Source organism: Rhopilema esculentum, chromosome 21 (genome assembly GCF_057945365.1).
Source record: "Rhopilema esculentum isolate cy_ngs chromosome 21, ASM5794536v1, whole genome shotgun sequence".
Taxonomy (NCBI): domain Eukaryota; kingdom Metazoa; phylum Cnidaria; class Scyphozoa; order Rhizostomeae; family Rhizostomatidae; genus Rhopilema; species Rhopilema esculentum.
This window is the reverse complement of record NC_142835.1, coordinates 1448909-1687389: the sequence shown is the minus strand read 5'-3', so window position 1 is coordinate 1687389 and position 238481 is coordinate 1448909. Positions and strand designations below refer to the sequence as shown.

At 36.9% G+C, this 238481-nt stretch overlaps 17 protein-coding genes, 1 long non-coding RNA gene and 1 other non-coding gene across 25 annotated transcripts; 8 read left to right on the top strand and 11 right to left on the bottom strand.

Moving 5' to 3' along the window:
* Nucleotides 1-11117: 11117 nt before the first annotated feature.
* Nucleotides 11118-26677, top strand: LOC135684507 (uncharacterized). Of its 2 annotated transcripts, XM_065200089.2 has the most exons (19): nt 11118-11275; nt 15982-16059; nt 16506-16613; nt 17234-17392; nt 17892-18015; nt 18368-18546; nt 18840-19058; nt 19751-19921; nt 20241-20297; nt 20414-20518; nt 20883-20972; nt 22604-22711; nt 23333-23491; nt 23969-24092; nt 24444-24622; nt 24916-25134; nt 25415-25585; nt 25905-25961; nt 26078-26677. In XM_065200089.2, the coding sequence occupies exons 1-19, from the start codon at nt 11176-11178 to the stop codon at nt 26158-26160; spliced, it is 2490 nt and encodes an 829-aa protein (XP_065056161.2). In that variant the 5' UTR covers nt 11118-11175; the 3' UTR covers nt 26161-26677. The 2 variants fall into 2 exon arrangements, with proteins under 2 accessions (XP_065056161.2, XP_088971076.1); XM_089114950.1 differs by lacking the exon at nt 20414-20518.
* Nucleotides 12385-16511, bottom strand: LOC148957556 (uncharacterized). Its single transcript, XR_016145180.1, has 2 exons — nt 14067-16511; nt 12385-13641 (listed from the first exon to the last, which is right to left on the bottom strand). It is a non-coding gene; the product is annotated as an uncharacterized LOC148957556 (long non-coding RNA).
* A 9505-nt stretch (nt 26678-36182) lies between the features above and the next one.
* On the top strand, nt 36183-38502 carry LOC135684557 (cytosolic purine 5'-nucleotidase). Its single transcript, XM_065200168.2, has one exon. It carries the CDS (start codon nt 36457-36459, stop codon nt 38170-38172), a length of 1716 nt encoding a protein of 571 aa, XP_065056240.2. The 5' UTR covers nt 36183-36456; the 3' UTR covers nt 38173-38502.
* Nucleotides 38503-57078: 18576 nt separating this feature from the next.
* LOC135684195 (tetraspanin-7) lies at nt 57079-66020 on the bottom strand. The gene is made up of 6 exons (XM_065199641.2): nt 65879-66020; nt 61079-61270; nt 59748-59822; nt 58797-59021; nt 58200-58283; nt 57079-57492 (listed from the first exon to the last, which is right to left on the bottom strand). The coding sequence occupies exons 1-6, from the start codon at nt 65942-65944 to the stop codon at nt 57421-57423; spliced, it is 714 nt and encodes a 237-aa protein (XP_065055713.2). The 5' UTR covers nt 65945-66020; the 3' UTR covers nt 57079-57420.
* Nucleotides 66021-66440: 420 nt separating this feature from the next.
* LOC135686908 (uncharacterized) lies at nt 66441-68091 on the top strand. Its single transcript, XM_065203295.2, has 2 exons — nt 66441-66903; nt 67346-68091. Exons 1-2 carry the CDS (start codon nt 66441-66443, stop codon nt 68089-68091), a joined length of 1209 nt encoding a protein of 402 aa, XP_065059367.1.
* Nucleotides 68092-68710: 619 nt separating this feature from the next.
* LOC135686907 (uncharacterized) lies at nt 68711-71796 on the bottom strand. Of its 2 annotated transcripts, XM_065203294.1 has the most exons (3): nt 71176-71796; nt 70449-70623; nt 68711-69789 (listed from the first exon to the last, which is right to left on the bottom strand). In XM_065203294.1, the coding sequence occupies exons 1-3, from the start codon at nt 71794-71796 to the stop codon at nt 68711-68713; spliced, it is 1875 nt and encodes a 624-aa protein (XP_065059366.1). The 2 variants fall into 2 exon arrangements, with proteins under 2 accessions (XP_065059366.1, XP_088971300.1); XM_089115174.1 differs by lacking the exon at nt 71176-71796 and having other exon boundaries at nt 70449-70587.
* A 257-nt stretch (nt 71797-72053) lies between these two features.
* LOC135684192 (WD repeat-containing protein 44) lies at nt 72054-113050 on the bottom strand. The gene is made up of 23 exons (XM_065199634.2): nt 112859-113050; nt 109068-109104; nt 106571-106828; nt 105809-106073; nt 105411-105526; nt 104474-104610; nt 102930-103013; nt 102019-102086; nt 100600-100661; nt 99955-100035; nt 97476-97520; nt 97066-97092; nt 95975-96041; nt 95439-95524; nt 94524-94625; nt 84321-84361; nt 82919-83000; nt 81229-81328; nt 80744-80838; nt 79672-79773; nt 79171-79286; nt 76378-76496; nt 72054-75637 (listed from the first exon to the last, which is right to left on the bottom strand). Exons 1-23 carry the CDS (start codon nt 112918-112920, stop codon nt 75438-75440), a joined length of 2352 nt encoding a protein of 783 aa, XP_065055706.2. The 5' UTR covers nt 112921-113050; the 3' UTR covers nt 72054-75437.
* Trnaq-uug (transfer RNA glutamine (anticodon UUG)) lies at nt 77727-77798 on the top strand. The gene has a single exon. It is a non-coding gene; the product is annotated as a tRNA-Gln (tRNA).
* Nucleotides 85103-91537, top strand: LOC135684194 (dopamine receptor D5). 4 transcript variants are annotated; one of them, XM_065199638.2, is made up of 3 exons: nt 85103-86422; nt 87345-87419; nt 89512-91537. In XM_065199638.2, exon 3 carries the CDS (start codon nt 89697-89699, stop codon nt 90672-90674), a length of 978 nt encoding a protein of 325 aa, XP_065055710.2. In that variant the 5' UTR covers nt 85103-86422; nt 87345-87419; nt 89512-89696; the 3' UTR covers nt 90675-91537. The 4 variants fall into 4 exon arrangements, with proteins under 4 accessions (XP_065055710.2, XP_088971301.1, XP_065055709.2 ...); XM_089115175.1 differs by having other exon boundaries at nt 87345-87913; XM_065199637.2 differs by lacking the exon at nt 87345-87419.
* Nucleotides 113051-114766: 1716 nt separating the features above from the next.
* On the bottom strand, nt 114767-124777 carry LOC135684193 (growth hormone-regulated TBC protein 1-A). The gene is made up of 12 exons (XM_065199636.2): nt 124687-124777; nt 124321-124392; nt 122652-122809; nt 122131-122177; nt 121450-121561; nt 120422-120543; nt 119598-119694; nt 119219-119282; nt 118452-118560; nt 117315-117452; nt 116806-116853; nt 114767-116172 (listed from the first exon to the last, which is right to left on the bottom strand). The coding sequence occupies exons 2-12, from the start codon at nt 124335-124337 to the stop codon at nt 116062-116064; spliced, it is 1023 nt and encodes a 340-aa protein (XP_065055708.2). The 5' UTR covers nt 124338-124392; nt 124687-124777; the 3' UTR covers nt 114767-116061.
* A 6197-nt stretch (nt 124778-130974) lies between these two features.
* LOC135684598 (uncharacterized) lies at nt 130975-133464 on the top strand. The gene has a single exon (XM_065200231.2). The coding sequence runs from the start codon at nt 131229-131231 to the stop codon at nt 132720-132722; it is 1494 nt and encodes a 497-aa protein (XP_065056303.2). The 5' UTR covers nt 130975-131228; the 3' UTR covers nt 132723-133464.
* Nucleotides 133465-134362: 898 nt separating this feature from the next.
* On the bottom strand, nt 134363-210477 carry LOC135684592 (uncharacterized). Its single transcript, XM_089115072.1, has 31 exons — nt 210177-210477; nt 208520-208617; nt 207720-207964; nt 206999-207097; nt 206601-206748; nt 202830-202957; nt 202061-202219; nt 201080-201115; nt 200075-200155; nt 199033-199149; nt 198384-198482; nt 197696-197851; nt 197172-197264; nt 195489-195521; nt 194687-194767; nt 150132-150227; nt 148136-148213; nt 147588-147650; nt 146293-146348; nt 145518-145583; nt 144669-144774; nt 143814-144365; nt 142999-143066; nt 141435-141525; nt 140822-140912; nt 140063-140193; nt 139324-139428; nt 138667-138696; nt 138482-138624; nt 137685-137916; nt 134363-135138 (listed from the first exon to the last, which is right to left on the bottom strand). Exons 2-31 carry the CDS (start codon nt 208584-208586, stop codon nt 135019-135021), a joined length of 3570 nt encoding a protein of 1189 aa, XP_088971198.1. The 5' UTR covers nt 208587-208617; nt 210177-210477; the 3' UTR covers nt 134363-135018.
* On the top strand, nt 152139-153059 carry LOC135684600 (uncharacterized). Its single transcript, XM_065200234.1, has one exon. It carries the CDS (start codon nt 152139-152141, stop codon nt 153057-153059), a length of 921 nt encoding a protein of 306 aa, XP_065056306.1.
* LOC135684601 (cannabinoid receptor type 1B-like) lies at nt 154395-156549 on the bottom strand. Its single transcript, XM_065200235.2, has one exon. It carries the CDS (start codon nt 155301-155303, stop codon nt 154395-154397), a length of 909 nt encoding a protein of 302 aa, XP_065056307.1. The 5' UTR covers nt 155304-156549.
* On the bottom strand, nt 156682-159587 carry LOC135684599 (melanopsin-like). The gene has a single exon (XM_089115074.1). The coding sequence runs from the start codon at nt 159114-159116 to the stop codon at nt 158148-158150; it is 969 nt and encodes a 322-aa protein (XP_088971200.1). The 5' UTR covers nt 159117-159587; the 3' UTR covers nt 156682-158147.
* On the bottom strand, nt 162801-167426 carry LOC148957555 (melanocortin receptor 5-like). The gene has a single exon (XM_089115076.1). The coding sequence runs from the start codon at nt 167416-167418 to the stop codon at nt 166522-166524; it is 897 nt and encodes a 298-aa protein (XP_088971202.1). The 5' UTR covers nt 167419-167426; the 3' UTR covers nt 162801-166521.
* Nucleotides 169805-175438, bottom strand: LOC148957554 (uncharacterized). The gene has a single exon (XM_089115077.1). It carries the CDS (start codon nt 170706-170708, stop codon nt 169818-169820), a length of 891 nt encoding a protein of 296 aa, XP_088971203.1. The 5' UTR covers nt 170709-175438; the 3' UTR covers nt 169805-169817.
* On the bottom strand, nt 179464-194663 carry LOC135684602 (cannabinoid receptor 1-like). The gene has a single exon (XM_065200236.2). It carries the CDS (start codon nt 192343-192345, stop codon nt 191446-191448), a length of 900 nt encoding a protein of 299 aa, XP_065056308.2. The 5' UTR covers nt 192346-194663; the 3' UTR covers nt 179464-191445.
* Nucleotides 210478-211009: 532 nt separating the features above from the next.
* On the top strand, nt 211010-237700 carry LOC135684593 (elongation factor G, mitochondrial). 2 transcript variants are annotated; one of them, XM_065200224.2, is made up of 28 exons: nt 211011-211205; nt 212113-212148; nt 213894-214007; nt 215361-215435; nt 215924-215981; nt 216521-216609; nt 217455-217531; nt 218066-218104; nt 218553-218669; nt 219138-219211; nt 220324-220400; nt 221211-221291; nt 222283-222356; nt 222719-222794; nt 223376-223513; nt 223755-223856; nt 225888-225944; nt 226283-226372; nt 226873-226920; nt 227071-227153; nt 227661-227730; nt 230961-231053; nt 231886-231961; nt 232473-232541; nt 233351-233424; nt 235073-235159; nt 236235-236288; nt 237224-237700. In XM_065200224.2, exons 1-28 carry the CDS (start codon nt 211119-211121, stop codon nt 237341-237343), a joined length of 2235 nt encoding a protein of 744 aa, XP_065056296.2. In that variant the 5' UTR covers nt 211011-211118; the 3' UTR covers nt 237344-237700. The 2 variants fall into 2 exon arrangements, with proteins under 2 accessions (XP_065056298.2, XP_065056296.2); XM_065200226.2 differs by lacking the exon at nt 235073-235159 and having other exon boundaries at nt 211010-211205.
* Nucleotides 237701-238481: the final 781 nt, after the last annotated feature.

Sequence of the window (238481 nt, the reverse complement as noted above, 5' to 3'; positions counted from 1 at the left end):
GTGGTTACCTTGCTGAATACGCCACAAAAACGGCCACACAAGAACTAATGCTAGATTAACTGTTTAGCCTTTGCTTATGGCATACTGCAAAAACCAGACCCTAGGACCCTAGGACCCCTATGACCCCTAGGATCATTAAATACGAAGAACAAAAAAGGACCCTTAACTACTACATGATTTGCGGCTTTCTTTTCATGTAATCTGGTAATTTAAACATGACCAAGGTTGATTTTTTATGGATCATTGGTTGAGCACTAGTTAAATTGACAGTTGAGTGGCAGCTGAGATCAAAACCTTCGTTCCATCGGAAGGGCGAGGGGAAAGTTCATTGAAAGTGAGGGGGCAAAATGCTTATAATTCTAAGAGATTTATTCATTGCCGCCACCATGGAAAAATGTTGAGATGTGTTTTGTGTCCATTGTCAATCGTTATCATGTCCTCCATTGTTTCACTGTTTTAAACACCTTTCATTGTCTCTGTACCCACAGTAACCTAATCAACAATACTTTTATAGCATCCCCTCGTTTTGTGTGTATACGCCAAGTTTTGTATTCATCTAATTAGTCAGTAAATTCATCAAGACACAACGGTCTAAAACGACAGCATGTCTCTAAAGAATTTGCAAAAGAGTTAATATAGGAACCAATCAACACCAACAACCAGCATTCCTATACATCTAGAATATTTACAATATCTTTATAGAAGATTCTAGGCAATAATCGTAAGCTTTCTTCAATGATTATGACCCATGGACACATTTTCTCTCGTGTTAACAAAACAGAGCAGATTTTTTAACCTCCAATGAACCGTGCTGCTAAAAATTGGAACCATGCTGCTAAAAGAACAACATTAAGAACATCCGAGCATTGGCGGCGCCAGCCACTAAGCTCTGGGGGGAAAACCAAAAAAATTTAAGCCACGCCCTTTAACCCACCAGAAAACGCCCTTTTAGCAACAGGGAACGCCAAAGGGAACGCCTATGACTAACGTTTGTTTGAAAATTGGCAGTTTGAAAATCATAGGATTACATTACAAAAAGTACGATGGCAAAATATTACCCCTCCCCCAACATTTTCTCATCGAATTTAGACAAAATACAAAATCGATTCTGCTGACAACTAGGGGGGGGCCGCTACTCGGGTGCACCCACCCTCCCCCCCCCCCCCCCGTGGCGCTGCTACTGCACCTGAGTCTGAAGTTATCCAAATTATAAGGACATCGAGCGTCGGCAAAAATTATCTTGATCTTTTTAAAAAAGAGTTTACTGCATCATATATTAAATGTGGGCAAAGCAGAGTCAAATTGTTGATTCAGGCAATTAACCCCCGTGCTTAATGCAACTATAAATACCAACTGTTGGTACACAACTGCAAATAAACGTACCAAGTTAGAAATCTTTCAATAATTCTCTATCAATGTATGTCAAACTTTGTAAACATTCTAATGCACTTAAAGCTTGAAATGTGTTTAAATCTGTCAGTTGTACTTCTTTTCCTCTTCTGGCTAGTCGTCATTGGCTGACCTATGGTGAAGCAACAATTCTTCGCAATTTCTTTGCGTTGCATGATTATTGGGTGTATCCAAGCACAGGTAATGAATGGAGGCAAGGTAATTTAAAAAAAAATAAATTATCAAATTATTAAAATTATTAAATTATCAAATTATCAAATTATTCAAAAAAATGAAGTTTAAAAGTTATCTGAAGTGAAAAAAATAAAGAGTCTCGTTTAAAAGTATCGGGTGAAAAGTCCTTTATTTTGCTATGTTTCCGTTAATTCGTGCAATCTTCAAGTTTTGCGGTACCAAAAACTCAATTTTCTAAATTCAAACAAGTCAGGTCAACTGTACCCTGGGTACCAGACTCACTTATTGATGTGGCCCGGTTCGAGTGCAAATCAATTAGCTTCAAGTAATAAACACACAAAACACGACATAGTTTTCCAACGCAAACCTTTTTAAAAACCAAATACTCTTTACAACTCCTCAACGTGATTCGAACAGTCTCTCTCTCTCTAACTAACTGAAAAGTCTTCTTCCCGGGGGTAAGTCAGTCTTTGTAATAATGGTTAAGGGGGGTCTTCGGAGAAGTCCTCACACTGAGTCTGGTACCCAAGGTAGGTCAACTGTTGCAAAGAAATGTGCGTGCCACTGTTTTATTATTATTTGACGTCACCTTCTATTCCTAAAAGCAATAATTTGAGTGCAAAAAGCTATATATCTCCAAAAAGCCAAATACTTACAGTTTTGATTTTGATTATAAAGACTTAAATTTTTAAGAAAGTTGATATTAGAATAAAAGTATTGCAGTTAAGAAAAACAACAATCAATGCTGAGTAGCAAAATTTTGAGAACCTCTCGGATGAAATACAACTGTTGAGATGCGATTCGATCTTGGTGGAAGAAGCTTCTCATGTAGCTGAGGAGCAAAATGCCCAAGAAATATCGAAGGCAAAAAAATTATCAAAATTTATCTCGATCTGACAGTGAAATCCAAAAGCTGGCACTTAATGATTTCCAGTTTTGTTAAAAAGTTTTGTTAATTTCTTAGAAAATTGCCGAATGCTACTAGCTCTGTTTCAGTGAAATAACACAAAAGGATTATTACTGTGTTGCTTTATTTTATTCATTCATAGATTTTATTGTTGCAACTATTATTGACAGGTTGTGATAATGGACAGGCTGTTATTATTTATGGGCCCCTATTGCCACGGGCCCCCGGGTCACTGACCCCTTTGACCCCCTCTTCTCAGCACGTGGTGCCAGGGGGATGTGTGGAGCAGAGAGGGGATCAGGGTTTCGACATCTAGCTATTTTTTACTTTTGGACTTAGATGCTATACTGTCAAGCTCTGTTATGTCCACCAATTCAGGTTCAATACTGAATTTCTAATCTTTAATCAGAAGGTTATAATTGATTATCAAGGATGAAATAAAATTACACAACTTCCCCCACCATTTTTGCATCAATTTGAGAAGAATTTGAATGAAATGCAATGTTTGAAAAAGTGGGTTGGACCAGTAACGCTGCCCCTTCTTACGCGAATATTGACTAGCGCTTAATTATATCTCTTCTCTTTAAACTAAAACTTAGCTTTATAGCTTTTAATACACTTGTTTTTAAAGGAAGCTTTTCATAAGAAACACACTCGTGGGTGAAAGGACTGCTACAGAACTTTCAGTACTGCTTCAAAATACAACGAACCTTTCTTTTCATGTGTTAGTGCACTAGGATAACACTTTAGCAATAACAACTCAGTATTGATAAGGTCACCATCACTTCCTCCGCCCCTTCCCAAAGAACAATTTCCCTTTGCATCTGGCTTGTTAGGTTTCTTTTCGGGCTTGTCTTATTCCGGTTTCTGGTTTATGCAGTGGTGACATAAATTTTCAAAAATTGAATTAGTGAACATTTCTAAAAATAATGTTTTGTTTCTCATGTTGGAAGGAACATGTTGTTTTATCCTATCCTCAAATCTTTGGGTTGTGCGTTCTACGTCACACATAGCCAACATTTACGCGCCTACCTTGCGTACCTACAGAACCCATCGAGAATGCCCCTAAATGCTATTTTTAGGCTTGGGTGAAAGGTACCAATTCTCTATAATGGCCATTAGAGCAACGGTGCTGTAAAATGTGTCTCATTCCATACGCTAACAACAATCACATTTTATAAAAAAAATAAGGCATCAGTCTAATTCCACTGGGCGTTTTCACACAATTTCATGCCGTAGAGGATCTTTGATGTGCATATATATATATCATAGATTGAAGAAAGTAAAACTACATGGTTTATCTCTACAAGCCTGTTTCGTGAGTAACTCACTCTTCAGGAGAACCTATGCAGAAGCATAAGTCAGATTTTTATATACATATATATATATATATATATATATATCTGTGGAGTCCAGTATGTAGGTAGTCCAGATATGTCTGTGAAGTCCAGTATGTAGGTAGCACATGCACGCCTTTTAGGCTTAGGTTTAATAATTATAAGGCGTGTAGTCGTAAGTTTAATTTAGGTTCTTCAGTGCCCCAGATGGAATTTTTCAGACATTTTTCTGAGGAAAGACATCGGGGGTTCCTAAATGACATAAGTGTTAAGGTCATAGATAGGTTAACAGGTAATGATAGGAGGAGAGAAAGTTTTTGGCAATATCGCTTGAATACTTTCTCTCCGATGGGTCTCAATACTAGGCAGGTAGATACATAGGACATTTATATATTCTTCTACAGTTTTAAATTTTTAAAAGTTTTTTTATATTTTTAATTTTTAATGTCGGCTCTTTTGTTTATAGCTTATCTTCTCGTTAATTTGTTTTTTGCTTTTATGGCTTTTATTTATCACTTGTGAGACAGCCAACACCATCTCCATCTCCATCACATTCTTTCTTCTACCTTTCTTTTCACTTCTCTCCCAGTTCCCCATAACAGTTTACGTTCTAACACATTTGACAATATGTATTGTATTAGGCAGGTGCTCCTTAGTTTTCTATTGTATTGTAGTGTTCTATTGTAATTTAGGTTGATAAGTAGGCTCCTCTGATTTTGTAAAGTTATTACTGATGAAGCGAAAGCGAAACGTCTTACGAAAGTGTTTTCTTTGATTCTATATACTATCGTTTAAACATTCTACATTATGAGCTTTTGAATACATATATATACACATGTCTGATGTTGTGTTTTAAAATTTAATAATCCTTTTTATGAAAATAACATAATTTGTGTAAAATCAGCAAGAGTATCAATAGGGATCACAAGGCGTGGTCACATCGAGGGAAAGGACCAGGATTCAGCTCAATAAGCATAGCTACTTAGTGCCCTAAAAGCCAGCTTCAGATGCTTAGTAGTAACAAATGCAAAAATATAGCTAAAAACAGGTGTCTTCTGATTTCCTAGTAGAAAAAGGTTGTTCACCCCCCGTTTTCTGTAAATTTTTTATTTAGGAAGTTTTTATTTGTTTTAGACTATCTTGCTTCAAATTTGATTGAATGTTTTTTATGTATTGTATACATTCCAGTAGGTTATCAAGTAGATGTGGCCAAATGCAAATATTGTCATCGATAACTATGTTCACAAGTATTGGAACACCCCCAATTGGGTCACTACCCCAGTCTAAAAGTAGCAAGGGTCTGCAACCTATCTTTGAGCCTATCAAACTGTATAACTCTACCGTTTTTCACGCTTCTATTACAATTTGCACAATTTTTTCACTAACAGCCTTGACTATTTCTTGCGAATCGACCTTTGCAGTGGCGGATCTAGACTACAGTAACCTATGCAGAAGCATAAGTCAGATTTTTATAGCAAGAAAATAAAATCGAAACTAGCAAACAATTTCAATTCATAGTTTCTTTGGCAAGTTCTTTAGCGATGTCCGTCGTAGATCTGCCCCCGTTGATACCAACAACCTGCAGACGACAGGGCATATATTTTACTGACTATCTTTCGGTCTCTGCACAGAATAGTCGAGTGGCGATTCTAAGCATTTATCTGGTCCGTATTTTCTGAATCCAGAAACTTGTTTGTCCCTCAAGAGCCAATCACCATTTGTTTGACCTATGCAAACGTCTTGTAAGCCAATCAGAGTGTACTTCACCTTTGCAATCTTTGGCGCGAGCATAGGTGAGATTTGTTTTATCAAATCAGAAGTTGAGCTTGCCTCTGCAGCGGTACAACCAACCAATAGGAATTAGAGTTGACCTATGCAATTGTTCACAGTGGACCTATGCAATTGCTTGTTGGAACCAATTAAATGAGAATTCCTTTTCGGAGCCCCCTATTAGGTATCACTGACATAGAGATCTAAAGTGTGACGTCACCATAAACATATTTTTAGCATATCTATTTTTAGCCTATTTTTAGCTTATTTTAGAATTTTAACCACATAACAGAAAAGATCACCATGAAATACTTTCAAATATGCAAAATTAGTCAAATATGTCCAAAATCAGTTGAGATATTGCCAATTAAAGATTTGAAGTTTGCTAACGAATCACTGTTATTTTGGCTCTGTTCATAAAGTTATGAACAGAAACCGAAATGCAGAGGTTTGATGGGGAAAGAGCTAATACACACGTGGTTAAACTTCAGCCAATTCATTACACATTTGACTGATTGTGCATACTTAGAGGTATTTCATGATGCTCTTTCAGGCTATGGGAGCAAAATTCAAAAATTCTAAAAGTAGATTTTTGTGACGTCATCACTTTAGAACTCTATTGATTTCATTCAGAAAAGTTAGGGCGTTTCCAACAAAAAAGGGCGTAGCTTCTCTTTCTGACAACCTTTGCTAAGTCAGAATTCAGGCTGGATCCGTGCCTGCTTTGAGTTTTTATTAAGATGCGTGATCACTCTTGGTAGCCTAAAAGATTTCTTGTCCTTTCCAAATCTGTTGGCACATTTAGTTATTGCACAGAACTCAACTCTTGTGATTTAAAACTTTTTTTAAGTTAAGTCTTCTAACAGCCTTTAAGCTACTCCTCCTAGGCATTGAAGCGCCTGATCTGAAAGGCTGTTGGAGGACCTTACTTACTTGAATAAAGTTTTTAAAATCTGTTTCCGATATAAGAAGGCACCGCAAACCAGTTGGCTAGGTACATATGCAAACTATCCTAGATAAATAACGTTTTGAAATCGGCGAAGACAACTGTTTCAAAATCCGTATGGTATAAATAACCCATTGCTATGTGTATCCAAGACTAGGTTGTGATCCATCATGGAGGCAATACGTTAGTGTCATTCTATTCATTGGCCAATTTGTAATATTCAACTGCCAGTTCTATTGGAGTTGTTGTATAATTATGATGGCGTCAATAAATTTTTAATAAGACAATTCATGAAAATTATGACCAAAAAGCTTTCATTCAGTTTCATACGATTTATTGTTTGGTAACTTGATAAACATACAGTTGCATTTTTTACTACCAAGTTGTTTTGGAAGAGACAAAGAGTCATTCAAGTAAAAGTACAAACAGTTTTTGTAACTTCTTAATTCAATGAAGCGTGAGTTTCGAGACTTCCCCAGGAAATAAGGATCTTTTTATATCAGAACCCACGCTAGAAAAATTGCGGTCCAAACGACAGAAAAAAAATATTCAAAAAAACTCAGAAAGATATTCAATTTCACTAGTGACATGGTGCTGCTCCAGGTTACTTTCTTTCGACCAATTTAGGGATCTGCATTCAACCAACCATTTTCTTTATCCCACCTCCCCATTTCCCTCTTGCAAAGATGTAACCCATCAACCATTACAGAAGAAACAAAAACTACTTAGGCTCTGTTTATATGGAGAAAGTAGCCTCGGCTACCTGAGGCTATTTTCCAAGCTGAGATATCGGCATCCTATACAAAAGAATATAATTCTCATTTCTCAGTTTACGTTTATATGAGTATCGCAAATAGTATCACCCAGGTGAGGTTATTATTGACTGCTGATATCTCACCTGAGCGAGTCGATATATCGGTTTCATTTACAAATTTGAGCTTACCTCTAAACTTTTTCAAATGAAATTAAGCCTCAAAATTGAAGGAAGTTAGGAAAACAACACAATATTTGATCTAAACCAATTTTATCTATTATACTGATTACAGAGGTAATTTTTTTAAAGTTTTTCATACAATTCTGTTTGGTAATTGTCAGAAATTTGTTAATAAAAATTAACAACAAACCAAAACAGTCCCAAAGTTCATATCATGGCGTAACAAGATAGTTGATTAATGATAAGATAAAGCTCATTCCAAAGGTTCATCAGAATTTTTCCATTTTTGTTCAAAAGAAACTGATCAACTAAAAAATTAAGCGTGGCAGAATTTGGCCACTCTTTTCAAAATTGTAGGGGACGCAGTATATATTCTTAAAACAAATTATAAAAGCTCTATGTACTAATGTTTTTATCAGGCTTATTATCCTTTCTTTTGGACTTTTCATTTGGAATATTCATTAATTTTGGACAAAATCCAATGTTTGTTCTCTGACGAATGTCGGACGAATAATACCTAACTACTCCTCCATGCTATTTTCGAAATTTGCGGTATCAAAAAGTCATTTCGATACCCAAAGCCTAAAGGCATTGAGTCATGGTAAATATGCCTTCTTTTTAGGGGGTCATTTGGTTTCGGCGTGATCACTGCTGTTTCATATGGTATTTGCATTCGTTGTTGATAATTTGCTATTGATGAAAGTTGTTTTGTCAATCAGTACGAGGTGAGTTCATGTGACCAGTTAAAGGTCAACCAATAGCATCGCAGTCATGAAAATCATGACTCAGCGGATTTTGGCACTTAAGGTATACCCGATCCATTTTATCATGACTCAATGCCTTTAAAGGTCATGTGTTCAGCTAAAGCAAGCAACTCTGCGGGGGTTTTCAGAAACATGTGATTTTTCATGTCATCGCCCCAGCCATTTCAGTCGTTCTGTTTATCTATCCTGCAGCGAGGTTAGCTTTTCATGTGAGCAGTTTTGCATCGCAAGAATACTGACCAATCGCAAACCGTTATTTTGATGTTACTTGACATGTTGGGTATACGCAGTCCTTTTATATGGACACATTACCTTTAATTAGACTGTTGTCGGTAACTTGATAAATATACTGTTGCATTTTCTACTTCCAAGCTGTTTTGGAAGAGACAAAGAGTCATTCAAGTAAAAGTACAAACAGTTTTTGTAATTTCTTAATTCAATGAAGCGTGAGTTTCGAGACTTCCCCAGGAAATAAGGATCTTTTTATATCAGAACCCACGCTAGAAAAATTGCGGTCCAAACGACAGAAAAAAGATATTGAAAAAAACTCAGAAAGAGATTCAATTTCACTAGTGACATGGTGCTGCTCCAGGTTACTTTCTTTCGACCAATTTGGGGATCTGCATTCAACCAACCATGCAGAAACACGCCAGTCATTTTCAAAAGCTGTTATCAGTCGTCAAATTTGGCGCCAAATTGAGATAGCCCCGAGGCAAGCCGAGGCTATTTTTCTCTCATTTAATAGCCTTACCAAAAATAGCATCGGGTAGCCGAGGCTATTTTCACATATAAACAGGGCTTTTTAGAACTTCTTTAGCTATAAAAAAGCCTGATAATCACCAAACTTTTGTAGCAGTTTATTTCTTTAAATCGGTATTGTTATGCTTCTATTTCTTCTTTTCTACATATATATATTTTATAAAGACACATTATACTTGCAACCTGTAAATCATTATTATCTGGAATAAGGAGCTCTTTTCTTTAGGACTGATTTGAATAAGGCTTGCATAACTGGACTTGATTTGGATACCCTGGTAGACCAGGCGGAGTAGGGGGTATCGTAGTTAATCCCCCGAAGGCGAAATTTATGACAAAGAGTGGATTTGGTCAATCTTGGGGCACTTATTCCGAAAATCGATGTTTTACGGGCAAAATTCGGGGGCTTTCAGCCTAGTTTCGATGCTGAAAGTCCCGTTTTCGACTAAGACGATACTTCTGCAATAAGATAGTGTTAAAACATAATAATTGCTATTTAAATAAAACAAACGTGTCTAGGGATATTGAAAAGTCGTGTCTAGGGATGCAAAAACATATCTTTATAGCTTTTTCAACAGTAATCCTCTTTTCCTAACATCGATCTCATTCCATAAAGAGACTTCTAACCCTTTCAACATGTTGCAATGTAAACACCCTAAAAGATACTTGCAACGGATAGTGTTATTTTAACCGTATTTCAATCGGTTTTTGTGGAGTGCAGTACCTTGGCTACATTTTTTGTGAATTACCTGTTTTATTCAAAAACTTACTAATTTAAGAATCATTAAATAACTTGGGTTCTACTCCACTTGATTGAAAAAGTGGGGGCATACCATACAGCAAATGTGTCTAAAAGTTGTTAATAGAGTTTTCATCCAGATTTGGTGGCAGAGTCTTCGTTGCTTAGTTTTAGAAATATTGTTTAAAACTAATCACAAACATGCTCATTTGAGCGAGGAACTCATTATTTGCCACCGCAAACGTCTTCAATACTTTATCCCAACAGTATGACACTATATGATATATATTCCAGAAATATGTAGGCTTGCGTGCTGTAAAATATAATAGAAAATGTCTAAGAATTTAAGTAAAATTGTGCTAGAAAAAAATAAAAGTATTAATCAATGACGTTTCAAGAATATTATCTTACTAGCCAGTGGCGGAAATTCAGGCTTTCATTTTGGGGGGGGGGGGGCAGGCCTACGATTTTCCGACAAGATAACATCACGGACCATGTATAATTTCACAGAAACTGCACATTTTGATAAAAATAGTTGACTTTTTGACGGGACTCTTTAGAAATCTTTGCTGACCACGCCATACTTAAGTAGCAAGAAGAACAATTCATTTATGATTTTTGATATCAAGATCGATATCTCATCTAAGACAATTGATTATACAAGAGGTAGACCGATAACACTTTTGACAAGTCGTACGTTCTTTTTATGCATTTTATCTTGTTTTCGTCAGTGAGGAATACGTTTGAAAATAACTTTTGTTCAGAAGAATCCGATAGAAATTTTGGCTGACCTTTACGGAATTGAAATTAAATACACAATTCACAAGCAGTTTTGATTTTGGTCATGTATTATTTGATTGATTATTTGGTAATGGCTAATATTTTATCAGCTGTGCTATGTTCAAATTTTGCAAAAAGGGAACAGAGAGGTTATAAAGGCCCCTGGGGTGAAAAAGGAAACGTGGATCACCTGCGAGCGAAGCGAGCAGAAAATTTCGCAATTACGCCCCTTGTATTAGTTTAAAATTCCTTTTCAGAACGGTTTCTTGGAGTAATTTTGACACGTTAAACGGTTGTCAATTATCCGACGAAAGCCCGAATTTTCCGACGTCGTCGCTGATTGGGGGGGGGGGGGGGGCCCGGCCCCAAACCCCCATAATTTCCGCCACTGTTACTTGCCATTCATATGGAATGTATCTACTTTCCCTTGCCATTGATAACACCCTTAAACTTCAATCAACAACTTAACTGCATAAACAATATATATCAAAATCATGCTGATGATAGAGCTTTAGTTTCATCATCTTGAACCAATACATGAAACTATATGCACTGTCGGCAACGGTTCAACGGAAACCTCAATGGTCCTCCGCACAACACCCTAAAGCATTATAAATTCTGTTGTTCCTCTGATAATTTCACACTTTTCAACTCCAAGATGTTCGGTTCCATTAAAGTCTCGAGGCACAGTTTGGTGTTGCTAATGTTCTTGGTGCTTCTGCGGAACCACTGCTTTGAATGCAAGCATTTGCACGAAGGTACGTTTAGATTGTGAAGTATACATACATTATGATCATCATCCCAAAGCTTTTGCACAATAGCTTGCATCGTAACATTAACTCTTCATTGTTGAGAAAAGGATTCTAGAATTACTTATGTTAACAATCGAATTGAAAGTACTTTTTGCATCAGTTGTTGTTAAAGGATTTAGCAAAATTTATTGGTTTTCAATAAAGCTAATTTGTACATGTCAACAAATGTTGCAAGGAGCAGTCATTTTGTGTTTTCTGATCTAATTAGCTTTTAGCTTTTATTGGCCTTCTTAAAAGCAGCTGAGGAAGCTGGGATTCAGAAAACTTTTGCATTGTATAATGGATGTCTTTTATATCGGAATTTATATTTTTTTATTTGGTTCATTACGGCTTAGCCAAAAATATGTCTAAGGCGTGTAGTTTTACATTACACATGCATTTGTATAAGAATCCCCGCAGTTCTGAAGAGAATATTGTGCAGTATTAAATTTACAGCTCAACCATGAAAAGAATTTAAGGAATATTGAAGTACAAAAGCAAATTCATTAAGTATAAATTAATGTTTTCTGGGACATAGCTCAAAAGCTCTTCTTTTTAGCATTCTGCTTTTTCTTCAGAATCGGGACATTTCTTTATTATCTTTTTTCAAAAGTCATTTATAATCTCAGCAGACATTTTTTTGAGAAATTTTACCAGGAAAAACATTTTTAAATAAGTAACGACGTTTCGAGCAAAGCCCGTTATCAATTTCACCGTTATCAATTTACCTACATTGATCGTTATCATAGCATTATTGTACCGCATGGGATCTAGTATTTTTTGAGAACTTCTTTAAAATCGTTCTGTTGCTTCCATTTGAGATGCTCTCTGGCTTCGACTCGAAGCTTCGTCTCGAAAGAGTTCAGTATCAATTCTTCAATGTATAAGGAACATAAGCGTACGGCGGAATTTTTACAGGGGGGGGGGGGGGGGCGGTAGGACTTTTGCCCGGGTGCAGAGGCATGCATATATTTATAAGGAACTTGACATAGGAATATTCACATTACGAATTCTTTTTCACCAAAATATCTCAAGTAAAAATAGTCAGTTGAGAGTTGAGCAAACCAATCAGAGACATGTTTGGGGTGACATGCTATCCTTACCGATTCTTCTATAATGTCTACTGTCCAGATCTAAAAGTTTGATCTAAGTTTCTCATAGATAAGGGCAGCAATGTATAATATTTTCCAATATTTTACTTAAAATTACTGAAAAAATACTATTACTAACTCTTGAATTCGACTACAGTCAAAAGAAATGTGAGTCCCGACCTTTTCTATGTCCAAACGTATCAATCATCGCATTCATGTCTCTTTTCAAAACTTCGTTTGAAAATTTCCTCTCGATGCTAAGTAGTGCCAGATTGCTCAGCCGTTCTTCTGATCTGAGATATGTTTTCAGCCGTCCGAAGGCCACTGAATGATCTTTCAGCTGTGCAAGATGTTGCTGGAATCGTTGCTAGCAATGATGTTGTTTCATACAGGAATGGCAGTACTTGATGCAAACCTTCTTGAAACATCTTCTGGACAAGCATTGCTGCATTATTACCATAAGATTCAGAAGCACTTTGCTTCTTGTAATTTTCAAAAACCATCTTATCATTTTTAAGGCACTCTTGGGCAATTTGATAATGCAACGATATTGACTCGTAACTTTCAGTCTTTCGTTTATTTGAAGATACCACGAATGTTCAACCAAATTACCTAAAGTAAGTCTCATCACTTTTCAGTGCCATTTTTGGCCGACTATTTGCGGAGAATTTTTGAAAATTTGCCCGACTGACATGGTTTTTCGAAAACTGGGGGGGCTACGGCCCCCCAGCACCCCTGGCCCGCACGCTTATGATAAGGAACAACATGGATGAAAATTGCATGCATAAAACTATCAGAAGGCTTCACCAGTACAACATATTTTGGTTTTAATGTTTCAAGCACTTACTTTAAACATTTATGCAAAGCTAAATAAAAAGAAAGCCTGTCAGCTGTTATTTAAAATTGAAAGTTTATTCATAACAAAGCGAGATTTGTTCTTCTCTTTTTGCTTTTTTCGCACAAATATCAGGTTTTCCATACAGAGAGCTAAAGATACTCAAGTTTCCTCGAAAGGAAACATTTTCCTTTGGAACTATGTTGCGTTCGAATGCATTGGCATTCTCTACCACAACAAAAATAGTGCGACAAAATAACTGTCAATACAACCGAGATGGATGTGAGATTGCTTCTGTTTTTGCTGTAAAGTTTGGACACTGTCTAGTTTGTTTGAAGACATCTCTGTACTAAATATTCAGTTTGATGGTGCCATATATAACCTGATTCTTTGAAGCCAAGGCCATCCTAGGTAAAGGGATATATTAAATTAAAAGATACGCCAAGCATCGGTAACAAGCATTAAATATCGAAAGCTTAGGTACCATTAATTCTTTAAAAATCATTTTGCAGAACCAAAATACTTAATTCCTCCAAACTTCCAATTAAGATAAAGGCTTGCAAATGTTGGATGTAGTGACCACAATAGTGACAGAAGTAGGTCGGCATAAAAACATAGCTTTGGAAGACAGGATTTGCACAGAATGTAACGCTAAATGCATTGAGAATTTGCTAAACAAGTGTAATGTATACCAAAATTTATGGCGACAATCTTGGGTCGAATGTTGATAATGTTCTAATTAGAACGGTAAGAAGAATGCATAACATAACATACAAAACAAAACCAAGATTTTGAATATAATGTTTGCCCAATCTGCAGTTGCATGACTTACCGTTCGAGGGTGGTATAATCATTTTTTAATTCATCTATCCTTCGACATTCTTTCAGCTAGTTTGGTAGCGAGGACCGTAAACTGGAAAGATGTCTTTAAGAAGGATAGATAGCTCTAAAGGTTGATTTTCGTTATCGTAAATTCTCTTTTTAGCCCCCAGGGGCTTATTGTTTTTCAGCACTTTACAGGGGGCTTATAAAAGAGGGGGGCTAAATTGAGAGAGGGGGTTTAATGAATATTTTATAATAAAAGACCATCTATAGTAGTAAACTAATTTTTTGTTATTTGCGAAATAATAAAAATCAAATCAGCCTTCTTTATCAATAATATTGTCATCGTCATCATCATCAATTATTAATTCTAAAATATCTTCTTGGGCCATGTCGCCTTCTGAAATCGAGCATTCGAAAAGGTTGACTTCATCCTTCGGAGTACCAGCGGCCTGTTAATTTGGTAAAAAGCTCTCACACGGCCTTGCACACTAAATCTTTGTCTTCGTATTTTGATTTAATTCGAAGTATCAAACAACCAATGAATTAAATGAAAAACTCTGTTTTTTGTCAAGTTTACTTATTCCAGCATCAGTGAAAATATTTTTTGGAGGGGGGGGGGGGGGCTAAATTGAGAGGGGGGCTTAAAAAAGAATTTACGGTAAGTCGATTCCCAGTTGCAAGGAACAATGTGCTTTGACAATGTGCAATGACTTTGGAGTAGAAAATGTGCGATGCCATTGTTAAATGTATCGTCTTTTTTCTTCAGAAAAACTCAGCTGGGCTATAACTTTAAAAGAGGAATCCAACCTAGTGGGTAGAAAGCCTTAAATTTGTTTTATTTTCTTGTAAATCAAATATAGTAACACTTTCAAGATTGGGGTCTGGAGCACAGGCTACCTGCGAAGGTGCTCTGATTTGTAAAATCTAACTACTTCAGAAATTTAATGAGCATATTTTAATATGTAGAGATTACATAAAATTGTTTTATAAGCTAAAAGAACAGTAAAAAGCGAGAACTGTACTGCTCTACGATTCGGAAGACTTTTTAAGCCCAAATCAAACTCCAGAATTCAGATGACTACAAACTGAAAAAGGATTTAGTAAATGCATGGGATCGAGACTACTCGTAAATAAAATGTGTATTGCGGGTAAATTAGAAATTTGCAACTTGCCAAAAACAGCTTACTGCCGATGCAAAGAAGGTTCTGAAATCATTTGTAAATAGAATTTCCTTGTGAATAGAAAATTCTTCGAATTATCGGACATATAACCAACAGTTCCCCCACCCCTCATTCCAAAACCTATAGGCAACGCTAATTTAGCTTAAAAACTCCTGATGAGAATTGTTGGTAAGAAATGAAAGCAAATTGAAAAATTAAGACGCAATTCTAAATCTAATCTATGCCAGGGACTGCGGAAACAGGGGCTAGGCTAAGCCTAAATTGAGCCTCCTGATGACTTAAAATCCTGAACACAAAACAATACAAAAATGATCTTGGTTTTTGGGTTTTTGCAGTTTAGCAACACCAAAACTTTTTTGGTGGCCGCTTCTAATTCTGCAATGCTACCCGCAGTTGGCCTGATCTTATTATTGTTACCTGAAAGACCTCTGCGGCCCAGGCTGACAGACACACATCCTTACTTTGTAAACACACTTTACAAGACTGCAGGCAAAAGTAAGGTACGAGCACTTAAATATGGGGTGCCGTTACCGTCAAAATTGTGCAAATGCTTTTTTGTAAAATTGTGCCTTGCATTTATAAAATGGTGCAAAAACTATTGGTTACTCTGTACGGTTGACTGACGGGGCATTGTGCCTTTAAATGCGTATGTTCATATGATGCCAAAGTTTGAAAAGCTGATGATCCTTCAGACAAATGCTGGTTAATCTCGTTTTTTCCAATGCATAATTATTCTTTTAGATGATACCAACGACGAAAATAAAGATGTTGAAAGTACTCTTGATGAAATCGATGCTACCGAGAAAGTAGGCTATGATGGTATGACATCTTATACCCTCTTTATGAGCTTGTTGATTCATTGAAAAAATTGTCAATGAGCATGCTGGCAATAACAAAGACTGATATACAGCTTACAAATTCTATGTTGCTAATCATTATCAATCTACGGTTTTTCAATTTAGTATAAACAACATGGACGTCAATTTTGCTTGGAAATCTAACTGTAAGCCAACCTCATCAAGCTGGTTAGGTACAACATTTTTGGGTCGAACTCAGAGAGAATTCTTTTAGTTGTCTCAATGTATAAAAGAATACGAGTGGTCCTAGATATGGCTGTGGAAAAAAAATTTTTAAGATGGTACTTGACATTCTAAAGAGAGCTCTTTACAAAACAAATCATTTTATTTCTTATCTGGGAGTTGCAGTTTCTTTGGTAAAAAGAACATAGAATCGGTTGAAATTGCGAATTGTATATTTAATTTTAGTGGTTGAAGAGGAAGATGGATCAAAAAGCAAAGACCCAGAGGAAAACCCAGATTCATGGCTGCCTCCAAAGACAGCGATAGCAGAAGAGATCGACGAGATCAATAAAAGTAAGTTTCTGTAAAATAATGAAACATTGATGGCCTATCTGCTGCATGGGGAATATTGTACAGATGTGGGTCTTTAGCCTGCTTCCAAGGCTGACTGGCCCCCTCCGAGGCTACAAAAGCGCTTGCCCCACCATTGTTTGCCAAAAAATTGGCTAGTTAGATTACCGTTGGTGTTTTGAACTTGCATTTCAACTCTGATTTAAATGTGACCTTTAAGCTCAATGACATACATGCCCTCTTTTAAAGTTATTTCAAAGGATGCCATTCTTACATGATAAGTGGTTTCTGACCAATTGTGTCTAAAATTTTTACATGCCTCCTACCTATCTCCTTGGAAGATCTTCCTGTTTGTCTGCTAAAAAGTGTGCCAGATTTTTGGCAGCTCAACTCTCTCTTTAATCTGATCAGTATCATTATTAGAGATATAAGTAACTACAAGAGGTACAAGAGTCGTGACAGTTTGTTGTAGACTGATATTAGAAGCCGGTACACTTGTTTTGTTATTTTCTTCGTTTTGGACGACACGACACCAATTTCCTTTCAATTCACTGCATATGCAAATCATACTACTATGTCTCCAGTTTTCATCGAAACATGACATGTATCGGGTTTTCTTACAGTTGAAGGGGCCAAAGGCCTAACTGATGGTGATATTCTGCCACCAACGACTGTGAATGCGGCTGCAGATAGAAACGAAAACGAGAAACGAAATGCAGTGCGCAACAGAGGCCAAATATGGAGGACGCGTGTCATTCCATACCACATTGATCGCTCGATAAGTAAGTATAACAGACGTTACTTTCACCAAAGATGAGACAAAAGTTAGTTCATATATCAAACCTCATAAAAGAGACTCTATAGGAAGAGAGGCTGTCCTAAATATCAGAGTGAGGCTCCTCAGAGGGCCAACCCCTTACTCCACTCTCTTCTAAAGTTTCTTTTGCAAAACTTTCTTTTAAAGACACTTGAATTAAATCATCAACAGAAAGTACACAATTGCAACCATTGCAACCATGAAACGGGCACTGACCCAAATCTTTTCTTCTCTCTACTCGAATAGTATAATTTAATTCAATTTTGTTCCCAGCAAAATATTCAGCAAATCTCGCTAATTCTCTACTGGATGAGTCTAATATATTGGACTCAGTAAAACAGATTGTCTACAAAAGAACTGAGTCGTACGAAAGAAATCATAGTTAAGTTAGCTAACTTAGCAGTATTTTCTCTACACCGTATAGCCGTTTGTCTATAAGCTTCTTATTGTCAATTTTATCGTAGCATCATATGTTCGAAGGAAAATTACGCAGGCTATAAAGGAATTTGAGAAAAAGACTTGCCTCCGTTTCAAGAGAGTCTCAACGTCCACTCGTGAACATTATATTAAATTCTTCCGAGGAAGAGGGTGAGTTGTATCAGTAGCATTAGAATAAAAAGTCTTGCAAGACTAAAAAAACATTATCAATTTATAGCTAAATGAATATCCTGGAAGGAAAGTCAATGCAAAACAATTTCCATTAGTTCTGTACAGTCAAACTTCCTCAACACGAATTCTAAATCTTTTGACCTGGAATTTCCTGGAAAATACATTATTGAATGCATTTCCAATGCTTGTTCTAATCTCCTTTTATTGTTTGGTATAACTCTATTGCTGTCTTTTTGCTCTATATTGAACTACAATTAGCTGCTTAAACGTTATGGACATTGCATTTTTCTTTGTGAAAGCCAATGATAACAAATTGCGAATCTCCTTAAAGGTGCTATTCATCGGTGGGTAAGACGAGAAGACGATTTCAACTTGTATCAATTGGGTATAGATGTGGAAGATACGGCACCATTATTCACGAGATTATGCATGCTCTTGGGTTTTACCATGAGCACAGTCGTTATGATAGGGACAAGTATATCAAAATTCAGTTCTCCAACATTTTGCCGGGTATGTTTTCAAAATCGCTTCATATTGCTTTTTTATACTTGCTTTTTGACCAACAGTAGTTCAACTTTGTTTTCATTGAAAAACTCTAGATTATACAGTTCTTTTCAAGAGGATGCTTTTCTTGACTCACCTTTGATGGCTATTAGAGATTCTAGGAATTTTGGTAACAAATATTTTCCAGATTGTTTAAGTACATTTAAATCTTGAAAAAAGATCTTAAATGCATTGAAAGCTATAGAACCTTTAGGTAAAACTGGACATAAAGGTGACATCTAGTTTACATGACGTTGCAGGTACAGATCTCAACTTCAAGAAAAACCGAATTCAAGACATGACTACTCTTGGTCTGCCGTATGACTACGATGGAGTGATGCATTATGGAGCCTTTGCATTCACAAAGAATTTCAGGAGTCCCACGATCATTAAGCTAGGAAAGGGTGGGCATATAGGACAAAGAAGAGGCTTCAGCAAAACTCATATACTACAGATCAATGCACTGTATGATTGCAAAAGTGAGTCCAGTTCGTTGAAGATTACAGATTTATCTTGTGTTTATATTAGCTGTAGCCTGATTGCAAAATGCAAAAGAATAAGTTAGTGGCAAAAGCTACTTTGATGCCTGTGGTATGAGTTTCTCAAATACCTATATCTATCAATCTCAATTTGTTTACAAAAGTGAGGCATATACTGTAAATGCCCGGCTAAATCTATAGATACAAAGCCTAATAGAATTTGTACGATGGATTTTCTATACATTACGAAGGCATAATCAGGAAACTAAATAACGTAAATGTGGAGGGAAAATTGAACAAAAGGGAAACCGCTCCTCTACCTGGTTTTAGTTCGTATGCACTCGATCACAAAAATAGTAGAGACAGTTTTTTAGAAGGTTTTTTGTCAACAATGATTTCAGACTGTTTCTTTGTTCAAAGTGAACTTGAGAAAGCTTTAAAAGGGAGCAATTTCCATTCTTGTATAAGTTGAGAGATGATTATCGAATATTTTGATTTGGAAATTTTGTGGAAATTGGAAGCATTTAGATAGGTTTGCTAATAAATAGGTTGGTTAATCGATCACAATGAAAGTGCCAGGTCTGTGGAAGTTGGTGCTAGGGGAGAGGGGTGTAAAAAACTCGAGAGTCTCCTCACTGAAATCTTCCGCGTGAAGTAATTCTGCAATAATTTTTGTACTTTCCTTACATCAGCAAGCAGCGCATATAATGACTGGAGCAGCTGGTCGAACTGGAGTCCTTGCATTGATTATGGCTTAGGAAGAAGGGAGTATAGCCAACGATTCTGTTTCAGAGAGAATCGCAGACGTTGTCCAGGTGCAGGTAGATACGGGACGCAAAGAAGATCTAGGTCTTGCACCTCTGGTAAGCTCAATGCTATATAAATGTTTCTGTGACATCATTACTACCCAATCTCCTGCGTAGTGGTGTCTAAACCTACATGTGCTCTTGCAAAATAGACATTCATCTCTTACAATATACGCTGGCTAAAGACTTTTTAAAAGTCTAGCGAATGAATTGCTTTAAAAGTGCTGAGAAAGCATGTAACAATTACTTTGCTGTGAAACTAGTAAGCAATTTACTCGATTCTCACAATAGAAAAATTGTGAAAAAATCATTTAAGCGTACAAACAACTGCATTATCTAGAGAAGATTGTTCTAAAGGTCCATGTTGTGTTTGCAGATGACGTCATTACACTGTCTAGGGAAGAGGCCGAGGAGGCAGAGGAAGCTTCAGCAGGTTTTTATTCTACCTTTATTTAAGATGATTTTTACTTGTAGACGAGCGAATAGCAATGTGATTGTTTTGATAGAACAACATAAAATAATAGATACGTAATCCTTTATTTCGTCCAGATGATAATGTCTCTGCATTAACTGACGGGTCAGCAACCAAGGAGGTCGAGAAGTATCAAGTAGAAGATGAGAAGAATCCAGAAGAAGTAAAAAAAGAATCAACGGGTTATTTGAAATAAAGATTAGCCTCTCATCGTTCTTTGCATTGATTATTTTAACGTTCTTATATTCTGATTGGATGGATGATATCAAAGAATGATGAACCTAAGAATTTGTTGGCGGTTCAAATTTAACTTGTAGCCTGTTGTAACCTGACCAATCATAGTCTTTTATTTCCAAAAAGCATTGTCCTGAGAACCACCAATTTCCCTGTTGCTAGGCATTAGGCATCACTGACCAAGGTCATCATCCAATTTCAATTTTTGTAAAGAAGCTTGGAGAAAAATATCTGACTCTTTGTAAATCTTTTACTAAAGTTCTCAAGTACAAAGCATGTCAGCTTCTGACACTAAAAATCTTTGTGTTTCAGTTGATGATCCTTCAAAATCTGACCCAAAGGAAGTTAGTGACGACATCTCAAAATCTGACCCAAAGAAAGTTAGCAAAGATACCGCTCCTGGTAAAATGTTATTTCTTCGATAATCTGTTTATAAACTCTCGCCAACATGCGCTGTTCAACTTAATTTAAAAAGGGGCATTTGCATATTTAGATAGAGAACGATGATAGTAAACTTTTGAATACGTTTGAATGTGGGTACTGAATGTGATCTTTGAAGAGATAGAAGGAGAAATGAAGAAGAAGAAAAATGAAGCAAAGACTGATGGCTGAAAATCTATTTTGCTATTAAATGGCAATAAGGGGAATGATGGGTTATCAAAGAAAAGTAAAGTAAAGTATCAGTTTTTCCATTAACCGTACCTAAATTCTAACAACATGTGAAAATATCATGGTGTTGGAATTTCATGTAAAGCCTTTGTGAACATATCTGCTCTTCAATGGAGAATCTTTCAATAAAAGAAAGTGCCAAATACATTTTCTTCAAAACGGCCAATCAAACGCGTTTTTCTTGCCCTCGCGTTTTTTTCGATACAAACCGGAACTTAACTGCTTACCTTTGGTAATATTCTGATGTTTATACCCTGACACTGAAGATCTTTGACTCAAACACACACCGAGCTTAAAGATGCTGCCTTTTGCGTCAAAATCTAGGCTCGTGTTGAAATTTCAGCCCGGGATCAGATACCGTGTTGAGTTCAGCGAGTGTTGAGATTTAATTATGCAAACACTAATAGAGTTTACACCTTCAACTGATTTGAAAACAGCTCGTGCATGGCTCATCATGAGCTGAACTTTCTCATGAAAGTGAGCTTTTAATTGTTCTTGCATCATCTTGCAAAATTTCGTTATTTTACACTGGTTGTGCTTAGCAAGTGAAGATTTTCACGTTTAATACAGTGAATGACAGTAGGGAAGCAATTGTATGACATTTCTAAATCTTACACCCTCTTTTTGGGCTTGTTGATTCACTGAAAATTTACCAGGAGCGTGCAAGCAACCAAAAAATTTTGGCATAAAGCTTACAAATTTTATGTTGCTGATTATTATCAGTTAAGGGTTTTTCAGTGTAGTAAAAAGCTTGGACGTCAATCTTGATTATGAAATCAAACTGTATCTCAAAAAGCTGGACAGGTCTAATAGCCCAGGCGGAGAACAAGGGAATGATAACGCAAAAGCGACGAAGTGGTTTTGGTCAATTTGTGGGTGCTAATTTCGAAAATTGATATTATACAGTAACTTTCAGGGGGCCATCAGCCTCCTTGTCGTATTTGAAGTCTCGTTTTTTGCGTATATGAACCCCATGAGGCAACAAATGAAAAATAGATGAAACCAGATACGTAAAATCTTAAAGTTGATGAAACCAGATACGTTCTGCATCTTTGTTGCACATAAGTGCTTAGAATTGAATCTTGGACTGATACGGTTACGCACTTAATTAGGAGAAAACATAGGAAAATTCAATACGGATACGGTCGCAATTGGCTTTTTCTACGTTTTCTCCTAATTAAGACACTTGGTCTATTCGGCTTTCTCTCGCTTCTGATTCAAGAATCGGCATTTTCCGAAATCCATTCAGAAAAGGTATATTCTTGAACAGGCATAGAATGGGGCCAACCTAGCAATGTGAACAGGTGTTTGTTATTCCAGGTATTGAAATCTACCGATAGACAGTATTGTATATTCCATTTTAGTGGCTGAAGAGGAAGATGGATCCAAAAGCAAAGACCCAGAGGAAAACCCAGATTCATGGCTGCCTCCAAAGACAGCGATAGCAGAAGAGATCGACGAGATCAATAAAAGTAAATTTCTGTAAAACAATGAAACTTTTATGGCCTATCTGCTGCAGGGGGAATATTGTACAGCTGTGGGTCTCTAACCTCCTTTCAAGGCTGACTGGCCCCCTCCGAGGCTACAAAAGCGCTTGCCCCACCATTGTTTTGGCAAAAATATGGCTAGTTAGATTACCGTTGGTGTTTTGAACTTGCATTTCAACTCTGATTTAAATGTGACCTTTAAGCTCAATGACATACATGCCCTCTTTTAAAGTTATTTCAAAGGATGCCATTCTTACATGATAAGTGGTTTCTGACCAATTGTGTCTAACATTTTTACAAGCCTCCTACCTAGCTCCTTGGAAGATCTTCCTGTTTGTCTGCTAAAAAGTGTGCCAGATTTTTGGCAGCTCAACTCTCTCTTTAATCTGATCAGTATCATTATTAGAGATATAAGTAACTACAAGAGGTACAAGAGTCGTGACAGTTTGTTGTAGACTGATATTAGAAGCCGGTACACTTGTTTTGTTATTTTCTCCGTTTTGGACGACACGACACCAATTTCCTTTCAATTCACTGCATATGCAAATCATACTACCATGTCTCCAGTTTTCATCGAAACATGACATGTACCGGGTTTTCTTACAGTTGATGGGGCCAAAGGCCTAACTGATGGTGATATTCTGCCACCAACGACTGTGAATGCGGCTGCAGATAGAAACGAAAACGAGAAACGAAATGCAGTGCGCAACAGAGGCCAAATATGGAGGACGCGTGTCATTCCATACCACATTGATCGCTCGATACGTAAGTACAACAGACGTCACTTGCACCAAAGTTGAGACAAAACCCCATAAAAGAGACTCTATAGGAAGAGATGCTGTCCTTAATATCAGAGTGAGGCTCCTCAGAGGGTCAACCCCTTACCCCACTCTCTTCTAAAGTTTCTTTTGCATAACTTTCTTTTAAAGAAACTTGAATTAAATCATCTACAGAAAGTACACAATCGCAACCATTGCAACCATGAAACGAGCTCTGACCCAAATCTTTTCTTCTCTCTACTCGAATAGTATAATTTAATTCAATTTTGTTGCCAGCAAAATATTCAGCAAATCTCGCTAATTCTCTACTGGATGAGTCTAATATATTGGACTCAGTAAAAAAAATTGTCTACAAAAGAACTGAGTCGTACGAAAGACATCAAAGTTAAGTTAGCTAACTTAGCAGTCTTTTTTCTACACCGTTTAGCTGTTTATAAGCTTCTTATTGTCAATTTTATCGTAGCATCATATGTTCGAAGGAAAATTACGCAGGCTATAAAGGAATTTGAGAAAAAGACTTGCCTCCGTTTCAAGGGAGTCTCAACGTACACTCGTGAACATTATATTAAATTCTTCCGAGGAAGAGGGTGAGTTGTATCAGTAGCATTAAAATAAAAAGTCTTGCAAGACTAAAAAAACATTATCAATTTATAGCTAAATGAATATCCTGGAAGGAAAGTCAATGCAAAACAATTTCCATTAGTTCTGTACAGTCAAACTTCCTCAACACGAATTCTAAATCTTTTGACCTGGAATTTCCTGTAAAAGACATTATTGAATGCATTTTCAATCATGTTCTAATCTCCTTTTATTGTTTGGTATAACTCTATTGCTGTCTTTTTGCTCTATATCGAACTACAATTAGCTGCTTAAACGTTATGGACATTGCATTTTTCTTTGTGAAAGCCAATGATAACAAATTACGAATCTCCTTAAAGGTGCTATTCATCGGTGGGTAAGACGAGAGGACGATATCAACCTGTATCAATTGGGTATAGATGTGGAAGATACGGCACCATTATTCACGAGATTATGCATGCTCTTGGGTTTTACCATGAGCACAGTCGTTATGATAGGGACAAGTATATCAAAATTCAGTTCTCCAACATTTTGCCGGGTATGTTTTCCACATTGCTTCATATTGCTTTTTTATACTTGCTTTTTGACCAACAGTAGTTCAACTTTGTTTTCATTGAAAAACTCTAGATTATACAGTTCTTTTCAAGAGGATGCTTTGCTTGACTCACCTTTGATAGCTATTAGAGATTATAGGAATTTTGGTAACAAATATTTTCCAGATTGTTTAAGTACCTTTAAATCTTGAAAAAAGATCTTAAATGCATTGAAAGCTATAGAACCTTTAGGTAAAACTGGACATAAAGGTGACATCTAGTTCGCATGACGTTGCAGGTACAGATCTCAACTTCAAGAAAAACCGAATTCAAGACATGACTACTCTTGGTCTGCCGTATGACTACGATGGAGTGATGCATTATGGAGCCTACGCATTCACAAAGAATTTCAGGAGTCCCACGATCATTAAGCTAGGAAAGGGTGGGCATATAGGACAAAGAAGAGGCTTCAGCAAAACTGATCTGCTACAGATCAATGCACTGTATGATTGCAAAAGTGAGTCCAGTTCGTTGAAGATTACAGATTTATCTTGTGTTTATATCTATCAATACCTATATCTATCAATCTGAAATTGTTTACATAAGTGAGGCATATACCGTAAAAGCGTTTAGATAGGTTTGCTAATAAATAGGCTGGTTAATCGATCACAATGAAAGTGCCAGGTCTGTGGAAGTTGGTGCTAGGGAAGAGGGGTGTAAAAAACTCGAGAGTCTCCTCACTGAAATCTTCCGCGTGAAGTAATTCTGCAATAATTTTTGTACTTTCCTTACATTAGCAAGCAGCGCTTATAATGACTGGAGCAGCTGGTCGAACTGGAGTCCTTGCATTGATTATGGCTTAGGAAGAAAGGAGTATAGCCAACGATTCTGTTTCAGAGAGAATCGCAAACTTTGTCCAGGTGCAGGTAGATACGGGACGCAAAGAAGATCTAGGTCTTGCACCTCTGGTAAGCTCAATGCTATATAAATGTTTCTGTGACATCATTACTACCCAATCTCCTGCGTAGTGGTATCTAAACCTACATGTACTCTTGCAAAATAGACATTCATCTCTTACAATATACGCTGGCTAAAGACTTTTTAAAAGTCTAGCGAATAAATTGCTTTAAAAGTGCTGAGAAAGCATGTAACAATTACTTTGCTGTGAAACTAGTAAGCAATTTACTCGATTCTCACAATAGAAAAATTGTGAAAAAATCATTTAAGCGTACAAACAACTGCATTATCTAGAGAAGATTGTTCTAAAGGTCCATGTTGTGTTTGCAGATGACGTCATTACATTGTCTAGGGAAGAGGCCGAGGAGGCAGAGGAAGCTTCAGCAGGTTTTTATTCTACCTTTATTTAAGATGATTTTTACTTGTAGACGAGCGAATAGCAATGTGATTGTTTTGATAGAACAATATAAAATAATATATACATAATTCTATATTTCGTCCAGACGATGATGTCCCTGCATCAACTGACGGGTCAGCAACCAAGGAGGTCGAGGAATATCAAATAGAAGTTGAGAAGGATTCATAAGAAGTCGAAAAAGAATCAACTGGTCGTTTGAAATAAAGATTAGCCTTTCATCGTTCTTTGCATTGATTATTTTAACGTTCTTGTATTCTGATTGGATGGATGATATCAAAGAATGATGAACCTAAGAATTTGTTGGCGGTCCAAATTTAACTTGTAGCCTGTTGTAACCTGACCAATCATAGTCTTTTATTTCCAATCGGGTGAACGAAAATAACAATGATTCGTTAGCAAATTTGAAATCTTTCATTGACCATATCTCATCCGAGTACAGACATATTTGACTGAACTTGCATCAATGGAAGTATTACATGATGTTCTTTTATGCTATGTATGTGGTTAAGATTCTAAAAATAGCTTTTTGTGACGTCACACTTACGAACTCTATCTCTCTTTGTTAACCCTAATGTGTATTAACCCAAGCGTATAGTAATTGCTTATTGTTTTGCGTTATTAGCTTATGTTTATAACCACATGCTAGAGGTCTCTAATAGCTTTTGATTAACAGAGTTCGCTGAAACACGTTGTCTCTCTTTTGCTTCAAACCTTCCCTCTGTTGAACCCAAATTCGCAACACATCTGTGAAGATATTGGTAAATGTTACAAACTGACAGAGTTCAACAATAGATGGGTCTGGATATGACCTGAAGAGTTGTTCAGCTGCGGCTTGCACCTCGTTTGAAAACAGTTCGTTCAGATGGCTCAAAAAGATCTAATTGGCTTTATGTCTCTTTATATGCTTGCAGACGTTGGTTGAGAGAAGAGATAAACTTAATAGCTTCTTACATATTCAATGTATACAATGTATACAATATATTCAATGTATATGTACATATATATATACATATATATATATAAATATATACATATATATATATATATATAGAAATATATATATATATATGTCAGGAAGAAATAGAAAATTTCAATGTTTTAGTTTCAATGCCGAAAACACAAAAGCGACCAAAAAGAGAACGAGAAGCAGTAGAATATTTGCGTCTAAGTCAATTGTTTGTTGAAACTACCAGAAAGTTTGGTTGCAGCAAGTTGCATCATGGTTTTTCAATAACCCCGTCAAAGTCAAAGCCTTGATGCATTTGAAAAACAACTAGTTTTTGTAAAAAAATCCAAGCAATGAAATCTTCTAAGACAAAAAATAAACTCTTTTAGAATTTTCTTGAGATTCCCTACTGTATCCGAAGATATTTCGTTGCAAAATTAATTCAGCGAGTTCCAGTGCAAATGGCGGCTGCCAGATTCCTAGAGGTCATCCGGCAAAATATAAAATAAATCAAATTGTACCTATCTAAAAATTCTATTTCTTACAATTACAATTAAATTTATCTTTTTTTCACAATCGGGTAAAATTGCAAGTGAAAATCTCAACCAGCAATCTCGACATGTTCCACCGATTTTCTATGTTGTTCTTTGGGCAAATGGTTAACCACATGTGCGTTGAGGATCGTCCTAATACTTTTGTCACGTAAGTGTATATATATCATATAAACATGTTTTAGTGATTTGTGTCTAATAATGGTCAGTCTTCTACAAATTGTATTAAAATTATAATGGCTGTATTAAAAGTTATTGGCTATATTGATGGGAGGGCCCCTCTTGGTGGTTGGCCCAGGGCCAGGGCCCTTTGGGTACCTTCTGCCCTACCCTGGGTACCAGACACACTATATAAAATTATTTTATATATAGTGAGTCTGGTACCCAGGGTACTTCTGGCCGTGTTATGACTATAAAAGTCTTATTCTTTATGTTTCACTCTGGGCATGAAATTAATAACAACACCTAAAAGGATGTGAAGGCAATTGACAATAAAACCCAGATAATCTATGACCTGTTTAATTTAGTTACTTTGAACACGATTTTGTAAAAACGTTGACTGACTTCCCTTTTAGTTGATGGAGCAAAAGGCATAATTGATATAATGCCCCCTGCAACAGTCGAATCAGTCGAAAATGGAAACAAAAAGAGAAACACAGCTCGAAATAGAGCAAAGATCACGCATTATTCCTCACAGCTTCCATCATAATAATAATGATAATAATAATGATAATTTTTTTAAACATCTCATTTTCATTGAATACATTTTAAATTCACAATTATACGACTCGCTTTTACAGGCATCATATAATTGGCTTATCTGCATTACAATATTTAAAAGTCAATTAGTTCGGGGCTTAGCCATGGTTTGTTTCGACGACAGAAGATATAGTAGGTGCAGCGGATAGAAATGTTCATGAGTTTCATCAAGATGGATTTAGTTTGATTTGAGTCAAAATTAATTTGGTGTAGCATGTCAGAGAGAGAGGTAGATGAGGTTCCCCGAATGCCAAGGGCACTCATAGAAAGGTTAACAAAGGTAACACGTTTATAGGCAGGGCTCAGTTCCTTGATAAGATCGCTATATTTCCTAGCTTTTCGAGTACTGTTTTCGTCGATGTTGCTTTCGAACCCAACAGTAAGCTCTAGCATGTAAAGGATTCGATCTTCAGTTACGAAGACAAGATCTGGTCGATAGGAGTCGCCTGTGATTAAAGAAGGTGATAGAAATGAAGGCAGGTCGGCGTAAAGTGAGCTGTTTCTAGGTGTTGAAAGGGTTTTAGCCAAATATAGAAGTACAGAATCATGTCTCCAGGTATACCTACCATGTTCAAGATAATTCTTGCAGCTAGAGACTATGTGCTGTAATGATTCTAATTGGAGACAGAAAGAGCAGGCAGATGACTGAGTAATTGACCATTTGCAGGATTTTTCCTAGTGGCAAGAGTGTTGTTTAGGTATTTGATGGTAAAGTTGTAAATGTTTTTTGGCAACTTTTGCTGGACACTAGACCAAAGTTGATTAGTTCCCTTAGAAGCAAATTTTAAGATGCACGAGATAATAAATCCTAATAATGGAAACTTTTCATTTTCAATTCAATTAAAACTACAATTACAAATTTCACTATTACAAAGGTAATTTGCAATTGGCTAGCCTGGGTTTACAAAGAAAAAGACTATTACAAGTACAAACAAAAGAAATTAACAAAAAAAAAAGGAAAAAGTATGTTCGTCATTGTTTGTTTTAGAAGTCGTCAGTAGCAGAGATCGTTAGAACTGAAGAAGTTCAGGATTATTCCAAGATTTATTTCTGCGGCAGAAAATGTAATAGGTAGTACGGATAGTTAAGTTGGATAGTTTGGAGATCATGAAGCGGAGATGATTCTCGCTGATATCTAGAGCGTTGCACATGTCGATGAAAGAGGAGCAAGAGAGACCAAAGATACCTAGGGAACTGATAGAAAGATTAACAAACATGATAGAGGAATAGGCTGAGCTTAGGCTGTGAATGAGATTCGAGTATTTCTCTCTTTTGCGGTTAGCATTAACATCCAAGTTAGTTTCGTATCCTACTGTAAGCTCGAGTATGAATAGTCGATGGTCAGAAGTGACTAGAAGTAGATCAGGACGGAAAGAGTCTCCTGTTATGATAGAGGGTGAGAGATAACCTGAAAGATCTGCGTAAAGAGAGCAATTAGGTATAGCTTTTAAAGATTGTGCTAGGAAGTTCAATGCAGAGTTATGGCGCCATGTGTAACGGCCTTCTTCGAGGTATGTTTTGCAGCCTGCAACAATGTGAAGTAACGTTTCTGGCATATGGCAAAAAGAGCAATCGGACGACTGAGTAATGTTCCATTTAGATAGGTTTTTTCGCGTGGCAAGGGAGTTGCTAAGATAACAATAATAATAATAATAATAATAATAGTACTTTTAGGAACTGCAAGAGTGTTGAGAAAAGTTCTCGAGATCTAAGATCATGGGTATTGATCCGATTTCAAGAAACATCAAGAACAAGCCAGTTATAACATCAGAACTGTGTACATCAGCATAATAATAATAATAATAATAATAATAATAATAATTATAATAATAATGATAATGATAATGGTACAATCGAGCATATCCACTACAAGTGTGGCTCTTCAACTCTAAAATTGAAAGCAATATTAATATTCGATATGTAAGATTGCAAGTTGATGCTCTCAGATTCCTTTTAGCCCACTGATATTAAAAAATGATTTCATAATGCCTCGCAAAAGTCACAGCAAATAATATACAGTGTACTCTGCAGGTTATTTGAGGCCGCACCCCCCCCCCCCCCTCAGCCCCATAAACGCCACGACCCTGAAATTTGTAGGGAAGCACTAATTTCAGCATCGTAAGAACCATGTGTCAAAACAGCTGTTAATTAATTAACCTGTGTTCCAGTGCCCTAACCAGCACAGGCTACTGCTAGTTGGAAAAGGAAACTGCTACTTCAGAAAAGTGACTCTAGCGATAAATAGGTCTCTTAACAGAAAATGTTGAAGAATACACCGATTGTGCAATCTTCTAATCAAAAACCGATAAAATATCATTCAAACAATGTTTGAAATCAATTCTTAGGGAAAAGAAAAGTCCCTGATTTCCATAAAGAGGTTTTGCTGTATCATGCTATCAAGATCCGTCGTTGTGGTTCGAAACGAGGGACACAGAGCCGTCCTTCTCTAGCTTAACCCCTGTTTCGCTCTACCAAGATGCTCCTACTAGGCCTGTCCAGAGAAGGTCGAATAATCGGTATTCGGTTACCTGTTTCACTATTCGGTTAGCTGAAGCCTAAAGCGAATATTCGGTTACAAGCGAATAGTTCGAATAGTACGATTATTCGGTTACAAGCGAATAGTTCGAATAGTACGATTATTCGTTGGAGACGAATAGTGCGAATAACCTCACTGTTGGAGGTCCATAATGGTTGTTTGAATAAAAGATATACAAGAACAAAGCAATACGACGACGAGAATCCAATGTCACGAAATAAAATTTTCAAAATAGATTAAATTTAAAGAATATACTGATATTTCGCCCCGGCATACAGGGCTTCATCAGAGTAAATGAAACGAACGAGTGAATGGATTTGAAATGTGAGATGGTGGTGCCGGATTGGTGGATGTTGAATGATGTGAATGCACCGCAGTGGAAAAAGAATGGGATGATGGAAGTGGGAGCGGGAAGGGTGGTGGGTGATGTAAGGGGATGTGGGTGGTGCTATGGAGATTGATGCAATGAAATGATAATGATGACTGTGAATATGAGGAAAAAAAAGAAAAAATTTTTTGTGATGGAACTGAGAATAATGGAATGTTGATGATAGTTATAGTGGTGATGATGATTATAATGGGCAGGGAAAATATGGTGTGGGTTGTGAGGGCGGCGTGATAAGTTGAGGGTGATGAGTTGTTTTGTAAAGTTAACGGTCGGTAGTTCTGTTCATGCCGTTGGGGGTGAGGGTGTTCGCCAGGCCAATGAGATATTGCTCCTTAGCTTGACGAACACTCTCTCGTTTGTCATTAAGTCAAAGGCCCTATTCGCACTGCAAATATGATAATGTTTGTCAAATCCGATATTCGCACGCAAATTAAAAAAACTTTTTCATGATTAACAAAGTTTGTCAGAATTCTGTTCGCATTAGGCAGTTTTCTGAGATGTTGTATTGTTATCTAACACGTTATCAGGTTGCCATTAAGAAATTGTACCTTTTTAAATCGTGATATGATTTCAAATAGCACCTTGGACTTTTTTATTGGTGTTAACATAATTCTGGCATGTCCGTCGAGTCACCCGCTGGTTATCATAGATTTTCACAAGATTGTGATGCTCCAGAGCCCTACGACGGAACCTTTGACCAATTAGTCGAAACGTTACAATTTGTCAGATTTCAGATTTTGCTGCTCGCACTCTACCAATTAAGCTACTTCCTGACAAACCCTTGCCGCCTTTGAAGATAGAACAATAAGGGATTAGCATTATCAGGTTTCTAGATGCAGTGCGAATAGGGCCAAAGTAGTGGTGTGATGGCAAGGTCGTTGATGGTGTGGTTTGTGCTGGGCTGCAGAAATGTTCTGCAACTCCAGACTTGTCTTCTTTTTTGTTGATAATGTCTCGTCGGTGTTCGTTAAATCTGTCTTTAAGTCGTCTGCTAGTTTGTCCGATGTATTGGCAGTTTTTGTTTCCGTTATGTAGACGTTTATTGTAATGCGTATATGACGTTGGTGGAGTTGCAGTCCAGTCGTTGTTTTATGTCGTAGTTTTTGTCAGTGTTAGAAAAATTAAATGTTGTAGTCCCGTCTGTGATATGTTGGCATGTTAAACAGTTACGTCGCAAGTGGCATTTGTAAGAACCTATGGGATCACTGGGTGTGGCATTTTTCATTTTGGCACGAACCAGTAAATCCCGGAGGTTTTTCTGTCTGCGGTAACTAAGTATGGGTGCGTCGGGGAAGGCTTCTTTACATGTGTTAGAGTTTTGTAGTTTGTCAAGGTTTTGTCTGAGTATGGTGGATACCTGGTAGGTGGTGTCAAAGTTGTGGCAAAGCTGGGTGGTAGGTGACAACAAAAGGCGTGCGATGATTAGTGCGTGGTTTGGTGGTCCTGAGGCAGTCTTGTCTGGTTTTTTTAGCAGCCTTCTGTATTTGTTTGTTTGTCTGTTTGGGTTTGTAACCCCGTTTTGTCAAGTATTCCAGGAGCGTTGATTATTCGAATAGCTGTGACTATTCGAATAAACGTGACTGATCGAAAAGCGTTGACTATTCGAATAACCGTGTCTGATCGAATAGCGTTGACTATTCGAATAACCGTGACTGATCGAATAGCTGTGACTATTCGAATAACCGTGACTGATCGAATAGCTGTGACTATTCGAATAACCGTGACTGATCGAATAGCTGTGACTATTCGAATAACCGTGACTGATCGAATAGCGTTGACTATTCGAATAACCGTGACTGATCGAATAGCTGTGACTATTCGAATAACCGTGACTGATCGAATAGCGTTGACTATTCGAATAACCGTGACTGATCGAATAGCTGTGACTATTCGAATAACCGTGACTGATCGAATAGCTGTGACTATTCGAATAACCGTGACTGATCGAATAGCTGTGACTATTCGAATAACCGTGACTGATCGAATAGCGTTGACTATTCGAATAACCGTGACTGATCGAATAGCGTTGACTATTCGAATAACCGTGACTGATCGAATAGCGTTGACTATTCGAATAACCGTGACGGATCGAATAGGCGTGACTGATCGAATAGCATTGACTGGTCGAATGGCAAGGATTGTTCTAAAAGAGAAAGGCAACTTCCTATCTTCAATCTTCGAGAGAGTTTCATGGTTCCATTGACTCTCTGAGGCTCTGGCACCCAGGGTAGGACAGCCCTAGCTCCTACTATTTTGATATACGCATGGTAAGAAAATAAGTGAAACATTTGAAAATTGTTTTAATCATTTCATTTGCCAATCTGACAACATTTGCCATGTTTGTGCAGTTAATCAAATATTCATGGACTTTGTGGGGTGTTCGTACACTCCTATTTTTTATTAAAACAACTTTATAAGAACACGAGCCTCAAAATTGGTCACAAGTTAAAAACAAATTAAAGTCAAAAGCTGAGGCTGAGCTACTGTAAAATGAAATTTTAAGCAATGTTTCATCTCAACAAAAGGATTTTTGCCATGTGTGGGTGCTATTTCGGTGAATATTCATTATTCAAACATTGAGACAAATGAAGGTTGTCTCAGTCAAATTGGCAAATGAGGCCCGAACACAACCTTAGAGCGAAAAAGCTAGCAATTGCATTGCTTGCACTCTATCAATTAAAGAACAAGTTAAGAACAATCCAGCCTAAGATTTCAAATTAAGAAAAAATTAAGAACAGTAAGCCTCAAGGGGCAATTCACTCTTGCAAATAGCGTACGAGATTTTCCCTAAAACAAAAGGATTTCCAGGGATCTTCAGATACAACAAAAGGATTTTCACAAAAGGTGTACAAGGATTTCTTGGAGTGATTTTTCCCTCGGTCGGTCTGAACATAAATTTACTGGTTCTAAGAACTGGTGGTGAACCTGATTACGTCGTGGATAATGAGGTGGATTGCTTCTTGCCTCTCAGTTTAGACTACTGCCCCGTTACTGCTTGTGCTCAAAGGTGTTCACTAGACAATGCTGTGAATGTAACTGGTCGCAATCTTTTAAATTTATGCAAAACCTCCGGCTTTCGGATTCTTAATGGTAGATCTGCTGATTCTTTCTCGCTCTCCAATAACTTCACCTGCTTTAACAGAAATGGGAATAGTGTTGTGGATCATGACTTGCTTAAGGAGGAACTTTTTGTTAATATTCAATCATTTACGATTTGTAATTTGAATAATCTTTCGGATCACGTCCCTCTACAGTTGGTTGTAAAAGTCTCTAACCCTCTGGAAGTTTTCCCACACCTAACTCAATTGAAGAATGACTATGAAGCAAAGTTCTTAAGTGATCATTTCTTTTGTGAAGATATAGCCAACATTTTGCAAAGCGATCACATGCATGAATTCATACGTTTGGTTGAAAGGGATTTGGATCATGTCATGACGCTATCGCAATCGAAAATACTGTTGAATTATTAAGGAATAAACCTGTTAAAATTTCGAAAGGGACTTTTACCGTAATGCCTCAAACAAGCACCTCTCTCAAATATAAGTCCCCCTCGAATAAGTGCCCACCCTAGAGGAATTATGGTAGGTCATCAAAAATGTTTAATCAAAAAAATAAGGCTATTAAACGTAAGAAAATAAGGCTATTGAACCATAAGGTTCGACTATGATTGTAAATCCGTAAAACCACTCTAAATAAATCAAGGAAACTTAATTTTGACTCTATCACAATTTCTGAATTAGGAAATGAATACTTTAAGATAAAAAATACTACAAAAAAGGACTAGGTCTAAACATAGAGCCTATATGACTCTGGAAAAGGCTAATTGTGGTCACTCGATGAAAAAAGGGGAGCGTGTAATAATATTCGCGGCTCCATTAAGCATCAACCTTTCACTTTGTCAGTAGCGGTCAAGCATGGGGAAAGTTTCTTAGCAGTAACCACTAATAGAGCTGGTACCACAAAACACTAGATTCGCCTGCGGATCAGAGTTGGGATATACATGGCCAATACGAACCTACCCCTTTTAACCAATTTCTTACCCTGGGTACCAGAGCCTCAAGAAACCGGGGATAAGGTATTGTAGACCAATGCAGTGGCAAAGAATGACTCAAATAGGTATTTTTTGACTAGCTTCGAGCATCATTCCTGAGACTAAATTATGAAGGCTCTGTTACCCAGGGTATGTATTAGAAAAATGCCTCATATTACTGTAGCGAGGAAGACAAATACAAGTTCATATGTTCATATGTTCATATTCAATCCAACAACTGAACTTTACAATTTAGATCTAATCATTCTATACAACATCACAGTTTGTTAATCAACACATCAAGACAGAACAACAGACATACTGTACAAACAACAGAGTACAAAGATTCATATAGAGATGATGACATTATTAAATTACATACAATAACAATCAGTTCCGGGAAGCACTTGCTACATTACGATATCAATAACAATATTGTAAACAATGTAATGTGTTTTCCTTACAAGCGACTAAAGGAAAAGTATAATGGAAGAGAAGGGTATTTACACTGAGTGAAGGCGATCACTCCAGATTTACCACCATGGAAAGAGTATGAATATTCATTGTATAAAAGTATGGGGTCGTATTACAGACAAAAGTAACTGATCCCTTTTTGAAGCCAAAATTTGATACTCTGGTGAGCCCCCTGACCCTAAGACTCTAGGGAAGTTATTCCTATGATAACAATTTTATCAACGATAATGATGGCCGAATAGAACGGAGTAATTGCCCTTAATGGTTCCCTCGTCCACTTTGAAATACACAAATATAAAGAAATCTCCTTCATATGTTAGGGTGTGAAATTTGAAGCCTCTTGGTGAATTTTTCTGTAGTAAAGATTTCTTTCATATACAAAAACAGAATTGAAGAGCCTCGCTTTTGACGTGTCAGACAATTGTATCACCCGCAAAAGCCTGCAATCTCTCATCCGTGTAATTTCTTCCTTTCTCAGCTGTTAGCTCTCAAAGATATTTGATAAGTAGATGTAATTTTGATCACGGGATCGAACGATTGTTAATACCCTGCCTGTACGTAGCAATAACTTTGGGATCAGGTGACTTTAATTGTTAATTGTATTTAAAACCGATATTGCTTTAAGGCACCTTGAGGAAAGAAACTAGAATCCAGTTTACAGTTTGAAAAACCTGACGATCAGGATTACCAGTCAACAAAAGCACTTTCGTGACCACGGTAGCCATATTGAAACGACACCATCTTTAACAGGACACCATCTTCAGAAAGGACAATTTTGAGATGTTAAACAATGGAAAAGAGAGGCCTCGGGACTCCGATAACGACGAAACAACCGTGTTCAAAAAACCTAAGCTAAGCAAAGTTCACATGTATACTTACAATAGACAAGACTCCAACTCAGTATTTGACGGGATGTATAAACGCGACCCAGCAACGAGGATCTTCGTTAACCGAAGTTTGAGCCTAAATAACATCAAGTTTATAGGATTCGATATGGACTACACTCTTGCTGTTTACAAATCCCCTGCCTACGAGATCCTTTCATTTGAACACGTCAAAAGAAGGTTAATGAATGTTGGGTATCCTAAAGAGTTGGAAAATGTTCAATATGATCCTAGTTTTCCTGTTCGTGGAATGATGTTTGATACCGAGCTTGGAAATTTGCTGAAAGTAGACACGTACGGGAACATACTACTGTGCGTCCATGGATATCAATTTTACAACAGTAGAGAAATCCGCAAATCTTATCCTAATAAATTCATCCAAGTTGGAGGATCTGCAAGTGCCCTTGGCAGATTTCCAATCCTAAATACCTTGTTCAACCTTCCGGAAATTTATTTACTCGCTTGTCTAGTTGATATTTTTGACAACGACCCGGCCTATTCAAAGACCCTGACAGGGGTGGAAAGTGGATCGATTTTCATCTCGTACAAGAGTATTCATCAGGATCTGAGAGCTGCTGTTGACTGGGTGCATCAGTGTGGCATTTTGAAAGAGGAAACACTCCAAGACCCAAAGAAATACATTGCCAAAGATGAGCGACTGCCAGTACTTCTGCATCGAATAAGAGAGCACAACCGAAAAGTGTTCATTATCACGAACAGTGACTATGAGTACACCAACCGTGTGATGACATACCTGTTTGACTTCCCTTATGGCCCTGGAAAAGACACACCCCATAGGCCATGGATTGACTACTTTGATGTGGTGGTGACTGATGCCATGAAGCCTTTGTTTTTTGGAGAGGGAACTGCCCTGAGACAAGTGGACACTACAACTGGCCAGCTTCACATCGGAAAATTCACTGGTAGCCATCAGAAAGGAGGGGTGTATGCAGGAGGGAACTCTGAAGTATTTTCAGAACTCATTGGTGCAGAAGGAAAGGATATTATATATGTTGGGGATCACATATTTGGTGACATATTGAAATCCAAAAAGAAGCAAGGCTGGAGAACATACCTGGTTGTTCCAGAGCTGATTACTGAATTGGATGTCTGGACAAAGAAGCAAGATAAGTTTGACAAATTGAGGCAGTTAGAAATTACACTGGCAGATGTATACAAAAACCTTGATTCAAAGACAATGCTACAACCTGATATAAGTGGAGTGACCAAGTCCATTCGAGAGATAACACACAGCATGGAACAGTGCTATGGCCAACTTGGTAGTCTTTTCCGCAGTGGCAGCAGACAGACGTTCTTTGCAAGCCAAGCAATGAGATACGCAGACTTATACTCTGCATCCTGTGTCAATTTGCTTTATTATCCCTTTAGCTATTTGTTTAGAGCACCTCCACAGTTAATGCCACACGAGTCAACTGTCGAACATGAAGAGAAGAAAATGGAATCTGCTAGAACCAAGTTTGGTCCAATCGAAAAAGCACGGAGAAACATGTCATTTGCTGAAGGTGATATTAAGACACCAATTTTTTCTACTCATGATGAAGATGATGAGGATTTTGTTGATGGAGAAGATGGAGTTGCTGATTTCCCATGAATTGAAAGGAAACTTAACTATTGAAATGTTCAAATAATTTGAATTTAGTTTATAAACCATATTTTATGCTTTAAATGAAATTTTTTGGTTAAGGCCTATTCAGATACCATTAAATAATGATTTATATCCGAAATTCAAGTAACTTTTTTAAATATTGTTTTCAGATATTGGATATACTTATTGTTTTATGAAATACTGTCAGTGAAAATTATAGTTAACAGCTAACTATTTAGAAGCTTGAAGGTGTGATTTGTTTTTAGCTAGTTGTATATATACTTGGTTTATACAAGTGTATTAGAATATGTAGCAAAGATTTATGTGAGAAGAAAATGCCTTTTGTTTTTCTTGTTTGTATCTAGGATATTTTTTATGAATCTATTACACAAAACTGGACATGATTTTTCTAGCAGTAATATTGCTCTGTTCTGTTTACCCTATCAGGTTGTTCAACTTGCCAGATGCAACTGTTGACTGAAACATTGCTGCCAGATTTTTGCATATTTCATAAGCCTACTTCTTTAATATTGTAATGATTTATAGCAAGAACCCACATTTATAAGTATGGTTTCCTGCATGAATTGTTTTTGCTGCACCTCCAGCATTCCCTAGCTACACATTCTTTTAAGAACCAGTAAAGTAAAATTCAGGCTGGCTGCTCTTTATTGTTCTTAAAAACTAAAGACTGGATTGTTCTTAATTTGCTATTAAGTTATTTGGTTGTAAGCAGTGCATTTGCTACAATCTTGTCAAAAGTCCTTGGAACACCCTGCAACCAATGAAATATTTTGAAGAAATAAGGTTTCTGGCTGTAAGATACAGAAATATCCCCACTCCCCCCCAAAACATAGTTGGTTGAAAAGCCTATTACTTACCCTAGCTGATAAAGTGACATTGGACGAATTTCAAGCCTTGAAACTGTTGTTATTCAACATTTTTTCAAGGGGGAGAGGGGGAAGCTACTGAAGTTATGCGAAATTTTAGCTTGGTGTACCAATACTTTTTGGCAAGGATTGTAGCCTGTGTGGAGGAGAATATGTGACTTTGTTCAAAAATTACATTTTACGGTTGCTCTACCTTAGCTTGTTCTCAATTTGTTCTCAACTTTTGACCAGTTTTAAGGCTTGGCTCAAGACATCCCATACATCTAAACAGAATCATTCAAGATATCACAATTGGCTAAACTTTTGATGCATTTTGTGGTCTGGCTCAAAGTTCAGAATGGTCATTTAATGAGAAACAGATTTGCCCATTAGAAATCAAAATACCACATAACAACAATACTCCGGCAATTTTCAAACACAAGCCTCAGAAGAATAGTTCTGTTTTGTTACATTTTGATTACAGTGCATCTTGTCGGGATTTTTTAACTGCTAGGGTAAAAACTCCAATACCCCTGAATCTGCTCTCTTCCAAATGAAATAAAATCATCCAAAAATGCAAGTCAATTCAAAGTTCTTATAAAAGATTGGTATTTCGAAAATCAATGCGCCTGTAATGCTAATCAATAATGATTTTCAAACACAAGCCTCAGAAGAATAATTCTGTTTTGTTACATTTTGATTACCGTGCATCTTTTCGGGATTTTTTAACTGCTAGGGTAAAAACTCCAATACCCCTGAATTTGCTCTCTTCCAAATGAAATAAAATCATCCAAAAATGCAAGTCAATTCAAAGTTCTTATAAAAGATTGGTATTTCGAAAATCAATGCGCCTGTAACGCTTGCAGTCAATGACTTCCATAGTGCAATCTCTTAAATTGCTTCATGTTAGTGTTTATTAGTGTTCACACTATTGTCAAACTAACAGTAAAAAAGGTATTACTATCTTCATTATTATTATTATTTTTACTTTTTTTGCGGTACAGAATTTGAAAATGGCTTTGAAAAAAGCAAACATTTTACAACATACTAAAAGCTTTTTCGTCTGACACTCCTCAGAGCATAAAACGTCAGAATAAGGTTCCGAAAGAACACGATGGAAAATATATACCCAGTTGTGGATCGAAATAGGCCAATCAGAAAAACCGGTATAGTTGACCAATCAGTGCCGCGAGCCTAAAGAAAAATTACCAATGGGGTCCAAGAGAGAAAACGAGCTCCTTCTGTCTACACAATGGCGGCTTTTTCGTTTTTATGTAGATCAACTCCAAAACTGCTAGATGGAAGGACGATCGGGCTCTGCCAATTATCCGAAACATGTCGTCATTATAAAGTTTTGCACAATCTGGGTTGTCTAAAAGATGTTGACTCATGGCAGAATCACTTGTCTTAACAGTGTTTCTAGACCTACAAGATCGAGGAGGCTGTTCTCTTTGAGGGGCAGTTTTGCTTCTCATGTTGTAAGGAACATGCTGTTTTATCCTATCCCTCAATCTTTGGGTTGTGCGCCCTATGTAGCCAGAATCACACTGGCACGTGAATTCATAAATGACGGAACTTTTTTGGTTGGTAGGAACGCAATCCTTTTGAATGGATAGAAGGGCTCTCCTAGTGCTGTAAACAATCCGAGGATTGACAGCAAAGAAACATTTGGTTATGGCTTGCCTAATCTGACTCTCGAATCGCAAGGAAGTGTTACCAATCCATGGTAGTTTCTAATAAACTGGGCACTTTTGCGGACCAAACTTTGCTCGCGGCACTGATTGGTCACCTATACCGGTCTTGTGCTTGCGTTTTTCTGATTGGCCTATTTCGATCCACAACTGGGTATATGTTTTCCATCGTGTTCTTTCTCTGAGAAGTGTCAGACGAAAAAGCTTTTAGTATGTCGTAAAATGTTTGCTTTTTTCAAAGCCATTATTGTTATTATTATTATTATTATTATTATTATTATTATTATTATTATCAGGGTTGGCTTCATTGTCAGGGTTGACAAATGTGTTACCTTTGGTGTCAAGAAACACTCTACGCGATCCCTCCAATTTTAACCGAAACTTTTCATCTGTAACCAAAAAGTGCCTGCTGTCAAAAATGGCGATTCCTTTAAGTATCTTGGTCGTTTCTTTGATTTTGAAATGAGTAACCAAGATCATAAATCTAAACTCGTTTCTCTTTTCTCTACTCTTATGAAGGATATTGACGACTTACCTCTCCATCCTAAAAACAAACTGCTATTATACCATCGTTATATTCTGTCAAAAGTTTCATGGCATTTTACTGTTGCAGATCTACCAAAGACCTGGGTTGTCCAAAACCTAGACAATCTTGTTTCCAATTACATTCGCCAGTGGCTTGATCTTCCTGTTTCTGCAACATTGAGTGGAATAATCCTCTCAAAAAATCAGTTTGGCCTAAATCTACAACTGCCTTCTATCAAATTTACGCAATGCCAAACTGTCTGTCGCAATGCCCTAAAATCTTCTCCTAATATTGACATTCAAACCCTATGGAAAAACACCAGTCATGGCACGAACCTACAATACGACATCTATCGTAATACTAAAGAGGTATTAAAGGCTGTCAAATCAGACAACAAAGAACGTCTCTCCCAAAACTTAACATCTCAGGGAGCCACAATTACCTTCCTACTGAAACATTCACTGGAAAAGCTGAACGGTATTTGGTCAAGTACACAGAGCAATTTGCCTAGTAACATCTTTAACTTTACCATCAAGTATCTTAACAACACTCTTCCAACTCGTAAAAATCTGCTGAAATGGAACCTTAGTCAAACATCTGACTGTGAATATGTCTTCTTCCAGAAACACTTATACACGTTGTTGCTGGATGCAAAGTGTACCTTGACCAAAGACGCTATACTTGGCGTCATAATTCTGCATTGAACTTTCTAGCCACTTCCTTCCAAGCAATAAATGAGTCTTCTCTCTACGCAGATTTACCAGGCTTTCTTTCCCCTTCTATCATAACTGGAGATCAACTACGCCCTGACTTACTTCTCAAAACTAAGGAAAACTGTCTGTACGTTTTAGAGCTAACCATAGGCTTTGAAACAAATCTCAACTGCAATGCTGTCAGAAAGTCAGGGAAATATGCCACCCTCGTATCTGACTTAAAACGTCAGTTTAAGTCAGTCTCGTTTGTCAATCTTTCCATCAGTTCACTTGGTATTTTTGGCGACTCCTGCAGCTCATTCATCGACATGTGTGACTCTTTGTCCATTGATCATCAACAGAAACGCTACCTCATCTCCAAACTTACAAGCATCTCCATTCGCACCACATACTATATATTCTGCTGTAGAAACAAAACTTGGACTAATCCAGAGCTACACCCCTTTTAACAATTTTTTTTTTCTCATTACTACGATGTAATAGTTTTTATTTTGTAAACACAGGCTAGCCAGTTACAAATTACCTTTGTTTTAACAGGAATTCAAAATGAAAAGTTTCCATTATTATTATGTTGTTGTTGTTGCTGGATGCAAAGTGTACCTTGACAAGGCGATGGCTCTCATTAAAGGAACATGGTGTGACAATCAGTGTGAGCTCCAAAAGAAGCTATATCAGCTCTGTGTTGAAAGAGATATCGAGGCTTCAAAGGAATTAACTGTGCAAGGATGCTATCTCAATCTTGAAAATATTCATATAAAATCGTCACACTCGATCTATTATAATTGGAAAGTTGATGATACTCTTGTGATTTTTGCAATCAAAGCGAGGCTTAGTATTCTTCCCACCAACTTTACCCTTCACCTGTGGAATAGAGATCACAGTCCAGAATGCCCGTTCTGTCACACATGGGCTCCGACGCAGGTTGGAAAGTAGAGGGGCCAAGAGAAAATATAACGATCATAACAAAAGATTTTGAAAAAAGCTCTATTGTTTTGCAAAAAAAGTGAGGGGGTCATGGCCCCCTGGCCCCCCCTTCGTCGGAGGCCCTGTCACAGACATACAGAATCCGTAGCTCACATATTAAACGGTTGCAACGACTTTAAGAATTTCTATTAACGTAGCTATGATCGAATTGTGAACAAGATTGCAGAATTCATAAAAGAAAATAAACCACGGGCAAGAATTTCATCCAATATGTTAGCAGAAACCACATTTCCAGAATTTAAAGAAAGGATTAAGCAGATTGTTCATCGTAAACCAGACATAGTCATTCTCAATCGTATACAGAGGCAGTGCACAATAGTGGAAATAACTGTTTGCTATGATTTATATTTGGATAATACTTATCAGGAGAAAGTTAGAAGATATAAGGAGCTATCTGATTATCTGAGAGAAATGGATTCTCAGTGCAGCTGGTTGTTCTTTGTTTTGGTTCGCTTGGGTGTGTAAAAAGTGACGTATGGAAAGGATTGAGAAACTTCTCCCAAAGTAAAGAAAATATAAAGAATGTGATGAAATGGTTATCAAAATCGTGTATAATTGGAGGAAACTATATCTGGAGGAGCAGAGTTAAAAAGTTATTAGGACAATAGTTATTAGTAGTAAACGGACTTTAGCTGAAACATTCCTGGAAATACGGCAACACACCAGTTTTTAAGCAGTTTTTTTGCTTAGCATCTTGTTTAGGTAGTCATTATTATTATTATTATGTTGTTGCTGGATGCAAAGTGAACCTTGACCAAGGCCGCTATACTTGGTGTCATAATTCTGCATTAAACTTTCTAGCCACTTCCTTGCAAGCAATAAACAGTTCTTCTCTCTTTCTTTCTTTCACCTTCTATCATAACTGGAGATCAACTACGCCCTGACTTACTTCTCAAAACCAAGGAAAACTGTCTGTACGTTTTAGAGCTAAGCATAGGTTTTGAAACAAATCTCAACTGCAATGCTGTCAGAAAGTCAGATATGCCGACCTCATATCTGACTTAAGGCATCGGTTTAAGTCTGTTTCATTCCTCAATCTTTCCATCAGATCACTTGGTATTTTTGGCAACTCCTGCAGCTCATTTATCGATATGTGTGACTCTTTGTTCATTGATCATGCATCTCCATTCGCACCACATACTATTTATTCTGCTGTAGAAACAAAACGTGGACTAATCCAGAGCTACTCCCTTTTTAACGTTTTTTTTTCCTTTTCTCATTACTACGATTGTAGTAGTTTTTATTTTTTAAACACAGGCTAGCCAGTTACAAATTACCTTGTAATAGTGAGATTTGTAATTGTAGTTTTAACTGGAATTCAAAATGAAAAGTTTCCATTATATACAAATGCTTTTATCGAAAGAACTAAGATTAACACAAAGCTGACGCGCTTTTATAACATCCTACTTCAACTCAGGGCCGTCACTATAATGGTGAGGGGGGACGGGGGGTCTGAACCCCCTCAAAAATCTGGAGCAAAATCATTATGTTTGAGAAATTATCGTTATTTTTTTAAAGAAGTCGAATCTCTAATAGCTGGGTCAAAACTGAACAGATTTTCCAGAAAACTTTAGCCACTATTCATGTTGTCAAGCTCAAGTTAGCTATTGTTGATGGTTTTGAAGTATTTATTATGAAAGCAGAGTTTTCTCGAGTCGATGACGTTGTCCAAGAGGCGAATCTTCCCATAAACACCTTTTTCACTCACCCCCCTCCCCCCTTGAATAAATTTCTGAAAATATGTAAGAAAAAATCGTATAAGTCGTCATAAATCTCGACAAATGCATAGTACAAGAATATTGATTAAACGTTTTTTTAAACAGAAACTAGCTCGAGACCTAGTTCCTAAAGTTCCTAAAATCTTGATCTCTATTGTGACCTGGGCGGGGCATCAGACCTGTCAACCCTCCAGGTTCAGCCGGGAGACTCGATTTGCCCAAAAAATAAGAACAAGGTTAGAACATGTTCTGCTTCAGATGAGAAATTTAAAAAAACAATTTGAATTTTGAAATTTTTGTCATGTCAACAGAACAAAACTATGCAAGTTTGTCCATAAACGCTAGCAGTCATTGCTTTATTTTTAAACTTTAGCCAGTAAAACGTCTTGGAAACTATGTATATACAGTATCTAACTTCTCAAATATTTGCGAAAAAATCACTCTTGAAATAAAAACAATTTTAAGAACATTTGAGCCTAAAATTGACAAAAAGTTGAGAACATCGAGGCTCGGCAAAAATTATCTGATTCTTATAATAAAAGAGTGTATGGTGAGACCTTCTCGTCATATGTCGCGGAGCCAAATGTGGGCTTTTCCTGTTTTCTTCACAAAAACCTCTACTCATCGAACTGTTGTACCAAAACCTTTATAATAGCTCCTTAATTTCAACAGCACATTATCATATCATAGACACTAGAAAAACATTAATACTTTCAGTTTTGCTTTTAAATGAAGCTAGAAAACAAGGGCAAATAACAAAGAGTAAAGGAAAGAAAATTAATTTACGTAAAGTAAAATGCCAATAAAAAGTACTTTTGCATTTAAAAGAGAGATGGGCAATTACTATAATATTTTTATAAGAAGACTACCAATTCTATCTAGCCTTGATATTCGTTTTAAGCCTGAATACATTCTTAGATCGTTCTTATTTTTCCAATCCGATATGGTATCAGAGAACATTGCCAAGCCGCAAACAGAAACCCGCTTTTTGAAGAGCCGCTAAATGTCAGCATTGTGATATGTGTTATTAACATTGCAAAGCAGGCAACTGCTGAAAAAATGCATAAACATGCAAATTGAGGCTGAGCAATAACATTATGATACTGCTAAAAACTGGACGATGATGAGCCTGAATGTTCTCATCAGGGGCGTCGCGACCGGGGGGTGTGGAGAGAGGGGGGGGGGGGTGATCTCAATAGGAAATTTCAGGTAAAATCCGCTCGGTGGAAGAAACGCTTTAGACATTTCAGAGACCTTCATGTCATAAAATCAATAAAGGATCAAGCAAATGCAGTTTCTCCGTTGGTTAAATATGATTTTCCTTGATATAAATGAAGGTAAACAAACTAATGATTTGAAGATTTGAAGATTGCTTGTGAGCAATAAATCTAAAAATCCAGAACCTTTTTAGGTAAAATTGTGCCTTGTGTCCATTTCTCCTAAAGTTTCTCAGTTCAAAAGGCATGCTTAGATGGAGAGAGGGGTCTAAATTTAGAAGTAACTGACAACCTGGTATTTTTCATGACCACGGCGAATTTGTTTTTTTTATCTGCTGCATAAAAGTTTTCCAAAAAATCAATAATTTTCAATAGGATTAGAAGGATTGCTTTAGTGAAATTCGCTTAAAAGAGTGCATTTTCCAGGGAACTAGAAGCATCAAAATTCAAAAGTTTCCTGCTCCATTAGGAAAGTCCGTTATTATCATACAGAGTTAGATTGACAAAATGTATTGCAGAGGTATGTGACAGCAGCTAATAAATTTCAGGCAATATTTTTTTAATCAGGTAAATTTGTAGTCCACACCCCCCCCCCCAACGAGGCTTGCCTCGTGACAGCCCTGGTTCTCATAAACAATATTTTATATAAAATGAATTATAAAAAGAGAAATCAAAGCCGAAAACTACTCAATGAAATACGTAAAGGAAGGGACAGGTCCCTCCAAGTTTTCGGCAGGATCGATTTTGTAGTTCGAGAAAAGGTTGGAAGAAGGTTAATACTTTGGCAATGTAATTTTTGTGATATAATCTATGACTTTGAAACTGCTTTTTCATAATAAAAAGTTGGTCATGGGCTTTCCTTATAGGCAAAACTGGTCTTCCTGTTGATAAACGGGCCATTTCTGAGAGTAGAAAAGGGTGGTCTAAAATTCTTGTTTTGTCCATTCCAGAGCCTAGTGGCCGGCGCCGCCCCTGTCCATAGCGCCCTCCATGACCCACACCCTATATTTATTCGTACTGCTCACCCCCCACCCCCCAATTGACATGTCAGATATACGGCCCTGCTAAGCACTGCTTTTATGCTAATACATAGTCATTGAAATCTTCTCTTTACCGCTCTTTCATTATTTTAAGGGTTTCAAGAGTATTCAAAGTATAGCCGCCATAAAAATACACCAATATTTAAGAAAAATTGTAATTATGAAAACATCTAAAAAAATGGCCTATCATTGGTGGGGCAAAACAGAGATTTCAGCGGTTTCATAAGTGTGCAAAACTAGCTAGGGACATTTGAACTTGCATGTGCTCCTATGCTTTGCAAATATATGAAGAAAGTTGTAAAGTAAAAAGAAAATATTGCTTTCACCACCATGCCACAATCATTTGTAAAGCCTAATGATAAATGAACCTTGGATTTAGATTACTGCCACAAAGACTTTAGTTCAGCAAAAAGTCAACTTTATGGTAATGTTAGTTAGCTTTAAGGTTTTATTTGTTTGACATATAGCAAAACCAGACTACTATATTTGTCGAATTAAATTATCTGCCAATAGACAAGCGGATGGGAAGCCTAAAATATTGTCGGAGAGGGTGCAGATCCTAAGATTTGTTGACAAAAAATGTGTTCCCAAAATGTGACTGTTGCAAAGAGTAGAAGACACCTTTTGGCCAAATTGATGTTGGTGTATTGGCACAATAGATGACAAACTTCGAATCTAAAATTTTTACATCATTTGCTGACAAACCCAAAAATTTGCAGCGCCCCACCCCTTTGGCTACGCCCTTGGGGCAAGTCACTTGGATGGTTACGGACCTTGAGATAAATTGGAAAATGATTGTATCTCTGATTCTAGGAGGACTTAGGCTAGCACAGTTTCATTTGCCCCTACTTTTGCCAATGCTTAAAAAATGTCATAGATGGTTCCATCCAGGGGTGGCGCCAGAAATCTTCCGACAGAGGGGCTGGAGCTTCCGACAGGGGGGGCTAAAATGACTAAAATAAGCAGTTTCCGTACGTTATTTTGTCAAATTTGCTCCGACAAAAACCTAAAAATTTCCTCCGAATTTCCTAGATGCTTCCGACGGAGGGGCTATAGCCCCCCCTAGCCCTCCCCTGGCGCCACCACTGGTTCCATCTGCTCATAAAATAGGATCTTTGCTTTTTTTTACGTTCTCCAAAAACCCTGCCTAACTGAGTCAGCTGTGGAATCTTCTGACAGGATTGGTAAAATGTGGTGAAATTTTCTTTTCCGTAGTTTTCACCACCTACACAGAAAACAAACTGCTTTGCCGCTATTTCCACCACAGCTGCCGCCGAGACGAAAAGGATAACCACATTTTCCAGAGATCGCCAGCGGGCGAAAGTTCGTTGGAGAAAATATTTTTCAACTGATCAAAACCAAGTCTCAATCAGGGGCGGTGCCAGCTCGAAAAATGTAGGGTGGAAAGAGGATTAGGAAACTTGTCCTGAAATGTTTTAGGTATCACGGCCTCTTGACGGCTTGAAGCGCTCGTTCTTCAACCAGCACGACCAACGATGTTGTCAAGCTCTGTTCACCATATCGTGTTCCAACCAAATTTGATAGAGATTTTCTAACCACAATTCTGACATTGAAGCTCGAAGGTTATTATTGTTTATAAGGAGAAAAGTCATAACTACACGGTTTACCCCCATCCCCCTATTTTCTTTTCGATTTTAGTGAAAAAAAGATGAGTCATTGAAAAAGACATGTCCATTGTCCACCTCAGCTAGTTCAACCCAGTCCACCTCGTGGCGACGCCCTCGGTTGTGCCTTCATCTTTTTGCCTAGTTGTTGATTTGTTTCCACTATTTAGAGAGCAAAGCAACACAAATTAATGTCAACTATTGCTACTCGTGGCCAGTTTATCAACAACCTATTACGTTGCAGAACATTGAGGTTATCCATACAAATGTTCCTTGGCAGTTTAGAACAGCTGAAACCAAACCGCAAAGCAGATATTCTGTGCTTAAACAGTTTTAAATGCAGTATAACTTGAAAAGCAATATCTAACCCTCATCATTGATTATCATTAGAGAGTTTAACCTCTCTTGGCTGGCACATTGTTGGTCGCAGCCTGTTTTTTTTACGTACTTGTGCTTTTAAGGTTGCAATTATCTTGTACAATGTGTAGAGATTCGGCAGACTATAAAAAAAGAGTTTGACAGTCATTAGAAAACTTCTCCTGTGTACATCTTTCTTGGCAATTCTCTTCTCATACTAATCAGTTCCTTTGAACCACCAACATTCTTCCGCAAGGCAGATACGAATTTTCCGAAAAATATCCGATGCTAAGACCCTGTTTACACGAGACCGGTTCCAAAAAGATCCGCATCCATTTGAGTTCACTTATACTAGGCGCACACGAGAGTTTTTAGCTGAGCTCAGGGGCGGATACAGAATAAAAGTTGACGGTATTTCATTAAAATACTATGAGTGTATTTTATTAAACTGCATTTATTTTTCTGTAATGTGCTGCTCTTCGATTTACTCCAAATCATTATTCATATTCGTTTTCTCCTGATAATTATGTTTCTGATCACAATTTACGTCTTTTGCTTATTTTCTCGAAACTCTAGGCCGTTCCCTTCTCATCAAAATATCATGTGACGTAAGAATTTGTCGGCGCCTTTGAAAAAAAGTGATGAACTCGATTTTACTCTGCTTTCGTTCAGAGTAAAATTTCCAATGATAGAGGATTAACAGCAGATAAGCGCATTAAGACCCCGTTTACACTATCCCGTGCAAGTTTGGAACCGTGACAAAACTGTCGCGGTTCGCCCTTGCGTTTACACTAGCACTGTGGAACCGTGACGATTTTGCTCTGCTATCCGGAACAGTTTTGACCCTGCTTTGAAAGCGAACGAATTTTGTACCGTCACGGTTCCGTTTTTGAACGGGACAGTGTAAACACCTATCCGATACGATTGTGTCACGGATTCACAAAGAGGTCTTTTGTATGGCTGTTTCAGGTAATCGAGGCTTTGATTGTGGCGTAACTACGTTCTCAAATTCTGAAGAAAAGGAAATTCTGAAGAAAAGACAACCACAGAAAAGGCTTGTAGTGTTTCCCAGTCCAAACCTTGATTGGACTTTGCAGTTTTGTAGTCTAAAATAACACTGAAAATTAAAGCCACCTTGTCTTTCGTCCAAGTAAAGTTTTAATCGGCCTTCCGCTCCATTTTAACTCACAATAAAAATTCGATTGTTGATTTCAGCGGCAAAAAAAGGCCGTGGTTGACTAAATACAGCTTCTTCTAAACAATGTTCTACCATTAAATTAAGGTCGTACCGGTACAGTGTAAACGGAACGGCTAAACGGAATAATTTGGAACCGCGACAGTGTAAACACTTGCGAACCGTAACGGTACAAAGTTGTCCCGGGACAGTGTAAACGGGGTCTAAATTCTGCAGCGAAAATGGACAATTTCAGTATGTTACACGATCACTTTTCAGCATTTTGGTCCAATATCGAAAAAAGTGATAGTAAAAAGTGATCGTGTAACCCAGGCCTTAAGATCGACCAAGGTTCGGTCCTGTGTTTATTGTGTAAAGAGAGGTAAATGTATTATCTGTAAGGAGGGAAATAAAAGATTGTGGTAAACATGATTGCCTTATTTTAATGACTGAAGACTTAAAATAAATTCTGAAAATCTGACGGTCTTCCGTGCGACCTGTGCGACACCCTGAATCCGCCCCTGGCTGAGCTAAATGGCACGAGCTTGGTTTCCACTATGAGTTAACGTGAGTTAATTTGAGATAATTTTGTGATCTGACATGGTTTAAAAATTATCTCATAGTGGAAACGGTCATTAAAAATTATCTCATGAAAATTAACTCGTGTTAACTCACGTTATCTCATGAGCTTGGAAACAAAAATTTTTGATTTCAAGCTCATGAGTTAACTTGAGATAACATCTTATCAAAAGAAGCCGATGCGTGGGAGGGGAATGTGCTATAATTTGCACTGAGGTTCTTACGCAACGCACTTGCACTGAGTATTACTTTAGATGTTGAAAACAGTTTTCTTTACTAAAAAAAAATAATTATGAAATAAGAGAAACATTTTCTCATTTCTAAGATCCTGTTCCAAGTGGTCGTATTCACCAAACGCATATCTTTTTTGGTGGACTTCCCGTACCGAAAACCTTGGCGCAGATCGCAAACGGCACTTCTAGCAAAATAATATTTTCCTTCTAAGTCTTCTCAAAAGCAGAAGTAAAATAAGTTGTTCTTGTAAGACGCCCGCCATAGCTGCAAGACTCAAATAAAATGTGATTTCTGAAATTTCCATACTTAATTCTATTTCAAAATTAACCCATGTACCGATTCGGTTTCCACTTGAGATAGAATTTCTATCTCAAGTGGAAACCGAATCGGTACATGGGTTAATTTTGAGACAGCTCGCGTTATCTCACGCTATTTCACACTATCTCAAGTTAACTTGACTTTAGACCATGAGTTAATTTTCAATTTAACTCAGAATTATCTCACGTTAACTCATAGTGGAAACCAAGCTTTAGCTCAGCCATTTGCCTCACGTGTGCGGCGGTATTTTTGTGTGAATTTTGTCTCACGTGCCGAATTTTTAGAAATCAAACCAGTTTGATATTTTTTGTCACTCGTGGCAGTTTGCTCACCGTGTGCGGCGGTCTGAGCATTTTGCTCATCAATTGTTTCTTACAATCCCGTTCACTCCTACCCTGTTTTTTCTGCCTTGGATAAAATGTTTGAGGCTGCGCACAGGCTATTGTTATATGGCTATATACTCCGAATGGTGTTTCATTTTGTATGGTGTTTCAAATTTCATATGATATCGTGTCATATGAAATGTAAGACGCCATACAGAATGAAACGCCATACAGAGTATCAAGCCATATAACAAGTAATGCCACGTAGAATGTGTAAGCAGTTGAAATATGATATGTTATGGAGAATTTGAGAAGCCACACGAAATGTTAGACTGATGATTTAAATGCCATAGAATTACATAATTTCATTAGAAGCTAGTTAAAGACCATGTAGAATGGGGGTAAATTGCATGTGAAATCATTAAACACTCTACAAAGAATACAGTTGTAATATAGACACAAACGACGCTCCATACATGTGAACACGGAGACATTTGATTACGTGCTTTCTAGCTCGCCAAATCTAAAAAAATTGAATGTGAGAAATTCTTGTGAGGAATCGCGAAAGCCTCTGTTCAAAAGTGAGGCCACGCCACTTGTTGCGTTTTGTTGGAGCAGTGCGAACACTTCCAGTATTCAAAGCGTATTCTTTTATAAACGGATCCGTGCGAACGGACAGCGTTTTTATCAACGAAAACGAAGGGCAACGGTACATTTGTTCTTGTGTATATTGCGTAAACAACCTATCTGTTTATTGGCCTTGATCAAGCCTCAAGCACCTCGAGGGTTTTTCTGGTTTGGCGTGCATGTAATGCACGTCTATTAGGCAAGAATTGTGGCATGCATGTGAGAGTATTATCTCAGTGGTTAAGTTAATAACACAGAAACAAACGAATCCTTCAACAGCATCGAGGACACTGCTCACAAATATATTTCTGCGGTAAAGAGAGTGGCAGTGATGACGCCATTAAACATTTTTTTGGAATGCTTGACTTTTGACCAAATATCCTGGAAAAACACCATTAAATATCGCTAAATGTGCAAAGTCATTTAGATTTACTACAGAACGCTTGGAAAATGGCCACATGAACCAACCGGAGCAACAGAAACCATTTTCAAATTTAGGCCTTCACTGATCATATCTCGGCAAAACTATTTAAAAGATATTTAAAAGATGTTTTCTTGGAGAAATGTCAGTTTATCTTTTCATGTGGACAAAATATATTGAAATAAGCCAGCTACCTATCTACTTATATCGACGTTATCATCACAGCATTTTCTCGAATTTGGACATAAATACAAACCAGTGTAGTTAAAGGAGAACTGACACGCAAAAATAACTTTGGCTTATTCGATGCAAAATTTGTCGCTGACTTCAAATCTGGAAAAAGTTTTCTTCTTAGATTCGCCGTTTTTCTGATATTTGCACTTTTATCCGTCAAATACGTCACAGCCAGGACTCGGGAATTTCCCGAAGCGGAAACAAGTTTATCGCCAGGAGTTGTTGAAATTCTCGGTTGACGTCACAAGTGACATGTTAACAATGCCGTTGTAAAGGCTTTCACCGCAACGGTGAAAGTACAAGTGAAGTTTCGTGTTTTATTGAAAATAGTCCGCGGTGAAAAGACAAAAAATTGTCAGGCATTTCATTTATAAGTATATAGAAGCTAGAAAATCCTAGCTACATGTCTGCTAAGATGCTTATATCCACATAAAATTTATTTTTATGCCATGATATCTTCGAACCAGCATGCTTTGAAACATTGAAAGAACCTCTAAGCTTGTGAAAAAAGGAGTCGACTTTGTTTGAAAACTGATACCGTTTCTTCAAAGTTTTTATTTTTACAATTACAAAAAAATCGCAACATGGGGGGTGGGGGACGGGGTCGAAGCAGTAGCCAAAAGACAAACGAAATCTAGTGGAGACAGCGGTAAAAGCGATCCTGCAACCTGCTTTGGGTGCAGAAATATGAATTCAAGAAAAAACCTTGGTTGATGGGAGCTGCGAGTGTGACTAAATAATAATTTCGCTGAACTTGATTATTGTATTTTAACAGAGGTTGAGATACTAGGGAATAACCTAGTCTTGCAAAAAGACCATCCCCCACCCAAGTCAAAATTGCTTGCAAAAGAATATAATGTGCCAGTTGATATTCCTATGACAGCTTAACAGCATTTTCTTCGACTAAGAAATCAAGTTCTTTGACTAAGAGCTAAGAGCCTATTTCGTAAATCCAGATCTTTCGACTGCCAGGTAACTTATCAGTTCCCGAAACCCTTCACGCCCGGTGAAAATGGCATAAAATCCGCACAAGTCGACTTTTAACCCGCCTTTACTATTCAATATCACTATACAGTTAACGCGTTTGAAACATTGAAAAACAATCATAGAATGTTATATTAACAATAAATAACTTGCAGTTCCGTTTAGGTCATCATAGGCATTTCAGCGAATTAGGCCATACAGACAAAGCAGTCTGGACAAAGACGCCTCAATCTGAAATGAAATTCTAGTTTTACGATACCTGATCTCATTTAGATTGTAGCAATAGCATTGTTTTTAATAGAAATTCCATATCAGTTTGTACTTCCAGTTTGCTCTTTGTTTATAATATCGTCACTGTTGAGCCATGGGACGACTGTCTGCCCAAGCGGCAGCGCTGGTTGGTAGCAAAAACTCAGACGGCTGAAATTTTCCATTTGTTTCGAAATCAGTGTAATAAAACTCCGATTCAGAGTCCCAAACCATTGAAAAAGACAATTATGTGTCAAAAATGCAAAATTGGCTCCTTTCACATGCACAAAATAAACATTTGTCCGCAGCATTTTGTTAAAGGTTTCTATAGGGAAACACAATACGTGCTGAGAACATGTCACTTGTGACGTCAAAGATGATCGTCCACTCGTGACGATTTTCGCCTCGAGTCTCAAGTTGTCGGAACAATTGTCGTTTCTCAACTTAAAACGCCTGTATTTCAAAAACGGTAACTGTGATTTGAAAAATTTTTTCGATCCTGGAATTTGCTTGTCACAAACTACCGTTTTAGCCAAACTTATTTTTGCGTGTCAGTTCTCCTTTAAGCTGTTTCTTACACGAGCAATCATTTGTTCTTCATCTTGTCGTTCTATATACGCATTCGATAAAATGATATTGAACAACAGGATTTGCCATCTTTATTGGGTTTAATTCATTTCCATGTTGTTTCTAGCTGCAAACAGGGAGATCGGAAAATAGGATTGACTTTAAATGTTGTCTTTTAGTGACAATTTTTCAGACTGAGCCTCTATCCTTGCCTTCTATCTAATTTTCAGACTGACTTGAGAGCCATGATTTGGGGTTCTTTTTTAAAGTTGGGTCTTCATCCTAGAAGTGTAGCTACGCCTACACATAGGTTCTTGAAAGCTTGAATTGGATCTCTCCTACTTTCTGATAAGGCCTTCTATCAAGCCAGTTTTCATTTTCCCACAAAACAGTTTGTGTTGTGTGCAGCGGATAAAGCATTGCAAAGCGGCTGCTCTTCAAGGCCAAGGACTCTCTATATAATGTATGTTATAAGTTCTAGCTTGGAGTGCTTTTTTTCATATCAAGGCAATTCGAAGTCTATCGCTAAAAACATGCTACAGAGATTTTTCCAAGTGTAGCAAATTTCGCTATTAAATTGGGTCCATAGACTCTCAATTTGTTGTAGCGTCCTTAAAGTGAGGCAGTAACAATAGGGTTAACGCGCTATAACGATCGACTAACGACCAAATTGACATTGCTGGCATTTCAAATTCTTGTTCTCCTTGCCTGCCATCTTGAGGGCCATCATTGTATGGTCCAGCCCCTAATGGCTTTTTCAATTTTCCACAACGGCATCATTGACACTCAGTGTTGCCACGCTCGACTTAGCGTTTCTCCCTACTGCGCAGGCGATTTCTACCTACTTCCACCTACGCATGTCAGCATGGATTCTCCCCACAAATCCCTACATTTTTCAAAATATCCCTACGTTTTTACCCACGTCTACCCATACTTCTAAGGACAACTTTCAGCGAAAGTCTATTTTTAAAAGCCATAAAGATCGAGGATCATAACAATTATTCAACTATAAAAAGTAATGCTTTTGTAAGATGTTAATCTGACGTAAAATATGGTTTTGCGTTTTTTGCGGAGTATATTTTCATAGCTACTTCTTGCATTTGCATGAAAATTCAGCGAAAATTGATGTACAAAGCTATGAAAAACAAGCAATTGTTTGGCCGCAAACAAATATAAATCCCTACAATTTCCAGAAAACTACCTACTTTTCTTGATTTATCCCGTAGATTTTCCTTACAACCTATAAACTTCTGAAAATCCCCAAAGTAGGTAGCAATCCCTACGTGTGGCAACACTGTTGACGCTTGTTAAAGCTTGTTAATCATATGCGTTTTCCCGCCCTTTACATTCCCTGCATTGATACGTATCTGTACGTGCTGAAAGCTTTTTGGGTCATAGTACCCCTGTATTTTGAAATGTGTAGATCTAGGGCAGCAAAGTCTGTATACAAAAGCTAACGAGAAATCACTTTAAACTGATATGGAGTTATTGACCATTAATATTCCCACAAGAGTAAAAATATGTATGCATTTAAATTGGAGTTAATGGTTTTCACTTGTATATTTGATTAGTCTGGTCTGGGTACGACTTTCATTCAATGCTCAAGGCGTGCCTACGACCTGTCTGGAAACGTGCGTCTGTCCATACATTTAAGTTCTAAATTTATATCAAAGAGACTAACAAAGTTGTTAGTCTCTTTCGAGTAGTTTTGTCTGAGAAAAAACCAGGAAACTTTGTAGGTGAGTCAAAAGCAAAGGTCGTGAAAAAGTGGTTTGTCTTTCGACGAGACTTTAACTGTAAAGAATATCATTATCCCGCTCACGGCCACTCCGTGGAAGAAAATATTACTTATAAGTGACTACTTGCACTTGTAAAGCTTAGGAACAACGACTTCGTTTTCTTCCTTTGAGTTTCAGTTGGAAAAATACAGGAAAACTTGATCTCAACTTTAAACCTTGTGACAAATACGTATACCACTCTTTGGAAGAAAATATTACTTATAAGTGACTACTTGCACTTGTAAAGCTTAGGAACAACGACTTCGTTTTCTTCCTTTGAGTTTCAGTTGGAAAAATACAGGAAAACTTGATCTCAACTTTAAACCTTGTGACAAATACGTATACCACTCTTTGGAAGAAAATATTACTTATAAGTGACTACTTGCACTTGTAAAGCTTAGGAACAACGACTTCGTTTTCTTCCTTTGAGTTTCAGTTGGAAAAATACAGGAAAACTTGATCTCAACTTTAAACCTTGTGACAAATACGTATACCACTCTTTGGAAGAAAATATTGCTTACAAGTGACTACTTGCACTTGTAAAGCTTAGAAACAACTTCATTCTCTTCCTTTGAGTTCCAGTTGGAATAATACATGTAAACTTGAGCTTAACTTCTCAAGCTTGAGACAAACGTGGGAAATTACCCCGCTTTTGAAAAGTACGAAGTACAATAATGTGACACAGAATCGGCATGCAAAATAGAGATATCATATGAATCAATGAAAAAATCTATATATCCAACGGCAAGGTTGTGTTTGGTCATAAGACTAACCAACTACGTAATGATACAGTATTAACCGCTTTGGTATAGTACAGTTGCACAAATTTAAGACTTGCTTTACAATTTAATCTTACTTAGGCACACAAATCAAATAATTTAAACTCGCTGATGCAGAACAAACGACGACTACATTTTCAGGCTTTCATAATGGCTATTAAATTACGAGAATTATATCAAATATGATGTTCTTTAGCAAATAAGGAATATGAATTGAAAGTAGAGTTGTGTTCAAACAAGTCTGTTTGTATTAGAATTTTTCATACGATCGTACTTCACGAATGAACCGGGCAAGGCAGTATGCACAAATAACTCCAAGAATCTGAAATTGAGAAAAAGAGGAACTTAATCTGTTATTCATAAAGCAAGGATTCACTCTTTTAAAGATAAGATGCATTACGGCCAGCCTGTTCAAAACAACTACTCGAAATTGGGGCTGAGTCAATATGGTTCCTGTCAGGTCCAGAAAATTTGTTACATCTTGAATATATATACTCTTATATTTCAATGTTGCTCTGAAGTAACAAAGAAAAGGCTTTCGCCAAAAAGCATTAACGTTTTAGTCAACAGTAGAAATCTGACAATTTACATAGTCCAAAGTCCTTTCGCAAAGGTGCGAGGAAGGCTCGGTCACTGATTACAAACCTAAATTTCTGTGGTTCGAGTCCCTGACAAGACAAAACTTTCCCTCAGAGTAAGGAGAGTTCCAGCTCTCTGTAATTCTAGGCGTAGGAATCACGAGGTGTTGTCACATCGAGAGGAAGGACCAGGACACTGTTCGATAATCATAGACAGCAAACAATAAAATAAAGACCTTTCCAACTGTAAGAGAAAAAAACTGTTCAACCCAACTGCTTTTTTCCTATTATTATGTAATTCTATCCTTTTTTCAACAAAAGCTGGTAAGTATTAAGCTATTCATGGAAACTGGACCATCTTGCTACTACAATTTCTAATAAAACTCTCTTATGTTTTGAGAAAATCAGAATTTAATGCCTGTAAAAAGGAGCAAAAGTGCTATTACAATACCTGGAAAAATGCTATCCCAAGAGCAGTTCCACCAATAATAGCAAACTTGTTTTTGAAGAACTTTTGCATTGAACTTACACAGCCCTACAAAATAAAGTAAATATACAATTATCATGAACATAATTGTATGTAGTTAGTGTCAAGAAAGAGGGGGCATCAAAGGGAAAACATTGAAAAACCAGTAAATGTTTTTCTCTAGAAACAGCCCAGATGTGAATCTCTGAAAACCGTCCCCTGGAAGTTATCAGCGTAGTAAATAGGGAAAGTCTTTCAAACTAGAAAAAATTTTTCGAGGTGTTTTAAAACTAAGAAACTTAGCATTCAGTTGGAACTGGCTTAAGAGCATTATGTCCATTTGAGCAACATGAGCGTGCTTCGAAATGAGAAGCCGGTTAGTAGAAATAAGAGTTGCTTTATCATCAGTTCATTTTTTAATGCCAACAATGATTCCATAAATGCGCTGGCAGGCAACTCTCCTGTTTTTTTACTCTTGGCAATTGTTCTTTGCTTCTTGCTCTTTGTCAGACTTTGACAGTCCCTTCCTATGACAGATACCAGTTTAAAGAACATAAGGTAGATAAATATCTGCTATATTACCTCTGAATACAGTTCACTTGCTGCCTTTGTCTTGCAGTTCTTTGTATCTTTGCAACATGAATCTGGCACAACTCCATATTTTAGCCAATCCTTGTAACTGTCTGCACCACAGCAATGGAATGCTTTGCTTTGAACATCATCCACTGCCTTTTTTATGTCACCTTTAGTGTCATTTCCATATTTCTCAATGGCATCTCTGATTCCATTCTCCAAGCCAGTTTTTAACTAAAAACAGTAAATATGCATTTAATTGTGCTTTAATAATATGAATGAAACTTTTGTCATTTGAATGAACAAAATTTGCTACTGTGCATTGTGGTGAGTGAACACATCAAATGTAAAAAAAAGTACAGGTGAATATTTGGAAATTCAAAGGAAGTCTTCCAAGGCTTGAGGAGGGGGGGGGGGTGATAGAGTATTATCTGTTCATGACTGCCTAGCTTTTAGTTGTCTTGAAGCAAGACTACCAGCCAGCAATTTGTAAACAAACTGTTTAATGTAATGACATATAATGTGTGAAGCAATAATGCTTTGTTTTCATGAGCAACTTGGCCTTTCATTTAGGAATATTAGGAATATGCTCTTCCTGTTCCCTGTGAACAAGACATGATTTTGCGAGGGCATTTATTAGTCTGCATTATCATATGACCAGGGCTGATGTAAACAATACACTATAACCTCTAAAAATAATCTGACATTTCCCCTTACTGATGCTTTTCAGATAAAACATATTTGGACAAAACTTAAAGGTATGTAAAAATATTACAGGATAAAATATTAAGTGCTGTTATAACAGGTCTGTCTGCTTTCATTTACAAAAAAGCTATCAAAAAAGCCATTTATACCCACATAATATAAATGAAAATTTCCCCCTGATATTTGGGCATTTTGGTTGAAAGAGGACAAGAAGTGTACAGCAAACTCATTAAAAAAGAATGACATTCAACTGACCTTATTGCGAAGCACATATCCAGCAATGCCGGCAGAAAGCTCGGCAATAAACAACAATACCAGAATGATCATGTACTGTAAGAAACAAAACAATTACTGAAACTGATGCCTTAGTAGAGAAGCTTTTAAAAAACTTTATGCAAGCAAGGCATTTGTCTGAAGTTGTACAGATGCATAATCAGAGTTTTGTTGCATCTTGAAAGATCAGATGTTGCAAATGCACAAAAAACTCTGGCTAAACTTGTATTCTCTGTTAATGAAAATCAGCAGCAGGCTTGAAAACTGTTGAGCGCTTAGGGAAAAAGTTGTTGTTACCATGATTGACAGGTGCAAAATCGGCGGAATGGGAAAAGAGAACAAAATACAAAGGAAGATAAACATTGAAAATGCCTTCATTATCATTAATTTATTTATTCTTTAATTCAATTTATTATTATAATAAATTATTATTCGTTACTTTATTATTCATTATTTTTAAATTTATTATCATTTATTTCAAAGAAAAGCTGGCCAGACCTTATGCTCTCTGGCAGACAGAGAAAAAAGATTGTTCTATTTTGTTTTGTTTATTTAAATGCAACAAATGTAAGAAATATCTTGGAAAGTTCTATGCTTAACCACTGTTGTTGTAATCTTTATGAGATGCATTCCATAAGCAAAACTTCTTTTTGCAGAGCATCTTGGTAAGTGATGAAATATCTTACTTAATAAGTCTAAGTTTAGTTTTACAGAAATTTCTCCTTGTGCCTCTTATTGGCTTGCAAACTAAATTTCTTATTTTCTTGCTTGAGCGAAGTTACATGCAAACCATAAAAATACCAGAACTGCCTACTGAAAAGCAGGCCAAACTACAACACAGACTGTAAGTCCAGAAAAAGCCCCCAGGTATCTATTTTTCTTTGAAGGGAGGGCTGATTCAAAGGCAGGGGCTAATTCAAGGACTCACAGGATCAAAAATGCTTGAAAATGTTGAAACAAAGGTAGGAAAAAATTGCAGCAACATTTGAAACATGGTAGCTGACATTGTTGCAATGCAATTCATTTTTAAATGTTGCATGACAACGATGTTTAGTTCAGTTGGGCCATTATACAGGGAATCTTTACTGTAACACTGTAACAGCTCTTACCTATCAACGCAACATTTCCCAAAAATCTATAATCCAAAAGTTCTAATTTTTTTATGAGCCAAACAAAATTAAAAAAAGATTAACTCACAACTGAAATTAAAAATGATAATAACTAGAAACCTGATATTCATTTTAATTTCTGATGGTATGAAAGGTTCAAAAATCTAATAAAGATTGAAAATGGCCATTTATCATTAAATTTACCAGAACCAGTGCCCAGGGATGCTCTTTAAGGCTTGCCCAGCAACCCAAGAATCCAACAAGAATGATGAAACTGCCACAACCAATCATGATATAAGGTGCCATGTTATAATCTATACTGGTTGACAGCTTCATGTACTTGATAAGAGAGATCCGGCTCCATATTCCAATGACTAGTAGTGCCAGGCCAGTGAGCTAGAAAATGAAACAAACAAGCGTTAATTCTGTTCATTCGTATGGGCATACTGGTTACTGTATTTTTTCAAGTAAACTTGATAACTAAAGGTTAAGAATCTGTTAGGATACATGGAAGCATATCACACTGAACAAGATGCTTCTTTTGAGGCAGTGCTCTGTAAAATCACAACAAAATTCCTAAAGAAACTTACACAACGAAAAATAATTTCTGTAAAAAGCTGATTTGACAGTAGGGCAAGTTTTATTTCAAGAGACCTTATTTTGTTTTAAAAATTTGTGCTGAGCTCTGCTACAAATAATCAACTTATCGACTTGCTTTGTGTAAATGATGATACAAAGAACCTAGAGTCTGTTTGAACTTTAAAAAGGAAATTAAGACTTGGGATGGAGCCAGCTGCCTCTGTACAAATTTTTAATCAACATTTGTATTCCTTCGGTTGGTAATTATTATATATTTATTTATGACCTTAACACTTATGTCATTCAGGAACCCCCGATGTTCTTTGCTCAGAAAAATGTCTGAAAAATTCCATCTGGGGCACTGAAGACCCTAAATTAAACTTATGACTACATGCCTTGTAATTATTAAACCTAAGCCTAAAAGGCGTACATGTGCTACCTACATTCTGGACATTACAGACATTGCACTTGATCAAGTACACAACATTGGATGAGTCACAGTTAAATGAACAGTTAATCTTATATTCTTTACCTGTAGTGCTAGACTTAAAATTATCGCTGTTAGACATGACTTCACACACTTGACATCTGGACTTCTTACAACAAGAACTTCCCCTGTTATTGTGTCCCTTCTCCCTTCCACCAGTAAGTCTAGCCCTAACCAAGATATCCTTAAGATTCTTAAGCAACTACTGGTGGCACAGGAAACACCTCCTTGTGCTCTTCTGAACCAGCAAGCAAGGCATGGTGTTTCCTGGCAATGTTCCCCAATCCATTAAGTGCCGGATGGTATGCAATAATGAATGGAACCCTCTCAGCCCTCCTTTCGTTGGTTTTCCTATTTCCTGCATTTTCCAGAAGAGTCTCCCTGTCTAGCCTACATAACCTCTCTATTTGTTTATTAACCAAGGACTCTTCATACCCCCTATCCTTAAGCCATCCAGCGAGGTTACCTACATGTTCCTTAAACTGGTGATCATCTGAGCAAATCCCACAATACCTAAGAGCCTGACTATAGGGGAATGCCTTCTTTGTATGCCAAGGGTGACAAGACTTCTTATGTAAGAACTGATGGGTATCAGCTGGCTTACAAAATAAGTGTGCCATAAGGACTCCCTCCTCTCCTACTTTAACCATGACATCTAAGAAACTAATAGATTCTGTAGAATGTTCACTGGTAAACTTAATTGTGTCATGGCTACTGTTGAGATGGTCAATGAATAACTTCAACCTATCCTCCCCTTATGTCAAGATAAAGAAAATATCATCGATAAACCTCATCCAGACAAGGGGCTTGTCAGCAAAGGTATCCATCAACCTCTCCCCTAACCTAGTCATGAAAAGACTGGCATAGGCCGGAAAAAACTTCGTGCCTATAGCCGTACCTAACTTCTGCCTATAAAACCTATCATTAAATTCAAAATAGTTATTTTCTAATACTAAGGAAGCAAGCCCAGGTAATGTGTCAGTAGCCATGCTTCGATTTTCCCGTCTATCCAGGGCCTCCCTTAAGGCATCTAAACCTTCCCTGTGTGTAAAGTTGTGTCTAACAGCGATAATTTCAAGTCTAGCACAACAGGTAAAGAATATAAGATTAACTATTTGTTTAACTGTGACTTGTCCAATGTTGTGTACTTCATTAAGTTCAATGTCTGTAATGTCCAGTATGTAGGTAGCACATGCACACCTTTTAGGCTTGGTTTTAATAATTACAAGGCGTGTAGTCGTAAGTTGAAGTTATTCAATGAAGGAATTTTTCAGACATTTTTCTGAGGAAGGACATCAGGGTTCCTGAATGACATAAGTATTAAGGTCATAGATAGGTTAACAGGTAATGATAGGAAGAGGGAAAGTTTTTGGCAATATCGCTTAAATACTTTCTCTCCAACGGGTCTTAATACTAGGCAGGTAGATACATAGGACATTTATATATTCTTATACAGTTTTTAATTTTTTTGTATTTTGTTATTTTTTAATGTCGGCTCTTTTATTTTAATCATATCTTCTCATTCTTGTGTTTATAATTTTATGGCTTTCATCTGTTGTGAGACAGTCCAGGCGCGGATCTAGCCAAGATTTTGACAGGTTTTGGTGCACTTTACCCCATTACAGCCCTGTGTGTTTTTGCCCACACTTTCATCTAATATGTCGGAATTTTACTCCATTCAGCATGGCTGGCCTTTGATCCTCTTCTTGCAACTTTCATTCTTATTTTCACGAAATCTTCCGAGAAAAAACATCTAGTCCTCTTGATATAAAACCTCAGATTCTTATTTGCATCTGTATTCCATTTTGTATCATTTTGTTTTAAAGCGTCCATTCTTTCGAGCTATGGATATCGATACTGAGTATGCTTTTTGGTCACCGGTTTTTCTGGCATGAGGGAAACATATGGGCACCGGTTTTCACAGGTTTTCAGAAAACAAAAGCCACCGATTTCAGTATTGGCGCATAGATAGCATACTCCAAGCTGTCACATCGAATGGCTGCTGATTTCCTCAATTTTGAATTCCTTGGATACTTTGAGATAAAAGATGAAGAAGCTGGGAACTCTGTCAAACTCTTGTGAAGGCTTAATTCAGTATATAAACAGAATAACTGTAGTCAGTCAAGGAGAAATTCAAGATTTACAGAGAAACATAGCTCTTAGAATTTGACCGGTTTTTTTAAACCTGTGCAACCGGCCTAGATCCGTGCCTGCAGTCAACACCAGCATCTCCATCACATTCTTTTTTCTACCTTTCTATTCACTTCTCTCCCAGTTCTCCATGACAATCTGCATTCTTACACATTAAACAATAGGTATTGTATTAGGCAAGTGTTCCCTAGGTTTGCTTGAAGATCTATAATAAATAGACAATAAAAGACAATAACATCAACCACTCCATTTCCTGGCGCATCCTCTCAAAAAAGCCATCCTACAGCAGCTCAAACGAAAGATGCAACCTTTGCATTAAAGAAAAGACCCTCATCATCTGCCACCCCGAATTATCAACACTCAACAAACGAAACAAACTTGCATCCTCTTGCCGCCATAGAAACAAAACACTATTATGTAACACCTAAATTCTTTTATGTACCACCTCTAATTCACCTTTTGTATAACCTCACACATTATGCAACACCTTCTGTATTGTATTATCTATTTATTTGAGGAATATTCCAGTATATCAACATCTCCTGAAGAGTGAGTTACTCATGAAAAAGGCTTGTAGAGATAAACCATGTAGTCTCATTTTCTTCAACTCTATGATATATCACGCTCTACGTGCTAACGTATTGAAATGAGACTGATGAAATGAGACAGAACTGTCAACCCTCCTGGTTTAGCCAGGAGACTCCCAGTTTTGAATGCTTTCTCCCAGTCTCCGGGTTTTTAAAATATTTCTCCCGGTTTCAAAGATGTTTATCAGAATGTTTAGGAAGATTCTTCACTGAATGTTGGATTGAACTGCGCATCTGTTGCTTCAAAGACAGGTCCATTCATTGTGTATGTTTTCTTTTTACAGAGGTATAATTAAGATATTACGGTCACATTGACTTTCATGTGACAACAATTTTTTGTCAGTGCTTACTGATTAACAAAAAAGCACTAAAAGTTATTATGAAGATACTCCTCATGATCACTTTTGTCATAAACTGTTTGCTGAGCACAACATCTTATCAGGTATATTTATTCCCTTAATGAATTACTGTGATCTCCCTGATTTTGACCAAATCTCCCTGATTTTCTTTAGGAAAAATCTAAAGTCTCCAGGTTTTGACAATTTAAGGTTGACAGGTCTGAATGAGACCAAACTGAAAATAAATTTGCGGCTTCATTCAATGGAAAAAATAATAATTGACAGAAAGTTTTCACGCAATTGTTTCGCTTTGTTTCAATTGTTGCAACAGACAATTGCCTTTGAATGAAGTATGCGGGAAATCAACCATGTCTAAAGCCTTTCGCTTTCAGAAGTGTGACTTTCCTTCAAATATCTTTTTCAAACGACAATCCCAAAAAAGATCTACCCTAAGTCATCCACCAATCTTACCCTGTGAAAAAAGCTTCATTTGCAGCATCCTTTTTTGTTTGCTTACAGCATCGGCAATAAACTGCCTTATCTTGTTCATTTACTTTACGCGTAGACAATGCCATGTTTGAAAACAAGTATTATCGACACTGAATCGCCAAAAAAGCCCATTAAAAATTCTAAAAGGTCTTAGTATGTGATCGTTAATTTATTCAAAATTCCGCAAGATAAAAACATACCAATACAACATCAACTCACAAAATCTCTGCATAGGCAGCAGGATATATAACTTTTCAAGAACTAGCCCACATTTTGTTCGAGACCTTGCCAACTCGAACTTAGGCCGAAGGCAGATTCGAACAATTCCAAATAAATATATGTGACACAGACATTTACATTCAGTAATACTCACCCAGAACACAAAGTTGAAAAGAATGAAGAAAAATTTAGTGCATCGAATTTTCGAGCTGCTGGTCATCTTGGATTTGTCGAATTCCACTGGCAATGCTCACAACCTTCTTACTAACTTGACGTAACTTTACTTCACTGTCATTTTGGTGGTAATCACGTGATTATGCAAATAAGAGGTGACGTAATTATCATTCTGTCATTTGACCACTGCCCAGCACAATGTTTTTTTCAGAAAATTACGATGGCCCACAAGGGACATGCAGCATGTACTAAGTTTTGCACGTACACAAAAGCAAAAGCGGTTGCAAAATAAATTTCACATGCACAAATTCATTTACATGATCACAAAATATAACTGCAGCACACTAAGTAAATGTTGCAGCATACACTAAGTTTGACCTGCAGCATACACTAAAAGTCTGACCTGCAGCATACACTAAAAGTTTGACCTGCAGCATACAAAGTGTTGTTGATGCTGTTGCAAACCGTGTTGGTGTTGGTGTTTGCTGATGTTGCTATTCTTGACAAATTTTTCTAATCGCCGTTAGCAAAGGTCAAACATAATGTTCTGTATTACATGTGGAGAAGTATCAGAAGATGACAGATGTGACAAGTGCGAGAAGGAGTCTGAAACCAACCAGTTGATTACCGAGTACTTCCATCGTGGCTATCAATACAAATTCATTGTTAGGTTCTTGGAAAGAGATGGCATCAAAATGTCTGTCAGGACACTGAAACGGAAACTTAATTTGATGAACTTGCGACGGAAACAGAACATAGATTTCGAAGATGAGAACCATATAAGACATATTATAAGGACTGAAATGAGTGGACCAGGAAGTCTAGCAGGATATAGAAGCATTTGGCATGCCCTTCGTTTGAAACATCACTTACATGTTCCAAGATCTTTTGTTGCAAATGTGATGAAAGAGATGGACCCAGATGGAGTTGAAGCACGGAAGAAAAGAAAGCTACGTCGTCGCACTTTCTTCTCAGAAGGCCCAAATTACTCATGGCATGTAGACGGTACGTATTAGCTCAGGGACCATGGGAAATATGTTAGACTGGGGGATATAGGGTTCCAGGTACTGTCCCCAAATATTTATCACCACATGCATGACTGTATTTTTTCAAAAAATAACCATTAAACAAATAATTTCAGCTTCAATAGGACTGATTTGTATGTAGATTTTTTTTGAAAATTCCTTTGTAGGGGTAGAAGAATTCAAATTTATCTCCAAACAGAGATATCTAAATACAATAATTTTGGAAATTGCTGATAGTCATAGAAAGCTACTTCGTGGAAATTATTGGATAGCATCTTTGATTGCTAACTGTTTGTTCACACAAGCAAAAAGTTTAAAATAAATTTTTATGCTGGTGCTAAGTTCAGAGATTATTGCAACACTGAGGCTTTGAAAAATGCACTAGAAAAACTTTGTGTTATTTTTACTCTTTTCAAATCCAGGATATGACAAGCTGAAGCCTTATGGATTTCCAGTTCATGGTGCCATAGATGGCTTTAGCCGTCGGATTCTCTGGCTGGAGGTTGTTAGGTCAAACAACAACCCAAATGTCACTGCAAGTCTATTCCTAGATTCAATAAGAGAGACAGGTGGTTGCCCGAGAGTACTTGTCTCAGACAGGGGTACAGAAAATGGTACTGCTGCTGCAATCCAGAGCACCTTACGATCTGGCTCTAATGATGCCTTAGCAGGAATGAAGGCTCACAGGTTTTGCTCATCCCCAGCCAATCAGAGAATAGAGGGTTGGTGGTCATATTTACGAAAAAACCGTAGTAGCTGGTGGATGGATTTCTTCAAAGGTCTTGTAGATGAAGGCACTTTACTGCTTGGTGATCATATCCATATGGAATGCCTATGGTTCTGCTTTGCAAGAATACTTCAAAATGACCTCAACAGTGTTAAAGACCATTGGAACTCTCATCGCATCTCAAAAAATGGCTACAGCAAAGTACATGGAGTACCAGATATAATGTTCTATTTGCCTGAATATTATAATGCTTATGATTGTAAAACAGAAGTTGAAGAAGATGAATTACACCAGTTTGAAGAGTATATCAGAGAGGAAAACCCAGACAATGTATATACAGAATATTTTGAGTATATAATTGATCAGCAACAGCTAGGTGTTCCAAGCGATGAACAAAGTGCATTACAACTTTTCCAATATATAGTAAGCTTGCAATTATAATAAACTGAACAATTCCTGTAGAGCTCTGTAGTGTTTTGTTTATAATATAATTAAAAACACAATTGAAAATCATCTTATTGAACAAGGTTAACTTATGAACCCTGATCTAATTGTTTTCTTTAATAATTTCACAACTTTTGTTTGAATATTTTATAGGGCCCATGTGCTGGAATTGTTTTGATGCATAGCATGATAAAATTAAATTTCATCTCTTTCTTGGGTTTATTCAAATTCATCTAAGGTCAATATTATTTTAGGGGAGGGGGCTCCCTCCTCATTTAATCTACTTATCGAGAGCACTTCTCCTTTAAATAATTTTCTCTATGCAGTAAATTTAATTTCTTTGTCTTTTATTTGCCAATTGTATTAATTATATGTAGTAATGTATGATTTTTGTGTTGATGCCTTATATTATTGAACGCTAGTTTTATCTTTGTATATATGGAACAAATTTAAAATAATAAAAAAAACTGAAAAACAACTGAAACTATCAGAAAAATGTTACAATAAACATGCTGGAATATACCTAAATAATAACAAAACATTGAGTAAATACTGAAGAACAGAAATTCAGCTTGTACAATTAATAAGATTTAATGTGAGATAAGGTTTCAATCCCTCAAACAATATTGTATTCCCATGAATCCTTGTTGTTCAAGAGTTCTGTAAATTCCTCACTTAGTTCATTGTACGACTGATATGTAGATGGCAGCTCCAAAACTGGTCCACATGTGTGAGCTATTGGTCTTCTACCTTTGCCAGACTGAACTGGATCACTTAATAAATCACTGAATGATATTGCTATGCTGTCACACAAGAGGATATCACTTCCTGTGATGAATTGAAGGAATGTTTCTAGCAAGGTACATTGCAAGGACTTGATGTAGCGCTTGAGATGATCTAAACAGCTCCTCTCTGCATCATTTGATGGATTTGCATCTATAAGTTTGATCAACTTTTTTGGTGTTGGCTTTTTTTGATTGTAAAAATTTTCAAGAGCTTCCACTGATTTAAAATCATCAAACTGCAGCAATATCTTCAAATAGGGGGACCAGCAATGCATTATATATTTGGGTCGTTGAATTAATTCTTGATGGGCAAGTTGATGAATTATCTCATTTATGTTTTCTTTGGTAACATGTTTATAGCATTTGTAACTAGATAGAAAATCTAACACATCCTCATCTGTAGAATCAAAGTCATCACTCATGCATTTCTTCAATGCTTCTCTTTCTTCTTCACCTATATACTTATAAAACGATTTCAGCAGATAGTCATCACTGACACCATCTTCCCCAAACAAACATGCTGCTATGAATGCTGGGGACAAAACCAGTGGAAAGTAACGCTCCTTCATAAATCCAAACAGCAAGATCCTGGCTACAGCTGCCCACTCTTTCTTTTGATAGTCATGGCGAATTGCAGGTACTTTACTCTGAGCACCAACACTTAAGGCATTACAAAAGCCTTTCCAGAATGATGTTAATGCATCACGAAGAACCCCTGCTCCACGTCCAATTTCTTCTTGCCCATTATAGCCAATGTAAGTTACATCAACATTGCATTGTAAAATATCATCATGGTTAAAAACCTCCAGCATATCTTGCCTTAGTTTCGATCTATGTATCTTAACAAGTCTTATGTTGTTCTCTGATGCTGCATTATTTGAAATTTCAACAACATCCAGTATTGCAGGACCTGTTGATGAAATAAAACCATTCACTGACAAGGATTAGAAATTGAGTAAAATTCCATTTGTGAAGTATATAAAATGCATTGAGATGCATTATTTGCACATAAGATTGGTATAGCAAAGACATAAATGAAACTTCATATTGTTGATTTGATCTTCAAATACACTCTTTTTTATAAGAACAATTTGATAAGAACAGGAGCCTTAAAATTGGTCAAAAGTCAAGAACAAATTAAGAACAAGCTGAGGCTGAGCTACTTGAACATAAATCTACTGGCTTTAAAAAAAGAGTATATATACAAATTGTGACTGTTTATAATTATAACATGAATGTTACTTGTAAGCCCATTGAAAAACTTATATAGTTGTGTCTTTGTCATAACATCTCAAAATCACTAAAGGAACCATACAATATGGGGCTTGAATATAGCACATAAGACAACTGGGAGGTACATATATATGAAGACAACATAATCTCCCAACAGTACCAAAGGAATCTCCCAAAATTGGCATGGGCTGCAAGATGTTCTGACCTCACAATATGCACAAAATGCCTCCTGCCCTTGAAATAATGCCTCCACTTTTCTCTTAGGAAACCAATAGGAAGTCTGTGAATTGCTTCAAGACATTTACTAATTAATAAGATGAACTTATCTGTAGTTACCTTCAACAATATTTTCAATTATTATTGTCTCAGGATTATTCTCAATTTGAGCGGCTTGTAACAAAGCAGTTTCAAGGGCTTCAGATTCATGCTCAAATTTCTTAGATGTTGATGCTTCTGGGTCTCTTGTTGATGGCATTGCACAGTCAGTTGCCGCAAACGGTGAAACAAGGAGCTGTTGAAAAGTCAAAATTTATATATTACATATAATATATATTACAAACATTTATTGAGTTTTCAGGTATAAAAAAATACAGTATGTGAAGATATTTGAGGCTCTTGAAATCTGAGGCTCGATATTGGGGTTCCTTGAAATTAGAACTTTATATATTGGTGAGGGTCAGAAAATGGAACCATACACTCTTTTCTTATAAGAACAATTTTATAAAAGAAACAGCCTCAAACTGGTCAAAAGTCAAGAACAAATTAAGAACAAGCTTAGGCTGAGCCACTGTAAAATGCAATAGCCATGTGTTGGTTTTTTTTCATTGAACATTCAAACTTGTCTGCAAATGCAGGTTGTCTCTCCCCCTTTTTGGAAAATTAGGCCTGGACACGGCCTAATTTATCAATTTAACAACAAATCAAGAGCAATTCAGCCTCTGATTTTGGAAAATTCAAGAACAAAAAGCCTGAATCTAGATTTACTGGTTCTTATACAAAAAGAGTGTATATGGATAATGTATACAAGTACCCTTTGGGAAAGAATTTTTTTTAAAAATCCTACCTCTTGAATGTCATCGTCTTCCTCGTCTTCGATGGGGCTGTATGCTTCATTTAGCATGAACTTCAAAAAGTCTGACGTTTTAGTCAAATAAAAATAAATTCTGGAATATGGTTTTCCGAGCTCTTCTTTGTACTTTTTTAAAATGAACGATTCTGTGCTACCAGGTAAATTTTTTACCTCCGTTCTATCTGGATAAACAAGGGTTACCATATCATGGGTCGCGAATACATTTTGGTTGAACCTGACAATTTTCTCGCGTGCTTTTGCCAGCAGCTCTTCAGCACCCACGCTTGGGCTAATCTTGAGGGGTAAGCAAGAGCCCCTGGCAATGCGCAAAAGTCCATCTTTTTTTTGCATAATACCGATCTGAACATTGACTTCAAATGGTTGCTGTGACTTGCTTTTTTGTGTTTTCTTGGCTTTGAAACCAGCAGCCCTTTCTTTCCCCTTCGCCTCCATAAACGCCTCAAATGATACTTCGCAACCGGCAGTTTGTCGAGATCTTTTTGCCTCGATTACTTTTTGATCACTTGAATCCAGTGATCGTTTCTTCGTCGAACCACATTGATGGCAATAATTAGCATCTGCTGGGAGATGCGCCCCACAATTTTGGCAGAACATCTTGCCCGATCGTAGCAGCGATGCAAAGGCGGGAACAAGGTGGCAACATCAACAACACTTTGCATGCTGCAGGTCAAACTTTTAGTGTATGCTGCAGGTCAGACTTAGTGTATGCTGCAACATTTACTTAGTGTGCTGCAGTTATATTTTGTGATCATGTAAATGAATTTGTGCATGTGAAATTCATTTTGCAACCGCTTTTGCTTTTGTGTACGTGCAAAACTTAGTACATGCTGCATGTCCCTTGTGGGCCATCGTAGAAAATGGAGTCCAAAACGAGTCTGCTGGTTGCTTTGCAATACAATCTTTTATAGCAAAAAAGATAGAGTGCCCATTTATCAATGCAACCACGAACATTTAAAATAGCAGAGCATGAAAACAAACTGTCATAAAATTTTGTTCATTTTTCCTAAATCTTGCTGCTTTTTGTTTGACGAAGATCACAAAGCTACGTCCAATTATGGGAAAAGCAATGAAAAATATAAGAAAATTAATATACAACGCAACTACAAGAAAATGCAGCTCGTAACATGTCTCCTATGAAACGGGTCCTAATTCAGCAAAACCTTCATCGCAGGGGCGTAGCCTGGGGGGGGGGTAGGTCCTGCGCACCCCAAACTTTTCATTTTTCGGCAAATGGAACAAAAATTTATTTTCTTTTGCTCAAATGTTGAACGCTTCGAAGATAGGTTAGTCGAAATAAGCAAATTCATCAATATTATATACTCCATTCCCAGCCAAAAGAATTTTGGTTCATTCTCAAATTGCCAAGTATATTTCACTGGAGGCAGTTGGGCAGGCATTGTATCATTGTAAACAGGCATCTTTGGCAGCAAATCTGACGAGTAGGATGCAATATAATCAGTAAGATGCATTACAGATTAAGCACAAGAGTTCTAACAAGTCTGATTTGTTACCAATATGTGTCTTTATGTTACCCAATTCTCGCAGTAATAGCAAACTTACATGAAATATAATTTGAAAATGACAATAAAGATGATTTGGTTTGTGGAACATTGAGGTTTTATGTTGAACAAACCATCGCTATCTTGTCGATAAAAAGATAAGTTTATTACTCTTATTGTTTCAACATTTCTCTAAATTTAAAATTACTGCGGAAAATGACTCACATTATTTTCTTTTCTACTTTGAAGACCGTCCTATTTCGATGTCCATCATTTCTTAAGCCCGTAATTGTGAGGATTATGCATGTCTCGACAGAGAACTGAGAAACCTGCCAAGGGTCCGAATGGAGCCTACAGGAATGCCTGCTAAAATGAGATCCAATATTACAGATTCCGGATCTGATTCATAACAGAACTGCTGACATTCGGTATGGTAAATTGTCCCACTAAGGCCCCTTTACACAAGTCCGGCTAGATTCCACTCCGGGTCAGGTCAACAAGCTGCAGTAAAACAAATTTACGCTTACACGAGCCCCGGTCAGCTGGTTCCTTTAACGGGTTGAGCTCACCCGGGTTAGCTTAACTTGTTAGCTCAAATGTAAAAACGAAGTGTTTACACGAACCCGGGTTTAGTAGCCCCGATTTCACGCGAGAAAACTTCAGAAGAAGGCAACCTGTCAAACCTACCGCCAAGAAGGGTTACATGGAAAGGCGGGTTGACCCGGGTTGGCTGCTATTATCATGTAAACTTGAAGAGATTTGACTGTAGACGGGTTGACTCTTTAGGGCGGGCAGCAGCAAATCTGAGCTCGCGTAAATGGGACCTAAACCAGTTTTAGATACTACGTCATTTTGTTATTGATAAGAAATAAGAAGCTACAATTTGCTAATGAAAAAAGAATTAGTAACCTAGTTAAAATAACAGTTAGCTATGCAAATGATCATTTGGTAAAGCTATTCAAATTGTACTTGTTGGAAAGCTTCTCGAATTGTGTATGTTGGTTTCTATGGAAACCTACCGTTGGCTCAACACGCTCCACAGATAACTTGCCAATTTTACCCAGCCCAGTCCCAACAGTATTTGTAAAGAAGACATCTAGTAAGAAATCTTTACTGACCAGAGTTTATAATTAGGATGACCTTGCTATACCCTTTAAAATAACAATATCGACACCACACAATCATCAAGTACAATATTACATCGACACTCACATATATTAACTTCGAGCGCTTAAGGTACTACAAAATAAAAAGCCACCTGATTAAACCTGCAGTAGGACAGGACATAACACTAATATGCAAGTTCTTTATTAATTTATTGGTATCGATTGGGTATTATGTAGATGCTCACTTTTAGCAAGCCAGAGTTTTATGTCAATCTAATTGCCAATAAACAAAGGCTATTTCATATTTCATATAAAGGTTATTCATTTCTTGAAAAAAGAACTACAAGAAAAGGCACTTCCATCCTGCATGTAGTCAACAATTTTATTAAGCAGCATAATCGCCTGCGATTGCTAGCTGTGCTCACCTAGCAGTAACACGATTGCAAATTAGTGTCTTGTCCCAATGAAGCCTAGTATTACTTGCCAGATTTGATAACTAAAACAAATTATTTGATTCTGAGAAAAGCATTCTAAGAAAGGGTGTAGCTGGTAATGAGAAACAACACCACGTGATTAAATATAAAAAAGTAAGAAAATGACAAAAATACAAAAGCCAAACCTTAGGATCTTTCTAATTAAGTGGCGAAAGTGTGACACACAAGAGAAACATATTGTTTAGTTAACATCTTGCGGGAGTTATGCTTTTGGTTGTCTTACCTTGTTTAATTTTCTCAAAAATTTGCTCACAGAATAGGAGACCAGCTATTACTTGTTTTGCAAAAATGTTGTCATTTTGCGCATTATTACATTTTATGCGATCAAACTAACAATTTTATTCATAAAGCAAAACTAAACATCATTGAAAAAAGAGAACCGAGGAACTTAGTAAAGTTAGGCAATCTACAGAAAGGGAAAAGAATACCAATAAGGAAGGAGAATCGCTGCCAAAATTTGTTGATAGAAAATCTGAGAAAATCCTAAATCGCCACTACCAATATCCTATTTCTTGATTTCAAAATACTTTTATAACTGAGAAACTGAATAGATAATAGTTCGACATGTTTCTAGTTCTTCTTACTTTAGACTTTTAGCCTACTGCTTTGATAGGACTCTCCAACACCCAAAAAATGAAATAATGGCTTGCCCATAACGACATAATGCCTAACACTTTAAAATCAACAGAAAAGGTCGTTATGTCTTACAAAACTAAGACTTTGAAGAAATATCATTTACAAAAAGGCATTTCTATTACAACTTAGTTCGAGCTGACGTAAGGTGTAATTTTCAAGAGTAAACTTCTGATGTGAGATCTATAATCCATTTCTTAATTGCAGTTTTGTTATCCGAGTAGGTAATTCAAAAATGCTGCTTCTTGAAATTTAGATCTCGTCACTTCATCTGTTGAAGTCAAAACCCAGTCAGATTTTTACTATCATAGAGGCAATTTCATTGCAATTAATTGCACAGCGACCTAAAGAAAATCGTTATACCCCTTTGTACTTCTCGAGTTCTGTTGGAACTATTGTCTAGTTACACCAAATCTTCTATATAAAATTCTATCATTATAGCTAGCTAAATATTTTTCTGCTCTACCAGTAACGAAATTCATTTCGTAAATCTTACAAGCATGCTATCTGTTTACAAATAATTTAATACAACCTGACCAGTCTGCAGATGCAATTACATGAAAGTTCTCTTGGAAAGCCTCCGCACTTGCTGCGTCAGTTAAGTCTTTTTCACATTCTTCATCCCTCGTCTCGGTATCCGAAATAGAGGCTATCAATGAAGGTATCGGCGCGAAAACTGCAGCAGTGACGACAGCATCGTGTGCTAGAGGAGAAACACAAAACAAATTTAGTAGGTAGAATATTGCAAACCGTTACAACTCTTAATGGGTACTCGACACTTTTAAAGGCAAAGTGGCTTAAGCCATTTGTCAATCAATATTAGCCAATCAAGGAGATTGTGAGTGGAATCACATTCACTGATTGGTCATTTTTTGATTGAAGGATGGCTCAAGTCTCTTCAGTATCGGCCGATGACGTTTAACTAGGGAGGACGTTCCTCAGATCTCAGGTAGATAAAATCAAGAATTTACGAACAAGATGACCTGATTAAAGGGCGTTTCCAAATCCATACGGGAGGGTTCGAAAACGTACGAAAGGCGTATTTGTGCAGCCTCATAACAAGAAAATACTCTACTATGAGGTCTAAAATGCTGGATAATTATTTCATGATCGGTCATTCCTGTTATCATATTTTGAAGGTTTGGATATCTTGGATCTAAAAGAAGATAAACCATGATTATGGCAGGTATGGTATGAAAAATCTATTTAACTTCAACAAACCAGTTATCTTGAGGTTCTTACTAAGATTCTTGAACGGTAGAAACACCGGTCAATTCTTGTCGAAGATTGGACATTCTTGAGGCCCCATCCCCTAAAATGTCTTGTTTCCGCCCGTGAGCTTGAGGACTTTTTCAGTTACCGACTTGTCTTACCCTGGAGTTCTTATCATAGGATTCTAAGTCTCCGCTACGACCCTGAATCAAAAAGGAAGAAAATTCTTACCTGAAAAACTTTCATAATATTCATTCCTATCCTTGCGGACATTTTGGACATCGTGGTAAGTCCTCCAGATATAAACGAATTGATCTTCTGATCCACATATAACATATCGGCCATCAGGGCTAAGGATCAGAGGGCAATTTCAGAAGAAGTGAAGACATGTTAAAATTGTTGGATTTCGAGTTTGACATTCTAACAAGAAGGGCATCGTATTCGAACTATTCCCCCTTCTAATCTTTAGACTAAAGGGCAAAAGCAAAATGAACAGGGAAGGGTAACAATAAAGGAAATGGGTAAAAATACACAAGTAAGGGTAAAACGGCAAGGAAATACTAAATGTACGGGCCTGTACGGGGATAGGTAAAATACAAGGGAAGGGTAGAAATGCACGAGAAAGGGTAAAACACAAGGGGGTGATACAAATAAAAGGTCAAGCGTAAAAATACAAGAATACCTCATATGAATGTTATTCATAAAGGAATAAAGAAAGTTTAGTTATAAATTTTCTTGCAAGAAAAATGCTTCGAGGGTATGAATACTCAAACATCAGATCCAAAGTGACAAACCACCCTTTGGTATACTCCCCCTGAGCACCCAACAAAAGCTTACTTTAAGGTAGGTCGGAGGCTTCTTATCCCTGGTCTATTACAAAACTCTTTGTGTATAACCGAAGCCTAATACACTCTTTTTTTATAAGAACCAGTAAATTTGAGTTCAGGCTGACTGTTCTTAATTTTTTCGAAAATCTGAGGCTGGATTGTTCTTAATTTGTTCTTAAATTAAGAGGGTGTAAGCAGTGCTATTGCTAGCTTTTGCGCTCTAAGGAGGTGTTCAGGCCTCATTTGCCAACAAAGTGAGTGAGACAGCCTTCATTTGCTGACAAATTTGAATATTCACCGAAAAGCACCCACACCTCGCTAAAAATCCTCGATTTTGAGAAAAAACGTAGTTCAAAATAGCAATTTGCAGAAGCTCAGCCTCAGCTTGTTCTTAATTTGTTCTAAACTTTTGACCAGTTTTGAAGCTCGTGTTCTTTAAATTGTTCTTATAAAAAAATAAAATTTTTTTAGTTAAATTATTTAGGAAACTTTAAATAAAATTGTTCTTATAAAAAAGAGCGTAATTCGACTAACGGCTGATGTTTCAAATATTTCTTATTTCGAGCAACATACTCCCTACAAAAATAGTCGTGTAAATAAATAAACTTTTGATGATTAGAGTTTTCGGCAATTCCAACAAATTTCTTCTTTTTTCAAGATTGGTCATACGGAGTCAAAATTATGGCAATGGATGCCCCGCAGTGGCTTTGTTGATTACTGTAATGTATTGACTTTCAACACCAAGCCTACGCAGGTCCCATGGTGTAATGGTTAGCACTCTGGACTTTGAATCCAGCGATCCGAGTTCAAATCTCGGTGGGACCTTTTTCATTACCCTTTTTTCTTTTTCATGTACATGTAAACATTTGAAGCTCATTTTAAATTTTACACACATCTGAGGATTCAAAAATCTGAAAAATCCAGTGTCGGATTTTCTAAAAATCGGATCAACAACAAAAACCAGACGTCAGTCGACTTGCCTCGTTGAAATATAATAACGATCAATGTAAGTAAATTGCACCAGGGAAAATTTTTTTAAAATAAATAACGACATCGTACAATTTACTTACAATGATCGTTATTATAGCTTTATATTGTACCGCACGCAATATAGTATATTTATTGACTCGTTGAAATCTGCAGAGGGGGGAGGGGAGGGGGGTGTGCAACTTATCATTATCAAGCTGTGGTAGTTTTATTCCATGTTTAGATCCCCGAATAAGAACTTATTCTGCTATCAAGGGAAAGCCACAGTGGCTACTGAAGGTGTATTTCTCTTAAAAACCTTTGAAAATTTGTTTGTATTAACAAGAAAACACCCACTGCAAAATATTCTGAATTCAAAAAGCAATTTTTGAATTCATTCATTTTTTATTTTTTGAGTGGAAAATTAGAAAAAATGCGGTTAGAATCAAGGATACGAGTTAAACTTACTGTATTAAAAAACTGTTTCCGTTGTGGAACTTTTAATCTAATTTTAGGTGTAGTCATTGGAACCAATAATCCTGAAAAGTTCTACACTGAAATGTGAATGCCTGGAGCTGCAAATATTATGCTAGCGTAAACATTGTACTTGGTCTGAGAATTGAGATCTGGGTAACAGGGACATGGAAAACAAACCTGGGACTTTGCTTATCATTGCATTAAGCGAGGAAGGCTCAAACGACCGGGGACTGGACTTTGTTCCAATAAAATCCCCAAGGCAAATATTTATACATTTCTATAAATATAATTTCTGAAGCTGAGATCAACAGCCCCACGTCTCTCTCTCTCTCTCTCTCTCTCTCTCTCTCTCTCTCTCTCTCTCTCTCTCTCTCTCTCTCTCTCTCTCTCTCTCTCTCTCTCTCTCTTTTCAGCTCTCTTCAGTAGCCTTTATAGACCAATATCAGCGGATTGAAGAACTCTACTACACCGGAGAATATTTATTGCAAAAAAGCAACAATGTAGATCAAAAGAGAACTGTTGGAGTCATAACGATGATCCAAAACAAAATAAGTTAAGAATTAGAAAACAAAATTTAAAAAGTACGTAAACAAAATGAAAACTGGAAACAGAAAATAAAAAATGCTCCCAACAGTGAGAAAATTTGAGTAAATTTTCTCCTTTTTTATCACCCTTTTTTGTCACCCTTTTTGTCACCCCTTTTTGATCATCCTTTTTTGTCACCGTGCATACGAGAAAATTAACAGATTCTTACCTAAAACTTGCTTTAATCTGGCTACTCATATTGCTTGCCCCTCTGTATTTACAAAAGAGTGAATGATCCTTCAGGTCGTAGATTCTGACGCGAGAATCGTTTGAAGTTACCAAAACCTGATGAAAAATTGATAATAACTCTTTGGAAGGTTGGAGAGATGATTAGGGTGTCAAAAACCTTTTAATCACGGGCAACATAAGGCAAAAATTTGATGTAGGGTCTGGAAATAATTGCATAATACCCTATGAAAAAATAGCTTTATGTTTTCTTCTTTGCTTAGATGCAAAAAAGCAGAAATAAAAAAGAAAAACCTTATATTAACTGAACACTCCATTAAAACATTATATCATGTGGAACATAGTTTTTCGTGCATTTTGAAACTAAATTTGACGTCTTCATAAGCTCATCGGTCTCGATGTCTCATTTATTGTGGTCGTAAAGCAAATGATTTCACCATTGCCTGGATCTAAGAAATCGATGTCAGTCAAAAACGAGACTTACCTTGTCCTCGCCCGGCATCGGCTCAATTCCGCTTATTTTTCTTCCCCTGGCGTTTTTGCCACGAGTTGATCTAACTGTTACCTGGGTGTGGTATTTCAGCCTCTGCAAGATTGAGAAGAAAAATACATGAAATATCAAAATAAAATGAATAATGCACCAAGAAAAGCGAATGCAATTGCTGTGAATTAATAAACCTCGGCCATATTGCTGATGATTTAGATTTTTTTTTCAATTTGTGATGGTATTTTAGTTCCAAGCAGCATTACAATGCATTTTTCTAAAAAACTTCAAGTGATACTCAATATGCCTTCTTTCAAACCAAGCTTAATACGATTTTCATCATGTTTCAAATTAAATTTCAAATTACGATCAATTAATGCGAAGTATGTTTGAATAAACGTAGTACATTTGACATAATAACTGAGATTTTGTAGTTGCTTTATTCCATTCACAAAAGATGAATGAAGTAAACAAGACTGAAAATGGAAATTTAGGTTTAGCAACCAAATCATAAAAAGAGAATTTACATATTGCATGGGAAGTCTGAGCAACAGCAAGCAAGAACAACAATATACTTGGGCCACTACAAACTTGAGTCATGACAATCTGAAGTTAAAACAATCTGGCTGGAGCCACATAGATACAATAGTCGGAAGCTACAATAGCTGGAGATACAACAAGCTTGAACTGCAACAAGTTAGAGCAGCAACAACCTTAAGCTAGAACAAACTTGAGCCACATTCAGTTAAGCTGGAGATGAAATTGTCTGAAGTTAAAGCAATCTAACAAATTTCAGCCACAATGGGATGGAATCACTATAAGCTTGAGCCATGATAAACTATAGCTAAAACTTTCTGGAGCCATAACAAACATTGAGCACAACAAGCTAGAATAACAGCAAGATTGAGCTACAACAAGCTTGAGCCACAACGAAACAAAGCTACTAAAAGCTTCAGCCAAGAAAAGCTGAAGCTAAAAAAATCTGGAGCCACACAAAGCTTGAGCCGCTCCAAGATGGAACCCCAACGAGATGGAGCCACAAAAGCTAAAGCCATAACAAATTGTCCCTTACCTCAGTGTCATAAAATATACAACGACCATCGTAAGTTCCAACTACTGCTAATTTCCCGTTCTGACAAAAATTTGCAGCGGTTATCAAACTTGTACCTGCAATGAGCATAATATAAATGAATCGAACTATGGAGACTGACACTTTTGAAAACAGTATTTCTAGTCACTGTGGCTATGGGGCAGACAGTACACAGTACAGGTAGTAAATGTTATTAGGTAGCAGATTTTAAGCGCTACTCAACAAAATAAGCCTCTAAATTTACACGTGATTATTTACGATTCTGACCAATCAAGACCTGTTTATAGGCCACGAATCTAGAAGCAATTATAAACATGTTAAATGAAGGAATAGACAATGAAAAGACATGGCAGTATTTCTTGAAAAGAAGCCGTAGGTCACTCGTCCTTAATGCATGCAGCTTCCCAAGTCAACCAATATTACAGGGATACTGTTCTTATTGATACTAGGATATAAAGACTTCATACCTGAACCATCGATTTCATTCCATAATGCAACTCTCTTTTCTGGTATGTTCCAGAGTCGGATTTTCCCGTCTAAGGAACCGGATAGAAAATACCGGTCATCCTAAGAAAAAAGTAACAGAACAGTTAGATTGGAAGTCCAGAGCATTCAAGTACGGTTGGGTAGACAGATTGGAATAAATTTAGTATCACTCATGGGCATTTTATGCAATCTGTAGCGGATCTAACTGATCTTGTCGATTCAGATGCATTTTACAGTGCTGTTTCGGTTATGTAAGCAATTTAAAAATTCTGAAGATAGGTTTTTATGACGTCATCACTTTGACACTTTATACTCTTGCTTCTTAGAAATATTTGATGAACTTTCGTTCAACAACAAATTTAAAAATGGTTCTGTGTTATAATAAGACTTTATATAAAAAGAAAAAGCGGAACATTTTTCAGGGCAAAGTAATCTGTTAACCTACGCAGATGAATCACAGGAAAGAATTTGTGAAAAAGACGTGAAAAATGGAGCTTAGAAGATCAACAAACGATCATTTCAGTAGCATAGGACATGAAAATGCCAGACATATATCATGGCTGCGAAAAAACCTTTTTCTTTTAGGGAGCCGATTGAAGAAGAGAAAAATTTCCGCCAGATGAAAGGATTGCAGTGAATTGTTTTGATAAACTGGGACAAATACTTAACAGAAATTTAAAATTCAGTTGAGATTCGTAGCTTTTGAGTATTTCATGGGCGTTACAGCTAGAGGCATAGTTAATTTTTATCTAATATTTTGGCGTTTAACTTGTGTTTGTATCAAGGCACTTAGCAAAGAGATTACATTCTAATTTCTTCTTTGGATTAAACTTTTAACATTAGTATTTTCCCTTATTTGTAATTCTGATATAATACAATAAAGTTTCTTATTTGAGCTGAGTGTTCTACTTTTCACTGGCATTTTGGTGCTATATATCTGTCAACTTAATAAATTTTGACGATACTTTTTGCAGCCCTGGGATATAAGAGAAGCCGTTAAAGATGGCATTATGATCAATCTTAATGTCCCATAAGTGGGTTTCAGGCAGGCAAATCGTGCGAAACAAACTACATGCGAAACAACGAAACTGATTTTTCACACAAAGGTCAAGTCTGTGAAGTCGGTGCAAAATTCCTGTTGTCATCTAGCCTCGTTGCCCCTTACCCACGAAGCAAGATCTATCAATTAAACGAGGTTGCTTGCATGGATGCCCAGTAACAGATCATATGTAGCTAGGCAGGTTTAGGGTAACTAAAATAGCGAATCGCTAAATATGGAAAAGTTAGTGTCGATTGTTCTTTGGTTACCTCTTTATCAATGTTATCAAAAATAATTCTGACAAACATCATTGAAATATTAAATTTCAAATGAATGAAAAGCAAAGAAAGACATTTGTCGTACAGGTTAAGACTTGCTAGAAAATAACGTATAGGATGATCTTAAAAGCTCTTGCACAACCGGCATGCTTTGCGAATATATCGTACCGCATAAAAACAAGCCTAATATCGTACAAGCCTAATTTTTAAAAACATAAAATACGGCCCATTTCTCCTCGTGTAAAAAAACAACTACCGCAAAGCATACTGGTTGCCTAAGAGTTTTGAAGACTTATAAATAAGGGTCTCTATGAAACACATTGTGTAAAAAAATATGCAAGGATAGGCACTCACTCTTGGATGAAAGCAAATAGCAGTTACAAAATCTACGTGTTGAAAGCAGCAGAGACACTCATGCCGAGAAATGTGCCAAAGCCTAAAACAAATATGTAACGGACGTCAAATATAAGAAATTAGAAAAGCAGAATAGCTTGTTTTTGGATATGGTAAATAGTGGTTGTTTTAAAATACAGGGGTTTCAAAATGAAATAAGATGAATAGGGACGTAAAAAGGTGGGAAAGGCGAAGCTTTCAAATACTGAAATTATCTTGCATATGATACTTTACAACAGTAACAGAAATAATAAGCTGAAAATGTCTCCAAATATGTATTATCAAGTTCCCTTGTTTGAATTCCATTCCATCCAAATTTGGAGGAAATTCTGCCAATAATTTTAACAAACATATTTCAAAGCTTCTGCTTACTTGGTGGCCAAGAGTAATGACATAATTGCATGACTTGCTTAGCAAATATATACAACATACAGGTTGTGAAATACAGGGAAACGGTACTGGAGAGATTTTGCAACTCAAAAGTATGGTTGCTACCATGAGAATGAAGAGTAGTAGGTCAGGAATGAGTTAGGGGATTTGAAACGATATGAATACGATATGCTTCAGCTAGCCAGAATGCAGTATATGCACTTCATAAAATAAACATAAATTTTCACATTTCAACTGATAATCAACTGCGAAATAAACAATTCAGATAAGAAATTCCGATGCTATTTGATACGCTAGGAGAGCAGTGAAAAAGTTTCAAAATCCAATGAGCGGAGGTTGATATAAGCAGAGGTGCTGGATATGTGGGTAGGCCAATAGATTCTGAAAACATTCTTTACACTGAAAAAATGCTTCCAGATGTTCAAAATATTGTCTATTTTCGTCCAAAATATCGTCCAAAACATATACAGACGAGCTTGAAAAGGGATGTGCAACTTCAAATGACAACCTTTTCTATTTCCACAACTCGGTCGTAATATCAAAGACAAGAGATATTGACCATAAACAAATTGAATCAGACGACGGCATGAAGAACTGTTGCAGGTCAAATGTTGAACACGTGCCACATTTTTAGAAGAACATCAAACGTTGTCTATATCAATGTGTACCAGTCTTTTTGGTGCGTGAATGCCTGACCTGTCTCTTGCTATTCATGCCAAATTTAGAGTCACAAACATCAATTTCCAATATCCTTTTTAACTTTTCTCTTCTTTCCTTTTACAAATCCTAAGAAACATTCTTTCAATTTTGTGACTTATGAGGCATTATCTATCAACATTGCTCTTTGTTAGTCGAAGTTGAAGTTATTTGGAAAAGAGATGAAAGTCAAAGAAACCAAAAACAGTTTATGGGTGTCGCGACAAAGAAAATTTTTGGGGAGCACCAAAATAGAAAAAGGTCAAATTTAACTTACCGTACAGTTTTGTCCATTGATGACGAGAGAATGAAATAGTTCTACAAAAAAGGTTTTTTAATGTCAAATGGTTGTTACTTTATTTTTATAAAAAAATATATCAAATGATGCAAATTAGAAGGTGAAACAAGTTTCAAAATATTATGTTAAGTACACGAACGCTAGAACAAGGGTTACCAGAGGTTTACTTCGGAAATGGGGCAGGGGAAGGCAGAGGTTCCCGGGGGCACATAGGGACCATTTGAAAGCCACATGATTGAAGTAGTCACACGAATCGCTGCTAGTGCTAGGTCTTGGGCCGCCAATGCTGGCCGAATACACTCTTTATACAAGAATATATATTTTATAATAATTTTGCTCAGGCCAGCTCGCGCATCTATTTCAAATTTTCAGCAGTTTTGCAATTTTCATAAAAGGGAATCGCAGAACTGACATATTTCGCCTTTCAAAAAGCTTGATTTCTATTCAAGGGCGGGCACAGTTCCTTTGCAACCATATCAGATTTAAGAAAAATAAGAATACCCAAAGAATATATTCGGGCTCAAAATGAATATATCCTAAAAAATATCGAAGCTGGAAACATTTTAAAGCTTTCTTAGAAAAAGAGAAGTGTAGACAAGTCTAAGCGTACCCAATATTATTGGAATGCGGGGTTATGTCTCAGCTTACCCTGGGTTCCAGAGCGTCAAGTGTAAGAGCATAAAGCGTAGCAAGTGGGGCGCAACGCCCTCTTTTCTCGACGCCCCACTTGCTACACTTGACGCTCTGGAACCCAGGGTAGTCTCAGCTGAGAAAGCAAAGGTCAGATGTCTATTTCTTACGTTGCATAAAATACCAAACGAACATGTTTAGAAGGCGTTCTAGAAGAGCGTATATAGCTCTGCCAAATGAGCCTTTTAGAATGTAGAAGTGCAACGGTTGAAGTTTTTAAAAGAGCCGGTCAATATAAAAGTAGCCCTTTATTGGTTTATACTGTCTCCAAATAGGTCACTAGGAATTTATAATGCTTTTCTCAGACAGACTTTAATTCATTTATTGGTTTATAAAAAGAATTGAGCTTCAAGTCATGTGGAAGAAGATGACCTTGTTGTTTAACTACAATTTATTTGATTGTAGAAAAAATGCGGAAAAATTCAGCCCTGAATATTGTTTAGGCGGTATAATGTCAACAGAATTTTTGGTAAAGAGAAGAGGGACTTTTAGATATACCCAATGGAGTGGCAAAGGGGCTGGATGGGGCAATCCCCATTTTTGTTCAACTACAAAACACATTCTTCTCCGGAAGTGGTTTTAAGAATATCTCTTACAAAGTTTTTAAGTGAATCATTTTAATGCCAAGATTGCATTATGGAGATACCCTCAGAAATGGTCCTTGGAGCCCAACCCAAGCCGCCATCAACTATGAACTTACTCGACAGGCAAATCACTCCATGAAAATCCCGTACCCCATTGATGGAAATCCTATCCTTTTTCTGAAATTCCCTGAAAATTTTTTTGTTTTGTTTGAAATCTCGTATGCAATTTATAAGAGTAAGGCGCCCTCGAATTTACTCTTTTGAAGTCGCTGGTAATGAGGGGGGTAAACATTAGGCGGTTAATTTAGTTTAATTGCGTCTAAAAAGTAATTCATTATCATAGTTAAGCTAAGTGTTTGCATTTTCCAGAAGCTTTGGTACACAACTTTTTGTTTTAATTGTCAGAAAGATGATTTGAGATGTCAGTGGAAATGGTCTAAAATAAGAAGTGTAAACAAAGAAGTGCAAATCGCCAGCGGTTTTAATTCGAATTTGCTTTTCAATCAAATTAGTCCATCCTTTGTTAAAGGCTTTTAAAAACTTCACAAGCAAACGAATCATGCGGAAAAACTGTCGAAGATTAAAAAACTTTCAAATATTTGCTTTAAATAAAACTAGTGTTAACAAGTAAAGAGCACATAAAAATCTCGTTTTATAGAAAAGGATGATACACAAATAGGTAATGTGAGAAATCAGTTGCTCAAGCATCAACAGCTGTTTTAGGCCACTGGCGGACATCAAAACTGTACCACTGCTTTACTGATCAGTGCATTACTTTCAAAAATCGAACAACTTCTGGCGCTTAAGGTACGTAAAAACCTCCGTAAAGCATGGTGTGCAAATAATTATAAGCGGGTCGGCAATTCAAGTTACTAGCGAGAAGTCCTTGTGGCAAAATGCTTCGCGTTTGCAGTTAACTGAACAGCCAGGCTGCATTTGAAAGTACTGCCCCGTTTATTTGGTTTATAACATTTAACGTTGACATTGTAATAACTAAGATTTTTCATATTTGACTTAAATTTGATAAAGACATCGAGGGATCGGCGGAGACAGTCGCTCTAACCAGCCCTTACCAACCAACAGCTATTATCAATCTCCTTCACCTTTGGCAAAAATCTTGTTTTCTATGAGCAAGATCTTTAGAGCTCTTTTGTTTTACACAACCGCTGAATTGCTTCCTGGTCATCAAAGATTTAAGGGAGATGTACCAAGAGAGTATCTAGGCGTGCAAATGCCCCATGATAAAGGTTGTTAGACGTGAGGAGAAACGGAGTAGAGATGCTAAAAATCAGCAGGTGCCTGGGAAAAGTGTTTATAATTCTACTTTGACCGAGATTAAAAGAAAAACTGGTTTTTTTATAGCACTTAAATACACTGTCTAACTTGTGTCGAATCTCATAAAGTTCAAAATTTGATAAACTATAAAGTGTTCTGGGATAATCCAAGCCAGGGCTGGTTTGGGATAATCTGCGAGGCAAATGAGCTGCACGGTATAGCGAAGACTTTTAATGAAAATTAATCCTTAATGCATGTGCCTATGTGCCAAAAAAACTTTTGAAAGCTGAAAGTGTCCGTGATTCTTCACTGCTCGATTTGTCATTAGTGGTTTCTCCTGACTTGAAAATGTTTCTGTGGCGCTGCCCTCTTGTTTCGAAACCGTACAATTTTCGTATCATTATAATTATCTGATCATTTAGGGTTAAAGAGTAAATAAACTTTTTGGACACAGGCAGGAAATCAAAACGCAGGTACAGCTGATGCAAAGCAAGCACTGACAGAAGACAGCATCAAAACTATTGAAAGCGTGGGTTTGCAAAAAGTTTTTCGCTCTAAAATACGTGCTTCAGCATCTACTTAAATCCATATTTTGCTTAAAAAGTATAATTGCAAAAATGGTTCTTTTTTAGACATCAGGCTTTTAAAACTGTTGTAAGTCTAGTTCGAAAACCAGGCTTTGTGGTTACTCCTACTCTACTACTCGGTAAGTGAGAGTCAGAGACGAAAGTAAAATGTGCTCAAAACCGCGCTTGCTTTTTCGCACGACAAGAAGAAATTAGGTAGAAGCCTCCTTAATCTTGAAAGAATACAATAGTCATGGGAAAATCAGTCAAACAGATTTGAAACTGGTAAAAACAATGTCATCACCTGCAACATTTATTACCAAACATTGACTGTGGAAATTATCTTCCAATTCTTCCACCTGTTAAGTCTAGTCCTAGGATTGCAATGCTTCCGAGACGAAACTTTTTCCACGGAAGAGAAGGGAATTTTGAAAACATGGGGTAATGTTTACTTAAGGTAGTATATACATTCATTCATTCATTCATTCATTCATTTCAAGTAGCATCTAAATGCTTCGTCGGCCGCTAGACATCAAACCCTGTCAATGTCATTAGGCCTCCCTTTTAGGATAACATAGTTCCTGATGTTTGCCCACTTTTAAACATCATTTGTCAATGTTTTCCTATAGATAGTGTAAAGAACAGTATTGTATGGCATAGTATTGTAACAAGGTCGATTAAGATATAGTTTATTCAGGGCAGCCGATGGGGGAGGGGGGAGGGCAAGTGGGGCAAATTGCCCCAGGGCCCCGAGGTTTAGGCGGCTTCATAAAGTAATGAATTCCTTCATAAAATTGTGATTAAGGAAACATAACAAACCTACGCCTAAAATTAGTAAAACGATTCGAATGATTGCAAGAAAATGCAGATCCTCCGACACCTCTTGGCGGCTTCTTTATTATGGTATGGTATGGTATGTTATGGTATGGTATGGTATGGTATGGTATGGTATGGTATGGTATGGTATGGTATGGTATGGTATGATATGATATGGTATGGTATGGTATGGTATGGTATGGTATGGTATGGTATGGTATGGTATGGTATGGTATGGTATGGTATGGTATGTTATGGTAAGATATGGTATGGTATAATATGTTATGATATGGTATGGTATGGTATGGTATGGTATGGTATGGTATGGTATGGTATGGTAGGGTAGGGTAGGGTATGGTATGGTATGGTATGGTATGGTAGGATATAGTATGGTATAATATGTTATGATATGGTATGATATGTTATGATATGATATGGTATATGATTCCGTATGATACCGTATGATACCGTTTGGTATCGTATGGTATCGTATATGATATCATATGGTATCGTATGGTATCGTATGGTATCGTATGGTATCGTATGGTATCGTATGGTATCGTATGATGCGTTGCGTCATGGTATGGAAAGAATATTTCCTGAGAAAACAGAGGGCATCAATTTCAACTAGTTTGCCTATACAATTGTATCTTTACAGTAGACTAAAAACTTAGAACAATCCATGTGAGGAAAATGATTACGAGGATGAGATTAGGCATATTTTTAAACGCCTACGACCATGATTCACCACTTCAATATTTGAACTTAACAAATAGTTACGAAAGAATTCACGTGAAAATGATTTTTCCACATCTATTTACGTTTTGTGAAATGAGAAAGCCCTGCCCATCCAATCACCATCATTTTTCGATGTGATTTTCGATAACATAACGTTTGCCACCTTATGAGAGAAGGTAATATCATTTTTATTATTCGGAAAACTTACAAATATAAAATCAAAAGGACTAAACTATGACCAACATTTCCTCTTGCGACGACAAAATGCAGAGCTATTTTTTATACTGCATAATGATTCCGTTTTGCTGCTTCATGCCGATGATTAGGAATTTTCTTATTTGTATTTACTTTCGATAACTGTAGGCTCTTTTCATCTTCTTATCCGCCCATTTGGAGTTGATGACAACCACGCAGTTTTCTACAATTAAAAACACATAACGGCCACAAAGGCTTTTGTTCACCGTACGATAATAATAGCTTTGTTTCTCTACCTTTCGTCAGTTCGACTCAGCAAAACAGAGGAAGCGATGGAAAGACTGACAGCGATGGTTTGAGTAATCTTTGTGCATTGTATTTGAAGACATCCCTTATCGCGAAACCACCAGCTGCAGCAATAGTTCGGTGTAGCAAAAGCGTTATTTCTCGAGAGTGAAGCTGATAACAAGCCTTGAAAGGCGTTTCCTGATATGGCAAAAATTGTGGTGTTTACAGTGGAGTCATCAGTAGCAATTGCTATTAACGCGTTTATTCTCGTTCTTATCCTGAGAAGCTCAAAACTCAGAAAAGCAACATCAAACATATTTCTTATCAACTTGATCGTTGCAGACCTTGTCGCTGCATCAATGGCATTAGTGGTATGCCTAGGACATTACGCACAAAAAGCGAAAAGGAAGGAGTGGAAAGAGGAAAATGCAATAGAATTGTTTATGTTTGTATTTACGTCGACATTGATAACTCTTCTGGTTGCAGTGATACTGGTAACAATAGACCGATTCGTCGCTGTCGTAACGCCATTTCGCTACCAAGAGCTGTTTACGCGGCGCAAAATTACAATATTATTGGCAACCATCTGGGCTATTGGGGGTGTGATTCTCCTTGCCGGACTTGTATGTGCGGTACTTGATGATTCTAAGACATTACATGTAGCAAAAAGTGTTTTGGATATTGTCCTCATTACGATATCCAGTGCAGGTGTTATATTTCTGGTCATCGCCAATACTGTTATTTTACGCGCTATTCGGAAGCAATTAAAGCTTGAGTCGACCGTTTCCGTGTTCGGCAACGACACCGCAGCGGCGAAAAAGTCCGAAACTAACTTGCGAAAGAAAGAAATCCGGGCAGTGTACCTTTGCTTTTCGATTGTCGTTCTTTTTGCGATTTGCTGGCTGCCAATCACGGTAGCCCTTGTCCTTGACAGATCGGTAAACAATAGTAATTCAGGACGCACTTTCATAGAAGTAGGAAAAACATTGGTTTTTATTGGAATAGCCTTAAATCCTTGCCTTTATGTTCCATTTAAGGCGGAATTGCGGCATTTCTTTTGCAAATGTTTTAGAGGCGGGCGGACGGCGAACGAAGAAATGTCTCTTTCGAACAAAAAGATCATAGATCAAAGTACCGGAAATGTGCCGGAGCACTTCCTTGCATCCGAACAGGCAATATGATACCTGGGGTGTATCGCAAGCCACATGCATTATAAGAACACCATTTTATGTGCTAGCAGACTTATCATTTTAAAAGGCTGATTAAGTAACGTCATATAATATATTTTTGGAATTGTTTAATTTTGACCAAAGTTTAGAGGAAACAAATTTTACTAAATATTGCACATTTGTTTTATTTTATGTCGTCTCTCAGACAATACAGACCAAATACAGCAATGCTAAAATTATGTATTCTTATGACGTCATCACATGGCCATTCAATTTCTAAAACATAATCATCAGATATTGAAAGTTAGTATTTCTCCAGCCTTGTTTGCTGATGCTCTGCCTAAATTCAAGATGTGAGAGATGTTTGTCTAAATCATTTGGCAAAGGTAGGTTTTCATTTACCCCACCCTTTTACATTTCTTTTTCTAGCAATCAATATTTTCCAAAACACATAAAACGAAGTTACTCACAAAACCTTCAGTGCACAGTTCCCCCTCCCCTATCTCCCCCAGTTAAATATTTTTCAGCAGTGAACCTTAACCACAAATGCTTGCAAAATTGGCTACAATGTAATTTGTGCATTAGCCGTATTATCTAGGGCCTTTGGGAATGGTTCCACTTAATAAGTGAAAATGCAGGGGTTCTAAGAGCCAAAGGCAAATGCTATCATCTCTCGGAAGAACAGAATATGTCTATTGTAAAAATATTCTCAAACGCATCGTGAACAAAATTTTATTGTATCTTAAGTGCTCTAAGATATTTTCTTGTATCTTATAGAAGTAATATATTGTGAATCACTAGAAAGAAAAGAAAGAAAAATAAATGCCTTTTAGAAGTTAGTATATGGAACAAGAATGATATAATATTTTGAATAATTTTTTTTCTTTTAAGCCCTTGGAGACGAGTCGTTGATTTTCTGCGCAAGTAGAATTGCCATTAAACAGTTTTTTGGCTGCACATCTTTGAAGAAAATGAATAGTTTTCAAAATGCCCCCATGTTTTAGCACGCCAATGGGCTACCATTACTAAACAACGCGTCAATGGAATAACACACAGTCATTGGTTTGGGTTAGACAGACTTAGATTAAGACCTAGTATGCAAACTTTAACCAAATTATTCATTTTATTATCATTATAAGTATACTGGCAAACAATGGTGTGCCACGATGATAGGGGCCTGTGCTTTTCGGTGCCTTTTCGAGAACCCCTACGTATGTATTTATGAGAAAATTTCCAACCCCCTGATTTTATTAAGGACCCTCGCCAATCAATTTTTACACATTCTATTCATCATAACATTGTCTAGTGAATATATGCCATGATGAGGGGTGTATCATTCTTTCCAGATAGCGTACCATATTTTTCAGAACAATGGAATTATTAGGATATTTTTGGAGATTTTTCTCGAATACAAAAGGGTTTTTGCCAAAAGACGCACGACATTTTCGTGAAGTGCTATGTCCCAGGTGCCATGGAAATTGCGAAATAGCACAGCATATTGTTGAAACCAAATTTCTATGTATTTTTCTGCCGGTGTAATATGCGTTTTGGTACCCTATGCAAAAGTGTAACATTGTGAGACGCAATGTGTGTGATTTCATCGTAGTGTGACATTATGACACGTTATAATCAACAAATTGAACGCAATGCTTTTTGAGTTCAAAATTTCACACTTTTCAATAAAGAAAACTTTGGAGTCGCCATTTATGTTGTACTTTTTTGCATAAACTTTACAAGGGAAATCACATCACAGTACCGCTTCTTGTTAGTACCCCCCCCCCCCTGTTATAAATAGTTCGATTGTTCTTTACATTCTGAACAACATGAACCAGAACATTTGTGTACCCGGACCTTTTTGCATGCTAAATTCCACCATTCGTTTTGGTACCTTCTTGTTAAGTGCTTGGGTACGTTTTTGCATAACCAAATTGTCATGCGTTTGAGTACCCGGACCGAAATGCATAAGGTTACCGAAACGCATATGACACCGGCTTTAGTAAACAAACAAGCTCAAGCCATTCTTTGACTTTCGTATCTTGAGTTAATGAACACGACCCCAAAATCAACCTTTCCAGAAAATTCCTGATTCGCTTATTTCACCCTCCCCTTCCGAATAATTAGGCACCAAAAAATAATTGACAGTTACTTTTAGCTTCTATCGCACTTCTAGTCGATTGGGATATCATGAATTGGGTTGCTTCTTTCTCGTGATACAAAAAAGCTCTGTGCTTCTTGTGACTGCAAATTTTTCTAATTTCCAAAGCAGTTTATTGTTTCCGGAAACAGAAATCTGTTTCAATACAAACGGAATCAAGGATTGTTGCATCATGCGAAATGAAGACTTGCATATAAGAATGCCATCCTAACGAGTTGATGAATACAATAATGATTTCTGTTAATAATTTACAGTCTATGTCAAAACCCTTTCTAACACCATTATCGAATTCTTGTTTACTTTCCTATTGATAAATTATTAAAACGATAAGATGCAGTAAAGCGTAGTCTTGTTTGCATTAAGCACGCGGCGTTTGCAAAATACACACAGTTGCTAAGGAGCTTAAACACTTTAGAATCTACGCAGAGGTACAAGAAAAGCATTTATTTACTTGACTCTGCAAATGACATTACTGTTTAAGCAAAGAAGAAAAATCAATCATTTTTAGTTTGTTATTACAGAAAAACACTAACTTTTGAAGAACGCGCGAAACGTTATATAGGCATTATATAGGCGAGTAACTTTTCTTACGTGAAAAAATGAGTATGTGTGATCTAAGGTTTCTTCAGGATCTCTTGAGAGTGTAAAATCACACGCAGCTTATATCTTCTCAGTTTCACATACTACACCACAAAGAGACATAATCTCACTTTCTAAATTCAAATCCCTTCTTTATCGCCGTATTACTTTTTATACATGCGATTATTAACTATCCTTATAACAGTAACTATTTTTATAACTTTGTGCACTGTTTTCGCCACACAGAGAGATACCAATCTTCCTTCAACCCTGGGCTGTCAACCACAGCACAGTGCTGACATAGCTATATCTAGTTTCAAAGCCATACCGACCCATCTTATCTTCTAGTTCGGTCTGTATAAGACGATGATTGGCTAAACCCTTTCTGCCAAAACTCTAATCTCGGTTTTGGAACCTAACCCAGCCGGATACAAGAAATATATTTTTATCTATATCTATATGCTACTCATAAATGTTTTTTTCCATTATTGAGTGACACAGAAGTTAAATGTGATATGAGAGCAAATACCTTGGTTTTATCATTATTGTTAATGTATTGATAGTTCTAGAACTAAATCTGCCATCGATCTCTTCAATTCTATACCGACACCATTTTAAATTTTTAAAGCATTGTTAACAAATAGGCCATGAAAAGGCTTTGCGCATAAAGTGCTTACCATATAAACCGCAGTTAAAGTTTAAACAGGTTTTTACTGTGGAAAATAAAAATCAAATTCACTCGTATTGCGATAACGTTTTTGTAAAAATATTGTGTGAAATGTGCTAGTGATAACAAATCGCGCAATTTATGAAATACATACAAAAATGCCCAATATTGCTAATGATGCTTTCATGGGAGGCATCTCTTGAGATGAATGTGACGCACAGGGCTCTCTAGATACGTTGTTAAGTGTCTTTTATACTATCTAAAGGGGAACCTTCATTTCATGTACTGGACAATCATTTATATGTAAGGTAATACAGATTTTTTGGTAACAGTAAAACAGAGTCCCCCCCATGTACAAGAGCAATAGCATTGGTTTCATTCGATATATGGGTTTTGTCTCCAAAAGGATGCCCATTATGAACTTTTGAGTTTCTAAAACTAAAAATAGCAAATTCCTCACCTTTGACCAAGATAAATCGAGAACGTCCGATGTATGTCCGTGGTATGTGCAAAATGGAGCTTTTCTAAAAGGCCCAGTGTCATCAAAATCCTCATCTTTACTCTACGATCAAAGAAGACAGGCATAAAGATCTTTACAAATGACATGGCGCATTAAGAATATTTTCAGAGAAAACTGTAAAAATATTAGTAGAAAGGACGCACTTAAAAATAATTCATTTAGAATTATCAGGAAAAATCAAAATCAATCGAAAAGGCTGCAAAATTTTTAACCCAATTCTAAATCTATTACATTCTTTGGCAAAAAAGAATAAACGATTTGCGGCTTAATCGATACTTTTTTCTTCTACTTAGAAATTGTATTGAAACAATGTTATTTTGACACAAAACTTCGTCTTGCAACAGGTTCTCTTCTGTTTCGCACTGTAAACTTAGTCGTGTCTTCTAATTTCTCTTTTCTACTTCAAAGTTTAGTTTCTTGTACGAATCGTCGTGCAGAGCTGACGGGATGAGAATTATAGCGATGTTTTTATCATTATTGCAGTGCCTTAAAACTATTTTAATATCTTCCTAAAATAGTTTTGTTTACTTTCAGTTGGAATCTGGACACTAGTATTACAACCTCTTTTGACTGACCCTTGTGCTGCCCAGGGTGACCCAGCGTTTTATTTGTTGGCTACAAGACGTTTTCTAGGTATTGTCGAAATTCACGGAAATAACATTGATTTGACCTAGGTGACATCGAATCTTCTTATCTTCGACCAGCCAATTTCGGTAGACGGTTCCTCAATGGCGATTAAGTCATACCAATCATGATTAACTGACTAAACAATTTTAACCATCCTATCTTATCTTTATCAATTTATCTTTATTAATTTATCAATTTATTATATCTTAAAGATAACAGCTTCCTCACCAGTGCATCTTCCTCTAACGTGTTATCATCTTCAAATGACGTAATTGAATTAATAGAGGCGATTGAACTTGTTGGTGATCCTCGCTCTAGACATTTGCAAAATACATTTAAACATTACTTTAAGAAAGAACAATATGTTTGATAACAAAAGCAGATAAAAAAATAAGCAATTATTATATTATCTAGCAAGCCAATACTTAATGTCTGATTGCTAGCAGCTGCTACATGCAAAGAAAAAAAATCTATATACGATCTGAGAAATAAGTCGGGGAACTTCTTGGTTAAGGAAAAGAGTTTAGGCTCATTGCCAAAAATTGCGAAGGAAAAGGTGAAACGGGAAATGAAAGAGGATTTTTGCACAAATCGATAAAAAAGGTGAAACAAAAAGGGAAAGAAAAGCACCCTTCTATGTAAAGTTTATAGAATAAATGATGTTGAAATTGAATCTAGCAAGTACTCAAAAACAAATGTTTGACAACAAAGGACATCTCTTTGAGCAATCTTGAAAAGAAAACTGTCAAGGACCAAAAACAAACCTGTTTTAGCATATTTTGCCCGCATCTCGTCGAAGAACGATTGTGCTTCTTTCAAAACCCAAACTCTCTAAAAAATTGAACGCTCATGCTTTAGCTGAAAAGGCTACTTATTTGGAGTTAGCGTCGGAAATAAAAACGGGTATGTTGTATAAAAAGGCAGTAAAACATTGAAGAAAGTTGTCCAACTCAGATAATGAGTTTGAGATCCCACGTGAAACCTTTGGAGACCATGCCCGAACCAAGAAAGAATCCTAAAGTCTTTCAGAATCAGGCAACTCTAAGATTAACATTTTTTGGCGAAATAAAATGCCCTTTAAAGAAGTAACGAAAAACTTCAAGGAATAATCTTCGTGTGTTGAAAGTTACCAAATAACAGTTCGTGTCAAAACATGATTAGGATTTTAAGCGAGAACAAGTCATGTAAGAGGAAAAAATATTTCAAAACGTAAATAATGTGTTGTCACAAGACAAAACTGACATAGTCAATTGCCAATTTCAAGTGGTTGTGAAGAAATAGGCCAATTACGAGGGAAAATAGAGACGTTTGAGGAATATCAAGTCAGACTTCTAAGATCTTTCTTGGATCTATCTATGTTTTTGTCTGTTAATTTTGGGTGTTAGAACCTTGAAAGGCTCCATCTTACATCCTACTTTTCAAGACTGGTCCAATAAAAACCAAGACCAAAAAAGACACATTTTCCTTAAGTGAGCGTGCTAGCCTAGAGTCTCCTTTAGGTTATCAAAGGTTGAAGCAAAACATCCAGAATACAATAGCGTTGTTGTTTCTTTTGCTGGTACCATGAATACGTTAGCAAATGGCTTGATCAAATATGTTTTGAGAGAAACCAGCTTTAAATCAAATTTACTATAATACAATCTCTGAAAAATATTTTTTCCTAGAACCTAATTAGACAGCCGACGGATATTCGTTTACCGACATTGAAAGCGTTATTTCTCACTGATTAAAAAAATTATGAAAATTTAAGTGGAGCAAGCAAAACTTGCGCAAGCTAGCACGAAATGAAAGGATTAAATATAATGCCGAGGAAAGGCAGAATCCGTTGTTAGCAGAAAAAATGCTTCAAACCTACCACTATATTGTCTTGGCCAGCAGCTGCCTAAGGTCGAAGAAAATATCAAATAAGGCTGTTATCCTTTTTCACGTATATCGGCAAATTATTACAAAGGATATGGAACAAGTAAAGCTTAACATGAAATTATACAGATATGTACGGATTACAAAATATAACATATTCTGAATATATGAAAAATTGTCTCAGCAAATATATGATCATTTTTCTCATTATGATTTCTGGCTCGTGGTTTCTTGTGTTATTTACAATGTAATTACTTTCATTTCGTCATTTCACGATATACTTTGCAAAATTATTAGCAGCACAAAGTTTTATCACAAGAAACCATATATTATACATCAATTTTTACATCATTTTTTACACCATCATTTTTTACATCAACTCAAAAATAGAGAATTTTGTCTTACCAAAAGTCTACCACATAATGAAAATTTCAGAACCCATATTGGCCCCTGAAAGTTCAAAATAAATCAATATTGATACTGTCAAAATAAGCAAATTGAAATTTTGCAAAATGATTTTTTACAAAAAAATGTTTGGTTAGACAATACGTAAAACAAAATCAGTTTAGTTGCAAAAAATATTAGCAAGTTAAGAGCTAACTTCTATTCCTGGACCGAGAATTCTGAGATTCGCCCTAAAGATTAGTTTATCAAGCAATTATGGCACTTTTCTTGCTATGGCTGCAAGGCTTTATGAACTTAAGGTAGAGAACACTGTACTGTAGCACTGGATGTGGCAGCAAATAGGGATAAGATAAAATGTATGGTGTGTATAGCCAGCTTAATATCAGCAGTTTGATGTCCAAAAGCAGCTATAAATTCAGTCGAGGTCTCATAACTGTTCATATAGTTGTTTCGATAATTTTTTGGCTAATTGTTGGCAAGTTTGATCATTGTTCGCCTTTTTCTCCTGTGGCTACTAAGAACATTTAATTACAAATTTTGAAATGTTTCTCATTAGAGATATTTCCCAAAATTGCAACTTAAAACTTTTATGCAAAAAATGGCAGTAGTTTCATCTATTTTGCAAAAGAAAAGAAATACAAAGGTTTTTATAGAAAGGATGAATAAAACGTCTTTGAACGTCTAGTCTACTTAAGTCTTCGAAATAGAATGGCCAGAAATGATAGGAGCATTAGTAGTGTTACGTCTTCTGCTTGAGGGGTTCAACCCCCCCCCCCTCTCCTTGCTGACAATATTTGAGAGTCAAAAGTTTGCTCAAACCCGTGTCCAACATGTCAAATCACAATGGACAATTGATAAAAGGAAAAACGCGCTTAAAATAGTCTCATCGATGTACTGTTCTTCTGTTTTCGTATTCATTCATTTTTCATTCATTCATTTAATCATATTTATCCACAATATCTATTCAGTTCTTTAAAAGTAAATTACAATAAAAAGTTGCAATTTCTATTAAATTAAATAAAAAATAAATGCCCTAAAAATATCAATAGAATGGCCCTAAAAACTGATCTTCCATGGATTCGTGCATCTAATGTTTGTTAGTTCAAAAAGTGATGTTTAAGCCTTTGTTTGAATCGTACAATGGATTCGGTATATCTAATAGGTTTTGGGATACTATTCCAAGCTTTTGGACCTGTGTACAAGAAACTTTTATTGGTATGTTCTAATTTTAGTCTATGTACATGGAGACCTTTGCTGTTTCTCGTGTTGTATTTTGATATGACAGACCTTTTTATGTACTTATTTTGTAGGCCTTCAAGAAAAAGCTGATTGACAATTCTGTAGGCCATTACCGCTCGGTCAAAGGTCATCAGTTGATTTACTTCTGGGAGTTCTTCTTCCAAGCATCCATTCCCCTCGCAGACTCTTTCAGATCGAATGCTCTGTTCTAATATTTTTGCAGATTGCTTAGCTTACTATCAGAGAGGGCTTCCCATACCACCTTGGCATATCTTGGCTTTCGGTAGGTGCTTGATACACATTGATGATGTTTTTTATTGTAAGATGTTTTTTAGTTTCCTGGGCGATGAAAGGCCGCTAGCTAGTTTACATTTGACAGGTTTGTAGTGTTCATTCCCGCTTAGCTTGTCATCTACAGCAATTCCTATCATAGATACTTCGTTTTATGGACCTGTTTTATTATAGTATCATCCAAATAAAATGTTGGTAACTCTGGCAGTTTGCTTTGTCTTCGGGGATGGTCAACCACCATGAATTCAGTTCTCTCGGGGTGTATACTTAACTAATTTATTCTAACCCACACTGAGATATTTTCTAATTCCGCCTGAAAGTTCTGTATGAGATCTCCAAGCTCATTCGATGAGAATGAGACTTCAGTGCCATCAGCATATAGGTTAATATTTGAGAACTTTAGGCATTCTCCAAAGACATTCAGATACACGATGAACAGCAATGGGCCTAGACAGGATCACTAGGGTATTCCACATGCAACTGTCCGGGAATTTGATTTGTGACCGTTTAACATACGAAACTGCTGTCGATACTAAGTTTACATAAAACTTAACTCATTTCTTAATTTCGCCAGATAATGGAAGGGATTTGTAAAGCAAAAATATGTTTGGCGTCAGTGGAATAACTCTTTGCACTCTCTGTTGAGCTGCTTCAGCGGGGGTCAAATGCGCTGCTTCAGCGGGTGTTTGAGATTTTTTAGAACGAGGAAGAAGGTGGGCGTAGCCGAGAGTAGGCACGAGATTAAATACAGAAATAAGAAACAAGCGCAAATGGGCATGAAATATTGTTATGTTTCAGTTTAAGTATAATAATCTGAAGTCATAAAATATTTTCTCTTACACTCTACAAAGGAAATTGCCCCAGAGAAAAGAGAAAGAAAGGAAACTACACATCTGCCAGTAAACAATTGTTATGATGGATAGAAGAAAATTCATCAAAGGCAACTTACCACTTGCTCGCCACTTAGATCTTGCAGTAGGTGGATCTTTTCAAATGCCCGTTTATCTCGTATAGCTTTATGCGTTTTTCTCTATGATAAATTGCAAGTAGTTGTTACATAGGGTTAAGAAAATGTCTACGTGGGGACGAATATACACCTTATTTTCAATTGCAAGGGTGAATGTTAGAGTATATGAAAAGTTACAGATTTTGAAGTTCTGGGGAACCTAACGGTAAGAATTGTTTCTAGGTTTGTTTTAGATACTTCCAGTGCTCGAATATTTCGCTTTATAGATACAAAACATCTGTCAGATGTGGACAATTCTTTGATGGTTTAATGGTGCCTTATCTGACTAAACCTAGTTTTTCCCCTAACAGTTTCAAAGAAAAAAATCCTTTTTACCGATAACATATCATTTCCGACTAAAAAATAATTTCTATCCTTTGAATTATTAAACTTTCCAGCCTTTAATGAAAAATATAAAAGGATCGAAAAAGATTTTTCAGATGTGAGTAACTATAATAAAAGGTCCTTTAAAATTTTGTGTAGATGTTAAACACTTCATCATAACGCCCTGAAGTTTCCACGGGCTGCAGCGCCCTTTTAATGATTTAAAATTTTTTTTAAACAACAACCACATCAGAATGAACTTACTTTTATGTAATGACTATCCTGGTTTTCATCTTCGTCGCTTGACGAGCTTTCGTCTCTCAAGGCTATGGAAAGTACGAAGAATCCTTGAAACTTTACAAAAATCATCAAAAATTACAAAAACTCTCTAAACTTTACAAAAATCATTAAAATATGAAGAAAATAGCTATGAAATTTGACAAAAACTCTCCAAAATTTACAAAAATACTAAAACTTTGCGAATATCACCAAAGCATTGGCAAAAATCACTCGAACGTAAAAAGAAATTACTAAAACTCAGCAAAAACATAGATGACTATGAAACTATGAAATAATTTGAATATGATAAAATTAATCTCTAATGCAAAGTGAAATCATACATTAAAATATATATATAATTGTTCAAAATAAAATAAAAACAATAAGTATATGGTGAATTCGAGAGAACAAGCAGCAGACTCAAAATTTAAGCAAAATTTATACTCAGTAGCCTTCTGAAGTAACAAACAAAACTACACAAAATCTTGACACGATTAACACATTGTACTCAAATCCTTCTTCCTACTCCTAAACTATCTTCCTATTGCCGACCCCCCCCCCAACCCCTATTCCCCCTTCGGATTGCCGACGACCATCTCTCGGTTGTAAAACAATATTTGTGTCTTCTAAAGAAACGTACGAGTAAGTTTACACAAAGCTATTAAAATTCCAAACTTCGGAAAAACTAATGAAGAATGTTTTACTCTTCTTAAGCCCCGGTCAAACGAACTGTACATCGCACTGAGCAACACTAAACATTTGCAAAGCTACTCGGCTCTGCTCAGCATGCTGCTCAGTACAGTTGCATGCTGCTTCACCGCGCAAGTTAGGCAAGCACGAATTGAGCAAAGTTCAGGGTGGTCAAATGAACTGAGCATCGCTCAACAACACCCCGAACAAAAGAAATGTTTGATAACTCTCTCAACATTCTTGATCGCCGTCAAACATCTCCGAGCAGGACTGAGCAAGACTGAGCAGGGCTGAGCAAGTGTTCAAACGAACTGAACTTTTTACTGAGCAGGCATGTTGAGCGTTGCTCAGTGAAATGTTCGGTTCGTTTGACCGGGGTTTTGCGGTATTTTACACAACTTCCTTCTTGCACACCTTCAGAAAAATTATTTAAAATTGAAAAATTATCATCCCCGCAAATACAGCAAATTCCAGACAAACTGAATTCAACCACTTTTTAGAGTATTTCTAAAGTTCTCTTTGTTGCACAATTAACTTCAAAAAAGAAATTCAAAACCAACGCCACGTTACAAAAAACGTGACCCGTTTTTAGTGAATATTGCATTATCGAGCAGTTTTTTAATCACCTTATAGAATCTGAATCACTGTGCTTTAAATAATTAAATAAATAATTAAAAAAAACAAATCAGTATTATTCAGATCGTAATTACATACCTTTGACTTCATCTGCTACAGATTTTATTTTTTCCACAGTTTTACCCCAAAGTTGTTTTAACTTTTTCCTTCAAAGAGAAGAAAACATTCGATCATAAAGGCCTTATAAGCTGCAATTTTACAGTGTTTGAAGCCGATAAAGACTTTATGGTAATGTGAATCAACTACTTATTACTCTGGAAACCAGGCATTGCCATTATTTGCAATGATTTTAGAATGACATTATTCCTGACAATAATATTGAAAGGTTTTTTCAAACTTAAGTCAAACAAACATAAATAACTGCAAAGTTCAGCGACGTATTAGAATTTAATATGTTTCTTCATTAAATTTTGAAACCTTGCGCCTTTTAGAACCATCTCAAAAAAGGTCCACTCTGGTCAACGATTTCCCTGTTGAATGAGCATGGTCAAGAGCTACAATGCCTGCCAAAATACTTGGAATACCCAGAAATTTGTGTTGCATTTTACACCTTTCATCTCTTTGCCGAAAAAAAATTACCATTTCCGCCCTTTTCCCCATAGAGCAATGTTGATAGTATCGAAAAATATCATAAAACAATCGAAAAAGAAGGTACTTCCTAATTCCCTTACCTCTTTTATAGTAAACCAACATTGCTCCGTGGGGGAGAGGGGGCGGCTTAATTTGACCTTGCAAACTGACGTCAGTGTTTCAAAACTTTTGGCAGGCATTGTATCATAAGTTGTGTATCATATTTTGTGCAATTTTTCGTTACTTTTTTACTTTTTTGTGTCATCTAGCCTTCTCATAAACTGGTTTTGCATTAAGGGGGAAAACAAAACCCTCCTCAACAAAGCTTCTACCTTCCCCTTACCTGAATGACTTTATGAAAACAGTTAAGCAGTGAACTTGCAAAGATATAAAATATTAAGAGAATAATAAAACCTTACCCTTTGCGCTCTGTTTTAACACTCGGTGCAATAGATGTGTCTGAAAGATTTCCATCTTCGGATGCAGCAATTGAGGCCGTATCGCTAGAGAAATTATATGCATGATAAAAAGTCATCTACCGTAAAGACGTTAATATAACACATTATGAAATAGACAATGTTGCCTGATTAGGGCATCAAGCGTGAAAATGTGAGTTAAAACTCACAATCCTCTTGTTTTACGCAGAAAAGTGTGTGCAGATCTGCTTACAAAGGCTATCGGTATTAGGTGATGGCTCATACAACTACTGATGCAAAATATGATTCTATCAAGTCATTATTCGATAGTTCAGTTTCGATCTGCAAAGAGGGGTTTCCTTGTATCAGCGTTTAGTTTGAAATATTTGCTCTTTAGAAGTTCTAACATAAAATGAGCAATAATGACTTGAGGTTCTGATTTAAGATCTAAGTTCTGAGTCAATATTTGCGTCGGGAGATTCCAGTTCATTATTCTTAAATCGAACAAAAACATTGCAAAGCCTCGGGCTTTTTACAATTGCAGCAGTTCTGGATGCCATTTGAGAGATATATTTAGAAGACTTCATAGTTATTATATCATAAACATACCCATTATTGAGGTATTGAAGTAAAAGCAATGCTTCTTAAAATTGCAGGTGGTAACAAAAAAATATTCTTATATTTACAAAAACTTTTATTACTTTCTGAAGGAAACAGCTATTTGATGGTAAAAAAACCCTATTTTGATAGGAAAACTAGGAAATATTTAGTCACTTTTCAATAAATGAGGAAAAAGACTTTCGGAAAACAATAGGTATTTCACACAAGATTCCCACGGGCAAAAGGTATTCACATCTCAAATCATCCTTTTTAAGTACGCGAAGGAATATGTGAATGATGCGTTGAAACAGAATACAGAAGACTGTTATTGCAAGAAAAAGATTAGAATATAGGAATGAAGTACTGAAATTCTAAACAGGAATCAGCAAGAATTTTGCGGCCAAGATGGTCAAGAGCAACATTATAGTATAATTTTTACTTCACTAGAGAAAGTAAAGCTGCCAGATGTGGATGCTTTAAATCTTCAATAAATCATAAAAAATATTTGGCATGGCGCCTGTGACTCTAAAAATACTAATTAAAGTTTCCGATTTAGATTGTGTAATGAGCACCTTGTAAGGCGAGAAAACAAATCAACCCTCTTTAAATTATATTCTTCGTATCTGTTTTAAACGATTAAGAACACGCTTTCTCTACTAACTGGTTTAGCGACTCAGCCTTTTTCTGATTTTTAGGAAAATATTACAGGCTCATACAATCCTGTCAAAATGAAGCTTAAATTTTGTACCAAAGAAATCTTTATTTTTTTGTCACTGGAATCTATAAACTCCATATGCAAAGGATTCTATTATGTTTGGGTAAAGGAAAAGTGTTGTACTAGACATTCTTACAAATCAGAATGTGCTGAAAAATTGCCTCAATATTCACTGCAGTTTCCATATTTCTACAAAACCGACTATATTTCATTTATAAAAAAATTTTCATACCCTTCATATTCTGAGGTGAGTCTCATGATCTGCAATGACATCGGGTTGACACATTTTGGGAGCTTGTCTTCCGCAAGACTCAGCGGGACAGTTTCTCCCGTATCCAGATTTTTCACAATGACTTGTTCTAAAATTTCCTAAATTGAAAAAAACATTTTTTTGAGTAAATCGCAGAAAAGCGATACTTTTATAGATGCAAATTTACCAGTAAAATTTCCCAAGCTGAGCGGTTACGTACAAGAATGAACAAAACTCAAGACAGAACTTAAGACAGAACTTAAGATAGAACTTAAGACAGAACTTAAGACAGAACTCAAGACAGAACTTAAGACAGAACTTAAGACAGAACTTAAGACAGAACTCAAGACAGAACTCAAGACAGAACTTAAGACAGAACTTAAGACAGAACTTAAGACAGAACTTAAGACAGAACTCAAGACAGAACTTAAGACAGAATGAATCGAATCCTAAATCGAAAGCAGAAAGATAGAGCATACGAACTTTTACCGTTCAAACCCTAGACATTTATTACTCGTCTTCCAAACGTAACAACAGTATGCAATAAAGAGACAGTCAATTAGGAACTAAAAAAGTCAAACACACAAATGAGAAAATCGTTCTTTCCTTTAACGGGAAAGGAAAAAGGGAGAATGGGATAAAACTAACTTACTTTCTTATAATAGAAAGCAGTACACAAGGACTAAAAAGGTGCTAAAAATATCAATTTGCTCAGCAAAACTTGAAATGCCTTAAAGTAAAAGTAAAACACTGCAAACAACGTTTTGTTATTGTCAAGTGTTGGTTCGTCATGTTTGGCTTTTATCAAACGCAATAAGCTTATAACGAATCGTTTTAAAGCTACTTTCAACAAAATCAAACAATAAGAAACTGTGTTTGGTTTTCGATGAATTTATATACAAAAGAGTTAAAAACTTACAATATCTGACAATGGTCGTCCTGATGATGACGTACTTCTAACTATTTCTTCCTGCAGCTTCGCAGCTCCTGGTATTTTTAGATTTCCCAAAGAAGCTCGCAGGGGTGTAGTTGAGCCTGAAATACACGAGGAGATACGTCACTATCAAGAAAATTTTGATCGCAGGCTATTTGCTTAGAGACTAGGGTAGAGCGAAAAAGTTCACATTGAAATTGAGGTATAGCTAAAACAGGGATGTAAGTTATTTCATGATTTCCTCCTTCTTATCTTCAAATTCCCATTACAGGGTTTTTTCAGATTTGTTGTCATATCACAATAGCATCATTGTCATTCCTCGAGTTCAATTAACTTGGAGATCATTCTTTGATGCAAGTCTAGGCCATATAACTTTATCTTACCGTCATTACTCTTTTCCAGACTCGTTTTGCTTCCCGCTGGACTCTTAAATTCATCCAGGTCCTGGTTTTTCACTATGTCAGAAGCACTGCCCTTAATCAACACCTCATTCATGTCTTTTGCATCTGAATTCACTGTAATGCACGGATGATTGGCGGTCGTTGGGCTCTGCGATTCGGTTGGCTCGGGCTTTGAAGCCGGTTCTTTTATCAGTTTCGGTTGGCTTTTAGGACGTGGTGGTGGGGGCTTCGGGGGCGCTATTTGTTCCTGAAGGAAAAATACACCACACTTGTTTATTAAAGGCACTACGCATACAAATTAGAATGAGAAACCTTTATAATATTGTTCAAATCAAAAAATTAAATGCAGCCGTACAGCATAGCATACAATGGAAAATTATCATTCAATCTAATAAAGTCTCTCCATCAATGGATAATAACTGGTAAATACAGCTCATCAACATAGAATCAATAATCTTAACATTAATGATATCAAGTAATTGATATCGCAAGCATTTTAGCAGGCCCTTATCATAAGCTACTATCTATTAAGGATCTGTACCATTAAGAAAGTTGCGAAAACGCTAAAAACATTCTTTAAAAGTTTTCTTTAAAAAATATTATCGAAGCCATTGCACATTTCTTAAGCCTCGCAATCTGCCATCAGTCCGCACTCTTTGAGAAGTATATGCTCCTCACATGTCTTTAGAAATCGGACATCCAGCCAGATATGTTACAAGGTTTCAACATAACACATGAGATTACCTGTGATTTGGCAAGAGCTTCTTTCTTCTGCTGTCGTTTCTTTCTTGGTGGTGCCACGGGTACGGGGCTTCCTTTGGCAGCTTCTCCATTCTCAGTTTTCAATGGCTCTGCTTTTGGCGGGGATGCATCAGATGGATCTTTTACAGGATCCTGTGCAGGGGCTGACACTAAAGAGAGGTTCGTATCCTTAGCCACCATGTCTCCGCTTCCTTTAGAAGATGGAGGCTGTTTGGGAACATCGATAGTCTCTTTCTGAACCTGATATATTAAAGATAAATTCAATAATGAGCAAGAAAATAAATATCAAACAACGGCGTTGCAGTGAGTAGGAGCGGCGTTGCTAATCCTTCTCGATAAAAGCAACTTTTAATAATTTGTTGAGAATAATTTTGTAAGGATTCAAGTTTCAAATTGGCTTTCTAGACACCTTCCTCGAGTACAGTCTAGATACGCAAAAACAAATGTTGATGATGGATTCAACGAATAAGCTAGAAGAGGAGAGTGCACGAAGCTGATTCAAGAAGAAAAAAGAAAAAGGAACAGGAAAAAGGAAAAAGATAAAAGAGGGGAGAGAGGGGGGACGATAAAGAAGGAATAAAAAGACGATTAAGTTGGAGGTGAGAAGAAGAAAGGGAAAGAATGAAGAACGATTATTAGAGGACAAAGAAAAAACACAGAAAGTAAAATTTCAGGTAAGAAAAACATGATAGCAGAAAACCTAAAATTTGAAAGAGGAAAAACCCAATTGAAATAAAAACACAAGAAAGTTGAGTTAGGGGAATGTGGAAGTAAAGAAGGAAAAGAAATGGAAATTAGATTCTCTTCTTCTTAAGTTTTAAATAACACCAGGGTATGAGCAGAGCGGCAAAAATATACTGCGATGCAAAAAGATAAATGGAAAGGTCAACTTAAGGCAATTTGTAGTTTAGACCTTGTCATTAGAATTCATGCAGACTTGTCCCTCTCAGTCCCTCGATGCAATTTCTGACAATCATGGCACAAAAACTTTCTGAAGCGATTAGATGTCATTACCAAATACATCATCCATAAAAAACTTATTCAACATCCTTAAAAGACACATTTATCCAAAGGGTTTCTCGGAAAATTTTTTTGACACTAAAAGTAATGAAAGGTTGTACCTAGGGTATAGATTAGGTCTTGATTAGAACAATTTACATTAGTTTGTGAAAGCCATTGTATTTGAAAGAAGTGTCTAGTACTAAAGAACACGATATCGCTTCAAAGGGCCAAATGAATCATTATTGACATGCTATCAAAAACAGTAGAAGGAAGAACTTGAATTTTAAGGCTACGCTCACACTACTCCGTATTCGTTTCGCTCCGTTTTCGTTAATGAAAACGCTGTCTGTTCACACTTATCCGTTTTCAAATAAATACAATTTGAATACGGTATGTGTTCACACTAATCCAACGAAAACGCTGTTGGTGGCCTCATTTTTGAAAAGAGGCGTTCACGAATCCTCAACAAATTGGCGTCAATAAGTGAAATTAAATAAAAGCAAATCGTGAAAAACTTTGTTGTAACAGGTCAATAGTGATCTCTCAATTTCAAACTTTTAGAGATTTGGTGTGCTACAAAGCACGTAATTTGTTGCCGTTGTTAGCGTATTCGAATGTCTCCGTTTTTGGTGTTCACACTGAAAACAGTGCGTATTCGATACACACCGTATTCAAAAGTGTCCGTTTTCATTTGTGCATTCATATGACTCCGTTTTCGTAGCAGAGTAGTGTGAACGCAAGACAAGAACGGATAAGTCGTATCACAGAAAGGTAAGCTTTAAACCCGCTGGTTTAGGCCCAGCAGAAACTGGACTGTCACCGGATCTATATTTCTCGGTTGCACTGCAAAGCTTTTCAAACCTGTCTTCCTATAAGACACCCTTGCCGCACTTGATATGATATAGACTAGACACCTTCAGACGGGAGAAGATATAAATATCTGGTGAACAATTGATGTTTCTACATCTCTTGTATCTTATCGAAACTATTTTGTGCACCATGAGGCCTCCACCACATTTTAGAAAACTGCTTACAAAAAGGCAATTTGAGATTAGAATGATCGCAGGGTGGCGCCAAATTGTAGAGAACAGACAATTGAAGTGGATTCTTCTGATAAGATATTTATAAACATTGGCCTAAGTTGTCTCAAAACTTTTTTAAAAAGAAAAACTATAAGAACGAAACACATTTGAAAAATTGCAGTAGAAAGACAGTCAGAGAGCACTGGCTTTTATAAAATTCTTCAACCACGGCAATCAAATGCAAAGCAAACGGCTACATCTCTTAAAAATGAAAAGTTAAATGCTACGTCCAAGAACCGCAGCTCTTAGTCTGTGATGACGTCATAGCAAACATTTATATAACAACTCTCTCTGGGACCTATTCTATCTCTTCTACATGGAAATGAACAAAATACCTTTCCAATAAAACCATTCCATAGATTGGGAGAAATGATTCAGAAAAGATATTGACATACCTCTGAAGAGACATTTTTTTCTTTCTTATGGGCTTCCCTGAAAAGAAAAAACATTTCGATTTTATTGTACCATGGATGCAAAATACAAAGCAAACCTGATCCGGAAAAGGAGATAATAAAATAAAAATCTAGGTCACGCCCTTTTTACTGTCAGAAAACCCTCTTTTATCGTTAGAGAACGCTGATTTTACCAATTGCCAACACCCATGCCTAATCCTTCTTTATGTGAAGACAGTTTCAAAACCAAGAAGCAGGTCACAATAAAGTACTTGGCCAAAATACCTTCCTTTCTCATACACTTTCTTGACGAATTTTGATAAAAACAAAATTGTTCTTACCAAGAAGTTCTGTAGCACCGCCATTGAGCATTCCCAAAATATTCGAAATTGGAATCAAAATGAATTTCAGACCAAATTTGCAATATTTATCTTTGACAACCACTAATCTGGGAAAAAATATTATCACACACTCCGGTCCTTGCAAACTCAGAACCAGAATCCGAAGAGTCAATTAAGCAGAGAAAAACAGACAGAAGGTAACAGGATTTATACTACTGTGGCTTTTCTCTGGCCAGCAAAAGCTATCAGATTCAGACCCTAATACCTTGCCAATTTGCTTGATCTATTATTCTAAGAAACCATTTTCTCGATAGTTAAAAAAATACATTTATATGAAAGTGATTCCCAAGAATAGATAAGAAAAAGTTAAACAAGGTTTATTAGATTGCAGAAACATACAGTGAAATATAAAGAGAAACTGTCAACCTTACAAATATCACAATGAATGACCTAGTTTATGCACAGTCAAAATATCCAAGAAATACAAAGGATTCTTGCTAAAGACAAATGTGACATTACTTATAACTGTTTTGAGAAATCTCAACTATAAAAGTGTAGCTTTTGATGTTAAAAAAATTCATGATATAAGGAAAAAGCTTTGAAAATACATGCCCAAAAGTTCAAGAAGAATGTGCACCATTGTGGTTAAAATGAGCTTAAAATACTTTACCAAGGGAAAGAGATATGGAATCCAGTAATGAACAAAGAGCATGTACTCTTTTAAAGTAGTCACATCAAGGGCTGACATGGTTTATTGGGGGAGCCTCATTACATTTATGAATGTGGTAGGCCCAATTAAATTTTTGAAAATTAGTGTATCTTTAAAAATATGCAAGGGGGGCCTCAAGCCTCTTGGCCCTCCTCCCAGCTATCTCAGCCCTTGAGCCACATACTACTGAATCAACAGACAAAAACCAACTAGGCAAACAATGATACAAATCTTGAAATTATCAAAAATATATAAACAAGCAAATTGTTAGCCAAATGCAAAATAGCATTTACTAACTAAAAGGATAATTTGAAAAGTAACAACCAGAGAAATGTGCAAAGAATAAATGTTTTCTGGAAGACATGACCTCTTGTGGGACCAGCTCTCAATTTTAATAAGTCAACTTTAAATATCAATGTATGCAAAGAGAGAAAAGCCTATTTCTAGAGACTGTTTATTGATGACATCATACAAAAAGTATCCCTCTCTATTTTCAGGTATCATCTAAAATCTGGAACCCCCCATCTCAGTCAAAGTTGTCAGTCAAGCCTAGTCCCCTCCCCCTTTATCACTGGGGCTAGGCTGGACTGACCCCTCAGCAAGAATAGGGCAAACTCTATATATTCAGAATAATTTGTTTGGTTCAGTTGTCTTAAATGGTTCAGGGTATGGCATCTTTTTGAGCCCATTCAATTTGTACCCTGGCACCTACAGCACAAAAATAACAACCAAATTTCGAAAGGGACAGTAATGATAAGGTTTCCTATTATCTTACAGCTATTGTCTTTCAGCCTATGAATCACTAGCAAGCAGGATGTGGAACTTGAGTTCCAATATCAAAGTATCAAAGGGGGTGGGGTTAAGAATAGAGGCAAGATTGATCATCCTGTCTGAAACTTATATTTGCCCCCATGCTACTCATGAGACTTGTGCGGATGGACCTATTGATGCCGACCTTGCAGGTTACACTCCACATCCTTTATTCATGCCAATCAAAAAGCCAGATAAAAAGGTATGGTTTGTATCAGCAGTAATGGTGTTAACAAATGACACTACAAAGCAAGAAAATGTCTATTGAATATGAAACTTGTGCATTTGTGACTCTTGCTCAATTGTGATTCCAGATATTCAGATATGCACATTTTTATCTCTGGGATAGATTCGGTGTATGCATCTGTTAGAAAATATGCAAGCAAGGAAACTTGATGTTAAATAGCTACAGCAGAGATCAGGTTTAGCATGTAGAAAGAGCATAAGGCTATTACTGCTTACTTATTCATCTAGTACCTTTATTAGAATAAACCTGTCTTTTATATCTTTATTATCACAACATTATGCTGACTCAAATTGGAAATAATACCAACAGCAAACTAAAGGAAATTCAGAATAATGAAAAATGACTCAGAAGTGGAGTTTGGTGTAAGTAAAGTGTGGTAGGGTCACAAACATCTGTGAGTCAGGATTATCACTCATAAGCTTTGAAATGTCATCAAGCAAGACTCCATCTATCATTAATTTATTTCATTCAAACTTTAATGGTTATTGTCAGTCAGGCGGTTAATGTATTTGCACTTGGTATTTTATTAATCAAAGTTTGTAAGGTACAAATTCATCAAAGGTACACAAAATTAAAAAACCCTTCAGTTTGTACTTAAAGTCGCAGGCCTTTTTGCATTCAAGTGGAAGTCCACAAATTGAAATTTGATTTGTTATCAAGATCAGCAACTACCACAGAACAATGATAATTTTGCATAATGTCTATTAAAACATTTTTCACTGTTGTTTATCAAGAATGGTAAAAATGATGTTGCTATATCAACATGGTCTATTAGGGTCCAGTGTGGAATCCATGTAGCTTATGCCGGAGATATCCGGCGTAGACTAACGATTTCCCATTGTCTTTCTATTGTTTATTGGCGTATGTCCAGCGTGAGTTTCACATGGATTTCACCCTGGATTAGGGTATTTAGGATCTTGCAAATAAACATTGAAAAAATTGGAACGTTTATTGTTCAAAAGACATTGAATTTGTTATTATTTCAATTATTTTAGGAAATATCATCTCATTCACTCCTATAAAAATAGCTTTTTCATTTTTAAAGTTGCAATTCATGTTATTAATGGTTTTAATGATTCTTTGAAAAAAAACAAACAAATATTGATATCATAGGTAAAAACATTTTCTCCTATACCTATAAAAATGATATTTTCTGTAATATTTTACTGCTGGCATACAGTAGTGAGTTTAAGGCCCTAAATATGCCGATAAATACAATTCACTTTCTTCGATGGTCTTGCTATTGTCCTTCGATCTCTCATGTCCCTATTATTCAATTGATACATTGTCGAAAAATGGACCATTGAAAAATGGTATAGAGCCAATATTACCTTTCATGAAACCCTGAAGCGACTTTTGCGGGCTGATTTAAGCCCAGAACTGAATCAAAGGCCTTAAACATGTAAGAAACCTAAATCAAACACTAGATGACGAATTACTGGGAACAAAAAAAGACCCAGGAGGATTTGTCCACACAGGTAGTGACCTGCATGTGGTCTGGGCGTCATGAGAAACGGCGACAAGTCGGATTCAGCATATAGGGAGTGTTAAAAACAAAGTGATCCGGTTATATCAAAGTACAAGAAGTAATTTATCAAGTTCGTTATGTTGCCGTGCAGGTGTTGAAATAGAAAACATTTCCTTGTTGTTTTACTGGTGATTTTAATATTGAAATCAAAACACTTACTTTAACGGGGAGAGTTCTTCAGATGCATCATAAAACTCGTCAGTCTCACTGTCACTTGCCATGTCAGCTTTTGTTTGTGCTTCAAACTATTAATGCAAGTTCAAGTTGTTTTCCTAGGCACACAAACTCCGTTATCTCTTTCGGCGTTTGCAACCATCTTGATTTGATACTCCTTAATCTGATTTTTTACAGGGATACAAACCACTTTAAAACTTGATGACAAGACCGTTAAACGCCCGCGGTGGTGCCATAGAAAAACTCAGAATGGGGGGGGGGGGCAGCTCCTACCATGGGTTTGCGATTTACCTACAGATTTTTTGAAAAATCAAATTACATCAACTTTGTTCTCACTTCCAAACACTCCCAATACCAAATCACTTGTTATCATTATCATATCTTCATATGCACCACTAGACATAAAGTATCATTCTTCAAAAAACTCTCTTCAGAAGAATGTGTGGTCCAGAAATATCTCGAAAATAATTTCTTGTGAAAGACACTTGCAAAATAAGATTTCTATATGCTACCTTGGGTACCAGAGTTTCTGCGAATTAGTTACAGAAATATATTTTAAAGCTAATCTCATAATTTAACATTAAGTGTTTTCCCCTTCCAAGGGGTCAATAAACGCATCACCAGGTTTTCGAGGCTCTGGTACGGGTATATATTTGTTTTGCATGCAAATAATCGATTGAAAAATAATTACATGATTTCAAAACAGCAATTCGTGATGGTTTGGGTGTGTTTTACTGGGTGGTGAAAGGGTAAGCGCCAATTCGAGAAAGCAATAATTTGTTAGCCTGTGCTCCAGACCCCAAGCTAGGTTTTGTTAAAGCATAGTTTTTGCAAAGAATCGATATTTTAGATACTCCTTCACATCGGTTCAAATTGACTCAACATAAATGTCTAGGTGTATGATTCGCATCAGGCTTCATAAATATATCCTTTAATTGCTAGTTTCCAACTTCGTGTAATTTTATGGACAATTGCATTGATGCCCAAACTGGATTTTTGATGGTTCTAAAAGGTGCAACTGCTGGTCGGTTTGCTAATCCGCCACTTTTGGTTCAAAATACCGATATGGTTGTTTTGTCTTTAAAATGTTTTCGGCCACAATAGATTCACTATTTCTTGTTCTTTTTATGCTGAAATACAATTTATCCTTTCGCATTAAACAAATGTATTCGCTCTCCGAAGAAGGGACATAATTTTCAGCAGATTTTTGGCATTTTTCTTAAGCCACATCGGCCACACTGGGAATCATTTTGATTATTTTCTTGCAGTAAGCCAATCACGCAGAATTTGACATTATAACAATTTCTAATAGTGTTTCATAGCAAGGATGGTTTAGATGTTTTCTTTTAGCTTGTTATCATTCTTGCTTGCATTATTTCGTGATGCTCCCTTTTGCAACACCCTACTGTTATCGTATGCAAGATTGTGGAAAGAACTCAAGCTAAATAAAAAATTTCCCGATTACAGCCTTTTTATCAATGTGCGTTTATCTATTTCATTAAAGCCCAGAGTCGTGGGTGTGGATAACGTGAAGGAGGCCGCTAAAAGATACTTTCAGTACCTTTGTGTACATTTCCAGTTTCTTGGTCGTCAGGTAAACAGCATCATCTAAAGCAGGGACATATGTGTACTGTTGGGCTGAATCCGAATCTTCCCCCCAGTCTAGGGATGTCGGAACCATTTCAAGTTGAAGGGGTAGAGATAGATTGGTGCACAAAACGGGCCTTGTTTTTAAGAGGTTAATTTTTAGAGAAAGAAATGTTTCCAAAACTTGGAGGGCAAGTGCTCCTGGCGCATTATCCGGTTCACACATCCTTGATACATGTACGATGACACTACGATGATACATATTTAGAAAGTTGAAGACGAGAAGGAAAGAGAAAAATGTGGCTAAAAAGATTTGCGAATATATCACTAATATCCGAAAAATTTGCAAACTAAATAGCAAATCTAGAAAAATCACAACTTATACCTCTTTGATACATTTTTACAAATAAAATCTAACTGAAAAATAACCTATCTAAATAAGACTTTACAATAATACACATCAATTACGAATACCATCAAATCATTTTAACCGATCAATCTCAATATCTCCTGCTTCTTTTTTTCAGCGCCTCTCCAAGAAACACAAAACCCTCGGATATGAATCCTGCAGTCGGTTTCTCGAAGACCTCTTGATTTGCCTCAAGCCTTCGTTTCTCCATAGGACTATCGAAGTTCTGTATCGCAGTAGAAGAGCGGAGCCTTTACCGCGGTATTGCCTATTGACAGCGGTCATGAACATTCATAAATAAGACTTTTCGCAAGTTCAGAAGATAATTTGGAAGCAGAAATTGGCGCTAAGTTCAGTTGTCATGAACTAGCCATGTGCTTGCATCAATTGCCTCGTGTAATGTAATGTGATCGTGCTAGAATAACGTGATGCAATTGCATTTTGTTGTTAAGGTTAAAAGTTAAAAATATAGTTACTGTTGGTACTGTCATTTTGCAATATGAATGAAAAAATAATTGTTTGCATATTAAGCTGGTGTGGTAAATTCACCTGTTAGAGATCAAGTAGTATCATTTTAAGTTATGTCACAAGAAGGGGCATATTAAACATTTTGGACACGGGCGAGGGTCATATCTGAGCTTCATTGCAAACGCTGGGGCTAGCATATTCATTGCGAGTAAGAGGCCAAGAAAGTTACATTAAACGGTATGTGTACGCAGGTAAACAAAAAAATATTTTAAATAAAAATGGGGAGGTTTGAAATTTGAACGCTTTAGGAAAATGGCTGGAAATTTTAATATTTCAAATAAGGACAAGAACCATCATACATACACTCCATCCGACCATATTAAAAGGGCGTTGTAAAAATATCAAAAAAATTTTTGCATGGAAATATTGTTTGAGCATGGAAAATAAACAATTCTTTGCGAATGAGAAAGTCTTAATATTTATGTCAAAATTCCAGAAACAATAACTGGAATTACTGGATCATATACAGGGCGCTCTTAATGTCCAAACCCCCTTTTTTCCACTGCGCTACCTTTAAAATCTTCAAATAAAAAGCTAGCCTTCAACCTATTGCTCTAGGAAAAAATTTGCAAACCACAAAAAATCTTAAAAGAACCGGACCATTCTAGTCAAATCTATGGATGTCAAACTATCGGTTATTTAGACGTTGAACTTACAAATAAAACTATTTATTGCTTCTAAGTTTCTGCTCCTCAATAGCAAGTTCTTCTTGATGCCGTATTCTCAATTCCTGAATTTTAGCCATTGGGAGTGAACCAGGCACTTTGAAGCAGTTCTAAAAAAAGGGACAGTTAGTTACTTAGATAGATAGTATTCATTGATGGAAATTGGGCTTTTTGACAAAGGGTAAGAGTGTAACTTGTTTCCAGTTTTGTTTTCCTAGGTCCAAATATGAAGATGTAAATTTCTGAGTCACGGCGAGTCGAAGGGCAACGGCTCAAGCCCAGGGGTGTCGTCCTAAAAAGCAAGGAGGGGGTTTGCTGTAGGCAACCTCTAGAAGCCACACCCATGACACCTATGGCCACACCCAATACCCTTGCATTTGTGTTAAAATCTCAAAATCAGAGAATCTGTAGCATTATAAAGGGTCAAAGATACGAAATACTTTTAACCAAAAATTAATTCATTGTTAAGGGGGGGGGGCTGGGCTCTAAATTTTAACAAAGGGGTGAGCCCTCTTAAGTCCTCCCTTCACGGTACTCTTGCCAAAGCCCCATATAATGTCCTGGCTGAAGTACTGGTGACATGGCCAAGTACGGTTCTCTTTATGCTCGCCCAGCAATTCTTTGAGTAAGCATACCCTATATTCCCTTAGCTCTATTGTCACAATCCGTCACAATGCCTTCCTGCCACCAAGAAAGAGAAATAGTATTGGGTGCAAAGGTTTAAAAATTTTGTATGGATTTACCTGCAAAAATGAATGACAATCGAGAGTAAGGCTGTTGTTCGTGATTTTCTGTGAAAAGAAAACACCAGTGAACAAGATACAATTTACTTTGATCCGATGATTATCAATTATGTCTCTCATGTTGATATTGCAACTAAAAATAAAATATAAAAACAAAGAAAAGGTAAGGAAAATTTTCCATAAACATCATTTTGAAATATTTACCAAAATTGGAACATCGTAATATGCAAAGAACAGTGTCGAGAAAAGATACTTTGGTTCAGAGCTAACATTATATAGAGGTTGTTCCTAATGATATATAAATAATAACGATGTGTCAGGTAACGGTGTGGAGTTCAAGCAAACGTCGTTAAATACACAGCTCGCCAATATAATCAAAACATAGCGGAATCGTTAAATAATTATTGAAGTAAGAACTGAAAACAAGACTCGTTATCAAATGCTCGGGCATTCTGTCCGCAATTGGGGATCAAATTGAGTTGTAATACAGGTAAAACGTTGAACCTCACCTTAAAAGTTTGGCAAATTTCTGTGAAATCCTTGCTTGCCAGGAATTTTTCTTTATTTGATATAATCAACGTGAGAGCTACTCGCAGCAGAATTTTCGAACCCTCGTAGAAAAGACAGTCCCAAATTCGGAGGGTGGTCTGAAAAATATATACAGGAATATGCAGGAGCTATCTGAATATTCAAATAGAGGATTGTGAATACAGATATGGAGCTCATCCTAATTAAATTGTTGTTTAAATTTGAGCAAAGCTGATAATGTGTTATGTTGGTTATGTATCTGCATCATTCAGTTCGCATTCTGTATTTTGACCATGGGAAAGGCTCGTAAAAGTACAAAAAGAATTGACATTTCTAATTGAACGCAAAGATGAAAGAATCGACAAATCAAACGAGCCGTGTTGGTTATCAAGGAATAAATCATTTTATCTTACTCTATTTAAAAAGAACTTGTATTTCTTCGTAGATTTACTGGAACAAAGTGACAGACAAAATTTCCTTGAAAACTCATTTTACCTCATAAATGTTAAGTTAGCTAACGGATTACTGTTATTTTTGCTTGCTTAATTAGTTTTCCAAGGGTCAAATTGCCATATCTCAGGCAATCTGTAACGGATTTAGCTTATTTTGCAAAGGAATTCATGTTCAAAATCCAAAAATTTTAAAAGTACAATTTATAACGCCATCACTTTGCCAGTCTATTCACCACCTGAGCGAATCGACATGTCTCTAAGATATTTCTCAGTAGCAAGAAATCACTTCTCCTAAAAACGTGGAAGATAAAAATCAATTCAAATTCTATTCAATTTAATTTTGCATTAAGCTAAACCCAGGGACGTTATTGTTTGGAATATTGATTCTCTTTAAAGACTAATTGCTAACAGTGGGCCTTTGCGAGCGTGTCGACGATCCAAACAATGGCAGTAAACTTGTACGGATTAACCAAAATTGATTTCAGACTGTCTAAAAATGCATTATGGGATGCTTGCGTAGCGCAATGACTCATTGTTAGCAATAAGTCTTTAAGAGTCATGCACTCATCCGCCCCTTTAGAGGCTGTTGGAATCTTGAGCTATCACCAGCAAGACTTTCTGCCCTGCTAGTTGTCATTCATTGCAATGGGGTTTAAAGAATATTACCTCGACTGGCAGTACATCCATAAAGAGGCAAATAAACCATTTCGAGGTGGTGAGGTTAAGATCGATGCCATTCGACTTGAAGTGCAAATAAAGATCTGGGTGTCTTTGGCTAAAAGAGGAGAGGAAATGTAGTTAAACTAGAAACGACAAACAAGAACTGCAATTTGAAAAAATACACTAACAACAAAAAACTATTTATGTAGTTTGAATTGCAAAAGTAATTTCTTAAAATCATCTGTCTCGAAGAATACAGTCTTCAGTATTATTAGCTACATATTTCTATTTAATGCAGGAAGTATCTACGATTTAATCTTTATTCTCCTCACGAAATCTCTCAAGATCTCAACAATCCTAAGATTTTAGCCCCTCCTCTTTAATGCTAGCTTAGCCAAGCACGTGGAGATCTCTTAGCAAATGGCACCTTACTTTCTCCAACAATAACTTAATTTAGTAATCCAAAAATTTCTTCGAAAGAAACCACTTGATCGCTGTCTCTTTAGAAAAGAACATCTGAGATATTTAAGAAAATTTAGGCATTGCAATGCAATCTGCAGAGCGAGCTTACAAAATGGCGAAAACGTACTTAAAATCTGTTGAGTAAATAAATGTACAGTAAAGGTTAATTTAAATGGCAATTGGACATCCATTATTTCATTCCAACAGAAAAGTTTTTCAGTTGGTAACACTTCATCAGAACTATTTAGTACTGAATGTTGAACTGCATCATGCCAAAAGCCGACAAATTGAAAATATAACAACAACCTCACCTTATCAATTCCATTAAAACCAGAGTTTCAACACGAACACCAACAAGATTCTTTGAATAAAAATCTGAAACAGAAAAAGTGAATTGCATGGTTAAAAACGAAAACAGCTTGTCATTAAAAAAGTTACAGAATGGACACCTATTTTCATAGGCACATATTTTTTGACGACTTTCAATTTATTAGAAGAGAGTATCTTTCTAAAACATTCTATTATAGCTTGCTCAGTAGGAATAAAAATTTGATGAAGATTGTGCAGTATTTAGAAAATCGACAAATTAACTATACAACGATATAATTTCAGCCCCTGGCAACATCAAAAATAGCATGTTTCAGATTGAGGATGGAATCAAAAAGCCAACAAAACCTAAAGACAACAAACCTGGAACAAGTCTTTCAAGAATTTCCACAATTAACCAGAAGGACATTTTCTCATCTTTTGTTATTAAAAGCAACATACCAACGATGTAATTCAAGCCCTAGGTAAAAACAGCCTCTTGTTATGCTATTTGAGCAGCTGAAAATCTTTTAGAACCTATACAATAGTTGCTCAGTGATTGCTTAACAAAAACTTTAACAATGTCAGTGAATACCATAACCTAAAATGGTTTGCCCATAGTTTTTTGATATGATGTCAATTGTAGTACACATAACATTGGGAAGACACAAAGAAATCTAGGGGATTGAACAGAGTTAGAACATTTAGGCCAGGTTTAAAAATAATTTCATTTAAATTCAGCTCAGAGAAAAATCGCTTGAATCAAATTTCATATATACTAAAGATGCTTTGTAACCCTGCAAATTTTTGTATAGTTGCCTATAAACCAGTTGCTTATAAAATTGAGAGTAATATGGAAAAAACTCTTTTCATCGGATATGGAATATCTTTTTCATCCACAAATTTGAGAACATAGAACCTACAAAACGTGTTAGGATTTGAAGAAAAATCTGCCAAATTTTTTCATCTCTTGCAAGATATTGATTTCATTTTACAAATATATGTTTTCTGTACTAACATGTTTTTTGCTTTCTGTATAGAATTTAAGGTGGGCTTACTTGAGTCAGTTATTCGTCAACATAGGGCCTATTCTAGAATGGGACATGGATAAGCAACGATGGCTCATTTTAACTCGTTTCTTGAAGAAAGGATTGGTTGCTTTAATTCAGCAGTTTAAGAAGTGTTATTCTGCAAAAGAGGTTGAGTACCTGGCAATATCCTATTGACTCTTTGTAGTGTGCTACTGCTACTAAAACATTTTTCAAGGATGTCAACTGGCTGTCCTTAACATCTCTGAAATAAACATTCTCTGGGTATGTTCTTCTAATATCTGCAACCACAAAAAGCTAATTTGAATTATCATTATCCAGCATAGTGGAAAAGTTTATTAGCAAAATACCTAAACTAGGTTAAACCTGTTCAGTATAAAGAAACTCTATAGGATTTTACCTCAAGCAAGGCTCAAAACGTTTTTAGGGAAGGTACCACCATGTATGAGAGCAAAAAACTGATTATGCGCCATCAAATATCTTGTACAAAAACTTTGAGTTTCAAAATCAATACCTTGTGCTTTGGAGTCATAAAATAACTTTTAAAAAGGCAATGTGATTGCTTTTGTCATCAAAAATTTTGTCCTTTAAAATAATTCCCCTGCAGAAAATCTTCTCCTTAAAAAATATTATGTGGGCATTGTTTTGGCAAACACATTATCTTCATTCAGTACAGAAATTTCTGAAACATTTGAAAAATTAATATGCAAGATTGCAACAAGATTTAGCGCTTGACTGAATTTTTTCTCCTGAAGGAGTGAGATGGAGTCTCTCTGCCATTGTTTCAGGTGATATGTTTATGACAGTTTGCAAGTTCTCGCGAGCTGATGAAAAGTATGCGGGGCGAAAAAATGTATCAAGCTAGGTTTTTTCCTTTGTTTCTTTCCTTAGATTGTATAATATTGTTTTCTTTTCTTTAAGGTTTTACTATACGAAGGCGTACTTTCCCTAGTATACTGTATTTTCACATACAATAGGTTTTGTATGACCCTATTGGCTGTATCCCTACTTTTGAGCCCTGTTTAAGTGAGGCAAATGATTTGAAATATTTCACAGCTGCCTGTTGATATCACTGAGTGTGAAATTCAGAACTGCTCTATTCTGTATACAATAACTCATCAAGAGCTATAAGACAGACTGGTATAAACCCACTATTATATCCTATATGGAGAAAAAGGAAGCAATACCTCTTTCAATAATATCAACAATCTTTTCATCCATGTTACCCTGAACCAGTTCTTCATATTTCAATGGGGCTGCATCAAGCTTTGCTTTTGCCCTACTGACAATCAACCATACCTTGGAAAGAAGCAATCAAGTTATGAGTAATCATTGCCAAACCCTGCAGCAATTATTTTACAAGCACATTCTCATCAAGAAATTTACAGCATGGAGAGTTTAAAAGGACAATCATGCATTGGGCTAGATACTAGGCAATTGAATGCAGTGATGTTTTTATTGTTTTTTATATATTATTTATGATATCACAACTTATTATTCAAATTTTTTAATATCTAAATCACCATATGATTTTCTAGGGTATCTTAGATGGAAATACTTTAAAACAATTTACAAGAAACCCTAAAACAAACTTTTGCAAAGTTAATTAAAGAACATATATAAAAGGCATATAAAGAATAATTATCATTACATAGGAGCTTCTATCTTGCACATAAATTATCATATTTCATTCAAGTAAAGTAACACACCAACTTTCTTCAAAGCAGCAACCCATCAAACTATAAATGTTAGAGCCAAACAACCCTATGAAATACTGATGCAAGAAAATCCTATTTCAAAGCCAAAATGTCAGAAAAAATATTTTACGATATCCAAGCAATGGGCTTAAAAATTATGTTGAGCAATACCTCCCCTCTGCTTTCTGATGGCACTCCTTTACGAACATACCTCTTTACTGAAATAGAAACAGCAGCATATATGTAGGCTATGAAATGAAGAGAAGCTACAGGAATGTGCAATTTCTAAATTGGAATTTCTAAATTCAAGAAAAAACATAAAAGAATTGTTATTTGAAAGTCATTGAGTCAGATGAAAATATCAGGCATCATTTTCAAGAATATCCTTTCACTTTTTACTAAAAACAGGATGAACTTGAAGCTGCAACAAAATGTGTACAGCTTTGGAAGCTTTCAAACTACTTTTCTGCATTACCTTGGAAAATGGGAGTTGCACAGGGAATGGCCACAAGGAATGTAGTTGAAAAAAGAATTTTACCTTTACGCAGACCATGCCTCATTTCTCTTTTTTCTATTTTCAACGGTTTTACTCATCGACCAAGGAAGAATGAACATTTTACTGGGCTTTGGACACTTGCCTGTGTCATCAAGTTTTTTAACATAACTTTCATTGAGTAAAACCAAAAACGTACCTTTTCTGGAATGAGTAAGATTGGATAACTTGGTCCCTAACAGCTTCTCCCATTTGGCAGCTCTTCTTGCCAGAACTCGTAGATAAGCAGACATAAATGCCTCATAGCTGTCATAGTCAAAATCATCTGGCCTTTCAAATCCATACTGGTCAATTTCCCTACAAATGATACAATATTTGTCAACAAAAATGACCTTTCCACTAGAAATGGCCTTTCCACTAGAGGGCAATATCAGCTTGCATAGCTGCCAGTATTTTAACCTCCTCATGAAATAAATTTGTATGTAAATTTGCATTTGTATGTAAAATATCTATTCAAATTTTCTTATCAATATTTGCAAACCTTTTATCAGGTGTAGAGCTAATTTTGTCACTGTTGACATCAAATCATCTAAACAAACATTGTTTCTAAAAGACTGAACACCCAAAGAACAGGCTGAACACCCCAAGAACACCCTAAGAACAAGATTAAACACCTCATCCAAAATTTGGATTTTGAAATAAATGCTGCGGGGCGCTTCAAAACCAGATTGAATACCTGTCACAAATGTCTGTAGTAAAGTTCTTATTGCATTGATGCCATTCATAGCATTAGATAAATAGCAGATATGGAGAAAGTTCATAGATTGTTATGCCTATATGTGGATCTCAGTTTGTGGTCATTAGAATTTGGAATCTCATTGGTTTTCCTAGCAGTAAAAAATCAAATACACTGTTCAGACTGCTACGGATCACTTTCGATTCAGATAAGAGTAATACATATAGGTTGCACTTATGCTGCTATGAATCACTTACTGATTGGTATCAAAAGCGATACAGATTGGCCTTTTGTTTCTATCACTGTTAACATACTGTGGCTTTACTGATCAGTTACCCATAAAACTTCTGATTGAAATATGATAGACGTATTACTTTAGCACTAAGTCATAAGGATTGCCCAGTTTTACACTGGGCTCTTATGAGTCTTTGCTAAAAGAATCAAGGGAGGAAGACTGGAAACTTTGTCACTCGCCCGTGATATATTGCACGCACACTCAAATTTTCCATCATCATTTTGGCCGTGCAAAGTCCCTATTTAAATACATTCCACATTGATAACAATACAAATTTCTTAAAAGTGGGTGATTTCAGGCGTGCAGTCGTGCAGTCAGGTGCGTGAACTTGCCTGCGCAAGAAACAAAGTTTCCAGTCTGGCAAGGGAGCAAACAATGCAGAAAAGGATTAAGATTAAAGGACAAAAAGGATTCTAACAAAACACCATTTAAAACATATAGATTCTGCGGTTCATTTTATCTTTAACAAAAACTGGCCTTAGCTATGTTATCATTCAATTATGTTGCTATATTTTTCTATTTTTTCAAGAAAGGGGAAAGAATTGAAAAAATTTGCATTATTTTTTATTCAAAACGGCACAATTTTAATTTACAACTACCGATTTTGGCAAATGGAAGACCTTAGGATGATCCCTGTTACAAGAAGCAGTTTACAAAAAAGCTTTGATGGATTAACCTGGAAAATTATTCAGGTGTGGATAAGTAACTGTTTCATTTGGTTACTAAAGGAGTATCAAAATCAAGTTTTTAGGGAGATTTTTGCAGGTCTAGATCAAAATCTTCAGCTATCGTTAAAAATAATTAAATCATTAGATCAATGAACAAAGCTTTCCCTACCCTGTGATCCCGGCCATAATCTGAATGTGACTGTTAATCCATTACTTTTATCAGTGTGCCCAGAATATGTATCTATAAGGCAAGGTAAAAAAACTCAAACACAGTCGAAAATTAAGAATATTAATACTTGCATATTCTTCAAATAAGGGGCAATCAAAACATTCAGGTTTGAAACTCAGAGAGCTGATGAATTTGGCAACAATCTATGTAGTGGCCTAAATAATCAAAAAGCTTAGTGAAATGTCTGAAACATGAAACTAGTCCCAAAAATACAAAATTAGGGTACAAGGGCAAGAAAACAAAGTATCCTAAAGTAATCAAAGTGTCCAAGAATCTTCCATAAAATTGAACAAGGAAGGCACGTACCAGCCGGTAAAATTGAACTTCAATTCATCCCGAATGTGATTTCATGTGACAACAACAGCAACTTTCATGGGCAGGGTCATGGAAATCAAACCCCCTCTCGAATTAGCCCCTGGAGGCTTATATATTTTTGATATTTTCGGATGGGGGCTTATTCGAGGGGGGCTTTTACGAGGGGGCTTATGCGAGGGGGGGCTTATAGAATTATTTCAGATATTAAGAAGACATAATTAAAAGACCTTGTTTATTTTAGTAGTAATTTCTCTATGAGCATTTAATTAATTACTACCAAAAGTACGAATTTGTTGGGGGTAATTCATAAAATTTGGTCGGTTTTCATATAACGGAAAACATCATATAGCGATAAAATACGTCGAAATACGTTATATGAAAACCAGCCTTAAAGTGCACTGGGCTGGGAGCCAAGCCCCCCATCCCACCCCTTTATGGAAACAGCGATTGAAAAATTGAATCGAAGGGGCGATGAAAAACTCCAAGGTCAAAGTTAATTTAGATATTTTCATAAAAAAGGAGACGGTGCATTTTTTAACAGCATGTTAAAAGGGAGGACATAAATGACTACCTTTTTTAAATGTTTATAATGCGCTAAAAAGCTTTAATTATGACTGGAGCAGGTCCATCCCTCTAGCTTCTAGATATTCCATCATATAAGAGAGAGTCAGCTGACGAGAATGAAATAAGCTTGGCGTTTCCTTTTTTCGTGAAATTCCAGTCTCACGTGTTTCTTCTTTTGCATCTTTTTTGCTTTGGAATTTCCTATGCATAGTAGTGACATAACCTGTGCATGATAAAGTAATTCATGCTATTTTGCTTGTTGCTTTCTGTTTTCTGTTGCTATTTTTTGATTTTCCAATTTCTGCTGATACTTTTTTCTTGAGCTTTGTTGTATTTCAGCCTGCCTTTTTTCTATTGTTGTTTCTATTTTTGGGGAAATCTCAGCCTAATTTTTCTTATTGAGGCTGTTCCTATAAAAACGTGTTGTTGATTCTCGGGGGGGGGGGTTACCTTAACATGTTTGAAGGTACGGGGGACGTGCCATTGTTTAGGAGTACCTTTTTTCTGAATTGCGGAATTATCAGTATCAGTTTTTGAAATATGTACGGAACTATAGGTACCATTTGAAGAGACTTACAGAACTATGGGTCACATTTTTCAGACATGAGGGGAATTATGGGTGCAGATTTTTTAACAAAATGACACGTCCCCGTCTAAAATTAGGCCTACCCCCCCCCTTACCCACCCCCAAAGGTGATTATGGCTTAATGAATAGCTGGAAATTACATCTCTTATTGCTGGTCTTTGCACCTCGCTCAAAGTGCCGGTTTATATGAGCAAATTTATCCCACCTCTCATCATCTGACAGGTGGGATGAAATCGTCGAATGTTTACATGCAGATTTTATTCCAACTTTGAAAAGTTTATGCTGACAAGTGGAGCGAAATTTGATGGCATTTAAATAAACATTTCATCCCACCTCCCAGCTTCATTCCTTCTCCCAGCGTTTATTTGGAAAAAAATTCCACCCCGCCCAAGTGAGATCCCACCTATTACACACTGGAATCTTACCAAACCGGACTGGTTCGTTTGCCATGTAAATAAGATGAAAGAAGTAAATAGGTAAGAACCTATTCTGATCTAGGAATCCGATTTGGAATACAGCAGCTGATGATATGAAGATAATATCATGAACAATGCACCAGTGGCGTAGTTTGATCCTCCAGCCTAGGGGGGTTGGCTACAGGGGGTGCAGCATCATCATAAGTAAAATTTACCGTCGAAGACAAAGCTGAAGAAAACCTTTAGGTGCTTTTACACCTACTGACGGACGATTCTACCGACATACGAAGGACTCGTGGACCAATTGAAGATTTTCCGACCAACTCATGAAGAACAGGTGTGTATGTGTAACACTCCCCTAAACCACCTGCTAGCTACGCCCCTAAATTGCACTTTTAAGAAAAAGTAAAAAACAATAAAAATACACCATTTATTATGAGGATGAGTTTCTAGCCGTAAACAACTTTCAAAAGCAATGAAAACATCAGTTATCTTTTTTTAGAATACTTTTTTTTACACATTGTATGATATTTTCATTACAACATATTTTTTAGGAATAAGCTCTTTATGGACGTTGGTTAGAAAATCTACACCTACAAAAATGTAGCTGTTTTCTATCCGTTTTGTCAAATAAGAATTAAATGAAATGGAATATTCTCTCGCTTAATATGTTTATCGCTTAATGTGTTTATCGGATGTCTTGGTAATTGTGCCAAATATGAGCTATAAAATGATGGCAATATTTAAGCTAATTCACTCATCATCATCATCAGCTCCGTAGCCGAGGCGGCCGTGGGTGCACCCAGTTCGTGATAGCCTTTCTCCAGCCTTCCCGATCAACCGTCATACTTCTCAAGGTGTTGCCTCTTTCTCCCGTCCACTCAGTAATATTCCCCATCCAGTTTCTCCGTGGTCTCCCTCTGCCCCTGCTTCCCTCCATTCCGCCTTCCATCACAGCTCTACCAGTTCCTCCTCCACGAACCAGATGTCCGAAGTACTGGAGCTTCCTCCTCTTCACCACATCCATCACATCTTCCGGTTCATATCCACAGATCTCTTTGATCTTATCTTAATTCACTAGACGAAGCTAAATCATGTGATGTCTGTTTCTAACTTCATCTAATTATTATTGCTTTTTTATATAAATTCTTATAATATTGATTTTTAGATCAGAAATTGGTATTTATTCTAGGAGCAAATGATCATTTAACAATATTCCGTAAGAGGTAAAGGTAAATTGACAAACTTCAGGTTGAATAATTCAGGAGCCAAATAATCTGTTGTATATCAATTTTGTTTATGGCTTGAAAGTGGCACAATTTCAAATGATCTTGAACAGGACGGCCTAAGTTCTTTACACCAAATGGCGTGTACAGCTCTGCCTATACGGCATCGAGCACTTTATGACGGACAGGTCAATAGTAATTTTTATAGACTGACATTTAAGTTAAAAAAATGCAGCCAAAGAATATACCGATGCTCAACATCAGAAATAAAAGTAGATGGCACAAAGATTAAGTATTCAGGCTGCTGGGGACTGGTCAAGCCCTTATTCAATCACTGTTAACTGAGCGTGAATTAAAAGCACAGGCAGAGAAGATAAGAAGCTCAAAGGTCTCGGAATTTATCCATTATTCTTCATTATTCTAGTGTTATGTGGATTTATCGAGATTAATGCCGACTAATACGGTTCTTTTCTTTGCTGCATTTCCTTTAACGAACGCAGCGGCTTTTATTACAAAATCCAAACTTTGGATGCGGTGTTCAATAGAGGGCGGCGTTTATCAGAGGATGGGGTTTAATACAAAATAAAAAGCTTGTCAAGTAGAAAATTACAAGAAAATGTGACAAAAAAAATAAAAACAGACTTTAAACAATGTTTTCTTGTGTGAAATGTTTTTAAAAGTTCCGTTATGGAAATGTCAAGGAATGCCAATATCCCTGTCTTTGTCAGAGCCGTCATATCTTTGACATGATAACTTTAATAGCTTTCGTATAAACGTATAAACGTAATAATAAGCGTATAAACTATTCGTTACTTCTTGTTTGGTATGTTTTCTAATAAACGCCGCTTTTCAAGATGTGGCGTTCAATAGAGGGCGGCGTTAATCAGAGGGCAGCGTTTTCTCCAAATGGTTGGCTGAAGGTGCAGTGTTCAATAGAGGGCGACGTTTACCAGAGGGCAGCGTTCATTAGAAAAAATACAGTATATTCAAAGGGTGGATAAGATGCTTGAGACGATTTGCCTCTTGGAAACAGTGACCGACGCGACACAACTCTACTTGTATAAATAACGACCAACAACAATCGTCAACATGCGTTTGATACCATGACATAGTAGCTGAAGCTTGTTGCTATAACACAAAAAATTAGTTTAGTTCAGACAAAGCTTCCAGGGGCTCCATCGTGTTACTTCAGAATTGGGGGGGGGGCGTTCCCGTCCCCCTTCCCCCGGGCTTTATGGCCCTGTAAAACACTATAGCCATCTCCGGTTGTTTTTAATCAAACAGTGCACCTGCTTCTTTATACTGGCTAGATACCAAAGGTGGCTTTAAGGGGACAATGGCATGCAGGCACGTAAATAATAGGGGGGCGTGGGGGGCGTAACGCCCCCCCAAAGTTTGGAAAATCCAGTTACAGTTGGAAAACGTAACGGTTGACTTGGAATTTTTTTCTTAAGACCAAACTTGTGAATTTTATATTTTAAGAAGTTTTTTATTTTAAATATAAAGATTCTAAACATTAAAATTCACCCGCATAATACCCGCATTGATCAGAAAATATTAGAGTGGGAATTTTTTTAGAAACTACGAGTTGTTAATTCAATAAAAGATTAAGAATCTTTCAGTACTAAAAATTCTCAATGCTTCTTATAAAAAACGAGTTTATGCTAAACTCCCCCTGTTATTTGTTAATGTCCTTGAGTCCTTATCATAAATTCCTATGACAAAACTTCTGTGGAGCAAGAACACATTGCAAAAACTGCAGTAGAAGTATTTGATCAAAGAAGAGTATTTCATCTTTCGAATCAGGCATATGCACAAGTTTGTTCTCAAATCATCATTTCAATTGTAAAGAATGAAAAGGCATTTGGCCCTCTGAAAAGTTTAAAGGTAGTTTTCTTCGATCAAGAACGAAAATAAAAGGCCCAAATTCTTGGTGCTTCTATATCGTGAAAAAATGTATTTTAGATAAAATTGATCAATTGATCTGAAAGAATACTACTAATCATTAAGTATATCTAATACTGGTTTTGCTTAAATGTTGCTTTACTTCTTACAGTATGTTTAATGTTTGTTTCATGTTAATCAAAATTTAGAGATTTAGGCTTTTATGCTTTAGGCTAATTATTGAGTAAAGATTTGGTAATTATAAAGAAAATATAACTATGGTGTTCGGGCTATTTACAAATATCAATTTGGTAGGTACAACAGATCTACTGGTCGAATGAAAAATTTATCACTTAAAGTTGGAATTTTCATACTTCCACGCCCCCCCAAAATTAGCAACTTGTTTTCGTCCCTGATGGCATGGGGCAAGAGGTCATAGCTCAGGACCCCCGCGTTTTGATAGCAAGAAGGACCCCTGCACCTAAGAAAAATGTTGAAAATTTAAAAGAACAAGGTGCCCACAGATGCAATATATTAGTAAGCAACACGGACAAATTCAAAAGATTGGAATAACAATTTCTTGGGCATTTTTTTCAATATCGTACTGTTCAGAAGTGAAAACTTTTCATCTTAACAAGCTGCGACAGCATCGTGACTCAACACCCCCGGCCCACATGCGTACGAAGTGTCATATTTGGTCCAAAGTAAAAAGGTTACCAGTCTTTGCGTTCTACTTCTTTCTTATCATTAAATGAAAAATGTTCCTTGACCTCTTAAGCTCCCCCCCTTCGAACGAAAAAGGTATGTTTTTTGTCCATTTAGGTACGTAAATGAGAAATAGTACGTAATAGTACATGAGAATATCACACTCCTTTAAAGCCTGATTTACACGAGACGAATTTTTTCGTGTGAAGCGAATTTTTCGCCGCGAATGCGCGAAAAATATGCGTAGAAGTAAACATTAGAAAATTCGCAGCGAAAAAGTAGAAACCATTCCTACTTTTTCGCCTTATTCGAAATTTCGAAATTTTTCGCCTTAAACCAATCAGAACAGCATTTGAAGACATCTGACTTCTGTTTCGCTTTCAGATGGCCTACGTCTTTCCGCATTATTTTTCTCAAACTCTCTCGCCTTTAAAACGTCAATAAAATAGATTGGCGAAAACTGGCTTGAAAGTTTCATCGTTCTACCAATATTTCAGAAATAAAAAATAATAGGCAAGAATTTCTTCAAAATTGCTGAATTGTTGGCTGCTGATTGGCCTGCTCAACAGCAACAGTTTTAAGCAGATGCACTAACAGGATCTCGCATGCTCTTGCAAGCTTCAATAGCGATCTTTGAAAGTATTTGAAGAAGTTATTCTGGCCTTATAAATGTAAACGTAAACCTCTCTTACCGAAAGATGGAATTCCCCCTTCTGAAGACGCCCTAAATAGACCTTTCTAATCCAGTATCACTTTTTGCTGTTTTGCTCGCTTTTTTGATAAATTTAAAATTTTAAACTTGCTGATAAGAGCACTCTTCGGACAGTCGCTATATTCTTTTGTAAATTGAACTTCGAATTCGAGAGAAAAATTCGCAGCGCGCGAAAAATTCGTCTCGTGTAAATCAGGCTTAATGACTTTGCCTTCGTAAAACAAAAGTTTTCAATCCCGATGGAAATCGCAAATGAAAGTTGGTTTTAAAAGAGAAACAAAAGCTCACTCTGCTTCTGCAGCTCCATGTAGCGGAAGCCAGAACAAAATCTGTTGTTGGTTTTCGACATCTTCAGGTTATATTTTTAAATATTGGTGCTGGCTTCAAACTTGCTTAGCAGTGTTCTCAAGTTACGTGTAACGTTAAACCTGTAATGTGGAATGGACGAGATGCAAACTAACAACAGGGATGAGTTCTGTTATGAAGAATACGAAAGCGAAGAATTATCCACACCTTTTATCACAACAGAACCTAACCAAGTATGCTGGCGAGCAACAAGACCGAATATTGCAAAGTCGCTGAGAAAGTGTGCTATTTTGAGTCTGCAAATAAGTACTTGTGGTTTTGTATTTGGGCTGATGGCTATAGGAATTTGGTGGATAGACCTTCACATAAACACGTGTTGTTATAGCAAAAGTACAGATAGTTGGAATCTTTTGCAATTGAAATTTAAACGATTGTGTGTTATGAGCATGTCGTTCAAAGAAGTTGTAGTTCAGTTGTGGCCTCTTGCGTGTATTATACCAGTTCTTGGATGGAGAATTTCAAATCGTCAAAACATTTTTGTTTGGAATCTGCTGAGGGCATTCTTTATGGTCTCCGTCTTACAGTCGTCTTACATATACGACGTTTTCCAGTACAGATTGAGATCGTACTTAGGAAACGTATTTTTCGTAGTGGGCATTGGATTCTGTCATTGGAAACTGGCAACGTACTACCTCGGAAATCATCAGTCATTCTGGAAGAAAGCTAAGTTAGCAGCGAAGGCCAGTATGCAGCTTTCAGTGGGCATAGCTTGGTGGATATTTGTGGCCTATTTTATTCTCCCCTCATTTGAAAGAAGCTCGTCCTTGATAAAAGCAGTTCTTTCAACTACAATACCGATAGCCTCTGCGCTCCCAAAGCTGCTGACAGGCTTTGTAATCGGCCGCTTGGAAGGCGCATACAGTCCAGGTGAAGCAGTAAACTTTATAATGGCTTTGCAAGTTTGCACAACATTAGCTGCTAGGCTTTTTCAAGCGGACAGCTCGTCGTTTGTTGTGTTCCTTGCAATAAGCTCCGCTCACGCGTTTTTGGGCATAACTGATAAACTTTTGCTGCCAGTGCGAGACAAGATCTCGCGAATGATAGCCAAGCAAAAATCGATGCAGGTTGTAGATAGCTCAACAACAATGCAACACTGTGGAAGTGTTACCAGCCAACCCTATGAGTTGAGACTCTATGAAGAGACAGTAACAGAAGGCCAAAAACTGGATCGCCCTCCCCGTGTCACTCGCCTCATAGCAGACCAATCTTTAGTCAGTATGATGACTGAAACCTCGGCAATTATAGTAAGCTGTGCAGTTGTACCAGTCATCAAAGACCTTTATTCAAATAAGGATAGAAATCATGACGGCGTGCTTTTCTTGGAGTTGTTCAAACGTGTTGGAGCTGCTATCATGATAGAGTATATAGCGAATATTTTTGCAATACATATACAAACATACATGCATAACATTCCTGTGATAAAAGTATGGAGGTTTCGATGGAGGTGGATCCTTCTGTTGCATTTAATTCAGGTCATTTACTCTATGGTGTACTTTCCAGTCCACATCAATGCAATTTTGCTGGAAGCGAATGCGGCATACAAGAACAATTCATGCCGGCAGTTATAGTTTTAACGTGATGACGTCACAAAAAGCGACTTTAAGAATTCTTTAACTTCGATCGCATAACCTTCGATCACATAACCAAAATTACGATGTGTATGCATATTATTCAAAATCAGCTAAATGCGTTCAAAACTGTCAGGCTCTTTCCACATCAAACTTTTGTAATTTGGTCTCTGTGCATAACATTATGAACAAAGTCAAAATCCGTTATCTGTTATCCGTTAACAAAATCCAAATCTTCGATTATCCACATCGCATCCAATTATTAACGTAGTTAACTGGCCTTCCAAATTCACACGCCTTTCGTGGTGTTCTTTTAGGTTCGAAAAATCGAAAAATTCAAAAATTGATTTCTCATGACGTCACACTTCGATTCAAATTCCTAAACGATCTACTCCAATGAGAGGACTAACCACAACGATGAACAAATATGTTGTCATTTAAAGCGCTGTATTCTTTAACGGAAATTTATTTGTTCATTTTCGCTTTTTCACAGGATAGATAAATCAATGTTACAAATACTGCATTACAGCTTGCTCTAATAACAAATTAAAAATAATAGAAGACCTTTTTTGCAAAGTAATTCCTTATAATAAGTAAAATTAGTAAAGAAAACTAAAAAGGTATCTGGCGTATTTGTCAGAGACGACTGTAACCAGACCTTGGGGACAATGTTGATTTTTAATGATGATTTTGCAATTACAAAGTGTGCAATTATATGTGTAGTATATTTTTCATTGTTTCAAAGTCTTTTATTTGTTAAATATCAAACGAATGAAGTTTTATAAGAAGAATCAATTGCTTTTTGTAATTTTGGAAGAGCCGATAAAGCAGCATCCCGAATAAGGGCCCAGGTATGAAGCAAACATAGTTAAAAATGTCATCATGAATACAAACATGGATATCGTAGAAAAAGGTAGTAAAAAAACGAAAAGTCAAAAGACAGGGTCCAAATCTAAAAAACTATGCTTTTTAAATTGAAAATAATCCAAATGGGTAATAGAGAATTCTTTCAATTTGACTTGGTCATTTTTAAGGGCATCTGCGACCAGTTGAGCTGTACTTAACTTTGGCCTAGGCCTTCCGGCTTTTTCTGAGGTAGGTAGCTTTTTTCGCTGTCTGGTATTGAATAGCAATTGAGAGCCTCAGATTTGCATACCATGAAGGTTAAACACACTCAATTCTTAGAAAACCATAGCTGGTATCACTTGATGCTTCTGTAAAGCAAGTCACTGACGTAAGAATTTATGGCATCATGAGCAAAGGCGAAGTCTGGCGAAAAACATTGTAACATCAAGTATACATCACAGTGCCATTAAAATTCCTGGTAAACAACTGTCGAAGTGCAAGCGGATATGAAGAAAATACTTTAAAAATACAAAAAGAAAGGGGTTTTAAAATCAGTAAACTGTATTTAGCCAATAAACGGCGGTTGAAAGTTTTGGATGGAGACGCTCTTTACTCAAGAAACTGATTTCACTGTTATTATAGTTAAAATGGTGTTACGAACAGGATAGGTGACCAGATTAAAAGTAGCGATGAACTGATATGGCTGCATAAGTAATTAAGAAATGTGCAGATTATCAAGACAAAGAAAATCTCATCAAGGATCTGTCTTAAAATCCTTTTGAGATAATATCGATAATGGTAGCAAACTTCTTTATTCTGCAACAGGCAGCCAAAATTCCAAAATCCGCGAATCAAGAGAATTATTAGATACAGTAAGAGTTAGTAGATACAGTAAAATACAAAACCACAGAAAAATACAGTGTTAATATAGGACATTATTTACAAATGCTTTACAATGTAGCCATGCCAAACAGGCATACGATTTTCGAGTAAAATATCTTGTGTTGTAGTTATAATAATAGAAAGATAGAAAAAGTATTTACTTACAACTTTGTACAGTCTTGCACTCCACAGAAAGTAATTAATGTATTGATACAATTATTTCAACTCGTTGTCTTTCAGAAATAGAATATTTATAGGACACTTAAATAGGGTAAATATTCCTATTAAATCGTCTAAGCGAAACTAGAAGGAGGCAATAATTGTTACATTGCATGGTTACGGTTTAGGAATGCTACTGATAATGAGGCGAAATAGTTTCGAAGCACCTTTAAATCGTTTTATAAATTAAGGTTCATTGCTGTAAACAAAATTTCTATTCTTTAGCAGATAGGAAGGAAGGTCAAAATTGGAGCAGCTGGCCTTTAGTTCCTGCATCTTTCCAATCTGATTACCATTGACACAAGGACTAAATTGAAGAGGTTTTTACATAGCACTGGCAACGAGCAAGCTACTTCCAGGCACTCACAGTCTGCCTCGCAGCGGCTATTGTTTTTCTTTGCTGTTTGAGTTTTCCTGGTTTTGTGGCTGGATGGCTTTGACGCTTCGTAGGAGCGGCAGGTCTCGAACTCTGAAACAGTAAAAATATTGTTAACAATCTTTTCGTGGTACAAAACTTGAAATGGCATTTTAAAAAAGCAAACATTTGAGTAAACTAAAGCTTTTGTGTAGACCAAAGGAGTTCGTTTCCACCTTAGGACTCCATTGGTAACATTCTCTGTAGGCAAGTGGCACTGATTGGTCAACCTCAACAGTCATGTGTATGCGTTTCTGATTGGCCTATTTCGATCAACAACTGGGTATATATATTTCCTAGCGTAAAGTTTTCGAACATGTTCTGACGTTTTAAACTCTGAAGAGTGTCAGACGAAAAGCTTTAGTTTACTCAAATGTTTGCTTTTTCAAAGCCACTTTTAAAAATATTGTTATTTTTCACAATAGTATGACAAGTGAATATTTGTTTGGCTTGAACACTAGACATGTCTCTTTTCTGTCGCATTTTTCTACAATGTAACCATAGTAATATTAGTCGGTCTGTTGTAGATTTTTTTTAAGTCCTAAAGGCTGGTCTGAGCACACTTTTGAGTGTATGACAGGGCGGCTACTTCGAGCTCCACGCTTCCTGCAGTTACCTACACATAAGAACATATATAATTAAATTCAAATACGTTGGATATAGGGCAGGGTTCAGCTTTCATGGCGTAGCGAGATGGACTTAGCACCAATACTATGTTTAGGCTTTGTGCTCATCGTAGGAATGCATTAGACTTTATCACAAAACAAAGCACAAGTCCAGTCATTTTTCACAAGTGCAGTTGAAATTACTGTTTATCGGTCTGTCGTAATGTGCTCAATGCCGTATAAGCAGAGCTGTATATCTTTGTATATACAGTGGAATCCCGACATACGAACTCTGAAGGGAACCAGAAAATAGTCCGTTATATCGGAAGCTCGCTAAACCGGGAGAAATCTCCAACTTCTGTGCATATTTTACTCCGAAAAAATAAGCTGAATTCAAATATTACTGATTATTAGTCATAAAAAATGAAGATCTTTATGCTCCTCTTACAACTTGGTACCCAGACATTGGCAAAGCTACAATCGTTTCAATTCTAGTTGGCGGCTGAATGACATCTTCGATTATTTCACATTTTCATTTGTTTATCCCGTGCTCTGAGCCTAATCGATAAAAATAATGATTTCCCCCAAGAGAAATTGATAAATGAAAACCAAAAATAAATAAACAAAAACAGCAGACGAAAAAATTATGAAAAGTTCATTATATCTAGGGTAATTATGATAAAGGGATCTAAAATTCGGTTCGTAATATCGAGAGTTCGTTGTATCCGGGGTTCATTATACCGAGAGAATTTGTAAGGGACTAGACATTTAGTTCGTTATACCGGGAAGTTCGTTGTATCCGGGGTTCGCTATATCAGGATTCCACTGTATGTGTACTTTTTATGAATAACCACACATAAGAGGCGAAAACACTTCCGAATGACATGCTGTAGCATGTAGCTTTTTCTACACATTCGATTAAAATGTTTGAAAAAGTTCTAAAACAATTTCTTAATAGTTTTTGTGGATACCATAGTTATATGTCCGTCAGTTAACTTGGTCTAAGCCTTATGGCTTCTTTCTTAAGCATTTTGCATTGACTTGAAAGGAACTTTTTCGCCATTTCTGGCATTGCCAAAAACTTGAGATTTTCATATGTCCCTTCTGCAAAGCTTAAACATATATTTGAATGCAACATAACTGCAACGCGAATTCCTAAGGCCAGAATGAATGGCTACACACATGAAGGCGAGTTTATGCAAAATACACTGTGACGTTAATTTGCATTTTCTCTCCTCATTGTTCAATTCAACGGTCAAAACTCAAGCGATTTCAACAGATATTCTAAACAAATGACGAATTCATGATTAGCAGGTCCAGACCCTTTTTCACGAGAGAAACAAGCATCATTTGGTAACAGTTCCGGGTTTCCCCAATACAGATTGCGTCTGCTTTTCCAAAACATTACCATCCACAGCAGTCAAGAAAAACTTATTTGAAATATCTATACTACTTCTAGATAGGTAACCCAGCAACCACAATTAAATCAGATTCGAATCAAAGCAAACGTAAAATTTGGCACTAAAGATTTGCGCACTGACAAAGTTTTCATCCTCGTTTCAACTCTTGCTTTGTTTGGTACTGAAAAATGTCTACACAAGATAAAACTAGTCTCAAACAGAACCAGAGCTACACTGCCTTTTGTTCTAGCCGGGGATGGTACCGGCTTCTTTCGGGACAAGAACCATAGATGATTATGCCAGAACTGGTGGTCTCTCGTATAAACAGAATCTCAGTTCAATTACACAAACTAGTAAAGCTAATTAATAGTAATAGATGGAGACTGTTTTTAAATCTAGAGTTTTTTCGAATAATAGTAAAATTTGTTGTTACCAAAAACAAAATAATCAAGTTTCAAGTAGCAATCAAGTTCCGACTGGACGAAATCTCAACATAAAATTCATCAAAATTCTGCAAGCTACGCATTTGCATCGTAATTTGACAAGAAATTGAAATGATTGAGAAATGATTGCAATTTTGAAAGTCGAAACTCACAATCTTCGTTTCTGCGTCTGCAGATGAATGTTTCTCGCCATGTGATCCTTCTGTGTGGCCATAGATTTTTTGCAGTCGAGAGAAAATTTCGACAACTTGCGATCTCTCGTGGTGTTTTTGATGCCATTGCGAGTTAGATTTAGGTCGTTGAGTCGCTGATGAGCTTCTTGAAGACCGTACAGCATCTGGATGTTCTGTTGAATGCTTGACAACTTGCCTCTTCTGGGATTGGCTGAGAGGAACAATAGATGATAAGAGTGTTTGTGTGTTAATCGTCATACTTTTTGACACTGCCTGATTTCATATCAGATCAACAATCCTGGCCAAAAGGTTAGTGGACTTGAGAAAAAACCCAATAAAAAGGCAACTTTACCCCAATAATGTTATCAAAACCCCCCACCCCTGCAGCAATGTTGGTTTTTTGGAAAATACCCAAATAACGGCAATCGAAATGAGTAGAAACAAGCATATCAACATTGACTGTGGGGGTGGGGAGCGTATATGTTCAAAAAGACTACAATTTGCCAGCCAGTCCAAAAAATTTTGGCCAGGATTGAAGAAAAATAACGGTTCGCAAAAACTAACAGACAAGGCAAGTATTAGCAAAATGCGAAACATATCAGAGTTAAACGAGCAGCATCTGTTATGCCATAAGTCCCACTGCTCTGATATGCATATTTGAAAATAGCAAATTTCAAACGTGGTCGAAAGTCATCAAAATTTATCTAATTAAGGTTGAGAGCAAATTAATAGCAATTATAAACCAAAAACTATAAATTTAAAGTATTGCCACGCACCTTGCTTGGAATGCTGTTAACATCTTGATAACTTCTTCTAAATTTTCCCCCGATGTTCCTTTTTCGACTCCAAGGGCTTTCAAAAAGCTCTGCAAGTTCTGTGGCTCAGAGTCGTTACCATACTGGGAGGCCACTCCAACAACCTGGGAGGCCACTCCAACAACCTGGGAGGCCACTCCAACAACCTTTTGTGGACTCCTACGAGCTGAATAGTCCTAGCACAAACAAATATGAACGTAAAAGTCCTTACAGCTCATAAGAATTACCCAGCTTTCATGACTTTCTTGATAATGAGAGAGTACATATTGCAAGGGGCCCAAAAGCCGCAAAACGCGCCAAAATCAGCCACAATCAGAAATGAAATAAGCGCAACGATGCAGTCACAAAATAGAGAATAGACAAGTCTCTGTTTCATAGAAAAGTTTTGAGTCTAAAGTAAATAAATAAAGTCTAAACCTTACTCAACATCTATTGATTGCATATGTTCGTGGAAGCTATCCTAATCCTAAAAGCCCTAAACCCTTGCCAATTTGCACAAAAAGATACATCGTATGCTGAAGCCGCAATCCGCAAAAAACCCACTACCAGAGCCATAGGCCACATGTAGAAAAAGAATCGAAGGCAACTAATAGGCAACTCTTGCATAATCACCTTGACTAACATTTTGTAAGACAAAATAATCAACATAAAAAGGAATAGTTTCACAGCTCTAAAATTTTGGTCTTCGCTTAACCTAATAAAACATCAAGTTGATTGCCCTAACAAATGAGGGTTTGTCATAAAAAGCCCGGACTAGCAATTATCGGTTTATATATTTCAGTAAACAGTCGCTTGATACTTACAGGATCTGCGCTTGAAAAATATCCTGGCTTGACTGGCCTTTCCTTAAGAACAGACTTTTTGAAAGCATGGGCTGCATGGCTTGTTGGCGGAGCCCGAGGCGGAGTCTGCAGACGAACGAAAAATCAGTTAAAGTTGGGTTGTAAACATACATCTATTATTGAAATATCCAATATGAGGAAAGGCAATCCAAAAGAAAGAAAAATCTACAATATATACATAGTCTTGCACGCTGAAGAAGAATTAAGAGCACATAAATCCCTCCTTATTTGCTGCACTGGGTCTGGGTATTTGTCAATAAAAACCACATCATCGACAGGAGAGTTTCAGGAAAAGCCGAAGAGATGCAAAAGATTTAATTTTGAATTATGCCTTAGACTGCTAAATCTCTTGAATGGAAGAACGTAATGAAGCTCTTATTAACGTGTTTGGCTATGGTGGTTGAAGATTCCCAAATGGTAAAAAGCTTTAATTAATACATTTACGACGATGTTATTCATGTCAAAATACAATGGCTATACAACATATCAGCATCTTTTTTAAAAATGTCACAGGAATGCAAAGAAGTAATTTATTTCAGCGTCGATGAAACATCAGAGCTGTCAATAAATCTACTGCCTCCAGTAGTATCTACTGAATTGATAACAGCCATAAACATAAGCTGTAAATTAGAATACTTTATGATAATAATTTAAAGAAAGGTTGGTCTTACAAGTTATTGAGACTTTTAAAATGACCTACCTTTAGAACAACCTTCATCAGATCTTGTGATACCGAGTCGGAGCCAATAGGAAAGGATTCAAACTGTTTCGCTTGTTCTTGATTGGTTAAATCGGATAACGTGACTGGCAGGTCTCTATCCCCTCGTCGGGCTGGAGAAGCAAAATTTGAGTAAAGCAAGTATCACTTTTACTGACAGACAACCCTAGCTGAATATTGGGCCATAAAAGATGATGGTCCAGTTTAGTGAAGGCCCATATAAATATCTTCTCAGTTTTAACAACACAATGAATACTTCTGAATAGCGAAACAATGCTTTAAAATGAGCTCTGATCGTGGTTTGAAATTTCCTGTTTCTTTCTTTTTTAACTTTTCGTTTCCCTTTTTGAATTTGGTTCAGTCAGAGTCACGCCTTGGCTTGTAAAAACAAGGCCAAATGGCTACAAAAACAGTAGAAAGACCTCACTTCTCAATGATAAGTGCTTACAGGTGCTTATACATTGTATTGCTGCGAAGAAAGTGTGCTTTCGAAATGTAGAGAGCCTTTACGCAAAGTTTGTATTCATCAATCGTGAAAGTTTATCTACTCCAATCTTAGACTCCAAGGCTGGTATCGCTTAATGCACAAAATCTGTATGAATAGCAATCCGGATGCAAAATGCAAATCTGTAAATTTTCAAGGTACGATTTTTCATCCGAGCATAGACTTGAGCATTTTTGGCTCATCCGCTCATTGTAAATGACTCAATTTTCAACAAGTTTATACGGGTAAATACGTACTGTTTCTTAAGTCACCAACTTGTTTCGATACCGCAGAGTTTTCCCCCTCATCTTCATCTTCGGTTGGGTTACCCGGCGATCTATTGAGCAACTGTCAGAAGAAACATTATCTTTTATAAAACCTGTGTATGTTTAGAGTAAGATCATGAGCAAGGGGGTGTTTAAGGGGGTTTTAGGGTGTGAGGAGATCACTGTTTGTGTTGAAGAACACAGCTGGCTCTCGGCGGGCGGCTCTTTACTTTGACCCCGTTTACACGAGAGTGGATCCGAACCGGATCGTATCCAAAAGAGTACGGATAGGCCTTGCGTTTACACGGGAACTGGTGGATCCGCAAACTTTTGGATCCGCTATCCGAACACTTTTAGGATTGCTTTCTTAGATTCATATCGGATTAACCCTTTCTCAGGGCATCAAGTACAACAAATAGCAACCCAAGAACAGGGAGTTTTTCGCCATTGTATATTCATAAATAGTACATGCCTACCTCCAGGTAAGCGGCCATAGAGTCAGTTTTTAGGGCATAAAATTTCAGCTAAGCATATGAAGGTACACTTATACTAGAAAACAGACATTATGGTTCATCTCCTTTGCTGTATTTGAGATTCAGCTTACCTTTTTAATCAAAGACGTTAGTTTGGTTTGGCGGGGTTCTTGAGCTTCTGGCTTTTCCTTGGTTGATGTATCAAATAGGCCACTTCTGGTGCTATGATGAAATTAAAGTTGATTCAGATGAACATTGAAACGTCAAAATGCTTGTCAAATGAAGGACTTGCATACAATTTCAAACAGAGCTAAAAGCATTGCTACAGCATTGAATAGGACAGTGTATTGTGTTTCTGAGCACCGAAAAGTCAGCAAGCATACGATTGCAAAGTCTATGAATCAAATGATTATAGATATTAAAACAAGTCTCAAAAGTTTATTCGACATCAATTAAGCAAACACAATTTTCTCAAAAGTATGTTTTATATTATTTCAAACAATATATATGATTAGACTAACGACCAAGAATAATTGAAAATGCTGTAAATCAATGCTGCCTTACAAGTTTGGCAGCTTTGTTGGATAAGAGGAATAACTGATTTCATAATAGACATTACGAAAAACCGGGATTCCCCCCCCCCCCGGGCCCATCAAATATATGACTGCATTGCTTTCCAGATCGAGATCGTTTATTAAAGGTAGCAGCAAACCACGGGGCCTGGAAAGGTCGGTTTGTTTTCCGTTGGCTGTTTGAAAGATTTAAATTCTGTCTCTAGCCCTATTAACACTGCACAAAGTAAATGTGTTCGACTCGGATTATTTTTTCGTGGTGTAAATGCAGCTAACCCAGGTTGAAACTAACCTGGCTAGCTTAATCCCAGCCCGGGTTAGTTTATATAGTATGAATAGGGCTTGAGACCTGGTTCTAGAGTTTCTGGGCGTGATAGAATCAGATTTAAGCTAACTTTTACCAGTCACCAATTTTGTAGACTCGATAAGTCTTAATTTAATGACTTTGGAGATCCTTGATAAATTTCGGATAATAAGAAATAGTAGTATGGTCAGCGTAGAGGTTCACATTACCACTTTCTAACAAGGGACCAAGGGAGGAGCCCTGAGGAACACTACATGTCTTACGACACACCGTTTTCAAACAAGAGGTAAACCAGTCAAGTTTAAGCCCAGTATTTAAACATTTCTAAAGATTTATTTTCAATAGGATTCTTGTATGAAACGTTTTACAGGTGGATAAAAATAAAACCCATTTACTTTCAGACACCAATCATTCGTGTTTGCCAAAAGACAAGAAATTCGCAAGGTCGTCCACTCATCGAAAAGATTATGACAGCAAATGATTGGATTTATGTGGAACTTCAATGCTAAGACTTTCCCAGATAATGCAGATATAATTCATTATCTTCAATTTTCTCACGATTAAATTTCTAGCGCGACACAAATTTTGTGTTGCATCTCTTATCTACGACTTGGTTTATTAATTTTCATGTTCATCTTAGGTGATCTTGAAAATTAAGGATACTTCCCAAAACGATTGCATATTCACACACGCATGCGCAATTTGAAAAACTGGTGCACAACGGACCCGTTCTGGACCAAAGCAAACCACAAACACGGGATCCTTGGAGCCTCTGTTGATTCCGCTCACGTGTAAACCGGGTCTTAGAGCCGCACTTACTTATAGTCACCAGGTTCTCCTTGTGATCCGGGGTCTGATTGAATCCGCCGCTCATCTCCTTGTGTTACCTGAAAAGAAATCGAAAGTACTCAGCAAGAACACTCTAAGTAATAAAAGTCAGGAAAGTGAAACACAAGTATTTTGCGGACATTTCTGTGAAGAAAGTTGCTACCGCACAGGTGATTTGGTTATTGAAAAGCAAAGAGAGAAAAATTTCAAAGGTGGACTCTCAGTGGGCTATAAATTATATCCCGGTGGAAAAAAACATATTCATGATGCAGCATTTCACCGATAATGAATATGTGATTATGCTTAATGGAAAGGGCTGCGGTACGGTGCTCTTAATATCGTTTGGATAGCTTTATAGACCCACCGACTGATTGCTAAGTATGGTCCTTCGGGATTGAAACACGACTAGAATGACAGAGCAAAAGGGTGCATGATGTAGACAAGACTGTTACCTGGTAGAAGATTCTCATACTTATTAGAGTTAATTAATAGCGGGACTTTGGATAGCAACAAAACAAGAAGCTACTTAAACCAATTAGATAACATAATAAGCCTAGTGATGCTCGAGCCTAAGGTCGTTTGACTCAACATGTATAGCGCTAAGCATAACTGCATATAAAGCAAATATCAGCGGTGTTGTTATGAAAGACCGCTTAGTAAAGTCTCACATGACAAAAGTAACTTTAATATTCCTAGAATAAATTTTAGGGTTAAAAATAGCAATTGTGATAATCCTGCCTGGAACCATAACGTAGGGAGAGCATAAGTTCTACGCATTGAACAAAAAAATTGAACGAGGAGCTTACTTCGTCCAATCTGTGCTTTAAGAGTTGTTGAATTTGATGCCAGTTGTCAGCTGGCTCGGTCACATCCTCTTCAATCCAGTGACGACGATTCCCGTCATGCAATGCGGGCTTCTGTTCAAGAGTTTCCTGACCCCTGTCAAATTCGTTTCGCGTCAATCGCAACTTGTCGCTGAGACTCTGTAGACCGGACTGGAACTGTTGCTCACGTAAATAGAGGCTATCGACCAAATCCCTTTGCTCCGCAGTGATTCCAGATGTTCGGTTCCATTGCTCTGATTTGTTGTTAGTTTTAGGCTCGAAAAGACTGGTCAAACTTGCCGAATCAGGCATATTTTGAGACAACTTTGAGCTGTCGCCGTAAAACCTACCCATACCCGAAGAAGGGAGGTAATCTTTTGAATGTATGCTGCTAACACTGTCTCGAAGTTTGGCTACTTCTTTTGGTTCAGTCACAGTGGAAGACAGTGGACTATAGTCCATAGGTTTCTCATTATGGAGTGAATGCATCACGAGGTTGTCTTTAAAGCCATACTGGTCTACAGCCTCTGTAATCTGAAACACAAATGTTTTCTCTTAAAGTCACTGAATTGAAAATATGGTAATGACAACCGACTGCATGATTAGAAATTATCATAATAGCGCTACGATCACCGGGCTCGTAGCAAAACAAACAACTTTCAAGTTCCTAAAGATGAGTATTCTCGACTTACCTGCACTGTTTGCAAAGCATATTACAAAAGCAAAGATTGCACCGTATGCTGAATACACATCTAGAATATCTTGCTTTGAATCAAGCCTTGTTATATCTTGTAAAGCATGCCTACATTAACGATACTGTCGTAATTAGTTACATACATGGTGGGCTGAAGGCGTCTGCAAGCCACCGGTGACGCTCACCAATGAGACTGCTTCTTGGATATGCTGCTGCATAAGTGAATGTAAACGTCGAGTTAATTCTTTTCTGGAAACAGAATAAGAAAAAGATAGCATAAGCTAAGCTCAAACAGAGTGCGATTCCAATTTTAGCTCTAAGTAGGTAAACTGTGGCATTTCTTTGCCCTCTACGGCAGGGGTATACGAAATGGGTATGAGCCTTTTGTTTGAATTAAACAAGACTCTATCCTGGGGGCTAAAACACTGGGAGCCAATCAATGAATTTTTAATTCAACTCAAAAGAAAGGTAGGTAAAAGGAAACAGAGGAGCCGAGTCTGCACGCAGGGTGTCATAAAGCTGTTATTAATTTAAGGATATCTTCATGTCAAAGAGCTTATTGTAAATCCTCTCCAGGCACACCATTATCGCCGAATTTGATACTCACAGTGGTTGTTCAACCATCTACAAATGACTAATAATTTTCATTACGCGGCTTAAGCTCGCTAAAGAAAGGGCGATGGTTACATGATCCCATCCCTGTCACCAAATCACAGTTAGACAGTTTGAAATTAACAAGAGTTTTTGCTTTGCTTGCTAGTTACTATCAAAACCACGCGACTTCGATGGGCTTTGCGAAGTGACGTATGCAAAAGCCAAATCAAATTTAGATAATTGAATGAATATATTAAATGTAATATTGCGATATGTGATCTCAGTATCAAATCTGTGAGAACAATGTGAAGCAAGAATAATTATTTTACTTTTAATTTTTAATACATTTTACTATACGTCATAAGTAATCCTCCAATTAAGTAAGGAGAAAAACCAACCTTTGGGCTTCTAGTTTTGCTTTTGAGTCTCGGAGCTCGTGGATTTCGTCTTCTGCTTCAGAAAGCCTGGTCACAAAAAAGGGATTATGACTCGTTAAATCGATAAATTTAGTAACTAGTGAATCATTTTAAATTTCAAAACATCTTTTAACAAATTTAATTTTTTTTATCTTCAATTTCATTTCTGCATTAATTAATTAATTGTTTTGTATATGTAATTATTAATTATTCATTCTTAATTGCTTTTTATTCTAAATTTTTGTAAAGTTGGCCTAAATTAGCTTGTACACAAACTGTACATAAACAGCTAAACTATACCCGCCTACTGTAAATAAATTGATTATTATTATTATTATTATTATTATGTTATTATAAACGTCTGTAGAAGGGTCTTAGTCACAAAGCTGAAAGCATCTAGCTATTCAAATAAGGAGGAATTCTGAAACGTCATTCAGCAGTGGTAATGACTGCAAGTGAAATGATAGAAGGAAGGGCCTTATTATAGTTTGATTTCGCTAAAATTGTTGAAATTCATACTTTTTTATACAGGTTTCACTAGGCTGAGACTTCTTGAGAATTCCAGTATCCGTGGACTAGTGACACAAATGATTATGTAATAGCAGATGGCACGATTTAAGTTACAACCGTCTTGTTCTTTACTCAAAAGAGTTGAACCCCCATTGTTGTTCATAGTATGGCTTTAGCAGTGATAACGTAAATTGATTTAGGACTTTTGTCATCAATGAAGATGGTGGATAAACTCAGAAATTCTTACCTCGTCTCGAAATCTCTCTTAAGCATCTCTGTTTGATTTTCTCGTTTATTGATTTCCTGCAAAAATAAACGAACAGGCTCAGTGCAATTAGAATTATATGCAACTAAGGAATATTAATGTGACCCTTGCTGTAGGAATATCAATAACCATAAGTTACCATGATACAATTAAGGCTTAGATACACTTGATGCTGCAAAACGTGGGCATTGACTGTGAAAGCATGTTTCAAGAGCATTGGGTGAAGGGATGTTTCAAGAGCAGTGGGCGAAAGCATGTTTAAAGAGCAGTGGAAGTATTGACAAAGAACAATGTTGTATATCAGTGGAGATATAAAATGCAATGATGAAATGACAGTGAAGCAGAACCGTGTGAACTACACAACTTGCATGAGATCCAAAACTAGATATGTTAGCCACCCGCAAAGAACCAACATGTGAGAGGATTGCTCAGTGGTTTGGGTTGCTGACTGCAGATGTAAAGGATTGTGGTTGGAGCCCATGACAAGACCGAGCTTTCACTTCGAGGGAGTGGCAAGCTCTCTGTATTCCAAGGCATAGGAATCCCGAGAGATGGTACCAGGTACTACATCGAGAGGAAGTACCAGGGCACTGCTCGATAAGCATAGTTTCTCTGTGTCCAAAAAACTACTTTCGGGTGCTAGGTAGCAAATACACAAAGAAGAACCAAAGGGTTCTTAGGTACGCTTAAACAACATGATACTTTCAAGTAATACCCAGGGTAAAAATCAGCAGTCGTGTTAAGTTCAGCTGTGTTAGTAAAAACAGTTCATGGTAAGTTTAAAGTTATATATTAGTGTCCAATTTAGTTTTGCTTCTTGGATTCTTCATTTTTGATTCCTTTAAGGAGGATTGCCCTACAGCTGGTTTTCATAGGGCCCTTTGATAAAAAGTAAATAAAATTTTCAAAAAGTATTTTAAGAAGATATCGATTCAACCACATCACAAATTCTTGTTTACAATATTTCAAAGTACTATATCCCGTCAGTCAATCGTTCAGAGTTAACAATAGGCTTTGCAGAGAGTTTATGATCGAGAAACATTGATAATTAGCCGGTTGGAGACGAACAATGAGTCAATCGTGTAGTCCAACCAATGGGAAATTTAAATGGCCAGAGAAATGCGTCGGGACATAGTACCTTGAAGATTTGCATAGAAAGAAATCATATTAGCGTTGATGATAACAGCCTTTTCTGTTGGAATGATTGATCGTGCATTTGTATAAACTGCGGACAAGCCATAAACGCTAAAATATCCATTATCAATGGCACCACTTACCTCATGGAATCTTTTCAGCTGCAATTCAAGATCCTCTTTGTGGCGTTGATTCAATTCAAAAATCTTCAAGTAAGACAAACAGCAATGATAAGCTTCAAGTTTTTATTAATACAATGACGGACTCATTCTTCACACAAGAGCAACTAGCAGGGTGCAAGTACTAGCAGGACTAGAAGTAACAGTATTGAAAATTGTAACAAAATATTGCTGAAATATCTTGACACCTGCGTGGCTCATAAAGTGTCTCTAACATTGATGCATATAAGCCCATAGTTTTGTATTCCCTATTTCGTTTGTGCTTAGAAGGGCCACTAACAAAATAGGCTTAAATGCCTTAAATAATCCACTCCTCAATAAAAAAGTTTCTATTTCTTTATTTTCTAATAACTCCCCTCCATAACTGTACACTACAGGGAATGTTTTTCGTTTTTGCTTCTACTGTTTGATTTACAAGATCAGTCATAGGAACAATCTTTATGAAACAGAATTCAAACCAAACTATTTGCTACTAAAGTATATTTGGAAAAGCAAACAGTACAAATTGATACCTGATCTTTGTGTGCGTTTTTTAATTGAGTTTCTGTTCTCATGATTTCATCTTGAATAATATTGATCTTCTTGTTGAACTAAAGAAAGATTAAGAAATAAATAAATTTTGTAACCGAACGAGGTGAAAAAGCTTTGATATTTATAAATTGTTTTGAAGCTGCGTTTCCATTCGATTTCATAAAACTGTAACGGTATCGAAGGGTCAATTCAAACGACTTTAAATTAAATGATTGTACATTATTTTTGTGAGCAATCGTTTAAAACTATGCTAGGCCCTCAAGCCACATCTTTTCCTAAATAGCAAGCATTGAAGGTGCCGAAAGTTCAAGAAGCAGAGATGTCAATACAAACTCCTTAGCTTAGTGGCCTAGAAATGGACGCAGATAGCCTAAAAGATAGAAGAGTAAAAACTGACTGACGGAAAAATTAATTCTTGGTTCGAATGAAACGGTACCACCACAGTTCAAGAGCCAATACAACGACCAATGAATTCACTGGATTATAGTTCGGCTTTATGGAAGCTTTTTTAATAAGCTGTGTTTTCAACCGTGTTGCGTTTTACTCAACACAACAGCTGGGCCAGAAGCAATCAGTGATGAAGTTCAGCGGAGTTCCCAACAACGCTTCTGCTTGATATTGGCCTTATCGAAACTACGCCAGATGTTCTGCAAGGCCAGAGATGAAAACTTCCAGATCGAAATATTGCTGGACAATGTTCTTGTTAAACGATTGATTCCATCTAAGCATGCAGCAACTTTTTCAGAAAAAAACGTGTGTTTCGGCAAAACATCAAGCTTTTTCCTATCCCCTTGCTATGAATCATTAATGGATCAAAGTTGAGGATGGTTGTTTTTAACTAAACTGCTTTTACGCTAGCTGGAAAAATATCAAACGAAATCTTCTGCCTTTTTTAAGCTAAAGAGCTGTCTTGTGGTTTTTACATAGTAAGTAATTGACGCCATACACTATCATATCTCAAGACCTTGCTAGGCCTCTATCAAAACATTCCCCTAAAAAAGCAATGTTTGAAAATGAGAGAAACAGGCCTGATGTCTTACGATCAATGAAAATGGGGCTTTTTTGAGTCTAAATGCATTTTTTGAAGTGATCTGGTTTTACCTTGGCAATTACTGCAGTCCTTGAATAAATTCAGGTAATCTCAAATCCTGGCATTTTCGATTAGATTCGGAAAAAAGGATTTTAGCAGCTTGAATCTCATTAAAAATTTACGTTGAAAGCAAATATCCCATTATCTGACTTTCTTCAAATTAATTACCAAAAATATTGAAACAGCGGTTGTTTTTCAACAATGTGGCATGCAGACGATTCTTCGGCGGATAAAGCCAAGGAGGTTTTTTTGCCGGCGCGATGCAGTTAACACAATAGCCACCGGGTCATGAAGATTCAGATTTAGATGTGTTTAAAGTCAAAACCGACGATTCCGGTAAAATGATTGAAGTTCATGACGAAGAGGGAGATCTGTGTTTAGAGACCTCCTGTGCGATAGAATTTGAAAAGAAACTTCCAGAAATTCTTCTCAGTTTTAAGTTCATACCGCGTTTCTTTCGATCCTTGCTCGGTATTTCATATTTCATGAAAAAATCACTCGAGAAAAATTTACTTTTATAGAAGTTCTTTAAGTTAGCGAACAAAAATATAAGAAAAATATAAAAAACTTAATGCCAGAAAACGCTTCAGCTTTTAGTCATTTCAGACTTTAGAGAAAGCTTCAGTTCAGATTGAAATCAAAATATTAATATTGATCGATAAAAGACATCTGCCTTGTAAAGTCGTTTATTTCTTCGTAATTAGAAAGTTTTGTTAGAAATTTCAGTGAAAATTTCTGGATATCGCAAATTCTTTTGTAGCAAGTTGTGCAAAAGATACGGCATTTAAAAAAGGTGATCACTGCTAACTGAACCAGTACAGACTGCTCGATACCTTATAGAGCAAGATCGTATTAGATCAGTGACAAATTCCAATGCTTAAACATACCTCTTCTTCCAATAAAGCTCTTTGCTCAAATTCTTGTTTCGTCTGGATAGAGTCTATCTTTGTCTCAAGCAGTGTGACTTCAACCTTTAGACTTTCCTGCAAAAAACCATTTAGGTTTTTTTAATGACTCAAGTTGAATATTTCAATGATCTCTCTTCTTTATGCTACCAAGTCTTGGTCACAACCTTTAGATTAGGAAAAATTACTGATCGACTTGCTTTGCAAGTATCGGATGGTCCTGAGAACGAAGTACAAGCATGGTCCCGAGAACAAGATAATAGAACTTGGACATAGTTTGAAATAAAAGTTTCTTGATACAATTAACGATACAAAAATTATAATCAACGTTCCTTGAACATGTAAAACTTTTGCATTGGTAATGATAACAAGGTTGCACATATATTAAGTTGTAAAGGAAAAAATAGGGAAATCAGCTTGTTAAAGCAACGTGGCCTTATATCGGTCGCCTCAAGCTTATTTCTAAAGCGCAATCTCCAGTGAGAAAAAATCAGCGAAATGTGAAAAAGTTCGCGCGAAATACGTTATGGGCATGCACAGTGGACTGGGATTTCTCGCGAAGAATTTCTCTGCAAAAAAAAGTTCAAATGAGTTTGACTTTTTTCCCTTTTCGCTTGCGAAATCTTTCGGCAGCCAATCATATTCCATATCCTTTTGTCACGCTTCCAAACTTTGCATTCCAATGTCGTGAGGTCAGCAAAAGCATTCAAGCGGTGAGTTGACATAAGCCAGTTACCTGTAGATTTTTATATTTAATTTCCTTTGAATTCTTTTTTCGCTTGAAGTATTTCGCAGTGAAATTTCGCAAGGTTTTTTCTCACTGGAGATTGGGCTTAAGACTCAGGTGAAACGACGTTAAAGAAACAAATCTACACAAAAATATAGCAAAGATACATAAATGTGACATGAAGAGCAAAATCACTTTTCTCGAGAGAACTTTCAGTTAGTCATTGTTGGGTCCAAAAGACTTTTTCATAACTACAAACAAAGTAACAAAATCATGGAGTTCAGATATGGCTTATACAGGATTTCAAATGAATAAATAATTTTGTAGACAAAAAGGATTCTTTAACAAAGATTTAGTAAAACATGGAAAGATGGATCACAAAGAAAAAAATTAAGGAACCTAGAGGGATAACCAGAACTTTATGACACAACTGTTTAAAGCTTCCTTCATCTTTAGCATGTGTATATGAAGGTCTGTTGGCTTTGCGTATAGAAAAACTCGTTGACAAATAATCAATTGATGGAAAACGTTTTATTACAAGACATAGCAAAATAGTTTCAGCAGATGTTTAAACAGGCGGGTTGTTCATTCGAAGAGAAGCTATTGTTTACATAGACAATATTAATTAGAAGGCTGAGCACGAATTTTGCACTGAAAATTTTGGAAACAGAGCGATTAATGCATATCTGCTGTGACCTTAATGGTAAAGCTAATTCCAGTCATTAACACGATCGCGAGCCTTGGATGAAGACGTGTCTGATCGTGAGCAGTAAGATATTATACCATACAAATTATCTTGACGCAGTTGCTTCCAGTCACACCATCTTAACGCTGAATCGCTACTAGATTAAATAAAGCCCTGAAAAGAAGAACATTTCGGGAAAGCAAGAAAGGCATGCGAAGCAAAGAAGATCTTTTTAACTAGCAATGAGTTCGGCTTCAGACCGCTCATACCCTGTCACATTCAGAAAACCGTGGCATATGTGAACAAACGAATATCGCATTGTTAAAGGCTGGAGCTATGCGCTGGAATTAATTCAATGAAATTAAATTACTTTTTATGGTGAAAAGTAATCTTAAAATAAGGATTGAGTCTTCGTACGACACAGCAGAGAGGAGATATTTGTCTTTGGGAGACAAGCTTCTTTTGAAAACATAAAGATTATTTCATGAAATAACTCGGAGTTTGATCTGATGACTGGCTGAATTTATCGGGAGTAAACATTGATTACTGTTATCTCTATTGTAACATTCATAGCAAAATGAATATCTCTTGTGGCCACATTGGTTATTACTACGAGAAAACAACGCTGATGGACATAAACATCCTTGCTTGCGCTATAATCAACATCGTGAAAACCCCACCTACAATTTTCTTAAACCTTTTCATCATTCTTACGTCTGACCACAGAAAGATGAAAACAACAACAACAGGCTGTTTGCTTGCAAACTTGGTTATTGCAGACCTATTGATGGGTTGCTTCGTGAGCCCCTGTGCAGCGGCTGAGTTTCTAATGATCTACCTGGGAAAAGACCCTTGTTTTCTATCAAATTTCACTACCCCTGTTTCCTTAATTATCGGAGTAGTGTCGGTCATAACCTTAGCAATACTTGCAATCGATAGTTATATGTTGTTTTGCCATCCATTTAAACACCAGAGGTTGCAGTGTCAGACTTTGATCTACACGGTGCTTATAACCATTTGGGCTTTACCCCTATACCCGACGTTAGAATCAACATTAAACGAGGACATGATAACATTCGACGCATTCGTTGTTTTCCTGAGTGCACTCGTCTTTCCTGTCTACGGCTTCTGTTACGGCAATATATACAAACTAATAAGAAGACACAAGAGGCAAATTCAAGAAGTTACGTCAAACCACCGGCTAAGTTGCACGGCAAATCGCGATAAAAACAGCGTAATATGTGCTGCAATGCTACTAACTTCGACAATTCTGTGCCTTTGCCCTGCCGCAGTGCTATCAAGTTTGAGTGCCGTAACGAGCCGCAGAAACAAACGACTAATAGGCTATTTAACATACTGGGCATGGACCCTGGCGACACTAAATTCTTTAATAAATCCAATCTTTAAGTTCTACCGCCTGGAAAATGTCAGATCAGCTTTCAAAAAGTTTTGGAAAAGAGGCAGGAGACTATCAGCTGCTACACCAGAAATGGATTAGAGTCGAGTTTAAATAGCTGTTAGCAATTTAGGAAGTGGCAAAACTTTACGTCATCTGTTATTAGTATGAACCATAAAGCTGAGACCGGTAAAGTGGCGTGTTCGTCTATAAAGTGAACATAGGCGAAGTGAATATTGGCAAAGTAAATGTAGTACATTAGATATACCGTTGACGAACCCCTGCTTTAAAAAATCATGCTGATATAAGATCATGTCTTTGATTTTTGATTATTAATATCACTCATAAGTAGGAGAATTTTTTGTTGTAATGAATACAAATTAATCTCTTTCACGTCTTTATTAAAGTTTGCTTCGAAATATAATTGTGTGGCAGTTAAACTATGTAAGCATTGAGTGAGCATCACGAAGCTCGTGAAGTTGAACTAGCCTTCCTCCGAACCTATATGTGGGGTAAAACATTACCCTACCAATAACGAAAGGTAACATGAAAATTAGCAGTACATGTCCCTAATTTTCACGAAAAAGTCTGACAGGTTCAATATTACTTAAACAAAGAGTGAAAATGGACATCAAATATGAGGAAGCTAAAAGTCTCCGAAAAATGCAGTTTTTCATTTTAGATATGACGCATAACCACATTAAAATATAACTCTAGACGATTTCAAAATAACAAAAGAAGCTTTCAATTTCTAAGTTCCAAACTAAAATGATTAAAAATATGACCAAGTATTAGCGTAACATTATAGAGTCATTATATTTCGAATAAACAGATCATAGTTTGGTATAAACAGATCATTTTAGCTAATTAACAAATCATTTTGTTCAACATAGATTAACGTGGTTTAATAATTGTTGTTTTTATAAGGATGTAATATGCCACATCAACGACTAAAACTCATTATAATAGTTCTGTAGTCAATAATGATTTTGAAGGGCCTTGCTGTTCACTGCTTATGAACTAATTACGTCACGAAAAGTAAAGATACTAGGATGTAATAAAGAACTGACAAACGAATATCAAACATTGCAAATTCCTGCGAGCCAAATGTGATGCTCGAGCGCTGTTACTAACCGAGACTGTTGTCTCTAAATTGTCATGTATATGTAGAAATTGTTCACTTATTCAAGTTTCCGGATACAACGTGTGACGTTTCTATCTTTTGTTAATACGTGAAAAGAAAGCTAAGCTGAAGAATAGTATGACTATATAACTATTTAACGATATCATTTATATTGTCTCATCAAGAAATATCAGTGGCTTAAAAAGCAGTGGATTTATGAGATAATTCAAATAAATTTCAAAATGACAGAAACATGCAAACCAATAATCGAATCGTGGACTAGAGTGTTTTGTGTCTTTGTGCCATGCCTGGTGCTACTGCAAAACACTACCGTGCCCGCGTGACCTAAGATTAGCTACATTAACAATCCTTCTTCTCAAAGGTGGGTTAAACACGCAAGATGTAACAGGGTTGATTAAGGAATTGATCATTACTAGTGTCCATTCCCAACACAAAGCGTACTCCGGTGCCATCTTTTCTCCTTCAAGGATTCTACGGAAACTATTTGCAACGACGAGAGAGTAGCAGGTAGATATTGAAATGAATATCAAGCCGCCAATGAACACAAGGCTCCTGTTCTTTGCTGCGATTCTTTGCTGACCAAACCGAGCAGCAACTGACTCTATTTGGCGACGGACTTTCCTGGCTTGCAATAGTATCCTGAGGTAGCAGTATGTATTTAAGAGGGTGCCCAATATCACAACAGAAAAAGTTAACCAATGCAAAACAGCAAAGTCTTTAGTGATAACTGGCAGTATGACAAAGCTAACAGATAGCAACCATATGCAAGAGACAGAAAATTTAATCGTCTTTGAGTTAATGGTTGTGCTTTGCGAATACGGGCGAAAAATGTTGATGTACCTTTCAAGGGCGATCAACACAATTGTAAGAAACGATGCATAGGAAAGTATGTATCCCAAAGGTACAGTGATGAAAGCAAAGTTGCAGGGATCTTTTAGTTGGGCAACATAACTGAAAACGACGAAGAGATTCGGCATCACGACCAATCCAGCAAGGAAATCAGTGATGGCAAGGTTTAAGAGCAGTTTATAGCATGGTTCTCTCTTCAAGTTGGAGACAAGGATAGCAGCAATCACAAACAGGTTTAGTAACGTTGTTGGCAATGCCAGGCCAGCATTTATAAAGGCACAAGCTTGACTGTTTGTCTTGAATGTTGATATATTCCAAGTTTTAATACCGTATTGGCTACATGGCAATTTCATCCTATCGTTCCAAACTACACATTTATGCTTCGAGCTCCATAAATTTTCTGATCGATAACAAAGTCCTTAGAGCGTTATAGCATCTACTGTGGGTGGCAAGGAACATCCACCTGTGGGTGGCAAGGTACATTCAAGCATCTGATGTAGGTGGCAATTGTAGCCGTTTATTTAATCGCGGAAAATTTTTGAGTTCTTTTGAACAATAAGATTATATTTGCAGACAATAAACAGAAATAACAGACTGTTTCATATTCAAATGCCCGGGGGATGAGAAAATTCTTGATGAAAACAAACGAATTGTTGATTTAAAGGAAAATTGCACATATTGAACAAAAGCTCAGTTTGAACAGCTTTTACTCCTGTCAACTTTGTTCCGTCTGATTGATTTTAGCAGCAATGAGCTGATTATTGAGACCATTTGCATGCAGGGTGCCCAAGGATTGGCAAGGGGGCAATCGTCCTATGGCTAGGCAGCCCTAAGTAGTCAGTTTAAATTTTAAAAGATTTTCGCTACATCTATTTTAACTGAAATCGATATCTCTATTTAGGAAAGATGTAAAATGTGTAAAATATTTAGTGTAAAATGATATATTTTGAATCCAGCAAATTGTAATTTTCGCTCATTTTGCAAGCCGAATTTTTAAGGGTCGACTGAGGAAATTTAAATATAGTATAAAATACAAGAGGATCTGTCACGTTTGAGCTGGCAAAAGTCGGTCAGGGCACCAAACAGGTGCATGTTTCTAGAGAGAAAGGTTGCTCAGCAGTGCATGCGTTCAAATTGGAGGATCTGTGAAACCATTTCAAACTTTGTGCCTACAGAAATACTGAGAAAATAGAAATGTATGAAATAACTAAAATTGTGACAAGATGGAAATAATCGTCTTCCGATATACCATTGTCTCGCCTAACATTTTTCTTACAAAACTCTTACAAAACTGCATCTACTATCTCTGAATTTCTTGTGTCTGAAAATGCAGGATTCTGCATAAACGGAATCTAATAACTATTACCTCAGTTGTAATAAGAGCAAACCCGAAGACTGTAAAGGCACTAGTAAACTCATTAGTTCAATTTGTTGGATTTACCTCCACCAGGCCGACAATAGAATTCGTTATTTTAGACCCTGTTTACACGGGGAAAATGGGACCGATCCAGTTGGGGATCGATCCCAAAATGTCGCAGACGTTTACACGGGATCGATCCCAGATCGGACCGCACGGCTTTCTAGGCCCTTTTGAAAGGAATGGCCTATCACAAAGAAAATACCGCAAAATTTATAGGAAGGCTGAGAAGAAATGGCTTCGCATTTAAAAGGTAGCAGCAAAATATGTATTTGGAGCGATGAAAAGGGCCCTTCCCCTGAATGTCACGATGGAGTAAAACATTATGTTATTCAATAAAAAGACGGGAATATATACGACAGTCTTTTTAATCTGCTACATTCAATGAACTGAACTAAATTGCAATTAATAAATTTGAATAAAAGATCGTTTAACACAAAAAGTCCTTGGAGCTGAAATGATGATGTCAATTGACATTGTATTTTAATGCGATATTTTGGCAATGTTCTTGGTGCTACATCACTTTCGACCAACAGCTTTCAGAAATTCACAGATTTGGTTAACTATTTGTACCCGGCTCTAGAACCTTTCTCCCAACCCCTACCCTCCCCCCCCGCCCCAATGGGGTTTGAGTAGATCGACAGCGAGAGATTGCGTACAATACGTATTGAGATTATGAACTGACTAATGATTCTAAACAGTGATTACAATATATACAAACAGGAAGATTATTATAAGCATAATTAGCATAAATTAGTAATTAGATTCCAGTCCTATTACACTCATACAACACAAATCCAAGATTGCTAATCTTTGACATCGAATTCTACTTTCACACGTTCACTACTTGTTTATTTATGCTTCAACACAGCAAAGCAAATGCAAAGGCTCCATTCCATGCTGTAAATCCCACGCAAAAACAAGAAATGTTTGAATTTTAACCAACAGCAATAACCCAGCAAAGCTGTCCCATCGATTCTGAAGCCAAAATTCAAAAATAACTGATGTTAACTGATGTGAACGGCAGATAGCTTGCGTTTTTTGCGATTGTTTTGACTGACTGGTGTACTTAAAAGCTGGACGTACTTGCTTTCACCTTATATCACGTTTGGGCATTTACTTTGCTTGTTCAAAGTACCTACCAACAGGGGCGAAGCCAGTAGTGTAGTGCTATCAAAATAACAAGAGGGGCCCTTGCACAAAATGTTGCAAAAAACAATAGCAAAAGTAGAAACTTCCCAATTTTCAGCATTAACAAACCTCTGGACGAAGCCAAGAAAATTATTTGGAGGGGTGAAAAGGTAATTTTTGCCGACAAAAAGGCGTGTCTCACTCTTGAAGGGTGGGTCAAAAGATAAATACTCTTACATGCTGTTTTTATGTGTATTTGTTTGAAAGTTTATATTCTAGTACCATACTTTGAAAGTTCAACTACACAGACATTTTCAAGTTACAATAGTTGCAAAGTAAAGAAAAATTTCTATTTTCAAGACTTCCACCAAGTCGCATTTATGTATTGCTTCATGTCCTAATTTTGAAAATTAATGGAAATTATCTTAAATATGAGCTACCTCTTTGTAAGAAATGAATTTGCTAGAAATTATATATGTAAGCGGAGTGTATAGAAGGTAGGCGTGAAGCAAGTTATGGCTTATATAAAGCACAACATTACCAAAAACATAAAAAATAAAAAAGAACGAGCATAAAATAACCATTTAAGAGAAATCAAGCACATTTCCTGATAAATGTTAAAATTATCGATATCTGACCTCAGTTAAAATCACATGTTCTTCAAACGGAAGCTTTGCATAGCAATGCTAGTAGTATTGTTCTCTCTGCCCTCCCTTTGAGACATTCTGTTGCCATTTGCTTTGCATGTCCACATCCTTACGATTTTCATTCTTACGACGGGATTAAAAACACACGATATCAGAGGGTTCATAAGCGAATTTGCCATGGCAAGGGTCCATTCCCAGCACAGTGCATAGTCCCAGGCATCTCCACGGATACCTAATACTTTCGCAAGCTTGCTTAAGACAATTGGAGTATAAGATAACGAGAGTGATATTATTATCAAACCACCAACAAAGAGAAGGTTCCTTTCTCTTTGACTCGGCACTCTCCGGCCAAATCGTGCTACTTCTGCCTCTATTTGGCGACGTGTTTTTCGGGCTCGCAGCAAAATTCTTAAATAACAATAAACATTGACAGAGCTTCCGAAAACAGCGACCAACACGACAAACAAGTGGAGTGGATAAGCATTTTTGGTTACGGCGGTCGGAACGACACAGATGACGGAAAAGGCCCATATTACAAACAAAAAGACAATGACAGTGCATGGATTAAATCTTGTATGGTAAACGTAGGGACAGAATATTTTCACGTATCTCTCAACTGCAATAACGGTTACAGTTAGAAATGAAGCTATACCAATAACATATCCAAGTGGTATTGCAACGTTGGAGAATTGACAAGGGTCTTTAAGAAAAGCGATGAGACGAAATTCGATGAAGTGAAAAGGCATGCTAGTAACTCCCGTTAGAAGGTCTGTAAAGGCTAGGTTAAGTAGCAATTCCTGACACGGCTTTTTGCACTCATTTGATGTAACAATCGCTACAATCAGTGTTAGATTTATCAGCGTAGTTGGTAAGGCTAATCCGAGATTTACGAATGAACAAGCTTGCAGATTTGTCTTAAACGACGTTATATTCCGAATCACCAGCCCATAGTGCCCACACGAAATTTCCATCGCGGCAGTGCTTCTCTAACGAAGAGCAGTGTGTCGTTACAATACTTGGAGATCAAACACCTTTGCAAGCTATCAAGAATTAACTCCTCTGCAAATACAAGAGCTTCAGATTTTTGAGGAAACATATACACGCAACACCTGCCTTTTCGGATACATACATTCAAAATAAATCACATGAAAAATTAAAGCCCGCTCTTCTTTCTGCCAATTTTCAATAAGAAAGTGATCTGTTGTCATGCGACCTCAATAGCAAAAACAACTGCTACACTTATGTCTACAGTTACGTAACAAAAGTATTAGAACGATGGATAACAAATTGGCGGCTCCAAAACTAGCATTCTAACATTGATTAAACTAATGATTGAACAAAAACGACCAGAAACAGAACGAGAAGCAATAAAAAGTTGGGTTCTAGCGTTTCATTTGTTTGCTGAAACTGCAAAAATGTTTGGTTGCAGCAAGTTTACAAGGCATTTCATTTACAAGAACAGAAAGTTAACAAGGCCGACTAAGATGCAAAAAATGATAGGCTTGGGCAGGCAGGGAGAAATAGAAAATATCAATGATTTAGTTTCAATGCCAAAAACACAAAAACGACCAGAAACAGAATGAGAAGCAATAAAAAGTTGGGTTCTAGCGTTTCATTTGTTTGCTGAAACTGCAAAAATGTTTGGTTGCAGCAAGTTTACAAGGCATTTCATTTACAAGAACAGAAAGTTAACAAGGCCGACTAAGATGCAAAAAATGATAGGCTTGGGCAGGCAGGGAGAAATAGAAAATATCAATGATTTAGTTTCAATGCCAAAAACACAAAAACGACCAGAAACAGAATGAGAAGCAATAAAAAGTTGGGTTCTAGCGTTTCATTTGTTTGCTGAAACTGCAAGAAAGATTGGTTGCACCAAGTTTACAAGGCATTTTATTTACAAGAACAGAAAGTTAACAAGGCCGACTAAAATGCAAAAAATGGTAGGCTTGGGCAGGCAGGGAGAAATAGAAAATATCAATGATTTAGTTTCAATGCCAAAAACACAAAAACGACCAGAAACAGAATGAGAAGCAATAAAAAGTTGGGTTCTAGCGTTTCATTTGTTTGCTGAAACTGCAAAAATGTTTGGTTGCAGCAAGTTTACAAGGCATTTCATTTACAAGAACAGAAAGTTAACAAGGCCGACTAAAATGCAAAAAATGGTAGGCTTGGGCAGGCAGGGAGAAATAGGAAATATCAATGATTTAGTTTCAATGTCAAAAACACAAAAACGACCAGAAACAGAATGAGAAGCAATAAAAAGTTGGGTTCTAGCGTTTCATTTGTTTGCTGAAACTGCAAGAAAGATTGGTTGCACCAAGTTTACAAGGCATTTTATTTACAAGAACAGAAAGTTAACAAGGCCGACTAAAATGCAAAAAATGGTAGGCTTGGGCAGGCAGGGAGAAATAGAAAATATCAATGATTTAGTTTCAATGCCAAAAACACAAAAACGACCAGAAACAGAATGAGAAGCAATAAAAAGTTGGGTTCTAGCGTTTCATTTGTTTGCTGAAACTGCAAGAAAGATTGGTTGCACCAAGTTTACAAGGCATTTTATTTACAAGAACAGAAAGTTAACAAGGCCGACTAAAATGCAAAAAATGGTAGGCTTGGGCAGGCAGGGAGAAATAGGAAATATCAATGATTTAGTTTCAATGTCAAAAACACAAAAACGACCAGAAACAGAATGAGAAGCAATAAAAAGTTGGGTTCTAGCGTTTCATTTGTTTGCTGAAACTGCAAGAAAGATTGGTTGCACCAAGTTTACAAGGCATTTTATTTACAAGAACAGAAAGTTAACAAGGCCGACTAAAATGCAAAAAATGGTAGGCTTGGGCAGGCAGGGAGAAATAGAAAATATCAATGATTTAGTTTCAATGCCAAAAACACAAAAACGACCAGAAACAGAATGAGAAGCAATAAAAAGTTGGGTTCTAGCGTTTCATTTGTTTGCTGAAACTGCAAAAATGTTTGGTTGCAGCAAGTTTACAAGGCATTTCATTTACAAGAACAGAAAGTTAACAAGGCCGACTAAAATGCAAAAAATGGTAGGCTTGGGCAGGCAGGGAGAAATAGGAAATATCAATGATTTAGTTTCAATGCCAAAAACACAAAAACGACCAGAAACAGAACGAGAAGCAATAAAAAGTTGGGTTCTAGCGTTTCATTTGTTTGCTGAAACTGCAAGAAAGATTGGTTGCACCAAGTTTACAAGGCATTTTATTTACAAGAACAGAAAGTTAACAAGGCCGACTAAAATGCAAAAAATGGTAGGCTTGGGCAGGCAGGGAGAAATAGAAAATATCAATGATTTAGTTTCAATGCCAAAAACACAAAAACGACCAGAAACAGAATGAGAAGCAATAAAAAGTTGGGTTCTAGCGTTTCATTTGTTTGCTGAAACTGCAAAAATGTTTGGTTGCAGCAAGTTTACAAGGCATTTCATTTACAAGAACAGAAAGTTAACAAGGCCGACTAAAATGCAAAAAATGGTAGGCTTGGGCAGGCAGGGAGAAATAGGAAATATCAATGATTTAGTTTCAATGTCAAAAACACAAAAACGACCAGAAACAGAATGAGAAGCAATAAAAAGTTGGGTTCTAGCGTTTCATTTGTTTGCTGAAACTTCAAGAAAGTTTGGTTGCAGCAAGTTTACAAGGCATTTTATTTACAAGAACAGAAAGTTAACAAGGCCGACTAAAATGCAAAAAATGGTAGGCTTGGGCAGGCAGGGAGAAATAGGAAATATCAATGATTTAGTTTCAATGTCAAAAACACAAAAACGACCAGAAACAGAATGAGAAGCAATAAAAAGTTGGGTTCTAGCGTTTCATTTGTTTGCTGAAACTGCAAAAATGTTTGGTTGCAGCAAGTTTACAAGGCATTTTATTTACAAGAACAGAAAGTTAACAAGGCCGACTAAAATGCAAAAAATGGTAGGCTTGGGCAGGCAGGGAGAAATAGGAAATATCAATGATTTAGTTTCAATGTCAAAAACACAAAAACGACCAGAAACAGAATGAGAAGCAATAAAAAGTTGGGTTCTAGCGTTTCATTTGTTTGCTGAAACTTCAAGAAAGTTTGGTTGCAGCAAGTTTACAAGGCATTTTATTTACAAGAACAGAAAGTTAACAAGGCCGACTAAAATGCAAAAAATGGTAGGCTTGGGCAGGCAGGGAGAAATAGGAAATATCAATGATTTAGTTTCAATGTCAAAAACACAAAAACGACCAGAAACAGAATGAGAAGCAATAAAAAGTTGGGTTCTAGCGTTTCATTTGTTTGCTGAAACTGCAAAAATGTTTGGTTGCAGCAAGTTTACAAGGCATTTCATTTACAAGAACAGAAAGTTAACAAGGCCGACTAAAATGCAAAAAATGGTAGGCTTGGGCAGGCAGGGAGAAATAGGAAATATCAATGATTTAGTTACAGCTACAAGAGACTTTTATTTGGCATTGTTGCTCTTTTTCCTGATTCTATTAAAAAGAAAGATGGCCCTGCCTGGGAAAAGGAACAAGATGTTTTCATGAATCTTTAATCGTAAAAGGCTAGATAAGAACATTTACATGTTCTGCAGGAATTACACGAAAGAAGAATAATATGCTAACTTTTACCATTTATTCTCCAAACCAACCACTTTTTTCTGAAAAGACAAAGGATCTGTACTATACTATCTCTTAATCTATATAATAGATAAAACACATAGTATCGATTTAAGCTTAAATAACAGCCAAACAAAATACCTTACAATAACACTTTAAGAACATCGTATTCCAGAAAGATTTGAGAGGTACTTTTCTCCTATTTCTTCTTTAAGACGTTTCGGAAGGATGTTGATAAAACCCGCCTTTGGCATCATTGTTTTTATGCATGGAAGTGATATTTTGTACAACACAGATTTCCAGAGGAGTTCTTGAAATCTTTTATTATGCATAATGCACTCTTGTGATAATAAATAATCTACTTGAATTTGAATTTGAAGTTGGAAATAATGGAAAGAAATTTTCCATTTGAGAGATGAGACTTTAGAGAAAACTTCAAGTGAGTTAGTTTGGAATTGGTGTTGATATCAAATGGAAGTAGCTTAATAGCATGAACTAGACAAAGATCAGGTTGCCGACAATATGATCCTGTTTCTTCTATCTAAACTCTATTGTTTGATCAATAGATCAAGGAAAGCTACGACTTCTTCTCACCCAAGCTAACTGTTTTCAAGCGCAGAGAATAGATGGTGCAATATAAAACTGGTAATTCTCCATGCCCCATTAGACCCATCAGGTACATTACTAATCTCTATAGAGGATGATATACTTCAGATAACAATGCCGAATTCAGTACAAGTTAGTACCATCATTATTAAAATGAACTGAAATAGGCATCAGTTGGGTTAGCAGACGTAGATCTGTATAACGAGGTACGTTAGCCTATTCAATTACAATCTCACACTCCGTAAGATCGGAAATGACTGCATCTGTATAAACAGTAGTGGAAATTGCATAAAACTCCTCTGAACCGACTCAGTTGAACGTTACTAATTAGGCTGTAGACAAAGCATTACTAATTAGGCTTTAAATAAAGCGTTACCAATTGAGCTGTAATTAAAGCGTTACTGTAATTAAGCGATCAGAAGATAAGCGATTCAGAAACGAAGACAGTCTCTCTATGTAAAAATAGCAAAGAATACCCTTAAAAACAGAGCTAAAATATGATTAAAAGGAAAACATTGTCGAACTGCTGCTTTCAAAATGGTTCTAATAGTATTAGCTCGGCCATAACAAGAAATTGGCTTTAATCTTAATTTTCACGAAATATTTTAGTTTATTTTCTAGCAAATTCAAGATTATATTTGAACTTGCGCCAATAAAAATAGCCTATAAGTGTAAACATGTAGCTTTGTACATGTAAACTATAATGAAACCACCCAAATATTAAATCTCGTTTGTTAACAAAAGCACATTTTGCAATATACGTGATTCAGGAACGCGTGATTCAAGGCTCGTGAAATCAACTTAAAAGGTAACAGCAACGAGATGGGAATCTTCTGAAATAATGAATCATTTAATTTACGATCAAGATGACTATGAAAGTGAATATAAAAGCACTAAGTGAGAAAGCGAAGGTGTTGCCAAACTGATCGACACCAGCAAAGAAATACCAGGTTTGGGGTCAAGAAAAGCTATACATTCCTCGTAATGCCATGAGAATTCAATTTTATGTTGATGATCTCTTACTCGCTAAGAAGAATAACAAAATACATTCAACTCACGAAGAAGAATTATTCCAGATTGCGTTGTTTATTTTGAATTATGAATCTTTTTTTAATCACCAGGCGATGTACAATTGTTTGGTAAAAAAGTACTGTTTTCTTGTTAGGGTGTCTTCCAAATTATTAAAGAAAGTGGAATGGCTTAAGCGGCGAGTTTACCACCGCCAACACCACCTCTAACAGAACCACCAGCCAAATATGTCTCAAATCAATGCGCTTCGACTAAGTTTTTAATCTCATGCCTACCAAAACAATGTCATTGTCACTTGCTTTTGCAATAATTGTTCATAGATCTAGGTTCAGTCAAAGCTAAAATTCATGCAATGCACTGTAGGAATAGTTGATCCTGTACAACGAATTCGGTTCAAATTCCGACCGAACAGAGAAAACGCGAACATAAAATATTGCAACCTGCTACTGGGATTATAAAGGTTGGAGCAGTAAACCTGGCTCCCAGTGTGTCTCTTTTGTTTACATAATGACCCTGTCTATTGTCGTGTAAAATAAATACCGGGGTTTCGACAAAATATGAGTGTAGCTGAAGATGCGTGGAAACAAGCACTAAAAAGCTTCTTATTATGTTATGAATCGCCTTATAAGTCGAATGGAAAGGATGTCTGAAAACTCACTATAAAGCAGAAGTGTCTTGCTTGAATATAAAAAACTACTTTTCGCCCACAAATTTCGCAGTGTGAAAATTAAATGACAGCAACTGGGGAGCATGAAAGTACCCAACTTCAAGAACGCTAACTCCAACGAAGACTATAATATTGCATGAAATGCAAAAACATATTTACGCCTATATCTAAGTTTAAGAGCAACTCTGTGTCAGCTTGTTATATGCGGTAGAAATTTCCAGTGGTGATATAAAACACATGAAAACCTTGAATGATTGCCAATTAAAGCTTTAAAAAAATAGCATATGAACAAGATGTTCAGAATATGGAGTGTTGCAAGAAACGGAGAGCAAAAAGTTTATTTTCGAGCTTTGCTCAACAAAACGTTAGGACTTCCTCCAACTATACTAGTTGCAAAGCACACCGACTGAACATAACCTCTATGGTATCCACTTAAATCAGGAGCACGAGGTGCCAAGGCATTAGTGAGCACTCCTGGTCAGTAAATCTCTCTCGGCTTCCTTGATACTTCATGGGTTCCTGAGAAATATTTTGGTCATCTTTCGTATGAAAGTAGATAGGCAAGAACATTCAACGAATAGCAATTTAATGGCGAAAAATTCTTATGATGAAAAGAGCCTGCAAATATCCTATTAGATGCATGCAAATTCATTCTATCCTTAGTTAGAAATTTTGGGTAACCTTTGTGTAGAACATAACACGTTAAGACTTTTGGCGCTCGTCTCAAGGGCCAACCCTGGCCAAAACAAAACAAGCTTTAGAGGTAGTTTGCTTATCAAATAATATTGGCTCGCGTTTATATTAGCAATATGTTCATATGCTATACATAAAATAAATATGTTTATATACACGGACATCTATATAAAACACGACAATACGACAACAGAATACTTTTTTATAATGGGAACAGTAGTGTGAAGTGCATGTTCTACCAAGACAACCGTGAGAAAATTGCATCAAAATTCAGGTCATGACACGTAAGGAAATTATTTACAAAACGACTTTAAGAATTGAACAGTCGCACAAACATAAATAAAACATCCAACCTCAAAGGATCTGACTCTGAATTTTACTTGCTCGAACAGCTGTGTAGAGAAACAATAAAGCTGATACTCCAGTCATTAAGTCTGTGATTGTAGATATATGGTTCCAAGTTTTTAGCGCATTATTGTGCGTAAAATTCGTGAAAATTAGAGCAATTGTCTTCTTGCACACAAAGCGAGTGAAAATTCGCACCGGCGGTACTTGTAATGTGTAATAAAGCCTTTCAGGTCGATACAACACATATGGTCATAGCTAAGGCAAATTCCTTTATTGTGCACTGTTGAATGATGATTTGCTGTCCCACAGTAATGGCGGCATGGAATTCAATGACGTAATTTTCACCGCAGAAAATCTTCTTCATCCGCAAAGCTGATATGAACATTCAGCAATTTATATGCTTTTTTCCATTGCAATGCTCCGCACTATTCAATGTCTGCAATTGCATCCACAGTGTAATATATTCATCACCCGTCCTTTCGCAACAGGGTTGAATGTGCAAGATATTACAGGGTTGATCAGGGAGTTGAGCATCGCAAAAAACCATTCCCAGCAAAGAGTGTAATCAAGGACATGGCTTGTAAAGGCGAAAATTTCGAATGATATTCTCGCAAAATAGGGAGAATAGCAGACAAAAAAAGAAATGATTATCAGGCCACCAAGAAACAAAAGGTTTTTGTCCTTTTCACTCATCCTGTTATGACCGTATCGCTCAGCTTCTGCCTCGATTTTTCGACGTATACTCCGTGCTCGTATGAATATCTTACTGTAACAGAATATCATCGCAGCAAAAGAAAGCAGACCAAAAAATATGTTTATTACATATAGTGTCATGCTGTATCCAACAAAGAAAAACACAATGACGATAGCTGTAGAGAGTAGCCATATTGTCATCACCACCATGGCCAATAGACGTGTTGTCAATCGATTTGTGTGAAAGTACGGATTGAAAACAAAGATGTATCTCTCCACTGCAATTGCTGTAATGGTAAAAAATGAAGCTATTCCAAGGAAATACCTCAGAGCCATGGTAATGTCGGCAAACGAACAAGGGTCTTTTAAGTTGGCAACGTAAAAGAATTCAGTGAATTGACTTGGCATCGAAAATATCCCAGTACTAACATCTGTGAATGCCAAATTCAGTATCAGGATCTGGCACGGCTCTTTCCGCTCATCTGACTTTAGAACAGCAAAAATAAGAGCAACATTCAATAAAATGGTAGGTATTGCAAAAGTAAGGTTGAACGCAGCGCAGGCATAATTGTTCGCTATGTATGACGATTTGTTTGTTATGGCTAAACCTAGACCATTACATATCAACTCCATACTAAATATGCCTCGTTTTAAAATGGAATAGAAAACAGTCAATGATACAGTACCAAAACCCTCTTTGGATAATTAAAATGAAATTCTATGATGCTCACTGTGCGTAAACATGTTTACTGTGCTTGCTTCTGTCTTGTGTCTACTGCACGATTGCAATTCCCACCTGTTTTTATAATATTTAGGCACCTGCAATTACTGCATTCAAAATTGGCATTTCTTTTTGATGCAAAACAAAGCAGCATCAACTTGCTTAAAAAACTCAAATTTTCCTCAATTGAAAGATTAGAGAATCTTTTTTAAAAACTTGTCACGTGGCTACCATCAAATTTGTCAAAGGTCCTCAAAGAATTTAAAGCATCCTGGATTTGCCAATAGTACCTGTTCCTTTGTGCCTTTTCCTCATATAACCCTAACAAAACTTCCAAATAAAAAGTACTAAATAGCGTTCAAAAGAATTTAAAGTGCATCAAATTTTATGCTGCAATATACTAACAGCGATTGATGATAAAAAGGAATGGCTGGATGCAGAATAAAAGGCAATGATAGTGGCAAATAGCATTGAACATTTGTTTGATTATCACGACCGCAAAAGCTACACTACAGAGGTGTATTCCGGACATCGCTACCTTAATTTCTGCTACCAACTGGATATACAGGGCCGGGTGTAATATGCGTTTTGGTACCCTATGCAAAAGTGTAACATTGTGAAACGCAATGTGTTTCAAATCTTGTGATTGTGCGATGTGCGATGTGCAAATCGTAGTGCGATGTTATTTGTATGTGTTTCTACCTAGCACCCGAAGGTAGTTTTTAAAACACTGATAAGGTATCGCTATCTTAATTTCTGCTACCAACTAGATATACAGGGCCGGCACGAAGTTTGCTTATTGGAAAGACAAAGAAATTAGTCTCCATATCAATACATCATCTCCTGCCCCTCAAACAAAAGACTGAATAACTACTGCTAGTAATTTTGCTATGATACCTCAAAAACCCATAAAAAGGCATAATGTGTTTTGCAGCTTGCGTTAGATTTTCGGCTTAACAGCCATGACGACATTAAAGCTGGCTTAAACAACACTATGGTTCATAAGTAAAAAAAGCCTTTCTTGCTTGCTTGACTTCCTAATAAGTTCCATTTGAAAAGAAACTCAAAGACAACTTCTCTTTACCTTTTATTCTGATTGTTATGAACATTCGGACAATTGCCCATCACATTGAAGAATTTTAAACGAATCCTTCTGCTAAATGCTGGTATTGTTTTAATTAGGCCGCAAAAATTTAATGGAAGAAAACCAAGCACATTGTGGTATGTATTCTTCCTCCATATAGCATCTCACGTCACTATATGACCATGTACGTTCAGGAGAAGGGTAGACACTAGATTATCACGGAGAAAACGTTTCGTATTTAATATGAGTTTAATTTAGATTCATGTTATACTTCGATTTGTAGGTAGTTCTTCTGCAGAATATCTAGATATTCAAGTTGCTGACAGGATGTTTATAAAGACTCATTGCTAACAATGAGCCATTGCGCTACCTAAGCATCCCATAATGCATTTTTAGACTGTCTGAAATCAATTTTGGTTAATCCTTAGAAGTTTACTGCCATTGTTTGGACTGCGCCACACTCGCAAAGGCCCGCTGTTAGCAATGAGTCTTTAATGACTATGAGCGTTTAGTATTTCTATGAAATTATACTGTGCTCTGAAGATCCTTGAGAGAAAAGTTCTTTAGAAGCTTCGCATTTTTAATAGATGGAACAAACTTTTCTTGAACGAAATCACATAGAAACTTTGTGATATCACATAGTCTGTAACATGCGTTCAAATCATTAAACTTCTAGGCCTGATAAGGTGGGTTTTCTGGTCAATATTTTCCCTATCACATTTTCCTGTGAACAGCTCTTCGCACCAATGAACAAGCAAGTTGTCGCTTTCTAGGTTTCTTGTGCTATTAGTTTAGCCCGAACCATCCACGGTATTACATTCCGGTAGGTTTCAAACTAACAACAATGATTAATTGTAGGCTTCGATTGGCTTAACCAAGCAAGCGAAAAAAATCGAAGCGATATCGTGTGTCATTCTTCGCTTTTAGGTTGCAGTGGTATGTGTGATTCAACTTTTGTGTTTTGGCTCTAGATGGTTATAGACACTTCGTATTATGTGTAGAGTAGCTTGCAGAAATAATTTGTCTTGCAAAAAAGTTAAAAAAATGTGGGAAAAGAAAATCACGATGTGTGCGACATCAAACTGCCATAGCTATAGGACTTCTGAAAATATTCCCGGAGAAGTTACAATCAAAATTACATTCAACAGCCACTTGAAAGGTAAGAACTGGTAGAAACATAGAGATGCCATCTAGAAAACGCAACAAGAGCCAGCAGCTGTTTTCCATTCAGCATTTGCAATTTCGTCCACAGACCAAAAAACTTAAAATGGTACGTCTGATCGGGGAATGAAATATGCATGATATCACCGGATTGACCAAGGAGTTTAACATCACCAACAGCCATTCCCAGCAAATTGAGTATTTAAGGACGTGGCCTTCAACTTCGAAAATGATAAAGAAATATTTCGAAAAAAACGGTGCGTAACAAACGAAGAAGGAGATTATTATGAAGCCTCCGATGAGAAGAAGGCTTCTGTCCTTGTCAGTTAATCTTTGATGTCCGAATCGCTCAGCTTCTGCTTCGATTTGTCGACGGACTTTGCGAGCTCGAAGCAGTATCTTGGTATAGCAGAGAATGATCAGGACTGACAGAACACACCAGATACACACATGCATTGCCAATAACAGCTTAATATTTTTGATAAAACGAGATACAAACAGGACGGCTATGGCTATCAGCCATACTAAAATTGATATAACAGCCATTGCACGTGATGTTAATAGGGAGCTGTGCATGTAGGGCTTGAAAACAAAGACGTATCTTTCCAGGGCAATGGTTGCTACAATAAACAAAGATACTACTCCAAGAAAATACTGTATAGCCATAGTAACAACAGCAAAGGAACATGGGGTTTTCGAGCTGGCAACGTAAATGAACACAGCAGAATTATTTGGCATGGATATGACTCCTGTTAGAAGATCGGTGAATGCTAAATTCTGTACCAGCATCTGGTACGGCTCCTTCCGCTCACTTGATTTGAGTATAGCGATGATTAGAGCAACATTCAATAAAACAGTTGGTACTGAGAAGACAATGCTGAATGTGGCACAGGCAATACAATTCGCTTTGTAAGACGAAATATTGCTTAATAGTATTTCACTACAGACCCACTCCATGCTCAAAGGTATCTCCAAATTGTAAACAAACCGGCTTTTTATCGATTACTGGATAAAACGCATATCTCCGTGGATATTCAAGCAGAATGTGACACTTTGGAATAAAGTTCCCCAACAGGCAAATGCCAAGAGTCTTTTACACATACACGTGTGATGATTGATGCAATATATATATTCTTATCGACAAGAAATATTTTTCATCAATGTATGATCAGCTGCATCCAATCAAAATGAATATAAAACACTGTATTTACGATAGAATTAAGCTAAATTGTCGTCATTCTAAGCCAAGTTAGAAGGATGTAAATAATCGAATTTGATAAGTTACGGTATTGTAGCATAAAATTATATTCAATTTAAAATAGGATTACAAAATAAACAAACAAAACAAAAACAAATGTCGATTAAAAACAGATATATGATCAAAAATAATTAGAAGTTTTATTGTTGATGTAATATAACCAAATTTCAAAATTAAATCAGAGGATTCTCAATAGGTCCCCTGATTCCCGAATTCCCGCTATGATTCTCGCCCAATTCACAACCATCCACTCCCGAATCAATTCGGTTTATCGATTCCCGAATTCCTCTCACAATAATTTACCAATTCCCAATTTCCGACTCCAAAAATGACGATTACTGCTTCCCCGAAAACATATTGTGTATCCTGTACTACAATACTTTTATAATGAAATTACTTACAGTGTTTTTTGAACAGCGCAAGATACGTTAAAAACAATTTAGATTGTTAGGGCCTGTTCATACGGAGAACGTTTCCCCGGCATTTTCCCGGTGAAGCGGTACGCACTTTTTTCACATGTATTGATGCCAGTTTGAAGCTTCATATATTTGCGCATTATTAAGCACCATTTTAAACTCCCGATAGATGCGGCGTGTTAACGGCCCTATTTTCCGACTCAAATTTGATGGCCATTTAAATTCCCGTTGTTTCGGGTATACAATAGTTCTATTGTTACATATCCAATCGGCAACGTAAGACGGACCCTCGATGTGTTCTCAATCATAAACGTGCTGCAGAGCCAGTTGTTAACTCTTAATAGTTGACTGGCGGGGCATAATGCCTTTAAAGCTATTCTAAAGAATGGAATCATGGTTTCTTACTGGTATTAAGACTGCAAAAGTAAAGCGGTTATGGATAACGGATCTCGAAAAGGACAAAACAATAACATCTTTGTTTACATCATACACTTACATAAGGTCTTCAATTTTTTAATTTTAAGATGTCAATGAATCAACTGATTCGTATCTACTGACTCCATATTTCAATCAACATCCGACGAACAAAAAGACTGTCTTAAGGCCGACGTCCTCTTCAGTCTTTCTGTTCGCGCGCTTGGTGCCACGCATTGTGCGCGTGCGTTTTTGAGATAGCTTTGGTCGCAGAAACATACTTCGGTCACATTGGCAGTAAGCTGTGATCCTTCTCCCAAAGTGATTTTGCGCGAACAATCAGCGAGCAGCTAATGGGGTCAGGAGAATCATCGCGCGCACGCTATCCAGCAAAAAAACTGCAGTGGAGGTCGGCCTTTATTGTTTTTTTTTCAGATGTCCATGGTTCATTTTAGAATAAAAGATTATTTTAATCAAAGCGGCGAACTATCAAGGCAGTGGAACTCTCGTTTATTCAACGAAAGCAAAATATTTGATTTATAACGCTGCTTATCAACGCAACTGGATGCATCGATCACCTGTTGATAATCCCTTTTTATCTATTAAAAATCTAATAACTTCTCAGCCAGTTTCTAGGTCTGTTCTACATAATAAATAACAATGATCAATACTTCATTTGATATTAGATTTTTAATTTTAGACTTGATCAAAAAACATTATTTTAGGCTGTGACTTGTCAATTCATAACAATATCATATTTGCTTCAAAGCGATTTAAGCTAAGGAAATATTTACCCATCAACAAGTTGCGTTAGATATTGGGACAAATCTTTAGAAAGATTTTCTTTAAGAATGTACTGTCCATTGCTAACATTTTAACATAAAGTGCTAAAGTATACATTTCCGGTAATTCTGAAGTTAAATTCGATAGTCTGGTACATCGAGAGTATATTACTATTTCTATGTCTGTACAGTGATAATGTTTCCACACCTTGGACATCAAGAATGAGCTGACAACACAAAAACTTCTGTTAAGTGGCTTAGAACCTATGATGTTTAGAGAGCTCAAGAACAAGAAAGTTGTAAACATCCATAAGATTTAATATGTTGGTGGCATCCTAGACACCATGTTATCAGGAAAAGCTCAACTGTTCCTCAAGGTGGAAATATTATACTATGTAACAAAAACAGATTAAAATTTACTTTACAAGAATGTTTTGCTGAAGTACAATTTTGGATGGACATATAATATGCACTTGAGACTATCAATTTTACATTTATCTTACTGTAAAGAAACACTTATTATATACAGAAACAAAGAACACTAACGCATTCCAGTAATCAGAATTTGCAATCTATTGATTTCTGGAGAACCAGAAGATATTATCTGGAATGAATGGCATCCGTTTGTGGCAACTAAGCATTTAAAAGACAATAAAAGCCAAGACAACTTCTATAAGCAGCTCATAGGAACTATTTTGCATAACATCGTGTGAGTATTGAGGAAAATTTGTTAGTGATTGGACACTATGAGCAGCAACACGTGTACTACGACCATTCTGATTGGCCATTATAAACCTGTCAATCAACATCCAATCCAGAGACAAGTCGTTACCGATATTTTGTTACTTTCAATAAGGAAATATCTACTTTATCAGGACTTTTGGAAAAGAAATGTTTAAATCACGTAATTATCGTTAAAAGCATCAGTAAATCTTACAAATCTAAATGTGCAGCTTCGTTGGTTTAATTCGGATTTTATATAAAATAGAAGGAGATCTAGGCTATTTAGTGGAGTAGGCAACGCCTCTGACATGAAGCACTTGCGCAAATTGTGATAAAAGCATGAAAATCTGTACAGATACGCATTTTGATATACTGAATAAGATGGGATCGGGGCCTAGGCTGAGAAATAGCCTTATAATCTCTTTCTTAGCATGATTAGCTGTTCTCAGACCCCTAATCAAATCCTACTTTGGGCGCCAGATAATTTGACTGGCTATGCCATAATGAATAAATGACTGTGACGTTTATGATGACCACATGGACTCTTGATGGATGCGTCATTCTTCATTTTCACTTTTGGCAAGATTAGTGACTTCGTTTTTGGACTAGAAATCTCTGATAAAAAGTAGCAATTTTTCTATATTGAACATCCTAACGTAACGAATCATATCACGTGTCGAAAAATTTAATCATAAATCATGATGCATTAATTCTATGAACTTTTATAATTCTCGATTTTCCCTTGGCGATATGTGCCAGGAACGTCGGTCCGATATCCTCTGACAACATTGTCCACCAAGCTATGCTGTCTATGTAACTTAAGTGTGAAACATTTTGAATGCATCGCACATTGAATGCATCGCACATTGAATGCATCGCACATTGAATGCATCGCACATTGAATGCATCGCACATTGAATGCATCGCACATTGAATGCATCGCACATTGAATGCATCGCACATTGAATGCATCGCACATTGAATGCATCGCACATTAAATGCATCGCACATTGAATGCATCGCACATTGAATGCATCGCACGAAATAGATGCTAAATAGTCCTGATTGGCAACTTACTAGAATATAAGTATAACATTATGGAGACACTTGGGCTTGTACTGTGCGAAAAAGCGCGTCGTATTAACTTCAAATATTGTTTGTTTTTTGAGACTTTCTGTTTGGTTGCCTAGTAATTTATATAACCTTTTGCACTTTTGATGATAACAAAAAGACAGGGGAAACATCATTTTACATTAGAGATTAATTAAGCACAATGTACTTACGCATATTCATTGTAATGATTATTACTTTTAATTATACTACAGGTTTTGTCGAGTGTTGAGTTAGTTGGATTTGAGATGGTATGATGTTTAGACGTAATTAGAATTTAAAATAAGTTAAAAGAATTATAAAGATGACCTCTCTTGATTGTTGTGTTTCTGCACAGTAGTAGATTAGAACCAGCGGAAGATTTGCAACATGTACGTCTAACTAATAACAATATCCACTACACTTGTCTCAGCTGGCTACATCGTTTATCGAGTATTTTGCTATGTATTGTTCAGGCAAAATCTGCATCTCCAAATTTCTAAAACTTTCTTTTTTACTCGTGGGTTGAAAATGCATGAAATAACGGGGTTTAGCAAACAATATGCTTGGGACAACGCGAGTCCCCAACTGAAAAAAATGTAATGCTCCGATGAATAAATTTCATGGGTCGCCAATACATGGAGAACAACTATCGGCAAATAAGACACAATTATAGAAATAAGTAACAATCCACCAATTTTAGCAACATTTTTCTCGCCCGCCGAGATTCTTGTGCGTCCGAATCGAGCAGCTTCTGAGGTGATTTGCCGCCGGATGCTACGAGCATGCCAAATGATTCTAAAATAACAAAATATATTGGCAGGCGCACCAACAAGAAAGGAAACAAAAATGAGTCCATTTGTCAAAAGTTTCTCTTCCTCAAATGCTAGCTGAAGAACAGGAATGGCAGAATAGAGCCAAGCAAACATTATGGCAATTGCAGTTTTGCGAAGAGTCACTCTTGCGCTATAAACAAACGGATGGAATATCTTGATGTATCTTTCAATTGTAATGTACTAGCCTGTAATCAATCTATATGTCATCATCTCTGTATCATGTTTGTAATGTACTGCTGTCACTATGCTTTGTACTCTGTTGTTGTTGATTGATTGTAACCAGATTCGTGTATTATAAGTAATTGTAATTAACAATGTAAGTTAGTCGTGATTCAGAATATGATGAATACAGGCGTATAAACCAGTGTCTTTTATTAGCGTTAACGCTACATTTTGGTGACAGGAATGGCGACCAACATTATTCCGGAACGATTCAGCTCTGGCGATTTCCTTTCGTGGTTTCGCCATTTTGAGCGCTGTGCTCAAGCCAACTCGTGGAATGAGGAAACCCGCTTGTGCAAACTGCCCGCTTTTCTACAAGGACCGGCCGCATCCTATTTCGAGTCACTGGACGCTGGTGATCGCACCACGTACCAAGATTTGGTCGACGGCCTGAAGAACTGTTTTGCCCCTGCAGTAAACCGGGAACAGTATTATCGAGAGTTTGAAGAGCACCGTTTACGACCAACAGAGGACCCCACCCTTTACTTGTGGCGGCTTAAAGATGCCCTCCACCTCGCTGAACCGGATTTATCCGAAGATGCCTTTGATGCCCTTTTGCGACGCCAGTTCTTCAAAGGCCTACCTAATGTTGTCCAGCTGAAGCTCTTGGAATCCCATCCTACCCCAGGATTGGACGAAATGTTGGCGTTTTCGAAACGGTTTCGATCGCTTCAAGTTTTGCCCTCCGGCAATCCTGCATGTGCTACTACCACCCATGCCGTGCCTCCACAGTTTCCTTGCGATGAGCCGCAATGCAAGTCACGCGATGACCTACAAATGTTGTTGACCCAAGTTGTGGAAGGCCAGAACCAATTGATCGCAGCTATCGGTGAATCAAGGAGTAGCAGTCGGCCAGAAATTCGTTGTTTCGAGTGCCATGAAGTGGGCCACATGAGACGGCACTGTCCACGCCGAAGACGTTCTGGAAAGGGAAATCGCCAATGCTCACTTTGTTCTGGATGGGGACACAACGAAAGTATCTGTGCAAACAACAAGGGCCGATTCACCCAGGAAGGTAACGGGCCTAGGCCCTCTCCATTTCCGGACAATCAACAATTTGTTAATTCAGCTAGGCCTCATTATATAAATGGTAGTAAGGCGTCTTTAAACTTCCAGGGGGTGCCTCGTTAAGGGGCTGGGACGACGAGCACCCCTCTGTTTTTGCTGTTGGTTCTGCTTCGAACTTTCGTTTGAAACCCTTAGCCCCTCGCCAACCCCTGCTATTTTGTGAGCTTGAAGGTGTGCAGGTTCCAGTTTTAATTGATACTGGTTCCATGAAATCCCTGCTTAGTTCAAGTGTCTTTCAGCGTATTTCTGCACGCTGTGCACACCAAAACAAAGCCCCTCCTCCACTTCGAAGCATATCCAACAGTTGTGTTTCTATTACAGGACAGCCGCTAAATTCTTCAGGTTCAGCAGATATTTCTTTGTCTTTTCCGGGAAGCCAATTTTTGTATGTAGGAGAGTTCTTGGTATGTGATAATGTGCTTGCCCCTCTGCAATGTGTACTTGGTTGGGATTTTTTAACCTTTTATTCTTTGCAGTTGACTGTTATAGGGGATTCCTATTGCCTTGTTGGGCCCCATGGCAGCACACCTTTGACCCCTTTGTCTCTTCCTGTCCAACCTCCACCCCCAGGTCTTTCTGCCCCTGTCAATTCATCTTGTAAGGAAGATATACCTGTTTTTGTCCAATCATCAGACTATGGGCCTGTCTTTGTGACCTTAAGCACTGATATATCCATCCCAGGTAGAACAGAAAGTGTTATACAAGCTCAAATCCCCAAGAGTTGTAAAGAACAAATAGGCATGGTCTGTAGCCTCAGTGGAGATTCTGAATTATCTTATATTACTGCATACAGTATTAGTCAAGCCTCTGAGCGGATGATACCAGTGAGAATTCTCAATCCGTCCAAATCTTCTGTTGAACTTCATGCAGGACAAAAAATAGCTAGGTTTTGGCCAGTTATACCCTCAGCCTCATCTAGTCCACCTATACACAACATGTGTGCTAGTGTTCAAAACAATAAGTTTGATTCAGTTACCTTGTCTGAGTTACATGCAGCTATTAGTCCTAATCTTAGTAAGTCAGATCAGAAACAGATTCTTGAGACATTGCTTTCTTTTCCAGATGTTTTTAATGATGGTTTAGGCCATACCTCGGTATTATCTCATAGTATAAATACTGGTGACTCTTTGCCAATAAAGCAGCATCCACGACGGTTGCCTTATCATTATAGAGGAGAAATTCATAAACAGGTTAATGAAATGTTAGAAAAAGGGGTTATACAACCAAGCACTAGCCCTTGGGCGTCTCCGGTCGTCCTTGTTAAAAAGAAGGATGGGTCCTATAGATTTTGTGTTGATTACCGCAAGCTAAACCTTGTCACCAAGCAAGATGCTCACCCCTTGCCTAGAGTAGATGACCTTCTTGATTCTCTAAATAACAACAAGCTCTTTAGTACTCTTGATCTCCGCAGCGGTTACTGGCATGTAAGTATGACCTCAGAAGATAGAGAAAAAACAGCTTTTATTACCCCTGGTGGCCTATTTGAATTCCTTCGTATGCCATATGGATTATCAACAGCTCCAGCAACATTTTCTAGGGCCGTTGGCATTATCTTATCAGGTTTAACCTATGATATATGCCTTTGTTATTTTGATGACGTAATCATTTTTTCTGATACCATTGAACAACACTGTGAACGTTTAACATCTGTTTTGCAACGCTTTCGTGAAAATGGGCTGCGTGTCAAGGCTTCTAAATGCTCTTTTGGTGCCGATCAGGTCATTTATTTAGGTCACTGTGTCTCAAGTAAAGGGGTTCATACTGATCCATCTAAAATTAAGGCTGTGCAGGATTTACCCCCACCAACTGACCTGGACAAGCTTAGATCATTCTTAGGACTAGCAGGGTATTATAGGCGTTTCATCCCTCAATTTGCAACCATGGCAGCCCCTTTGACTGAACTTACCAAGAAAGGTATCCCGTTTAAGTGGACAGAACAGCACCAGACTGCTTTTGAAACACTAAGAGCACTCTTATGTTCTGCTCCCATCTTGGCGTACCCTCAGTTTGATCGACCTTTTATTTTGCAAACTGATGCATCAAATGTTGGCCTTGGTGCTGTATTAGCGCAATTAGATGATAATGGCCATGAAAGGGTTGTATCTTATGCCAGTCGGACCCTATCTCCTCGAGAGCAAAATTATTCCACCATGGAAAAGGAAGCCCTGGCTATTGTCTTTGCCACTCAACACTTTCGTGTTTATCTTGTAGGCCATGCATTCCAGATTATCACTGACAATCAGGCCCTTAAATGGTTGCATACTGTAGAACCTAAGGGTCGTATTGCCAGGTGGCTCATGGATCTCCAAGAATTTGATTTTACAATAAGCCACAGACCTGGTAGCTCCAACCAAAATGCAGATGCTCTCTCTCTCGTTTAAATCATTACCAAAATAGTCAAACCAACCCTGCTGTAAGTTGTTTAGTGAATTTATTACCAGATGCAAATCTGCATCAAGCTCAGCGTGCTGACCCGCATATATTGAAGGTTATTGAAATTAAGGAACAAGGTTTTCCAAAACCCCCTTCATTTGTGTGGAAAAGGAACCCCAATCTTTCATCTTTTTGGAGTTGCTGGGATCAACTGTATGTCAGTAATGGGCTGCTGGTAAGGGCCTTGGTATCTAAGCATGGGTTTTCTAGGGAACTTGTGGTTATACCTGATAGTTTAATCCCTAATATTCTCCAAAGTCTTCATTGTGGCCCATCTGGTGGACATATGGGCATTAGGCGCACTATAATGCGGTGTAAGGAACGATTTTTCTGGCCTAAAATGATTGATTCTATTACCAACTTTGTTCAAAATTGTCCAGCTTGTAGCCAAGGAAAACATGATTCCAAACAGACACGAGCTCCTTTGCAACCCATTCAAGTCAGTGAGCCATTTGTTTTTTGGGCAATAGATTATATGGGACCTATCTCTGAAACTGCTAGGGGTAACAAACATATTCTTGTCATGATGGACCACTTCACCAAATGGTGTGAGGCATTCCCAACAAAGGATCAAAAAGCCGCCACTGTAGCCAATACACTTGTCTCTCGCGTTTTCTCCAGGTTTGGTCCACCGACGGTCATCCACTCAGACCAAGGACGGAATTTTGACAGTACATTAATGCATGAAATTTATAATATCATGGGGGTTAAGAAGTCACGAACAACAGCCTATCATCCGCAGGGTGATGGGTTGGTTGAAAGGCAAAATCGCACCCTGCAGGACATACTTAGTAATTTTGTATCAGACCATAGTGGTGACTGGGACCAATGGTTAGACCAGGCCGTCTTTGCCTATAACACAAGTATACATGAATCAACAGGTTTCTCTCCTTATGAGTTAGTTTTTGGGCACCCAGCACGCATGCCCATTGAAATTGAGTTAAGTGTACCTCTGCAGAATCCATCAAGCCAATCTGATTATAGTCAGTCCTTACGCAAGGCTATTCAGAATGCCAATCAGATAGCTCAGAAAAACTTAGAAATAGCTAGATCTAGACAGAGTATGCATTATAACAACAAGACCCTCAAAGAATGGCAACCTTTTGATATTGGACAAACGGTTTGGCTATGGCGCCCCAAAAGCTGGAAGTTTGGTAGGAAATGGGTTGGGCCATACCAAATCTGCACTCGACGTGGGGTTAACTATAACATCAGGTCAAGCAATGGCAAATTTCTTGTAGCCCATCACAATCAACTCAAGGCTTGCCCTTTGCCCCTGGGCCAGGGTCAACCATTCCATCCAGTCCCTGAAACTCCAGGGATAATTCCTAGGGAGGGTTTTCCAGTTGTCCAGCATGAAGAGATGCAAGGAGTTGTTCAAAGGGGTACTGCCAGACCACCTCACCTTCGTCAGGTCATTAATCCCCCCCAACGTTACGGAGAGGTTGTTGCACATTAACACAGACCAACCTTTGCTACACTCAACATTGTAAGGGAGGGGAAGGTGTAATGTACTAGCCTGTAATCAATCTATATGTCATCATCTCTGTATCATGTTTGTAATGTACTGCTGTCACTATGCTTTGTACTCTGTTGTTGTTGATTGATTGTAACCAGATTCGTGTATTATAAGTAATTGTAATTAACAATGTAAGTTAGTCGTGATTCAGAATATGATGAATACAGGCGTATAAACCAGTGTCTTTTATTAGCGTTAACGCTACACAATGGACATAAGCAATACAGTCACAAACGAAGCCAGTCCTAAAATGTATGCAACTGGGGATATGAATTTGAGAAAATAGCAAGGATTTCGCGAATTCGCTATGAAATTAAATGCAACGAAAAAAGCTGGCATCAAAACGACTGACCCAATGAGATCAGTTACGGCGAGATTCAACAGGAACATATAGGAAAGGTCCGCTTTGACATTGGACTTAATCAATGCAATGATTAGTGAAACGTTGAGCAATGCTGTTGGAATGGTCAGCAACAAAGTGGCAATAGAGCATGCGTGATAGTTCGCTTTCAAAGCAGACGTGGTTTTGATAACGAAAAGACTCCATACACATTGAAAACCCATGTTTTCTATCATAATACAAAGTATAGCACTTTGCTTTGATAGTATTCTGAAATCGATGAACCGATAGTTGCACGGTAGTCTTTTCAACGATATGTGCATTCAAGTATTTGTACAAACAAAGCCAAGGCAATCAACGCAGTAATCTTGACAGTCAAATCATCGAAAAAAGAGCTTTTTAAAAAGCAATAACGATTTAAAAAGAATCACAAATTTTTGTTCCAGTGATTCTGTAGAAATTAACCTTTATTTATGGCATTCAAGATAACGACTGTGAGAAACTCGTGCAATCAAATTTATGTCCATCACGCGGGTACCATATATAATCTTGCACGGAATATGATTGGTCAGCTAAACATGTCAATCAACATCGACCAATTGAATCGTGATCTGGAAAAATGGTTTACTTCCAAAGTAAATAATACCAGCTATTGTTACCTTTTAAGGACAAAATAATTGCTTACTTCAAAAGTCTTCAACCTATGCTTTTCAATGTTTAAACAAAAGCTAATTGTCGTCAACAGCTTTCAACGTATTAACAGCACTACAAATCTAAACATGCAAATTTGTGAAGTTGGCGGCATCTCATTCGGAATTTTCTAATTAAAAAAGTGCATGTATTCTCAATCAGCAATTGTATATGTTGATTAAGACGACTCTTTATTATTCTTGAAATACTGGTCAATAAAGACAGCTGTTTCCTATACAAGTACTGTGTTCTTGCAAATAAAGTCTCAAAATAAGATATGCCAGTCACTATAGAAAGTATTTTCGACCATTAGCTACGCAATCTGTCCATTTTTGCTTCATGAAGCGTTGCAACTGGAGATAATGGTATCTTGTTCACAATTGAAGAAGAACCAAATCTGTTCTACAAGCTTCTTTTTAAATAGAGCTTAATTTGATTAATTACGACTCAATACAAAGTATATCAAGTTGGCAGTACTAACAACAAATCGCAAATACGCTCGTTTTCTAGAGTAGTGCTATATGATAGTGTCTATCGCAGATCCGATCAAATCCTTTGTTGGGCGCCAAATAATTTGGCTGGCTATTCTATGAAAGATATAGAAAAGTGTCATTTTAGACCAATGCTAGTGATGGACATCACATTGTTTGCTACTGTTCTTTAGCAGGACTAACAGCCTCTGATTCTCTGATTAAAAGTAGTATTTATTTAAATTTTACAAATAGCTGAGGTAGCAACTCATCCTAATAAAGTGAACACTGCCAAGAATTTTAACATAATGAGCAAAACATAAGTGATAAACAATGCTTGGCAATATGTGCCCAGAAGCACAACCAGAAATCAATATTGTGTCCCAAACTATGTACTCAATGCATCACACATAACATATGAGAAATAGTTCTGGTTGGCAAATTACTAGAAGCTTGGAGGGGCTGCGGAACATATTATGCTAAAGTGGTTTCTGGTGGTAATTATAGGAACAATGGATATCTAGGGAAATACCTGATCGCTGAAGGGCCTAAATGGAGCCTAGACAGGCTGGTACAAAGAAAATGGCAGATTTAGTCGCAACATTGCATTCATTAAAAATCTATCTCTTGATGATATTTCTAATGTTGCCTGAGAAAGTTTGCCCTAACCAAGAATCAGTTAAAAATCCTTGTTCAGTGCAGTCACTAATAAAGGATCCTATTTTAGAAACTGAAAGCACAGCATTACTGTTCGACAATCTCATTACAACAAAGGAAGAGTTCATCAGAAAAAGTGGAGTAATAAAGGGATCGACAAGTGACCATTATATGGTATATGCCATTAGGAAAAGCGGGAAGATCAAACTGTCCCCTAGGATCACTGAGTCACGAGCTTTAAAAAACCTTGACCTTGACACCATACATCAGATGTTAATAAATGTGCTGAAGTATCAACATGAAACATCTTATATGCTGCTGATAAGCAGGGCCCAAACGGAACAATTAGAGATACCGGTGCTGTACACAATGATTCCTCTATTGAGCTCATTGATTTTATGAAAAAAGAAGCAAGGCAAGGATGAAAGCAATTAAGTAAGAGAACAAAGAAGAAAGAAGTTTGGTCAGTGTTTATAGAGATCAACCATAAAGCAAACAACACCAGAAAAAAAGACAAAAGGGCATTTTAAAAGATGGAATTGAAAATGCAAAGGATAGCAAAAGATGTCAGAGAAACTCAAAAAACTCCTTTCTAATAGGAATAACATAGCTGCTGAAGCAAAGAGAGTTATGATCAACGAAACAGAAGAGAACAGATCCAATTAAAATTCTAAATTGACACAATTATTTATTTTAAGATACTGCAACCAAGCTTGTGGTAAAAGAATAAATGAAGTGCGAAAGGGAGGAGTTTCAGTATGTGCATTATAAGATATTAAAATACATCAAGAGAAAATGAAAAAGAAACTTCCCCCTTGGTGTTATTTTTAGAATAAGGTACTGGTGCCCATGTCTCTAGTTAGACTTTCTTCTATCAATGATAACTCTCTTTTACATGAATATTAAATGTAGCTTTCTCTACTCTTTTAAACAACTAAACAGTTTTATGAAAATTGTACCCCTTGATGCTATTTTTAGAATTGGGAACTGGAACCCAGTCCTCAAATAGTCATACCCTGGGCTCTAAGCACAGTATTAGAATTGAAGTGTGCGAATTGTGATACCAGCATGAAAAGGAAAAGAAGTCTTGGCCCCGTACTTTTGCTAGCCTTGTCCCCCCCCTCCCCAACTTTCAAATTCGTAGCGTGGACCCTGCTGCCAACGGACTACGGAGTTGTAAATAATTTAGGATGCATTTAGAGAACAGTTGCATACATATGCCTGTGTGTTAAAACCCAAGGCGTGTCTTTGGTTACGTATCATTTTGGCATGACAAACGAGCAGTTTTCTATTTATCACCAATGGCATCTTGAATGAGGAGCCCCACCCAAAAAATTATGAACATCCTTTATTCAAGTCTAAAAACAGCACATGGGTTCATTTTTTATTTTGCGTCCATATCCTATCCTTTTTTGCCTGTCAAACTGTCTTTTGTTTCAGAGTTTCATGTTATTGTACCAAAGTGAGACTAAGAGAACAAGGGGGAAATTTTCAGTCGGGTTCCATATACTATCTTTTTTAGCGTATCAAACTGCCCCTTTTTGGAAAGTTTAGCGTATCTCTATTTTATTTTATATATAGTGAGTCTGGTTCCCAGGGTAGGCTCCCCCATACTTGTCTAACCTCTTCACCAAAAACTCAGCATGCTTCTCCCGCAGCCTCCGAAACACTGAGACTGATTTAAGGTTGCCAAAGAAAAGGTCAGCAAATGGACAAAAATGCTTTTCTTTCCGGGGAGCTAAACTATGAACACAATTATAATTGAAGTGTGCGATAGCCTTCCTGCTGCGTCCGAGACGGCATCCTCCCTGGGTGGTTTCAAAAAATCAACACAGGGTTGACTAGTTTCCTTTTATAATACCATGTAATTGTAAATAGGTTTTTAATATTATGGTTTTTTATTTTCTAGTATTTTAATTGAATATTGTTATTAGTATTTATTGGAGGGCCCCTTGAAAAACAACTTCCGTTGAAGGGCAACCCTCCTCACACAAATCAAATATGAAATATGAATATAAAATCAGATTGTCACTTGCTACAAAGTTTCATGTTATTGTACTTACTTACAGCAGAGATATCGTAATATCGCCTCTAGAGTCTTGGGGCACATTACCCCAGTTAAAAATAGTTGAAGGGGGAAATTTTCAGTTGGGGTCCATATCCTATCTTTTTCAGCGCATGGAACTGCCCCTGATTGCAAAGTTTCATGCTAGTATCACAATTCGACCGGATTACTGACTTAACAGGCCTGACTAAATGGTTTCGCCTCGACTCATCATTGTGACGTCACAACGGAAAATAAAATTTCGCAATGCAACTGCAAAATGTGCATACTTTGACACTCAATAAAAAAGAACCATTTAACTTATCGGAATTCTGTTTTTTTGTATAAGAACAAGGGTGAAGGGTTCTATAGATTTCTTTTAAAATATTGGAATGACAAATTTCGCTGCATAGGCACTTTAAACATTAGCTATTTTTCATTATCAATATTATCATTCGACTTGATCGTGATCCATTCTTACGAGAATATGAGATTTCTTCCTTTGCACAAGAATATGAATAGAATGTGAACCAACTTTACCCTGCACACTTGCATCAGCTCGCAACGTCGTTCATTGAGTATTTTGCTATGTATTGTTCAGGAAAAATCTGCATCTCCACATTCGTAACACTTTCTGCTTAACAAGTGGGTTGAAAATGCATGAAATAACGGGGTTTAGCAAACAATTTGATTGGGACAACGCGAGTCCCCAACAAAAGAGTTTACTGTCGTCCAGTGTATAAATTTCAAATGATGCTAATACGCTTAGAAAAATAAACGGGATGTAACACACAGTTATAGAAATAAGTATCAATCCACCAATTTTAGCAACATTTTTCTCGCCCGCCGAGATTCTTGTGCGTCCGAATCGAGCAGCTTCTGAGGTGATTTGCCGCCGGATGCTACGAGCATGCCAAATGATTCTAAAATAACAAAATATATTGGCAGGCGCACCAACAAGAAAGGAAACAAAAATGAGTCCATTTGTCAAAAGTTTCTCTTCCTCAAATGCTAGCTGAAGAACAGGGATGGCAGAATAGAGCCAAGCAAACATTATGGCAATTGCAGTTTTGCGAGGAGTCACTCTTGCGCTATAAACAAACGGATGGAATATCTTGATGTATCTTTCAATGGACATAAGCAATACAGTCACAAACGAAGCCAGTCCTAAAATGTATGCAACTGGGGATATGAATTTGAGAAAATAGCAAGGATTTCGCGAATTCGCTATGAAATTAAATGCAACGAAAAAAGCTGGCATCACAACGACTGACCCAATGAGATCAGTTACGGCGAGATTCAACAGGAACATATAGGAAAGGTCCGCCTTGACATTGGACTTTATCAATGCAATGATTAGTGAAGCGTTGAGCAATGCTGTTGGAATGGTCAGCAACAAAGTGGCAATAGAGCATGCGTGATAGTTCGCTTTCAAAGCAGACGTGGTTTTGATAACGAAAAGACTCCATACACATTGAAAACCCATGTTTTCTATCATAATACACAGTATAGCACTTTGCTTTGATAGTATTCTGAAATCGATGAACCGATAGTTGCACGGTAGTCTTTTCAAAGATAGGTGCATTCAAGTATTTGTACAAACAAAGCCAAGGCAATCAACGCAGTAATCTTGACAGTCAAATCATCGAAAAAAGAGCTTTTTAAAAAGCAATAACGATTTAAAAAGAATCACAAATTTTTGTTCCAGTGATTCTGTAGAAATTAACCTTTATTTATGGCATTCAAGATAACGACTGTGAGAAACTCGTGCAATCAAATTTATGTCCATCACGCGGGTACCATATATAATCTTGCACGGAATATGATTGGTCAGCTAAACATGTCAATCAACATCGACCAATTGAATCGTGATCTGGAAAAATCGTTTACTTCCAAAGTAAATAATACCAGCTATTGTTATCTTTTAAGGACAAAATAATTGCTTACTTCAAAAGTCTTCAACCTATGCTTTTCAATGTTTAAACAAAAACTTATTGTCGTCAACAGCTTTCAACGTATTAACAGCACTACAAATCTAAACATGCAAATTTGTGATGTTGGCGGCATCTCATTTGGAATTTTCTAATTAAAAAAGTGCATGTATTCTCAATCAGCAATTGTATATGTTGATTAAGACGACTCTTTATTATTCTTGAAATACTGGTCAATAAAGACAGCTGTTTCCTATACAAGTACTGTGTTCTTGCAAATAAAGTCTCAAAATAAGATATGCCAGTCACTATAGAAAGTATTTTCGACCATTAGCTACGTAATCTGTCCATTTTTGCTTCATGAAGCGTTGCAACTGGAGATAATGGTATCTTGTTCACAATTGAAGAAGAACCAAATCTGTTCTACAAGCTTCTTTTTAAATAGAGCTTAATTTGATTAATTACGACTCAATACAAAGTATATCAAGTTGGCAGTACTAACAACAAATCGCAAATACGCTCGTTTTCCAGAGTAGATGCTATATGATAGTGTCTATCGCAGATCCGATCAAATCCTTTGTTGGGCGCCAAATAATTTGGCTGGCTATTCTATGAAAGATATAGAAAAGTGTCATTTTAGACCAATGATAGTGATGGACATCACATTTTTTGCTACTGTTCTTTAGCAGGACTAACAGCCTCTGATTCTCTGATTAAAAGTAGTATTTATTTAAATTTTACAAATAGCTGAGGTAGCAACTCATCCTAATAAAGTGAACACTGCCAAGAATTTTAACATAATGAGCAAAACATAAGTGATAAACAATGCTCCATATTCGCTTGGCAATATGTGCCCAGAAGCAGTGGCACAGAGATGGGGGGCAGGGGGGGCAATTTGTCCCAGGGCCTCGGCCTGTAAGGGGCCCTCAAATTATTCTGAAAATTTTTTAAAATGCCTTTTTTTGAGAAACTGAAAATGCATTCAAAGATATATTTGTTAATATCGAAAATGATGGCAGTAATTTCATTGGGCCCGTACACTGAGTCTTGTTTGAATTTGAGGCCTATCAGATTCATTTATTGAGTCTGGTGCCCCGAGAAAAGCTGAATAAACCTTAGATCACATATTTTACGGATTCATCTTTTAAGCTGAGTTTCCCTGAGTTTCGCAAAATCGTACTTATTGATGGAAGCGAGCCCTGATAAAAATTAGGTAACCCATATAATCTTGTTTTAATCTATGGCCCGTTCAAGTGAGTTATGTTTTCATTTGGACTCGTTGCATAAAGCTATATTATATTTTTGGGGCCCCTTTCAGCAAACTAGCATTAATAAAGAACCGCTTACGTTCAACAATGACTCAATACAGACTATCAAGCCTCATGACGCATTCGATCGAGCACAAACTAGCAAGAAAAATTGATTACGACAATATCATTGATCAGTTTGCAACTGAAAAAGCAAGAAACATTAACTTTTGAAGGACGAAAGAACTGAAAAGCATAGTTCCATGAGATTTTTTAAATAAAAGTGCGTAGAATAAAAGTTTGCTTTCATTTTAAATTTTTATATTGCGTGGCTCACCAGAAAAAAACAGTCAGAATTGAAGGAACACATTTGAAGTCCTCTTTAATCAGCTAAAAGGGTGTGGTCAAAGAGCGTATTTAAATCGCTTACCTTTAGAATTAATGCTTTTTATTACATTTTATGATATTTTACCCATATTCTATAACGTGCGCAAACGTTTGGAAATAATGGGCGTTCCCATTTTAAAAAGGGCGTGGTCTCGAAAAAATTTTGTATCCGACTCTAGGGCCCCAACCGGGACTTTGCCCCAGGGCCCAGGCCGCCTCTCGGCGGCCCTGCCCAGAAGCACAACCACAAATCAATATTGTGTCCCAAACTATGTATTCAATGCATCACACATAACATATGAGAAATAGTTCTGGTTGGCAACTTACTAGAAGCTTGGAGGGGCTGCGGAACATATTATGCTAAAGTGGTTTCTGGTGGTAATTATAGGAACAATGGATATCTAGAGAAATACCTGATCGCTGAAGGGCCTAAATGGAGCCTAGACAGGCTGGTACAAAGAAAATGGCAGATTTAGTCGCAACATTGCATTCATTGAAAATCTATCTCTTGATGATATTTCTAATGTTGCCTGAGAATGTTTGCCCTAACCAAGAAACAGTTAAAAATCCTTGTTCAGTGCAGTCACTAATAAAGGATCCTAATTTAGAAACTGAAAGCACAGCATTACTGTTCGACAATCTCATTACAACAAAGGAAGAGTTCATCAGAAAAAGTGGAGTGATAAAGGGATCGACAAGTGACCATTATATGGTATATGCCATTAGGAAAAGAGGGAAGATCAAACTGTCCCCTAGGATCACTGAGTCACGAGCTTTAAAAAACCTTGACCCTGACACCATACATCAGATGTAAATAAATGTGCTGAAGTATCAACATGAAACATCTTATATGCTGCTAATAAGCAGGGCCCAAACGGAACAATTAGAGATACCGGTGCTGTACACAATGATTCCTCTATTGAGCTCATTGATTTTATGAAAAAAGGAACAAGGCACGGATGAAAGCAATTAAGTAAGAGAACAAAGAAGAAAGAAGTTTGGTCAGTGTTTATAGAGATCAACCATAAAGCAAACAACACCAGAAAAAAAGACAAAAGGGCATTTTAAAAGATGGAATTGAAAATGCAAAGGATAGCAAAAGGTGTCAGAGAAACTCAAAAAACTCCTTTCTAATAGGAACAACATAGCTGCTGAAGCAAAGAGAGTTATGATCAACGAAACAGAAGAGAACAGATCCAATGAAAATTCTAAATTGACACAATTATTTATTTTAAGATACTGCAACCAAGCTTGTGGTAAAAGAATAAATGAAGTGCGAAAGGGAGGAGTTTCAGTATGTGCATTATAAGATATTAAAATACATCAAGAGAAAATGAAAAAGAAACTTCCCCCTTGGTGTTATTTTTAGAATAAGGTACTGGTGCCCATGTCTCTAGTTAGACTTTCTTCTATCAATGATAACTCTCTTTTACATGAATATTAAATGTAGCTTTCTCTACTTTTTTAAACAACTAAACAGTTTTATGAAAATTGTACCCCTTGATGCTATTTTTAGAATTGGGAACTGGAACCCAGTCCTCAAATAGTCATACCCTGAGCTCTAAGCACAGTATTAGAATTGAAGTGTGCGAATTGTGATACCAGCATGAAAAGGAAAAGAAGTCTTGGCCCCGTACTTTTGCTAGCCTTGTCCCCCCCCTCCCCAACTTTCAAATTCGTAGCGTGGACCCTGCTGCCAACGGACTACGGAGTTGTAAATAATTTAGGATGCATTTAGAGAACAGTTGCATACATATGGCTGTGTGTTAAAACCCAAGGCATGTCTTCGGTTACGTATCATTTTGGAATGACAAACGAGCAGTTTTCTATTTATCACCAATGGCATCTTGAATGAGGAGCCCCACCCAAAAAATTATGAACATCCTTTATTCAAGTCTAAAAACAGCACATGGGTTCATTTTTTATTTTGCGTCCATATCCTATCCTTTTTTGCCTGTCAAACTGTCTTTTGTTTCAGAGTTTCATGTTATTGTACCAAAGTGAGACTAAGAGAACAAGGGGGAAATTTTCAGTCGGGTTCCATATACTATCTTTTTTAGCGTATCAAACTGCCCCTTTTTGGAAAGTTTAGCGTATCTCTATTTTATTTTATATATAGTGAGTCTGGTTCCCAGGGTAGGCTCCCCCATACTTGTCTAACCTCTTCACCAAAAACTCAGCATGCTTCTCCCGCAGCCTCCGAAACACTGAGACTGATTTAAGGTTGCCAAAGAAAAGGTCAGCAAATGGACAAAAATGCTTTTCTTTCCGGGGAGCTAAACTATGAACACAATTAAAATTGAAGTGTGCGATAGCCTTCCTGCTGCGTCCGAGACGGCAACCTCCCTGGGTGGTTTCAAAAAATCAACACAGGGTTGACTAGTTTCCTTTTATAATACCATGTAATTGTAAATAGGTTTTTAATATTATGGTTTTTTATTTTCTAGTATTTTAATTGTATATTGTTATTAGTATTTATTGGAGGGCCCCTTGAAAAACAACTTCCGTTGAAGGGCAACCCTCCTTACACAAATCAAATATGAAATATGAATATAAAATCAGATTGTCACTTGCTACAAAGTTTCATGTTATTGTACTTACTTACAGCAGAGATATCGTAATATCGCCTCTAGAGTCTTGGGGCACATTACCCCAGTTAAAAATAGTTGAAGGGGGAAATTTTCAGTTGGGGTCCATATCCTATCTTTTTCAGCGCATGGAACTGCCCCTGATTGCAAAGTTTCATGCTAGTATCACAATTCGACCGGATTACTGACTTAACAGGCCTGACTAAATGGTTTCGCCTCGACTCATCATTGTGACGTCACAACGGAAAATAAAATTTCGCAATGCAACTGCAAAATGTGCATACTTTGACACTCAATAAAAAAGAACCATTTAACTTATCGGAATTCTGTTTTTTTGTATAAGAACAAGGGTGAAGGGTTCTATAGATTTCTTTTAAAATATTGGAATGACAAATTTCGCTGCATAGGCACTTTAAACATTAGCTATTTTTCATTATCAATATTATCATTCGACTTGATCGTGATCCATTCTTACGAGAATATGAGATTTCTTCCTTTGCACAAGAATATGAATAGAATGTGAACCAACTTTACCCTGCACACTTGCATCAGCTCGAAACGTCGTTCATTGAGTATTTTGCTATGTATTGTTCAGGAAAAATCTGCATCTCCACATTCGTAACACTTTCTGCTTAACAAGTGGGTTGAAAATGCATGAAATAACGGGGTTTAGCAAACAATTTGATTGGGACAACGCGAGTCCCCAACAAAAGAGTTTACTGTCGTCCAGTGTATAAATTTCAAATGATGCTAATACGCTTAGAAAAATAAACGGGATGTAACACACAGTTATAGAAATAAGTATCAATCCACCAATTTTAGCAACATTTTTCTCGCCCACCGAGATTTTTGTGCGTCCGAATCGAGCAGCTTCTGAGGTGATTTGCCGCCGGATGCTACGAGCATGCCAAATGATTCTAAAATAACAATATATATTGGCAGGCGCACCAACAAGAAAGGAAACAAAAATGAGTCCATTTGTCAAAAGTTTCTCTTCCTCAAATGCTAGCTGAAGAACAGGGATGGCAGAATAGAGCCAAGCAAACATTATGGCAATTGCCGTTTTGCGAGGAGTCACTCTTGCGCTATAAACAAACGGATGGAATATCTTGATGTATCTTTCAATGGACATAAGCAATACAGTCACAAACGAAGCCAGTCCTAAAATGTATGCAACTGGGGATATGAATTTGAGAAAATAGCAAGGATTTCGCGAATTCGCTATGAAATTAAATGCAACGAAAAAAGCTGGCATCACAACGACTGACCCAATGAGATCAGTTACGGCGAGATTCAACAGGAACATATAGGAAAGGTCCGCCTTGACATTGGACTTTATCAATGCAATGATTAGTGAAACGTTGAGCAATGCTGTTGGAATGGTCAGCAACAAAGTGGCAATAGAGCATGCGTGATAGTTCGCTTTCAAGGAAGGCGTAATTTCAGCAACAAAACCAATAGGTATGCATTGAAGATCCATGTTTTCAATGGTTATACACACCAGAAAATTCTACTCCAATTCTGTCCTGAAATCCACGAACTGAGGGCTCCACGTGCAGCGATTTATATTTCCCTCTTATCTTAACCAAACTACAGAGCATACAAACGAACAAAGCAATTTTGAAAGAAGAAACGAGCTGGCAGGTGTATAGCTGTTTCAAAGCAGTTTACAAACAGGTTGTTTGAAGAGATGATACAGTTAAAAAAAGAACTCTGTCAGAAAATGAAGATCCAGAAGCTATTGATTACATAATTCTAAAGATAAAAAATATATATAGTAAGACGGGTTTAGTCTCATTGACGGAGAAATACCACACGAATCAAACCGATTTCTCTACCCTTGACAAATATTCAGTCACTCGTTCCAATAAAAGCAAATCGATAAGAATGTTTAAATTATAATATCTAACAATATTTGATCGTACTTCTGAACCGCAGTATCAACACCTTAAAAAGGCAGTCCCTATTATGCAAAGGGAAGCTCTTTCGATTAAGGGACCATATTTGCCAATTCTTTTTCAAGTGTGACAAAGCTTTGCAATTTGCTAATTGGCCTTGACCCAATAAACCGTTACCACAATTGCAATTTAATAGGAAATGTTGCTTGTTAATGGGACAGCCCTTTAAGACAAGGTACTTCCCTTGCTTTTTTTACTGTCAACATCTAAAGAAATCTCTGTCATTCTGGTTCATGACCACCTCCCTGTTACCAGCCTAAATTCAACTATTTAACTTGTAAAATAAGAAACTAAAATATAATTTTTTTAACCAATCTCAATTGGTTTCTATACTACTGTTCCAAAGAGCACCATAATATCTATACTACTGTTCCGTACATTACCAAAATATATACACGCCTGGTTTCTAACTAGCATTAGCTCGGATTCAACAGTTTTAGGCACGGATTTTTTATACATAGATACATCAAATACTTAATTAAATTCCCCATTCACGTACTGCTTTCTCGTGAATTGTACAAACAGAGCACTCAACTAGTATTTTTTGAATATGCGTTTATTCCGTATGCTACTACTAAACTGAATAGAAAATGAAAATCAGAGTGAACAACTGGTTAAAGAGTGAATCAGAGTGAATCAGTGTGCCTCAGTTTGTCATCTACAAAACATATGTTGGACACAACACTCTACTGCATTAAGACTGATATTCTAACCATGTCTAATGCCGTGGATCTTTTTAATTGTCGTTTTGCTAAAATAACTTGCACCAATCTCTCTATATCAGCCATTCTTAACATTTGGCCCACAAAAAGATTTCTTCCGGCTGGCCGAATGATTTTTTTTGGCTTTCACTTTGGAAATTTGGAATTCGATTCAAAATCATCACATTTTGGCCTTTCTTACAAATACGTTTCGAAGTCCCTGGATCTGACTTCAAGCGCTTCAAGTCGACCTAACAAAGATTAACTTCTGGGGGCAAAAAACGATCGTCTGACTCATCCTGGTACAGTTACAAAAAATGTACAGTTACAAAATTAGTGTAAACTTTTTTTTGGCTTTTTATACTTCGGTACAGTTTGAGGCTTTAAGCCCTATCTCCCTGCGCTCGTGAAATCTATGCCTCTTGCATTGGGCCTGAGAATCCGTCGTATGTTGCACATTGAGCAAATCTCGCCAGCCTCCACCCAGCACCATGTCCTTCAATTATATCATTGGCCTCCCTCCCTCCTTATTATCCCTTATCTTCCCAAGAGTCATTTCATGAAAAAAGCACGCTGAATAGATTCTATAAATATTGAATCTAATACGAAATAATAGGCCTGCCTATCTTATCTCTAACTTAATATGGTACGTATTGGATCTGCATTTCAATTTGAACAGCTTTATTAACACAAGCTATGTAAAAGCTGAAAACTCAGGGGCCCCCGAAGAAAATCCACGTGTTTTTTTTGGCACAGCACGCGAAATTCTTAAGAGCCCTGGTCTATAATATATGTGACTTAGGCCGATCTAAGTCAGTCACGAATTTTTTCTCTGAAAGAGTTCATAAAACGACTTTGTACTTTATTGGAAGCAGAAAATGCACAATGTTTCAACCCAATAGATAAGTGACATTAAGCATACAAGGCTAAATACATTATACTTTGTATTCAAGAATAAAGGCACTTTAACTAAACAGAAACACCTACCTTAGAAGAACTAACAGAAACACACACCTCGATTCCAAAGCAAGCTTCTCCAGGCCTCGTTGCCAAAGACAGCTAAAGCCTGCTTCAAGAGACGTAAGAGTCTCAAAAGTAGGCAAAAAGAAGGCGTTTTGGAACATTTTGCAAGTATTTAAACAACAAACAGAAATTGACATACCTTTTCTCTCAATGCAGTTTCAAGATCTATTTGCAGATTTTTTACGTCATTTTCTAATGTTGAAGCATTCGCATTTGACGTCTACAATAGAAGACAAAATCATTGACAAGCAAGAGGTGAAAAAACGGAAAAAAAATAAGCTGTAGAAAGCATCGAAAAATCAAATCGACTCCATCAGAAGCAAATAGTCGACAGTAACTATTTACTTGGACATCCAAATAAAGGGCCTGAAAAGACTGAAGCAGACAAGGCATGAGAGACTTGCTATCAAACTTGAGACATTTGATACCTTCGTCTGGAAATGCCCATAAAGACGGCATTTTTTCAAAATCAAATGTTTCCCTGCAATACACCTAGACTTTCTAAAGGAACATGACAAAGGGATGACAGACTGTCTTTAAAGCAAAAATTAGTTTTCAATGACATTAAAAAATATTTTCACATGGATTTTGCAAGATTTCTAAGAATGCATACTGAATATACCACTACTACCCTCCACCCTGGAATTGGACTGTTGAGCGTCATGATCTAAAATGGGCACAATTTCTAACCTAAAAGTTATAAACTTATTCAATCGAAGCTTGAGTGAAGTAATCCAGATTTCATAAAAACGCAAACTGCCTGGCTAGTGGTTTATCTTGGAACAACACACAAAGAGGTTTAATTAGCGAAACTTATGGTGAATGAAATAGAAATGTAGCGCAAAAAATTCAATCGAAGCTAAAACAAAGTAATCTGCCAGATCATGGAAAAGAATACAGATTGTTGAGGGCATAATAAATAAACATTATGAATACACAACCTGTAATTCAGTCTGGGCGGATGATACAGTTTCCTATTGAAGTATAAACAAGGAATTAGATGTATCAAAGGCTTTCAAAAAGTTTGTAAATGTTATACCTTATTTTATTGTTTGACATTAAAAGTCTCATGGACAATACATTTACAGGTATATATACATTCTGCGGCAGAATGTTCTTTGTTCATGCTTAGCACTACTGAAACTACTACTTTGAGGTTGTGATAAAAGATTAATGAAAGTAAAGGAAGTTAGCGGACGACAAGGAAAACAAACAGACAATCTATCTACAAATCAAGAAAGAAAATTTATGTGTTGATGCTAGAATCTCTGTACAAAATTCAATCAGAGCTAAAGTTGCTCAATGTTTCAACTTTAGAAGGACCAGAAAAATTGGTTTAGATTGCCTGTTATTCGCATTACTAAAACCCCGAGAATATGAAAAGGAACATGCATCATAACGTGGATTTTCGAAAATCTCACGGCTTAGAGAGCTCATACAAAAAAACAAAAGAAACTCTTTCTGGCACTTCTGGGGTAGCATCGCATCGACAAAATTAAATACCTTTAAGGTTAAGACAGCGTAGGGTAGCAAATTTTTCAACAACAATAGCCATATTTGAAATAGAAGTGCAATGTGGAAATTAGAGGAATAAGACACAATGAGATTAATCATGTTAAAAACATTGCTTTGCTGAATCATGTTAAAAACAATGTTATGTCTACAGACATTGAAAATAATGATTTAGTGTTATCAATTTAATACTTCATATCAACAGGGAACAAGCTTAGCATTGTGGACAAGCCCACTTTCGCAGAAAAATTTTCATTCTGGCCAAGTAATTGAAACCCACTAGCGAAATTCTCGTCACCCTTACTTGCTTCGGATAGAAATTTTTCTCTGAAGTAGAAAGCTTAAAATTGTTGCTGGTCACGAGCAACTTTCCTCAATGCTTAATTTATAGTAGGAATAGAACTTTTATAGAAAAAAACATTGCGTAATATTGTTTAGCAAATGGTTCAATTAAAATTCGAAACATATATTGTGCATATTTTGGTAAGCATTTGCTGATAGCTTGGATTAAACTGTTTAAAGAACAGAAAATAGTGCAAGAGTATTTAAAAAATTAACGACAATGCTTCTTTGTTCGTTTATTTTGTTTCGAAAATGTATCTTCTTTCTTACTGGCAAAAGCTTGAACACCTTCTGGCTTATAACCTCTTTCGTGATTCGTAAACAGAATATGACAAACAATAGGAACGGCCAGACACAATAAGCATGGAAAACCACTTTTACAACAGAAGAAAACTCGAAAACACGTCTTTATGCGAAAACGTAAGAATAAGAAATATTGTGAAAGTAGTGATATGTTTGGCAAAAAACAAGAGTGATATGTGAGAATTACCAGAGATAATGATTGCTGAATCAGTATGGCCCCTCCTGATACATAGCTAAGGCAATTATAAAACGACACCAATCAAGCCTGTTCTTATTTGTCAAAAAATGGCCTTACACAATTCTACCATTAATACTTGTATCCTTTGAGCAATGAGGCGAAATAACGACGTTAGTGGATGATATTCCAAGATCTAATCATGACACTGGTGGCAGCACCCACGGCCGTTTCTTCAATTATTAGCAATATGTATTGGAGAAAACAAAACGCAGATTACATATCTAAATACCTTGAGTTTCTCAATTTCTTCTTGCAATCGTTCTTCGACATCTTTGGCAGCTTTCGTTAGGTCCTGTCTCTCTTTTATCCACGAGCTGCGATCCTTGAAAAATAGGTAAGAAACTGTGAAGCAATTGTTCGAAATCAGCTTTGATTTTGCCAACAGATTACTGAAGTGAGCAACCAGCCTTCATGACCCCTTAAAGCTCAGAGAAGCAGACTCTAAAAATCTAACTTTACTACTACCCTGAACACAGACATTAACTACATGTTCAAAATAACTGAGCACATAAGTGTGAGAATTTTAGCCTTAAAGATGATATTTATCAAATGAGAGTTGGCCAATTTTTAGGGAAATTTAGAATGACAGCTTGAATAAACTCATAAATAGAGTAAGACAAAAATGGTCCTTTTCTTTAAAGAATGAAAAAAGAATGTCATTATTCACTTTTCCATAGATTGGTCTCAAGCTTTAAGAGAAGTAAATCATTGCTTTTATCGCTATACTAATGACTATTAAGAGTCAGTGAGTACCTCCTCAACTTGTTCTTCAAGATCATTTAACTGTTTGTTCAATTCACTCTTCTCGGTGATTACCCGTTCCCTGTCTTGATTTAACTTTTTCAAAACATCTTGTTCATTCTGAAGTTTTTTGTAAGCCTCTTCTCTCAGTTCTTGATATCTTTGGATCTGTATGAAATTAATTTCGAATAATTAAATCATGTAAACCATTATGTGTGTCTGCATTATCTAGCAAAATTTTTGAGTAAAACTGTTCTTTACAACTTTGGACAATGGATAAAGGAATGGTAAAAATACAAAAAAGCCTTTGAATTAGTCACTTAAGTCAAGGATTAATTGAAATTAAAACGGTCAGAAACAATAAGCAATAATATCTGATAAAAAGAATCATGATTCAGCCAATCTTATTGGTCTCCTTCAATCTGTTGCTGCCAAACCAATCAAACACAGCGCCATACTTCAACCATCACAGATCCTTTCTCGCCCAATAGATATCTTTACCGTGAGTGCAAATGCTACAGAAAATTGGCGTGCAAAAGGTAGAGAGGATCAAAGAAGTAACGGGGTACTTAATTGAAAAAACCCAATCAGCGACTGACATGCAGTGTTACTTGAACTTCCATCAAGCAGCAACACTGGCTCCATTGATCTTCAATTACTCCCCCATCAACCTGTTTCCAAGCAATTTGGCATGCCTTACCTCGTCTTGCTTTTCTCGCTCAGCAGCCTTGGTTCTCGCTTGTTCTTTGGTTAATGATTCCACGGCTTGGGCCAATTCTTTTTCAAACTGCTCAAGTAGCTTACAAATAAAACGAAAGAAATTCACAAAATTCAAAGAATAAAACTGATTTAGTTCAAATCCAGTAACAGTCTACAGTTTAGGTAAGCTTTAACTTGTAAGCTTGTATATAAAAGTATTTGAAATTTTTTTTATACGCTTCATTTCTCTCTTTATAGCCAATTCTAGGATGTAGTAGTGCTTCTCCGGCAACAAAACGTGACTACTGAGATTTGAATCAGCCTAGGTGAGATGGACCCCTATGTGTCTCAAAATGTGGTTCGGAAAAGCATTATAAATCGCCAGGGGGTCTAACTGATTTTTCAAAAACCACTTACTTTACAAACTTCGTTGACATCTCTCTGTGCATATGACACGTAAACAACATTAAAAATCGATATATCCCGAAAAGGGGAACTAGCATTGCCTTACGAAAAAAGAAAGCTCGTTCTTAAACATAGAAATCCCTAACTGGACAGAGCACACTAAAAAAACAGAGATCAGTATGTTGTTTTTGTCCCTCGCCAATATAATGTTGTATCAGAGTTTTGAGGTGTTAATAGTTTCATACCTCTTGTTGTTTGTTTTGAGACTTTCGTAAAATCGAATTTTCTTCGCGCACTTTCTGAATTGTTTTGATCTTTTCAGAATCTTGTTTCTTCCATCCAGCCACTATGTTAGCAAGGGTCTGATGATAAACGAAATGACATGTCACTTGATAAAAGTCATAATGATAATGAGAACATTGAATAATGGAATGCAATAGGTGATAATTATGCCCATTAATAAGAAAAACCAAAAGCTAATTGCAGTTTCTTAAAGAGTGTATATTTTGAAATGTTTTACATAGTTCATTCGATTGCATAAAAGTCGCTGTTAAATGAGTTGGGACACATATTAAAATGTTCAAAGTTGAATTTAATCACCCCTGTCCCCTTTGAAACAGCGTTGCTTTCCTTAAAATAGCATAGAAAAAATTTTTTGCAATGCGATTTGAAAGAGGCCCAGAAAAACTATGAGCATTCAGCTGTGGGATGTGGAGCGGAAGTGTTAGTATTTGGAACAAGAAAAGAAAACTATAAAAAATAGGCTCAAACTTTTAGGTGTTCTAACGATTTTGGACGGCTCTATAGCGGTGCTATAAGCAAGAAAATAAAGAGAAACTCCTTTAAGCTGAAGTCCCTGAACTCGAGAGACCACATATGCTGAGGTATAATAAATCATCAGAAAAGTAAGATATTTAAAAGAAAATTGTACCAGCAAAATAATGATTACTTCAATAGACCAGTACAATTTTATTCATGATACTTTTTCTCATTTTTCCAATGCAAGAGTTCGACTTATAAGAGCTGGGAAGTATTTCAAATTTCATCAAGACCATATTTATATATTGCTCCTATCAACTGGTTTGACATGTACGAAACCCCCAGAGCATTTTCAAGGTCAAGGTATTACATATATGTCAGCTGCAACACAGGCCAAACTTATACATTGAATATCAGGCATAATAGGCCAATGGCCTAAGACAGCTTCAATGAAGCAGCATAGCATTACACATAAGACTTCAAGGACTCGCACATAAAATAGTTTGTTAGATTAGGTAGCAGGCATACCTTATCGAGTTGCTCAATCATGATCGCCTTTTTTCTATCCGTTGCGACTGCAACCGCCAGCTGCTGCTGCATTTCCAAAACCTGGAAAAATACATTCATCAATTGAGCAAAAAGCAATGATATTTTTAGCATTTATAAATATAATAGAGACGGAGCACTGTAGCCAGACATAAGGGCTGGATAAACGAGAAAACTTACATAATGACGGTACAGAGCAGAAAGGAGGGCTTTGTGTAAAGGAATATCGATAACATGAGGGTTTATATCATACAGAAGAGATAGGCTTTGGGAAGACAGACCTGAGAAGAACTAAAGGCTAAAAGTGGAGAATTCTTCAATCAAATTGCAAGTTGTGGCGATGATATTTAGATAAGCGAATACTTTTGCAGGCTGTTACTAATGGCAACGAGAGGAGAAGTGTCACAATGCATATGGGGTTAATTAACAAGGAGAGACGAGCAATAGGCGTTGAAGAGGCTAATTAAGCTTCCTAGGTAATAAAAAGAACAAACTACAGGTTTTCAACTGATAATCGTTAAAAATGTCATTGGCAGTGATTAACCCCCAGCCTAAGATTACATAGGAAAGATTGGAAATAAAACAGGGGGGTCGAAGATTTCAAGAAGTATGAATCAAGAATGACGGACGTATCCGAGGCTACAGCTCCCGAGATTAGAATCTTGTTATGCACGTGTAAACATGTAAACCATTTTTGGTTTCTGGATATCATAGTTTTCAAAATTTGCTGGTTTCAGTGATTTGATCGTCAAACATACTGAACACCAAGACTTTTTCCAATTTCAGGTATTCAGATCGAGACAGTCAGAGTTAACAGATTCTGGAATTCTTAAGAAGCGGAAGTAAACACTTTGTTAAAGAAGCGGAAGGTTGATATCTATCGGATATGCTGAGAGATAATAATGCAAACAATAGGTCTGCTTAATCATCTCCCCAGGATTTGAATAAATATGGCTCGTTATTATACATTAAGCAAAAATCGAATACCTTTTTCTGTAAATTTTGAATTTGAACTTCGCAATGCTGGAAAAAAGTAAAATATTTTATCGAATGGTGAATAGGGATACTAATAAAAAATACTAATAAAGAATTGTCAACTATTTGAAATAAGGTCAGCATTGAAGCATCCGATCGGTAGCCATCTTACAATGGTTTTGCCAGCAAATAGTACGAAAATTTCTCAACTGAATACCGTAATGAATATTGGAGTATATGACACATAACAGTAATTCCGAATCACAATTAAATTGATCAGACACCAACACAAACGTTAGGATACCAACAACAAGCAGGGTTTGTATTAAAGATAAAATACGGGTGAAGTTAGGATATATACTTTGATAGGATTAAGGTAGAGACAGAGAAATGAAATATAAACGATTAGGGCTGGGCTTGCTCTTACGATTAGGAATAAAGTCATTAAAGGAGGCGGGCAATTTCCTGTGATTAGGGCCTTGAAACAGAAAAGGGTTGTTTCTTGATGAGGTTGATATCAATTTTCAGGATAATGATAGGATTAAAATAATAACAGATCAAAAATGCTTTCACAAATTGTCGTTGATGTACTTACATAAAATATGCACGTTGCGTGTGGTACTTCATCCAGAATAACGATAATATAGTTAGCAAATTAATTTAGTACCAGAATGAAAATATAATAGTTTGATTGTTAAAAACACGACGTTTCGAGCATGTACTCGTTATCAAGTGGCTAGAAAAGAAACGACAACGAGTACATGCTCGAAAAGTCGTGTTTTTAACAATCAAACTATTATATTTTCATTCTGGTACTAGATTAATTTGCTAACTATATTATCGTTATTTTTTATGAATTTACATTTCTGTTTCATTCGATTAAATAAAGTGAACAAGCTAAAACTAGAATTATCAAAAGATCAAGAATAACTGTGGGCCTTACATTATCTAAATTCTATCAACCGTTTATGAAACATTAAGAAGATTAAAAACCTTTCGCCTTTGCTTTTCTCGCTCTAAATTCTCCTTTAAAATAGAATTCTCAATAGAAAGTGAACGGTCAGTTTGGGGAGAGACATATTCATGTGTCGTTCTCTCTACACGTGGAATTTGCTGCCTTTCCGGTCCACGCATTATCCCATGCTCATCCATCTGGAATAAAATAAGAGATTGATGTTACCGTCATGGAAAGATGCAGATGGACAAGCAGGGTAATCGAGAAACTCTGAAAATCGGACTGGCAATAGCCGGGGAGCCAAATCTGAAAAAGAACTAGAAAATACCAGTATTTTAAATATTTGAATTGTAAATGTAGACAAGTAGACAATGCAAACAATACACGAAAATGTAGACAAGAAACAAGTTTTCTTCTGTTGTGGCATTCTACTCATTCGTAGAATCCAAGAAATATGCACTTCTTGCAAAGTTCAATCATATCAAACAAATTTCAAGTATTCTTGGGACAAGCAGTCGCTTTCTTTACATAGAGTCAAACGAAATTATAAAGCAAACTATAGATGAACTTAAGATTAACTCCAGAAATTCCTTTGTAAAAAACAAACAAAGAGTCATAAATTTTACAAACTACAAGATCGATATGGTGGTAAACCTTGGAACAAAATTTCTCATTACTTTTTAAGTTATTTCAGTGGACATTAAATTATAAGTTATTTCAGTGAAAATATTTACCAAAGCAAAAACTAGAAGTTACGAAACTGAAAAAAGGTTTTTCCTATTTGCTTTACTTTTAAATAATAATTACCAGCAGCGGAGGAGAGGTATGAGCTAACAGTTCCCTGAGTGACGTCATACTGTCGAAGGACTTCCTCGCCTCGTCGAACACGTTGGAGGCATCAACTTGGTTTTCAGGGCGTTCTTCTGGCAAGATTCCTGGAAATATGAAAAAGTAAAATTAAGATAATAAGGTTGTGACGATTGATAGCTGATTCATAGCTTGGCACTGATGATAAATAATACACTGATTTTTTGAAGAAGGCAATTTTATAAGCATATCTAAGCTTTTGGTGTGCGTTAGTACTGACATGGGCTTCGTCAGTGTAACAACATAAATGAAGAAAAGCAATTGCCTAAAAAGCAATTTCTATGAATTTGGAATTGATCCATACTTTGAAATTCCTCCCCCACCTCTTCTTCTCCTCCTCTTCTCCCCCTCCTCTTCTCCCCCTCCTCTTTTCCCCCTCTCCTCTTCTCCCCCTCCTCTTCTCCCCCTCCTCTTCTCCACCTCCTCTTCTCCCGCTCCTCTTCTCTTCCTCCTCCTCTTCCCTTCCTCTTCTCCACCTCCTCTTCTCCCCCTCCTCTTCTCCCCCTCCTCTTTTCCCCCTCCTCTTTTCCCCCTCTCCTCTTCTCCCCCTCCTTTTCTCCCCCTCCTCTTCTCCACCTCCTCTTCTCCCGCTCCTCTTCTCTTCCTCCTCTTCTCCCGCTCCTCTTCTCTTCCTCCTCCTCTTCCCTTCCTCTTCTCCACCTCCTCTTCTCCCCCTCCTCTTCTCCCCCTCCTCTTTTCCCCCTCCTCTTTTCCCCCTCTCCTCTTCTCCACCTCCTCTTCTCCCGCTCCTCTTCTCCACCTCCTCTTCTCCCCCTCCTCTTCTCCCCCTCCTCTTTTCCCCCTCCTCTTTTCCCCCTCTCCTCTTCTCCCCCTCCTCTTCTCCCCCTCCTCTTCTCCACCTCCTCTTCTCCCGCTCCTCTTCTCTTCCTCCTCCTCTTCCCTTCCTCTTCTCCACCTCCTCTTCTCCCCCTCCTCTTCTCCCCCTCCTCTTTTCCCCCTCCTCTTTTCCCCCTCTCCTCTTCTCCCCCTCCTCTTCTCCCCCTCCTCTTCTCCACCTCCTCTTCTCCCGCTCCTCTTCTCTTCCTCCTCCTCTTCCCTTCCTCTTCTCCACCTCCTCTTCTCCCCCTCCTCTTCTCCCCCTCCTCTTTTCCCCCTCCTCTTTTCCCCCTCTCCTCTTCTCCCCCTCCTTTTCTCCCCCTCCTCTTCTCCACCTCCTCTTCTCCCGCTCCTCTTCTCTTCCTCCTCCTCTTCCCTTCCTCTTCTCCACCTCCTCTTCTCCCCCTCCTCTTCTCCCCCTCCTCTTTTCCCCCTCCTCTTTTCCCCCTCTCCTCTTCTCCCCCTCCTCTTCTCCCCCTCCTCTTCTCCACCTCCTCTTCTCCCGCTCCTCTTCTCTTCCTCCTCCTCTTCCCTTCCTCTTCTCCACCTCCTCTTCTCCCCCTCCTCTTCTCCCCCTCCTCTTTTCCCCCTCCTCTTTTCCCCCTCTCCTCTTCTCCCCCTCCTTTTCTCCCCCTCCTCTTCTCCACCTCCTTTTCTCCCCCTCCTCTTCTCCACCTCCTCTTCTTTTCCTCCTCCTCTTCCCTTCCTCTTCTCCACCTCCTCTTCTTCCCCTCCTCCTCTCCCCCTCCTCTTTTCCCCCTCCTCTTTTCCCCCTCTCCTCTTCTCCCCCTCCTTTTCTCCCCCTCCTCTTCTCCACCTCCTCTTCTCCCGCTCCTCTTCTCTTCCTCCTCCTCTTCCCTTCCTCTTCTCCACCTCCTCTTCTCCCCCTCCTTTTCTCCCCCTCCTCTTTTCCCCCTCCTCTTTTCCCCCTCTCCTCTTCTCCCCCTCCTTTTCTCCCCCTCCTCTTCTCCACCTCCTCTTCTTTTCCTCCTCCTCTTCCCTTCCTCTTCTCCACCTCCTCTTTTCCCCCTCCTCTTTTCCCCCTCTCCTCTTCTCCACCTCCTTTTCTCCCCCTCCTCTTCTCCACCTCCTCTTCTTTTCCTCCTCCTCTTCCCTTCCTCTTCTCCACCTCCTCTTCTTCCCCTCCTCCTCTCCCCCTCCTCTTTTCCCCCTCCTCTTTTCCCCCTCTCCTCTTCTCCCCCTCCTTTTCTCCCCCTCCTCTTCTCCACCTCCTCTTCTCCCGCTCCTCTTCTCTTCCTCCTCCTCTTCCCTTCCTCTTCTCCACCTCCTCTTCTCCCCCTCCTCTTCTCCCCCTCCTCTTTTCCCCCTCCTCTTTTCCCCCTCTCCTCTTCTCCCCCTCCTCTTCTCCCCCTCCTCTTCTCCACCTCCTCTTCTCCCGCTCCTCTTCTCTTCCTCCTCCTCTTCCCTTCCTCTTCTCCACCTCCTCTTCTCCCCCTCCTCTTCTCCCCCTCCTCTTTTCCCCCTCCTCTTTTCCCCCTCTCCTCTTCTCCCCCTCCTTTTCTCCCCCTCCTCTTCTCCACCTCCTTTTCTCCCCCTCCTCTTCTCCACCTCCTCTTCTCTTCCTCCTCCTCTTCCCTTCCTCTTCTCCCCCTCCTCTTCTCCCCCTCCTCTTCTCCCCCTCCTCTTTTCCCCCTCCTCTTTTCCCCCTCTCCTCTTCTCCCCCTCCTTTTCTCCCCCTCCTCTTCTCCACCTCCTTTTCTCCCCCTCCTCTTCTCCACCTCCTCTTCTTTTCCTCCTCCTCTTCCCTTCCTCTTCTCCACCTCCTCTTCTCCCCCTCCTCCTCTCCCCCTCCTCTTTTCCCCCTCCTCTTTTCCCCCTCTCCTCTTCTCCCCCTCCTTTTCTCCCCCTCCTCTTCTCCACCTCCTCTTCTCCCGCTCCTCTTCTCTTCCTCCTCCTCTTCCCTTCCTCTTCTCCACCTCCTCTTCTCCCCCTCCTCTTCTCCCCCTCCTCTTTTCCCCCTCCTCTTTTCCCCCTCTCCTCTTCTCCCCCTCCTCTTCTCCCCCTCCTCTTCTCCACCTCCTCTTCTCCCGCTCCTCTTCTCTTCCTCCTCCTCTTCCCTTCCTCTTCTCCACCTCCTCTTCTCCCCCTCCTCTTCTCCCCCTCCTCTTTTCCCCCTCCTCTTTTCCCCCTCTCCTCTTCTCCCCCTCCTTTTCTCCCCCTCCTCTTCTCCCCCTCCTTTTCTCCCCCTCCTCTTCTCCACCTCCTTTTCTCCCCCTCCTCTTCTCCACCTCCTCTTCTCTTCCTCCTCCTCTTCCCTTCCTTTTCTCCCCCTCCTCTTCTCCACCTCCTCTTCTCTTCCTCCTCCTCTTCCCTTCCTCTTCTCCACCTCCTCTTCTTCCCCTCCTCCTCTCCCTCTCCGCTTCTCACTCTACGTCTCTCTATCTCTCCTTCTCCTCCCATACACATACATCCATCGACATTAGATGTAAAACGATTTCACTATGCAGCTCTTTCACGTATACACACTATTTGAAAATACATAAAGTTCAGGCAAACGTATAAAAGCATACATCAAGTTGTGAGTTGTGACCCTTTGTTCAGCAAAAAGCGAATGCGTACCCAGTGGCAACTTTGACTGCTATGAAACCATCTACCTGTCTGCCTTGGTTTGTGTCATCTCAAACAGGCACTTCCTCCTACATACGCTACGGGTGGGTCGTATACGGGAATCAACTTTTTTAACAACAAGGGGATCGGAAACCTTGGACAAAATAAGATTGTTTGCTTTAATTTGCATGATTGGCAAGGGAAAAATTCTGATTCTAGCTTAAACAGCAATTAGTCATTCTAAAAAGTATGTTATGCGAAAACTCATCTCTACATCATTCAAGATGGTTGTAACGATGGGTATACCTTGGATCTTTCCGTGCGGTGTTTCCGAAGTGCTTTGAAGTTTTGTCAACTCAATCATATGTTTTAGCTGGGTTCTAATGCCTTCGATTTCTGTTATACTTTGTGCTGTTTTGCTAGTTGAACTTTTTCCTGGCTCGCTAATTCTAACCTGATGAAAGAAAGACTGTTTAAGGCAACATAAAGGAGAGATGAAGAAAAGATGAAAGGTGTAAAACAAAGTGAAGAGAAAGAGAGATGAAAGAGCACATACTTGTCAAGTGACGTTTTACCAAGATAAACAAAAGTAAAAGACTTAGCCTGACCAAGTCAACTTATTTTGTCCCAAGTCTATTAAGAAATGGAACTTCAAATATGTAAATGTGTTGACTATTCAGTAAAAAGAAGTTCCCACATCATACCTTCTTTAGGCTTTTTGGGCTTTTACTCCCTGGTGAACTTGTATTTCTCATGGGTGAATAGCTAGCTCTTTTGGTGGTCTCTTCTTCCTTCCTTGGCCTCTGCAAAAAACATTGTTTATAACGTAGTACAGTAATTTGCAATATTTGTTACATTCATTGTGTTACAATATTCTAAAAGCTGGCAGTACTTCACCTATATTTAACAAAAACAAAAGGGGACCTAAACTCAACAACTCTGGCACACCACCCTCAATGTTTCACAATTTCACAAGCAGTATTGTTATTTGTCAAAACAGGGCGAGAACCACTTATGCCCTTAAACATTGACACCAGATCATTTTTAGCTTTTCTCACAGCTAGCTAACATCAACTGTATTGAAATATTTCTAAGCTCTAGAGAAACCACAGCAATACAGAGATGTGTAATCTGGTTAGCATACTAATCATTTGTGTTTGATAAAAGAAAATTTACAGTTAAATAAAGCATTTTAATTTGTAGAGTGCATTAGCTTCTCCACAAGGGTATTATTCAAAAGGTTGGAAAACAATTACCTTTCAAAAGCTTGATACAAAAGGGAAAAAACAGACTGGCCTAAAATTTAATCAGCTCTTGGGGTTGAATTTATACATGGGAAAACAAATGTATTTTCCTAACTATTGGAGTATACTGAGACCTTCTTTGGAAAATAACAATTCAGCAACAAGATTTCAACAAGCATACCTCACTACTGTTTAATTTCATGATTCCTTTGATGGGCGATTCATCTTGTATTATTGGTGTAATCCCTGATTCATTGTCACTTTCTTTGCCAATTCGACCTTCCATATCTTGGTTTGAAGGTGCCTCTTCAGGATAAAATGGAAATTCCATGTTCCTTTCTGACTCAAAAGCAATATCATCAGAATTCACCAATGAAGCAAAGTATTCTTTGGACAGATTGATTTGGATATGTTTTTGTGTAAGTCCTACAAAAAATGTACCATTATAGTTTTCTATAATTAATTAACATTCTAGAAATTATATAAAATCTGAAAAATAATTCCTTTAATTTCTTTTTAATCTATAGACATATGATATTGAAAGTGTAGGCAAGGGTGCATCTGACAAAATTGTGGATTCTATAATGACACTGTACATTTCAAGAAATTTAAGAAATGACTACCTTTCTTTACTCTTTAAAATGATTCATTGATGATTTATGAAAATTTGATGAACACTACTTTTTGAGTTAAATTGCAAGATGGAGTAATCTTTTTTGAGCTGATGGAGCACAGAGTAAATTATTATCCCTGACAGCGAATTCATTGGCTGTTTGTCAAAAAAGCTGCCCTTTTATTGTTTTGAGACAGCACATCAAACTTAGGGGCAGTAGCTGCCTATCTGCAAATTGTAAAATACCAACCACAAATTATTTTGCTAATGTGTTTATCCCTTTTTAGATAATTTAAGAAGGAAAAAGTAAAATTCATATTCAATGACAAATAAGTCTTTAGCATGTTAAACTTTCAAAAGTTACTTACCATGTCTTTCACCTTTTTGTTCATTCTTTATTGGGGTGGAATGATTCTCTTCATTTCTTGATTCCATTTCATCAACTATATTTTCAATCCTTGGTTACCTAAAAAATTGTATCTATTCATATTGAATATACCCTAAGTTAACAGGAGACTTATGAAAAATACTGGATAGGTAAAGCTTTCCTTTATTCTATTTGAGACTTTTTTGGGCCACCAGGCTGTACCTTATATATGAAGCATTGAAAATGAATTTTGTGAAATGTATATACTTTTTTCAATAGAAAACACTTGCACATGTCTCAGAAAAGAATGATGGAAGATCATACAGAAACGATAAGAATTGAAAGAGGAGGATCTAGACAAAGATGGATACTCAATTTCAAGCATTTGCTACTCAAGAAAGCTAAGTTGAAACATGAAATAACAGAGTTTGTGCAGGGAAATAATGGAGCCATGTACTGGCAGGGAAACATTACAAAGGGAATACTCCAGTAATGTTGTGGGGTTTCACCTTGACCTGTCATTTAATTATTTGCTTCTTAGAAATGCTTCTTTGTCAATATGTAGCAAAAGATAAAATACTTGTGCTAAAGAGGTTTTTAACCAGTATGGATGCTATGTAAAAAAATGTAAACAGAAAGCTGTTTTTAAAGATTTGCCTCTTAATTATCTGTTTGCTTTTCAGAGTGCAGAACAGCATTGATGTTTCCTTAAGACAACCCAGGTAAAGATGAAATAAAGTTTCTCTCTGGGTCAGTGGTGGAGTTAAGGAGCAGTTGCCCCTCCCTTAACGAGTTGAAGCAAGTCTGGTGCCCCTTTTTGGAAATTGTGCACCCCTCTTGAAGGGTGAGAATCAGGTGAAAAAGTTTCTGAGACCGATAGGTTAATTTGCTTCAAGGATTACCTCAAAGTTATGTTGTTTATTCCAGAAATGGTTCTGAAATTTTTGCATACAGCGTACTTTTGACATCAATTTTTTAAAATTTTCAGTGCCCCCACTACCAACTGCCCTTCCTTCAAGTTTGCTCTGGATCCACCTCTGCTCTAGGTGTCAACATCCAGTGGCTGGCAAGACTTATTGCCCTTGCAACCAATTCTTTACACCTGATTCGCCCTGAGCTCCTTTATTTGAGTAACTTAATATTCTCAGTTTGATCTAACGCCCACAGGGCTTACTAATTGCATGGAGAGATAAAGACAACATCAGAACTGATTTAAGGGGACCGATTACCACTAGCGCCAGTGAACGCTGAACACAGTTGTAAGCTCGTCAGTTCTAGGTCACTTTGGCAAGTAGTAAGTGCTGTTGCTTATATCATCTAACTAAAAGAGTTCCAGTGACAACAAACGATTTGTTTATCTTGGCCATACGTAAATACGTTAACACCAACAAAACTATGAACCATAAACTGTAAAATGAGAGAGAATTTTATACTGAATATCAAATGAAGGCAGTTAGATTCAGGGAAGCCAGTGTTTCTGTTTGACACAGGTAGGCTAAGCTAACATTGGTTGTTTGAAAGTATTTTTTCACCCTTTTTCGTCAACAAGTTTGTTTACTTAAATTAAAACTACAGTCATATTCACTGTTTGCTGGAAGCATATAACTAAAGGAAATTCTAGCTGCACTAACGGAAAAGTCATTGTTGTGAAAACTTACCACGATTGCCATTCCTGATTCAAAATTGTATAAACGCGCCTTTGCAACAACAACCAGCAACTACTCCATGTGCTTGACACCAAAATGCAAATAAAATGGCGGGGTCAAGAAACTACCAACATTGAACAAAATTGATGGAATTTTTCTCATAATTCTGGAGAAATGTCAGAATTGGTTAAACTTTATTGAAAAACATGACTTCAAATGCTTTAATCGTCCTGATATCATCCTTATAGTCCCGATATTAAGACTTTGACCCTCTCCACCATCTGATTCAAAGGATCAATTCTGTTACGATCTGAAGAAAATTCATCCAATTATGTTGTGTATGCTAGAAAATTCATTGAAAAATTTTAATCAAGCAATTAATAAAATCAGGAAATGTATATCACACATCCACAGATGGCAGTTTATTCTAAAGTTTAATATTCACCAATAACTTTTAATATTTAAACTGTTTTAACTGTTTTACCTTTTACATCACTTTGATGATATATCAAGCCTGGATAGTACCATTTTTGTGTCAATAAATCTCAAAATCTTTAGGCTCTTTCGAATCAAAGTGGATAAAATAATAATGTTCACATTGAACGATAGGTTTTTAACAATGCTCTCTCAATTCTTCTCTAAACAAAACAAATATCTGATTTTTGACGAAATCTTATTGTATTGCCATCTTCCATAGCTTGTTATTCTGTTATACTTGTAGTTCTTGCTACCTTTTATTGTTTTTGTGTTAAAGTCTATTTTTTTTAAAAAGATAAAACATTAAAAACTTTTTGACCATGCTTTCGATCCGGTCATGGCCTCGATTTGAGTATTACATTTGTCCGAAAGAGGCTACCTCTAGATGACATAACTTTCATGTGGTCGAAAAAGTGAGCATGATAAAATGCATAACTTTTAATATATTTTAGCGTGAAAAATAATTTTAGATATAAAATGTCTCAAGTAAAAATTCGGAGTGTTTTACCTTTGCTTGACCGAGCAAGGATCCATCAAACTGGTCTTCACAAAATAGGGATTCCGGTAAGTTGGATTGCAAATTTTATGCTAGGCCTAAAAGTTTATCATTGAACACTATATTAATTTACTTTTTTATGAAGAAATGCAGTATAAATTTCAGTAATTATCATCTAGCCTTTGCTTTTTTGATGAATACATTAAACATCACCTAGGTGAGTCATGTAGACATGATCTAGCATCCTTGTCCGTCCGTGATCATAGCTTCTTTTTGCTTTTCTTGTTTATTGCTCGCCATACCAAATGTTTTTGACTAAATATTTTTAAGCTAAAAAAATATTTCGGCTTTTACATTCGAGCCTACCTAATATCAGGGGCGCAAATTAGGGGGTGTATTGGTTGTCAAACCTTCCCCTAATATCCAGTATGCAGAGCATGGCAATTCCAACCAGAGGATTGCTCGCCTGTGGCGGCACTAAAAGCTAAAGACCTATTAAATTATATATTTTAAAAATTAATGATGCTTGTACATCTGGTAATTTAAAATGATTTTTGCTCACCAAAGATCTTGTCAAATTGGTGATACTTTGCAAACTGGCCCGATATTTCGAACCAGTCTGTCTAGGACTAAACTATAATGGTGAAAAGTCTATATGACTTTGGGAGGAGATGAGCCAGACTGAAAAGTTTATTCCACCAGTAATTTTTATCCTTCATTCCCCCTGGGCATTATTAAGAATCTGCTGTAGATTCTCTTTATCTGGTCATGTTTCCTGTAAATATTTCACATTTAAACTTCTGACTTCTGATAAAAGAAAAAAACAAAGAATGCAAGGTCTCTTTGAAAGCCTTTGCTTCAAATTCCGCACACGATTTCATCCGAAATGTTTGTTTTCAGGATCAGGCTCAGGTTTTCATGCTAAAAAATTTCAGTGTCGTTGTAATGAGTATCTTGTTGTTTTTGTCTTTTTAGCTTTATCAAGCCTGTAGATGTTGCAGTTCAAATGTAGTAAGTTAAAATTTAGTACATTTTGTGTTGTTAAATTATATTTTTGGAAAATTTTAAACATATTATTTTAATGAAGCAGATCATGAATAAAATTCATTCTGTTAAGAAATAATACAACACCTAATTTCAAATTTCTTCCACCACTTGTGTCAGTGAGATTTAAGCACATATTTTTACCTCAGTGCAATAAATTATTTGATTCGTTTTGTAACAAACTCTAGTATCAAATATCCTAATGCTCACTGCATCAAGCAACATTTTGCTGCTACAATTTCAAAAAAAGTCCAGTTTTTTAATATTCTTTGGTAGCAATACCATTATATCTATCCTGTTGACACTTTCATTAACTGTATCATTCTGATTTATAGAAGCCCTTACTATCAAATGGTCACTTAAAAACAGATTCCTATTGCAGTCCTGGTAATATTAGTTGTGCGATCGCCTCCACACATGCCTAAAACCCCGAGGCTTGCTTTCTATCGCATGCATAGTTCCTCCTTTTGAATTACTATTCTTTTTCCTCTTTCGTTTCTTTTAATTTCTTTTGTGTGGGTTTTATTGATGGCATTTTTTATTTCCAGCACTCTGTTTTTGTATGTCTCTGTTCTCTCTCTCCGTTCTTTTTGTATTTTCTTGAACATATAACCACAGGCCACTCTGTTTTGGTTAAAACCATAACGTAGGTGTTTCAATTTCTCCATATTTATCTGTTCTCATATCCTTTGCTTGAGCTTTTTTCGAAACCGAAATTGAATTGTGTCTGTTTTTGAAAGCCTCGGTCTTCACTGTTTCCAATAAAACCATGCATATTCAAGTGGTTCCATTTTTGGATGACTCCATTTTGAACAGCGTTCTTGAATAACTTCTGTTTTGTATCAAATGAATCTGTTTTTGAGCATATAAATGGAACTCAAAATCTAAAACAGATTCACTCTGATCCGTTCTCATACGGAAACAGAGGAATAGCAACAGGGCCTAAAAACCTGTATCCTTTTTGTTAATTTTGTTTTCAAGAAACATCTTCTAAAATTCCATAAAAACTTTTTGGTTTTATGAAAACCTCTTGCGCTTTTTCAAACAGTGATACACACCTTCTAATACAAAGATGATATCTGGTCTTCATAAGAATTGTAAAGTCTCCATTTTATGGATTGCATGTCATCGCACACCTAAACTTTTCAAGGCGTGTGATTACCAGCATGCTCACAAATTTCATATTACCAGGACTGCTATTGTAACAAATCTAAATAATGTTGAGAGGAAATACTTGCCTTCATTAATTGTTGTCATTATTTAGTCCTAAAAACTCTAAATACCAACATCAATATAATTTTTTAGTGTCTAGCTTGCCCCCTTAATTAAGAGCATTGAAGTACACAATTACTCCAGAGACAACCAATTGAATTACACCCATACAATGTGTAGTTTTTGCATTTTCCTGATGATTATAATAGCATGAAGCTCAGAGAAGCAACTTAGAACTATCCTGTTCTGTACATTAAAAGCATGTACAATTCTGTCTATACAGCACTGAGCACTTAATGACAGAGCAGTAAACAGTAAATTCCATAGACACTCTTATTAGATATAGACACACTTTTTGTATCATTAACATTTTTTATAATATTTTCTCATCCAGACTGCTCCTTTCTCTTCTTAAAGCGGCATGAATGATTTTCAACTTTTTTGTCTATATAAATATATATATCTTTAGTTATGACTAAAAACTTAACTATGATTTGCAGGTAGATGTTAGAAATATAAGAAACATTGGGATATCTGCCCATATTGACTCAGGAAAAACTACACTGACGGAAAGAGTCCTGTTTTATACTGGAAGGATCCATGAAATGCACGAGGTATAAAAATCATTTTATTTCCTTTCCTTTACCAGTTCAAATAATAACTGATATGCTCATTAGAAAGCATGGATTAATTCAAAGGTCTTTTGGACGAGCACGGCTAATCTAAATGTGACAGCAAGTCCATAATTTCGTTTATACCCCTACATAACAGACAGGGAATTTTGCATAACCTTCTATCAAACCAAAATTTTTTAAGTTTAAGTCATGAAAGTAAAGGCCACTAATCATCTTAAGTCTGGTACACTCCAGCAAATAACCAGAAGTAATGTTTCAGAAAGCGTGAAAAATGCACAGTCAGCAAAATATTGACCTGCGAATTTTTCAAATCTGATGATTTTATCAGAAAGATCTTGCAAAACTGAGTAAAGAATACTAAAACATCATTGATTTCTGGCGTAGTTTGACAAGCTGAATCTTTAAAACATGACAAAAAGCTATTTTTAGACTTTGGTACTTGTGCCCAAGCTGCTGTTGGGTATCGCAGTATAACCTTATAACTATGCATGTTGTACAACTGAAACTTTGTTTTTGAAGGTCAGTTTGTATATTCTAAATTTGTTTTTCTATTTTACTGTTTTTTTTTGCAATTTCTGCAACAGGATGAAATTCATCAGCAATTATAACCATGAAACATTTAATGTTCGAGCTGCATAAAAATTCAAGGCACGCCATTAAAACTAACAAGCACCTATTTTGGTTGACAAGGCACGCTAGTGCCTGTAGGCACGTTAAATTAATGCCTGTTGGAAGGATAAACTGTTCTCAATAATAAGTTATGTTCAGGCAAAATAATCAGGCTTTACAAAAAAGATCAAAAATATTTGAAAAAATTCTTTTTGGTAGGAGATACAAATGTGTGGCAAGTTTTTATGATATATTCCAACACGGTAAAGTTTTGTGCATGAATAGGCTCTTAAGTATTGAAATTCACCCCAAGAAATTGTATTAATAATGATTTTTCTTATATTTTATGGTCTTGAAGTTCTGAAATGCAATCAGATTTTTTCATATGCATATACTCTTCAATCAGATCTGCCTATCAGACAGAAAAATTTAGATGGGCACAAAATAGTAGAAACGTAGCATAATTACTGAAATTCTCTTTGTCTGACACTCTGCAGGGTATGACTGAAAGTAAAGCTATTTCATGCCATCTTTAATTTTGTGGTACCAGAAACTTATTTGGTAATTGATTAAATCATATTCTGAATATCCATTCCAATATATAAAGCAGTGCTAATTTCTTTCAGCACAAGATACATATCTTCAAAGCAGGTCTTTTGAAATGTCTCACCTTTCATGTCTGTTTTTTTATATCGTTCACCTTTCTAACTTTCTGAATCAAAGGTTAGAGGCAAAGATCAAGTAGGAGCAACCATGGACTTTATGGAACTTGAAAGGCAGCGAGGAATAACCATTCAGGTAGCTTCAAGAATGATTTTCCATTCAGTAGCTAATGGCTTTGGGATCAATGACATTTCTTGTGAATTGCAGTAAACTCCAGTTACTATCACACCAAATGTTGCTTGAAAAGTTATATAAAAGAAAGGAGTTTTACTCTAAGCAGCTATATTGAACAATTTTGTGCATTTGGGTCTAAATTTTATGTGACTGTATGACCTTAAGAGAAGTGGCTAACACTAATGTTGGAAGTTGATAGCTTGTCATCTACCAAATTCGTATTGAAAGTAGAAATTATTCAAAATGGAATACTATTTGTCAAAGTGTTTGTGATTGTTAATTATTCAATGCATATGCAAAGCTCTTGTGTGTAAGGTTATGATTATACATTGCAATAACAGTTCCATGTATACCGCTATGGCCATCCCTAGGATTCAAATTCACCTCTTGCTCATACTTTATTTTGATTGCTATTTGATATGTTATTTCCGATTTCAATGCCCTTTCAGTCTGCAGCTACATTTACAACTTGGAAAGATATAAATATTAATCTTATAGACACACCCGGTAGGTAATAGTTACTTTCCAATTTTGAGCATAAAGATTAATTTACAGCCTGGTTTGTGTCCAAATGTTTTTATGCAATCAAAAAGTTTCAGTAGCAAGTTAAAGTTCATAGAATGCAAAGGTCTATTTTTGGAAAAATGACAAGATAAAACTTCAATTATACCATAGTATTTTCAACCGTTTTGTTATATTGTTCTTCCTTGAAAACATTTCCAATGCCATCCCATAAGATGTTAGGGTCAAGCTGTTGATATGCGTTGCGTATTTTCCAAAGGGTGTATGTTGGTATTCCTGGTTTGTATAGGCCCAAACACGAAGGACAAAATTTGATCCAAAGCAGAAAGATGTTTTTAAAAATATTTGCAATTGCTGATTGGTAGAGGAAATTACCGAATACTGATTTATGATTGCAAATTGTTGTTTTTTTCGAATGACAACCCAAAATGAATCTGTATCTTCTCCTACAGTTTTTGCCTCTCAAAACTTAAAATTAAACCAATACCAATGTATATCATTTCATGCCAGGAATCTTTTTGCAGGACATATTGATTTCACTGTCGAAGTAGAGAGAGCGCTAAGAGTTCTGGATGGAGCTGTTTTGGTACTCTGTTCTGTTGGAGGAGTTCAGGTATTCCAAAATGTGTTTTCTGCATATTTAAATATTAATCAGAATGGCCAAATGTGAGTATGTCCTGAAATCCAATGATGGTAGAGATCTTGACTACAGTTTCCTCAATTGCATATTTCTCCTTAGGACGGTCACCTTTTATTTATGTTTGTTGATAGCCAATTGACATGCTTTGCATAATTCTTTTCGTCTTTCTACTTACTTCAGATTAGTTTTAAAAGGCCCAGTTCGCTCAAACTATTAAAAGAGAACGAAAAACCTTAATTTTGTAGAATTGGTATCTTTCTCTATAAAGAACTTATTAGCTTCATTTACATAACCCTGCTTTGTGTTAGCAAGCTAAGCTATCTCATTTTTGTAAAGATCAGTTTACCAAAACTGCAGGGGAGGTTCTTAAATGCATTGCCTTTATTTTCTGTTGTGTGTTAACCGACTTTATGACAAAAAGTTATGACCATTTATTTAAGCCAGCCTCTGTTTTTAAGTCCACCAGTATCAAGATGTTTCAATTATCTCTAAGAACCTAGCAGTTGTCTGCTTGAAAATTTGCTTAATTTGTCAAGTTTCTTGCTCAATGTCACAGTAACCAAAGACATTTTAAGCCAAGGTAATTTTGTTTCGTTGTTTTTAATATTGTGGCAGGTTTATTTCTTTGGGCAATGGTTATTAAGATCAGCCTTCAACGTTGCCATCTGACAGTTAAAATGAGCAAAGATCCCGTATTCTGCCTGTCAGTATCCTGTTAAAGGTACCTCTTAATAGGCTTAGAGGTAGAAATGCAATATTTTTCAGTCAGAATGTGTGATTGAAATACATGAGAAATTTGTTCTTCTGTTGTTTTTCAGAGCCAAACCTTGACAGTCAACCGGCAAATGAAACGATATAGTGTTCCGTGCCTTGCATTTATTAATAAAGTAGACAGGTATGTATTTGTTTGGTTAGCAAGCCCGATTTCGTAGTGGTTAATTGGATTTCCAGATCTCAATGCTATTATGTCTACAGCGAGCTTATGTAGAATCAATCGACACCAGCCTTATTTTATTTACTTAAAGTTATAATCAACTGACGTATAAGTACAATGAATCAAGCATATATGTAAGAAGAAACCGTAGCCCTTGTTTTACTTGCCAAAGCCATCGGCTTAAGCCAGTGTAAATTTGTTCGCCTTTTTCAAAGAAATGTATTTTGAGAATCGTTTTCTTTTTGAGAAAATTTAACTAGAATTTTTCTAGCAGTAGATTATCAGATACCATTGCTGAGAGAACTCTTGCCAACAAGCCCACTGTCTCAAATATCAAACATTTTTGTATCATTCAGCAAACGAAATTCTCCAAGCATGCTGCTTTGTTGAAATAGGATCTTCGTCTAGTACTGTGGTACTTTAGAGAATTCGTCTGAATAACAAAACGCTCTGAAGGCCAATATTACCTGAAATTTCTGCCTATTTTTATTCCAGATTAGGTGCCGATACATCGAGAGTTCTTTTACAAATGAGGTAAGATAAGGATTGCTTCAGCTGATGTAAAGCTAGCTTCAAGTTTCGCTGATAGGCTTACAAGAAATAATGAACAAATCATTCTTTGTATTTATGATATACAGTTTCACAGGCGTTGAGAAACGACTTGAGGAGGTCCTTATTTTTCGTAAGTATTGTTTCAACAGTCATAGAATAAAACACGATATTGAAGCAAAAACCTTGAAAATCGTGCTCATTCACGCTGGATAGAATGCGGTAATATAAATTCATCAACAATTGTAATAAAACCTTTTTGCAAACAACGCCATGAAACATAAGATTTTTTTTGTTAGGGGTGCTTTTTTCTTAAGATTTCCTATCTACATCACATTTAAAATATTCAAAACTGGTGCTCGTATATTTATGGAAGGCACAAAGTAAACTTTCAACACTTTAATAACGATTCTTCTTCCATGCTCTTTTCCAGAACGAAGTTACGTCATAATGCTGCCTTGCTACAATTACCCATTGGCCTCGAGTCAGCCCACAAAGGCATTGTGGACTTAATAAAAAGAGAGGCTGTGTACTTTGACGGAAGCTTTGGGTACGTTTACCTTATTGATCGGTCTACAATCAGCAAAAAGTCCGAGGTCTTCCAGGACCAAAGAGAATTATTCAGTTTCTCGATTATTTCATCAGTTGGCGTGAATTGCTTTAATTTCAACACTGCGAGTTGAAACAGTACTTTTACCAATCCAGTTACAAACCTAAAACGTTTATTAGGCCCTTTCTCACTTTTTACATTTACATAAGCAGCCTCAAAGCCAACGTTACGAAAAAATCGGAAAAAATTTGCTTGTCTTTACTTTTCTATTGCACTGAAAGCTAGCTATGATATTGATAACAAAGTGTACTGAGATTTGATTGGTGAAGGAAAATCATTTATCAAATTATCCTGCTTCTTACATTTTTACCAACACTTTTTAAATGTCTGTTGGCTTTCATTTAAATGTCTGTTGTATTTTAAGTCTGACTGCAGTCATGTGTTCCAAAACCTCATTAATCTTTTTAGACTGAACATAAGAAAGGATGAAGTGCCTGCCAATATGAGAGCTGAATGCGAAGATAAAAGAGCTGAGCTAATCGGTATGTTATTCGCGTTCGATTCTTTTTGTCTGTTTATTCAGATTTCCGATAAACCATTGTTTTTGCTCTCAATGTTGCTTCAGTACCTCATGGTACTTCCAGCACTCATTTTGCTTTGTGCAGCATTTCATTTTGCTAGCATAAAATGGCCTATAACCCTGCATTTTTAAGTTAAGAACACAACACCTAGTAATCAAATGTTGCAAGGAAGTTTTATTGTGCAGTGATAATTTCGCTGCACTTATTGATTCCAAACACAATATAGTCAACTCCTCTAAGCTCTGCCTTTGTTTTGCGGTATAAAGTTGGGAAGAATTTTGTTGCAGCATTCAGTGAAAAAAGGAATACTCTTAAAGCCTCAGTAGGCCGCCTCTTAAAGAGAAATATGACATATTCAGTCGGATTATTTGACCAATGAGTAGGCTTCCTCGTATTTGATTAGCTGATTATAGTTTAGCGCTTTAATATACGCCTAACTCGTGCTCAGAATTAGAAACTGGTAGGAAGATTATTATCGTAAATCCTCGAGTTCGCTTTCTTTGGGCTTGCTAGTGTTAGATGGGGCTAATTCAAGGGGGGGGGGGTCTACAAATGATCTCAGCGCTGCCATACAAATAGCTCATTTGATAGCTTCTTATCAGTTTTCAATTTAATTTCATCTGCAATTATACTTAATTAATCTTCCGCAAATAAGATACCAAAATATATATAAAGGCACAAAGAATATTCTAGTCCAAATATTGATATCAATGCCCCTTTTCTGGTCTTTTCATTCTCCGCTGAATATGTTATTAATCAAATACTAAACTGGTGGATTTTTCTACTGTATCTCGATTGAGCCCCCAAAATTGGCTTGTTAGGCTTGGGCTTATTTTTAGGTGGAGCTCATTTCAATTTTAACTTCCAGGGTGATGGCTTGTTCGAGGGAGGGGGGGCATTTTGAGGATTTCGGTATTTTAAGATTTGTGTTACAAGTATTCGTTGCTTACTTGCGTAGGGATTTTAAGTATGTTTCAGTTAATTTTCAGTGTACAGGGCAGTTAGCAGATTGCTCTCGTGTCATGGATTTACCTTTCAAGACTTTTTATTCAAGTCTTTTTTTCTGCTTGCAGAAACAGTGGCAAATGTGGACGAAACACTCGGTGAAATTTTCCTTGAAGAAAGGGAACCAACGGAGGAAGAATTGAAGGTGATAATTTCATGATTTTTGGGACATTAAGAGCTGTATACATTTCGTAACAACTTAGACTCTTTTAACTGGTTCACTTTTTCTACAAGGGCTACAAAAAAACATTCTTATGCTTTGGTACCACATTTTGAACTAAATTTATCCTGCCAATGTTTAGCCTGCCAATGTTTAGCCTGCCAATGATAGCTTTTATACCATTCTTCCTTCTATGATCGCCGGTTATTGAATAGTGCTTGGAAACAGCGTACCCATATTCCTTTGTATTGTGCTGACCTGTATTTGCACGTAGATGTTGTTTCAGCATTGATCAAAACGTGTAAGATACTATGTGTGATAGATACGGTTTACATGTCATCTCTTGTATCATTCTGCATTGTTGCATTTTACGATATCGTCTTTCGATGCTCCCTCTTTTAAAGCAAGTATTGTATAAACTAAGCCGATCGATTCAAATATGTTAAGCCGATCAACTAAAAGTGGTTTATCTAAAACATTCCAAGTTCCATTGATTACAATGGAAAAAATTTTTGAGCTGATAATTATGCAATTTTGCAACATAAAATAATGCAATAAGCACTTTCTAGGTCCCACTGTGTTTAAGCTACAACATTTTTCAATGACATTATTTCATCACTTTATCTTCGAGTCTTCTTGCACTCAGAAGTAATATTTCTAAGCTAGAAAAAAAGCAGAACCAAATCGTCACATACAAGTACCATGCATGCCGTAATGCAGTGCAAAATAATATGGGTCCGCTTTTTGTGCTATCTTATCTAAGCTTTGTTTATGTAGTATTTGTTTTACCAACAGGCTGCCATCAGACGCTCTGTTATCCAAAGAACTTTTACACCAGTGCTGCTAGGAACGGCATTGAAGAATAAAGGTGTTCAGGTAATAGTTAGCGGAAATAATTAGGCCCATGTCACGTGGACCCCTGAAAATGTTGTCAAACTCAAATCTATCTCAGTTTGTTACTAGGCTGCATGTAGGATGATGTCATAGTATATGTCTCAAGGTATTTCAAGTTACCAGTATCATAGCTGATGACGTCAGTTTGATCATGATTTCTGTAGACCAAAGACTGTGCTCTCGGTTCATTATTGGCTAGAACTAAGATCCTTTTGAACCAGTCCAGTTACTTAAGTTGAGCACGTATGAATTGCTTGTTCTGGCCCTTGCATTTGCTCTGAGCACAAGATAATCACCGGCTGATACTAAGTTTCACTCTCGTGATTAGAATCACGTAGATTAAAGATTTCTTCCGCAAAGGCCTTCTGGAATTTCTTCATGATCTATTGAATGTGGCAACGAAGCGTTGACCGAATAAGGTTCGCAGTTGTGGTTAATCGAAGGAAGTTATGTGATGGGAGTTATACTGACCTTGCTTTAACCATCAAGTCATACAATTCAAGTCATACATGTCAATTCAATTCTGATAAAAATTTAATTTACTTGAGTGTGTTGGACGTAGTTTTCGATAAGATGCAGTGAATGAAAGTCACAATAAGTAGCAAATCCCATTAACCTAAAAACAGATAACAAAATTTACGTGGTGTGTGAGTGTGTTAGTGGTAGTGCATTGCATTTTCATTTTTTACCGCTCATTCTTGTGTGCTCCGACAAGGACCCCTTACCCCATGATATATACAATGTTATAGGAAGTATTATTATTTAATATATACACACTATCTATATAATATATGTGTATATTATGTTATGCTTATGTAATATATCATCATGTATACAATATTATTAATATCACATAAAAATAATAAACTTGAATCGATAAGTATGTAGTAAAGAAAGCATTAAAGTATGGAGTATATATTAAAATTGAGACGAATATACCACGTAGTTCCATGTTTTTGCCATTTTCTTACAGCCTCTTTTGGATGCAGTGGTAGATTACCTCCCAAATCCAACAGAAGTGAACAATTATGCCCTTGATATAGAAAAGTATGATTTGTATTCGTAATTATTCCATTTTTCATAATTTTTCTCTCTTTGTGCTTCTTCAATCAATCAATTATTCTGTAAATAGATCATTTGTTTATGTTGCTTGTTAGATGTGATTAATTTGTTTGTTTACTTTTTCCATGACGCACGTTTTATACTGCATAGAAAAACTGTACGATATTAACAGTTAACATTTTTGTTTGAAGTTTATCGTTAACAGTTTGTAGTTATCAAGTCAAGGTTCATGTTTCATTATTTTCTTTATTTATACATCAATTGTCGGCCGATTACGGGCCCTCTACTTTTTCAAACGTTTTTATTTTATTAAAGTAATTTGAATCTTATCCGGTCAAATTTTGCAGAGACGAAGAAAAGGTTCTTCTAGATCCTGCAAGAAACGATGCCAAGCCATTATTAAGCCTCGCTTTCAAACTGGAGGTAAGTACTTTCAAGTTCATTTTTAATCCGTTGTCGTCAAATTATTATGGAAGATTGTTCGTTGTAGAGTAAAATAAGATCTTCTGTTTATTCTTTGGACTAAAGTTTCAAAAATTGATTACTATTGGATCCAGTTTTCACCTTATACTGTTTGATTTATCGACTTGCTAAGAGGGTATGTAATTGCTACTTGATCTGAGAGCACCCTTGTACCATTCGCCAGCACCCTTGTACCATTCGCCAGCCGCTCTTCAAGGCATGCCACGCCCTTATTAAATCACACCCCTTCAGAATGAAAAAGACGATAGTTCTCTAGATTATGGAGATTTTCTAGATAGGACACCAAAGACGCAAGAATGTAGTTCCCCGTATAATTCTATCTTTATTTAGAGCTTTAAGGGCTCTACCGAGTGACAAAAACGTCACCATGATTCTTACAGTGTTTCCTATTTGGAGCTTCGTGCTTCCAATTCATTTTTTTCCAATACTAACCTAACTTTTCTCAGTCTCTTAGAGTGCCTTCACGATAACGTTCTCCATCATTCTTTTCAACCTTTTCTCTCGATATTGTCTCTGTTTAGGCTGGTAAATATGGTCAGCTAACTTATATGCGAATTTACCAAGGACAGCTGAAAAGAGGCCAGTTTATAGTGAACACGAGGACAGGCAGGCGAGTGAAAGTTCCTCGGGTAATTCAAATGCACGCTGACCAGATGCAGGTTTGTTCTCGATACATTGGTTCAGTTTTTGCGAATTCTTTTATATTTTCAATAATATTTTCTGCTGTTGTAGCTTTAATGAAAAATAGCTGTTATTTTGTACATGAATATATAAATCAAATCGCTGGAAAAAGCCCATTTTCTGAACGAGTGTGGCACATTCAAATTCATCGGTTCTGCTTCCATTTATTCAATTCAATTCAATGGTTTTTCTTGTACACAAGTATCGTCGTTTTTCCAGGATATACAAGATGCTTATGCAGGTGACATATGTGCCTTGTTTGGTGTTGAATGTTCATCGGGAGATACGTTTGTTTCTGAAGGCGCATCTTCGCTGTCTATGGTATGCTTTTATGTGTTTTTTGCTCAGTTAGCTTGAAAATGTTGATGTTCGGTTTAGGGAATAACGGTTAATTTACTCCATCATATTGATTCATGCAGTCTGTTTATTTCCAAGATTTTTAGTCTTCTGATACTCAGGAACTGATTTGTATCATAAAACTGGCATAAAACCCAGGTGTGTAGAGCTAAAGGGGAGCTCAGGGGAGCTCAGAGTAGCTTGATAGGTACCCTAGGTACCAGACTCACTCTATGTAGAATAAGATAGAGTCTGGTTCAGTGCACCCCTTTCCCCTTTCTGGTGTGCCGATATTAACCAATCAGGAGCAAGTGTATAGATTTCTGAACGTTCGAAGGTCACATCCAAACAATAAACGTAGCTCTGGTGTAAAACGTTGAACAGAACACAACATAAATTAATGCTGGCGACCGTAACGATTGAGTTTGAAGACGCTGTTTAACTGAACTCAAAGAATATTTTTCGCATGTTGTGGTACTTAACACAGAACAGTTGGCAGCATTGAAAGCATTGTTTGTAGACAGAAGAGACACCTTTGCCATATTGCCAATTCGGCAATTCTCTTATATTTCAGGCAGTGCCTCTCACTGCAAAGAAACTAGGCCTTGTAGTGAAATGTAGTAAATAAGAAACACCGCAAGGTGCCGAGAACAAACAACAACAAACACACGTAAACCAGTTGTGGCTAATATTTCGCCCCGGCAACGGGGCTTCGCTTGTCGTATTGGCCATATTTGCAGTGGTGAACTTCCAACGTGATGATTCTAACCGCCGCGGTGTCCAAGCGCTCTGCCTTCACAATGAGGAAGTAGACTTTGAAAGTACACACAATTTATGAGGATAATTACAAAAAACGTATTTTGATATTTTTAGGAAATTTATTAATGATTAACATTTTATAACTGCATTGTGCTAACTTTAATTTCATGCTTCGCACATGTTTTTGTTGCCAAATAGCATTTTGCATCTGATGATTTGATTGTAATCTTTAGACAGAAAAGTCTATTATCACTGTATTAATAATGGTGACTTCACAGAACTATATAAAATATATTTGCTTTAAGATTTCCCAAAACTTCACTGATTATATTTATCCGTCAATCTGGTTTACAGGCCTAGTTTCCAGTCTGTTAAATTGAGTAAAGTTCTTTCGAATAAGTCCACCGGAACGAGATCCGGGCTCACTGAACCAGACTCCCTTATTTTATATAAAGCGAGTCTGGCACCCAGTGTACTTGTTAGGCCTCTTGTCAATGCCCTTTGTCGATGCCCCTTGTTGATGCCGAACGGTAACCTCTTTATACTTGTTGCTATTTTTTGAGACAGTTTTCACGATGGCCTCTCTGTTCTATTTTCACAGCACTTCACCTCAGTTAAAACCTTTTTTCCACCTTTTCTCTGTTAATTGTACCGTACATTTTTCAGTTCAAGGGCGCTTTAAGTCTAATTAACAACTTAATTTCCTTAAGGATTCCTTGCCGTTTATAAAGAATCTATTCCCTAAGCAGTAAACGAAATTTCTTGAAATCCTTTGGCTACTCTACTGTACCAATCATCGTAAGTTGACGTTCAATTACCCACGTGCAACCAATTCTTATAATTTTTAGAATCATGTTGACCCCATAGAGTTCAATCCTGTTGAGTCGTGCCGTAGATAACTTGGACATTCACTAAGTTGGGTTTATTTTCCATCCCTGTTGGATTTTCCTACCTTATTCGAGCCAAAACTCGTAACCCGGAAAAGTCAAATATTCGTAACTCGGATCATTCCCTTACACGCCTTGAAGATCAGGCATAATGGGATTAAATTGTGATCAAGATGTACATTGATTACAATAATTTTCTTCTAAAAATTTCCTGATTTCTTGTTACTAGCTTTGGCCAACCATCTCCTGCGAGCGGCGCTGCGGACCCTTATCAATCCCTGCTATGTAATTTTTAACTTGCTTCCAGCTTCTATCCTTAGACCTGCACCGCCTGATATTAAACATTTGAACGTGACCTTTCTTCTTATAGGAATCAATATTCGTACCGGACCCGGTCATTTCGTTAGCTGTCGAACCAAAGAACAAGGTATTTTACCCTTTGTCACCTGTGTTACCCTGTATTTTACTATGGTTGTCCAAAGCAGCATTTAGTTATTCAATTGTGTGTCAATGCGTAAAAATTTATCAAAGTAATTTTCATGTGCCTTCCTTCTAGCAACATATCCTTCATTTTGTCTTAGTAATTGTTAAGCTTTCTTTGTCGTCGGCTGATCCCAGTTTTTATAAAGCCGATGCTCTCTTACTGTGTTTTTTCTGTTTAATTCTACTATTGAAATTAAATATCAAAGCAGAAAATTGTAAATCATAAACATTATGACTTGCTTTAAAAGCTTTGACCATAGATCGTTTATTACCATTTTTTAGACTGATGTTGAAAATTTTTCGAAAGCTATCAATCGTTTTACCCGAGAAGACCCAACATTTAAAGTGCATATCGATAAAGAAAGTAAAGAGGTAAGTTGCTACATCGTGTAGTCATTTTCATTATTTTTATTGGAAACGATTCAGCATCGTATAAGACTAGGTTATTTGACAAGAGAGTAAAAGAGATAAGTCACAATGATTTTATTAATATCATCAGTAAAGATGAAATATTGATAGAAAATTCGATTGACAAGATTCGAATTATAAAGATTCGTATTTGACTGTAGAAATACTTTAGCATTAAAGAAGACACAGCTACGTAACAAGAAAGTAGAGGAACAAATCTGAGTGATTTTATTAATGTCGCCAATGAGAATTCAATTGACAATAATAGCAAATATTGGTATCTGTACTGTAGAAATACTTTAGCAAGAGAACGCTTTGCACATTAGCATGTTTTTGTCATATTCAGAATAAGATATAAGGAGAAATGAAAAGAATATGAATTCTTGTTAAGCATTGTGAAATACTGCATAACTGACAAGTTGAAATATTTTCTAGACATTTGGTATCTGTATGATTTTTTGCAGACTATAATTTCTGGAATGGGTGAGCTTCACCTGGATATTTACACTGAAGTAAGTTTTTTTCTTTGCCTTCCGCTAAATGTCCATGCTGGCTGAGCTGATATGTGATTTAAGGCTTAATAAAGACATGTCTGCGTGCTTATAACCTCGGTAATGAAGCACTGGACGGCCATTGCTAATATGTTTTGTTCCATGTTTTAGCGAATGAAATCGGAATACAACTGCCCTGTCCTTACTGGGAAGCCAAAGGTTGCCTTCCGTGAAACTATAACTGCACCCGCAAGGTATTTCATCGTTTTTTGCTTTTTGCTTTCGCATATCACCTTTACAATTTAATTAGTTCTTGTTGCTGCCTTGTTGTTGTTGCTGCCTTTATGTTGTTGCTGCCTTGCTGTTGTTGCTGTCTTGCTGTTGTTGCTGCCTTGCTGTTGTTGCTGTTGCTACTGTTTTCTGTTAGGGTTTTACTATATAGTGAATATAAGTTTTTTTCTCTGTCTCACACAAACTTTGTAGGAGTTCATCTTTTCCCTTATATTTTCTTCATTGTCTAAATATATGCCTGCCATTGACACTGAAGGTGCTTCAACCTTACGTATATATATACCTTAAATATATACCTTACGCTCAACCAGATTTTTAGCATGAAATTCATTAACCTACAATCTTGAACCTGAGCAGCGTTGTCTAATATCCTTGTTTTTTGTCAGTTCCTTTGCTAATGATAGCATTGATTTCCCATGGCACTTTTCAATTGTTACTGTTCTGTTTTACCTTGTTTTTTCTCCTTTTAGTTTTGATTACCAACATAAAAAGCAGACAGGAGGCTCGGGTCAGTTTGGTCGTGTCATTGGAAAGTTAGAGGTATGTTTATTTCTTTAAATGAGAGTGTGGTTGATAAACGCATAGCTGTTGTCTGTATTTCAGAAGTTTTTTATTGCTTTTTAGTTCGTTGTTGCTTCCAGCTTCGAAAGTACCTATCATAGTAGGTATTAGGGGGGCTGTTTCTGTTTCTGAAGTATCGTTATTGCTGCCAGTAAACAACGAATAAAGTATGATATTTGGCAGATGAAAAGGAAAAACTGTCCCTTTCTCTGTCTCTTAGACAATATGTACTTTATCAAGCTAATATTCCGAAGAGTTCTCCATTTTTATCTTGAACTACCTTTCCCCAGGTTAATTTTCAGTATCTTTGTAATTATGCTACATATGCACCAGCTTTTAATAAGAGAGAGGGTGGATGTTAGACTATGCGGATATGTGACTGGCTCGTGTTAAGAAGTTTGTTTTATCAGCTTTTTGATTGTCAAACAAAGTTGTAGATACACTAACGCCAAGCAACAAGCAAGATAATTTTCTTGCAACAAACTGGTGTCATATTGGTGGTGTAACATATATAAAAGACATTTCAATTCGTAAAATTTTTAAACCCCTAGAAAGTTCATTACATTCGTTGCACTCGATGTCAGTCATCGAGATGGACCATCCTTCGTATGCCGCTTTTTTCTTACCCCCTGATTTATAATCTAATTTTTCTTGCGAACATTTTTAAGTTTGCAATTTGAGTACATATATTGATAAGATAGAAACGAGGAAAGTTAATTACAAAATATTCTCTAAAAAGACTTGAACTGATAACTTGAAAGTTTTCATCTAGTGAGGTCATAAAATATCCTAGAAACTTGTGTAGCGTCATCACTGTGATCTTGGTTCCTTTGTGAAAAATTTCCCGTGTGTTCAAAATCTTTTTAGGGGCTACCTTAGGCTATTGATTCTTTGCCGCCACTGTAAATATCTTCTGATAAGTCCCACGGCTTTAAATATCAAAGAATTTTGTTGACACTTCAACAACTTTGAAACTTTCCCCTTTAACTTTGTAAAGAAACGGTTTATGATAATAATATTAAAAGTAATAAATAATAAACAATTTATTAAAATTTGAAAAAAAGACAATAGCGGTAAGCTAATTAAGGCCAACTATAAAAAATTTATTCAAAAGTCTTATACAAAAATAAAATTTTACACAATTTACAGCTGCACTTTGGTTTTTGTAGCAAGCTAGGTGACTGCAGTTTAGTTTATGTAGCCAACTTGAAGGACCATTAGGGAAACAAGGTTGTATTAACATTTTAATTGCTATCTCTGCAATCCTTAGCCTGGGGTGTTTTTAGACCACGTTTTTAGCTTCCACCTGTACATTTTCTATATCTGTAATTAGATCAAATCCCTTTTCTTAATTTTAAATTGTAATTTATTTGGATGGCAAAATTACACATAAATACATACATTACTAATCTGACGTGAACTATTAACGACAGTCCGGTTTCAAATGCAACATAAAGGCAAACCGGTTTCAAAAACTCGCTTGGAGTGCTCAATCTCCTGAAAAATTCCAGTCGTTAAACTGCCATTAAACGGTTTCAGTAATTTCTGGCAATATTCAAAGCTGGTCCTTAAACTGCCGTTCTACATTTCGGTTTCGGAATCTAGAAGTTCTGTCGGATTTCAAAAACTTTCTCAGTGTTGGCACTATTGAGTCTTCTTCTACCTTGTGTGTTGCCATTTTCTTTCCACGAGCCTTATAAACGAGAAGTGTATTTTTTTACTTCTTCTAAACAAGAGAGGCTACTGTTGCTTAGATTAGCAAAACCATACATCTAAATACCAAGCTAAAACGCCTTTTCATGACGAGGTTTTGATTCCATCTCTATAGAAAGTGCCTTCGTGCGCTGACTGTCCTACCCTTTCAGCATAGTTGACCAATATGGTCATTTCTCTTCTGTTTAGACATGATATTTGGCTCCTTCGTGTTATATAACGGTTTCATGAAACCAAACGAAATTTGTATCCAAGGCTGACAGAGAAGTTAAGCAGTTAGCAGTTATCTTAATTCCTTTGAGATAGCTTTCTCGCTGCACTAAAACCACTTAAACCACACTGTATCACATTGGTATGTGTTGCTCAGTTAAACCTTAACGAAAGTCTTCAACAAGATCACAGATAAGATGAGAATGTAGCTCCCGCTGTCCCTTTTGTCATGTCACCTGCTTGCCCTCAATTGATCTTAACTGAAATTCAAGTGAAACTGTACTGGCTTTTCGGATAGCTTTAGTTTAAGTGGCTTTTCAGTGATACATAACAATGAAAACTGGTGCAAAATCGAATAGCTTTCAGGTAGAGGGCGTACCTTGACTAGCATTGGCTAAACTCTCAGTGTGGAAGATTTTTTATTTTGCAAAACTTTATGTTTCCGCCAGGATCTTAGTTAGGTCTTATCATAGATGGCGCCAGCGCTGAAAGGTGGGTATATCGAAGCTTCTACTCCGACAACTCAGGGCCTAATCTGTTACGAACTGCTACAATTTCAGCAGATTCCTGAGTTTTGTGCTAAAATTGGTTTAGAAGATTTCAAACATTGTCTTAGATTCATTATACATTGAAGGGATAAACGAAATTATTTTTCGGAAGAAAATTGTACCTCTAGTTCAGTGGCAACATTATTGTTATGTATCTATAATGTTACCAACGAGACTACGACTGCGATCTTGGATACACGATAGCTTCATTTGTCATGATTTGTTTTAGGGGATGTAAAAGACTATTCTTTGAAAACATGCTCTCTACAAACTGGATTCATTTACAATGCCATCCAAAATTACTTGAAAAACCCAGCTATTTGCGCTGTGTTTTTCTATATTTAATTTCTTTTCCCGAATTTTTGATAGTCTAGACAATATCATACAAGTCTCAAAGAATGTAATCCACAACCTCCTTTTTTTTATATAAAACTAACATTTTTGCAAGGGGAAGGGCGTTGGATATTGAAAGCAGACATTGGTGTTCTTTCGAGGCTTTTTGCAGCGATTGTATCTTTGAAATAGAATCTAAAGCTGCCAAACGGATCCACATTAAGACTGTTGTTGAATGTTCAAACATGACAATGCATTTTGTGCCGTTATGTGATTAACAAAAAGTTTCTAAATCCCACTTTGCTGTCTTTGTTGCATTAAACTATATTTAATAGGGCTTCTTCACTTATATGATTTCGCGTATACAATTTACCATAAGTTTAAACTTTGGCTAATTTATCCCAGGTGCTTCCAGTTGAATCCCTCACTCATCTGGAATTCGTAGACGCAACAGTTGGGATGAATATCCCAAAATCATTTATCCCTGCTATCGAGAAGGTTGGTTACAATAGCCTGTTCAGAGTTATTATTTAAACAATCATGTTTCTCTTTGTAGTTTATTAACTGCTTACCTTGCATGTTAAGCAACATAAAATTTATCAAGACATTGTCTTACGATGTCATTAAAAAAGATGGAATTATCTTGATAAGGTGTAACAGGTGAAATCTGGGCTCAATCCAGTGCTTTGTGAAACAATAGAAGAGAATTTGTGTAGAAAGCCTTTTGAGGTTATCATACCCTTCCAAATAGAACTCGTCCTTTCCCAAGGAACATTAGGTATTTTCTAAGCCACAATAAACTTTTCATTCCAGTAATTTTGTAAGGACATTTCAGTTGTGCATAGGTTACGCAAATATTAAGTACAGATTATGCACCGATTACGCGCAGATCACGCACAAATTACGCATAGATTACGCACAGATTGCACACAGATTGAACCTTACCAACTTTTTTTCAATGTAAAGAGGAACTGGGAAGTTGAAACATAAATTCCAATATTGTTTGAAAATGTAACAATGTTGTTTGTTGCTATTTGAATTCTTCGGGATAAGACATATCAAACAAGCGACTTTACTGAAGCTAGTGAGCTGAGCTTCCCTCTCCTTTTTCACAGCTTAAGAACTTTTGAAACTTTTAGGGCAATTATCATGTCACGTTAGATAGACAAATTGAAATTTATAGCTTTATATCACCCAATGACTTGATTGGATACTGTATTGAGAATGACGGCCTTAACTGTCTGTCCATTTGTAGACTATTTCCCAGAGAATTATCGACTTTAAAAACAAAGTAAGCTGGAAATGCTGATAAACATATTGGTAATTTTAGGGTTTCTACGAAGCCTGCGAACGTGGGTTTTTAACCGGTCATAGAATGTGTGGTATGAAGTTTACCTTAGAAGATGGTTAGTATACGATCTACTGATTGCTCAAAGTTCTACCTATTTTTTGTTTTAAAAATACACGGTTAGCCAAAGAACTCTTTGGTACCGCAAACATTGAAAATGGCACAAACTTTGTTCTGGTACATTAGTCAAAGCATTAGATATCAAAAAATATTGTTAGAATTTTGCAGAAAGGTTTATCCCATCCAATCTGATAGGTTATCGTCTCAGCTTCTATAAAAGGCCAGTCGTTAAACTGTTAAGAAAAGTCCATTGCGTTTACTTTGAGATTTTTTGCAATCGACGTTTTAAAGTCTTTGAAAGTATCAAGCCATGCAATTTAGGAATCAACCAAGAGATCTCACATTTCATTAATTGTTCTTGAATATATCGAAGTTCGGGCCATGACCAATGCGCTTTTTCGATATATCAAGAGAAATGTTGACTATTCTTTAAAGGCTTTAGTGCTACAATTGTTCTGTGTTCATTTTATACTATTCAGCTCATATGCTAAAGATATTGATTTTTACAGGCGCCGCTCACGCTGTCGATTCAAGTGAGCTGGCATTTAGACTCGCAGCCATAGGAGCAGTTAAGCAAGGTAATTATTAAGTAAGACAAGTAATACACAAGAGGAATCGTCTATAAACAACTTTCTTCTTCCGTGTTTCTTGGAAATGCTCTTTGGCCATCAGAGTCATCAGTGCTTTCAACGTCACTGAAAACCTCATCGTTATTACTATTGTAAACTTAACTGCACTATTATTATCATTTCAAATCATTGTATACCATACAATACAATCAATACGATAAATACAATACAAAGCAATATAATACAATACAATGCAATCCATTACAATAAAATGATTTGCAATGATAACAATACTCCAGTTCAGTTTACTATTGAAGTAACGATCAAGTTTTTAGTACAGATACAGATACAAATACAGTACAGTACAGTACAGTACAGTACAGTACAGTACAGTACAGTACAGTACAGTACAGTACAGTACAGTACAGTACAGTACAGTACAGTACAGTACAGTACAGTACAGTACAGTACAGTACAGTACAGTACAGTACAGTACAGTACAGTACAGTACAGTACAGTACGGTACAGTACAGTACAGTACAGTACAGTACAATCCATTACAGTTTGTAATGATAAAAACGATGAAGCTTTTAGTGGCCTTAAAACACAAATTTCTCTAACCAATATGGTCAAAGAGCATCTCTACAATGCAATTCAATACAATGTGATGTCTTTCTGATGCTCGTTTTTTTCATTTTATCTTTACAAGCTTTCATGCGTGTCTTATGCAGATGCCATGCATACGAAAATCACACATTAAAGCTCAACACTTCAATTGGTAAATGTATCCCCTTTAATCTCGATATTTAAACTTCTAGCACTTGAAAAAGCACGCCCCATAGTCCTGGAGCCAATAATGTTAGTTGAAGTGAATGCACCGCAAGAATTTCAGGTGAGTCAGGTTTAGCTGCCGTCGCCGACCTCTTTTGTGTTTCGCCGGAGCTCGTTGTTTAAGATCAGCTTAGAGCGGCTTTCTGTTCGTAAGCAAGTCGCAACATGTCTCTCATTGCTTCTATTAACAACGCGATATAGATTGGCAAATATTTTTTCAACCACGTGAGTTCTACTGAAAACGGCTTGCATATCTTCATCTTTCAGAAACGCATAAGAAATCCGCTCAACTTTAGAATTTGCGTCGATTTGCGAGAGATATTTTCTCTTTATTAAGAAGTCATTCCCTAGACAAGCCAGGTGTTTCCTAGCTATCATTGGATCCATTGAAGCACGTGATTCCATTATCGAATTATGATTGGCTGGAGTAATTTCATCTCTCGCCTTGGTCCTTGTTTCTAGACAATTTTCGTCATTAGCGCAGTCTCTAAGATTTCCATCTATTTGAATTCTCATTCAGACTAAGACACGTGAACAAGTTAGAAGCGCTTAGTCAGCAGTTTTATTTATTTCTAGTTGGCGACGTATCATTAGATCCAAGAATTTATTGGTAATATTTCTAGGTTTTAGGGGGGAAAAGCTTCATGAAAAAGTTATTTGCTTTGTTTATGAACAATTTTTAGAGTATAGCATGACAAGATCGGAATTTCAAGCCTATCTGTGATGCTCTTCTAACTTGTCTGTAACTTAGGCCTGTTCTAAATACCAACTGTTTGTGAAATTGAAAAAAGAACTTTGGTATCAGGCTCCTTGTAATAATACTCTATTTAATGATGCAACATTTCAGTTTATTGTTTGCTCGAGAGTCGCAAAGGGTAATGAATTTGCTATCAGTTTCTATTGATTATGTGTGTTAGATTTTCTCACGAGTCAATCAAAGCATAAGAAAATTGATATGCTTTATCGCCGTTACCAGGATTAATCTGGTTACCAACTGCACACCCAAGTGGCTGCCCCTTGGTCCTCAAGGTCTTACAGACAGATTAAAACAATCCTCGTGATATTGCGATAATCCTAGGGAAGATTCAGTTGATTTGATTTATTTCTGGCTTAGTCGTTTGCTTGTGCAGAGTCTTGGGTTGCTAATGATCGGTAGACATGGTCCTTCATTACTCACTGAGCATTGATGTTAAGTTGGAAAGCCTCGCTTCTATTCTGGTTACCTCGTTAATAACGAGGCGGCTCCATAGTTGATTGGTGAACATTGGTGAGCATATACCAAGAAAATCTTTCCACAGCTAGACGGTGTGTTTACCATTTCCCATAGCACCATCTTTCCAAACTTTTCCTTTCTGCATCGTTTCTTTTCTCTTTTCCTGCCCTCTCCCCAATTTCATCTTTCGCATTGCTTCTTCACTGTCTCCGCATCGCGGCTCTTCTCTTAGTATTAGGTATAGGGAAATGCGTAACCCTTGGAAGTGCTGCGAAATGTTATCACAGATGTGATCACTAAAGATAAAACTATTAGTAGTGTAGGCTGAAATTAGTAAAACAGACAGTCAATTGCTTTTAGTTTCACTAGGTATTATTAAAGTATTATTAAAAACTATCACTATTTGACAATGTTTACAAAATTTTGCACCTAGAACAGCAACTAAAACATCAACTAGAACTATAATTTCTGATTTGAGGGTCCAATTTTTGCCTAGGGTGCTATAATGGGAAGCATAAACAAGCGTAAAGGGTTGATCACCGGAACAGATTCAGTGGAAGATTATGCAACAATTTATTGCGAGGTAAGAATTTATTTCATTTAGTGTAATTCCGCCAGTCCTTAGATATCTTTGCAAATAATCTAAGATGGCCAATATGACATAAACACGTCGTACGGGCGATTGCAAGGCCAGCAAGTCAAAAATGCTCTAAGCGTTAAAACTGATCAAAAGCAGGGTTCAAATTTGATCTGATTATTTCATTTAAGCATTATTCTTTATCTAATTTCGTTATTCTATGTTTTCGCAAGTAAATCATCTGAAAAACATAAACAATAGCGATAAATTTTTAGACCTATAAGTGGCAGTGAGGCCTAGTTGGGCCATCCCTCATGTTTTTAGAATTTTTTTAAGCCTAGAAGTGGCACCGGGGCCAATTTTAGCCATCCCCTCCCGTTTCTAGAATCTTTTCGCCTCTTTTAATAATATCTGCGTTATTTTTGTGTATTGAGATATTCAAGAAACATATGTATGAGGCAGTAAGATTTCAGGTAGCACGTAATAACTTCCACTTCATCCCGCCTCTATTTAACTTTCTCGCTCCTTCGTTCACTTCTAAAGAGCTTTGTACGTCCTAGTAGATAAGCTCTTTGATTATAAGATCCATGGAGACCTGATCTCTGAAATCCGTGTTTGAACTTCTACTACGTCAAAACAGAGATTTCATCTGAAAATCGTTCAGTTAATCGCATCTGCTAACAGATCGCCAGGCAATCTTATTACAAACCATTATTCTTGTGCTTTTTATAGCGTTTTGTTTCCTCTAATTTAAACTTTAATCGTGGTGACAGATAAAGTTGAAGCACAGTACCGATGTCCTTAATAGACAAAGATTTTATTTATTGCCATACCGGATAACCGGCTTTAAGCTTTTTAAGGAAAAATAATTTGGTTGCAGCGAAATGGTTTGCTTAATGAAAGATATTTCATCCTATTGGGTTATCTTAAGATTATTTGCTCTTTTTAAATTTTCCTATTTATGACAAGATTGCATAATTTCTCAAATGCCTCTTCTTCTTTTTTGAATTTGTTCTCAAAATGTTTCACATTTTTGCTATTTTCTCGATCTATTCTTTATTTCTTTGATCATTATTTCCAGGTTCCTCTCAACGACATGTTTGGATATTCAAATGAGCTGAGATCCATGACACAGGTAATGTTTAAAGAAATAGGAATTTCAGCGTGTTGGTTCTCCTACAGATGTTTTTTTTGCTGAAATTTGGCATAACATTTTTATACTGGCATCAATATCTGTCCTCTTATTTTTGCTCTTTAAGCCTTTTGTCAAAATTTTTACTTAACTTTCCAAACCTTTTGTCAACACATGTTTGAAGTTTTGAAACCTTCGAAGTCTGATACAAAAAATGAAAATATGACCTCCAAGATTCCATTCATTTTCAACTGCAAAGATTAGCTCTTGCCCATTAACCATATAGATTTCTGCATGGGTTACCGCAAGATGACAACAGAATTCGTCGGGAATTGGGCCGGTCACTTTTGAATAGCAAGCGTTCACTGATTCTATCGTTACGAGACGCTAGCAATATAAACCTGCTTTAAGTTTGCAACGACATGATTTGACTCGTTTTTGCTCACAGTTTATTAGAAAACATTAGATTGTTATTTCACGAGTGAACGCAAAACTAGGTTGTTGCATTTTCAGCAATTTTTTTTAAAATTTTTAAAACGTCTTAGAAAATGCTCTACAAAGTTCCGTTATGTTTCCTGTTTCTAAAGAATAAATAATAAAAGGATTTACATTATTTTATTTCGCTAGACTTATCATGTTCTTTTTTGTCGTTTTCAAAAATTCATCCTTCAAAGTTATTATCATATGACCTTTACCTTTATATTCTACTAATTTTGATTCACACCTATTATCCTATGTTAATCTAAACAACGTTATCAGAACGTTATATAAACTTTGTTGGAGTTTCTTTGGGCCTAAGTTAACTGTTCATCTTCAATGTATGTGTTGGGTAACTACAGTCGATAGAATTTGTGAAAGGCCTTATTTGTTGGCAGCTGTATTCTCTTGACATTGATAATGTCGATTCCTTGTATCAAGTGACCCATTCTCATTCTTAGGGGAAAGGTGAATTCACAATGGAATTTACAAAATACCAAGCGGCAAGTCCACAATCCCAAGCGGAATTAATGGAGAAATATGGAACTGCTTCGGCACAAAAGGCGAAGCTAAAAGGATGATTTCTCGATAAGTTAGTGAATTTCAAATTGAACGTTTATAGGAAGAAGATTGACTTTGTATGATATAGCAACTGTTGCGAAGTTCCCCTGTAAGTATTGAGTGTGAACATGTTAATTGTCTTAGTAATTACGCAGTTCTTGGCGTAATGTCCCATCACCCCCTAGCACAAGTTTTTCCAACCATAGAACCTACGTTTATTGGAACTTAGAAGCCAATCAGTTGGAACATACGAGAAGATTGCTTTGAGGCAATGTTGCCAAACGTGTCTAGTACAAGATGCATTAGTAGGGTGGCAATCATTTGTTGAGGGGAATCGAATTTGTGCATTTATTAAATTGAATAAATGATCAATAGAATCAGTGTATTTTGTTGTTGTTGCTCCTCCAGGTTTTTTATAGTTAAGAACGTTTTGAGGGATTTGATTTGCGCTGTTAGGAAACCAACCGTTGGTGTTGAGCTCTAATCCTTTTTGTATCTGTGACATTCGACCTTGTATGGATGGCTAAAAATACCCTGTCATTATATTGTCCAGGTCAACAACGGGTTATGTGTCACATTTATGATTGAAAAACCGGTTTACAGAGCGCTGATTTGAACATATAACAACTTGCCCATGCCTCGTGTCCTTTTTTAGACATTAAAATCATATACCACTAATGTCTTCACCAATGAGTCATAAACTGCCTGAGATCCACATACCAAAACAGATCCAAATGCAAAAACTGCTGTCTCTCTTTTCGGTTACTTCTGGGTCATTTTTCTTCCATTAATAGGCAAAGAAGTTTCACAAGACAAAGACGAAACCAAAGCGGAAATTGGTGATTCCACACAAATGTGAACTTGTCTACAAATTCTTTCAAAAAGCATTCTTCACAAAAACATGGTACAGATGAGCCTAACGAGCAGAAATTGCTTTATATTTTCCCCTAATACTTTCACCAACTACTTTTAGTTGTGATATCTAAGATCACAGTACCATCTTGTGGAAATCTTTTAGTGAACTCAGAACAGTTCTATTCCTAATGAATTAAGCTGTATCTCTTCGGTAAGAGGCTCTTCGTCTTTGCCGTCTGTATGCACAGGGATATATGACCTATAGAAATTAGCTGCAGCCGCCATTATTCTGACTGCCAAGGT

Coding starts and splice junctions, on each gene's coding strand:
- LOC135684600 (XM_065200234.1), top strand. CDS start 152,139: ATGAATATCTCTTGTGGCCACATTGGTTATTACTACGAGAAAACAACG.
- LOC135684598 (XM_065200231.2), top strand. CDS start 131,229: ATGGACGAGATGCAAACTAACAACAGGGATGAGTTCTGTTATGAAGAA.
- LOC135684557 (XM_065200168.2), top strand. CDS start 36,457: ATGTTAAACAATGGAAAAGAGAGGCCTCGGGACTCCGATAACGACGAA.
- LOC135684601 (XM_065200235.2), bottom strand. CDS start 155,303: ATGAAATTGCCATGTAGCCAATACGGTATTAAAACTTGGAATATATCA.
- LOC135686907 (XM_065203294.1), bottom strand. CDS start 71,796: ATGTTCTGCCAAAATTGTGGGGCGCATCTCCCAGCAGATGCTAATTAT. Junction 70,624..71,175: donor AAGACGATGACATTCAAGAG/GTAGGATTTTTA, acceptor ACTTTTCAACAG/CTCCTTGTTTCACCGTTTGC. Junction 69,790..70,448: donor AATTGAAAATATTGTTGAAG/GTAACTACAGAT, acceptor TTTCATCAACAG/GTCCTGCAATACTGGATGTT.
- LOC148957554 (XM_089115077.1), bottom strand. CDS start 170,708: ATGGAGTGGGTCTGTAGTGAAATACTATTAAGCAATATTTCGTCTTAC.
- LOC135686908 (XM_065203295.2), top strand. CDS start 66,441: ATGTTCTGTATTACATGTGGAGAAGTATCAGAAGATGACAGATGTGAC. Junction 66,904..67,345: donor TTACTCATGGCATGTAGACG/GTACGTATTAGC, acceptor TTTCAAATCCAG/GATATGACAAGCTGAAGCCT.
- LOC135684192 (XM_065199634.2), bottom strand. CDS start 112,920: ATGGCAAGTGACAGTGAGACTGACGAGTTTTATGATGCATCTGAAGAA. Junction 100,662..102,018: donor TGTAGCAGATGAAGTCAAAG/GTATGTAATTAC, acceptor TACTTTCCATAG/CCTTGAGAGACGAAAGCTCG. Junction 96,042..97,065: donor CTGGCCAAGACAATATAGTG/GTAGGTTTGAAG, acceptor TCAATTTTTTAG/AGAGTTTGGGTTTTGAAAGA.
- LOC135684593 (XM_065200224.2), top strand. CDS start 211,119: ATGTCTCAAGTAAAAATTCGGAGTGTTTTACCTTTGCTTGACCGAGCA. Junction 218,670..219,137: donor TACTTTGACGGAAGCTTTGG/GTACGTTTACCT, acceptor TAATCTTTTTAG/ACTGAACATAAGAAAGGATG. Junction 223,857..225,887: donor GCGCATCTTCGCTGTCTATG/GTATGCTTTTAT, acceptor TTCTTCTTATAG/GAATCAATATTCGTACCGGA.
- LOC135684195 (XM_065199641.2), bottom strand. CDS start 65,944: ATGACCAGCAGCTCGAAAATTCGATGCACTAAATTTTTCTTCATTCTT. Junction 59,022..59,747: donor GATATGTGCTTCGCAATAAG/GTCAGTTGAATG, acceptor TACTGTTTTTAG/TTAAAAACTGGCTTGGAGAA. Junction 58,284..58,796: donor CAAGTGAACTGTATTCAGAG/GTAATATAGCAG, acceptor TTTATTTTGTAG/GGCTGTGTAAGTTCAATGCA.
- LOC135684193 (XM_065199636.2), bottom strand. Junction 121,562..122,130: donor CATCAGAAAGCAGAGGGGAG/GTATTGCTCAAC, acceptor CTTCTTTCCAAG/GTATGGTTGATTGTCAGTAG. Junction 118,561..119,218: donor GTTTTAATGGAATTGATAAG/GTGAGGTTGTTG, acceptor CTCCTCTTTTAG/CCAAAGACACCCAGATCTTT.
- LOC148957555 (XM_089115076.1), bottom strand. CDS start 167,418: ATGGAGTTGATATGTAATGGTCTAGGTTTAGCCATAACAAACAAATCG.
- LOC135684507 (XM_065200089.2), top strand. CDS start 11,176: ATGTTCGGTTCCATTAAAGTCTCGAGGCACAGTTTGGTGTTGCTAATG. Junction 16,060..16,505: donor CGAGAAAGTAGGCTATGATG/GTATGACATCTT, acceptor ATTTAATTTTAG/TGGTTGAAGAGGAAGATGGA. Junction 20,298..20,413: donor GGCAGAGGAAGCTTCAGCAG/GTTTTTATTCTA, acceptor TATTTCGTCCAG/ATGATAATGTCTCTGCATTA.
- LOC135684599 (XM_089115074.1), bottom strand. CDS start 159,116: ATGGAAATTTCGTGTGGGCACTATGGGCTGGTGATTCGGAATATAACG.
- LOC135684592 (XM_089115072.1), bottom strand. CDS start 208,586: ATGGAATCAAGAAATGAAGAGAATCATTCCACCCCAATAAAGAATGAA. Junction 207,965..208,519: donor ACAAAAAGGTGAAAGACATG/GTAAGTAACTTT, acceptor CATTTTTTGTAG/GACTTACACAAAAACATATC. Junction 140,194..140,821: donor AGTTGGTGACTTAAGAAACA/GTACGTATTTAC, acceptor TTGCTTCTCCAG/CCCGACGAGGGGATAGAGAC.
- LOC135684602 (XM_065200236.2), bottom strand. CDS start 192,345: ATGGATCTTCAATGCATACCTATTGGTTTTGTTGCTGAAATTACGCCT.
- LOC135684194 (XM_065199637.2), top strand. CDS start 89,697: ATGGCAAAAATTGTGGTGTTTACAGTGGAGTCATCAGTAGCAATTGCT.